Here is a 288,358-nt window from a genome sequence, read left to right as displayed (position 1 = left end):
TTTGGATATATTGAGCATGAGATAGAAGTTTTGAATGGAAAGAGTTGGGCAGGTGATTCTTAGCAAGTGAAATTGCTCATAAACATGCCAGGAACTGGTGGCTGACTAGTGGAGCAGTTATAAGCACTGCTGATTTTCTAGTGTGAGGTTGGTCCCTAGAAACCAACACTTCAATCTCAACCTGAGTCTTCTCTTAATGGCCTCTTTTGGTTTCTCTTTTGCCACATGGTTTTAGATGCAATCCAGGCTCTGCAAGAAAGCCCCATAACAAAGGCTTCTAGACTAGAGGACAAGATAATTTCTGATGGAAGAAGTATGCCTGGCTTGCATGATGCAATGATTTAATTAATGATGTTCAAAGTACTAAACTACCATAAGCCCTAACAGTTACAGGAACTGAGACTCCATGAAGAGAATTGAAGTAATGGAAATCCAATAAAAAAACAAAGTTGGCTTAGATAGGGAGAAAAGGGAGATATCAAAGAGAAGGCTGAGCTTGTCTGTTTAGTTGACCTACCATAAACTTCAAGAAAAATCTGCTGGGCCCCAACACCATCTTTCATCCTGAAGCGAAAATAGGCTGGATGAGGAAGATTATCACTGTGGCTTCTAGAGACCATGATTTGTTTCTGCTGTTACTGAGTTTATAAAAAGAAAGTTGTACGCTCCCAAATGACTCATTTATGGGCTTCCACATTGGGGCTCTTCTCTAAGAGTTTACAGCATGTGAACATAAAATGTCCCATCAGGATGACTGTCACTTTTAGGGCCTGAGTAAAAAGTAATATCAAATGAAGATCATGACCACACTGAAGTTATTTTTGACACCATTTATTCTGTTGGTATATTCAGTGCATTTTTAGGTACAGAAGTTATTGATGTGAAAAATGAGTAACTTTTTCTATAAGTTATTTGGAATTTGGTGTTCACCTTAGCTCTCTTATAGACAAGTGTCATTCCTGAGTGAACATCCTGAGGTTTCTTGCTAACCTGTTAGAAATGATGGTGGGCACTTGGAGACAGTCAAGCACCCATGGATTGAACTGAAAAGTGTCATAGAGCTGAGAGGTCCCTCACTTCCTTCATGGTGCTAGCCTCTCCCAACCCTAGATTTGAGCTAAGTCTCATGTACAGGGTCCACTTTGTCTTATAGTGTAGGAGAAGAGGAAGGAGGAGGGGTGGAAACAGAGTGAAGTCACAGGTCCTGGTTTCTCCCATCCTGGTTGTGATTGGTCGAAGCTACTGTATGAGAGGCATGTGACAGTTAATAGGCAAGTCAGTGAGAGTCTAAAAATGCCTGCCATCCCACATCACCAACCTCTTCTTTTCAGAGTGGTTTCTCCATACCCTCATTTCTGAGGATTAAATCCAGGACCTCAGGATGCTAGGCAAACCCTCTCCCACAAAGCTACATGCTGGCCCTTTCTCTCCCTTTCCTTAATCCACAGGCCCTACAATAGAACCTGCTGTTGGGTGTTCCTTGATGGGTTTTGGAAATATACAAACTTAATATGTGTACAAAAAATGAAAGTGAAGAATAGTTTTAGTCATGAAAATACAACAAAAATTTTGGAGATATAATAGAACCAGGAAATCTGTGAGAGAATTTGACTTAGTGAAGGTAGAGGGAAAAGTCTATGAAATGAAAGAGGAAAATTTGTTTTCAAATTCTGATGATGACTTGGGATGTGAGATAAACACCTTTCATATGAGACACAGGGAGAGTGGCTTTAAAAGAACATAAAGATAAAGCTCTGTGTCAAGTACAACTCTAACGGCATCACATGACAGACCATCCCCCCAACAAGCCTCTAAAATGGATTCTATTGTTTTGGTATTTGTCATATGTTTGCAGGCACTGAGCATCACAGAGAGATTAAGGCGCCTAAAGTTACATAGCCAACAAAGAGCAAAGGCAAGATTTGCACCCATGGGTCTGGCGTCAGAGTCCAAACACCTTGTCATCGCCCTTCTGACCTATGACCTTCACCATGTTATAAGGTTCTGGGGCTCCAGAGCCTGTCAGTAGTCAGTGGGCCTCAATAGTTGGTGGGCTGCAATATCATATCCTTTCTCTGTCCTGGACACTTTCTACTGTGTGTCACATACTGTAGTATCTGTGTTCATTTATGTATTCAATTAAAGAAAACGTTCGGGAGAGGAGACAGGCTGCTTGAGCATTGTGCTGCTAGTAACAGATACTCTTAATTTTCATGTGTGGTATGTAGCATTCTCTCTCTCTCTCCCTCTCTCTCTCAACACACACACAGACACACAGACACACAGACACACAGACACACAGACACACAGACACACAGACACACACACACACACACACACACACACACACACACACTTAGTTTCCAACTTGCATATTACCCCAAATTGATGAGCCTTAAGTTCTTACGGAAATTCCTTCGGAATTTCTTGCTAGGAACTGACATGCGCAGTTTTCACAGCCTTATGCCGACATTCCTTATTTTCTACTCTTTGCAGCAATTGCCTCTTCAGACCTTGGCATGACCCCACAGAGACAGCCCTGTGGATAGAGGAAGACTGTCCGAGAGTGTTCACCCAATTCTGCAGCTGAGCGTGGCCCTCTGCAGTGACTGGGGAGAGAGCATGTGAGCCAAAACACATGCGCTCTTGAGTGCAGCGCGTTTCCCCCCTGCCTCAGCTCTGTGAAATCAAAGTTGGAGGCACCACGGGAGCTCTTTTAAAATGTCCTGGCCAGCTTTGCTGCAGCCCAGATGTTCTAGTCCTCGGCTGCAAGCTCCCATCATCGCATGACCCGACCGTGTGCTTGCAGACTTGCCCCCGCCCCCTCCACTGGCACTGCTCTGTCCATGTTGCAGATGCCACAGCTCATTTCTTTGAAGTCTGTATGTTTTTTTAAAAAACACCCCTTTCGACAGTTTTGGCCCAGCTTCTTATTATATAAGCTGATCTGTTGGAACATCTGTCACTGTGTGGCCTCAGCTCCCATCCTCCACTGAAGTGTAGTAACTTGACGTTAATAAATAATGAGGCAGTGGTGAGTTTAACACATATATTATGAGGCACTGAGGCTACAATGGCAGACTTTCATCTTCCAGGAAAACCAACTTGGATTAAATAAACAAGGGGAATACAGCTAGTGTCCAGATGAACATGTCCAGCCATTGCTCACTTATGAAATTATAATGTAACGTACGTAAATGATGGTCTCTTTGTGCACAGCTTTCCACAGCATCAATGAGAAAGAAAGGCCGAGGCTTCCTGGTTGAAGATATATTAACACAATAATTCCCATTCTGCACCTTCTGGGCTACCAGTTCTTTGAACTCACTCTTCCTTCCAGAGAAAGTATTTTCTTTAGTAGTCTCATGTTGCCTCCTTCATGAAGAATAAAAGCTACCACAATGTTATATGCTTCGGTAACTGGCACCTGAGACTCTCCCTGGCACAGCAACTATGGCATATTATTCCTCTGTAGAGTTGCTGGGAGTATCTGGTAGGTGGATATGCTTGGCAGGATGCTATTGAATGCCCTTTGGGAAAATAGAAAGAGAGGTAGAATCTGGTTATTTCTTGGAATGAAACCCAATATTTTTGAAATTCAAATTTATTTCCACTTATTTGTGTCCAAAGATAATCTAAAATCAAGGCAAACACACCCAGAGAAATGGTAAGTGGAATGTGTTCCTGGCTTTTGTTCTTCAGTCTTCAGATGCAAAGATTGCATACTCTGGCCCTTATTTATGTTCTCGGGACTGCCCATCTTTCATACCATAAATGCTCTCTTAAGTTAGGGACAGCTCTGTCTGGTTTAGCCAGTACAATCCAGCTTTGTGTCATGCATCCCAAAGCTTAATAAATATTTAACGGGAAGAGGAAACAGTGCTGGAAGCCAGGTCGGCTGGTACTGTTTCCCATTCAGAAATGAGGGAGTGTAGGAAGAGAAGAGCTGTCTGAAGTCTGTTGCGGAGGATGGCTGAGTCTCTGGACTGGGCCTGCTTTCTTTGGCTTTAGGGACTAGGACTCAGGCACCAACTTCTGGGAGCCTACATTTTAAGGTGAAGACGGTATGAAAGTCAAAAGTAATAATTAAAAAACTGAGTCAGTAGGTACTCGTGGCAACGTGAAGAGTGGGAGTGGGGACACCTCTTCACAAGAAGTCAAACCCAGAGGCTCCTCGGCTGCTCCCTTTTGGGAGTGTTTTTGGGATGGCTGACTCAGGCTATGGGAAAACTCACCTCAGCCTCTTGACAACAGTTCTACACATTCTGGCAAGTCTTAAATATAACGACTATGATGTATCACAGACTTGATCACAAAAACAACTTCTCCTGCCCACTCTTAACTCTACATTGGACCTGTATGAAGAGAACATATACACATCTGTGTTGGTATGGCCCCCAGTTGAGAGATGGACCCACCCATACATCTCAAAAATATTAACCCAGAATTGTTCCTGTCTAAAGGAAATACATGGACAAAGAGTGGAGCAGAGACTGAAAGAAAGGCCATCCAGAGACTAGGGATCCATTCCATATGCAGCCACTAAACCCAGACACTATTGCTGATGCCAAGAAGTGCTTGTTGACAGGAGCCTGATATAGCTGTCTCCTGAGAGGCTCTGCCAGAGCCTTACCAATACAGATGAGGATGCTTCCACTCAACCATCGAACTGAGCATGGGGACCCAATGGAGGAGTTAGGGAAGGTCTGATGGAGTTGAAGGGGTTTGCAACCCTATAGGAAGAACAACAATATCAACCAATCATCCCCTCAGAGCTCCCAAGGACTAAATCATCAACCAAAGAGCACACATGAAGGGACCCATGGCTCCAGCTGCATATGTAGCAGAGGATGGCCTTATCTGTGGGAGAGGAGGCCCCTGGTCCCATGAAGGCTCGATGACCCAGTATAGGGGAATGCTATGGAGGTGAGGCAGGAGTGGGTGGGGGAGCACCCTCATAGAAGCAGTGGGGAGAGGGATGGGATGGAGGTTTGAGGAGGGGAAACCCGGAAGGGTATTAACATTTGAAATGCAAATAAATAAAATAACCAATAAAAAAGCAATTCCTTAAAGTACTTAGTTTTTTTTTTCCTTATTCCTCAGTTCATCTACTTAAATTACAGATATAATCCTAAAGGTGGAAGAACTACTTTTACAAGCACCCATATTGGGACAAAATAAAGAGAAACATGAGATTGAAGACTTGAGTCAGTTGTTAAGGGCTGTGCATGCCAAACTGTAGATTCTGGGCTTTTCCCAGAGGGCTAAACTAGATCATGGTAGTGTCTACTCTGACTGGAGTGGAGTAGCTGTAGAAAAGGGATAGTCTTTTATCAATCATTTAGTTATGTGTTTATTTTGCTTGTGTGTATGTATGTATGTATGTATGTATGTATGTATGTATGCATGCATTTTTGTGTGTATTAATGGGGGTTCATGCCTTGCTGCATATTTGATAGATATTTGGCCCCTTAGTGGTAAGCATTCAGTTTATTGCTGTCTGCCGGATGGGCTTGGAAAGTGAGGTTGTTGCTGTTGCCATTTCAGTAGACAGTCAGAAACAAACCAAGAGCATCTATAGGCATCTAACAGATGGGTTTTAAAAAGTAGCTCATGTTTTGAGCCCACCAACTTTGTGACATCTCTCAAACAGAAACTAGATTCCTAAGTGTCAGGACAATACAAATGAGGTTCTAAAATGGTTGCTGGATCTGTTACAACTTCTAAGTACAGCTGGGAAAAAAACTTGCAGAGGAAGGTCTCTATGTGTTTGGAAAAGTAAGAACCATGTTGGGAAGCCCTGAATTCATCTGTCTGTCTCTTTTCACTCTGATAGAAGACGCCAGGATTGATTTAGTCCCAAGGGACTTCTGGGTGATGATGGAGGAAAACTCTCTCTCTCTCTCTCTCTCTCTCTCTCTCTCTCTCTCTCTCTCTGTGTGTGTGTGTGTGTGTGTGTGTGTGTGTGTGTTTCTGTCTGTCTGTCTGTCTGTTTTGGTCAAGGGAAGAGCCATATTCTGTGAGAAATCTCTAGTGTATAGAGGTTAACATGTAACCACACCGATTGCCCTTGCTTTGACTTAAAACCATCTGAAAAGCATGGAGAGCAAGGTGTACCATCATGAGGAGGGAAGAAATCTTACCCATCTTCCACCTAGCCTAGGATCGGGGATATTTTTATAACAGAATTATGTACAGATTAATCTAATGAACCTGAAGCTCAGAGGAAGAAGGTTTTAAGGCTGTGAGAACTCACAAGATTAAGATAAAGTGCCACTCCACAGCCCTAGAGAGTGAAATAAATACCTCCTTAGATCCAAGTGTCTGTGGTTTCCCAGGCTTCACGCCTCATTGCTGAATGAGAACAATTGGAAAACAGGATGTACATTTATACATCAACACCATTTTGCCTCCAGTGGAATGAAGGATAGCGCCCCTCCCTAGATCAGCCCTTGTTGATTGCCTGGCTGACCCAAGTAACAATCCATCAGAAGTCTGTTTCCCAAACTCAACTGCTTCCAAATGCTGCAGAGCTAGAAATACTTCTCATCATTTTTTAAAATTGATTTATTTTTGGTCTTGGTTATAGAGGGCTTCTTCTCCCTCTCTCAGGGCCCACCTATACCAGAGGGATAAGCATTGAGATGTTTCATCTTGAATACAACCGTTGCCAATGTGGAAACTTTCTCTACTCCTGTACTCACAAATACCATCTTCACAGGGTTTGAATGATAGATCTATGGTATGTAAATGCACTGCTGTTTTTTCTAGTTACGACATCTTGCCTTTTTCCTCACATAGAGCTTCTGTAGGGCAGAACTTGGGCCACTATGGGATGAGAAAGATAATGTATAATTAAACGATGACTGAGTTCTTCATCTCTGAGATCCACCGGAGTATTCTTGAAATAAAGCTAACTGTTCTTGCCTAGTGGACAGAAAATAATACAGTAACGCTTTAAAGAAATTGAAGGCCTAGTACAGAGACAGCTACGGGGCAGATTCAAGCATTAGCACACACTTGTGACACTTCCTCTTTGTGAGGAGGGTGGACTGGGTTTTGTGGCTTGGATGTTCTCACTTATTAGCCATAGGGGACCACCTAGTACTACTCACCTTAAAATCAAACAGGACGCATTCTGAAATGCCTCTGCAAGGATGTATCTACTAATATACCTAAGAATTATATACTAGATACTTGACTTTGCCCTGGCTTTCAATCAGAGATGTATGCTATTTCTAACTTCATGAGTCTCCTCTGGCTTGGCTTGTCTTACATAGATGATAAAGTCTCTGCAAAAGAAGGAAAATCAAGAAAAGTTCATAGTTCATAGAACTTATATTTCCCTAACTTTCTGCTATGTTCTGAGTTACTAAATTTTGCTTCTGACCTTTTGTAGTAGTTTCTTTTTTTTTTTTTTTTCCATTTTTTATTAGGTATTTAGCTCATTTACATTTCCAATGCTATACCAAAAGTCCCCCTTACCCACCCACCCCCACTCCCCTACCCACCCACTCCCCCCCTTTGGCCCTGGCGTTCCCCTGTACCGGGGCACACAAAGTCTGCGTGTCCAATGGGCCTCTCTTTCCAGTGATGGCCGACTAGGCCATCTTTTGATACATATGCAGCTAGAGTCAAGAGCTCAGGGGTACTGGTTAGTTCATAATGTTGTTCCACCTATAGGGTTGAAGATCCCTTTAGCTCCTTGGGTACTTTCTCTAGCTCCTCCATTGAGAGCCCTGTGATCCATCCATTAGCTGACTGTGAGCATCCACTTCTGTGTTTGCTAGGCCCCGGCATAGTCTCACAAGAGACAGCTACATCTGGGTCCTTTCGATAAAATCTTGCTAGTATATGCAATGGTGTCAGCGTTTGGATGCTGATTATGGGGTGGATCCCTGGATATGGCAGTCTCTACATGGTCCATCCTTTCATCTCAGCTCCAAACTTTGTTTCTGTAACTCCTTCCATGGGTGTTTTGTTCCCACTTCTAAGGAGGGGCATAGTGTCCACACTTCAGTCTTCATTTTTCTTGAGTTTCATGTGTTTAGGAAATTGTATCTTATATCGTGGGTATCCTAGGTTTTGGGCTAGTATCCACTTATCAGTGAGTACATATTGTGTGAGTTCCTTTGTGATTGTGTTACCTCACTCAGGATGATGCTCTCCAGGTCCATCCATTTGGCTAGGAATTTCATAAATTCATTCTTTTTAATAGCTGAGTAGTACTCCATTGTGTAGATGTACCACATTTTCTGTATCCATTCCTCTGTTGAGGGGCATCTGGGTTCTTTCCAGTTTCTGGCTATTATAAATAAGGCTGCTATGAACATAGTGGAGCATGTGTCCTTCTTACCAGTTGGGGCTTCTTCTGGATATATGCCCAGGAGAGGTATTGCTGGATCCTCCGGTAGTACTATGTCCAATTTTCTGAGGAACCGCCAGACTGATTTCCAGAGTGGTTGTACAAGCCTGCAATTCCACCAACAATGGAGGAGTGTTCCTCTTTCTCCACATCCTCGCCAGCATCTGCTGTCACCTGAATTTTTGATCTTAGCCATTCTCACTGGTGTGAGGTGGAATCTCAGGGTTGTTTTGATTTGCATTTCCCTGATGATTAAGGATGTTGAACATTTTTTCAGGTGCTTCTCTGCCATTCGGTATTCCTCAGGTGAGAATTCTTTGTTCAGTTCTGAGCCCCATTTTTTAAGGGGGTTATTTGATTTTCTGAGGTCCACCTTCTTGAGTTCTTTATATATGTTGGATATTAGTCCCCTATCTGATTTAGGATAGGTAAAGATCCTTTCCCAGTCTGTTGGTGGTCTTTTTGTCTTATAGACAGTGTCTTTTGCCTTGCAGAAACTTTGGAGTTTCATTAGGTCCCATTTGTCAATTCTCGATCTTACAGCACAAGCCATTGCTGTTCTGTTCAGGAATTTTTCCCCTGTGCCCATATCTTCAAGGCTTTTCCCCACTTTCTCCTCTATAAGTTTCAGTGTCTCTGGTTTTATGTGAAGTTCCATGATCCACTTAGATTTGACCTTAGTACAAGGAGATAAGTATGGATCGATTCGCATTCTTCTACATGATAACAACCAGTTGTGCCAGCACCAATTGTTGAAAATGCTGTCTTTCTTCCACTGGATGGTTTTGGCTCCCTTGTCGAAGATCAAGTGACCATAGGTGTGTGGGTTCATTTCTGGGTCTTCAATTCTATTCCATTGGTCCACTTGTCTGTCTCTATACCAGTATCATGCAGTTTTTATCACAATTGCTCTGTAGTAAAGCTTTAGGTCAGGCATGGTGATTCCACCAGAGGTTCTTTTATCCTTGAGAAGAGTTTTTGCTATCCTCGGTTTTTTGTTATTCCAGATGAATTTGCAAATTGCTCCTTCTAATTCGTTGGAGAATTGAGTTGGAATTTTAATGGGGATTGCATTGAATCTGTAGATTGCTTTTGGCAAGATAGCCATTTTTACAATGTTGGTCCTGCCAATCCATGAGCATGGGAGATCTTTCCATCTTCTGAGATCTTCTTTAATTTCTTTCTTCAGGGACTTGAAGTTTTTATCATACAGATCTTTCACTTCCTTCGTTAGAGTCACGCCGAGATATTTTATATTATTTGTGGCTATTGAGAAGGGTGTTGTTTCCCTAATTTCTTTCTCAGCCTGTTTATTCTTTGTGTAGAGAAAGGCCATTGACTTGTTTGAGTTAATTTTATATCCAGCTACTTCACCGAAGCTGTTTATCAGGTTTAGGAGTTCTCTGTTGGAATTTTTAGGGTCACTTATATATACTATCATATCATCTGCAAAAAGTGATATTTTGACTTCCTCTTTTCCAATTTGTATCCCCTTGATCTCCTTTTGTTGTCGAATTGCTCTGGCTAATACTTCAAGTACTATGTTGAAAAGGTAGGGAGAAAGTGGGCAGCCTTGTCTAGTCCCTGATTTTAGTGGGATTGCTTCCAGCTTCTCTCCATTTACTTTGATGTTGGCTACTGGTTTGCTGTAGATTGCTTTTATCATGTTTAGGTATTGGCCTTGAATTCCTGATCTTTCCAGAACTTTTATCATGAATGGGTGTTGGATCTTGTCAAATGCTTTTTCTGCATCTAACGAGATGATCATGTGGTTTTTGTCTTTGAGTTTGTTTATATAATGGATTACATTGATGGATTTTCGTATATTAAACCATCCCTGCATCCCTGGAATAAAACCTACTTGGTCAGGATGGATGATTGCTTTAATGTGTTCTTGGATTCGGTTAGCGAGAATTTTATTAAGGATTTTTGCATCGATGTTCATAAGAGAAATTGGTCTGAAGTTCTCTATCTTTGTTGGATCTTTCTGTGGTTTAGGTATCAGAGTAATAGTGGCTTCATAAAATGAGTTGGGTAGAATACCTTCTACTTCTATCTTGTGAAAAAGTTTGTGCAGAACTGGAGTTAGATCTTCTTTGAAGGTCTGATAGAACTCTGCACTAAACCCGTCTGGTCCTGGGCTTTTTTTGGCTGGGAGACTATTAATAACTGCTTCTATTTCTTTAGGGGATATGGGACTGTTTAGAAGGTCAACTTGATCCTGATTCAACTTTGGTACCTGGTATCTGTCCAGAAATTTGTCCATTTCGTCCAGGTTTTCCAGTTTTGTTGAGTATAGCCTTTTGTAGAAGGATCTGATGGTGTTTTGGATTTCTTCAGGATCTGTTGTTATGTCTCCCTTTTCATTTCTGATTTTGTTAATTAGGATTTTGTCCCTGTGCCCTTTAGTGAGTCTAGCTAAGGGTTTATCTATCTTGTTGATTTTCTCAAAGAACCAACTCCTCGTTTGGTTAATTCTTTGAATAGTTCTTCTTGTTTCCACTTGGTTGATTTCACCCCTGAGTTTGATTATTTCCTGCCGTCTACTCCTCTTGGGTGAATTTGCTTCCTTTTTTTCTAGAGCTTTTAGATGTGTTGTCAAGCTGCTAGTATGTGCTCTCTCCCGTTTTTTCTTGAAGGCACTCATAGCTATGAGTTTCCCTCTTAGAAATGCTTTCATTGTGTCCCAAAGGTTTGGGTACGTTGTGGCTTCATTTTCATTAAACTCTAAAAAGTCTTTAATTTCTTTCTTTATTCCTTCCTTGACCAAGGTATCATTGAGAAGAGTGTTGTTCAGTTTCCATGTGAATGTTGGCTTTCTGTTATTTATTTTGTTATTGAAGATCAGCCTTAGTGCATGGTGATCTGATAGGATACATGGGACAATTTCAATATTTTTGAATCTGTTGAGGCCTGATTTGTGACCTATTATGTGGTCAATTTTGGAGAAGGTACCATGAGGTGCTGAGAAGAAGGTATATCCTTTTGTTTTAGGGAAAAATGTTCTGTAGATATCTGTCAGATCCATTTGTTTCATCACTTCTGTTAGTTTCAGTGTGTCCCTGTTTAGTTTCTGTTTCCATGATCTGTCCATTGGTGAAAGTGGTGTGTTGAAGTCTCCCACTATTATTGTGTGAGGCGCAATGTGTGCTTTGAGCTTTACTAAAGTTTCTTTAGTGAATGTGGCTGCTCTTGTATTTGGAGCATAGATATTCAGAATTGAGAGTTCCTCTTGGAGGATTTTACCTTTGATGAGAATGAAGTGTCCCTCCTTGTCTTTTTTGATGACTTTGGGTTGGAAGTCAATCTTATCAGATATTAGGATGGCTACTCCTGCTTGTTTCTTCATATCATTTGCTTGGAAAATTGTTTTCCAGCCTTTCATTCTGAGGTAGTGTCTATCTTTTTCTCTGAGATGAGTTTCCTGTAAGCAGCAAAATGTTGGGTCTTGTTTGTGTAGCCAGTTTGTTAGTCTATGTCTTTTTATTGGCGAGTTGAGACCATTGATGTTAAGAGATATTAAGGAAAAGTAATTGTTGCTTCCTGTTATTTTAGTTGTTAAAGGTGGCATTCTGTTCTTGTGGCTGTCTTCTTTTAGGTTTGTTGAGGGATTACCTTCTTGTTTTTTCTAGGGCGTTGTTCCCGTTCTTGTATTGGTTTTTTTCTGTTATTATCCTTTGAAGGGCTGGATTCGTGGAGAGATAATGCGTGAATTTGGTTTTGTCGTGGAATACTTTGGTTTCTCCCTCTATGATAATTGAGAGTTTGGCTGGGTATAGTAGCCTGGGCTGCAGTTTGTGTTCTCTTAGTGTCTGTATAACATCTGTCCAGGCTCTTCTGGCTTTCATAGTCTCTGGTGAAAAATCTGGTGTAATTCTGATAGGCTTGCCTTTATATGTTACTTGACCTTTTTCCCTTACTGCTTTTAGTATTCTATCTTTATTTAGTGCATTTGATGTTCTGATTATTATGTGTCGGGAGGAATTTCTTTTCTGGTCCAGTCTATTTGGAGTTCTGTAGGCTTCTTGTATGTTCATATGCATCTCATTCTTTAGATTTGGGAAGTTTTCTTCAATAATTTTGTTGAAGATGTTTGCTGGACCTTTGAGTTGAAAATCTTCATTCTCATCCACTCCTATTATCCGTACGTTTGGTCTTCTTATTGTGTCCTGGATTTCCTGGATATTTTGAGTTAGGATCTTTTTGCATTTTCCATTTTCTTTGATTGTTGTGCCGATGTTCTCTATGGAATCTTCTGCACCTGAGATTCTCTCTTCCATCTCTTGTATTCTGTTGCTGATGCTCAAATCTATGGTTCCAGATTTCTTTCCTAGGGTTTCTATCTCTAGAGTTGCCTCGCTTTGAGTTTTCTTTATTGTGTCTACTTCCCTTTTTAGGTCTAGTATGGTTTTGTTCATTTCCATCACCTGTTTGTATGTTTTTTCCTCTTTTTCTGTAAGGACTTCTACCTGTTTGATTGTGTTTTCCTGTTTTTCTTTAAGGACTTGTACCTCTTTAGCAGTGTTCTCCTGTATTTCTTTAAGTGATTTATTAAAGTCCTTCTTGATGTCCTCTACCATCATCATGAGATATGCTTTTAAATCTAGGTCTAGGTTCTCAGGTGTGTTGGGGTTCCCTGGACTGGGCGAAGTGGGTGTGCTGGGTTCTGGTGATGGTGAGTGGTCTTGGTTCCTGTTAGTAAGATTCCTCCGTTTACCTTTCGCCATCTGGTAATCTCTGGAGTTAGTAGTTATAGTTGACTCTGTTTAGAGATTGTTCTTCTGGTGATTCTGTTACCGTCTATCAGCAGACCTGGGAGACAGATTCTCTCCTCTGAGTTTCAGTGCTCAGAGCACTCTCTGCTGGCAAGCTCTCTTACAGGGAAGGTGCGCAGATATCTTGTATTTGGACCTCCTCCTGGCCGAAGAAGAAGGCCCAAAACAGGACCTTTCTCAGACACTGTGTTGCTTTGGCAGTTCCCAGGTGGTACAGACTCTCACCTAAGCAGACTAAATTCCTAAGTTCCTTGGAGTCCCGGGACCAAGATGGCGACCGCTGCTGCTGTGGCTTAGGTCGCCTCCCCAGCCGGGCGGGCACCTGTCCTCCGGTCCGGAAGGTGGCCGGCTGTCCCCGGCCCACACAGGGTGCTGCCTCAGCGCCTCTGTGCTTCTGCCTGTTCCAGAAGCTGTCAGGTTCTCTGGCGCACCCTCTCACCTGTTCAGACTAATTTCCTAAGTTCGGCGGGTCCCGGACCAAGATGGCGACCGCTGCTGCTGTGGCTTAGGCCGCCTCCCCAGCCGGGTGGGCACCTGTCCTCTGGTCCGGAAGGTGGCCGGCTGTCCCCGGCCCACGCAGGGTGCTGCCTCAGCGCCTCTGTGCTTCCGCCTGTTCCAGAAGCTGTCAGGTTCTCTGGCGCACCCTCTCACCTGTTCAGACTAATTTCCTAAGTTCGGCGGGTCCCGGACCAAGATGGCGACCGCTGCTGCTGTGGCTTAGGTCGCCTCCCCAGCCGGGCGGGCACCTGTCCTCCGGTCCGGAAGGTGGCCGGCTGTCCCCGGCCCACACAGGGTGCTGCCTCAGCCCCTCTGTGCTTCTGCCTGTTCCAGAGGCTGTCAGGTTCTCTGGCGCACCCTCTCACCTGTTCAGACTAATTTCCTAAGTTCGGCGGGTCCCGGACCAAGATGGCGACCGCTGCTGCTGTGGCTTAGGCCGCCTCCCCAGCCGGGTGGGCACCTGTCCTCTGGTCCGGAAGGTGGCCGGCTGTCCCCGGCCCACGCAGGGTGCTGCCTCAGCGCCTCTGTGCTTCCGCCTGTTCCAGAAGCTGTCAGGTTCTCTGGCGCACCCTCTCACCTGTTCAGACTAATTTCCTAAGTTCGGCGGGTCCCGGACCAAGATTGTAGTAGTTTCTTTAGTTTCACAATCATAGAAATAAATCAACTGCTTTCTCTACAACATTCATATAAGAACTCTGGGACATTTTATTTATAAGTTCAGGGCCTTACATTTCACAGTATAAACAACCTTGGGGGTGATTCCCTAACACCTCTAACTCTCAGGTTGCTAATCTTTACAAGATGCTGATAATGTCCTATACTTTATAGAGATGCTGCAATGTTAAGTCACCTTGTAAACACAAAGCTCTGTGAAAGTTCCAGGCACAGAACCAGCCCTGTGATTCACAGAATCACTCTAGTAAGTGCAGGAGTCCCTCAAAGATGTTTGATGACATTAGATGTGAGAAAGTGTTGGTGAAGTTACCTGGGCTACTTGATTTAGCCAAAAAAAAAAGGAAAACTACCATTATGTCAGGTATGTAGCAGTGTTAATTACGTCAAGAACCACTGTATTTTCATTCTGAAGGAGTGTTTATTTGTATGTGAACTTTCATTTGAGCCCTTATAATATGACATTTATTTAATATTACCTAGTATATCTGAGATTCTTACACATCGGGAGGGCAGATACACTATTGTCAGCAAGCTTTATTACATGTCATGCAACATTATCAAACTTTCGTTGGTCCACCATCTGTATTAAAAAAATTAAAAAATGTAGCGATAAATCTTAGAGGTTTTATGTTCACCTTCTCCTTACTTTCTTTTATTGTGCCTGTTGAAAATCCCCTAGAAAGGCAATATATCCATTAACCAGACCAGACCTGTCACACATCCTCACTGTTCTCCACTGTACAATATCAAAACAGGAAGCCAGCAACTATGAAATCCAAAGGGATTTATATCTGAATGTTCTGTAGTTTTGCTGATGTTAGTGATACCACCTAAGCTAGATTTCTCCATCTTTTTAAAGGACCACTGGCTTAGTGTTTGATTGCTGTAATCAAACCCCAACATAAGCAGCTTGAAATAAGGGAAAGCTGGTTTTGGCTCACAGTTTCAGAGGCTTCAGTCCTTGCCAGCTAAGTTTGCTGTTTCTGGGCTGTGGTAAGTCAGAACAACATGGCCACGGGTCAGAATAAAGTGAAGTTGCTCATTGTATGACTTCTAGAAGCAAAGAAAAAAGATAGATGCAGCCCTTAACGACATGTCCCCATTGACAGACTTCCTCCAATTTGGCTTCCACATCCAAAAGTTTCTGAAAACTTCCAGTATGCCACTGAAATTATAAAGTCTTTAGTTGATTAATTCACTAATTCATAGGTACAAGGTCAGGCTACTCATGACCTAATTATTCATCAATGAGTGGATCTCTCTGCTGGGGACCAGCCAAGCCTTCAATACATGAGTCATTTTGGGGGAGAGCACTTCATATTCAAGTCATAACAATGAAATTATTTGCTTCTAATATGGGATTGATAATAATGACATTTTTTTCTACTCAATAATCTGTATATTTTAGTTTAGAAGTCATGACAAGTGTTTTAAGGAGACATACCCAAACATGAAATGAAACCTGAATTTCCTTGGCATGAAATTATTGTTAGGAAATTCAGGTCCATCATTTTTGGATATGAGAGATATTTTCAGGGCCTTAATCATAGATTCATCTTTTAAAAGGGTGTATAAATGAACAATGTTTTTAAAATGAATAAATAGGATCAAGATGAGTGGAGACACTCAATCACACATTTGCTGAAGTGCACCATGGAAATGACAGTCTCTTCTCCTCAAAGAAGATGACATTCATGAAAAATGCCCCAGTTACAGCAAATAAGATAAGATTTTTTTCTTTTGCAAAACAAGTTAAATATGATCAAATATGGGTCTGGACATTCATTTTGTCCTCATTTGAGGTCTTTAAAGTCAATCTTAGGAACAACTCACCAAGTTCTAATAGTTGAGGAGGTTTGGGTATTTTTGACATAGGGCATTAGATGGCATAAGTGGATACCTGAAAACACGGGTGGTTATGATAAAAGTGTATGTTAGAGTTGGTTTTGGTGACACACACCTGTATGCTCAGAACTTTAAAGACAGGCAGAAGCTGGCTGATCACAAGTTGAGGGGCAGTACAAGCCACATAACAAGACTATGGGTCAGTAAACAGCAAACAGCCATGTGATGTCCATTGTGGTGACAAAAAAGTTTGGAATAATAGGGTCTGAAACAATTAGGTTAAAAATAAACAGAAGGTGTTAGCCTGCTAGTGCATAGCACTTCACAGTCTATAATAACATGAAAGCATCAACTTTAATATAAAAAATGTTTATTTGTCAGTTAAATGCCAATAAACCTGGGAAGAATCCAATGCCATCTTTAACTTCAAATAAATAAATAAAATGCATATTCAGTGAAATAATGAATTGGTCAAAAATTAATATTCTCAATTATTATTTTAAATATAGGAGCATTTTTGTTTCCTTCTGTCCTTACACTTCCCTGAACTGACTTACTTCCGGGTTATAGATATCCACTGATCATCAGCAGAGGCAGATCAAATTACTCTGTGGAGGACCATTTCCTTAGTTAATGCTGCAGATAGTGGAGAGTAAAGTTAAACTACAAATTGCCATGCAAAGGTACAAACACACCAGAAGTTAAGTGCAGGGAAGGATAAAGACCAGATCCAGACTGCCATGAACAATCTCATTTGAAACATTTAACAAAATGAAGAGTGTAACAACAGAGAGGAGCATGTAACGGTTACAACAAAAAAACTTGAAGCATTTCAGTTTTAGAAGTATGTGTTGTAATTTTATTCCAATGGATGATTAAAAATAACACACCAGACACAAATGAAATAAAGAGTCAGAGCTTAGGAAAATTCTGTGTCGCTCAGAAGACAGCAAGAGCGGCCATGTGAAGCACGATAGGAAGGTTGAGTCGTATGGAAGATAGACGCAGCCTTACACAGATTCATGAAGATTCTGGAAGAGACCAAAGAAGGAAGGGAACTAATGTGTAGCAAAGGAACTGTCACGGATTCCACAAAACTTGTAAGTAGTGTGACTGTACATCTCAGTAAATAAGTAAATAAGGCATAAGTAAATAATAAATAAGTAAATAAGGCATAGCCCAATCAGTATAAAGAAAAAGAAACCCATCACTTTTTAATAAATGCATCAGGGAAAAAATTCAAAACACAAGACAAGAAACAAATGTAGAGGGCAATCGGAAGAAAAGGGGGCAGCCCACTGAGAGTTGCGCAGCGAAAGACAGTGAGCTCCTCGCCAGCAATGGAAGCCTCACAGTCTGGTTGTTGAAAGTGCTGGTAGGAGACAAACACTAATGTCGTCCTCAGCGTCTCCATCTTTCAAGAATGAGAGCACGGAGCCAGGCTTGGTAATGCCTACATTCTAAAGCTGAGACAGGAACATCGTGACTTCTAATCTCTTATTGATAAAAACTAGGATTTGAATGTTCTCAACACAAAAGAAGAATATCTGCTTAAAATGGTGGGTGTGCCAATTTTCCTGATGTAATCATTACACCTTATATACATAACTTGAAATATTATAGAGTAGCACACCACAAGCATCACTTATCAATTAAAATGAGAATATTTTCAAAGTCCCATGAAACAGTATGTGGTACTGTGTGATATTTCTTACCCTGACTCTCCCCATCTTATAAAAAAGTCACTAACTGTAGCCTAGTACATTGATTATATAGTCTAATAGCAACAACCTGCAGTTTGGAAAATATCATTTTAGACCAGAAGCTTAAAGGCACCCGTGATTGGCTGAGGTCGGGTTATAGCTCTTGGTTTAGTTCCTCTCTTAGGGTGAGCTGTATACCTCTGTTTGAATTATCAAAGGATGCGTGTGCCATGCTCATGACTCTGCCTTGTCTGCTTCCTTCTGCCAGACCCTGGCTAAGCTCCCTAGAAAATAGGGCCTAGGGCCGAGGCCCCAGAGCCGGTCTTAGGAGTCCTTATTCAGGAATGTAGAGACTTGAAGACTGACTGCATTTTTTTCCTACTAGGCAATTTGGTCTCGAGGAAACCAAGCCGGTACATAATGTGAGGTGAGTTCGGCCTGGCCCCTTCATTTATCTTCCTTTAATCAAACAGACTAAACGTTTTCATTGGAGAGAGATGGCTGTTATCCTTGGCTTTCTTGTGTCTCTAGAGGTATTTTTCTTAGGAATGTGTTAATAGCTGCAAAAATCTTAACACGTCTTCAAGTGCCTCTCAAGTTAGGAGATTCGTCTCAGTTGTGGGAAAAGTGGCTGTCAGTTAGCCTTGTACTGAAGCAAAATCAAAATGTTTCTGACAGGTCGATTAAGTTCTTCAAATGACCTGTCTTTAAGCAGCGTGCAGCTGGAAGGTTCAGAAGGAGAGACACTTTTCTTGCCAACCCTGATTTCTTCAGACCTCTTTCACTTCCAAGGCAGTTAGGCCCAAAGAATGGCTAACTTCAGACCCAGTGGCAACCAGATTCAGGAGTTTCCAGTTTCATCTTGTGTGCCGAACTCACCAAGTTTCTTCTTTGTTTTGTTTGAAGAGATGGGGACATTTAAATATCAGTTTAAGTAATGAATAGGAAGTATATTGTATAGAAAGCAGAGGAAGGTAGCAGGCCAATGTTCAAAGGAAGGAAGGAAGGGGATTCCTACAAATAAAAATTTGTTTTTGTAACCCCTAGTATGTATATATATGTATATGTGTGTGTGTCTGTGTATGTATGTGTGTGTATATGTGTATATATATGTATATGTGTGTGTGTATGTATATGTGTGTGTATATGTATATGTATATGTATACACACACACACACACATAAATTCAAAAATCCAAATTTCCCCTCCTATATTTTTAATGGAATTAAATGATAGGGCAGTGTATCTCTACAGAGACCTATGAGTGGAACTGGGATAATTACTCTAGGGATTTTTATGATATGATCTGAGCATCTGACTTCTGCTAAGGTTACAAATTGTTGTGTGTTATACTGAGAGAAAGATTTGCTGTTGGAATCAAGAGAGATCTGCTGGCAAACTGCATCCCTGTGCCTAGAGAGAGCAACTTAGCAAAGCCGTTCTTCCCCTGAAGGCTGCTTGAGACTCTGTCTGCTGCTTCCTCTTCAGGTATTAGCATGCTTGCTTCCGAACACATACCCTGTTCCTTTTCTTCCTTTGTTCTTTGAGGGAGAAGGGCAAGAATAGATAGATTGTGGTGAATGTCAGCTTTGTCCAAAGCAAGTCTCTCTTCCATTCTTAAAGGAGATTATTTTTGTGTATCTTTGGAAATGATCACTTAGAAGTATGGAACACAGGGCCCCCAATGGAGGAGCTAGAGAAAGTACCCAAGGAGCTGAAGGGGTCTGCAACCCTATAGGTGGAACAACAATATGAACTAACCAGTACTCCCAGAGCTTGTGTCTCTAGCTGCATATGTAGAAGAAGATGGCCTAGTCGGCCATCATTGGGAAGAAAGGCCACTTGGTCTTGCAAACTTTATATGCCCCAGTACAGGGGAACGCCAGGGCCAAGAAGTGGGAGTGGGTGAGTAGGGGAGCAGGGCAGGTGGGGGAGGGTATAGGAGACTTTGGGGATAGCATTTGAAATGTAAATGAAGAAAAATCTAATTAAAAAAACTGAAAAAAAAGAAGTATGATTCACGAGGCAGTTCTGGAACCACCTGAGGACAAAGTATTTCATCAGCTCAGCAAGAATAGCTTCAGGCTGTGGGCCACTAGACTGCAAGCTCTCAGGATGCAATTTCTATCTTCATTATATCTCAAGAACTGAGCACGGTGTTTCGTGTCTGGTATTATGCTCAGTAAGTACTGCAGCAAAGAATAAAACAGCCATTAATTGACCTAAATCAGATTTATCCCAAGCAGTGTCCTTAATGCATGGAACACTGTTAGACAGTCTGCTCACAGAATGGATTTCAAGTGGACTCTCTTCCTTTCTAATGTCAGGAAATGGGCTATATACAGGGATATACATTGGTGCCCTCTATTTCAAGACCTGAGTTGGGTCCAGAGAAAGGAGGGCATTTCTGAGTGAGGTGGGTGCGTTCTTCATCAGGAGATGAAGTTCTTTGTCTGGTCCCTCAGCTCTTTCAGTATCACGAAATGGCACAGACACAGACAAAAGACATGGTTTTTAAAAATGTTTTCATGCATCCACTAGTTTCCCTGCAACCTGGCCCCACAACCTATTACTGAAACTTCTATGGCCTTGGGCAGGCCAGGAAGTAGTTTTAATTTGCTCAGGCCCTAAATTATAGACTGCATGTGCAATTGTTTGGAACTAGTCAGCAAAGGCAGAGTTTTCAACAGGTTTTAAAGGAGAAACTCTAGTTCCCGGGTTAGAGTGCCTTATACTATTGTACAGAAAAAAATGAAATTTGACATTTTCTTGCCCAGAGGAGTGGTGGAGTTGAGCAGTGTCCAACAAAAGTGGATAGGACTCATCCTGTGCTAAACTGCTCATCAGAACGCATCGCTTCTACTTTACTTTATTATTAGGATTTTTGCTGGGGTAGAGGCACTATTTAGGGAATATGTATCAAACCAGCCCCACAGATTATCCAGGAACTTAACGTATCAAAAGTAGACAGTGGTCTTTGTGGCTATATGTTGGGCTTCTCTCAGGGGTTGTAACATCTTTGTAACACATACGGATTTAATTAAGGTGCTGATAATTATGCACTCAGAGTCGACACCGACTCTACGGAATTTGACGGATGCAGGCTCTGTGCTCTGTGTTTTTCGGTACCACTTGAACCCGTTACCACACCAGCCAGCAACATTTTCTTAATATTTCCAGACTTTTGTTATCACTTAAGTTTACACTTATATTCCGTCAGCTTGTGCTTTTAGATTTTGTTTTTTCTATGTATTTCTTGATTAGCTTGGTGGAGATCTGGGTTTTCAGTTACATGTCAATAGACCAATACTTCTTTAAATGATCTCTGCAATCCCAGGTATATCCTCCACCCTACTTAGACTAACTCCAGGTGAGTGTTTCGAGGCAGATAGTACTCATCAATACACTCCCATAATGCAGATATGTTGATAAGAGATGAAGCAAACACAGATGAAGTCTTTAGCCCTTTTTTAAAGACTGGGCTCCACTCCACAGCCTGGGCACTGTGGTCTTGAACTGAAGCTCTTTCTGCCTCTACTTCCTGAGTATTGGCTTTACAGGCATGCGCCAAGACACACAACTGAGTTTATCCCCCCCTTTTTTAGACAGACTACATTAAGTATTATTAAATTTTCCTTGTGGTTTCCTCCTTTGTGTCTCAAGAGATTTTATGTAAGAAGTGTTGGCTTTAGCTTATCTACAGGTTACTGTTAGGATTCAGCTTCAGAAGGAAAACCCCTTCGTTAGTTTCCCCCAATGTGCTACAAGACCTGTGTCTTGCCTATGTCCTGTGGAAGGACTCTTCACCTGGATGCTACTATCTTCACCTGGCCTTTGCATCCAGACTTTGTCCTTTTGTCTCTGCTTGTTCTCTTCTTAGGAAAGGTGCACAGTTAGTTTTCATGAATACTCCAAGCCTTTGAAGCACAGTTAAAAATGGTAACCCCAGCTTTACAGCTTGGGAGCTGCCACTTCTAAACACATTCTAGAGAGAAAGGTCTCAGAATAAACATTACTTTTTAATGTGTAATGCCCAAAGTGATTTCATGAAGTTATATTAATAGACCCTCAGCATTCTCTGCTTGCTATCAGACTGTACACTATCCAAACCAGTTTTGGACTGAATAAGTAACAATGTTGACTTTAAAGTTATTTATATTCAACATTAGTCATAATATTACCCTGTAATGTACCAACCAAAGGCAATTCTTTCCTCAGCTGTCATTTAGAACAAGTCACAATACTCCTGAGAATGATTTTTTCACTGTAAGTGTCAGAAGCACTGGGGATGGACCGATACCCAAGAAGGCTCACGTAAAAGTTAGACATTAGTAGAAAATAATAAAAGAACTGGGATTGAGCCAGGTGGCATATATCTGTAATCTTAGCTCCTATGAAGACTAAGGGAACAGGATTATAAATTTAAGGCCAGTCTAGGCTACAAAATATAAGTTCCGTAACAGCTTGAGTTCTATAGCAAGGCCCTGTCTCATAAGGAAGGAAAAAACAAAACAAAACAAAACGTGTGTGTGTGTGTGGGGGGTAATGTGACTTAGCTGAACAACAAGTGCTTAACTCGTATGAGGGCCTGAGTTGACTATCCATTACAAAAGGAGTGAAAACATAGCTTTAATAGCGAGAGCAATCTTGAACTAAAGAAGCAATGTCGAATATATCCCTTGAAATTACACCATAGCACCGTAGTTATAAAAGCAGTATTGTACTGGCACAAAGATAGACCCAGAGTCCACTGAAGTACTAGTACCCACAGATAAATCCTAGCCACCAGATTCTTGACAGAGGTGGTGCCCAAAGTATATGTTGGAGAAAAGATATACCCATTATCAAGTGGTGCCTGGAAAACTGGGTGTTCACATGCAGAAGAATGAAAGTCGATTACTCTCATCCCATTAAGGCATTGACTCAAAAAATGGATAAAAGATCTTAATAAAAGAGACAAAGCTTTAAAAATACCAGAGCAAACCATATGGAAGCGTCTCAAGATACAGGCATAGGCAATTTTTTTTGTAAAAAATCCCCTACATAACTCAGGAATGGTAAGAGTTGATCAACGGGATCACATTAAATTAAAAAGATTTGGCACAGCCAAAGAAAACAATCAAGTGTCTTCAGAATGAGAGACAGTGTTTCTCAGGGTTTCTTCTCATAGTGAATTAACATTCAGAATATATAAGGAAGTTAGAAATGTTAAATGCCAAAAAAAAAAATCTGCAAAGAATTCAGTCAATAAATGTGTAAATGAACGGACAGTTCTCAGAAGAAGAAAAAAATGGTCAATAGTTCTATGAAAAAAAAAAAAAAAAGACCAACATCTTAGCCATCAGGGAAATACAAATCAAAACTTTGCTGAGATTCGGGGCCACCCCAGCCAGATTGGTTATCATTAGGAAAACAATAAAATAACCAATATTGGGAAAGATGTGTGGGTGGGGATAAATACCCTGCTTGTGGGAATCCAAGCTGATCCAGACAGTATGGAAATCAGTATGAAAATTATTTCCAAAGCTGATACTATAACCTATGACCCAGCTCCTCCTGGGCATATATCCACAGGAACCAACTTGGCAGAGAGGCGCCCACACAGCCATATTTAATTCAGCACTATTGACAGTGTCTAAGTTACAGAGTTGTGCTAGATGTCCACTTGTCGGCGAATAGATAGGGAGCATATGGTGTACATACACATGAAGTTTTAAAGTTTTTATGTGTTATTCTCTGTGTGCATGATGTGTGCACACATATGCTATCTTTCTATCTATACAAGTCCTGGGAATAAAAAATCAGGTCACTGGGCTAACGTGGCAGTGGTTACTTACTGGGTCACCTCACTGTCCCCACCCATGAAGTTTTATTTAGACCAAAAGACCAAAACTGTGCAGTTTTCAGGAGAATAGTAGAAATGGAGATTGTCATGGTAAACAAGATAAGATAGTTTCCTCTCCCAAAAACACTACATGTTTCTTTCATCTTTGGAATTTGAGGCACATTGAGAGTGCGGTTGGGGCAGAGGGTTAAAGTACAGAAGGAACTATTAGGGACATGAAAGAGAAAAGCAGGTCGGGAGCAGAAGAGATCAGAATGGTCAGATATAGATACTACATGATAAAATCCTAAGATAAATACCGTTTCTAAGGCAGGTCTAGAGCAATCCAGGCATTGGCCACCTTGGTAACTGGCCACCTCAGGCACTGGCCACCTCGGGGACTGGCCACCTCAGGCGCTGGTCACCTTCCCTGTCATTACTAAAGGTCAAGTGGATAAATTAGTTTTCCAAGTGAAGTTCTTTGTTGCAAAGGTCTGTTGTTATTTTAGGTTTTTTTTTTTTTTTATAGCATCTTTACTGTGTAGAGTTCTAGTCTGCCAGGTGTGGTGATATGCCTGTAATTCTCTCCCTGGGAAGTCAGAGACCCGAGAATCCCCGCAAAATTAAGTCCAGTTTGGTTTACTTAGTGAATTCCAGGCCATCTTCCAGGCCATTGAGTGCTGCCCAGAATGATCCTGTCTAACAAAACAACAAAACAAAACAAAACAAAACAAAGCTCTGATTTAAGTCCTTTTCAGAAAAATAAAAAAAGAAATTATGTATATTACAGCTTTTAGTTTGATACTTTTATGGGATATATATATATATATATATGTATATATATATATATATGTACATATATATATATACACACACACACACATATTATATGTAGGCATAGATAGGCATAGTATATATTTTCTTATTGAGACTTCTTTAGTGTGGCAGTGTGGGCAGTTGTGGCAGAGGGGTGGCCCTCATAGGCTCATATGTGTGAATACTTTGTCCCCAGCTTATGGAACTACTCGGGAAGCATTAGGTGTGGCCTTGTTGGAGGTGTGTCAGTGGGGGCCTGAGTTTCAAATGGCACAGATTGTTCTCAGTGTACTTGTGAGATCTCAGCTGTGTTTCAGTCGCCTGCTGCTGGGCCTTTGGTTTTGCTCCACAGTCATGAACCACAGCCCTCTGAAATTGTAAACTTAAACACTTGCATTTCTGAGTGGCCTTGGTCAATAGTGGCTTATCACAACAGTAGGAAAAAAACTAAAGAATTTTATATCCATTTTACAGGGAGACACACTAATCCTTGTCCTTGACCCTGATAACATTATTTATCCCACCACTAAGGCTGTTGTTCTGCTTGTTTTCCGACAGTTTCTTGCTGACTTGGAACTTGCTACATAGTACAAGTTGGCTCTGAACTCTAAGTCCTCCTGCCTCAACCTTGACCCCCACCCCCTGAATGCTCGCATGGGTAGGTATGCACCACCACATCCCATCTGTACCATGTTGTTTGATGTGGGGCCTTGGGTAGATTGCCTTTGCTGTGTCAAGAACATTCTTGACTCTCCTAACTTTTAAAAGTATTCTTTTTCCTAAATTACAATATATTGTCTTAGGATTTCTATGACTATGAAGCGACACTATGACCACAGCAACTTTTAGGAAAAAAAAATGGTTGGGGCTGACTTACAGGTTCAGAGATTCAGTCTATTGTTGTCACAGTGGGAAAGAAGTGTGGAGGCAAGCAGGCAGGCAGACATGGTGATGGCAGGTAACCGGCAAAGAAAGTGACGCTGGGCCTAGCTTGAGCTTCTGAAACCATAAAGCCCAACCCCAGTGACACACTTCCTCCAACAAAGTCACATCTCCTAATAATACTACTGCCTATGGACCTATGGAAGCTATTTTCATTCAAACCACCACATATACACTGAAGTTTATTGCAACTTTCTATATCTGTTGAAGTTGGTATGATATCCTCTGGATAGTTTTTCCTATTGCTAAACCTTGAATTATTTAACTTCTTTTTAAAAATTACTTACTTAATTAATTAATTTTATTTATTTACATTTCAAATGTTGTCCTGGTTTCCCCTCTACAACCCCTCCCATCCAATCCCCCTGCCATTGACCTCTATGAGAGTGCTTCCCCACCTGCTCACCCATTCCTGCCTAACTGCTCTAGCATCCCCTCACACTGGGGCATTGAGCCTCCACAGGACCAAGAGCCTCCTCTCCCATTGATGCCTGACAAGGCCATCCTCTGCTACATATGTAGCTGGAGCCATGGATCTCTCCATGTGTACTCATTGGTTAGTGGTTTAGTCCCTGGGAGCTCTGGGGAGTCTGGTTAGTTGATATTTTTGTTCTTGCTTTGGGGTTGTAATTCCCTTCAGTTCCTTCAGTCCTCCCCTTAATTTCCTAACACTTTATTTGTAATTCTTATATTTGAATTCACAAATTAAATGTGCCTTTATGTTATCTCCTTTATTTGCCCTTATTTTTGGAATATAAATCTTGAGGAATATATTTCTTCTTATACATCAGATTTTCTTCTTTGTCATATTTTCACACTAGTTTGTATAAAATAATTTTTTTCTGTTACAAATCAGCAAAAAAATTAATTTTGTATATTGATTATACATGATGCCATGTTACATAAGAGCACTTTTAATGTAGGTACATAATGAACTTTGGGAAAATTTCTCATTATACCCTTTATCATCCTACATTTTGTTTTGTGACCCACTGAGTGCTCTGTGTGACCATGGGCTTGGAACTATCTATTGGAACATGGTTGAGTTATTTTATTTATTTACCATGGTACAACTGAAGGTAATGAGTCCCCCCTCTCTAAGAATCTATCAATAGCTAGTAGTTGGGTCCAATGAGCCCTTCCCGCATACTTGGCTCATTGTTGATGAGGACTAGTTTTGTTCAAGTCAGATGCAGGTAACTTCAGCTGTTGTGAGTTCAGGGTTTTGATGATTTGTAGCAAGCCCAGAAATGCCCATGGCATTTTAGAGCCCTTCTCCCTATCTTCTGGCCCTTGCATTTGTTTTGATTCCTCTTCAGTGTTTTCTGAGTCCTAGAGATGGATGTACAAATGTCTTTGTCACAGCTGAACACTCCACCATCATTTATTCTCAGTACTCTGGGCAGCTGGGAGTTTCTGCATTCATCACTGCTCATTGAAAGAGACTTCTGCAATTAAGGATAAGAATAGCAGTCCTTGTGTATAAGTATAAGTATGTATTTATAAGATGGTTTGATGTCATATCAATTTAACTGAACAACAGTAGTAAGCTCCCCTGTAGGGCCTGTGACTGGCTTCACAATACCAGATATGGGTCACGCCAATGGAGCAGACCTCAAATTCAATCAGAGAGATGGCGTCACTGTCTTACTTTTCTATTGCTGTGTTAGGATACCACTTCTAAGGCAACCTATAGAAAAAAGGAGTTAATTTTGGTCTTACAAGTTTAGAGAGTTAGAATCCAAGATCTCTTGATGGGATAATGACAGCAGGCAGACATGTAAAGATCTGGAATGTTAGCTGGGAGCTCACATCTTGATCCACGAGCATAAGGTAGAGAGAGCTAACTGGGAAGGGCATGGCTTTTGAAACTTCAAATCTTGCCCCTAGTGACACAGCTACACTGAGGCCACACCTCTCAATCCTTCCTAAACAGTTTTTCCAACTGGGGACAATAAAATATATGAGTATATGGGGAGCATTTTAATTCAAATCACCACAGTTATCCTCTATAGCATTGATGTCACTGTTACACAAATGAGTATGTCTCACCTGTCAGGCTGGTACTGAAGTTTGTATGGTTCATAGGTAGATAAGATGTCGGATGCTAATCTAGCTCTTAGCTGCCTGTGTAGCAGCTTCTAGCATTATAAAATCTAGCCAGGAATCAGGAGGAAGCTTCCAGCACAGTTCTAGCTCAGCTTGTCTGTAATTAGGGGATAAATGAAGCCACTTGAGGGAGGGATCAGTGTTGGACTTTTATCTGGACACACTAAAGAAAAAAAATTGAAACAAGGAGGAGTGTGTGCATTGTGTCATTCTGTGATGTCACCTTTGAAACCGGTATGGCTAGACTGGACCAGAAGTCACTGAGGAAAGGGGAGGAGAGAAGACAATCTCAGTAGGGAAATGGCCTCTTAACATCTTAGTAAGACTAAGTCTGTGTAGATTCTTTTTTCCCTTCAATTCCTCATTCCAACGGAAGAAAAAATATTTCATGCCCTCTGACATTAACTAGAAAGCTAATTTCCTATGTGTTTAATCTTGGCAATTCTTTCCTTTACATAATAGTGGGAAGAATAGAAATTCTTTGTGACACCTCTAATGTAAATTTGGTAAGAATGACATCTCTGTGTGAAAATTTCTATGTTTGGGATCAAAGTTGTTTTTTTTTTTTTTTGGCAGAATGAGAGAGAATTAGCAGGTTAATTTTAGGGGAGAGTCTGTCTGCTTTTAACAGCTTGTAAGAGAAGATGTGTCTTCTTTTAATAACACCTCCAGATAGTTGAACTTAATAGTACACTGACTCAGCGTGTTCATAACAGGAACCAATGATCTTACTCCCAAAACCTGTTCTTTCTCCTATCCTCCCTGACTCAGGAGTGGCATCTGTAATTGTCACCTCTTGAAAGTGACATCCCTCTCCATTTCTCTCCTCATTCCCTTCAAAGCCTGGGGCTGAACCCTCCTCTCCTTCCCCACTCCCTTGTAACCACCCATCCCCAGGAATGAGTCTCTGCGCCTTCCTCAGTTCTTAACCACTGAGAGTAAATATTATCTCTCTTGCCCTCACTCTTTTACACCTAACAACATCTGGGCCTGAAACTTCTTCCTCTTATTCCCCCATTCAGTAATTACTGAGACTTGATTTTATACACCTATCTTAGAGCTACGTGTCAGATATCTAGGGATCTTGTAGGTCAAGTAAAACTGTGAGCGAGCAGTATGTATTTTGCAGAGAGAATGTGTCATCTTCCTGTCAGGCAAAATGTTGCCATAAAACCCATGATTTGGTGCTGGAGATATTTATGTTTATAAGAAGTTGGAAGCTTAGATTTTATATAAAATGCTTGGATTTATAATGTCAACACATTCAGGCAGATATGGAAGGCCGGTGGTATTAGCTCATTTAACACTCTTAGTAGCCCTGTGAGGATTGTGGTGGGTCAGACCTGTAAGAAGAGCATCCTAAGCAGAGGAATAAGAAACTCAAACTTGCTTGACAGAACAAGTCTTCTGTGCTTGCTACACAGATGGGAGACCTCCTGCTGCCATGAATGAAAGAAGCTGAAGTTGGAGAAGTGGGCAGAGTTAAGCCATAAACCCTTGCAAGGATTTCAAATATCATTCTAATTGTCAACTGAAAACCTTGGAATCATTCAGGTGAGTAAATATAAAGGGCTGGCTCTTGCTCCAAGAGTTCTCTCAGCTTCTTGTGTGAAGGACTGAGAGTCAGCACTAAGGATGGAGATGGCAAGCCTGGGTACCATGATGAAGCAGGAGATGAAGATAGAATAGACAGAAGTGGGAGCAGTGATGAGAATAAGAAATGGTCAGAATCTGGCTGCATGTTAGTTGCAAGTATAGCTGGGGGAGGGATGTTGCTTGATTGATGGAAGAAGGGATGAAAGAGGAAATAGACTTGAAAATTGTCCTTGGATGTCTGAGCAACTAGATGGTAATGGTGCTACCATCATGATGGAGAAGTTCAGCTCAGGGACGGGGACCACACTAGATGGTAGTGGGGTCACCATCACAGTGGAGAAGATCAGGGACAGGGTAATAGGAGAAGAATTAGATGGATAGTTATATTTAGCTCATGTTAAAAGCAGCGAAAATCTGGCAGCTGGGATTGTTAAGTAGCTGTGGATTTATGCATCTTGGACGTCAAAGATTGGTTATCCTAAACTCGGGATTTTGAGAGTAAAAGCTAGCAAAACAAACAAACAAAAACAAAAAACAAAACTGAAAAGGGGTAGGGGAGGAGGAGAAGGGAAAAAAAATCCCATAATTGCCAAAGTGCAGAAGGTTCCCATTGAAAACGTTTCCTGTGGGATGCAGCTCTCTGGCAGTGGGTAGTGACTAAGGAAAGAAGAACTGATGTCTGGTTTGCCGAGCTGTAGTTCACTTATGACCTTGATAAGAACCATTTGAGTGATAAGGCAGGAGTAAAGAAAGGCCCAGTGTAACTAATGAGTTAAAGGAACAGATGCAGCGAGGCCAGGCTCCGTGAGAAAAATGAAAAGCGCTGATACTTTAAAATACATTCTTTGGCTAACCCAATGCTCAAACACCAGTTAACATAAATCTGCTTCAAGAGCTTGCAATTATTTATTCAAAACATTACTTACTGAGGAATTTACTTCTTATATAAAACTCAGCTCTCGGTCTTATAACTTATTTACAGAAGAATGTATAGCAAGAGTTTAAGGGGGAAAAAAACCTCAATTTTGATGCATTTAAAATCATTAGCATGCAAATTTTAGAAAAACTACTTTATTAAATATTTTACTTTAATTTCAGGAATGGACCTTGGTGGTTGTGATACATTTTTCCAGTTTATTTTTATTCTGGTTCCTCAGCCTTTTCCTTTGCAGGATTGTTTATAGCGTAGGATACAGAAAGAGTGCGCCCTCTGCCCTTCTAACCAGATAGTTGTCATTTTGATCTGTCAGTCAAACTCCAGTGTCTGCCCTGAATATGGAGACAATCGATCATAGTTTGGACATTTGGCCTGTTTTTTGCTGATTTTAGTCACCAATGTTGGGCTAGTGTCGGGGCGTGATTGGCAAGGCGCTTGTCCATGTCTCAGCAAGGTTACCAACCGTCCTTATGGCTAACAACTGCACAAATAGAAACAGGCTGTGTTTGTGAACATAGTTTCGACAAATTATTTGAAGTACGAGTCTACCTCCTATCTGTATTTATTATTCCAGCTCTTGGCATAACAAGAGTGAAAACCTCTGCTTTTGCAAAGTTTTTCCCAGTAAAGATCTGTGATGGCTTCACTTTCCCACACATGTGATTGTTAAGTGACCACAAACCTAGCCTACAGAAGAGCCCCAACACCCCACCCAGCACGAGGTGTCTGTGAAGGGCCAATGTCCTTGGTCATCTTCTCTCTTTCCTTATTTTTTTTAATATGGCAAGAATGAATGAAACTCTGTTTCTGTTTTTATCCAAATGCATTTAATAAATATATGAATTGAGAGGTTTAGAGCCTTGGTCAGTCTTTCACCTATGGATTGAATGCTCTGTGTGTGTGTGTGTGTGTGTGTGTGTGTGTGTGTGTGTGTGTGTGTGTGTGTGTGTGAGAGAGAGAGAGAGAGAGAGAGAGAGAGAGAGAGAGAGAGAGAGAGGGAGAGAGAGAGAGAGAGAGAGAGAGCACCCACCCAGGACTTTATATAATAGAGCAGACATGTGTGTGTGCCTAGAGCTCTACCAGCTGCTCTGCATTGGAAAAGGAGTCTATGCCTGATACACTGCAGAGAGATACACATAGAACATGTATATGTACCAGGGACCTTCTTGCTTGGCTGCCTCCTGACTACTGTTGGCTTGGAAGCTGAGAAAATGTGTCCACACCAAGGTTTTATTGGGTTGGTGGCTGCCAGCTAGGTAGTTTTCTACTTTGCTAGTTTCCATGTCCAGTACGTCAGCGGCTTAGCTTGAGTTCACAGTCTTCAGGGTCACTAAATGAGCTTTTGGTTTCTTTCCTAGCAATAGGGTAGACTTTGCTCTATATATTCTTAGCAAAGATTGACAGTCATTTATAATTGGTGGAAACAATACTAAAAATACACCTAAGGTTTTAAAAACACCAAACACTGGTGTTTCTATTCTTTAAAATGTCAAAATATGGTTGGTTTAAGAAATCCCAAGTATCTAGATAAATATTTTTTGAAAATTTTGTGCATTGAATCTAGGTTTTAAATAAATACTTTAATTAAATAATCACTGTCAAACTTTAGCGAACACAGCAGTATATTAAATAAGACATTCTGGCTTCCCAGTCTCCTCCTTCCCTGGTTCCACCTTTCGGTCCACCCTTGCAGGCATCCCGAGTCACTGACATAAATGGAACTTTTGTGAGCATTTTCACATCCTATCCTCTCAACCCTGCCCTTCTGTAAATTTGCTTGGTAAAAAGCTAAATTTGTCACAAAATCATCCCATGGCACACATAGAACATCAGAGATTGATAAGGTCACTGTTTAAAAATGTATCCCTTACCACAGAAATTTACAAATGAAAGTCCTGCTGGGGACAGACTGGAAATATTCATTTATGCATTCCCTTCTATGTGGTAAACAAAGGTGAACGGACTTTACCTTCCAATTCTAGACACTAGCTAGCCATGTGTTCCCAGTTCTCTCAACCTCCTTTGTGGTCTCAGACAGACAGACAGACAGACAGACAGACAGACAGACACACACACACACACACACACTTTCCCACTTATGTTTCTCTCTCCCTCTCTCTCACACACACACACACACACACACAAAGATACACACATACACACAAAGTGCACACACACAAAGACACACACACACAAACATACACACTTTCCCACATGTCTCAAAATAATCATAGAATTTTTCTTGGACCACTTTTCCATTATTATGGCCACTAAGCTTTTGAGGGATGCCCAGTCAGAAAGTGAGGTGTTGTTTCTGGACAGACTGCTAGAGCTCAGAGCTCATCTTTCCCATTCACTAACCAACATACAAACTCCCTGCTTCAATTTGGTCATAGTTGTGTTTTCTTCACAGGAATTCTGGAAGGACCAAGGTGAGGATGTTGTTCTGAGATGGAGTACTTCTCCACAGGCACAAACACAAAAATTGCTTAGAAATAAATTCTAGCCATTAGTCTTCTTATAGGCGCTCAAGCCAGGGGTTGAGGTAGATTATTAACAGAATCATGCGTGTTATTTATTTGCTTTATTGTTAGGCCACTTATCGAAAATCCATGTTGAAATTTATGTTTTTATCTTCAAACTTGAAAGCATTTCTGTCTTATCTTCTGATTAGTGTAGAAACGTTTAAGGAAGTCTTGACTAGAGGCACACCTCTTTAAACTCAGCACTTTCAAGGCAGAGATAGGTGGATCTCTGGGAATTCAAGGCCAGCCTGGTCTACATAGTAAGTTCGAGGACAGTCAGGGTACATAATGAGTCCCTGTTCCAAAAAACAAACAAACAAACAAACAAATAAATTTTAAAGAAATTGAATACTGGTTCAAGTCATCTCTTCATGCAGCCTACTTTATTTCAGGTTATTTTACTTCATTTTACTTTAGTTTTGTTTTCTCTCCCTACAATTTAGGATCTTCTCCCAATATCCAGCCATTACAGCATTTTATGAAGCTACATCTGCATGGAGATCTTTTAGATCTGAAGATTATATCACTCAGGCTGGAAAAGTTGCCCTATCTTATTATTTTTGGCTGTTTATTTGCCTGTAGTTTTTACTTGTGTTTGCTTTGCAATTCTTATTAGCTATGCATTTGCTTTCTTGTGATGAGCCTCTGACTTTCTCCTTCTTTCGTTCTTCCTGGTTCCTTTCTTATTGGCTTCTTGGATTTGTTTTAATCTTGGAGTATTTCCTTAACTTTATTTGGCAGCTCTGCTATTTAAGCCTTTTTTTAATTTTTTAATTATATTATTTCATATGTATAGGCATGTATGCCCATGCACACATGAGTACAGTGCCCACAGAGGCCAGAATAAAGTGTTAAGTTTCCTGGTACTGGAATTACAGGCAGTTGTGAGATGCCATGTTGCTGAGAATCAAGCTGCAGTCTCCTGGGAGAGCAACCAGGGTTGAGCCATCTCTCGAACCCTGAAACCTTAATTTTAACATCTTGTAAGTGGATATATTTATTAATCTGTGAATGGTCCTTGTTTTCCTCTAATAAGATTGTATGTTTTGTGGCATCTGCACATTACCTGCACATGTTATTGTTTGACCGTCATCTCTGCTCCTGCTCTTGAAGCTTCCTTCACTTCCTGCTGACTTCTGCTCTTCAGATGCCCACGCACATGGAGAAGGCATCTCCAGAGAGTGAGCTCCATGTCTTGGATGAGAGTGTGCACACGTCTTTCACATGCCTTCTTTTTCCTGTGAAGTCATTAAAAATATATCCAAAGTTTATTATTCAGTTCAGTCTAGTATAGTAACTCAACAAACAAACAAACAAACAAACAAACAAACATATAAATGAGTGTAGAACTGATTTTCAGGTCAGTAAAGAAGACCACAAACATTAAAAATTATGCCCTAAGGTTTTTGGTTTTTTTTTCTAGCAATTGTGAAAACTACGAAAAAAAAAAGCAACAACAACATGGGCATATTAATATACTTATTCATCTTTTAGACCTTTTAAACCAGCATACAGAGCACTGGGTTTCGATGAGTTACACTTTGGCCTCTCACACAGTGTTCTTCTATCCTCTTTGCCTTTTCTGCTTGATCTGCTCTTGTGAACTCCCTGCTCCTCCCAGCCTGGCCCGAGCTCACTCAGAGCTCTTGTCTAGACCTTTGTGGCATCTCCTCCTCCAGGCACTTGGGTGTTTCTGTTCTCCACTCCTTAAATCAGTTTTTTTTTTCACTTCTGATTTTTCTCTCCTGCTTCTGTTCCTGCCCCTGTTTTCATTGTCTGTTTGAGTGGCACTGCTTGATCATTTGTGCTTTGGCTTTCTTTAATCTCAGTACTGGAGGGAATAAAGATATTAAACATAGGGATTCAGAAAGGTGTGATGAACCTGGAGTTGATATTTTCGTTTTTATCATATATATATATCCCTCCAAACATTCTCCCTCTCCCTCTCCCTCTCCCTCTCCCTCTCCCTCTTCTCCCTCCCCCCTCTGTTTGTTAACCCACAGATTCCAGTTACTTTCCAAGTCATATTTTCAGAAGCAAGATTGCTATGGCTGTTATTATTGTCATTGCTATCTCTGAACTAGGGACCTACTGCTTGAATTCCTTGTGTTCACAAGGTCTATTACAAATGACTTTTGGCCTCATTGAAAACAACAACAACAACACCCTCCCAAGTATTTCTGCCAAGCAATAAATGCACCAAATGGTCTTTTATCCTGTCATATTATAGAATATGCCTAACGTGAAAACTTTAAGTAGCATTCCATTATAAGGTTCATAGGTCAGATTATTTTCCTTCTAGCTGATGAAATGCAGAGAATCATTTCTCTTGGGTCATCATGCATGTCTTTGTGACTGTATGTGTGAGCATGCATGTATGTATGTGCTCGAGAGCGTTTTATGTATATGTGTGTGTGCATTTGTGTTTGTGTGTGTGTGTTTATGGCACAGGGAGAGAACCCTCCTGGTGGCTAACACCCACAGAGATCCTTATGATCCTCCCTGCTTCCACATCTTCACTTAAAGAGTGGGGGCGGCCATTCCTGTGGATATGAAAGTGCATCCTTTTGTATAACACACGTAAATAACCCTATTAGACATAAAAGTAACCGGTGCCTATCAGACTCGGATTAGGGAAATGTTAGAAGCAAAGGTGTTTTCACTCTTGAGGTTTCGGATCCACTCAGGCAGGATAGTTGGGTCTGGATTTGCTCTTGCTTCCTGGCATAACTCTGCTTTCCCATCTGAGAAACCTCTCTCCAGTTAGAGAACTCTTGATTAGCTAGCTACCAAGTAGCTGCCTTTGTTCTTTGCCTGGAGGGCTGGAGGCAAAAAGCAAAAAGGAAACTGGAAAGAGGCTCTTCTTTGGACTAGCAGCCCTCTAGGGAGAGAAGTATAAAATTTAAATGAGGGTGAATAAATTAAACTTTCCTTACAACCTTACTATGCAGCACCAGGAATGCTTGCCTAACTATCCAGTTTATCTACCCCACATTCAATGATATTTGTGAAAGACTTCTTTGGACCTGATATCACAAGTTTTAGATAACAAATATGCCATCCTTCAGTCTGAAGTAAAGAAACACTTACTTCATTCAACAGTTAAGTGAGCTGCTATCTGGCCCTCATTATATCTGTGATTTACAAGGTCTCTGCTGGCCTGCATGGCTCACGTCAGAGACCACCAATATAAAATGCAGCAAATGGGATTTTTATCTTTCAGCACGGCTCTGAATTGTTGCACAAGATCTGCTTCTCAGTCTGCATATAATGAATCTAATGTAAACCATTATCTCTGCGCGGGAGAGTAAACCAAGAGCTTTCACGCTCAGGATCATACTTAAACAAGCCTGACACTCATGGCTCCCAGCACTCCTTGAAATATCTGTGCCATGCAAGATGTTCCATGTGGAGACAAGGCAGGGCTGTGAGTGAGAGAGGAGAGGTGCTATCAGGCAGGAGTTTGTTGACAGGCTGGGGAGTGAACATTTCACCAGAAATCAAAGGCTAATTTGGCCCTGGGCTTCCAAAGGATCTGGTAAAAACTGATTCTATGGGGAAAGAGAGTCAGTTTCCAAAAAGGTCCTCACCAAGGGCATGGCCTCTTGTTTCTTGCAATTAAAATAAATATACGTGTAGGGCTTATCTTGTACTCTTTACTGGGAATTCTCTTATTAGAATAATGGGAAAGGTTTTATTTGGGGGAAAAAAAACCCAGAATAGTGGGTAACTTGAATCAGGATTTCAGCTTTTTCTGTTTTGGGTTATCTTTCTTTTTTACAAAGGACCTTCATAGGTGCACCCTCATAGAGGCAAAGGGGCTGGGGGATGGGATGGGGAGTTCGTGGAGGGGAAAGCTGGAAGGGAGACAACATTTGAAATGTAAATAAATAAAATAACCAATTTTTTTCTAAAAAGGGAAAAATCATTTTCAAGATAAATGTTTAATGAATTCGTCACCTTTCATCCTTGGTGATCTTGGGCCTGTGAATCACTGAACTCATTTTGTTTTCCCCAAGGGAAGGAACTTTGGTAACCACATCAACAGTGGTAATGAGACCCAAGACGTCTCCCCTCCGCCAGCACTCAGCGTATAACAAAGGGGTGAATGAACATCTTGATCTGAGCAGTAGCCTGCAAGAGTCCTGCAGTTCCAGGGAGGTGTCCGAGAAGTCAGTCACAGATTAGCTGTCCCCACAGGCAGCAAGCTGCTACTTAATGGGGAGGATAGGTCTCACAAATGCACTTTTGTAGACAAAACAAAACAAAACAAAAAATAAATAAATAAACAAAAAACCAAACCCCCATGAGGATGAAAATTTACGAATTAAATGACCAGAATGTTTGTGCTACTTAGTATGGGCTGCGCTTTAAAATAAGTTGACAATGATTTGGTTTTTTAAATCTATAATCCAATTTAAGATTGAAATATGAAGCGATGGATTACTTTCACAGATTCTCTGATTTCGTAGATAGCATCTGGGCTCATGTTTACAATTTAAACATTGTGATGTGTATGTGTATGTGTGTTCCCATATCCACCCTGTGTGTAGACGGAGATTGTTGTCAGATATCGCATGCTAGATGTGTTATGTCTCATTTAATTGTCTTTTGCTTTTTTGTTTTGTTTTGTTTTGTTTTGTTTTGTTTTTGTTTTTTACAGAATCTCACCAAGAGGCGATGGCTCATGCTTTTAATCCCAGCATTCAGGAGGCAGAGACAGGTGGATCTCTGAGAACAAGACTAACCTTCTCTACAGAGTAAGTTCCAGGACACAGAGAATCTCTCTCTCTCTCTCTCTCTCTCTCTCTCACACACACACACACACACACACACACACACATACACACACACACACACACACACACACAAAGGTGCATGCCTCTGGCAGGTTTTCCATGTCTATGTGGGTGCTAGGAGACCAATTCTAGGTCCTCATGTTTGCACATCAGGTGCTTTACTGATAGGGCCATTTCCATAGACCCAGAAAATGACTGATATTAAGAAAGAGATACAATGGATCAGGTTATAATAAACATCTGGAGTTTTATATAAAATACTTTATCTAAACTTAGATTATCAAAGTATCTCAGTCAAACCCAACACTTGTAGAGATGTATTTCTAATTATTTCCAGTAATCTGAACAAGACAGTTCTTCAAGCACCAGTTTGTTTGTAGTTCTGTAACAACCTATTGTCTTAAAAGTGTAGCACACAGAATCCCCTGCATAGCCTTGGCCAGAATCTCTTGGGCATTTATTTTCCGCTATGCTGGAAAGTCCTTACAGGACTCATATTTATTCCCACATAGTTAATCTGACTCTGGCCAGCCTTGATTTTGGGAAATTGCTATGCTGCCAACATAACGACTCCCCACGTCATTTGTTAAAAAGCCACTGCTCATTCCCATGCTGTACAGAGAAGAAACTGCATCTCGCCACTGCTGTCGCATAAGACTTGTCATCCTGTCACAAGGAATGTGCCTGTTTTCCTTCTTTTGATGCTCTTTTTCAGACAATTGGCTGGATAGAAAACCAAACTCAGACATTTTCTGAGAGCCAGCATTCTAGCAATTCACCATCAAATCAGCCATCAGGGTGATATCCTAGAAACCTGATTTACTGGGAACAATAAACTCATGGATTCATCATACTTTTCTTTCTATAAACATAAAGGTATGTGGCAAGTCAAAACATACTGGGAACAGAAAACATGTTTAACAGGAACATCTTCCTGTTTCAGCCTGTGCAAGCACCACCAGTGCAAACAGCTACTAGAAAGCCATTCTGGCTTTGATGCTTAGTGGGACCACAGCTTGACTGTGATGATTTCAACTAAGTTTGGGGTTAGTGAGTTCCTATTGTACTGCTAAGCTTAGAATGGACATTAATTTCTGCTTTGACACACTGTGAATCTATGGCCCCAACTCCTACCTTCAGTTGCTGAGACACAATGGCTAGTTTGGTGGGAACCAAGAAGCAAGCATAAAGCTTGGGCAAAGGGCGGGAGTCTTTCATATAGGATCAGTGCTTGAAAACCTTTCTGTAGTTGAAAGCATTTTCCTCACACTTTTGGAGTCCTGTCAAGATAAAAAAATGGAAGCTTGTATAGCATGCACCTAATATTAAAAAGGTGCATATAAAGTTATAAGACAACAGCGCACAGGCTCTAATCTTCTAGTGTGACAAGTGTGTCTTCATGATGTTGCAGTAAGCCAGGCACCATTTGGAATATTTGGACTTTGTAGGATGAGAAGATCGCTACAGGTTATCTAGAAGTCTCCTTTAGGCTGTGGCTTAAATTACTCTCACAGGTATGATTTGCTTGTGGCCAGCTCAAATTCTAAATTTCATTCTTTTCCATTTTTTTTCTCCCACTTCCATGTGGGTACCTGACTCCAGACTAATTGAACAGCTTTCTCGGCTCTAAATGTACACAAAGCTTTCCTCCAGTTTGCTTCTGTTAGAGTATGAATGTGAAACGCCCCTAGCAGGCTCATGTAGGACATGGTGAGTCTCCAGCAAGTGCCATTATTTGGGGGAGTTTCTGAAAGCTTTAGGAAATAGAGCCCAACAAGAGGAAGTAGGTGATGAGGGCATGACTTTGCAGGTCATGCCTGGTCCTTCTTGCTTCTGCTTCCCATCTACAATGAAGTAAAACAACCCTCTCTTCTACATACTCCCACTACCATGGGGACTCTGCCTGATTACCTGGAGTCATTGGTATAAAATTATGTCTTGAAAACATAATTGTTACCAAAATCCACCAAACAATATTACAAATAAGCAAATGCTACTTTTTTTTTTTTACCATGGTAAATAGCATGCATTCTTTCAAATATAATTTTGGATTATCCCAACCTTTCTTTTTTTCCAATTTTTTTATTGGGTATTTTCTTCATTTACATTTCAAATGCTATCCCAAAAGTCCCCCATACCCTCCCCCCTTCACACCCACTCCCACTTCTTGGCCCTGGTGTTCCCCTGTAGTGGGGCATATAAAGTTTGCAAGACCAAGGGGCCTCTCTTCCCAATGATGGCCAACTAGGCCATCTTCTGCTACATATGCAGCTAGAGACACGAGCTCTGGGGCTACAAGTTAGTTCATATTCCAACCTTTCTTTTAAAAATCCTCTAAAAATATGAAAGTGCTAAGGTCTTTCATGAACATTGGGTATGTTCCGCAATTTTCCCCTAAGGATATTAAAGTATTTTGGTTAGGTAATACACTTCATATAAATGGAAGCAGAACTTGGGGTCACTAGTCCCATCTTATCCCACAAGGACTGTAGCATGTACCTGTTTCATTCTCCAAGTCTGCCCTGTGGCATCGTGTTCCAGGACATCTGGTTATTTCTGGTACTGCATTCCACATTTCTGAGAGATGACTAAGCGCATGCTTAGTCTGAATAGCTCTAATTTGAAGAAGTGAACTCCCCTGTGAGTTAGCGGTCGCCTTACCCATCCATCATGGGGAGAGGTATCTGTGCCTCACAGTATCATCCTCAGATACTGTCCAACAGGAGAATATGATTCAGTATTTGGAAAGAGGCACCTATCAAAGGTTTCAAATAAAGTGCCCGTTGATATGTTAAAAGAATTGACATTTAGAGGAGAAATAATGTGATTCAATTGTCTTTTTAATGAACAAAAGAAATACTGACTCTGAGTTGTTTTTCTTTTTTTTTTTTTAAAGATTTATTTACTTTTATTATATGTAAGTACACTGTAACTGTCTTCAGACACTCCAGAAGAGGGAGTCAGATCTCATTATGGATGGTTGTGAGCCACCATGTGGTTGCTGGAATTTGAACTTCGGACCTTCGGAAGAGCAGTCGGGTGCTCTTACCCACTGAGCCATCTCACCAGCCTGAGTTGTTTTTCAAAAAGACTAATACTTCACAACATGAATTTTGGTGTGAATTAACATGTGCTCTTAATTTGAGACCAATACTAAATAAGGAGCAGCAGTCAAGTATCTCTCTCTAGGATGTGATGGCAATGGGGATTTGAGAGTAATGATGAAAGAGTTGAGATAAAAGCTTTGGTGGAAAATTTTGGAAAGGAAAATTGTATGTCTTTAACTACCACTATTATTAATAAGCAGTATTTACTGTGGCAAGATACTGATTACATGCCTTGTGGATAATACCTTATTTATTTTCACAATCTTTCTATAATCACCGTCTACCTTTTATATTTTAGTAGGAAGACCCAACACCTTATTCCTCCTCCTATAGTTAGCAAACAATAGAAACAGGGCTAAACTGAAATGTTTGGATTGAGTGCTGGTGTTCATCTAGTGTGGTGGCTTAAATGAGAATGACCTCCGTAGACTAACACATTTGAGTTCTTGGTTCTCACTTGGTGAAACTGTTGGGGGCTTATGAGGTGCAGCCTTGTTGAAAGAGGTGTCACTGGGGTAGAGGAGGGTGGTCTTTGAGGTTTCAAAGAGTCTATGGTGTGATTCCCAGTATGTGGTGTATCCTGCTTGTGGTTGATGATGTGAGCTCTCAGTTGTTCCTGCCACCATGCCTTCTCTCTGCCATCATGGACTCTAACGGAATGAAACCATAAGCCCAATTAAATGCCTTCTTTATAAATTTCTTTGGTCATGGTGTCCTATCAGTAGCAGGGAAAATAAGTAATATATCCAGTTTCCTTAGAAGAAACTCCACTGCTGCCCAACGCTGCTTGAGTAGGTTCATTTATCCCATACAGGACTGTCAGTTTGAACCCAAGTATGGCTACTGTAGGCTGAACTGGTGATGATTCATATCAAGATAGACACAGGATGGTTCTGAAGAGTCAGCCAATCTTGTCCCTTAAGAAGGCACTCAAATTTGTGATTTTCAATCCCTGGGATTCTCAAAGGTAGCACATATACCACTCTAAAAGTCAGGTACCACTTAACACCCGAAGACATGAGATTGGATCTCAAATGGTGCATATCCCCCTTTATAAAAAATAATTCAGGACATTTATAGACACCCACAGGCAAACATTGGATGGAGCTTGGGGACTGTTATGGAAAAATAGGAGGAAAGATTGTGGTCCCTGAAGGCTTCATGGGAAGACCAACAGAATCAACTAACTTGAACCTTAGGGTTCTCAGAGTCTGAACCACCAACCAAAGAACATTTACGGGATAGACTTAGGCCTTCCGGCACTTATGTAGCAGATACACAGCTTGGTCTTCATGTAGGACCCAAATAACTGGAGCAGGCTATTCCAAAAGATGTTACCAGTAAGTGGGATATGTTCTACTAGCTGGGCTGCCTTATCTGGCCTCAGTGAGAGAGGAAGTGCCTAGCCTCACAGAGACTTGAAGTGCCAGCATTGGGAGAATATCCAGGGGGACCCCACCTACTCAGAGAAGGAGAGAGGATGGGGGAAGGATTGTAGGAAGGGGTGACTGGGAGGGGACAGTGAGTAGATGTAAAGTGAATAAGTATGACAATAAAATTAAACTTAAAGTAAATTAAACTAAAAAAATGGCTGTCATGAAACTTTCTCACAGTGAGAAAAGAAGCAAATGCAGTTCCTGTCTCCTTGGGAACAGCTCATCTGCTCCCATTTAGGTCTCAGCCTCTGTGTGTCCTGGAGAGCAGGGCAGAAGTATTGTGATGATTTTCTCTGGATTTCTTTTTCTCTCACCATTAGAAATGTTTGATATTTGTATACATGGGGAATATCTACCTGGTCTCACATCCTACATTGCCTCCTCCCGTTTTTTTGGACATTCTCATTCAGAGACTCATGTCAAAAAATGTTAACATACCAAACCCCGATTTCATCTTCTTCCTCTGCATGCTGTTTTAAAGGTGAGGTAAATAAACTTTTGGAAATCCACATCCATTGTGCTCCCCACATTGTCCCTGTCTTCAGATGTGATTGGAACTGAGGTAGCTAAAAAAGTTGCTCTCTTCACTCTGCACTTTAGCTCTGAGATGACAGCAGAGTTTCTGAATAAGTTTGCTTGCCTGTTCAACGAAGCTTCTGGAAGGAACATCTAACAGAATGTGCGGGCAGTCTGAGCATGTATCCTATGTGGTGTCTAGTGAATGATTGCCCACTGTATGAAGAAGTTAAGGATCGGCTTGCATTTAGACCTTAACACCTCCACATACCCTGGCCATGAACCTCATAGGACATGTTTTCCTAAACAAAGCAGTGTCCTGGGGAAAGAGGTTAATGACAGGTCTCCTAACATGCCTCAGTTTTAAAATTCCTTCCTTTTCTCTACATCTTTTTCCATTTTGTTCTCTACAAGGGCCACCTCTCAAGTGATGAGTAAGCGACATATGATCTGTGAAAGACTAGACTCTCCATTTCCCTCACCACTACAGTTCTCTGGAGGAGCAAGGAAAGGCTAGCACTTTCAGGAAGAGTAATTACTATCGAGACACAGCCATTGCGTCAATCATCTGGGTGTCAATCAATCTCTGCAAGGCCAGAGTTCAATTAATTGACGACACCCCGGAGACACCCAAAGCAGTTAACATGACTCTAAACTCAGTCGAAAATACAAGCTGCAAAATCTGATTTCCCATAAATTCCCATTGCGGAGTTCCATCTCTTAATGTATCCCTCCATGCCAAACTGTCATCTGTTGAGAAATGCCAGAAGGAAGCTTAGATGTCAAATCCTGAAAGGTCACAGTGTGTCAGCATGAAGCATTAGGGCATACCACCTTTGGCTATGCCAACAAGAAAATACCATTCTATTATAAGCTCTCATCCATATTCTATTTTCAGAAAGAAGCATATTTTACCTGGAAAGTTTTATAGTATAACACTCGGATACCCAGTATGTATTTCAACATTTCTTTTTTTCCAGAAGAGAAGGAAATCATTGTTCCTGTCTTCAAATGTGATTTGTCAACAGGCTGATGATGAGTGATGTCCTCTCATTTTATAAGAGTGAAGAATCCCAGAGGAGATGTGGGATCACAGAAGTGATGTTGGGATGAGATATTGGTATGAAGAGGAAGGCCAGGTAAATCAGTGCTGCCCTCTGGCCTTTGTTTCAGAAGCTTAATTAAAAGATTCTTTGGCTGGGACTTATCTTGACAATCTATCTGGAAACCTCCAGAAGTCCTGAAGGTCAGACTATAATAACAAGATTCCATAGATGGGGTGTGAAAACCAAATACTTATTTCTAATGGTTTTGGACACCTAATAGTCTAAGATCAGGGTGCCAATCAACTTTATCCTATGATGAATGTCCTCTTTATAGCTCAAAAATAGATACCTTATATGTATGTAGTTATACAGATAAGAGGGAGGGAAGAGAAAGAGAAGAGATGAGATGAGATGAGATGAGATGAGATGAGATGAGAGAGCTACAATCACTCTTCTTTTTCCTCTAAGGATATAAATGCATGACTTCACTTAAACTTTGTTGTCTCCCAGAGACCTTGACTCCAAATATCATATATTGAGGGTTCGATTTTTAACACTGAAACCCTGAGGTGAACACAAACATCTAGTCCATATCTTGACACATTATTCCTTACAGGGAAGAAGAACAAAAGATTATAGCCATACCTGTCTATGAGAGAAGCAGTAAAGAAGAGAAAGGTCAACTCAATGCTTAAGGTCGGAGACAAATTCATTTTCTCTTTTTTCCACTGAAGTAACAGCATCAACAGCCTTCATAAGATCCACCTCAAAAACGACACACTTAATGCAATCAATCATTAATGTTTCTGTTCCCTTGGGGATTTGGAGAGCTTTTCATTTCCCTTCAAACCTCCCAACCAAGAGTATAGCCCTCAACCTGCTGCTTTTTCTAAATATTGTAAACATTTTGGTCATTGCCTCATGAGATGTATGCCTGTGTGACCTCACTTATGATATAAATCTTTTGAGACTAAGGGTAATAATATCTCTATTCTGGAGCTAACCAAATGCTCAGAACTATTAAAACTGGCTTAACAGTTCATGTTGTTGGTCTCCCTATATGTAAAATATCTCATTTTCAAATTTGAACTAATGATTATATTTACTTTAGGAGAGACACATTTTGTAGAATTTTTTTTCTGTCAGCAGTTTTGGATCCACCTCATCATGTAAACAAAACCAAATTTTCTAATCCCCCCAAAGTCAACTCAAGTGCAACTCAACTCTGTGTGCTTCAGCTCACACCAAAATGTGTAAATATTTCTATGATTCACAAAGCACAGTGCTAGCTAGGCAGAGTGTAAGCCATTTGGCTTTGGAATCATTGTTTTAGCTTTAGTTTCTCATTGAAAGACAGATTTCTAAAACATACAACACCTTCTAGAAATCAAAGTTATGATGTCACAAACCTGTGAAGTTGTGAAATGTTGTAAGAAGTCAACTGGGAGGGACAAGCCAGATGTGTCCCAGATATGCACCAAGTGTCTATGAAAGCCAGACTAGGACACCCAATCTCCTGGAATTGGAGTTACAGGCATTTGTAAGCTTCTATAGTGGTGCTCACCAGTTAAGAGCACTTGCTACTTCTACAAAGGTCCTAGATTCAGTTGTCAGCACCAGCTCTGAATGCTAAACTTCTACAGTACAATGAAAATTTCCCTTAGGGTTCCACTCCATGCTCTTTATCTGATCCCCATTTGGACAAAGTCTTTCAGAACAATGAATTTCACTTGCTATACTTACAACACTCATTTTGTAAGTTTAACCAAAATGAGATGATTTGGTCAGTAGTCTCTATTAGAAAGGACAAAACTAACACATGCGTATTTATCTTCAGGGATTGCTGGCTGAAACAACTTTAGAGGACCTTATTGCTTTTCTGTTTTTCAGTCATATTTTTCAATATTCCAGCTTAAAACCCACTTAACATGACTGGGTGTCATTTTAAGAAAATACCTGTTCCCAACTTTACTTGTCTGCAGCAGTTTCTGATCATGGAATACGTCTTAATCCTTTGCCTTGCAGAAATGCACCCAATGTGTTTTACTTTATAAGCATACACAAAATCGGGCAGAAAATAGTGCCTTCTATGATTGCCCTGCCCATTGTGTTTAAAAGTTACTCTCATATGTTTCAAAGTTCTCATGTGATCAGAGTTTATCTTGTTCTAAATTTGTGTTTGCATCAGAAGATGGTTTGGGGTTGTTTGGTAGCTTATTGCAGCAATGGTGTCCAATCTGCTCACATCACACCTTTTATCCACGCCTTTGAGTAGTCTCTTTCTGCACTGATAGAGTGTGGCTATGTGACTTGCTTGCTAATTGGAGAATAGCAGGTATGGTTAGCCAAGGCTTGAAGAATACTTGAACTTTAGAGCTTGATCTTTCCTTCTAATCTTTGGAAACTTGACAGCATCTATTTGGGGCCAGAGAGCCAGGGGATCAGGAGAAGCAGACCTGGAGCAAGAGTTGGGTTGAGGCATGTCCAAACCCCAGAAATCTAATCCTGAGATTGGCAGGTGTAGGATCACTCCCCTCCTGTCCTAGCCCTGAATGTTCCAGTCTCATAACCCTGGGTGCTCCACCTTTGCCTCACAGAGGAGGCCATGGAGCTAGTAGCCGGGTTAAATGTCCTATCCCCTTATAAGGTCATGTCCAGCAGTACCTGGTATCCCTCCTTATGCTCATGAAGTATCTTCCAACACCTAACCCTGGCCAATGCTACACATCCACACAAACCTGGCTCCCAGAGACCCTGGCCACCTCTCCAGAGTACCCCCTCCCCCCCAATAAACAAACCCGTTCTCTGAAGCTGTTACTGGGTGTGTTCATTGCCCAGATACTCATTACCAACCACGATACTGCAATTGCACCCATCCACACCCTGATAAGCTTCCTTTCCTCCAGTCCAGTCAAGTCCAGTTCAGTCCAGTCCAGTCCAGCCAGTATGTATGAAACAGGCCTGATACTCTTAAGGGAGAAGCAGACATGAAGTGTTTACACCTAGCCCAGTGTCCTGGAAAATCAACACCTGTTAATCAGAAACAAGTCATCTTAGCTGAGATGCTCAACCCATGGTACTCTCAATACTTGGTCAGCAGCTACATTAGGAGCTCCTTACAAATACACAGATTCCCTTTCCTCTTCACAGTCCTATTGAGGTGGGGATTTTAGTTATTAAGCCCAGCAGTCTATGGTTTAGGCTGTCTCTGGTCAATCCTAATACACAAGCAAGTACCTGACTGAGGTCACCCTAAACCTGAGATGGCCAAGGAACACAGCTAACCTATTTGATGAGAAATTGTGCAAATTTTCTTTCATGCTACCATGGCAGATTTAAGTAGTTCCAACAGTGATGCCATTATTTACACGCCTCAAGCCATTTGCTCTCTGGAAAACATTTCTCACTACTGACCTGCATCAAATGTTTGTAGCTCAGTGACTAGCTAGCAACAGAAATTAGCCACACCGACCTACAATTTATAGACCAAGTCCTGGGCTGGTATAGCTCAGTGACAAAAGAAAAATTTTAAGCATTTGGGAGGCCTTGGGTTTGATTCCCACACATAAAGAAATTTGTTTAATGATCATATAGAATCATGAGAAATAATAAATCTTCTTTTAAACCATTAAAATTTAAAGAATTTCTATTTACAGTAAAATGACTCATTGTTCTTTTATCTTTTTTCTCCTTCCTGTCTCTGTCTCTCTGTCTCTGTCTCTTTCTGTGTGTGTGTATATTTTGTTTTTTGAGCCAAGACTTCCATACTGCAACCCAAGGTGGCCTGGAGTTCACTCTGTAGCTCATGCTGGCCTGGAACTCATAGAAATTCTTTTGCTTCGGCCTCCTAAGTACTGAGATTACAGTTGTGAGCTCCCGTGCCCAGCAGAATATTCAATCTGAATGCAGAACAGTCATGAGCTCCCCTCTCCAAAGCCTATCTGCTTAACCTGCTTGTTGATTGATCTCAGCATTATTGAGAATGGCTTACCTGTTTTTACCCTTCAGGCATCCCACCCACAGCAACACTCCTCTCTTTTTTTTTTTTTAAATGAGTACAACCAACTCCTATGACACTGCATTTGGTGTTCAAACTGCATTTATTTGCTTTAAGAGTATTGGTTTTCTTCCTAGAAACATTTAATAGCTTGATATGCTTTGCTCTTTTCAAAACTTCCCCAGCATCTTGGACTGGTGTTGCAAAACCAAGTTTCTGTATTAAAATTAATGGTAACCCAGTTGTAATCTTGTGACTTTTCACAGCAGTAGGATTCGTGTTGTCTCTTAGGCTGACCTATGCAGATCTTGTTGGCTGGACCTTGGATTTGAAAACCTGAAATAATTAGGCGGTCTAATGCTGTAGACACTCTTACTTTAGCTCCAGTGTATTTTTATACACAAATGTAACAAAGAAAGTAATGATCCAACGCCAGGGCCAAAAAAAAAAAATGGGAATGGGTGGGTAGAGAAGTGGGGGAGAGAGTATGAGGGACTTTTGGGATAGCATTGGAAATGTAATTGAGGAAAATATGTAATAAAAATATTAAAAAAAGAAAGTAATGATCCAAGGAAGATAGTTTAAGCTAAAAAACTAGGAAAATATGTAATAAAAGTCAGTAAATACATACAAAGTATTAACAGAGCATCCTTTTCCCAGAACTTTCTCAGGACAAACCAATTGAAATACAATTGCCTGACACATACTTTAATAGCTAATATCTGGAAAAGCAGGAAAGCAAGGCAAAAGGTCATGTCCAGGATCAGGGTACACTGACCAGATTGGGTTCTATAGCTCATATAGATCATAACCTGACACCCAACAAGAATAAACATCTTATCTTAATTTATAAATAAATATCTTATAAATTGAATGTAAATGTTTAACACAGGATTCACAAAATCACATCCAAGAAATATAAATGTAAATGTTGATTTTATTTCCTCAGATGAAGGGTGAGATGAGAAAAATACACAAGCTGTGCAAATGCATGCTTTGGATGAACCCAGAGCACATATTTCTCTGTACTAGCTATCCCTAGACCTAGACCTCGAAGCTTCTAGTCTCTGTACAATCTAATCTTCCAACCTGACTGATGCAATCTGGCTTCTCTCAGCTTCTGGCTGAATTGTTCTGCTTGGCCCCATACTATCTTTGGCAGAATGCTCTAATCTTCTGGCTCATTCTCATTCTCTGACTTGTTTTGTCCTTACCTACATCTAGCTTTTTCTTTATGTCATCTGTCTCTGTAAAGCTATTTTGACCTCTCTCTCCCCTGCCCTCTCTCTCTCTCTCTCTCTCTCTCTCTCTCTCTGCTCTTAAGTAGCCTCTTTTTTCATGTGCTGTTTGCATGTGAGTTAGGTGCCTCCTATCTTTGTCAGATCTTTCCCTGATTGATCACTTTGCCATTCAACTAGACATCACTTTCAAACATGGCTAGTTCCTTCTACAAACTAACCTTCCTTTCATTGTTAGGGATTAATGGTATGTACTAAGGGCATGTCTGTATGCCATAATTATACTGTAATCCAGGGTGTGTCTGCATTCTGGCTGTATCATATGAACTTAAAAGGGCTTTGGATGTGAGCAGCCATGTTGCTGGATTAAAACTCCTCTATAAAGAATAACCCAGAGAACACCTCTCTCATAGTTCCACAAGGCTTTGTTCACCACGTGTCATTCTTTTGACTATGTTCCAACAGTTTGTAGAAATGAATAAAATTGTTAAATTCTGAAAGAAATACCTTAATGTACTAACTGCATTCATAGTGAGATTAGGGGTACTTTTTATTTTCTTCGTGTTTATATACTCTTATTTATTTTTCCATTAACAATAGTGTCCAGAATATGTTCAACATACACTATATACCTGTAATTTTTTAATATTTAAATGAACAACAAATAAATTTTAAAATCAAAATCTTTGTCTCCCAGTAGTTACCGTTTATTTTCACAATTTTAAGTTATTGTAGCTTTGTCTTTGCTAATTTATTATTTCTTGAGCTTGGAGTGTGTGTGGTAAGTAGTGGTAGACCTAATTTAAAGTAGAAAGATTCAATTTCCAGTTGAGTTTAGTCACAGAACAGGCACCAGGGAGGGGCTCCCTTTCTTATGTGAACCATGATATAGTCTGAAAATGTCCTCTCCAAATTTGTATGTTGAAATAAACCTTCAAGGTAATGACATTGAGAGGCCTCTGTGAAGGGATTAGGTCATGAGGGTCTTTTCTCAAGAATATGGTGATTTTCATGAAGGAATGGAGAGACTCTTTGCACCTCACATCATTTGTGGATACATAAAAGGTACTACAATAAGAAATAGGATCTCACTGAACATCCAAAGCATCCACTGGTGCCTTGCTCCTGGATTTATCAGGCTTAAGAACCATCAGACATAGATTTCTTTTGTGTTTAAGAATCAATCTAAGCACCTTGAACAGACTAACACAGGACATTGGCAGTGATGGAGACGGCCTTGTAGAGAGAAAGTGAAAATAAAATATATTCCTTTGTTGTAGAGCTCTCTGATCCCATGGCATGGAAGAAGAGGAAATCAGCTTTAATTTAATTCAGGTAATAAAGATTGCCCTTTGGTTGCACAGAAAGTGGGAATTCAAGGACGTTGCCAAAGTAGAGCGTAAATTTTTATTTTTCTGCATTTTTAAAATGAGTACAAGCCTATCATCCATCTATTATAGTTTGACTGAAGAAATTAAATTAAATTAAATTAAATTAAAGATGGAAGGACACAAAAACTTGTTGAACTTACCAGTCTTGGAATGAGGTAGGTGGTTTAATGACTACAGCCTCATTTGGTTTCATTTTCACATTGTGACTCTTGCTTATTCAAAGACATATGTAAGCATTGGGATTTGGTAAGGACTCTCTCTCTCCTGGATAGAACCTTTCAGAGTAACTGCGAACATTCTTACCCAAGTGTTAATGGATAGACAGATCATGGGCTGCTCCAGCAAGGATGGCTCAAAGGAGCTAGATGGCACCAGCCTACTTTAGGGAGGACAGCTAGATTTGTAAATTCTGGCTGTGGCAGATGAGATTTGGTGCTAGAGATGATATCAAAACACACTCTTATCACTTATTAAATGTACCGAAGTGAAAAAGAAAATGTAATTTTCCATTGAGTTAAGGGAACATGGAAGGCATTTGTTGAGAGACCTCTTCGATAAGCCTGTCTACTTGTGCCTGGGGGAGGAGATAGGCTTTTTATGAACTAGAAGATCTCATCAATTTGCTAGTACTCCAGATGGGGATGCTTGGGCCTGATTCAGAGAGAAATGTCTGGAATGGATCCAAATTCCAAGCTGGGGAAATAGCAGGAATTGCTTTCTCGTGACCGCGTTCAGTTTTTTTTTAGTATAAATCTGTTATCAGCTAGATGTCCTTGTAACTTTTGTTCTAAGGTACTTTCTTTTTGTGTGAAAAAGAGTAACAAGGGAAAAGTGAGTTAATCTTTTGCATAAAGCTTGTGGACACAATTGCCAATGTTTTTGCCACCCAAGATGCAAACTAGCATGCTGTAATGGTCTTAATATCTTAGATGACAGCTGTCACTTATAAAATCTCATCTCATCATAACACCCCCTGTGTTAACCCTGTGTATAAAAATAACCAAGCTGAAAGGGTTTGGCTTGATTAATGATAATATTTCACAGCTTCATAGTAGTGTGAAATTACCTGGGACTATTCCAAAAACATTCTGAACACTTTCCTCTTTTTTTTTTTTTCTTCTGGCACTGATTTTTCTCAGGGATTTTCTTTTGGAGCCACTTAGGCTAAGATTACTCTAGGGCTTTTAGCTAGCAGACAGCTACCTTTTGGTTGTTCTGATTTTTTTTTAAAGCCTCTTCTCTGAAAGTGTTTCAACTCATCCTGAGACTTTAGGTCTTTTGGTAGAGTATGTTGAGAAGAACTTTAAAAAATCCCAGTAGACACGCTGGAGGACTGAATAAGTCAATGCTTGATGATATCAAGGAGACCCAGCTAGACATTTGGGGAAGTCAATATCTACAGGTTCTTGAGTTTAACTGAGAACAGAATAAACTTTGCTGATTGGCTAGGAAAGAAGACAAGAAGTAGGTGGGCAACTGACCTCAGCCTTGGTGTCCAAAGAGGCAACATGCTCCTCTGAATAACTCAGCCAATAATGAGCTTTCAAGTCTGGTGGGCATTAGTCCACCCAAGATAAGAAACCCAGTGCCTGTACTTCTTTATATTGCATTGAAAAGTCTATTTTGGTAGAACTCAAGGAAGTATTCTTGCTCCCTGACCTGTAAAGACTACCTGAAATTATCTGAAGAAGCAAACAATAACAATAACAGCAACCAGCACCCCTAGAGGGCCTGAAAAAGTGGGATTTCATGCAATTATATGCTGTCTACATTTTATTTTTCCTTTGTCATTGGCAAAGAGTAGAATTATGGTCTGAGTAGACACAGGATTCTTATAGAAGTTGTGCTTTATGCACCTACTATGTACATGATGCATGATTAACAGCAAGCTATGGTAACCAGTCTCAGTGTTCAAGGAAATGGATTGGAGAATAATAGCTAATAACATTAGAAGGAGAAAAAAAATGAAACTAGACAAGGCAGGAATCAGAGATTTTGAATGTGTGAGGACATGTTTTTCTCAAGTAGGGAGAAAATATTTTGAGCGTGAGTTTCAAAGGTGCCCTCAAAGCTTATGATTTGCTCTTTGTTTTATCCTGCCTTTAATTTTAAGGAAGAAAGTCCTTCTATAGATTATGGTGGCAAGTCAGGGTAATTACTCTTTCATTACAGATCTGCCAATTCATATTTAAGCAGCCTTAGAAAAAGGAAATAACACAATGTTTAAATGACCTGTTAATTTGTAGGAAGTCTGTTATTAGGCTATTCAACTTTATTAGCTTACAGAATTTTCTCTACTTTTAGTGACTTGAGTAATTCTTCAGCTGCTTCTTTTTTTTAATCTTATTAAAAGCATATATGATAGATACCACACAACACTATACCATACTACAGGACACCACACTATACCACACTATACTACACCATATCACACCAGAAGACACCCCACCTTACTATGCTATACTACACTATACTATACTACACTATACAACACTACACTATGCTACACCACTCCCCACTACATTACACTATGCTAATCAACACCACAGTACACCTCAATACACAATACGACACTACATGACACCACGCCATACCACACCACATCATACCACCCACTATACCATACTACATGCACGCAACTACTAAATCCCATATGATCTGAGTCAAGAATAGTTCCATCTGGATAGAAATAAAGAAGTAATAATGTGGTTTCTTTATAGGCACTATCATCCATAATTAGCAAGGAAGTTGACATTTCACTCTTTAGAAAGTCAGATGTCAGAATTCAGACCAGACCTTAAAGCAATTACTAGAAAAAAATTCTTAATAGCTAGAGTGAAAACAGGTAAGAGCAATTGAATGGGTAAGGCCTCATAGGTAGGATGTCACATACATCAGAAGACAACTTGGATCTGTAATCTGGTTCCAAATTTGCAATTTGAATATATTGGATTATTATTATCATCATCATCAACAACAACTCTACAGTAGGATCAGAATACCTGGTGATTGATTCCCATCCAAACTAGTGCTTTCTAACTTAGTTGGTATTTGTAGACAAACTTAGTGCTCCTAATTTGACTTCTTCATAAAGGCTGATAAGTCTCAAGGTGTATATTTTTCTTGCAAAGATGTTTGTACAAGCCTTTGATGTCTAGTCACCGAACAACATATTATGCCATTTTATTTTCTATTGAAACTTTTCATTTTTTTCCATTTTATTAGGTATTTAGCTCATTTACATTTCCAATGCTATACCAAAAGTCCCCCATACCCACCCACCCCCACTCCCCTACCCACCCATTCTCCCTTTTTGGCCCTAGCGTTCCCCTGTACTGGGGCATATAAAGTTTGCAAGTCCAATGGGCCTCTCTTTCCAGTGATGGCCGACTAGGCCATCTTTTGATACATGTGCAGCTAGAGTCAAGAGCTCCAGGGTACTGGTTAGTTCATAATGTTGTTCCACCTATAGGGTTGCAGATCCCTTTAGCTCCTTGGCTACTTTCTCTCGCTCCTCCATTGGGAGCCCTGTGATCCATCCATTAGCTGACTGTGAGCATCCACTTCTGTGTTTGCTAGGCCCCGGCATAGTCTCACAAGAGACAGCTACATCTGGGTCCTTTCAATAAAATCTTGCTAGTGTATGCAATGGTGTCAGCGTTTGGATGCTGATTATGGGGTGGATCCCTGGATATGGCAGTCTCTACATGGTCCATCCTTTCATCTCAGCTCCAAACTTTGTCTCTGTAACTCCTTCCATGGGTGTTTTGTTTCCAATTCTAAGGAGGGGCATAGTGTCCACACTTCAGTCTTCATTCTTCTTGGGTTTCATGTGTTTAGCAAATTGTATCTTATATCTTGGGTATCCTAGGTTTGGGGCTAATATCCACTTATCAGTGAGTACATATTGTGTGAGTTCCTTTGTGAATGTGTTACCTCACTCAGGATGATGCCCTCCAAGTCCACTTGCCAAAGATTAATAGCAGGTAATCGTTGATTCCCTTTTCAGTCAAATCATTTTAGATAGTATTCAAGGTAACAGACTCACCAGCTTTAAGTCTAATGATACACAAGGGATTGGCAAGATGCAGGACAAACACTGTGGATCTTCACAGGGAGGCCACTCTTTTTTTTTTTAATTAGGCATTTTCTTCATTTACATTTCCAATGCTATCCCAAAAGTCCCCCATGCCCTCCCCCCCTCCCCTACCCACCCACTCCCACTTCTTGGCCCTGGCATACCCCTGTAGTGAGGCATATAAAGTTTGCAAGACCAATAGGCCTATCTTTCCACTGATGGACGACTAGGCCATATTCTGATACATATGCAGCTAGTTGCCATCCAAAGTCCCAGGATTCACAGATTCCAAGGGGCACAAGAAGACTGAAGTGAGACATGACTGTTTGAGTCATGAGCAATGTGCCTTAGTTAGAATGACAGTGCAATATCCTAAGCCCACTCATAATTATAAAATATGATCAAATTCATTCAATCTGTGCTGCCTTGTCAGACAAAGCCCATGTAGGCTAGACTCCAAGTTAGCCTATGTTAAAAATGGACTGTCCTTTCATATTTCTCAGACTGAAGAACAGAGATTAGCCATTTCTATTCTAGGTTCCTTTAGAATAAATGTGGTTCTGACCCTGCTACTTTAGCATTGGTGAAGAGCAAGTGGGTTTTTGATCTTTTAACTTTCTCAAATGATTCAGATGAATATATTCAGTTGAAATGTTCAGTCATTCTGTTCTGCTTTTAGTTAGCACTTGGGACATAAACAATAAATCCAATTTAAAAAATGATTTTCATAGGTGTTTTGTTCCCTATTCTAAGGAGGAATGAAGTATCCACACTTTGGTCTTCATTCTTTTTGATTTTCTTGTGTTTTGCAAATTGTATCTTGGGTATTCCAAGTTTCTTGGCTAATATCCACTTATCAGTGAGTGCATATCAAGTGACTTGTGATTGGGTTACATCACTAAGAATAATATCCTCCAGATACATCCATTTGCCCAAGAATCTCATAAATTCATTGTTTTTAAAAGCTGAGTAGTACTCCATTGTGAAAATGTACCACATTTTCTGTATCCATTCCTCTGTTGAAGGACATCTGGGTTCTTTCCACCTTCTGGCTATTATAAATAAGGCTGCTATGAACATAGTGGAGCATGTGTCCTTATTACCAGTTGGAACATCTTCTGAATATATGCCTAAGAGAGGTATTGCTGGATCTTCCAGTAGTGCTATGCCCAATTTTCTGAGGAACCACCAGACTGATTTCCAGAGTGGTTTTGCAAGTTTGCAATACCACCAGCAATGAGGAGTGTTCCTCTTTCTCCACATTCTCACCAGCATCTGCTGTCACCTGAATTTTTGATCTTAGCCATTCTGACTGGAGGGAGGTAGAATCTCAAGTGTGGAGCTAAGATGAAAGGATGGATCATCCAGAGACTACCCCACCCAGGGATCCATCCCATAATCAGCCACCAAACCCAGACACTATTGCATATGCCAGCAAGATTTTGCTAAAAGGGCCCTGATAATAGCTGTCTCGAGTGAGGCTATGCCAGTGCCTGGCAAATACAGAAGTGGATGCTCACAGACATCTATAGGATGGAAAACAGGGCCCCCAATGGAGGAGCTAGAGAAAGTACCCAAGGAGCTGAAGGGGTCTGCAACTCTATAGGTGGAACAACAATATGAACTAACCATCACCCCCAGAGCTCGTGTCTCTAGCTTCATATGTAGCAGAAGATGGCCTAATTGGCCATCATTGGGAAGAGAGACCCCTTGGTCTTGCAAACTTTATATGCCCCAGTACAGGGGAATGCCAAGGCCAAGAAGTGGGACTGAGTAGGTAGGGAAGCAGGGTATGGGGGGGGGTATAGGGAACTTTCGGGATAGCATTTAAAATATAAATAAAGAAAATATCTAATAAAAATTGATTTTCAGTTAAAATTATCTTACATTTGCATTTCCTCTTACAATGTTTAAGTCTACATGTGACATTTTGGGAAACCACCTTCTATGTTCTTTCCCAAGAACAGAAGAAGGATAACCAAAATCTCACTAAGAAGCTGACTCAATCTCACTGTAATACAGGGGCCACCTGGTAGATACAGGGAAGGTTACAGTCCTTCATATCTCGAAACTGGCATCTTATGATTTTGGCTGATAGTTTTATTGAGGATGATGGTGAAGATATAGTTCATTTAAAACTACCCATTGTGTAATCATTAAGGTAGAGAACGAAGACTGTTCAACGAAACATGAGTCTGAAACACTCCTACTTGCCCTCCTTTGATAAATAACTACTGACTACTTACCCTGTACTCTTCCAATGAGGAAGCCAATGCTTATAAAATAAAATGATAATTACATCTGTGGATTGTGCTAGGGGAGGATGGGTGGCAATGGGAAGCCACAGGAATGCCTGGACTCAGCTCAGAAATGAAAACCCTTATGGTAAAGATAGAAATAATTCAGTTAAGTGTCAGCCTGTGAGTATAACTGCTGGAAAAATAAGCATAGTAGTCACTAATGAGCTATGGAGACTGGAGCTCAGAGGCTCATCATGAGCTATGGAGACAGGGACCTATGGGGAGACAGAGAGTGACCTGTGATGAGCAGCAAAGGCGCAGGTTAGGGAAAGGAGAACAAATGGCTGTTCTCCATCTTTACTGTGCAGCAGGCAAGGGAAGGCTGGCCTGAAGTGGAGATTCCTGCCAATGCCTAGAGACTGTGAAGCAATGGGTCTATGATACTGTGACTGAACTAATAATATTTTATCGCTATGTGTGTGGGTGCTGGCCCGTGAGTGCATGTGTAGAGATCAGAGGTCCAGAGTGATGTCAACCTCTATCACTCTCCAAATATTTTAAATGATTTTTTAAAAAAAGTATGCATTATGTATATGTGAGTTTGTATGTGGGGTTTATAGAATATGGACCAAAGAAAGTCATGCTGTGGACCACTGGCTTCACAAAGCAAGGGTAAGCCCGGAAGTATAATTTACAAGAATGTCACTCCATTCTGTAATTTATAGACGTCTTGCCCAAAGCAGTGAGTAAAGCAGGCTTATTAACATTGGTGATTTTAGCACTTCCTTCCTTGGGCTGTGACACAAACTTATGTAATGTTTCTTGCTCAGAATTAAGTAGCCAGTGCTGACAGACTGCAGAATACTGTTGCAGGCTTTCCTAGAGCTCTCTGCTAATTACTGAGTGAACTTAGCAAAGCCCAAGATTCAAACACATCTTTTAAAACATGCCTTTCTTTGAATGTGTTTTGGACAGAATCAGTCCCATTATTTTAAGACACATTATTTTTTAAATTGTGGGATTTTACAAACACACGTAGTGTATACTCAAACATTCAGCCAGAATTATGCCATAAGTTCTAGACATATCACCCTGTTTCATACATCATTAAGACCTTCTCATTTTATTTCTTCTGTTCCTTTTAATGGGTGTTTGCTATGTAATTTTGTACCAAACTATAAAGGCAAATCCGTGCATACATTCAACACATCTGTCATAAAGCGACCTTTTTAACCTATTGCAGTGCCTTTATCACCCTTACCAACAACAAAATGGAGATAGCATCTCACATTAAACTTCAGGAACTATCTCAGAATTGGTTTAAATCAACATCACCCATTAACAGCTTCATTCAGAGGATGATGCTGGAGTTCTAGAAGTAACCCAGCCCATTGAAGAGTACTTTTTTCCCCCCAAAACAATGCACAATACACCACAACTTCATTCTCCCACACGCTTCAGGAACAAGAAAGACACACCTTTTGCTCACACCAAATATAATATGTTTGAAGCTGAGCTTAAAAACCAACAGAATAAACTGTCCCCACAGGATGCTCTGACTCACTCACACAGTCTCAATGATAAAGGAGGGAATGAGTTGTAGTGTAAGCTGTTGGCTCTGAATCCTATGAAGGGTCTTGGCAGTGACTTCCTCTGTGTTGCATTTCTACAACATACAATAATGGAATGCTAGGCAATTGGGTTCCTTTTATCCTTTATTAGGCCCCGTGTTTCAAATTCCCATTCAGACTTTATTCTCACAGGCCAGCATTCCAGTAGGAAGATTTTAGAGTCCATGTCCAGGTCTATGAAATTGATCACATCTTGTCTATATTAGAGGTTAATTTGTGAGGCAGGCTAAAATGGAATTGCATCTATGGCCTACTGTGATACTTTATTCTGCCTCTTCTTGAACTAAAGCAAAAGGAAGCCTTTGACAGCTTTTTTGGATGTGTCTTGTAGTCCTTACCCTACTGTGAGAGCTTTCTTCTTCACTGTTTCTTTTTGCTGGAATTCCCCTAACTGGCTAACACTGACACGTAAAAGGGAATGGCTGGTTCTGGTTTGAAGAGATAATAAATGCAGGCGTGTGCATGGTTTAGACACAATTTACATGCTGGTCTAGCAGGCAGGCCTCCCGAGGCCTCTTCATATCCACACTGGCCAACTGCAGCTTAATCTGACAAGGATAATGTGCAGAATGTAAATATTACCATTTGTTTCATGTCATCTCAGATCAGACACTAATTTGCAAATGTAATTTATCATGTCTAAAGAAAACCAAAATGACAGCTCTTACCAGTATTTGCTATTTTTTGTGTTAACAATAGTTCATTTATGATTGTTATTGTTTCGGGCAGAAAATATGTCTCAATGTGTTCCGCTGGCAGTGTGGGGCTTTACATCTTTACAGGTTTCATCTGGGCCTTTTCTGTCTCCCTTCGAAGCTTGTGGTTACCTAAGCTGCTCTTTGGATGGTTGGCTGAAGGAAATGTTCTGACGATGATTCAAGCCCTGGGATGTGTTTTGGAAGTGGTCTAAGGGGTCTGTATGAAGGCTGAAGACACCATTTGATATCAAGGTTTTGCATTTTCAATAGGAAATATGTAATGTGGCAAAGTTATATCAAAGGTGGTTAAAGCCATAATGTAGAAGGGTTTGTGTCTAAGCAGCTTGTGAAGCTCAGCTTCAAGGACTCTCCAGTTAGTAGATTGAACAAAGAGGTTGAAGGGCTTCCATTTGTGTACTCCTAGTGGATCACAGAACAGTAACAATGCTCCCCCAAACAAAAATGATCTATCTATGCAAAAGAAGCGTATCCATTAGGTTTAAAGTTAAGTGGGTTCCTAGCCACAAACCACTAGCCTTCCCCTTCCCCTTGGTGACTCTTCTGAGGTTAACAACGACTCTATTTTGGCAAGTTTACCAGGTCTTTCATCTTTGTAAGATCACTGCAGTCTGTTGCCCAGCCAGCTATAGAAAGATGACTAGATGCTTGCGTGACTGCTGGTGAGGTAGATGAGTGCCAGGAAGGAGGGAAAGCAGTGAATCTCCAGTCCTGGAGGTCCTCATTTTGGAGCATAGAGGAGACTTGCCAACCCCAGTAAAACATTCCTGACACTTCAGAAGAGCTGAAGGAGCTTTCTGCCTCATTTCTCTCATGGAAAAAGAGGGAGAGTCAAGTATCTGCAGCTGGAAGGAATAGGTTTTTGTTTATCTTTAATTGAAAGCAATGCTCCACCACTGCACTTACAGCAGGTTTTGTGCATCTCCCCCTGGTGAATGGGGCAGGAGATAAGAATAGACAGTTTCTGGGAGGGGCTCTGGCCTGCAGATACCACTTATGTCATCTTGATTGTAAAAGCTTGTACAGCTGCTTTGATTCAGCAAAGCCAAGCTTCTAAGACTTCCTTGACCTTCGTGTAAACTGTTTGAGAGATGGACTGTGTTTTTGTTATTGCCCCATGAGCTAGAAAAAACTATCAAGTTAGTCATAGTGTGAATAAATCATTAACAAGCCCCCCAAATAACTGATGAAGCGTTTGCAACTGAGAATTAGCACCTGCTTGGTGGCCTCAATCTAAACATTGTTCGGGGTGCCACTAGTTGAGTCTTGTAGATCAGAGCTTTTGTCTGTGGACTGTAGCTATCCAACAGTCAAGATGTATATGTGAAATAGTCACTGATACTAAGGCAACTGTGTGAGGGTCTTTTGAAGTATTGAATGGAAAAGCTTGGTTCCGTTAGGCAGAGCTTGGGGATCCTAGAAAAGGAGGAGGAAGGATTGTAAGAACCAGAAGGATCAAGAACACCATAAGAACACAGCCTATAGAATCAACTAACCGAGGTTTATACTGGCTCACAGAGACTGGAGCAGCAATCATATAGAGCCTATATGTGTCTGACTTAGGACTTCTGAGTATATGTTGTAGTGTTCTAGCTCGCTGTTCTTGTGGGACTCCTAATAGTGGCAGCAGGACTCTGTCTCTGACTCTTTTCCCGCTTTTGGGTTGCCTTGTCTAGCCTTGATATGAGGGGATGTGCCTAGTCTTGTAACTTGTTATGTTGTGTAGGATTGATATCCCTGGAAGGCTTGCCCTTTTCTGAAGGGAAATGGAGATGGATGTAGGGGGCTTGGGAGTTGTTGAGGGACTGGGAGGAGAGAGGGGAAAGTCATTGGGATGTAATATATGAGAGAAGATATTAATTAATTAATTAATTAATTAATTAAAAAAGACTTGGTTTTAGAGTGGAGTGAATTTTATACCCAAACATCCATGTCTGTATAGTCATTCCTCCTAGCTTTGGGATGATTTTTGATGTGAAAAATACCTTCCTCCCCAAGCATAGACAAATAACAACAACAAAAAGTATCTATAGCTATCTAAGTTGAGCAAGCAGGATCTGTGGTGAAATGGACATTATGGTAAACTGTACAGAAATTCCATTGTTCAGTTTCTGCCAGATGCAAACTTATAGGGCTTGGGAGATAGATTGTTGGAATATAGATCGTCCCAAACCTACTCAAGAGAGTTCTTTTTGATTTGTGCCATTGATTATGCTTTCAGCCTCAACTGATTAAAAGGCGAACGTCAGTCTTTCTGGTTTTCTCTTTTTCGTTAGCTATGCATTGCTCTCCATCATGCCAAAGACTGCCTGTGTGATACTCCAATCATCTGAGAGATGTAGAATTCCTATAGTTTCTTAATTTCCATAACAAATAAAATGAGTATTTCTTCATTTTCCTCATTTGTAAAATGGAGAATTGAAGAAGAAATAATATGTAATTACAGGATTGCTTCAAATTGGTAGATCATATAGTCTAGAACCCATGAAGTACTATACATACTAGAAATTTCTCTCATCCCTATTATCAGGATGGGCATACAATGAGGGTATCAAGAATCATGAATTGTTTTGTTTTCTTTTTCTTTTTTTATTAGATATTTTCTTTATTTACATTTCAAATGCTATCCTAAAAGTTCCCTAAACTCTCCCCCCAACCCTGCTCCCCTACCCACCCACTCCCACTTCTTGGCCCTGGCATTCCTCTGTACTGGGGCATATAAAGTGTGCAAGACCAAGGGGTCTCTCTTCCCAATAATGGTCAACTAGGCCATCTTCTGATACATATGCAGCTAGAGACATGAGCTCCAGGGTACTGGTTAGTTCATATTGTTGTTCCACCTATAGGGTTGCAGACCCCTTCAGTTCCTTGGGTACTTTCTCTAGCTCCTCCATTGGGGGCCCTGTGTTCCATCCTATAGATGTCTGTGAGCATCCACTTCTGTATTTGCCAGGCACTGGCATAGCCTCACTCGAGACAGCTATATCAGGGCCCTTTCAGCAAAATCTTGCTGGCATATGCAATAGTGTCTGGGTTTGGTGGCTGATTATGAGATGGATCCCTGGGTGGGGTAGTTGTTAATACTTTTCTCTGCTATAAACCAGAGAAGATCTCAACAAATCTAAAATAAATAAAGATTAGGACCCGGAACCAAGTGATTATTATAATAGGAAGCAGGAAAACACCTAAGAATGTGGACATTTCTATGAGTTGCTACATACAGAGAAAGATTCATGAGAATTGAGAGGATAGCTCAGAGGATAAAGTAACAGCTGTGAACACCCAAGGACATGAGTTCCATCAAAGCTGAGAACAAGATTGGTGGTAAGCATGTGTATGTAACCCAGTGCTGGGGATGTGGTGATCTTGTAGCTGGCCAGCCAGCTTAACCAATCAGTGAACTTCAGGTTCAGTGACAGACACAGTCCACAAACCAAGCCTCCTTTGTCTTCTCTAGCTTTTCTTAGTACAAGGTAAGCTGCCAAGGTAGGGAAGCCATCAGTAGTCCTGCCCAACTGTAATGCCTATGAAACACAGCAAGGTCCAGCATAGTGAGATATCCCTAAAGCTGCAATTATGGTGCTCATCTCTGGTGGGTGTCTAACTGGACTTAAAGCCCAATCAATGGGAGGGATATGGTACCTTGGCTAGTCAGGCTGTGGCTCTTAGAAGAAAACTTATTATCTCCACTGTATTTGCCCAACACAATACCTAACTGTATTTAAAAAGTACCCTTATACTTACAGATAGCTATAGCTCACACCCTCTGTCATAATATCCTGTCTTTACGACAGATGGAGACCACTTTAAAAAGTCATAGTTGGTCATAATGCAGGGATAAGATCATGGGAAACCCAACCCCAACAGATACGCTTACAAGAAAAGGTCCATAAGGCTTAGGGATCATCATGTATTTCAGTGTGTGCACAGACAGTGGGCACTTGAGAGTGTTTGTAGAAAGAGTGATTGACTCTAAGAATAAATCACAGCATAGTGCTTTAGAATAATTCCTCATGGGGAAAAAAAGTGCCTTTAGACTTTCAACAAAGAAATGCATTCTAGTCTTAGTTCTAACTAGTTTAACCCACCACTTGTCAAAGGCATCTGAATGCCACTTGTAGGGTATATCACTTTTCTATTGTCATTGAAACAAACTACTACAAATTTCGTGAATTAAAGTAGCATACACATACTATCTCAGAGTTTTGTATGTCAGAAGCCCTGTGCAAATCTCATAGGACCGGCAGGCAACTGGGTGTGATCAGAACTGTGTTTCTTTGTGACTCTTCAGTGGAAAGCTTGTTCACTTGCTCGTCCAGTGGTTGTCTGAATTCAGTTCATTATGATTGAACGACTGAGATTTTACAATCTAGATGCTATTTCAGGGCTTGAAGCTGGCACAGTCCCCAGCTTATGTCCAGGGATGTTCCCTATCTTTTTCACTCCTTACGTCTTTCTTGCCTCTTCTTATACCACAATCCTCTGACCATATGGTTTTTCCACATTTTTTTTTCTCTTTTCCATTTTTTATTAGGTATTTAGCTCATTTACATTTCCAATGCTATACCAAAAGTCCCCCATACCCACCCACCCCCACTCCCCTACCCACCCACTCCCCCTTTTTGGCCCTGGCGTTCCCCTGTACTGGGGCATATAAAGTTTGCGTGTCCAATGGGCCTCTCTTTCCAGTGATGGCCGACTAGGCCATCTTTTGATACATATGCAGCTAGAGTCAAGAGCTCCGGGGTACTGGTTAGTTCATAATGTTGTTATGCATCATGCAATTATGTTGGACAATCCAGGGCAATCTCTCTGTTTTAAGGTCCTATGATGAATGAGGTTAATCACATCTGTCGGTGATCTTTTGACTTGTAACCTAATATACTCTCAGGTTCTGAGGATTACGTGGGGTCTTCTTGGAGAGAGTTATTCTGTATTCCACAGAGAAAAATACAGCATGTATTAACATGCTCTAGATGTTTGAGAGATCTTGGGGGTCCAGGTTAATTGAGACTGCTGGTCCTCCTACAGGGTCGTCCTCCTCCTCAGCCTTTCCCCAAATTCAACCACAGAGGTCAGCAGCTTCTGTCCATTGGTTGGGTGCAAATATCTGCATCTGACTCTTTCAGCTGCTTGTGTCTTTCAGAGGGCAGTCATGATAGGCCCCTTATTGTGAGTGCTCCATAGTCTCAGTAATAGTGTCAGGCCTTGGGACCTCCCCTTGAGCTGGATCCCACTTTGGGCCTGCCACTGGACCTTCTTTCCCTCAGGGTCCTCTCCATTTCCATCCCTGCAGTTCTTTCAGACAGAAACAATTATGGGTCAGAGTTTTGACTGTGGTTTGGCAACCCTCTCCCTCACTCGACTCTCTGTCTTTCTGCTGGAGGTGGACTCTGTATGTTCCCCCTCCCCACTGTAGGGCAATTTATCCAAGGTCCCTCCCTTTAAGTCCTGAGAGTCTCTCAACTCCTAGGTCTCTAGTGCATTCCGGAGGGTCCCACCACCCCACCTCCTGAGGTTGCCTGTTTCCATCTTTCTGCTGGCCCTCTGGGCTTCAGTCTTTTTCCCTTACTCAACACCATAGCAAGTTCCCCTCTTACCCCCACCCCCAATCCCTTCCACTTTCCCTCCCAGGCCCCTCTTTCCTTCTTCCCTTGTGTTTGCTTTCTTCTCCCTCCCAAGTGGGACTGGGGTGTCCTCACTTGGGCCCTTCAGCTTGTTGACCTTTTTGAGTTCTGTGGATGGACTACCAACTGGACAGCATACACCAGCTAAGCCTCCCCCCGCCCCCAACAACACATATATAGCAAAAGACTTCTGGGTCTGGGTTCAGTCAGAGAAGATACACCTAACTCTCAAGAGACTGGAGGCCTCAGGGAGTTTAGAGGTCTGGTGGGGTGGGAGGTTGGGGGTTGAGGAACATCCTCATGGAGACATGGGGTGGGGAGGAGATATGAAATGTAGAACAGTTGGGGGGTAGACAGGGAGGGGAATGAGGTTTGGAGTATAAAAAAATTAAATAAATAAATAGATAAATAAATAAATAAAAGATTAAATAAAAAAATTTGCTCTGGATGACATATTTTTCTTTAGGATTGATAAGCCTATGTTTTCCAATTTCATCTTAACAATGAGTAACATTTAAGGGAAAATACCCTAGAAGCATATTCTGCAAGAAATTATACCATATTCATAAATCCATAAGCACAGAGGCAAAAGGACCAGGCCAAATGTCTTTGTATATTAAAATAAAACACTTTTCGTGTTTCAGTTACATGCTTATTCATTGCAAATGATAGATTTGCACTGGCCACTGTAAAAGCTCTTATAACGAGAGCCTTGTACTGAAGCAAAACACACTGAATATAATGGATTGGAAATAAATTATTATAGCAAAAGAAAGCCCTTCTTACTATGTATTGTCATAACGGAAATAAAAGGTGCTATGAAAAATAGAGGATATAGACTTTTTTCCTCCAAATATTAGGATAACTTCACAGCTTTAAGTTATTGATAAGCTAAGTAGACCTGGTATAAAACTGCCTTCTAAATTTTCATGTTTCTGCTCAATGTACTAGCTACTTCACTGTTGCTTTGATAAAACACTATAACTAAACACAACTTAAAGAAAATCGAGTTAATTTCCAGAGGGAGAGTCCTTAATGGTGGGAGAGACATGGAAGCAGGCATGCTGAGAGGTCGCATCTTCAGTCACAACCATTCAGTAGAGGATGTGAAGGGATGTGCTTCCTCCGGAAAGGCTGTACCACCACCTTCCCAACTGGGAACCGATGTTCAGATACCCAAGCAGATGGGGAACATCTCTCATTCAAACCACTACAGGGAGATTTGTTGGACATCAGTGGGAGGAGAGGCCCTTGGGCCTGAGGGTGTTTGATGCCCCAGTGTAGAGGAATGCCAGGGCAGGAGGATGGGAGTGGGTGGGTGGGAGAGCACCCTCATAGAGGCAGAGGGAAGGGAGATGGGATGGGAGTTTTCAAAGGGGAGACCTGGAAAGGGGAAAACATTTGAAATGTAAATAAAGAAAATACCCAAGGGGGGGGTGGAAATTGTATCAATATGCCATATATAAAGGTTCAAGGAGAATATTAAACAATACATAGTTATTTTTAAAAAAGGAAGAAAAAAGAAAAGAACATTGACTGAGAAGACTCTGAAGAGAAGTAGACTTGGAGGGCAAACCACTCTCTCTTTGTTGTGTTTGGTACTGCCTATGTCCTTGGCGGGAGTGTTTGGGATGGGAGAGGTATATGATCGATTTGAAGAATGGCTTTTCACCATTGAGAAGGCATTTTACAAGTATAACTTAATTTGATGAAGAGAGGAAAGATTACGGCACATTAAAAGTCCCCAGACGAGTTGTCAACTGGGTGAGGCGGGAAGTTTTAATTCTTTAAGATTATTTACCTTTTAAAATTCTCTTTTAAAAGTAGGTACGCATTCTAGCAATGGGAATCATTATCAGTGCAAATGGCCAAGATCGTATTATTACATTTATACACATACCATCTGAAAATACCAGCCAGCATTAATATGTGAGATGCCAGCTGACTGCAAGCTGAAAAGCCGTAGCTTTTACCTACAGCGTCACAGCCAAGGCATGAACGTTGTTCCTATGATCGCGGGAGGTCAGAGGCATCAAGGCTGAGAAGCTTGGGGGGGGGGGGGGGGATTCACTGGCGTTCTGCTGCCAAGCACTCTTCTGGAATCAGTGGGTCGGAAGGAATGCACTGAAAATCCTCCTCTGCCTTTTATCTGGGAGCCTGACAGGGAGACTCTAGCCTGAAAACAGATGAGATAGAAGGCACTGCTCTCTTGCCTCGCTGGGACTGCCTGGGTGTCTCCTCTTACTCCAGTCGGGAGTGACTGGTATTTAAGTGCAGATAACTGTAATCTTGGTGGTGAGGCTGAGTCAGAGAGGGCATTCCAGAAGTGGGTCTGCCTGCACACGGGGACAGAGGCCCCTGACCAATCCCAGTTGCCTTTGTACTGACAGTTGAACAGGAGCCTCAGGAGCACGGTGTGAGAAAGACTGAGTCCTAGGCTCACAGCTTAAATGGAATGCAGAGAGGAGGAGCTGTGTTTGGTCTCTAGCTTCACATTGCGTCATGTTTGCTGGGATATTTTCACGCTTGAAACAGACAGCTGGAGCAAAGGGGCATGAGTTAGGGAAATCGCACATGAAAAGAGATACTCTTCAAAATTGGACCTCTCTATACTCAATAACCCAAATAAGACAACGAAAGGGCACAATAGCTTATCGCGGTAAGATGTTAGAGTGCATTTGCATGTTATGCCGACTTTTCCAGTGAAAATGTTTCTGCCTTTAGTAATAAAAAAAAATAGAATTATTCAGTCACCAGTCCGTACTTACACTAAACAAACAAGAGCCTAAAATGTCTTATTTACCCCCACCCCCACCCCCAGGGGAAGGTTTTACTGCCAGCTCTCTGTGAAAGAAGCCAAGACAGAAGACAGTGTAGGATAGAATGGAGAGTGTAGACTGTCACACTAGCAGAACAGTAAGTACTCGACCAAGTAAACGGCCTTGCAAACGGTGGCTTTCTTACAAGACTTTTACAGGAAACTAAACTGTAATCCTGCTAGGTCAGTGGCCAGGGGAATCATGGCCTTCTATCTGAGCAGGGCATAGTATGGAACTAAACTGACTCAGTGGGAACATAGAACAGACCCTGTAAAAATCATCTAGAGGCAGAGAAAACCCTAATGCTGTGCCGCCATACCAGCTTCACGACAAAAGCCATCTTTGTACGTTATAGCCTCTGTGATGGCTGATATTCATTGTCACTAGGCCATGGAAACATCTCTCTGTGTGATTATGCTGGTGTTTAGAGAATGCCAAACATAAGTGGCACCCTCCCACGCCATTGGATCCAGGACTGGATAACAAGGAGAAAGCAAAGTGAGCAGGAACATTCATCTCTCTCTGCTTCCTGCATCGTGCCCTGCTGCCTTCTGCAACTCCTTTGCCACAGGGACTGTATTCCCTTGAGCAAACAAATCTTCCTCGGTCACAGCAATGAGTAATTAGCCCCATACCTCGTAGTTGCATTTTACCTTTTTGGGTAAAGTCATATTCTCTGATGAGTCCACAATGTTCTTAGAGAAAGCACATTTCTGTGGATTCACGAAAGGCTGTATAAGCCATCTGCCGCCTCCCCAAATATCCTGCGGGGGACTATAATGGTCTCTAGAACTTGGGCACATCCTCATATTCTCCCTCTAAAAATAATCTTCAGGAATTCCCCATCTTTTGCTATTAACTAATTGGTCAAAGGCATCCGAGTTTCACAGAGAGGTGAGTTTGTGTATGGGAAAAAGCAGATAACCATTTCAAAGTTCATGTGCTCCTGCCTCATAACCACTTCAGAGACATTCACATTTCCTATGTTACCTTGTGGTATTCCCTGGTTTACTGAGGTTAGAGGCAACACTGTTCACCTTAAAGATTTATAAGAATAACAAGAGAATGGCTCAGTGCTCATTTATGCAGAGCAATCACATTTTTATTATTCTATTACTTTTATTATGTTGAATACTTGAGGCCCACAATTTGTGCTGGGTTGTCTATAATTTGTATCCATTTCTCAGAGACTTGGTAAGTACTCCCTTTTTGATTATGTATTCCTAATATTTGTTTGTGAATATGCCAAGCTGAAAAGCTGCCAGTGCTATCAAGGAAAATAAGAATTATATTTAAAGAGGAATGGAAATTGAGAGATTTTAAGTTACTATTATTATTATGTTTTAGAGGTTTCTATTAGAGTATATTTATTATTACACATATACACATATACACACATATACACATATACACACATATACACACATACACATATACACACATATACACATATACACATATACACACATATACACATATACACATATACACACATATACACATATACACATATACACATATACATATATATTATATTTGACCCAGGTTCCATATGTTTATAAGACTAGTTTACAACAGCAGTGTATAAAGCCCTACCTCCATCCTTCCCAGAAATTGTTAGTATTTTTATTGATAGCTATTCTGACCAGTATGAGATGTGTACTTCCTTGAGAGCTAAGGATGTTGACCATTTTAAAAACATCTGTTGGCGATTTGTACTTTGGCTTTGGCAAACTGTTTGTTGAATTTTTTTGTTCATTTATTGATAGCATTGTTTGCTTTCTTGGTGCTTAATATTTTGAGCTATTTATATAGTCAAGATATTAATCTCTTCTTCTTCTTCTTCTTCTTCTTCTTCTTCTTCTTCTTCTTCTTCTTCTCCTCCTCCTCCTCTTCTTCCTCCTCCTCCTCCTCCTCCTCCTCCTCCTCCTTCTTGTGTGTGTATGTGTGTGTGTAGCTGTCAAAGATTTCCTTTTATTCTCTAGGTGATCTCTTCCCTCTGTTACCCTGCTTCCTTTGCATCAGAGAGGCTTCTCTATTGCAAACAATCTCATCTGTCAATTCTTCACTGTATTTCCAGTGGCACTGGAGTCCTTGCTTATGCCTGCATCTTGAAGTTTTTCTTATCCTGCTGAGTTTTCTCCAGATAGAATCTTACTGTGTAATCTCAAAATTGTAGTCCTCTTGACTCAGCCTCCTTAGTACCAGTTTATCAAGTTTACAGTTTTTTAAAATCTTACTATATAAAAAGGCAAGGAAAACAGCAGGCATAATCTATCACCATGCTCTATTTCAGATTCCAAGCAGTACCAGGGTTATAGCATGTGCTGATTATTCTTAATGATTTGTGGATTGGTGTGATTAAACCAACAGTAATATTAATAATCATTATAATAATAATTTTGGTGTATGTTAAACATTTCCTTCTTAACAAGCATGCTTGAGGTCTCTGAACATTAACTAATGATTTTTATAAGTCATCTCAGTTAATTATCATAATGAGCATTAATATTTGCATTGTATTCCAGAGGACATTGGGCTTGAGAAAAGACCTCTCTGAGGAAATGGCAGATGTGGCTTTGATCCAGCCTCCATTCATCTCTAGAGTGTGCCCTCTTTCTTACTCCTGAGATTGGACATTTCAGCACAAATTACTTAGGCAATGTGAAGACACATGTATGAATAATTGAATGTTTGCATGTGTTGGTCAAATGAGTTTGGAAACTTGTTAATGGGTAGAGATTCTTATTATTAAAGAACTTGTAAGGACTTTCCTTCTCTTTGCAACTAGAAATGTGGGGCAGGACATATTTCTTTTTCATTGCACACTTACTTGTATGTTTTATTTATCATTCTAAGGAATGTGATTTCACGCTTCTCTGAACTGGGGAAGGGAATGCTGGTTGGTAGACTGACCGGTAGGTGGCCAATGGAATAATCAACAGGGTGCAGTAGCTGCAAGGTGACCTCTATATCAGTGTGACAGTAGCAGAGAATCCCATAGCGAACTTTCTATAACATGGCGGGTAGCAGTACTGTTTTTCCTTCTTTATAGAGAAGAGGCAGCACCCTCCTTGGACAGTTCTGGGCCAGAACGTCACACTCTTCTGACTCTAGTTTTCCCCGGAAGGTGTTAGTTGGTGTTTCTAAAAAAGTCAAGGGTGGTCATGTTTATACTTAGTGCTTGGAATCTGAAACAGAGCAGGGTAATAGATTATGCCTGCTGTTTTCCTTGCATTTTTATATAGTAAGATTTTTTTAAAAACTGTAAACTTGAACGTGTATTTATTTTCCTTCTCTGTTTCTTCATGGGTGAAAAAGCAAGATAGCTATGCCACAAAACGGATAGTATTCATAAAGCTCTGAATGACAGTGCAGAGCTTTGAGGTCTTTCTCTCAGTTCCAGCATCTTCTATTTTTGTTGACACCACAACTTTATTTCTACAGTGGAAGCTGCAGTTTACTTAGCTAAAACCCAAAGGACTGGGCCAAAATAGCTTTAGAGGCTTGCATTTGGTCTGAAATTAAATCTGTGCCTTCCCAAAGAGAAAATTAATCTAGAAATTGATAGAAACCTGAGGATACGGGTTTCTCTGTTGGTGCGTATCATCTTCTAGTCCTTGTTGCTAGCGGGAAGGAGATGGATGGGATTAGTGTCTACTCATCTACAGGGAAAACTCTTTTTCTCTCTCTTGTCAGTAGTGGTTTTCCTAAGCCTTTCAGTTCTTGCAAATTCATTTTCCTATCTTCCCTCTTTTTTTCTTCCTCTCTCTCTTTTGTTTTTAGATTTATTTCCTAGGAAGCCTGACTTAAAGGAAGGAGTTTTTCACATAATAAATTTGGAGTTTTTACTTGTATGCCCCTCCTTTGTTAGAAACTCCGATTTCCTTCTCATCATCCCTTCCCGTCCTGATAGATTTGCCCTCCTAATACTCTTTAACCCCGTGGGCTTTACTTTATCTCCTTGGCTCTTTTGCTTCTCTTATCTCTATCCTGTTAGCCTTAACTGATGTAATTTGTTTTCCTTAAGTTTCCTCCTCCTCTGTCAAGACATGAACACTCACCCTGAATATTTCTCACCTCTTCATTAGTCTCTGTCAGCTGAATTCCAATCTGACACACTCTCCAGGAAAGTTCATAGCCAAGTCCAGGCTTTCTCATACTTCTGGGCCTTCATTCCTCTTCACAGTGTCATACGAGACTTGTTAAATCTAACTCTTTAACTCCTGAACATTTGTTAAATATGCCTGCTCTCACTCTCTGGTATAGAATTGGTCCTGTTATCAAGACTTGAGTGAATAATTGATCTCAACTTTGAGCAAATATTCTCTTACTGAGTTTTCTTGAATTGGAGTTACACAGACTTATGAAACAATATTGAGGTTCTAAAAGCAATTCCAAAACTTTTTAAAATAAGATTATAATGAATAATTCCAAATTTTCTAGCTTAGAATTGAAAATTATTTTCAAGTCCATGTGGGATAAGGATCATGCTTAGACTACATGCATATATTTGTTGTTGATGAAAAACACTAGCAAGTATAGTTCATTATATTTAACACATTCAATTCAGTTGAAAAAAAATCCCAATTCATGGCTTATGGATGAGATACAAAGGAGGTGTTAAAGGAATCTTGGCTGATGGACCGTGTGGGAACCACTGGACAAGGCAGTCTCAGAGCCCTCTGCTAGTTCTCTGGTTTCATGAATGCTGAATCTGTTTGGAGCAGGCTGGAATGTATCTATAGAGGAAGCTGTCAGCTCTTAGGACTCTGACTCCACTTGTCTATTGAGATAGATAGAATGCAGAAGAATTCTCTCCAGAAAGGTCAGTTATCATCCCTTCCTTTCACACGAGGCTTGACCTCATGTGGGCTAGCACAAACCATGGGGAGTCAGTACTCTGGAGTTAAATATGAAGAAAATGTTGCCTCAAGTATGTTTTGAACTTTTGTTCCCTTTCAGGTTTAAAGCTACTATAAAACGAGGGGAAAGGTTTCTATCTGTAGGTTGTGCAGATTAGGGTGATAAGTAATGAGTGTCAGGGTCACTAGGGACTCTGACATGAACTACAAGCCTGAAATTTACTGTCATGTAGTTTCTGAGGATGTATCATGAAGAAAAAGACCATTGGTTCATCTGCAGAAGAAGGTATCAAGACTTCAGTGTGGCCCTCTGGAGTCTTCTAGCCTTGGAGCCAAAAAGGAAGGTAGAATGAAGATGTTCAGAGATTTCATTTTGTAATTGCTAAAGAACTAGAAGATGTGACCAGATAATAATGAGTTAGTGACCCATTAAAACATGTATCTGCACTATAAAGTCAAGATGGTAAAGAAAAAGCATATAATATACAATAACAGCTTATTAAAAATATATTCCTGAAAAATTGAAGGGAAAAAGGTAGTAAAGCCACAGGGAAGAAAAAAGACAAGGGAGTTATTCACATAAATGCTTATTGTTGTAGTTCATAGGTTGAGTAAGGAAGGCACTTTGGGTAGATTTCATATTTCATGATTTCCTAAATGTATGATTTGACCAAAATGCCTATTGTCCTGTACCTTACTTTCCTTATATGGTGGAGATATCACCATTAGTCTTACATGTTTAGAATTGCTAGGTTATGTATATGAAGTACAGAACTCTATCTAGCCCATTCAACCAATGTGGCTATGACCAAAGCTTAGTACACCGTTGTACAATCAGATAAACTACTAGGTAAAGAAACTGACCTGTGTTTCTTTGGGCAGCTTTAGCATCCCAAAAGGCAGTCATACATCAATTAAAAACAATGAAAGCTAATATTTTGTTAGTCAGACCCATATGCTTCCCTTGATATATAAATAATTTGTAACACTGAACAAAATTTATTAGAATTAGTTCTTTTCTGAAGCAACGAACACATGCTAGACACATATGAAATGTCAATAATCAGAGTAAAACTGAAACCTGATGTTTCTGAGCCCCAAAGAAACAGGATTAAAAGATATAAACACCAAATGTTTTATAAACAGGACTGGAGACAGAGGTCTACTGAGTGTTTGCCTGCATATCAATCTCAGCCCTGTGTAAACTAGGAATGGGGACCCAGTCTTGCACCCCTGGCACTCAGGAGACAGACACTGGAGGATCAGAAGTTGAAGGTCACACTTAGCTACACAATTTGGTCAGAGTGGACCACATGAGACATTGTCTCAATTTTTTTTTAAAGCAGAGCTGGGGAGGCAGGACTACAACTAGGTGTTAGGGCCTAGCAGTCATAAATCTCTAGGTTTAAACCAAACAACAACAACACAGAAATTAAGAACAAATATAACTGATACACAATGATTTTATAAGGTATAAACATGCCTGTTTTAATAACAAGGAGCTCTTATATGGATATAACCATCTTATTAATTAATCATACCAATGGAATTTCAAGTCACTAAGGTTTAATGTGTAGAATTACAATCCACCTCAAATGTTTCTATAATTTGTCAAAAAAAAAACCCAGCCTGCTTTGACTCTTCGCTACTTGAGATTTAGATGGAACAGACATCAATGTTCGTTAATCCATCCATCCATCCACCCATCCATCCATCCATCCATCCATCATCAATCCATTCATCTGCCCATGCATGCATGCATGCCTGCACCTATCCTTCCATGCATGCATACATGCATGCATTCATCCATCCATTTAATATTTGAGTACCAATCAATTTTCAGGCAAATGGAAAATTGATTAGAACAAGTGCTCCCTGGTCTTTGGGGTCCTACACTTAAGGGGAAGACAGACTTCTCATTAGTGGATGATTATGCTCTGTGAAAATTTGAGGTGTTATGAAGTTTATGAGGTTCAGAAAGCTTCACTAAAGTAGTGACATTCAGATAAACCCTCATGGGGAGTGAGTGATAGTGTGAGTACAAAGTAGGGAAGAAGAGGAATGGAAAACCTACCCCAGGTACGGAAAGAAGAAGCTAGTGCAGTGAGAAAGAGCAAGGCCGCTCTGGCTAGCACATGGTGACATATGGCAATAATGGCTGGAGCTGAGTCCTTGCAGGCTATATTTTGGATGCATCAGAAGCACTGGTAGCTTCATGTGTTTAGCAAATTGTATCTTATATCTTGGGTATCCTAAGTTTTGGGCTAATATCCACTTATCAGTGAGTACATATTGTCTCCTTAGAATTGGGAACAAAACACCCATGGAAGGAGTTACAGAGACAAAGTTTGGAGCTGAGATGAAAGGATGGACCATCTAGAGACTGCCATATCCAGGGATCCACCCCATAATCAGCTTCCAAATGATGACACCATTGCATACACTAGCAAGAATTTGCTGAAAGGACCCAGATATAGCTCTCTCTTGTGAGACTATGCCGGGGCCTAGCAAACACAGAAGTGGATGCTCACAGTCAGCTAGTGGATGGGTCACACGGCCCCCAATGGAGGAGCTAGAGAAAGTACCCAAGGAGCTAAAGGGATCTGCAACCCTATAGGTGGAACAACAATATGAACTAAGCAGTACCCCGGAGCTCTTGTCTCTAGCTGCATATGTATCAAAAGATGGTCTAGTCAGCCATCACTGCAAAGAGAGGTCCATTGGACTTGCAAACTTCATATGCCCCAGTACAGGGGAACGCCAGGGCCAAAAAGGGGGAGTGGGTGGGTAGGGGAGTGGGGGGGGAGGGTATGGGGGACTTTTGGGATAGCATTGGAAACGTAATTGAGGAAAATATGTAATAAAAATATATAAAAAAAACTAAAAATAATTTTAAAAATAGTTGATAAAATTCAGAAGAAGAAGAAGAAGAAGAAGAAGAAGAAGAAGAAGAAGAAGAAGAAGAAGAAGAAGAAGAAGAAGAAGAAGAAGCACTGTTAGCTATGACATGCTCGACGTCGAGCTGGCCAGATAGTTTACAGACATCACATTGCCTACCTAATACAGACTGCAGGACATGGAAGGTGAGGGAGGGAGAGAAGCGAAGAGGATGTTTCTTCAGACTGAGAACAGAGGGGAATCAAATGGATGTGATGGAGAGGATTCTCCCTGTGGACTTAGCATTCTTCGTCATTTGTTGAGATGGGGAAAGCTGGTATAAACTCTATGGAAGGAGGAATTATCTAGGATTCCATGTAGCATGCTGGGGAGACACCCACATGGGGCTCTTTCATGTTCAGCTGAACAGGGGTTTAGAGCTCAGCTCCACAGAGCCACACTGAGCACACTGAGGTGTGAACCACCTACTGGAATTGGCTGCCTAGGAGGTACTAAAGACCCGGCCTGAAGTCTTATTGGAAGGATCATTTAACAGGGTTTGACAATTGGAACTAGTTATAACTTAATTATTCATAAAAAATATACAGCGTGGCGTGCGCGCGCGCGCACACACACACACACACACACGTGGGATTTAAGTTCTTTCTATAGCTTTCCATTTTCAAACTCTGAGACAAGGGCTCATATTTCTTATTTCTTTTTTTTTTAACATATTGTTATTCCAAACAAATTATTTCTCCAGTTGTAAGGGGGCAAGGCTGGAATAATTGTGGTATGGTGAACTTGTTGATTAGCATCATTTATTCATCCATGATGGGAACATGTGTCAAGCCATTCCAAGGCATCCCATATGTATGTGACTCATACAGTCATTATTTGTCAATAAAAATAATATAAATGGTTCTGGGGGTGTGGGTAAAACACTTGCTGGGCAGGAATGAGCTGGCAGTGAATCCTCTGAACACATGCAAAACTCGGTGCCTTTAATCCCAGCATGCCTATGGTGAGATGGGAGACAGAGGCAAGAAGAGAATCTCCCAAAGCTGACTTGGTCAGCTAGCCTGGACTATGCAGCAGTAAGTAATAAAGAGACCCTATCCAAACAAGGAGAAGAGAAGAGGACACCAGGGTTGTTCTCTGACTTACACACACACACTTTGGGATATATATACCTACATTCCCATGAATGTATGGGAAATATGTGTGTGTGTATTATACAATAAAATAATTTTTAAAAATTAAAAAGAAGCATCAATTATTTCTGATATACTGAAATGTGCTCTCTGCCTTGCCCGGTGCCAATCTGTCAAGATTTGAAAAGTAGCTACATATCTGAACCTGCCATGTGACTTAATCTGGTTAAAACAGACAAACAAAACGAAAAACTCATCAAATAAACATGGTGTAAACCCTCGCAGCCAAAAGAGTAGAAAAAAACCACTTGGAATGGATTTGGGTGTGGCTGTCTGCCTGCTTACTCCTATTTTAGCATCTTCTTACAGCATCTCATTTTTTTTTCCTCCCTAAGCAGCGGGTTATTCAATCGCTCTTGCTAATTCTTGGTCTGTAGATCACCCGGCACTCTTCCTGTGTGTAGCATGCCCAGTGTTCCATCTCTTCAAATATGCAGAGATTTCGATAACCATGTAAAACAAACCTTGTCACATTCCTGTGTAATCAGGAATTCTCCTCTGTTGAAAATGCCTTGGTGATGCTGAAGTCTGCGTGCCCCAAGTCCATCCCTCCAGCAGCTATCAGAATGAGCACAGCTCCAACTGCTCCTGCTCAGCCGCACTCAGCGGCAATCTCTCAAGCAATGCCCTTTGGTGTTGGAAGTCACAGACACCCTGGGATCTTTTTGTGCAGCTCCCGGGGAGCAAAGCTTTGGGGGCAGCTTCTTTCCAAAGCTCATAAAAGAAATGGAGCCTTGTCTTCACTCACCTTTTCCCTCACGGTATTTTTAGATTGAAGAAGAAATTGCCTGGATTATTTGGAGACACTTTCCCTGCTTCTGCCCCTCCCCCCAGCTCCCTGGTTCTGGTTCTCCTCACCTTCAGAAAAGTGGTGATAAAACTGTGTATCTTACAAGCCACCAGCACTTGACTGGTACTCCAAGGAGGTCACAGAGTAAATAGGTGTTTGATTAAATGCCTGTCTGGAAAGGCTAGGAGCCTCTGAAGGACTTTCAGGAGCTGGACCGGGTGGAGTAGTTGGTAGGGGCGGGGGAGAAGGGATGAACACGGGTTTGCTTCCAGGGGTGCTGGCTGTAATTGGGGGTACACTTTTTCCTTTCATCAGCTCATGGTAACAGACACACAGCATTTCCAGGACTTCATCCAAGGAATGATAGGAGTGACGTTTTAAACGAAATCAAGGCCACTTCCCCTCCCCTTACGAAGGTGATGTCTTTAGACTCTAATTAGAGACTTGAGCAACAAAGAGATGTTTGAGTCACCGGCTCCAAAGCTTGTAAAACAAAATTCTGAAGAAAGATAGTTTTTTGGAAGTGCCCATAACGCAGCCATCCTGCTCAGGCACTGCCAACATAGCCTCTTTCTTTCAGGCCCCAAAGGAAGCAGCAGTTAATAGCCGAGTCAGGCAGAGGAGTCATTTTTTTGGGCATAATGGATGGAGTAAATGTTCAGACTATTATTAAAGCATTTCCATCTGGTGATCGGTTCTGAAGATCTCAAGGTAGATTTGGAGCTTCCTTGGTCAAGCTTTAGGATCAGTTGTTCACACAAAGCACTTGTTTTTTTTCTTTCTTCTGACACTGATGGTTTCTTTTAGAGAAGAGCAGAGCTGATTTTTTTTTTCTAATGGGACGATATACGCACGCAGCTTGGAACTAAAAACTTCAGATTGGAAAGCTGGCTCTATCCCTTACTAGCTGCGTGTCCGTGACTCCTCGTCTTCTTCTTAAAGAATTATTTACTTATTTTATGCATATCTATATACTGTAGCTGTCTTCTGACTCACCAGAAGAGGGCATTGGATCTCGCTATAGATGATTGCGAGACACCATGTGGTTACTGGGAATTGAACTCAGAACCTCTGGAGGAGTAGTCAGTGCTCTTAACCACTGAGCTATCTCTTCAGTCCCTTCCTTACTCTTCTAATTAGGGTAATCACTCCCAACTGACAGGAGTGTTGTGAGGGATAAATGAGGTAATGATTGAGAAAATGCCTAGTATGGGGATTGGAAAACTGGGATGTACAGTAAATGTATATCCTGTTATTCACTTGACTGCCAAACAAATACTTTTTCTCAGTGTAACGCAGTATTATTTGATTATAGTGAATAGCATAAGTTACAAAAGAACCAAGCTGACTATTCACAGCACTTCTAATCTTTTGCGTTTGAATAGATTTTCCATTAGTATTGGGTGAGTGTGATTTCTTTGAACTTCTTAAGTGTCCCTCCTCTCTTGATGCTCCATGTTATGCCTTCCAGTTATTCTTTTGTTCTGTTTATTTTGCTCTTAATACTAAAACTACTGATCAATATCAGTTTCTTTTTAAATGCTCATTGGAGATCTGCTCTCTTTAAAGTTACTTTTATTTGCAGGGAAGTCATTGAGTCTGTTTGGATTTTGGAGGGTCTTCTACTCCCCAGTCTTCTCTAAAGCGATGTGCCAACAATCACTGCCCTTGGGAGCATGATTAGAAACCCAGGTCTTACTCATGGAGAACTATGAATTGAAAGGTTTCTAGGGGGTGTTGGTATGACATTCTTCTTCAGAGGGGCGCATCCCAACATTTAATTTTCTGATGGGCAAAGTAATTTCCTTTGTATTTTGTATGGTTGCTCTAAGCTAGCTGAGCTGAGGAGAGTTCAGTCTAACCGATTGCTGTTTCATTCACACAGAATTCTTGGGCTTACTTTCTACCAGGGTTTTCTGTCTCAGTCCAATTCATATTTTTCATTTTGTGTTTCATGCTCTGATGTATTAAAAGTCATCCATTCAAGCCCCTCCCTGCTTTCTCCCATAATCCCAAGTTCCCAACTAGGAGGAGACAGAAAATGGTACATACAATTACCCATATAAAGTGTTGACAGTTCAGGGTACACATGACTGCTGCTTGTCACCACTCCTCAGAAGCCATTTTGCTGAGTTTAGAGAGCAGTCCTCAAGGTGACAGTAGTGTGTCACAGCTTTCCAGTCATTTTTTGAGTGTGAGTTTCTTGTTTTACCGTCTTTTCTCTGTGTGATGCAAAGTATTCATCTGGGCTAGAGCTGTAGAGGATTCTGCCCTGCATCATTTGCTTTAGAATAGCAGAAGCAAGAATGGTTTTGTTTGTTTCAACTTCCCCATAAGAAACTGTTTAGCCTTTGGATAACCACAGAAGCACATGAACTATTGTGGAAAAGCACTGTAAGACATTGCACTATGGAAAAGAAAACAGAATTGGAAACTCTCTTCGAATGATCTGTGAGATTTTAGATAACTGGAAAGTGTGCACTGGGTATAACCATCCATAGCAGTAGAGAATATGCATAACCCAGACTGTATGAAGTTTGGTATAGGAGAGAATAAAATTGTCCCTAGCTGGAGAGGTAATCATGAACTTCTAGGAATCAGATATGAGGATGGGCAAGAGCTAAGTATGCAGAGATAATTAAATATCCCAGATCAATCAATAAATATACCGTGCGCGCACGTGCGCGCACACGTGCACATACACACACACACAGTGTGGGGACAAGGAGAAGGGGAATAACTAATTTTAAAAATGCAATAATCAAGTATCATACATTGTATCTCCAGGCATACATAGTGTGCAGCAGGCTATGATGCATGAACTGAACGTGATAATGCCATATAAATAATATGGCAGGATGGGAGAGGGCTTTATCTGCAAGTGGTGGGTATGGAGATGTATCCTTTGCTAAGGGTGGAGAAACTACCTCCTCATGTGATTAAAAATGCCCTTTAGAATCTGAGGATTCAAAGTCCTTAGCCTCATTAGGGTTCTCCCACAGATATCTACCCTAAGCACAGGATCCTACCCTTTACTAAGCAGTACACTTACTTTGACTGCTGACACACTCTGAGTCTGGGATATGAATTTTCATAGTAATTCTGCCACAATGGCTTGGGTTTGATGTTCCATAAATTGAGCTCTAAGGAGTCTAGAGAGAAGATTCTCTTCTTGGGCACAATTGTAAATCTTTAAATTGCTTATGTGCATCTGGAGCACATAAGCTCTCTATTTATTGCTCTCTCTGCTACCGGGAGAGGTTTCAGTAACTGTAGGTCTTGGCAAATTGGAAAGCCTTTTCCAGATTAACAAAAAAATCCTTAAAATTCTGTTTCTCTATAACTCTACTTTTGGATCCACAACCTACATTAGTCATGGTTCTCTAGAGAAACAAAACCTTATATGTATAAAGGGAATTTATTGGACTGACTTACATAAGGCTGTCATGTAGGTAGTCAAATACTGGCTGCCTTCAGATGAAAAGGCCAAAAGTTCTTTGATCCCCAAAGATAGATGTTCCAGTAATCCAAATCTGGTGTTAAAATCCTAAAGGATCCACCATAGCTGCTTGTCTTTAGTGTACAATGGAATTATGAAGAAGTTGGATTTAATATTGACTGTAGCAATAGATAGACGAACTTGCCAGCAAAAGGGAAGAGAAGTGGACAAAAAATGTTTTCTTCTTCCATATTACACCAGAACATACAATCCAGAATTAGGGTCAGTATCAATTCTTCAAACAGTCTTGTAAAGAAACGTTTTCAGAGGCATGCTCAGAAGCTTGGGTTCCAGCCAATTCCAGTGTAGTCAAGACAGCAATCAAAATTAACCATCACACTCACGCACACACTAAAATAAACCAGTGAGTAAATATGCATTGAATGTAAATTAAGTGATAATTTGGTTTTGCTATTATTTTAAATTGTAAAACTTTAGTGAAATTCATAGTTAAACATAATGAAAAAAGGTGTATACTACAGAACACACATACAAGTAAATATACCTCATCATGAAATCCAGATGACCAAGTCTGGCCTCTTCTGCCATGTTATTAACCAAATGTAAACTTGAAATTCAACACACACACACACACACACACACACACACACACAGAGAGAGAGAGAGAGAGAGAGAGAGAGAGAGAGAGAGAGAGAGAGACTTTTTTAATTTAGTCACTCCCCTCCCCACAAAATAATTGCTATCTCTAAAGTGTTGTGTTGAAGGGATATTTTGATTTGAATATTTCATCACAAAATGATTTAGCTCATGTCTGTGACCAATAGTGGCCAAAAGGTTACAAAATACTACAGAGATAAATCTGGTTAGAGGTCATTATGTCATCTCTGATGATTATTTTGTCAATGTTCCTAAGCACCAATATGATAGTGTGACACTGAGTCATGTACCTGGGAACTAATGCTACAAAGGTCAGATTCTACCAAAACCATCACCACCAGTCATTGAAGGCAACCTCTGTACCAGACACTATACATTGCAAAGGTCATCCTTCTAACAGGATCTTCACTATCATTCACTGAAGGCTGCCTTGGGCCAGTGTCAAGAACTTTATACATCCATTAGTAACTGTATATAGTGATGCTATGAACTTACCTCCATTCAAGTTTTGTACAAAAACAAAACAAACAACAACAAACAAACAAACAAACAAAAAACAAGAATGGCTAGGAAATCTGGCCAGGATCTTGACAAATTCAAACTCAGTTTCAAACCCACAAAAATCTGTGAATTTTCTGTGAAAGAATTCAACAGTGAATTATATATGAGTAAGCAGATTATTCACACTTGCTCACAAGAGCAATGAACTGTTTAGCCAACCAACGGAAAACAGAAATTTCATTTTCTTTTTTTTTCCCTATGGTGTTTTCTGAAATTTTCTCATCAAGAAATCTCCCTTCTTGAATAAGATACTAGAATTGTCTAGTAACAAAAAGATGCTTGTGCAACACTGTCAGAATGTAAATTGTGGAGTCACTGATCAAGGGGCTAGTGCACAGTCTCTGCTGGTATTTGCAGTAGCAACAGCAGAAAACTGCAAGACCTTTCCAGGGCTTCGCCAGTTCCTCAGGACATTTGGAAGATGCATGCTTTGGTGCAAACATTTTAAACATCCATTTTCTAATCTCCTTTTCTTAACTGCCCAAGGAATCTGAAGAAGAAGGAATTGGAGGGAAAAAAATAAGAAGGGAAAGAGTGGGTGGAAGAAAGCAAAATCTCCTTGCTTAGTGTTGTGTGAGGTTTTGAGAAATTCCTTGGTTTTGTCAATGAATATTTCTCATTCAGCTCTTTTGTCTTTATAATGCCTCATTTGTTAGTAAGAAAATTTGCAGTAAAATGTTGATTTCCCGTGATACTTTTCTACAGAATCCCTGTCCAGAGAAGTAAAACATGTTCTCTTCTTTCAGCATCCATTCTTATGTGTACTCTTCATTAAATTACATTGAGTAATTTATTGCTACGAAATGCAATTCATCGAACTGATGAATTTTAGTTCTTGGCTCAAACACTGAACATAATGTATGGTAAATAATAAGTTCTTTGGCTCCTACATGATCTCAAACTTGTCTGTTATTAACTTTTCTCTTCAGAATACGCATAGCCATCTATAGCAAACATTACATTTCTTTCCATTTTAAATATAAAAAGTATTTGTGTTTGAACAGATGAAAATACCCTCTCTCAAGTCATGCCCAGGATGTGGAAATGAGCATTCTGTGACATTCTCCACTTGTCATGAACTTGGACTTAAGAGCTGAAGCCCATCAAGTGCCCTGGGTTTGGTTGAACACTGACCTTATCATGATGGACAACACATTGTCACATGAAGCCATTGATAAGACAGTGCCCACATCTCAATTCAACAAAAGAAACGGCTCTTCTATGAAACATGCTAATGTAGCTCTTGGATTACTAAAGGCAGAATTGAAAGGATTCTACATGAAATATAAATCAGCTTCCAAACTCTGACACCATTGCATACACTAGCAAGATTTTGCTGAAAGGATAGAGCTGTCTCTTGTGAGACTATGCCAGGGCCTAGCAAACACAGAAGTGGATGCTCACAGTCAGCTATTGGATGGATCACAGGGCCCCCGATGGAGGAGCTAGAGAAAGTAACCAAGGAGCTAAAGGGAACTGCAACCCTATAGGTGGAACAACAATATGAACTACCCAGTACCCCCCGGAGCTCATGTCTCTAGCTGCATATGTATCAGAAGATGGTCTAGTCGGCCATCAGTGAAAAGAGAGGCCCATTGGTCGTGCAAACTTTATCTGCCTCAGTACAGGGGAACGCCAGGGCCAAGAAGTGGGAGTGGGTGGGGGAGCGTGTGGGGGACTTTTGGGATAGCATTGGAAATGTAAATGAAATAAATACCTAATTTAAAAAAAAAGAAAAAAAAAAGAAAATAATAAGGTGTACCTTTTGCCAGTAACAGATTGTTCCATATATTATACATATCAGGGACCTTCCTTTTTGTTGTTGTTGTTCAATCTCATGGAGCCATGGATCATGAGCAAAAATCTGTACATTCAAAACAAACAAAAGCCCCCCCCCCAGCCCCATATATTTGAACGCAGTTGTTCTAGAGGCATATTCAGAAGTAGAATTCACTTGGACCAGATCCTTCTGATTTTCAGTTTCCTTTTCTGAGTCATGGAATAGATTTTTTGAATGAACATAGAAGGCTTGCACAGACTCACGAAAAAGCTGCATACAGTCCTTACAGTGTTTTAGGGGACAAGGTTCTGGTTATGGCACGAGGGGAGGACTAGAACCTTGCAATTAGCTTTGTTGGTGTGGGTTTGTGTCTGGTTTCCTGTACTCCATGGCTTTAGAGGAAGATCAGTCTCCAACCCTGCCTAGTGAAAATATCAGTGTGCGATGGAAACATAACCCTTTGATGTATTTTTGTAAGTTTTTTCTCTCTCAGAAACTTCTGAGGCTTTGGTCTACGTCCTTCTTTGGGGGACTTTTATCTGTCCCACAAAGTCACCCACCAAAGCAGACGCTTCTGAAGTCCCACTGGGCTCGCATCAGTCCAGTAGAGATGGCTGACATGACATATTAGTCTTAAATCTAAAACATATGTTTGGAAAATGCCCTGTTTCCTGGTAATAATTAAGAATGCGACTTGGCAGGTTGGCAGCCACATAAAACAATCGTTAGTAACCCCTACATTTATTATGTCCCCATTTTATGGAAATAAAACACACATTATAAATATGTGTAGGCAAATGGACCCAAAATGATACGCAGGTAGAATCATTTATAATGAAGATGAAAAGAACAGTCATTGATAGCTTTTTTTTTCTAATTCATTGTTCTTATAGCATAAGACATCACCCAACACACACACACAAACCAAAGAGCCACATCAAAAACGTTTCTGAGTTTCCTTCTATTTTTTAAAACAATCTAAGATAAATTCACATAAATCCTCACTTGTCACTGAAGAGTTCTGCTGTACAACTAATTAAGATAAGGTCCTCTAGTGAGGAAGCTTTTTCTTGATAAGTGTTGTATTGTAAAAACAAACCAAAAAAATCCAGATATTTAACCTGCTACTTCATTTTTTTAACACACACACACACACTCCATATATTAAGGAATGATGTGCATAACACTATATCTAAAATTCTTATTAAAAACTTAAATGGTTCTGGACCAAATGGAAAATACACAGCACATTGAGTTTCCCCAGGGCAACTATCTCATCCTTTAAGACTCCAAGAACATCCCTACACAGCTAGGAAAGGTCTTTTGACTTGGGACTCTGCCTCCTGCAGTGTGTGTGGGCAGAGCAGGGGGCTGTGTTAGATACTAGTTAAAGTTATTTTGAAAATCACAACTGTACACAAGTATTAGCTCCCTGACAGATTGACCCAACCAGCAACCTCTACCATGCAAGGAGCATACACTTCATGTCCTGGAGACACAGGGTCAAGGCACTTAGAAAAGCAGAAAGGCAGCACAAATCAGTAAGTACAAGCGGGACAATCTTACTGATGAACTGTGTGCTACAAAACACCTGGACACTTCCTTCTAATGTAAAGAGAAGCAGGAGAAGAGGTAGGTGCTGTAAACCCAGCACTTAGAAGGTTGAGGCAAAGAGCTCAGGTAGGAGCTTGGGAAGAGCTAGAGCCTGGAATGTGTAAAGATCTTAAGCCTAGCCTGGGCTACATAGAGACGCCATCCACAAGGGAATAGGTCAATCAAACACACATTATATAAAAATTATTTTTATGGTGTTCACAAGAGACAGGTAGAGTCCATTTCAGAAAGTCTGTATGAAGAGGTTGGGTAACCAAAATACAGCTGTAGTAAACAGACTTTTACAGTGTACTCTCCCCCCTCCCTGCCCCTTGCAGGAAAGTGAAGAAACAGGGATTCAGTCTACATTTACCCAATTTCATGTGAAATAAACCAGACCAGTCAAGAAATAACATTTACTTTGTTTTCTAGATTGCTGACTCTATGAAAAAAAATTCTTTGTTGCAAAGTTCAAATTCCAAATAAAGCCAGGGATGGGAATTCAAAAAGCCCCTAGAGGAGAGGTTTTTAAATTGAAATCGTGTTGAAAATATGATGTTAGAGAATAAGTATGACATTAATTGTTTTTATCTTCAGCATTTTGTATCCTTATCTTCTCATCAGTCAGTATTTTGAATGCAAATTTTAGAGCATTTTTTCCCTTATAAGTAACAGGTTTGAACATCACTCAACAAAAAATTTACATAAATTCACTCACTTTTCTACACATGCTTATTAATTCAGCTTGGGAGATTTATTTGATCTGTGCCGATTATCTTCCAAATTTAGACAAGAACACACCGAATAAGATATCAGTATTCAATTTTAGTAACTATATATTTTGACAATGATTTTATTATATATTAAGTATTCGTTAGTTCAGTTACAATAACAAGGAATTGGGGGGGAAGTGGGGAAGAAGGGAAGGGAAGTGGGAGGAAGAAGAGGGAAATGGGGGGAAGGAGCAGGAAGTGGGGGGGGAAGGGGCAAGAAGTGAAGAGGAAGGGGGAGACAAAATAAGGGAAGAGGAGAGAAGGTAAGGGGAGTGGAGCTAAGGTAGGATTATATGAGAGGAGGAGGAGGAGAAGGAAGATTAGAAGAAGGAGAAGAGGAGAAGGAAGAAGAAGAGGGAGGGAGGAAGGAAGGAAACCTTAGTGAGTAGTAATCATGACATGAAGACTAGAGAAAAAGACACCAATATTACAAAGATGAGGACAAATGAGGTAAAAATAGTATGTAGTGCTCCTGTGGTTAAGTACAAAAGCATTAAAAGGGGTGGGACCAACAAAAAGATGCCTTAGACTTCATTATGGTTATGTCATTTACTAACTCTACATCTCTTTGCAAATTACTTTAATATTCCCCATGTCTCCATTTCATTAGCTATAAAATAAGGCAACATCTAATACAATGATTTGTATGTTCAACATATAAATAAATGGTAGCTAAGAAGATTTTACCCACGGTCATACCAGCATCATTTCAAGTGAAATGGGGACCTGACCACTGTCCAGATGCATCGGGTCAGGGTAAGTTAGGTGGCCCAAGGAATCCAGGTCCATAGATAAGCAAATTCTCTGGCATGGTTCCCATTAATTCAGAGTGTATATCTTAGGACACTTGTGTAATGACATCACCAGCATTTGCATCATTTGTGGTTTGAGACCAGATCTGTTTCATGTGTCTGCTCAAGTAGCTATTCCTGTGTATCTGGAGAGCAACAAGTTAATTGCTCTCTCCATCTCGGTATCCCACCGCTTTACAATGTACTTTCCCAGAGAGGCCTCACTCTGCTTCAGTGAGTCAAAGGTTAGGCACCATCATTATGTTATTATCAGAGAGACATCCAAGTGCAACCAGACTTATTGTGTGATGAGCACATCACAGTTGCTTCCTTTATCAAATATTACCATTTTGAACTGCAAAGATGGCATTGAGTATCCATTATTCTCCTGACAGTATTTTTTTTCCTTATGGGTGTGTAACTTTAGGGATTTCTTTTTTTTTTTTTTTTCATTTTTTTATTAGGTATTAGGGATTTCTTCTTGGTCTTAGAATTATTGAAAATACAACGTTTAAAATTTCAGAAGAGAAACATTAAATTCTCCAGCTCTCACGACTGACCTTGAAACGTCTGTCAGTGGATGGATCCACAGCACTGTGGTGGGTCTGAACATACGGCAGATCAGCAGCTTATGATTCAAAATTCTGGGAGCAATTTCTCTCCTCACCTCTCATTCTCCTGCAGGCCTCGCTTTGGGAAAGAGAAAGTTTGTAACCATTAATTTCACTATTGTGCAACTAGTACAAATAAAGAAAACTTTGCATAAGTAATAAAATTGGGGTGGCTCAGAGGTTAAGAATACTCATTGCTCTCATAGAGGACCTGAGTCCTACTCCTAGCACAAGTATGGCAGTAATGTAACTCCAGACTTAGGGGTTCCAACACCCTTTTCTGGCCTCTGTGGACACCAACCAGGCACACATGGGGTGCACATACATCCATGCAGACACAATACCAATACAGATAAAATAATAAAAGAATAAATCTTTAAAAAGTGAATAAAATTGGATCCAGGTATGGTGGTACATGCCTGTTAAATCTGCTCTTGGGAAGAAAGCTGAGCCAAAGGATCATGAATTCAAAGCCACTGTGGACCTTACATTGTAAGGCTCCTCTCTCTTCTCTTTCTCTCTCTCTCTCTCTCTCTCTCTCTCTCTCTCTCTCTCTCTCTCTCTCTCTCTCTCACACACACACACACACACACACACAAAGAATCAGATATTGGATTGATTATTATGGAACTTGGATATATGGCTGCATGAAATGATGTCTTTTATCAAATGATGTCTGACATATAGAAAGGTAGGAATGAATGTGAACAGAAATTTAGTCTTTATATTGACTTAAGTCAATTGGTACTAAAAAGAATCCATAAACAGTATCAAGTACATGCTACACACACAGGATGGTGGCTGTGCCTGTAGTTAAACATACAATATTGTATTTAGTCTCAATATTTGCTATCTAATATTGTATATCTAAATATTTGCTATTTAAATATTTCATTTAGATAATTTCTAATTTCTCTAATTCTTAATTACAATATAAATAAAAGACCACAGTGATTTTTTTCTGTGCTTTCTCTCTCATCTCTCATCTCTCATCTCTCTTCTCTTTTCTCTCATCTCTCTTCCCTCTCTTCTGAGACAGTCTCACTATATAGCCCAGGCTACCCTCACACTTGCATTCTTCCTGTCTCAGCTTCTGCCATGCTGATATAACTACAGATATATTAGCATTTTCACCTGGTTTAATGGGATGTTTTTAAAATATAAACTATTAAGAAATAAACTAAGGGAAAAAAGAGAGAAAGTAAGCTAAAATTGTTTTGCACCTTATAAATATACTATTATATATTTTCTGGGTATGTATATGTTCATGTATGTGAATACCTGATCTTTGTAAAAATCACAGTGTATCCAGGAAATGAATGTTGAAGAGAGGGTCCCAAAGCTAGGATAAATTATGTGGTGATAGCAAACTCAGTAATTTAAATGGGCAGTAACAAGATAACTAGGTTGAGCAGAGGCTGAGTTTTAGCCATTGTGGGATCCACACCAAAAGAGAATTGCCACAGGTTTTCCTTCTTCTGCTTTATAGTCTCTGATGGTTTCCCATTAGCCAAACTCCTTTATTAACCTGTTTATATGGAGGCTAAGAACATGGTCTACAAGGACCAGTACTCTCCCTCCTCCTCCTCCTCCTCCTCCTCCTCCTCCTCCTCCTCCTCCTCCTCCTCCTCCTCCTCCTTCTCTTCCTCCTCCTCCTCCGCCTCCTCTTCCTCCTCCACTTTCCCTTCCCTTCCTGAAGGCAATGCAGAGCTGAATCACAACATATCCAACAGCATAGCCTAGAACTTGGATTCTTATCTTTCTAATTTTCATCAACTCATAGTACTTCCCTCAGCACATAAAACATATCTAGTTATGAACTTCTTGTCATGAAAATTGTGTGGGAATACAAATGTAAAATCTAAGAATAGCTGGAAAATATTTTGCAAGCTACATTGTGTTGAAGGAAATATTATGACAGAGTTCTTCCATATGCCTTAAGCAGGGCTAGACATAGCAGAAATGTGGCATCTTGCTAATGGTTTTGAAAGAGTGAATAATGCATGTGCTATAAAGCCCCCCTATAATGTGCTATAATGGCACACCAGGTAATTAGAATACTATTGTGAATATGTTACAACAGGCTAAAAAAAAAGAGGTCATGCAAAATCAGCACTCTTCTCTAAGGACTGTGGAAACACCAATCATAAAGCATTTGTGTTTTTTAACTGTTCCTTGATGTGTGTGTGTGTGTGTGTGTGTGTGTGTGTGTGTGTGTGTGATTGCATTCGCATAGAACATGTACAGCTACTGATTCAGAAAGCTGGCTGTCATCTCAGATATCACTTTCCTTCATTTAAACATTCAACCAATTACTTCAAATTAAATATCATTTATGCATATTGTATTTGTGTTGTGATGTTTGTGCATGCAAGCATACATGTGTGCATGTGTGTGTGTGTGTGAACAAGAATCTGTGCATGCCACAGACATGTGTATAGGACAGAGGACAACCTTGGGTTGATCCAGATTTTTCATCTCTGAGAACTGCAACAAACTTCTTTCTCCTGGGCTGGTTCCACTCCCTGTTAGCAGCTTTCCTCAGCAGATAAACTAAGGCTCTAGCATCCTGAACATCTTGGGATCCCCAAGGCAACTTCAAAGTTATAGCTTCTTGTTTCAAATGTCTGGGCTCCACACATGATCTCTGGGCTCCTCCTAAGGGCTGGTGTCATTTCTTCAGCTCTGCCCTCTGTAGCACTCTAACCTCAGGTTGATCCACTCCACTACCATTGCTATTCTTGGTGATCATTCCATGGAACTGGTATCTCCAATACACTGGGGTCTTCTGCTGTAACTAGACTTCATAGGCTCTCTTCATGGTGCCAAGCCCAACTCCTTTGCATGACCCCTTCATGTTTTCAAAACCAGTACCACCTGGGTGACTCTTACACATTACCAAGTACAGCTGCAGCATGAGGTACAACCTGGGCCATCTCTGTAACACAGCTTCTTTGTACTCTCAGAAAACACTTCCCAAAAGATTTCACCTCAGTGATGCTGGTCTCTTCTTAATCACCACTAATTTTTTAGTTCCAGCTAACCAGAGTTAATCGTCCCAGTAGTCCCTTCTATTCTTGACTCTAAAGCCAGAGCCACATGACCAAAGCTGCTGTGTTCTGCTGCTTGCTGGGGCTAAAATATGCCCCCCCCCTTATTCTACTACCAGCTTTCTATTTTCCAACTCCATCACTGCCAAAGCTTGGCTGTCCCGGAACTTGCTCTGTAGACTGACCTTGAACTTAGAAATCTGCCTGGCTCTGTCTCCTGGGATTAAAACTGTGTACCACCAAGCCTGGATTTAAGCTTTTCTTCACCTAGAACTTGCTCTGACACAGGCCGGCATCACAAACCATCACAGCCCCACAGACTCATGTGTTTTAACAAGCCTATGGGGGCCAGGGAGTGGAACGCTATGGTTTGTATATGCTCAGCCCATGGAGTGGCACTATTAGAAGGTGTGTTCCTATTAGGTATGGCCTTGTTGGAGTAGGTGTGTCACTGTGGGTGTAGGCTTAAGACCCTAACCCTAGCTTCTTGGTCAGTCTTCCACTAGAAGCCTTCAAATGAAGATGTAGAACTCTCAGTTCTGCCTGCACTATGCCTTCCTAGATGCTGCCATGCTCCCACCTTGATGATAATGGACTAAACCTCTGAACCTGTAAACCAGCCCCAATTACATGTCTTGGCAAGAGTTGCCTTGGTCATGGTGTCTGTTCATATCAGTAAAACCCTAAATGAAACAGTGACCTAAGCCAGACTCAGAATGACAATCAAGAATTCTGTACTTTCTTTCACATGTGGGAGATAGGGTCAGAGACATGACATTAGAGGGTACTAGTGATAAAGGAGGGAAATGATAAAAGGGAGGGAGACAGAGAATAAGAGGGTAATTAGGAATAGATAGTATCAAAGAATATTAAGTGGCCACATTGACATGTCATAAAAAATTTTCTGACAAGGCACAGTTATTGGATAGTTCATAGCAGCCTTATTTATAATAGCCAGAAGCTGGAAAGAACCCAGATGCCCCTCAACAGAGGAATGGATACAGAAAATGTGGTACATTTACACAATGGAGTACTACTCAGCTATTAAAAAGAATGAATTTATGAAATTCCTAGGCAAATGGATGGACCTGGAGGGCATCATCCTGAGTCAGGTAACCCAATCACAAAAGAACTCACACAATATGTACTCACTGATAAGTAGATATTAGCCCAGAAACTTAGAATACCCAAGATATAAGATACAATTTGCTAAACACATGAAACTCAAGAAGAACGAAGACCAAAGTGTGGATACTTTGCCCCTTCTTAGAATTGGGAACAAAACACCCATGGAAGGAGTTACAGAGACACAGTTTGGAGATGAGACGAAAGGATGGACCATCTAGAGACTGCCATATCCGGGGATCCATCCCATAATCAGCCTCCAGACGCTGACACCATTGCATACACTAGCAAGATTTTGCTGAAAGGACCCAGATATAGCTGTCTTTTGTGAGACTATGCTAGGGCCTAGCAAACACAGAAGTGGATGCTCACAGTCAGCTATTGGATGGATCACAGGGCCCCCAATGGAGGAGCTAGAGAAAGTAACCAAAGAGCTAAAGGGATCTGCAATCCTATAGGTGGAACAACATTATGAACTAACTAGTACTCCCCAGAGCTCGTGTCTCTAGCTGCATATGTATCAGAAGATGGCTTAGTCAGCCATCACTGGAAAGAGAGGCCCATTGGTCATGCAAACTTTATCTGCCTCAGTACAGGGGAACACCAGGGCCAAGAAGTGGGAGTGGGTGGGTGGGGGAGTAGGTGGGGGAGTCTTACACGCGTTCTCACGCCCGGCCAGGAAGAACACAACAGACCAGAATCTTCTGCGGCAAAACTTTATTGCTTACATCTTCAGGAGCTAGAGTGTAAGAAGCAAGAGAGCGAGAAAACGAAACCCCGTCCCTATTAAGGAGAATTATCCTTCGCCTAGGACGTGTCACTCCCTGATTGGCTGCAGCCCATCGGCCGAGTTGACGTCACAGGGAAGGCAGAGCACATGGAGTGGAGAACCACCCTCGGCACATGCGCAGATTATTTGTTTACCACTTAGAACACAGCTGTCAGCGCCATCTTGTAACGGCGAATGTGGGCGCGGCTCCCAACATCTCCCCCTTTCCTTTTAATAAGAGCAAATAGGCCACCCATATTAATGAGAGTGGAGATAGAGGTCAAATCCCCAGTGTGTAGGTAAAGGAGCCATGTACAGGATTAGCTCTTAGGCTCACAGGCTTTTACCCAGAGCAACCCTGACCTGCTCCCGTGTCGTTTTGCCTGGAGAGAAGGACACTTGGACACTCAACCTTCTTGAAAGATGACATGTCTCCCTAGAATAGGCTCATATATGCCGCAGAGCCTTTCTACTGCAGTGCTTAGCCGTGCAACTCTCTCGGGCTGCTGAAGCACACTCACTCTATCCCGTGCAATGAGACTAGCCTCATGGGATATAAGAGCTGAGTGGCCAGCGACCTATTGCCTAAGCATAGATATATCAGGGGAAGCTCCATGTTCTAGTCCTGCAAGCGCCTGGGCAATAACCACCTTGTCTCTCCTAGTTTGGGCCTTAAGCTTACAGACCAATCAAAGAAGCAACACTAATCCACAGCAAAGTGTATCTCCAAATAATATCAATCCCACCCATTCTTTAAAGAAGGAAAATGCTGAGGAGATCCAATTGGGTAATCCTTTGGTCAGCGACAGGTCCAAGCGCGTGGAGTTGACCTGAAGTCTCAATTCCCGAAGGGATCTGTTCAAATTCAGCCGTCCAATTCTGTAACATATACTGAAAAAGACTTTTTGACAAATTAGCTGTCCTAGTAAATTTAACATACTGAATGGAAGTAACACACAATCCCGGAAACTTTTGTTCACATCCCTGCTGAGTTATTTGTCATAATACATCTAGTTGTATCTGGACAAGATCTATGAGTTGATTAACCAGCATGAGACCTCTCTGTATCTTGACATTAGCTGAGGCCTGTTCATCTATGACTGTAGTCACTGAGGCTGACAAAGTGTTAATGGTGTCAGTCATCTGGACCTGTCCAGACAGAGCCAAGGCTGTCTGAATCAAGGCTAAACCCAGTTCCCAGTTAGTGGTAAAAAAGCAGGAGAATACTTGAGCATTATACATCACCGTCATTGGGAGTGGAAATGTCGACATTATCCCCCAACGCTGCTCTCTTTTTATTATTGACGCCCTGGACATCACCAAGACGAGGGACATCAGTATTCCCTTGGTCAGTCTGGATTTTTCGGGTGAGTCTTTCTGGTATCCAAAATGGGTTGTCTTCATTCTGTGGGAAAACACAGACCGCTCCCCTGGATCTTATCAAAATAGGATCCGGGCCATACCATTTATTATCAAGGACATTTTTCCATTTAACCATCTCATTGGGCCTATTTGGCTCTGAACAATGACGTTCAGCCGCAGTATGGCCATGAGCATCAATATTTAAAAAATTGAGTGTAAAGAGTGCCATAGACACAGACACTCTTGGTGCTCGGGGTAAAATCTCTTCAAAAGTTCCCCTCTTCTGTTTTATAAGATAGGCTTTGAGGGTGCGATGCGCACGCTCAACAATACCCTGTCCTTGAGGGTTGTATGGAAGTCCAGTCAGGTGGGTTACGTCCATCTGACGGCAGAACTGCTGAAATTTTTGAGACGTATAAGCTGGTCCATTATCAGTCTTAAGGAGTTTGGGTTTCCCCCAAGCACTCCATGCCTCAAGGCAATGTTGAATCACATGTGAGGCTTTTTCCACGTTTTGTAAGGCCTGGTTAGCAGCTAGAGTAAGAGTTCTAGGGGAGGAGATATGAGGATCTCCTTCTAAAATACCAAACAAAGGCCTTAACTCAGCGGAAGGAATCTTTAAAAAAGGTCTGAGCCAATTAATATCTCCCAACAGCTTTTGAAAATCATTTAAGGTATGGAGGTGATCTCTTCTTATCTCTACCTTTTGGGGCACAATCTTATCTGGGGACACCACAGAGCCCAAGAATTGTCCTGTATCAGAAATTTGGACCTTTTCTGTGGCTATCTGTAAACCCCACTGACTTAAAATTTTAAGTAGAAAAGGATATGCCTTTTGTAGCATGGTAAGGTCTTTATGGCACAGGAGGATGTCATCCATGTAAAGGAGCAAAATTAAAGAGGGGAATTGTTCCCTCACTGGCAAAAGAGCTTCTTGTACATAAAGTTGACACATAGTAGGACTATTGGACATTCCCTGTTCTTGATGTCCTAACCCTTTTCCTTCTTTATAACCCATCTTTGCCATGATATTTTTTGCTTTAGCTGAATACCCTCCCGATGGGGCATTTTCATTGGACAAAATAAGGCCCAAATGCTGCATAATATCCCTTCCCCAGAGGTTAACCGGGAGTGGGAGCACATAAGGTATGAATTTCCCTTGCTGCCCTTCAGAGGATTCCCACGTCAAGGCAATGGAGCTTATAGTGGGACATGATTGATAACCTAGGCCCTGTAATGAATGAGATGACTCTGTGGTGGGCCATGCTTTGGGCCACCAATGTGTAGAAATTATACTTTTATCTGCTCCGGTATCAAGGATGCCTTCAAACTCTTTTCCGTTGATCTTAAGGCGGAGCTTAGGTCTATCATTCAAAGATACAATCAAATAGGCAGAATCATTTCCTGAGGAGCCCATTTTCTTTATCTCAGGTCCTGCAAATTTCTCCCTGGTATTATCAGGGAGGAGCAGCAGCTGAGCTATCCTATCTCCTTTACTAATAGAAAAAACGCCTTTAGGGCTTGAGCACAGGACCTGTATTTCAGGGGAATGTTGACAATCCATAACTCCAGGGTGGACTACTAAGCCCTGTAAGGTGAGTGAACCCCGGCCGAGAATAAGGCCCATGGTTCCCGGGGGCAAGGATGGTATAGGCTCCACTGGCACCGGCTGAATACTCATTTGAGGCATTAATAGGAAGTCGGAGGCGGCACGCAGGTCCACCCTTGTGGGTCTTCCTGGGTCGCCTCTCTGACTGCTTCCTGGGTCCTGACAAACCGGTTCCCATATCTTTGAGGGCCCTGGGACCGAGGGCCCGATGACCCGTTTTTTGGCACATAAGCTGATTGACTATCAGGTGGGGGAAGAATTCTGCCCTTTATATCCCTCACAGAGCGACACTGGTCGGCTCTATGATAACCCTTGCCACACTTAGAGCAAAGAGTGAGAGTCCCTCCCTGTTTATCTGGAGCTCTGCAATCTTTCTTAAAATGCCCAGGCTTTCTGCAGTTAAAACATGTCCTCTGATTATTTTTGCTCATGGAGCGGTTTTGGGATTGGAGGATGGCGGCCGCTAAGCCTGCATTGGTGAGAGGTCCCCCAAGCTCTCGACAGACCCTGAGCCAGTCTTGTAAGCCTTTGTTCTTTCTTGGGGCTATGGCCGCTCGGCACTCCTTTGTGGCTTGCTCATAGATTAGCTGTTCTACCAGAGGCGCGGCTTGCTCTGAATCTCCAAAAATACGCTCTGCTGCCTCTGTCATTCTGGCCACAAAATCTGAGAAGGACTCCTGAGGTCCCTGGACAACTTTTGTTAATTGACCAGTGGTTTCACCTGCTCGGGAGAGCGCCTTCCAGGCCCTAATAGCCGTGGAGGAAACTTGGGCATAAGCTCCCCAATGGTAGTTTGTTTGATCAGCAGAATAAGCTCCCTGACCCGTTAACAAGTCAAAAGTCCAATCTCTCTGCTCTGGAGTCAAAGCAGCTGCGTTTGCTCGGGCCTGCGCTTGTGCAGTTTCATGCCAAAGAGCTCTCCATTCCATATATTTGCCCATACTAGGGAGAGCGGCTTTTACAACCGTTTGCCAGTCGGCAGGAGTTAGTGCCATGCCGGCAAGCCTGTCTAACTGCACCAAGGTAAAATTAGCATTGGTTCCGTATTTACGGACCGACTCGGCGAGTTCTTTAATTTGTAAGTATTCTACCGGAGCGTGGACACGCCCACCCTCGGCTCCTTCAAAGACTGGAAATGCCTGTTGTATTTTCCTTTGTTCCTCTCTGGGAATGAATGAGTCTGCGCACTGCCTCTCTGCGCACTGCCTCTCTGCGCACTGCCTCTCTGCGCATCTCTCTGCGCACTGCCTCTCTGCGCATCTCTCTGCGCATTGCCTCTCTGCGCATTGCTGACGCACTACGCAGGGCGGGGACTCCGCATAGGGCGGACCTTGAAGCCGACTGCCCTGAGGCCAATCAGCAAACTGGCCTTCGCCAGCCGCTTTTGGCTTCCTTAACTGATTAGCTAGCACTTTACCTGGCTGGTACCCTTTTTTCTCATAATGAGCTGCTTCTTCCTCCCAGTCTGTTTCCTCAGAGGAGAATTCATCATCTGCTTCAGAGCTACTAAGAGCTGGCTTCCTGAGCTCATCTAGTGACGAGTATCTCCTAGAGACCTCCGCTAATCGATCTTTTTTCTTTTCTTTTTTCTTTTCCTTCCTTCTAATCTCTCCCCAGGTATTCTTACCTGACCTAAACTTTTCCTCGGGTTCAAGACCCTTGGAAAGGCCTGTATACTTATTTTGTGTACCATATTTTCTCTTTGCTCCTACTCTCTCTCCCCGCTTTACTTCTGATAGATTGCCCTGAATTTCATCCAGAATCCGCCCTGCCTTAACCACTTGATAACATGTGAAAAGGAACAAAAGGGCTTCTAACATTAGAAAAAATTCAAGGCCAAACATTTTCCACTTTACTTCTGATAGACTGTCTTGAATTTCCTTAGAAAGTTCAAGACCAGACTTACCTCGTAAAGCTGTACTCACTGGTACTCTCGTTCCCCAGCTGAAAAGTTCTGAATTCATACAGTTGAATCCTTCTTAACAGTCTGCTTTACGGGAACCTTTATTACCGCGACCCGCAGTTCTGGTTCTGGAATGAGGGATCTTCCTTGCGCCAGTCCCGAGTTTTTTCTCGTCCCGGAATTCGGCACCAATTGTTATTAGACGCGTTCTCACGCCCGGCCAGGAAGAACACAACAGACCAGAATCTTCTGCGGCAAAACTTTATTGCTTACATCTTCAGGAGCTAGAGTGTAAGAAGCAAGAGAGCGAGAAAACGAAACCCCGTCCCTATTAAGGAGAATTATCCTTCGCCTAGGACGTGTCACTCCCTGATTGGCTGCAGCCCATCGGCCGAGTTGACGTCACGGGGAAGGCAGAGCACATGGAGTGGAGAACCACCCTCGGCACATGCGCAGATTATTTGTTTACCACTTAGAACACAGCTGTCAGCGCCATCTTGTAACAGCGAATGTGGGCGCGGCTCCCAACAGGGGAGCGTGTGGAGGACTTTTGGGATAGCATTGGAAATGTAAATGAAATAAATACCTAATTTAAAAAAATTTTAATAAAGAAATGAGACATATATTTTCCCTTATATATGCAATCAAAAGATAAAGAATAGCATGAAAGTTGAAAGATATTAGTAGATAAGAAGAAAGTAATCAAGGGGTGGAGGAAGGATAGAATAATGGAAGTAGAAATAATTAAAGTTTGTTATATATATGTATGGAAATATCACAATGAAAGTACTTGCTCTGTATAATTAACATGTGCTATCTTATTTTAAGAAATAAAACAGTGGCACCCATGTAGGGTTGGAAATTCATACAACTCCTGTGAGATCAAGAACCCAAGCCTAGACTTTAAATGAAAACCTCCCCCTTTTTAAAAATAGCTGCTGACATATGCAGAATCTCGGCCATCAAATATGCTACTTACAACTTTATTTCCATCACCTCAAGAACAGAGAGCTAAAACAATGACAAAAGAACACACTCAAGCAACTGCTGTCCAGTGGTAGCAGTGGCCTGTGCTACAAAGGGAAGAATTAAAACAGGTAGAGAGTATCACAAGGCAACATGAGGGAAGATAAACTCTCAACCTGAAAAGCAGTAAGTGTGCTTTGTTCCGCCCCTTTCCTTACACTCTCTCAACAGTGTTGACATAAACTGCCAGACTGGGAGCCCCCATGACAAATCCAAGCTAAAGCTGTCCACATTCAAGGTGTGTATGCAAAGGCCAAACAAAAGTAGAGGGAAGATTATTAACAAATAAACTCACTTTAGGGGCTCTTTATTAATTTAAAAATCACATACTTAGAAGTTCACAAAATTGAGGACTTTTGTGAAATAGTGAGTGTGTTAATTACTTTGACCATTATTTGTGTGTGTGTGTATATATATATATATATATATATATATATATATATAATTTTATTTCAAATTAGAAATTTTTACAGTTGTTTATTCTCTAAAAGCTATTTAAATCTTTTACAGGTTGGCTAGAAGACAATTTTAAAATACAATCTTGTTGAATTATATGCATGACAAATAACTTCTAAAATCATAGAAAATTACAAATCCAGAATGGGTCTCACTTTGGATGCTTTGTGACAATCTTTAATCTTCATTCTTTTCTAAACTTCCACCACGAAGTTTATAGCATTTCAGTGCCAAATTTCGATTTATAGTTGATACTATGCCAACTTTTGCAAATCTAAGATCAACTCCAAGAAATAAACTTGTGAGGTAGAGAATATGAGCAGCTTTATAAGTTCCTGTGAAATTATCTTATGAAAATTTATTTTTAAAAATCCACACAGGAAATTACCTGTAAGAACTATCACCATTTAAATAATGTTCATTAAGCATAATAATCACTGTTTTTCCAAATAACTGTTATTGTTATCAGTTATATGTGAGGACAAGGAGTTAAGATGTCATGCATCAATCAATAATTTTGTAATCAAAAAATATTTATCTTCCCTATAGCATTTTCTCTCCTCTCCCTCTCTCCCTCCCCCTGCCCTTCTCTCTCCTCCTCCCCGTCCCCTTCCCTACCCCATACCTATTTTAGCCCCCCCCCTTGTGTATGTGTGTATAGTCATTTCCTCTTGTCTCTTCCCATCTCCCATTCCTTTCCTGTCCTGTCCTGTAGACTAGAGGAACTTTTCTCTTTCTTACTAAGGTTAGTGAAGTGCTATCAATGTATTAAAGAATTATCTTGCTACAAACTTAGTAAGTCACCATTTCCTTCCTATACTTTTGAAAATCTATTTGTTTCCTTTTCATTACTATTAATGCATTTTGGAGTATAGCATCATTTAAAAAATCTAATTATTTCAAAGCATATCAACTGGACTGTTGCTCCTGTCAGCTTGTGGTCTATCTATCTATCTATCTATCTATCTATCTATCTATCTATCTAACATAACTCTACCTATGCCTCAGTTTGAGGTTGAAGCTAGTTTCTCAGTAACTATGTGAGAGGATGGTAGCACGTTGTCTTCTCAGAACACCCACTACATGGTGCTGGACAATTTTCCACAATCTTTGTTTCAACCTTCTTTTTCCTCCTTTTCCTCCAATATAATATTTTTACTGATTATTTGAGAATTTCATCTGACACACCCCAGTCACATTTGCTCCTCATTCTTCCCAGGTCTAACCTCTCACTCTGTGGGTCCCTCCTGCCAAAAACAACAAAAAAAAAAAAAACAAAAAAAAGGAGAAAATAAAATACAACAAGTACAACTTGTGTTGCCCGTATACTCATTGGAACATAGTCAAAGGAACAATGGCCTGTCCCTTAAAGATAACTGCACCCTTTCTCACTCCCACCTCACCCCAATATCCCCACTCCAGAAACCATAACTTGTGAAGAGCTACACTGCTACACTTTAGCATCGTTATCACAATTTTCACAGAATCTTCCTTCCTTCCTTCCTCCCTCCCTCCTTCCTTCCTTCCTTCTTTCTTTCATTTTTTTCTTTCTTTCTTTCTTTCTACTTGAGGGGCAGTAAAAGTCACAGAAGCCTTCAATGTCTCTCATTCTCAATTGAGTCTGGAGTCATCAAAACCATGGCAACAGAAGTTTCCTTGCCCTTAACACTCAGCATCAACACAGAACATAGACTTCCACATGGTCTCCAGTGGCAGCATGGATGACAAACCTCATCATGGCCTCCAGCAGCATGGACCATGCACATAAACATGGTCTCCAGTGGCAACATGGACCACAGACATCGACTTGACCTCAACCTTCCTTTATGACAATGAACTCTTTAATTTCTATTACACAATTTTCTTTTTAAAACGTTTGCCTTTTCTTCTTTACTTTCCCTCTTTTTAAAAAGAAGCCCCTTATTTCTAACATTTGCATGGATGAATGCAATGGACTTTATCCATTTTTATCACTATCACTCTCTCTTTCTCATTCCTCCGAAATACTTCTCATTCTCAGCAAGTCCCCCTTCTACTTTCAAGTACTTATTGTAGATGACCTAATAAATTTAACAGTGGCTATTGAATGAGGATGGGTGAAAAGATGGTCACTGGAACAGGGCAACTTATCAGTAGCTACACCTTTGAAGAAAGTTATGCTTCTTCCCCAGACACCGTTAACTGTCAATAGTCCCTCTGGGGGATGTAGGGCCTTACGAGCCCTTCACTATTCCATAGTGAAATGCTAATGGGGATCACTTTTATGCACATCCTGTGTAAGTGACCATAGCTAAGTTGATTTCATGCGTGAAATATCCATGCTGTGTCCAGAAGATGTCTTTCAGGAACACACCTCCCTATCTCCTTTCTGTACCATTTTTCTGTCCCCTTTTCTATGTTTGTCCCTGAACTTTTGGACATGAGATAAATAACCAATTCTTCTCAGCACTTCAGCCAGTTATTAATCTCTGAATTAACTGCTGTCCACTATAATAAGAAACCTCCCTGACATAGGTTGAGGGAACCACCAATCTATGAATATAAACATGAGTATTTAGAAGGCAGCTTGACTACTTGTTCATTTAGCAAAATAACATTTCCCTTTGTGGCCTATGATCACCCAGCTCTTGTCTAAGTTTATAATACCAAACATGAGATACTTCTTATAGAGTAGGCCTGAAATCCAGTGAGAAAGCCATTGGTCATCCCTGTTATATTCAAGCCACTCTTGCACTAATATCATTATTACTATTTTATAAGTTTATTTAAAAATAAAATAAAATATTTGCCTGGGTACGATGGTGCACAACTTTGCTCACAATCCCCAGAAGGCAGGAGCGCATCTCTATGAGTTGGAGGTCACCACACTCTACATAGCAAGTTCTGGGACAACCATGGTTATGTAGTGAGAACTTGTACCCATAGCAGAAGTACCCTACAAGGATGGCTAATGCTTTCCCCAGATGTCATAGATTATCAAACAAGAATCCTAGTGTCAGGTGTGGGATACCTCCCTCTGAGTTGTTGGACAGGAAAGTCTCCAAAGTTCCCCAAACAGCACAAGCTATTGCCATTGCTCTTAGTTGTCTAAAGACAGTCACCAAAACTGCGTAGTAAGACCATATTGCTGGTGGTACCAACCATGTACTTTGATCACAGGACATAGAAATAACAACAGGACCTGAGCTAGAAGCCTCCTTCCTGCTGGCTACCTTTAATGGTTCCAGAGGGTCCTTTGCAGGTGCTGGGGGAGAAAAAACATGAGCAATCTTACCCAGCCTGGAACTCCAAAGTCCACACTAATGATCAGAGCCGTGAGATGTGCTCCCTTGTCTCTTGCAATCATCACACTGCCGGCTTCAGATACTCTTCCCCTAAACTGAAATGTAAGATCACCACTTACACAAACTACTTGACTTCCCACTCAGGTTTCCAAACTCTCAAATAGGCATAATGTTACAATGATTGTCTATTGAGCCAAAGCTTGAGTCTACTTCTCTAAATTCACATATACCAGAAATATAACTTCATTTCTAGAAAAAAAAGAGCCCCCAAGCCTCACAGTCTAGGTTTCTATGAGTTGAAATAATAACTCCGGGACTCAGCAGAACTTAGGAAATTAGTCTGAACAGGTTAGAGGGTGCGCCAGAGAACCGGACAGCTTCTGGGACGGGCAGAAGCACAGAGCCGCTGAGGCAGCAGCCTGGGCGGGCCGCAGACAACCGGCCACCATCCGGACCAGAGGACAGGTGTCCGCCTGGCTTGGGAGGCGGCCTCAGCCTCAGCAGCAGCGGTCGCCATCTTGGTTCCGGGACTCAGCAGAACTTAGGAAATTAGTCTGAACAGGTTAGAGGGTGCGCCAGAGAACCGGACAGCTTCTGGGACGGGCAGAAGCACAGAGCCGCGGAGGCAGCACTCTTGGCGGGCCGCAGACAGCCGGCCACCGTCCGGACCAGAGGACAGGTGTCCGCCTGGCTCGGGAGACGGCCTCAGCCTCAGGAGCAGCGGTCACCATCTTGGTTCCAGGACTCCCTGGAACTTAGGATTTTAGTCTGCACAGGTGAGAGTCTGCACCACAGAAGCTGACAGCTTCTGGGAACTGCCAAAGCAACACAGCTTCTGAGAGAGGCCCTGTTTTGGGCCTTCTTCTTCGACCAGGAGGAGGTCCAAAAACAAGATATCTGCGCACCTTCCCTGTAAGAGAGCTTGCCAGCAGAGAGTGCTCTGAGCACTGAAACTCAGAGGAGAGAATCTGTCTCCCAGGTCTGCTGAGAGACGGTAACAGAATCACCAGAAGAACAATCTCTAAACAGAGTCAACTATAACTACTAACTCCAGAGATTACCAGATGGCGAAAGGTAAACGTAGGAATCCTACTAACAGGAACCAAGACCACTCACCATCATCAGAACCCAGCACTCCCACTTCGCCCAGTCCAGGGCACCCCAACACACCCGAAAACCTAGACCTAGATTTAAAAGCATATCTCATGATGATGGTAGAGGACATCAAGAAGGACTTTAATAAACCACTTAAAGAAATACAGGAGAACACTGCTAAAGAGTTACAAGTCCTTAAAGAAAAACAGGAAAACACAATCAAACAGGTAGAAGTCCTTACAGAAAAAGAGGAAAAAACATACAAACAGGTGATGGAAATGAACAAAACCATACTAGACCTAAAAAGGGAAGTAGAAACAATAAAGAAAACTCAAAGCGAGGCAACACTGGAGATAGAAACCCTAGGAAAGAAATCTGGAACCATAGATTTGAGCATCAGCAACAGAATACAAGAGATGGAAGAGAGAATCTCAGGTGCAGAAGATTCCATAGAGAACATCGGCACAACAATCAAAGAAAATGGAAAATGCAAAAAGATCCTAACTCAAAATATCCAGGAAATCCAGGACACAATGAGAAGACCAAACCTACGGATAATAGGAGTGGATGAGAATGAAGATTTTCAACTCAAAGGACCAGCAAACATCTTCAACAAAATTATTGAAGAAAACTTCCCAAATATAAAGAAAGAGATACCTATGAACATACAAGAAGCCTACAGAACTCCAAATAGACTGGACCAGAAAAGAAATTCCTCCCGACACATAATAATCAGAACAACAAATGCACTAAATAAAGATAGAATACTAAAAGCGGTAAGGGAAAAAGGTCAAGTAACATACAAATGCAAGCCTATCAGAATTACACCAGTTTTTTCACCAGAGACTATGAAAGCCAGAAGAGCCTGGACAGATGTTATACAGACACTAAGAGAACACAAATTCCAGCCCAGGCTACTATACCCAGCCAAACTCTCAATTACCATAGATGGAGAAACCAAAGTATTCCACGACAAAACCAAATTCACACATTATCTCTCCACGAATCCAGCCCTTCAAAGGTTAATAACAGAAAAAAACCAATACAAGAACGGGAACAATGCCCTAGAAAAAACAAGAAGGTAATCCCTCAACAAACCTAAAAGAAGACAGCCACAAGAACAGAATGCCAACTTTAACAACAAAAATAACAGGAAGCAACAATTACTTTTCCTTAATATCTCTTAACATCAATGGTCTCAACTCCCCAATAAAAAGACATAGACTAACAAACTGGCTACACAAACAAGACCCAACATTTTGCTGTTTACAGGAGACACATCTCAGAGAAAAAGATAGACACTACCTCAGAATAAAAGGCTGGAAAACACTTTTCCAAGCAAATGGTATGAAGAAACAAGCTGGAGTAGCCATCCTAATATCTGATAAGATTGACTTCCAACCCAAAGTCATCAAAAAAGACAAGGAGGGGCACTTTGTTCTCATCAAAGGTAAAATCCTCCAAGAGGAACTCTCAATTCTGAATATCTATGCGCCAAATACAAGGGCAGCCACATTCATTAAAGAAACTTTAGTAAAGCTCAAAGCACACATTGCACCTCACACAATAATAGTGAGAGACTTCAACACACCACTTTCACCAATGGACAGATCATGGAAACAGAAACTAAACAGGGACACACTGAAACTAACAGAAGTGATGAAACAAATGGATCTGACAGATATCTACAGAACATTTTATCCTAAAACAAAAGGATATACATTCTTCTCAGCACCTCATGGTACCTTCTCCAAAATTGACCACATAATAGGTCACAAAACAGGTCACTCAACAGATTCAAAAATATTGAAATTGTCCCATGTATCCTATCAGATCACCATGCACTAAGGCTGATCTTCAATAACAAAAAAAAAATAACAGAAAGCCAACACTCACGTGGAAACTGAACAACACTCTTCTCAATGATACCTTGGTCAAGGAAGGAATAAAGAAAGAAATTAAAGACTTTTTAGAGTTTAATGAAAATGAAGCCACAACGTACCCAAACCTTTGGGACACAATGAAAGCATTTCTAAGAGGGAAACTCATAGCTCTGAGTGCCTCCATGAAGAAACGGGAGAGAGCAAATACTAGCAGCTTGACAACACATCTAAAAGCTCTAGAAAAAAAGGAAGCAAATTCACCCAAGAGGAGTAGACGGCAGGAAATAATCAAACTCAGGAGTGAAATCAACCAAGTGGAAACAAGAAGAACTATTCAAAGAATTAACCAAACGAGGAGTTGCTTCTTTGAGAAAATCAACAAGATAGATAAACCCTTAGCTAGACTCACTAGAGGGCACAGAGACAAAATCCTAATTAACAAAATCAGAACTGAAAAGGGAGACATAACAACAGATCCTGAAGAAATCCAAAACACCATCAGATCCTTCTACAAAAGGCTATACTCAACAAAACTGGAAAACCTGGAAGAAATGGACAAATTTCTGGACAGATACCAGGTACCAAAGTTGAATCAGGATCAAGTTGACCTTCTAAACAGTCCCATATCCCCTAAAGAAATAGAAGCAGTTATAAATAGTCTCCCAACCAAAAAAAGCCCAGGACCAGACGGGTTTAGTGCAGAGTTCTATCAGACCTTCAAAGAAGATCTAATTCCAGTTCTGCACAAACTTTTTCACAAGATAGAAGTAGAAAGTACTCTACCCAACTCATTTTATGAAGCCACTATTACTCTGATACCTAAACCACAGAAAGATCCAACAAAGATAGAGAACTTCAGACCAATTTCTCTTATGAATATCGATGCAAAAATCCTCAATAAAATTCTCGCTAACCGAATCCAAGAACACATTAAAGCAATCATCCATCCTGACCAAGTAGGTTTTATTCCAGGAATGCAGGGATGGTTTAATATACGAAAATCCATCAATGTAATCCACTATATAAACAAACTCAAAGACAAAAACCACATGATCATCTCATTGGATGCAGAAAAAGCATTTGACAAGATCCAACACCCATTCATGATAAAAGTTCTGGAAAGATCAGGAATTCAAGGCCCATACCTAAACATGATAAAAGCAATCTACAGCAAACCAGTAGCCAACATCAAAGTAAATGGAGAGAAGCTGGAAGCAATCCCACTAAAATCAGGGACTAGACAAGGCTGCCCACTTTCTCCCTACCTTTTCAACATAGTACTTGAAGTATTAGCCAGAGCAATTCGACAACAAAAGGAGATCAAGGGTATACAAATTGGAAAGGAGGAAGTCAAAATATCACTTTTTGCAGATGATATGATAGTATATATAAGTGACCCTAAAAATTCCACCAGAGAACTCCTAAACCTGATAAACAGCTTCGGTGAAGTAGCTGGATATAAAATTGACTCAAACAAGTCAATGGCCTTTCTCTACACAAAGAATAAACAGGCTGAGAAAGAAATTAGGGAAACAACACCCTTCTCAATAGTCACAAATAATATAAAATATCTCGGCGTGACTCTAACTAAGGAAGTGAAAGATCTGTATGATAAAAATTTCAAGTCTCTGAAGAAAGAAATTAAAGAAGATCTCAGAAGATGGAAAGATCTCCCATGCTCATGGATTGGCAGGATCAATATTGTAAAAATGGCTATCTTGCCAAAAGCAATCTACAGATTCAATGCAATCCCCATCAAAATTCCAACTCAATTCTTCAACGAATTAGAAGGAGCAATTTGCAAATTCATCTGGAATAACAAAAAACCTAGGATAGCAAAAACTCTTCTCAAGGATAAAAGAACCTCTGGTGGAATCACCATGCCTGACCTAAAGCTTTACTACAGAGCAATTGTGGTAAAAACTGCATGGTACTGATATAGAGACAGACAAGTAGACCAATGGAATAGAATTGAAGACCCAGAAATGAACCCACACACCTATGGTCACTTGATCTTCGACAAGGGAGCTAAAACCATCCAGTGGAAGAAAGACAGCATTTTCAACAAATGGTGCTGGCACAACTGGTTGTTATCATGTAGAAGAATGCGAATCGATCCAAACTTATCTCCTTGTACTAAGGTCAAATCTAAATGGATCAAAGAACTTCACATAAAACCAGAGACACTGAAACTTATAGAGGAGAAAGTGGGGGAAAGCCTTGAAGATATGGGCACAGAGGAAAAATTCCTGAACAGAACAGCAATGGCTTGTGCTGTAAGATCGAGAATTGACAAATGGGACCTAATGAAACTCCAAAGTTTCTGCAAGGCAAAAGACACTGTCAATAAGACAAAGAGACCACCAACAGATTGGGAAAGGATCTTTACCTATCCTAAATCAGATAGGGGACTAATATCCAACATATATAAAGAACTCAAGAAGGTGGACTTCAGAAAATCAAACAACCCCATTAAAAAATGGGGCTCAGAACTGAACAAAGAATTCTCACCTGAGGAATACCGAATGGCAGAGAAGAAAAAATGTTCAACATCCTTAATCATCAGGGAAATGCAAATCAAAACAACCCTGAGATTCCACCTCACACCAGTCAGAATGTCTAAGATCAAAAATTCAGGTGACAGCAGATGCTGGCGAGGATGTGGAGAAAGAGGAACACTCCTCCATTGTTGGTGGGATTGCAGGCTTGTACAACCACTCTGGAAATCCGTCTGGCGGTTCCTCAGAAAATTGGACATAGTACTACCGGAGGATCCAGCAATACCTCTCCTGGGCATATATCCAGAAGATGCCCCAACTGGTAAGAAGGACACATGCTCCACTATGTTCATAGCAGCCTTATTTATAATAGCCAGAAACTGGAAAGAACCCAGATGCCCCTCAACAGAGGAATGGATACAGAAAATGTGGTACATCTACACAATGGAGTACTACTCAGCTATTAAAAAGAATGAATTTATGAAATTCCTAGCCAAATGGATGGACCTGGAGGGCATCATCCTGAGTGAGGTAACACATTCACAAAGGAACTCACACAATATGTACTCACTGATAAGTGGATATTAGCCCAAAACCTAGGATACCCAAGATATAAGATACAATTTCCTAAACACATGAAACTCAAGAAAAATGAAGACTGAAGTGTGGACACTATGCCCCTCCTTAGAAGTGGGAACAAAACACCCTTGGAAGGAGTTACAGAGACAAAGTTTGGAGCTGAGATGAAAGGATGGACCATGTAGAGACTGCCTTATCCAGGGATCCACCCCATAATCAGCATCCAAACGCTGACACCATTGCATACACTAGCAAGATTTTATCGAAAGGACCCAGATGAAGCTGTCTCTTGTGAGACTATGCCAGGGCCTAGCAAACACAGAAGTGGATGCCCACAGTCAGCTAATGGATGGATCACAGGGCTCCCAATGGAGGAGCTAGAGAAAGTACCCAAGGAGCTAAAGGGATCTGCAACCCTATAGGTGGATCAACATTATGAACTAACCAGTACCCCGGAGCTCTTGACTCTAGCTGCATATGTATCAAAAGATGGCCTAGTCGGCCATCACTGGAAAGAGAGGCCCATTGGACACACAAACTTTATATGCCCCAGAACAGGGGAACGCCAGGGCCAAAAAGGGGGAGTGGGCGGGTAGGGGAGTGGGGGTGGGTGGGTATGGGGGACTTTTGGTATAGCATTGGAAATGTAAATGAGCTAAATACCTAATAAAAAATGGAAAGGAAAAAAAAAAAGAAATAATAACTCATTTATGCCAGAACCTCAAAACCTTTTAGTTTTCTTGGAAAATGGCGAGGACAATATGGACCATGGTTCTTTATGGTCTTGTGGGCATCTCTGGCATCCTATATTCCTCAAATGCAAGCAAACACTGACACCTGCAGCACAGCAGCCCCGTGTCTGTGCTAAATGCGGATGCAGTCATCTTTGGCATGATAATGAGTGCTGCAGCAATATGTGACACCCAGGATGGTCTCAAACTATTCCTTCTCTTGTGACTACTACCTCACAAGAAAGCCAAGGTCTCCCCTTGCTAGAGAGCTACAGAGCAACTCTCTTTGCTCAATCTAAGGACTCCATGTGAGTTGGGGATGTTTTGTTGTTGTTTAGTATGGAGGAAGAATTTTTCATCCTCTCATTTTTTTGAGAGCACAATTAGAAGGATATTATCTAAAATGAGTTGAGCTTTAAGAAGTAAATCTAGAGCATTCCTGGCTTCTTCTGTCTTCAGTAATTCTCTGAAGAAGTGACACATGGAGTTAGTTATTTTATGAATATAAGGAAAGAGGAACAAATGAGAGGAGGAAACATATCTAATTACTAATCTCAAAATGTTTACTAGCCAAATGAGGATTTAATGACGCTCTGCCGTCCTTTTCTTTCTCTCTCTTTGTATTTTACAATCTTTTCATTTGTTTGTTTCCTCTTTCTAGCAGCAAACGCTGGGGATGGGAGATACAGAGTGGGTCATCATCCCCCATCTACATCTTTCTTTATGAACATGAGCTGACTTATCCAAGTCCATCTGGACATGAGATTTGCTAGTCATCTAACTAATCATCTAACAGGACTGGATGGAAATGATGACAAGTTGATGATTCACTTTCTTGGCTATACTTTAACTTGGAACTGCAGAATCATTCACTTTTAGAGTCTGGAAAGTTCTAGCAATGTGGGCCCTGGGATCCTGGATTTTTTGGGCAAGGATAGGGAGATGTAAACCTCTACTTGTATCCTCGGGGTGAGTTAACAATAGTCTCAACCCAGTATGCACTTCCACTGTTTAATCTTTTAGTAAACACTTGCTAATTGACAACAATCCATGCTCTACTTGTGGGAAAATGCTGAGGTAAAATAAACTAGCCTTGTCACCTTGCTTCCTCGGTCACCCCAGAGAAGAGTCACTAGTGTCTCCACACAGTGACTCAAAATAGATGTCCAGTTCAAGAAAACCTGAAGAGGGACAGACTACAGACTGCTTTCTGTAAGCACTTACACAGGTATTTTAGTAAGACTTGAAGACACAGGTATTTTAGTAAGACATGAAGGGAGTGTTTGAGTTACCCATCAGAGAAAGCCCTTGCTACTGGCAGAGAAGTCGTTGCACTATGAATCATTCATTTAACACGTGGTTACAGAGAACTTTCTCTTTCTGAAGATTCTTCCTACCTTAACAAATAGAAAGCTCTACCAGAAGTAGCCAGTTTTGCTTTAAAACACCCCAGAGCCATATATGGAAAGATCAATAGCCAATCATTATTTGTCAGTTTGGTTTTATAATGCAATGCAGTCATCTCTATGAAAACTGTATGTATAGCTAGCTGAATATAAGTTTTGATTTCTCAGTGTAGAAGATCCATCATTTTGGAAGGATCTAGACTGTGCCCCAATATGTACATGCAAAGTACATACATGGCTCTGGATAGAAAGGTAACGTCTTTCACTGAAAAACATCTTAAGTCAAAAGGGGAGGATACAAACCCCCACATAGGGAAGTAAGAAATCTGACCTCTGAGTGATCTGTAAGTACAGGGCTTCTGAGGTCCAGGTCCATGTGCAGCTGTGAATCACAGACCCTTTATTTCAGCTCACTGTGGCTTTTACTGCAAGCTGAAGAGCTGTTCCAGAGCTGCTAGCTGCCTTCTCTGAACTCCAGCTAATCAACATTACTAAATAAACGAGAGGGTACAGGGAGAATGGAGAGACATCAGCTGGAGGAGGGGAGAGTAGGGCAACTGAAATCTCCATGCTTGTACACTTGGAGGAAATGCTTTATGCCAAAGCATGGTTTATGTCAATCAAGCATATAAAAGTTACTGTGGCTGCAAAAGGCCATAAAGATGCACTTTTAAACTCTTAAAAAGTAAGGCACTATAATTACAGCTTATAGAACTGTGTGTCCCATGAGTCTCTTTGCTGTTTTTAAGATACCCAAGGTGAATGAGGTAAAGAGAGGAGGAGGAGTGGGAAGAGAAGCCCTTGGAGTTTGTGGGGAAAACTGCAAAGGCTGTTCAAATTCACACAGCATCTTTCCCCATCCCCTCCCCCACTCTCTCCCTCCATCTTTTGCACACGTACTTGCTCATACTCTCTCCCTTTCTGATTTATTCACTTTAATAACTCTCTCTCTCTCTCAACTTTGGGGTTGAGATCTGGAGCCACTACAGTGGATGGATACCTTATCTCCGCATCCCCGCCCCGTGGAACCGCTAGTGAGGTCAGACACCTGAGAAAGTGAAGCAGCATTATGTCTCTTTCCCTCTCTTTTAACCCTTACCTAACGTACTAGAAATCTCTTCCTGGAGTTCAACAGCTATGTATTTACCCGAGGTAGAGTCTAAGGCGCAGCTCAGTGGTAGTGCTGAGAAGGTGGAGAGGGAGGGGGCGCATCTTCAGCCTCTGTGGTTGGAGCCTCTTGACCTGGTGAGGGGAGGACTCCCGGAGCCTTTGTTCCTCTCTATAGGCTGAGATCCCTGAAATCCTTCACTTCTTAGGTTTTTCTAAAGTGCTGCTAAGCAAGAACAATGATTTGGCCTTAGAATCTTGTGGGGAAAGTACTGACTTTGCCAACAGCTTGAAAAGAGAGTAGAAGATGTCTAGGCAAGTACTCTGCTACCTTCCCCTCCCCCCCCTCCCCTACGGCACATTAAACACTGCATGATGTCCACTCAGGAAAATAAAATACGTGGAGTAGCCCAATGGTATGGATCCTGCTAATTCCAGTTTCTGTCCCGCAGGAAACTAGGCATTTATGTGTATATACAGGATGATTGAATATAAGGAATGGGTTTAATCAGCCTATAAATGAAACCACTGAAGCTGCGGCCGTGATCCCAAAGCCACGAGAGAAATTCACAATTCATTTCCACTTACACAGTCTTATAGGAAGTAAAAGTTAAAAAATACATTTAAATTAAAAAAAAAACTGAACAAGCTTTTCTGTGTTCTCTAGAGATAAAGAGTAACTGGAAGGTTACAAGATAATTGTGAAAGTTATGAAGTAGCTTTAACTATAAATTCATCAGTAGCCCCACAAAGAGCCAAGTAACAGTTTCTGGGTGTCATATGTATAAAATGTGATTGTTTCTTACCAAATTGGACTTTTAATCCTGGTATAGTTTATAATTAAGTTATAAAACGTTTTATCAAAGACTGATTTACTTTTATTTTATATGCATTGTTGTTTTGGCTGCATGTATGCCCGTGAAGGTGCCAGATTCTCTGAAATTGGAGCTATAAACAGTTGTGAGCTGCCATGTGGGTACTAGGAATTGAACTTTGGTCCTCTGGAAGATCAGTCAGTGCTCTTAACCAGTGAGCCATTCTCCCAGCCCACATTATAAGAATTCTTAAAGCAACCAAATCTATATTCATGATCTTCCATTAAAGAGTATGTACAGATTGCATAATTATATGTAAGATAATTTAAATATGAAGCAGTCAGTTTTTAATTTAGTTTGAATATTTGATTAATTGCTATAAATTTGTGAATTTAGGCTGAAATCTTACTAGAGTTACATATGGTGGGAATAATGGGAGAAATTGTCTTCACATTTATAGGTTCAAATTATAATACATGTAAAAATACCCATGTGTAGGAAAGTTTTATTTGTAAAGTCAATTTATTAAGCACTCTGTATTAAAAAAAAGAGTAAGTCTATATACACTATTTAATATGTTAAATAATTTGCTTAACCAAATTTTTACTGGTAATTAGACAGTTAAAGTCTCTTAAGAATGACTGATGAACATTTTTATAAATAATATAAGATTTCAAAATAAATGTACAAATCTCAAGAAAAAGTTATAGATTTCAAGTTAATGACTCAGATGGTAATATTAAAGCTTAAGAAAGCTTCACAAAGATGTTTTGAGTTTATACTTTATCCAGAGCAAAAACTAATCCTTAAGAAAACGATTAAAAACACTTGCTGATTAATAAGTAACATTAGTTGTCTTAAAATCAAAGGTGGAATGTTTTCATGAATATTGGGGCTGGAGAGATAGGTCAGCAGTTAGGAGCATACACTGTCCTTCCAGAGGACCCAAGTTCAATTCCTAGCCCACAATCACCCATAACTCTAGTTCTACATGATCTAACACTTTGGCCTCTCTGTGCACCTGAATTCACACACTCACACACACACACACACACACACACACACACACACACACACACACACACACACACGAAACGCACAGAGAAAGAGAGACAGACAGACAGACAGAGACAGAGACACAGAGACACAGAGACAGAAACAGAGAGACACACACAGAGAGGGGTAGGGGGTACACATATAAGCATGATTTTAGAGAGATTATTTTAAAAGCATTCTGCGAATCTCTGACATGTAACTTTCTATCCCATTTTAAAGCACACAATCTTCATCTTTAGCAGTGGAGGACAGGCAGTGACAACACTGTGACCCATGAGGAAGAAAATGCTGTTGATACCCAGTCTCCATCCACATTTCTGTTGTTGAAACAAATTTCCTGTCTCATTGACATAGTGAGGCATTCTCTGGGGCTGGAGAGAAGAGTAAAGGTAGGTTTTAAGTACAGGAGAAACAAGCAGAACTCACCTTCTGGCTAAGCCTCAGTCATACAAACCCAAGAAGATGGTGGGAAAAGATCACCTTCTAGCAGGACAGTCACCCCTCCCCCCCTATTCCACTGGCCCAGGGATGTGATTAGAAAGTGAGCCACCCTGCATGCTCAAGAGGGGAAAACGGTTTGGTGTGACTGTCTTGCCATCTCTACCACACTTCATAATTAATTTGCTGTCTCAAAGTTGATCCATGACACAGATAGGTCATTTTTCTAGAAAAGCTGATAGAGCTTAATTGGATGGAAGGAACAAGCTGCTGGGAAAAAAAAAAAACCAAAAGTGCACAAGACAACAAGGTGACTTTCACCCTTCTACCCAAAGTTTGTAAAGTTTCTGAAATTTTTTTTTCCTGTTAACAAAACAAAACATGAACAGGGACAGTATGGGGAGGTGTGTGTCCACGTGTGTCCAGGAGCCTGGCCTCGATGTGGTTAATGCACATGGGCTTAAAGAATGCCTGACTAAACTGGATATTTGGGTTTTGACTTCCTACAAGGTCCTCTTCAGTTTTCTGTATGGCTTAAACTGGTAATTATTACATTGTCCCTGCTCCATTAATCCAATGAAATTAGACTTAATCACAAGCTAGAGAAAGTAAAGAATTTCCCTACATGCTCATATATGTTTGGAAGTATTTTTCTGGTAAATCCTTTGGGATTGGCTCAAGCATTTCACTCCAGAAGAAACTACTCCTTAGGAGATGGAAGCTGAAAAACAGAAAAACCAAAGGAAAACATTTAGTAGCATGTACAGAATTACTCAAGGAGTCATTGTTATACAGTTGTTCCTAAGAATAACGTGAGGGTCGAAGAAATGGCTCAGTGGTTATGAGTACCTAGTGCTCTCAAAGCAGATTCAAGTGTGGCTCCCAGCTCCCACCATAATTGGCTCGGGCACCTGCAGGTCCAGCTCTCGTGGAATCTGATCAGTCTGTCCTCTAGGAGCCTGGCATTCACCTTCTGTGGTGGACTGAGTGAGAACGGCTCTCACTGGCTCATATATTTGGATACTTGGCCTACAGTTGAAGGAACTGTTTTGGAAGGATTAGGAGGTATGCCTGAAGGAGGAGGGATCACTGGGATCAGACTTTGAGGTTTCAAAAGCCCATGCCATTCTCCTATTCGTGTGTGTGTGTGTGTGTGTGTGTGTGTGTGTGTGTGTGTGTGTGTGTGTAACTATTTCCTGTGCAAAGATATGAGTGCTCAGCTACTGCTCCAGCACCTTGTCTGCCTGACAACTGCTATGCTCTAAGCCATGATGGTCATGAACTCATCTTCTAAAACTGCCAACCCACAATAAGCCCTTACTTTTGGGCATTGTGTCATATCATAGCAATAGAAAAGAAACTAAGACATGTGCACACACACAGAGAGACACACATAATTAAAAATAAAATAAAGAATACAAATGTTTCCTTGTATCTGTGTCATAAGTACATATTATTAGAAGTTTTTTTGTTTTTGTTTTTGTTTTTTGTTTGTTTTTGGTTTTTTTGAGACAGGGTTTCTCTGTATAGCTCTGGCTGTCCTGGAACTCACTCTGTAGACCAGGCTGCCCTCGAACTCAGAGATCTGCCTGCCTAGAAGTTTTAAGCCAAATAAAAATTCCTGTGTCCTGTCAATTTTTTTAATAACAATCATGCACTAAACACCTCTCTGGCCATTATAGATAATGCATTATTTGCAAAATATTTCAGCACTGGATGGATGATCCAGAAGCACCAATCCCAAGTGCCTTTGATTGGCATTAATCTGGTTTATATACAACCATTTTTATTACTGATAGAGGTATCTACTTTTTTGTTTCAATGTCCAAAGGAAGTTTCTTCTGGAGTAAAACAGACTTGATTAAAATGATTTACCAGAATAATACTTCCAATACACATATTACATGTAGAAAAATTCTTTACTTTCCCTAACCTGTGACTAAATCTGGACTACTTAGATTAATATGAGTATTTATCAAATCCAGAGAAAGACATTATTAGAAAATAAGGAAACTAGTCCCTGTGCACAAGAGGCTTGGTTTCAGAAAACCTAGGAATGAACTTCTTAGAACCAGCAAGGTTCATTCCAGCCCCAAATGGGCCATCCACTCTAATAGTAGCACGTTTACTAGAGTAAAATACTTGGCTTCTAGTCCAGCTTGGAGTTCATCTAGGAACACGAATGCTGGGACAGAGGCTTAAACATTTTATTTTCCTAAATCATGTAAAAGAATATTCAAAATGAGCAGCAGGAAAAAAGGTTAAGAATCCCCACTTTTGAAAACACTTCTTGTGTTTTCATAAGAATTTGCACACTGCCAAAATCCACTTGAGTAAATGGCTCCTGTGACTACCAGAATCCATTTGTTTGGGCTGTTTCACTCATGTAAAACCCATTAATCGTTTAAGTGTCACAGAGTGTCCTTTCTAGTCTACGTTTAAAAAAAGAAGAAAATTATTTATCATTTAGGACTACATAATGGTAACATGATGATATTGTGGAGAAAGACATGAATGTTAATTTAAAGAACTCAAAAATGACACAGTGGCTATTATTAATCATATTTTCTAATTAGTAGATGCTATACAAACTAACTAGTTTTATTATAAACATAATGGTTGATAATGCCAGGTTAGTGTAGCAGGGTAATTTTACCAGGCTATCTCCTTGTGTTCTAAACACATGATAATGATTTACAACACTTTAAAAACAAAACTTAAAAAAAAAATCAATGTAGGTCTATTATGACTGTGAACCAGACTGGCAACCATGTGCAAACCAGATAAGAAACATTTCTGCTAGGCTTTGAAGCCAGGAAAAAAAAAATAATGACCAGGAGTTTAACTGGTTTTAACTAACAGTGATCAAAACTCCTTGAAATAAGGGTAGGTCTGAGCCAAGGCTGAAGGGTAATGAGTAGAAGACATGGTTCATTACCAGCAATACTCTGCAGTAGGAAACAAAGAAGCTGCCAGTCTGGGGCAGTTTGGGGCACTGGCTTATTAGAATATCTCAGAGTGGTGAAAAATCAAAACATTAGACACCATACCACAAACATACATCTACACTGTCTGATAGCTCTGTGACCCAGTCTACCCTATCCCACTATCACTGTCAGCCAAATGTCTGGAGTGGCTATAAGGTATAATTCTGAACATGACACTGGAGAGCCAGATGTAGGGGGGAAATATTAGGAAGAAAACAAAAGGGGGCATGGGGATTGCTATCCAATAATAGCAAGGAATGCATTTCCAGGAATATGTAACTAAACTCTATAATTAAATTATGTATAGACACTGGTAAGTTCATAGGTATGGGAATCTTATTATTTATCACCTTTTGAAGTATATGTTTTCCTAGTTTATTCAGAATATTTGCCAATTCTCAATCACTGGGTTCAATCAGCATAATGCCAACTGTGTAAGGGACCAGCACAAAGCATGCTTACACCATGGAGATGAAAGGATTATGATAGAGCTCAAGGAGCTGACCTTGCTGTTACATAAAACCATAGAGAGTGCCGCTATGCCTACTAGTTGGAAGCAATGGGTCTGATAGGGTTAACAATCAAGTAAAAAGATTTTCTCTCTAAATCATGTTATAAACCAAGCATGGGGACACATGTTGCTCAAACTCATTAGAGATTAGGACAAGACTTGTAATTGGAATGATATCTTTCAAAGATTTTGATAGCCCACTGTCATGCTCCAAGATTTCCCTGTGTTCTACATGGACCAAATGGGATAGCCTATTGATAGCAAAGTAGGAGTTACCAACTCTGGATCTCTGAAATCATCAATGGTTCACTGATTTTTTTTTAAAAGGTCCTTTGAGTTTATAATTTTCTATCATTTTGAGTTGGGGAAGCAGTTATAGAGGTTTCTATTAGAATATCCTACTAGAATATTCATTTCTTTTCTAGGACTTTATATGCATATGCTACAGGGAATTAGATATGCTTTTTGGCAATGAGGAAACACTCTTGGGGAACCAGAACTCTCTGGACAGACTCAGGCTCAAATCCATTTGTGATCTAGAGCCCTTGAGAATCAGGCATAGTACACTTGTAAATTTATTCAGAGTTGCAATTTGGTCACTTCTGGTATAAGATTTTAGTTAGAAGTCTTATTTGTGTGTCTAAAGGAATAAAGATTACATTAAATGGCTTCTAAAACCTTGAAACAAAGTATATAGATTACAAATGACCAGTATGGTGAGTTTTCACAAAATAAGCACACTTTCCTTATGAACAACCCAAGTCAAGAAACAACACACTTGTGGTGGTTTGAATAGGGATGACCCCTATTCATGTCTTTGAATGCTTGGCCATAGGGAGTAGCACTACTTTCGGAGGTGTGGCCTTGTTGGAACAGATGTGGCCTTCTTGGAAGAAGTATGTCACTGTGGAGACAGGCTTTGAGGTCTTCTACGCTCAAGCTAATCCCAGTGTGGAACATAGTCTCCTTCTGATGTTTATGGATCAAGATGTAGAACTCTTAGCTCCTTCTCCATCATCATTGCCGCCTACATGCTGCCATGTTTCCCACCACGACAAATGGATGAAACTGTAAACCAGTCTCAATTAAATGTTTTCATTATAAGAGTTGCCATGGTCACAGTGTCTCTTTACAGCACTAAAATCCAAACCAAGGCACATTTTCTCACTAGGAGTCATTCATTCCCTGTTTTAGTCAATAAAACCCTCAAGGATGAAAACTACCCCGATTTTCAATTCTAAAACTTAAATCTGCTTATTGTGGTTATGTATAAATTATGTGAATTCTAAAATGACATTTATATTTCTAGAGCAAGGTCTACTTTGAACCATTAGTTTTTATTGAATGTTCTTGCATGTATATGCATGAGAAAGATTGGTTCCTATTTTGTCATATTTTATTAAGCCTTCTACTATGGTTTAACCAAGTTTATACTGGACCTATACAGTGGGTTGGGAGCTGGAGAAATGGTACAGTGGGTAAGGGCATTGTCTTTTGGGTACTGAGCCAGTGGACTCAGGGCTGCTATGGTTAACTGTACAAGACCTGCACAAGGCTAGGCCTATCAATGTTCCATCACCAATGGCGTGAGCAGCCAAAGGCAGTTAATGGTTGCTGGAGAATGGAAGCAGATTCCTGGTGGTATAGCCACTGGTAATTTGCCCTTCTGATAATATTTTTATTAGCAGATCTGATGTAAAAATAACAAGTGTAATAAATTCTCATGGGTACCATTACAAACCACCAAAAAGTTGTTGACTTTAAGCAACAGAAATTTATTCTCTTATGGTTCTGGAGACTAAAAAGTCCAAAGTCATGTTGACTGTGGTTGTTCTGTCTGTGATCTCAAGGGCAACCTTCTTTCCTTGTCACTGGGTTTAGCATTCATTGAAATCACGTGCTGTGCCATCTCAAAATCCTCAGTTTTACTGTTAATCTAGAAATAATTTTCCTGATGAGATCACTGTCACAGGTCATGCCAGACTGGTGTATCTTCTTAAAAAGGGCAGCAATTAAATCTATCACATAAGACTCATCGAATTTTAAATTTATTCTTTAAAGTGTACAGGCTGGCCTTCTTATTCTCTGCATTGTATAAAAGAAAGTTATGTTTCTTTACATGTGTGCGTATGCTTGTGTGTGCATGCTCATGTGTGTTTGTGTGTGTGTAAAACATAGGCCAATTTTTGTTATTGTGCATGTATGTGTGTATGCTTGGTTGTGTGCATTCTTATGTGTGCTTGTATGTGTGAAGCCATAGGTTAATCTTTGGTATCATCCACAGGAATGCCACCTGTGTTTTTTGAGATGGGTTCTCCTACTAGCCTTAAACCCACCTATTAAGCTAAATTGGCAGGTCCAGTAAGATCTTCTGGTTTCTCTGTTCAAAAGACACATGCCAAGTTGACATTGCTCCTTCTTCTTCCTTCTTCCTTCTTTCTTCTTCTTCTTCTTCTTCTTCTTCTTCTTCTTCTTCTTCTTCTTCTTCTTCTTCTTCTTCTTCTTCTTCTTCTTCTTCTTCTCCTCCTCCTCCTCTTCCTCTTCCTCTTCCTCTTCCTCTTCCTCTTCCTCTTCCTCTTCCTCTTCCTCTTCCTCTTCCTCTTCCTCTTCCTCTTCTTCTTTTGGACAGGGTTTTTCTGTGTAACCCTGTATGTCCTGGAACTCACTCTATAGACCAGGCTGGCCTCGAATTCTGAAATTCACCTGCCTCTGCCTCCCGAGTGCTGGGATTAAAGGCATGAGCCGCCACGCCCGGCTGACATTGCTTCTTAATAAGTATGTCATCCAAGTGTGCTCTACTTCTAGTGCTGAGGTATGTCCACAATTGCCCTTTTGACAATTGTCAACCTGTTAAATGCTTCTATTGGTGCCAACAGAGGGTGCTATAAATCAAGAGAAGTGAATGGTGCCTGTCTAGGGTGGGTAAAGATAATGGACATGTCCATTCTTTTTGTTTTACAGCAGCTTACGACTGTTTCTTCTTTCTGCCAATGGCAGTCCAGACTCATGTCATGACAATAACCATGACAGTGCATTCAGTCATAGTAGTTAAATATAGTTTGTAATTTTCCCAACCATTGAGAGAGCTGAACCTCGTTGTATCCTGTCAGAGACTCCAGGATACATCCCTTTCTCAAAAGCCAGAATTACAGTTCCAAGAAAATTGTCTTTGAACTCATGCATGTTAGCATTGGCAGGCGTTTCAGGATTTCAGTGCTCTAGACACTTCTAAGGTTTTGTTGTTTACTAAATGTGTGTTTATTCCTCCGGTGTTGGCCAGGAGGTTGATTGTTCCCCCTTCTACTATATATTCCTGTGCAGCTTTTGCCTTTCCAGGTTTTTAATGTTCTCACTCTCATTCATTCTCTCTCTCTCTCTCTCTCTCTCTCTCTCTCTCTCTCTCTCTCTCTCTCTCTCTCTCTCTCTCTCTCCCTCCCTTTTCCAATCCTCTATTTTTAGCCTTAAACTCACCTTTAAGCTAGATTGGGAACTTAGCATGGCCATAGGATACCAGATCAAAATGCAAAAACCATTTCCAGCTTGGATTCTAGAACCATGACTAGGGGTGATGTGGGAATGAAGAAATGGCAGACATAGAAAAACTGGGGTTGGTTTGTGTGGTCTCTCTGATGAAGAAGCCACAGCACCAAAGAAGTTCAGGTTGCTTACTACATGCAATTGAACAGGGAGGTAAGATTGCTGCAAAAAGCTGAGCAAGGAAGTGGGGTTACTACATACAGAAACAAACGGAGTCAGGGTTATTACGTACAGCTGTGCAAGGAAGCAGGTTTATCTAATATCTGTAGGAGTAGTCCCTGTTGAAGATATTCATACTGCAAAAATATGGTTCTGGGAAGAAAAAGCTATGGTAGATATTTTCTGCACACATTATCAATACCCCACATAGACCCAAAGAAGGCTTGCATCCTTCTGAGCTTCACCTGGGTAAGACTTAGCAACGAGGTGCTTAATATCCCCATGCCCATGTCAAACAATACACTTTCACTCAGGATTTTACTCAAGGAACATGGTATAAGAGTGAGAATGAAGCAGTTGGAAGATGAGGGGTGCTGTCAAGTGCTATCCTCTGGACACAAGAACTCACAGCAGATATGTGACCTGCACTAGCCATATACAATATCCAAGCCTGTTAAATATTCTAGCATAGATGGGGAGGGACTTCTGAGACCATCCCAAAACTGAGGAGCTATGAGAAGCTGGTATTAGGGAGGATCACTTTTCTTTGTGAGGTGACAACTGATAGGCTACCCATATCCCAGTGGTTGACTCCATATCCACATACACGTAGGCAGAATTAACTGGACTCTGCCAGTAATGAGTTTTTACTTGTTTGTTTGTTTTAGCATGTGAAAAAATCAACAAAAATGATCAAGATATATTGTCTGAAATTTTTAGGTTAAAAAATTTAAAATGCAAAAAAGACAATTTTAATAAAGAGGATAAGAAGTTGATAGGAAAATGTGTTGGAGCAGAGACCAGAGAGAGGCTAAAGTGAAGGGGTGGTGATAGATATGGTGTAGATACATTGCATACATGTAAAATTATTCTTAACTAGAAATGAGCCTTAGCATAGATTTCACACCAAATCGAAATGACTCACATATAAATGCGACTTTATCTTATGTAAAACTCTAGCAAGTATATGGTGCTTTGAAAATGACTAGTAAATTAAATTGGCTGATAAATCCCATAAAAGCCAACTACTGGCTTCTCAGCAAAGCAAATGGAGGTTCCATCCTTGCCCTCCAGTACCCAGGATCTGCCAGGGTCCTTGGCACCTTCCTGACAGTGGCTTCTCTGCTCTCCAGGCTGCTCTGCCTTCTCTTCTCCCTGTTCCTTCTGGTTTGTTTGAATTTTGTGCTAATCTAAATTCCTCACGAACACCTTCCATCACCTGCTCGATGATCCATGACCTGTTCTTTTGACTGAATTGCATTTTAAAGGTCCTAGGCTTGACTTCAGTGGTCCTCATGCTGACTGCCGCAAAATGACCTCTGTCCCATGTGACTATCTTTCATGTTTTCCCTCAAAAATACAATGTACCTACAGTGTTAACACAAATAAGCCCCATGTCATGTTATCAAATATGGTAAATTCAAGCTCAGTAGACCAGAAATGTCCTGTGTCTTGTTATCTTATGCGGTCATGTGCACCACAGAGGAATATTTCTTTCCTCAAAGGTGGGAACTGAGTCAGAGGCCATCTGTGTGGCCCTTGCTCACCAGTCCTGAGCGGCCAATAATTAATTTAGGCTGAATGTAATTACTCCCTTGTTAACAGTGGTTTTTCTGCACTCTCCTCAGCTGGCTCTGGAGACACACCGTTGAGTGTGATGTATGACTTCTTGCCCGGAATGAAACCTGAGCCAGGGAAAGACAGGGTGAAGCCGCCCAAGAGCCTCCTAATGAATTTAAGGGCTCAGTCTGCTGCTTATTGAAGTAACACTGTGAGATGTTCTTAGAGCTGCACCTCGCCTTTTGGGGAGACCTCCAGTGGAGGTTTGACTTTGAACCCTATCATCTTGGTTCACATTCACATTACCTTCACAATTCACATTGTATTCGCCCTACGTTTACAATTCACACTGTTTTCACAGTGCATGCACAATTTACAATGATAGAGCTAAGAAAAGGGGATCAGTGATAACCAAAGAAATGGAAAAACTAAGGGAGGGAGGGTAGTTGATCATGTTCTTGTCTTTATCAGAAATTATAAGACCAAGTCAATTGAAAATATTCTAACATAAAATTTTCCTTTAAAGTAAAAACTTCCATGGTCAGAGAAGTAATACATTTTCTCCTAAAGAAAGGTGGAAGTAGACTGCGTGGACTGTCTTACTCCTGTAGTAGTCACTATGTATCCAGAAATCTCTACAAGAGTTAAAGTGACTGAGCACTGTTAATACCCAATGTCCCCTTATAAAGAGCTTTAAGAAACAAAAATTTTTATTATGTGTCTTGAACTTATTGGAACATCCCATCCTAACATGAGAGCTAGAATTTCTCTTCACAACTACACAACTTACAACTGTAGAACTATCACGAAAAAAGTTATTTTCTATCTATGGTGAAGCTGTTTTAAATGCATTTTGAAGCTCAGGACTTTTAGTGTCAACACTCTCAGGTCAAGACCTCAGATGCCCCAGCAATGGGATATAATGAGTTTATTGACTCACTGAAGTAAGGAAGACCACCCTGGTATAGTGGACACCTCAGCAGAGATGCAGGAAATCACCAGGACTTACATTTGTGTTAGGCTAGGTGGTCTGGGAGAGAAGTTGTAAGAGAGCAGCTGCTCTCAATTGGCTACATTCTGCCAGGCACTTGGAGCAATTTTAGAATTGACTAGCTTAAGAAGTCATATGCAATACGTGGGAAGCATAGTAAAGACGAGGCATAGGAAGTCCCAGTCGGCACAGCTGGAAAGGAGATCATTTCTATGATTTAGAAAGTCCATATCAAGGTGGAACTTATCTGTTAAGGTCCAATTCAGACACACAGTGCCTTGCATGACGCTGGTGTTGCTATAGGCATTTGTGTTTAGCAGAAGTAAGTTCAGATGTAGACAATGTGAGGTCAATCCAGAACTCAGAATCTCCCTCTACTTCCTCATTTGGAAGCCAGAAATGACTGACATAAAATGGAAGGATAGAATTTTGGTTGATTGTGTAGAATTTCAAATTGGCATTTGTATTTTACAAAGGAAAATAAGTAAAAGGTAATTTAAAATATCCATTTTGTCAGGAAGCTTGATGAAAAAGTTTCTAATAAGCTGAGTATTTAGACCAAGTGCCTCAGTGTGGCTTACAAAGTTTTGTAGGTGCAGCTCCTCCATACCTCTCACATATCATCATACTTAGCTTTCTGCTTTTGGGGTACTTAGCATACTTTAATTAAGTTGAATAAAATGCCACTTTGTAAAGTTAAACCCAGTAAATTATCAGCAGGTTCTTATGTCATTCAACTTAGGAATAATGGAATGAGCCAAGGCATCCTTCCTCAGACATCCCACCCCCAGGAATATATACCCTCTGTTTCTTCTCTCTGTCTTATCATCTGCCCCTCATCTTTAAGATCATAGCCAAATGTACTTTTCTCAGGGAAACATTTGAGTTCTACTCACCAAGAACAAACCCTTCTGGTGGTGTGCATTGCACCAGACTCTGTCATTTGCATTGACTATGTGTGCATGTCTGTGTGTATGTCTGTATGTATATCTATATGTCTGTATTATATGTTCACTTGTTTCTCTCAAGAAAGCAAGTTCTGCCTTATATATTGCTACAACTCCAGAATTCAATTCAGTTGTCAGACATAGAACAGGGTCTTAAGTGAATGCTTAGTCAATTCACTCATACCTGATACAAAAGTAATATGAAGAGAGCTTACAGATCTCCAACATATTCTATATGAGTTCAAGGGATTCAAGGACTTGCTTCTATAGCTATGAAGCTGACCATGGATGGGTCTCTAATTCATGGGATCTGGCTTAAGAAGAAAGCCACTCAGAAGGAGAAATTAGTTGCCCAGTGAAGCATGAAAACACTGGAGGGAAAGCACAGGAAGTTCCTTCAGTCTACCTACCTGTCTACCCTTTTAACCACAAGATCTATGATCTTGACAGTCAAGAACAGCCTTTCTTCAGGCAAGTCTCATCACTGGCAAGCCATTCCACTCTTCTCTTGAAATTCATTTTTTTTTAAATTCTAGATTTTTTTGTATGCTCTACCTGGAAGAAATAAGAAGTACCAATGGGCCTGAAGTAATTGCTCAGGAAGAAAATTCAAATTAGTCTCTCGTGTTTTTAGAATGGTACATGGATTAAATACTGGGCAGTTCATTGTTTCTGGAGAGTTAAATGAGACTTGATATCCCACTGTAAAAATTTGTGCTCGCATGGATGTTGTCTAAACCCACAGCTTGATTGTGGCCTTCACTTGACTCTAACTGCTTGGACTTTCATCTGCTGTATGCATGCAACTTGTTAAAGTAACTATATCTCAGCACACAATTTAGTTTCATAAAGGGGCCTGTGCAGACAGCTGGAAGTCTAAATTACTGAAAAAGCCTCCCATCAATTTCATAATCATCTCCATTTAGTATCATGATTATTCATCGTCACATTTCTTATTCATCATGTAGAGAGTAAACTCCTATTCAACATTTTTAGCAATTTAAATAACTAACATACAACCTGTCCTCCCAGTGTTATGGTCCAACATTTTCCACTGTAGATTCTGTTCTCTACCTACAACCATCTATTCATTATCTTGATTAATTTGTTCAATATAATATAACTAGGCACTTTTGATGGTTCAAGCACTTTAGGCATTGAGAATTATAGCTCTGAACAACATTGATGATATTCATAATCATAAAGAGTTTGTATCCTAAAGGGAAAAAACATAGTAAACAAGAAAAATATTTTTGTAAATTTATATTTATTATAAAGAATAAGGAGTTAAACTGCATAAAATGGTTATGAACCCATTCCATTGAGCAGAGAATTATACTTCATAACTCATGCAAAAGGCAATGTAGCAATTACATACTCATTTCTAACTCCATAAATATATATGCACACATGTTTACACACACATAAAAAATAAATATTTAAGAGATAGGTGATGATGGAGTTAAATATTACCTTCAGGTAGTAAACACCAGGGAGTTTTTTTTTTTTTATACAGGAGAGTCAGAAAAATCCCTCTGGAAGTGACCTTGAGAAACAACCAAATTTAAGTGAGATTTCCAGGCATGAGTTGACAAGAGAGAAAATGTCCAGGCTCATGGAATGCAGCAAGCCAGGGTCTTGCCTCCAAACATGCTTACTATAGTCAAGGAGAACAAGGAAGACAGTGTGTAAATGGTAGGAGAGAATACACAAGAAGGAAGGAAGGGGTGGGTAAGCAGAGGTGTCATGGGTGAAGGACTTGGACTGTTGAGGTCCTGGTCGGTGTCTAAGCTTTTCTGATGCTGAGTGAGGAATGAGAAGATTTGGTGAAGTGCTTGGGTTTTGTTTGTTTGTTTGTTTGTTTGGGCTAGTCAGTGCTGGCCTTGGTATTGTCCGTATGATGCAGGGGGATATGAGATAGTTTCATTCTGACTAGCCAAGCAGATCCACCCTCAGGTCTCCTGTTTAAGTTCTATAAGAACAACAGGAACTGATCTCTTTTGAGTGGGCTGATTGAGTCTTTAAGCAGCAGTACACAGAGCTTGTTTGTTTGGTTAAGGACAGTGACTTCAAAAACTCCTTAAAAACATCAACATTCAGCTTAAAGCTATCTAGGCTTTTACATTTTTTTTCAATAGTCTTTTATTTTTTAATCTACTGTTGTTGCAGTGTGGAATTCAGTCTCACAAGTGTGTCACTTCCCTAAGTTGCAAATGAAGCAAACAGAAATGCTGAGAAATAGAAAACAAAGTTTTCCTTTCAGGTGCTCTCATGTCATGCAAAAAAATAAAAATCGTATAATTCCTTACAAATGGATCTGCCAAATTAGAGGTTACACAATATTTTCAAAATCCTAAGGCTCCTTCTAAAGTTCAAGGGGAATAATTTATTCAATTGTGTGTGTGGCTTTCACCTCTAGCCAGAATTACAAACTGATTCCAAAGACCACAAAAACAAATGCATTCTATTTAAATTCATTAACTTGTTTATGGTTTGTTTTTTAAATTTGTTTATCTGATTCTATTAGTATCTGCTGTTTATCTTCAGAGAATCAGATTCCCTTTAAGGAATGAAAGATTAAATAAAATAGTCAAATTCACAGGGCTCTTTAATTGGCGAAGAGTACAAACTCAGTTATCATTTTAATTCCCTAGCCTTCCTTAACTCTTGTCCATGAAAGCCGCAGACCCCGACTAAATGACATTGCTTGTGGATAATGTTTTATTTGGGTTTCTTCATTTTTTTTTTAATTTAAATAACTCTTTGTTTTAAAAGAACATGTCATCAGTCAAAATAATGCTATCACTTCTGAAAATATTTTCCCTTTCTGACACGCACCGAGGTGCCATAAAGCAGTGTTGACAACTCCATCTTTAGCATTCCACAAATCTTATGGAGATATATCATCAGAAAACCACACGGTCTATATCCGGGCTCTGACAAAACTGAAACATGGCCTGCCAGCCACAGATAAGGCTTTGAAATGTTAGTCATTGAAAAGGCGATAACAGAAACAAGGGCCAAATCGTGTACACCTTCACCTCTGGACGCCTGCGGTTTTGAGCCAAGTCACTTTGGTAAAAAAGATATTGCCGTATGGCTCCTTGGCCAAGTCAGTGGATATACAGTGTAATCCAACATGAAAACACGTGACCAACATGCTTCCAAACGTGCTGCTTGGGCAGCAGGGGGAAGGGCTGGAGCTGTGCCGCAGAGACGCAGGAATCGGGCATCTCTTGCACATCAGAGCTGCCTGACACATCCTCCAAGAATCAAAGCCTCGTGCCATGGTGTGGCTGCCATCAGGGGCACAAATGGAAACTGTGAAGCAAGCTGGGACAAGTGGAAACAGCTTTGACATCTTCATCCCGTCATTGTTAATTCCTAAGTGTTTTGGAATTTCAGGCTGTTCTCAATTTTATATGGAAAAAAAATGTCAAGATAGGAGAGGATAAAATCCTATTATGTCTGGACCTAGATGCGAGATATTAAACCAAAACCAAAGCAGTTGTTTTTCTTAAGGATTCTGTTAAAAAAAAATAACCAGAGTGACCACAAATACCACCTTTAAGTAGAATTTATAATCATTTACCTCTTAATGGTTCCTCCCTCAGTCATCCATTTTTAAACAGAGTGGGGTTTATGGTCATCATCTGTGATTACATTCTCATGTATTTGCAGTATTTCTACTATAATGATTTATTTAAAAGGGCTTCGCCATGATAGCTCTCCAACTTTGTTCCTTCCTGTATATCACTGTTCAGGGTCAAAAGCTGGGGAAAGGGCTGGTCCCTAAGGCCTAACATATTTCACCAGTGGAGACTCTGGCTTTTCACTTCTCTTTCTCTCCTCATCACTTTATGCTTAAAGAAGAACAGATGTGGAAACGTTTAGAAAAAAAAAAAAAGACTAATTGAATTTCACATAACACAATTTAGCATTGTTTGAGGAAGTACCTAAATCAACAGCACGTTTTCCAGAGTCCCAGCCTCGCCTAATTAGAACACCAAACGTGTGACTAATTGGCCACACTTCCACCAAAGGCTCCGAGGCACATGATGTGCCCCTGTCCCTCTGCCCCAGCTGAGGCCAGCAGTTTGGCTGTGAGGTAAGGTGGTTGTTCTGAAAGAGTAGGGTGAGCGCAGCGACAGGGAGAAAAACTCCTCTGAGATAGCCAAAAGAGCAAACACAGGGGCGGGGGGTGGGGGGAGCTGGGGAGGGGGCGGAGAAGGTCTGGAATGTCTGTGCTGTGGCTACACCCAGAGAATTAACAAGGGATTATCAGAACATAAGTTAGGCGATACATGGTGAAGTCTCCACTAGACCTGACCTTTAGCACACTGGGAGATTAGCTTTGAGAAATGCAACAGGAGGCTGTCTTGGTCCGTGTGTTTTCCCTAATGGTAAGGAGGAGACTATGTGAAAACGAACCGGCCTAATGAGATTAAAGGTCAAGGATGGGGCAAGACTGGCTTCTCTCACAACCGCCTGGGCATTTTGTTTGAGGCATTTGTCATTCCTACCTCTTCCTCCTCAGGTCTAACAACTGTGGAGCTAGAGATGACTTAAAGAAGTCTCACCTTATATAGATGAGGGTCTTAGTGCCAAAAGAACTCCATTAATTTGCATAAGGCTCACATCTCTTTGGTCACTGATTTGGGACTAGAAATATCATCCTTGACACCCCACCTCTGATACCATTTATACATTTTCTGCCATACTCGAGCTGATGTTAAAGCAATAATAATATGTGTAAGGGACCCCAATTCCCCAAAGATTGGACTCTGGTCAATAGCAGTTCCTTAAACAGAAAAAGAACCTTCTAGAATAAATTTTCTAGCAACTTTTATACAATATCTTCATTTACTGGTGTGGATTCTGGCTTCTGGTCTGTATTAACTAAAGAACTCCACTTATCAAGACAAAGAGAAACTAAAAATTTTGACTTGTTTAAATTATTTATTGTCATGTTTTCCCCTTTTTATTTCTTCTTTTGGAGAGGGTTATGATAAGAAATGGTTGTGAATTACAAAAGGATGGTCCATCTAGAGACTGCCATATCCAGGGATCCACCCCATAATTAGCCTCCAAGCGATGACACCATTGCATACACTAGCAAGCCTTTGTTGCAAGGACGGTGATATAGATGTCCCTTGTGAGACTAGGCCGGGGCCTAGCAAACACAGAAGTGGATGCTCACAGTCAACTATTGGATGGATCACAGGGCCCCCAATGGAGGAGCTAGAGAAACTACCCAAGGAGCTAAAGGGATCTGCAATCCTATAGGTGGAACAACATTATGAACTAACTAGTACTCCCCAGAGCTCGTGTCTCTAGCTGCATATGTATCAAAAGATGACCTAGTTGGCCATCACTGGAAAGAGAGGCCCATTGGTCAGGCAAACGTTATATGCCCCAGTACAGGGGAATGCCAGGGCCAAAAAATGGGAATGGGTGGGTAGGGGAGTGGGGGGGGGCTTTTAGGATAGCATTGGAAATGTAATTGAAGAAAATACGTAATAAAAAAAATATTCAAGCCAAATATAAAGAGTATTCAGTAGGAATATTAATGAGCATAGATGTCAAATGGTTTGTTCATTTAAAAGGGAAAAATCTGGCTTTAAAGCATAAAACATATTTTGAAGAATAAATGTTTCATGGAAATTCAGTGAGAATTCCCTTGGGAGAACTTTCAAATTTTTACCACCAACAGTGGGATTTTCATGTCTTTCTTCAACATTGGTTAATAAGGTTCAAGAGATATCATTGATATGACACCTTCACTAGAGAATATGATTATTCAAGAAAAGTAGGTTTTGATACTTAATATTAAGATGATCGTTGCTCATGTGTTTATTCATGAAGATATGTATATGGAAGAAGAAAGCAATTATTTTTGCTTTCCTCATTTTCTCCCACGTCCAAATGCCAATAAAAACTAAATGATAGAAATCCTGTTTTATGTTTCAATCAAAATTCTTAGAAAAATTGTAAATGAAGTTAATTTTAAACATGAAGATCGAGGATTGAAGCTTATCATACATTAACAGTCTTTAGCAGTAATTATAATTCCTATTACTGTTAGTTTAGATTGGACAGAAATGCACTGTTCTAGGAACTCTGGTTTTTTTTCTTAATGAGAATTAGTATAGGGAGGTGATCATGACTCCCACAGTTGCTGTGAGCCGATCGGATACACACAGAGATAAACACACACACACACACACACACACACACACACACACATGCACGTACGCACATGAGAAAGCTATTAGAGGGTTGTGAGTGGAACAGTTCAGTGTGGAACATGGATAGCCAGACAATGTAGGGAATGCCCTGGGCATGAAGATTCAGCCTTGGGAAAGCCCCTTCACCTCCGTTTGCTTGGACTTACTAGCACAGAGGAACAAATGGGCTGTGGCATGACTGTATGTCAGCACAGTGGGTCCTAGCCATTTCTCTTCTCTGTGTTCACCACAGCCAAATGGGATGACGGGTGGTCGGATCTGTCAGAAAGATAGATAGCCACTGGGAAAGGGGGCTGCCTGTCTTCCAGGCTACAGTGAAACGCCTGGCTTAGTGTATGGAGGCTTGTTCAGGGGTACCTTAATGTTAGATGGGGACAGTACTCAATTTGGAAAATTATCTCATGAGGATAGATTTATAACACCTAAAACTTAGGGTGGTATTTGAGAGTCTAGAATAGAGGAACATGTAACAGCAGGCATTTCCCAGACGGATTCCACCTCCATGCATTGGGAGTTTCCTTCGACTCCAGTGAAGTAGTTTGTAGGCAATAACGAGGTAAATGCCCTCACTAGTATCGTTTTTAATTTAGAGAGAAAAAAAGAGTTCAAATGTGAATGATTTTAAGTAAAATGAATCAAACACAGTTTTGTGTTCAGATTGCATCAAGATATCTACTTTCTAAGTAGATGGCTTTATTTTTTTTCTCTTCCTTTTTGGACTATCATGGGTGTTTCCACTCTTATCCCTGATTTTCTTAAGGGGTTGGAAGCATATCTAAAGAGCTTCACTGAGTAGAAATAAAGGTTTCTAAAGTTCAGATTTGGCATGTCTTCTTTTGAAAAGCCAGACTCTCTTAAAAAGAATTTCTTCCAAATTTATTCAGGGGAAACTAGATGGTGGGTCCTTTGAACCACAACTTTTCTATCATAAATTATCTTGCATGATGATCCCATTACATGATTTTTTTGAACAGATCGCATAATGAAATAAACAAACAGCATGGACAATTGATAAAATTCTGGACATGGAAGTAGTGAACTATAGCAACTATTTTGTCCTCTTGACACAAATATTTTAAAAGAAGGCTGGTTCTAATTCTGGGTCTCCAGTAACCCTTACCCAGCGCTGAGTAAATCTTTAGTTCGACCTCTCTGCATCTTGCTGCTGTGTCCGTAAAATGGGAGCACTAGAGTAGATAGTGATGGTTCTTAAATTGTGTTAAGATTGGGTAGAAAGATTGAAAGCACGGATGCTCAGATCCAGATTCAAATTAATCAGAACAAAACACCCAGGTAAAGATTCCACCATTCTGGCAGACTATCCCCTCCAGTCTGTCTTACACACACACACACACACACACACACACACACACACACACACACGCCACAGTTCTACTGCTTTTGCAGGAATATCAAGGAGCAGATAAATGCTCTATAATGGCCCTTAACATGCTAATCTTACATAAAACCATTTATGGAAAATTTAATGTTTTTATTGATAAAACAATGTTTGACATGGTTTTTATCCTTTGTATTGGGCAAATAATCCAAAGTTATAAACAACAACAACAAAAAGACATCCTCTGGCAAGCCACCTCAAAAAAATCTACTCTGAAGTATCTTCTACTCAAATACCATGCTACGATCTTACACACTTTGAATGACTTGACTGATTTATACAATAAGTTCAAATGCTAGTAATGGCCAAAACATACAGGTACTATGAAACACTTTTTACTAAAGTATATACTCACAAGGCACCAAATGGAAATGATAAAATTGCCAAGATGTTCCTTCCTGCTAAGTGTGCAACACCTGGCTGCTTCTTTTATTTTCCATTTCCTGCCACTGTCTCCTCACCTTCACCAATTCAGTTTTGAGACATTTCCTGTCACTCTTAAAAGTGTCCTGTTTGCTTCCTAAGGGGAAGACAACTCTTAGAGCCACAGTAGTAGAAATACATGTCTCCCTTGTCTCTCCTCGTCACAAAGTGTGCACACACACACAACAATACATTCCTGAAGTTTTATATCAAAGTGAATTATTTTTAATTAAAGCTTGGTTTCTTCTGAACTACAGTGAATGGACCAGACCAAGTACTGCCACATCATTTTTCTCCTCATTATCACCTCGTTAAGATCCCAGAACATGCCTCAGAGGCAGGGGGCTGAGACATGCAGCTTAACAAGGTGATAATGGGGAGAAAATGTCTCCAGCCTATTTGGGGCATAGCCCATGCCAGGTAGGATGCTGGCAGATCAGTTTGTGCTGAAGCAGAATTTACTTGAGTTACCAAAATAGTATTCTTACCACGGATTAAACTATTTCAAAGTATTTTATGTTTCCATTGCAATGATGAGCCTAGACCTTTTTAAAAGATGAGTCTCAAAGTTTGAACTCAGACTGTAAATGACTTTCTCATATTAATTCATATGTTTATCCTTAGTTATGTGAACCTTGATACACAGCCAGGGATTGGTAATCTGGCTAACAAACCATGTCCCATCTTCCACAAATCTATAAGAACGGTGTGACTGTGGTTGGTGCAGTATTTAACTGGTCGATTTTGCTACTTCCCTGAAGTGTTTGAGACCATGTTAACTAGTTTTTCATCATGTAGTTTCTCCTTTATGATTTGTGGAATGTATGTATGATTCCTGGAGCTCACATAGCCACCTTATGCTATGAAATTATAAGATGGAGCTGAAAGGAATCTGGGCTTTTGTTCCCCTGTAGGTATCACAGCTGTGAGGGCTGCCTACTTGGCATTCTTAGACATCAGATGTTAGATACATGCATTGTTAGTGCCAATAGTCTACATTGGTAGTAATGTTGAATATGAGCTAAATGCAACAGTACTACAGGTGTTAAAAAGGATTAACTATGTTTTCTCTAATGCATTTAATCCAAATTGCACTTCTTTTCATACTCAGTTCTCAGCCATCACCCAGGCTAGAACACTTGGGAGCATTTGTGTGCTCAAAGCCTCTCACCTTGTATGAATTTCTTATCTACATAGCCATTATTAGAAATTGAACTCTTAAATGATAACTTGATAAAGTAATGCTAAAATTAGAATATGGTAACTACTTAAAACTACGATTTCCAAATAACTTTACTCTTCACCTGCTGCTAAGCTTCTGTTGTACAAAAAACAAGTATTGATACCAATTTCGATTTTCTCTCCTAGCATAGTATTATCCTGCCCTTTCATGTGACCCATCTCCCCCAATTGCCCCTTCCATTATCCATCTATTCATCAAAACACTTTCCTATTATGCATGTATGTATATAGGTAGATATGTATGTATGTCTACACACATCTATTCATTTGACCACCTACCTTTTATAGCTATCTATCTCTATCTCTCCCTGTCTCTGTCTGTCTGTCTGTCTGTCTGTCTATCTGTCTGTCTATCTATCTATCTATCTGTCTGTCTACTTACCTACCTATTTATCTATCAGCTACCTACCTACCCCTCATCTGTCTACCTACCTATCTTACGACTTGTGACTCTGGAGAATACTTGCTATTCTATTACTTTATTTTAATAAAGAGAGGAAAATTCTTCAAAATTGCCAATCAGTGAGCAGAATGGGAGGATCTCCACTGTATATCATCTAGGCCAGCAGCATGCTCAGCAGAAGCTGATAATAGCAGAAAAGATAACAACTGCTTCTGGTCCTTCCTTGTGTTCCAGGGGTATCAACCAGTTGATGAATTCATGGCATGCACACAGACCACACACCCAGGAGGTCTGTTAAGTGAGTATTTTCACTCAAGGGCAATAGGATACTTTAAAATCAGCTGATCTTAGATGGGGTTTATTTTGAACTTGTAACATTAAAGCGGTGATAGAAGTTACAATATGGGGGATGGATACATGAATGAGTATGTTAATCCATGCTGCTGCCAATCTGTTGTTGCTGCCATTTTAAACTACACTTTCCCTGTTGAGACAGAGCCCCAAAGCTTAGGCCAGCTCCATGTCTTCAGCTCTGTCCTGCCACCTTTGTCCACACATCCCATTCCTACCTAGATGCTGACACTACATGTTTGGAACAAGCCCAAGAGCAAGCTTGCTCAGTTTGGGAGTGGATCTAACTGGGAAAACAGCTGCCAGCTATTTCAAATTGGAAATCTCTGAACTCTGAGTTCAAACTTTATTGGGAAAATTTTTAGCAGTGCAATGGTGTTCTTTTTCATAGGGTCGACAAGTCTTACACCAAAAGGGTTTGGCACAACAGTTTTAGGAGATGTTTAGAAACCAGGTCCAGGAAAGTAAGTGGCCTCTCTGGAAAGCCTTTCTTCCCTGTCTAATCTCTTGTCACAGCTCATTAGTTCTTTGAGAATTAGAGAAAGGCGTTTCTCAATCATCCCACCACAGTAGGATAAAAATGTTGCTGGTGGTGCATGGAAGCAGGGCCTCTATAGCACAGTAGTGCAGGAATCACCAGGCACCATCCTAAAGGTGAGGCTCAGTGAGCAAAGCATTGTGGGTATTTGTTGAAGATTGTGGCTCCACTATATTTGCTTGGGAGCGGCCTTACCTGTTATCTATGGCCTCAAGCAACCCCAAGATTCACCTGATCCTGTTATGGTCCCTTTGGTCTCAGAAACTTTCACTGAAGCGTTTTCATTAACATTGTGTGTGTGTGTGTGTGTGTGTGTGTGTGTGTGTGTGTGTGTGTGTGTGTTGGGGGAGAGCAGAAGTTGCCATAGCAGGAGTCACAGACTGTTATGCACTGCCAAATGGGTGCTGGGAATCAAACCATGGTCCTCTGGAAGAACAATCAGTTCTTTTGAACTCAACCATATCTTCATAACCTGTCTGAAGTGTTTTGAGAATTGAGTACAAGTATACATGACAGGTATCTGATTCATTCACTGTCTGGAGCCATGGGAGCACAGCTAATGGAAAACCCACAGGGATGTTTCCAAGGCATTTCATTTGATGACAAGGGGCAGCCTTCAATTTCAACTACTTTGTTATAAGTAGTTTCAGCTTCTGTGGATCTGACCTCTCACAGTGCACACAGTTGATCTTTTGGTAAGGCACACCATGGGATAAGGAGTACAAACGAAGGTTCCAGTTGATACAGATGACAGTCATGGAAATTATTCCTTAGACTGACAGAAACTATACTCTTACACTAGATCTGATTACTTCATATAAGATCTCAAAGCAGCAGAGGGAAATAGCCGGAGCATGGTACATGATTTCTCATGTGGCCAGCAGAGCAGCATCCCAAGGGTCCAAGTGGTATGGCCATCGCCCTTCTGCCTTGTCCTGGAATAGGATCCTGTGAAGATGCTGATAAGGCATAGAAGGTGCTGGATTAGTGGAGAGATTCACTTTCTTGAGTTTATGAGAACTTCTTCAGTGCTTAGAAAGGAATTTTCAGAGAAGAAGGACATGGTAGTTGAGGCAGGCAGTCAGCTCTCCAAACTCTTGGATATCATGATGGGCTGTTACTTTGAGATTCTGGGGAAATCAAGATCTCTGGGAATTACTGTTAACCTCATCTTAAATCTTGGTTTGGATCTTTGTGGCCTATCAGTGGTGACATGATCTCAGAGTAACACAGTGATCACATTGACTGTCCTAGTTAAAGTTTCTATTGCTATGATGAAACACCATGACCAAAAGCAAGTTAGTGAGAAAACTGTTTATTTGGCATAAACTTTCACATTGTAGTTCATCACTGAAGGAAGTCAGGACAGAAAATCAAAAGGGCAGGGACCTGAAGGCAGGAGCTGATGCAGAGGCCATAAAGGGGTGCTAGTTCAGCTTGTTCCTCATGACTTGTTCAGCCTGCCTTCTTACAGAATCCAGAACCACCAGAATCCACGTGGCATGGCACCACCAACAGTGGGTTGGAATCACCCCCATCAATCACTAGTTAGGAAAATTCCTACAGGCTTGCCTACAGCCGGGTCTTATAGAAGCATTTACTTAATCGAGGTTTCCTCCACCCAAACGACTTTAGTTCGAGTCATCTTGTGTTGACACAACACTATCCAGCACAATGGCCTACAAGTGATTTTTATGCTGAAACAGTGATTCAGAAGAAACCCCTTGGGTTACTAGCCAGCATCAGAATTAGCATTAAATAGCCCCATGTTTATTCAAGAATGTCTAGAAAATGGATAACTTTACAAATCTTAGCCAAATTAAATAAAATAGAGGTATCTCTGGGATGGGGAAGGCAGTTGTGCTGGCTAATTTTTACATCAACTTGATACAACCTAGACTGGTTTGGGAAGAGGAAACCTCATTTGTGAAAATGCCCCCATCAGATTAGCCTCTGAGCAAACCTGTGTGGCATATTCTTGGTGAATGACTGATGGGGGTGGGGAGAGGCTCACTGTGATTGGTGCCACCCCTGGGCTTGTGGTCCTGGATGCTATAAGAAATCAGGCTGAGCAAGCCGTGAGAAGAAAGCTAGTGAGCAACACTCTTCCATAGCCTCTGCCTCAGTTCCTGCATCCAGGTTTTACAGTGTCCAAGTGTAAGAAGAAATAAACCCTTTCTTCTCTTGCTTCAGTCATGGCATATGTCCCAACAAGAGAAACCCTAACTAACACAGACATCTTCTTTCATTTAGATTTCCGTAATGGAAACCAGACTGGACATATCGGAGTATTGTACTGATCCCTGTGCATATATCAGATCTGGCCTGTGGAGATCTTTAGAATAGGAGTAAGATACTCCTTCCCTCTTTGACAATGTCTACAACTTCCAGTTGGCAGAGTGATGGTCTTAGTTCAGAAAGGCTACTGGTACTTAGAGAACAAAAAAGGCCAGTTAGAGAATGTTTGAGAAACATAAATGAGGCCAGGGTGACAACAGACAGCCACTGTATAGTGCTAAGACAGTGCCCCCCACCCCCGTGCTTCTAATCCTCACCTAGCATTCTCACTGTGTTCTACTTTGAAGGCACTAGTTGATTCTGCCTAAGATAAATAAATCAGTCCTGCTGTGTAAGATGGAGATGAGGATTAGTGTCACCTGAAAGTTGCTACATCTCCTCATAGCCTCAAAATTCAGTCTCAGTGGTGGGCTCTGCACTTTAGACCCCTAATTATAATTTACCTGTGGGTGCAGTGGACTGTACTTTCCCTTTCCCAAGGAACAAGGAAGAATCATGGCTCATTTCCCATTTCCCGCAATACTTGCTTTATCACAAGTGTTGGGCTTACACACACACACACACTCCACACATGCCTCCAGATGCTTGTCTTAATTTTTCAATTGTTTACCTTCTTCTATATACCTTGTTTTAGTACCAATAGTTCATATGACTCTCTGAATCAGATTTTTTCCCCCAAACCATATTTATCACAAGCTCATTGAGGTTCTTGGGCTAAAACGTTCTATGAAACAAAACCCATTTAACGAAGTTCTCTATTGAATTGGAAGTACAGAGCCTCTCTCTCTCTCTCTCTCTCTCTCTCTCTCTCTCTGTGTGTGTGTGTGTGTGTGTGTGTGTGTGTGTGTGTGTGTGTGTGTGTGTTAGACAGTTGGGAGGACTACTGTGCATGTGCTTAGAGATGCTCTGCTGTCAGGAGTCACTGCGTCATTCTCTGAAAAATGCATATTCAGACACTCTGTCTACTTCTGTATGGATTGTCTTTTGTTGAATTGTGAAAATTCTTTACATATCCTAGATATTCACACCTAAAAATACATGAAAATGTTTTCTTCTACTAAAACGTATTGCTTTCTCTACAATATTAAAAGTTCAAACTTTTAATTTTAATTACCTACAGCATATAATATTTTGTTCTTTGTTGCTTCTTCATGTGATACCATATTTAAACACAATACCATCCCAAACCTGATTATTTCCTTCTATGTCAACCTCTAAGACTAGTACTTTTAGCTGTTACATCCATCATTCATTTTGTTTTAATTTTTAATTGTGTTTAGTATGTGAAAGAAGCCCAATTTTCTTCTTTAAAGATATGACATTTTTTTATAATTACTTGAGAATTTCACATGTGCACACAATTTATTTTGATCATATTCATTTACCACATCTGCCAGATATAGTGCATACTATCAGGTCCTTCCAAACTTCATGTTCTCTCCCATCCTCCCCTGATGGAATTTATTCTGCTGATATACTCACAACTGTAGGGCTACCCATGAGACCATAGGAGATCTACTAAGGGTCACACCATTAAAGAAAAGTGTCTCTTTCTGCACCAAAAGTTATCAACTAGCTGTACCTGCTTAGCTGGGTTTGGGGACTCTTGAGTCCTTCCCTCTCCCATGCTAGAATGTTGACTGGCTTTGTCTTGTACAGGTCACCTGCAGGCAACCATACCTGGTTTTTACATGTAGATATCCCATTGTTTTAACATTGATAATATTCTCTGCTAAATGGTTTTGAAACTTTCATAGAAAAATAAACTGACTATAAATGTAACATTTGTTTTTTAATCCACATTATCTTCCATTATTCTGTCTACTCTGTTTTCACCCTCTTTTGATTGCTAGAGCATTGCAATATCTTTAGAAATTCAGAACTCCAATTTGATGTTTCTCAAGATCTTCTTGATTATTCTAAGCCTCTTGCATTTCTCTGGGACTTTTAAAATCAGCTCATCAATTGATATAAAAATCCACACAAGACTGTGATACTAGTAATTGGAATCTATAAATAAATTTGGAGAATTCTACCATCTTGAAATAGTAAATCTTCTGTCTGTGATCTTGGGATGTCTTATCTACTTACTTAGGCCGTGAGTTTTCTTCAACATTAAAAAAAATATATTTTCACTGTATGCCTGACATTTTTGTTGACTATTGATTTTTATACGAGAGTAACTTGAATTATTTTCTAAAGTTGATTTTTGTATTGTTCACTGGAGTATGTAGAAGTCAACAATTGTTTTATTGACATTGCATCTAAAGAAGTCCTAAACCAATATCAGATTTTTTAGTGGGAACTTTAAGATAATATTCTGTATAAAATATATACTTACGTCTTTTCCAACCTAAGAGGGTTTTAATTCTTGTTCAGAACTACCTTTTTTGGCTAGGACCTCTGATATAAAGATGAATTGAAGCAGTGAAAATAGATATTTCTGCCTTGTGATTTAATGTGAGATAAGTAGTTAGTCTTCTACCTCTAACTCTGATGTAAGTGGTATTCTATTATTTTATTTTTATATCAATAATTCTAATATTTTATTATATAACTGCTATCAATTTGATTGATTTTCTTCTTCATTGAATAGTGTTATTTTTATGACAAAAGTGTTGGATTTTGTCAGATGCTTTTTCTTATCTATCAAGATAATTTAGGTCTTGATATATTTTCTGCCTTCCTAGCGACATTCTGTCTAGTTGTTCTAGCTGTTGTTAAGAATAGGTGTTACTATGCTCATAGCAACCTTATTTATAATAGCCAGAAGCTGGAAAGAACCCAGATGTCCCTCAACAGAGGAATGGATACAGAAAATGTGGTACATTTACACAATGGAGTACTACTCAGCTATTAAAAACAATGAATTTATGAAATTCTTGGGCAAATGGGTGTATCTGGAGGATATCATCCTGAGTGAGGTAACCCAATCACAAAAGAAGTCACTTGATATGCACTCACTGATAAGTGGATACTAGCCCAGAAACTTAGAATACCCAAGATACAATTTTCAAAACACAAGAAAATCAAGAAGAAGGAAGACCAATGTGTGGATACTTCATTCCTCCTTAGAATAGGGAACAAACTACCCATGGAAGGAGTTACAGACACAAAGTTTGGAGCTAAGATGAAAGGATGGACTATCCAGAGACTACCCCACCAGGGGATCCGTCCCATAATCAGCCACCAAACACAGACACTATTGCATATGCCAGCAAGATTTTGCTGAAAGGACCCTGATATAGCTGTCTCTGGTGAGGCTATGCCAGTGCCTGACAAATACAGAAGTGGATGCTCACAGTCATCTATTGGATGGAACACAGGGCCCTTAATTGAGGAGCTAGAGAAAGTATCCAAGGAGCTGAAGAGGTCTGAAACCCTATAGGTGGAACAACAATATGAACTAACCAGTACCCCCAGAGCTCCTGTCTCTAGCTGCATATGTAGCAGAAGATGGCTTACTCGTCCATCATTGGGAAGAGAGGCCCCTTGGTCTTGCAAACTTTATATGCCTCAGTACAGGGGAACACCAGGGCCAAGAAGTGGGAGTGGGTGGGTAGGGGAGCAGGGCGGGGGAGGGGGAGGGTATAGGGGACTTTCGGGATAGCATTTGAAATGTAAATGAAGAAAATATCTAATAAATTTTTTTTGAAAAAAAGAATAGGTGTTAGAAACTATTTCTCCCTTCACCAGTTTTAGTTGTTTCTCATGTGTTTCTGGGCCTTGTGTTATCAACACATATATGCATACATATGTGTAATGTTATATCTTCCCAAGGAGTTGACTGTTTATAATTGTAAAATATTCCTATTATAAAACATGAATTTTGATTTACAGACTATTCTCATATTACCATAGCCACTCCAACTCCCTTGCATTTCTAATTGCATGTTTTCTTACACTTTTGCAATTAACTTGTTTCTATCTTCGAATCTGAAGTATATTTGAACACATACTTGAATACCTCAATCTTTTACTTTAGTTCAATCTGTTCATCTTTTTACTAATTATGTAGTCTATTGCTGCTTACATAGGACTGGATTAAAATTTTCTGTATGAATCATTTTTTAAATTTCTGTTCTCATTTATTGCTTTCATTCATGTTAGCATATGTTTTCTAGTCTAATATTTTAATTATTTTTAAATTGCTTCTTAAATCTCTTTTAGATTTATATTACCTTAATTTCAGAAATACACAAACTTTTCTCCCACTACTATACCTAGTATTTCTTGTGTGTTAAATACTCAACAGAATTCGGATGTAATTCTTACTTTATATATTATTCCATTCTCTTCAAAAGCCAAGAGAACAAAACAAACAAAAGTTTTTGTCTTCAAAGTTACTCTATTTGCTAACGTATTTGCCTTTCTTACTCTTATTTCTTTCTGGGAATCTGAGTTACCAGCTGATACCATCCACTTTCTCCCAATGTGGCCTTGTTCTTACCTGTGTCCTTTGTCAAATCTGTATATTGTCAAACATATTATATCTTTTTAGGCTATTGGTTCAGTAATATTATTTTGTACTCAAAATTCACATTGTTTGATGCAAGTTATATTGAAGGATAGTCAAAAGGAGAGTGTGTATGTTATTGTTCTGGATTTCACATCTGTATACATAGTTATTTTTACTGCACACTGATTTCTCATCTGAATGTGAAGTATTGTCTGGTATCCCTGGGTTGCAATCTGGAGATCTTGGTTAGACACGTTTTGCCCAAAAAGTTCTATTAACAATGAATTCTTTGAAGCTTTTAAAGGAAATCTTGAAATATTTTTACATCACATTCTTCTTGTAAAGTTAATATGTGTGGTGCAAGATTCTTATGATATTGCTTATCTTTTGGTATACAGATGACATCATTCCATTCCTTTCTGGCTGCAGTTTTTTTGTCAAGAAGTCAGATGTTGGGCTGGAGAGATGGCTCAGTGGTTAAGAGCATTGACTGCTCCTCCAGAGGTCCTGAGTTCAATTCCCAGCAACCACATGGTGGCTCACAACCATCTGTAATGTGGTCTGATGCCCTCTTCTGGTGTGTCAACACACTGATGTGCACAACTACAGTGTACTCATTTAAGTAAAGTAAAGTAAAGTAAATAAATCTTTAAAGGAAAACAAGTCAGATGCACAGTGGGTCTCCTTAAGCTACTCTTTGGTTATTCAATTCTATCGCATAAAATGTATATGCAATGTTGTGTAATCATTTCTGGAATTTTTCAGTATTCTGTACAAATTTCTGTCCCCATTAAATAACCCTATATTTACTTTTACAAGCCCCTGATAACCACCCTTCTACTTTGTTCTCTATGAAATTGCCTATTTTAGGTTCAGTTTAATAAACAAAAATATGTATTTTAGTTTTAATTATATGTCTGTCTCCCTCTCCCTTTCCCTCCCTCCCTCCCCCCTCTGTGTATGTGTGTGTGTGTGTGTGTGTGTGTGTGTGTGTGTGTGTGTGTGTATAAAGGTGAGTACAGGTGCTCTCAGAGGCCAGAAAACAGCACCAGATTCCCTAGAGCTGAAGTTACAGGCAGTTGTGAGACACTCAATGTGGATGTTATTATCTGACCCACAGCAAGAGCAATACAGGCTTTGACAAACTGAGACTTCCCTCTCTTCAGCCCTGTTCCGGGTCCTGTAATTTGCTGTTGCTTTCAACCTGCATATTTGTATGAATAGGTTTTTTTTTTTTGTATCACATCAGAGTTTTAATATTGCTATAATTTTTATATTGCTAATATATAACCATATAGAGTTAAGAAAATGCACTTTGTAAGTTGTACTTGGTAATTTCCCATCCTTTTCTGGTTTTTGAAACAATACATATTGTGCTAAGGTTGGGGTTCAGATCAGCTATTCTTTTATGTTCTCTAAATACAGACTATGTTGCTTTACTTCAGATATTTTCAAGTGTCCTTTTTCCTCTGTTCCAAGCATTTTTGTTATGGGTTTCTCTTCCTCTTCTTCTTCCTCCTCCTCCCCCTCCTCCTCCTGGATGTGTACTTTTTTCTTTTATATTATTTGTAAATCAGTTTCTTCCCTGCAGGCACTACATTCTTGACATTCAAATTCAGGAAGTCTTAAGCCATTATTTCTCTAAATATCTCTCCTGTATCTTTTTCTCTACTCTCTTTACGATTCTCCCAGCACTTTGACTTGTCTCATGTCTTAGACATTTTTCCTGAGGTTCTGTTCATTTCTCTTCATTCCTTTGCCTCTTGGTTCAGCTCATCTCAGCTCTAGCAGCCTATCTTCAATTTTGGTAACTCTTCTGCCAGCTCAAGTCCACTGCATTTTTGCTTTGTGACTATAACATTGCTACATTCTTCCTTTGTAAGTTCTGCATTTTTCTTTCTACATTATAAAATATCCTCAGACCTTGAAATTACAGATTGTGAAATTTTGACTTTCAAAATTTTCTAAACATATAAACTGTATGTTTCTTTCTAAACAAAGAAACTACAGTTTCTTTGAAGTTTTTGTCTTCTACACTCACTACATAAGAACTTTGAAAATAGTTTCTCTTGCCTGTTCTTTACTGTTCTGAGTGTGTTCATTCTTTCTTAGTTATTCACTTTTGTCATATTTTTGTTGTCAGTGTTAGAGACAGGATGTTTAGATATTCTTTTATGTTAAACCTGAATGTTAGATCTTTGTATAAGTCACAGTTTTCTAGAGTAATAGATTTTACAGAATGAATCTTTCTCTCCAAATACATGGACTAATTATATTTTTTTTACCCTTGACTAATTGTATTTTTTTACTCTTTACTACTATGTACATGTATGGTTTTGAAAATGTTTTTAATGGTTTACAGAGTTTTTACATGTTTATTTCCTTATTTCATATATTCATATATATCTATATATGAAATAAGGAATATATATATATATATATATATATATATATATATATATATATATATGTATATAATTTATTGGAATGACTCACAGGCTAGGGCCTACTTAACCCAACAATGGCAGCTATGAATGAAAAGTCAAAGAATCAAGTAGTTGCTTAGTCCACAAGGCTGGATGTCTCATCTAGTCTTTACTAAATCCTGAAGAACTAGGGTCTAATGCCAGTAAAGGAATGGGCTTGTTAGCAAGGTGAGAGCAAGTAGGTAAAGAGCAAAAGCTTCATTCTTCCATGTACTTATATAGGCTTCCAGCAGAAGGTTTGGTCCAGGTTAAAAGTGTGTCTTTCCATGGCATGATCTGGGTTAAAGGTATGTCTTTTTTCAGCTCCAAAGTTCTAGATAAAGATGTGTGCCTTCTTAACTCAAAGATCCAGATTAGAAGTGTATTTCTACTTCAAATTAAGCAAAAGCAAAACAAAATAAAATCCTTCACAGCTGTGACCAGCTTTGAGTTTTAGATCCAGATGTTGCCAAGTTGATAACCAAAAATAGCATCACCATCCCCTCTCCTCTTAGAGCAGTTGCTTCCTTGATTGCTTTAACTACCCATTTAGTAATTTAGCAAAACCATTTCTGTGTAGACTTTTTCTTTCTATCCACAATGCTATTCCTTTGTTTTTATTTCTTATCTTGGCTATTTAGAGGCTACTCCACATTGGCAGCCATTTTCTGATAAAAAGATTAAGCTTAGACCCCTTGACTAATTGTATTTTAAAAATCTTTATGACTGTAACCATATGTATGCTTTGGAGGCTGTTCTTATGGCTCATGGGATTTTTACATGTTTCCTAGTTAGCCTTATAACCCATGAGAGTGTAGAACTGTGGGTCTTCCCTTCCTTGTGGGGCATCAGTCATGGGCCCTCAGGGACTAAGGGAGCAGAAGCATTGAGCAGGATTCAGATGGCTGTGAGTATGATAGAAAGCACTTCCAGAAGTCAGCTTCAGAGAGACAGCTCATTTTACTGTTCCAGGGGTAAGGTATATAAGGGCTCTAGTTCCTGTAGGTGGGAAAGGCTGATTGGTCATAACACAGCACATGATATGGGAGGGAGGAAAGAAGAATGCTTGTAAAAAGATTTGGAATACGCTTGGCCCATGAGAGGTGGCACTATTAGGAGGTGTGGCCTTGTTGGAGTAGGTATGGCCTTGTTGGAGGAAATTGGTCACTGTGGGGGTGGGCTTTGAGGTCCTATGCTTAAGTTGCACCCAGGGTGGTAGAGAGTCTTCTTCTGCCTGCCTTTAGATCAAGATGTAGAGTTCTCAGCTCCTTCTCTAGTACCATATCTGCTTGGATTCTGCCATGCTTCCCACCATGATGACAATGGACTGAACCTCTGAAACTGTAAGCCAGACCCTGTTAAATGTTTGCCTTTATGACCACCTTCTTCATGATGTCTCTTCACGGCAATAAACCCCAAACTAAGACAGAAGTTGGCACCAGGAATGAGATATTACTGTGATAGTTCTGACCATGCGTTTTTATTTGGAAAAATGTGGATTTGGGACTTTGAAAAGCAGTGGAATGCTTTAAGTGAGGATTAATGGGCCATCCTAGAATGAATGTGGAAGACATCAATAATGATATTGATTTGAATTCTGGAGGCCCAGCTTAAGAGTTTCAGAGAAGACAAATTTTAGCATGTTGCCTAGAGATCATTCTTACCATATTTTGGTAAAGAATATGGCTGCTTTTTGTCCTTGTCTGAAGAGTCTGCCTTGGCCTAAGATGAAGAGATTCAGATTAATTGCACTGACAATCAAAGTCTCAAATCAACCAAGGTTAGACTCTGGTTTGTGGTTCATTCTTACAAAGAGTGTTTTGATCAACCACAGAAAGCTTAGAAAGGAAAAATATAAAATCTATGCTTCAATTATTAAAGGGGCACCAGGAAGTGGAATGGAGTAATTTTCTTTGACCAAGGATATTAAATGGAATTAAGGAAGTGGTGACCTAGGGACAAGATTCCACCCAGCTAAGCTTATTGTTTGTATGTTTGCCATTGAACAAGGAATAGTTATATGATGTTAGGTGTTATAATTACCTGGTTATTGTTTCCATTTGGACTTTAATCTAAAATGAACTATAATCCAGAAACAGAGGACACACCTCTGATCTAGATCCTGAGGCTGAAGACACATGCTTTTGATCCAAATCTTGAGGTATACTGGCCATGAAAAGCTTAGGTCCCAGCATGGTCAAATTAGGTCCAAATAAGGTAAGACATCTGTGTTTAGAGACACTCTCCAATTGAGGCTTAGTGAGAAAGAGAAAGTACTGCTGAGAATCAGAGTCTTCTATTTTATACCAAACTCAGAGAATTTTTTGAACATGTTGGACCTTAACCACAGAGCCCTCCAACATCAACCGTGGGAATGAATATCCACCTTCTGAATTCCCTAGAATGACTATCATATTTTGAATCTTGGCTTCCTAGTAGTTCTCTGTGTCACAGTAAACATCATTTGGCCAGTATGTTTTGTTTTTTTTTTCTACTTTCAAAAACTCTCAGACTTCCCCTGTTATGGAGATGAGTTTGTGTGAAGCTTGGGGAACGTTTTCAAATGTATGCAAAACCTTGTTCCAATTAGCACTTTCTGAATGCCATCTAACACATGCACCAGCCTTCTAAAGCTTCATAGTGTCTTTATGGTGACTTTCTCTGGTCCGTTCTATTAAAATTCCAGCTGTTCTGTCGTTTGGTTTTTATTATAGAATTACTATTCTCCTCTTAACTGCTTGGCACCAAATCTCTATTGTTTTTGATAGTGGCCTAAAATATGAATCTTCCCATGCTGTTTCAACTAGGCTCTATCCCTTTGGACAGAAAGAGAAGGTATTTGCCATTTTGCCTTTGTTTCTCTTCTGCAAACTTCTGTGTCACTGCATTGGAACAAGGTTCTGAATGGGATCAGCATTTCTCAACATAATGGCCTCATTGTACACAGGGACACTGGGTAAGTGGGTAGCCCTTTGCTTGTCTTCCCTTTGCAAAGTGCTTCTCACCTATTTCTAGCAGAGCCTGGAGTAACTCATGCCCCAGTACTTTGAGCTCAGTGTGTATTGTGTTCTGCTATGTAAGGGTGTACTGGATAGGAGAAAGGAAACGTCATATTCCTAGGCATAGCTACAATGGAAATTTTAGAACACACTCATGAGAAACATAAGTAGGGTCCTCTTCTCAGATTGAAAGCCAGCTGCAGCCATAATATGAGGTTAAGGAGGGAAACCTTATAGTTTGTGAAACATCTGTCTAGAGTATTTGGGAATGGAGTTTTAGTAACAAAGATCTATGTAGGAGCCCAGGGCAGATGCTTGCAATGGAAGAGTCAGCAGCCTAGAAAGCCAGTCTAGCTCATGACCACCTGCCCCCTGAGTGCCTGGGGATGCACTGGGGATGGGGATAATGTCTTTGGCATGAGTTACCACTGAAAGCCATACACCTTTTTGTGGTCTGTGCTGCAGCCTGATGCCATGAAGATGTCTGGGTCCTTGTTGCCTCTTAGAGCCATGCCTGGGTCTGTGGTCCTACTGAAGTCAGGATCTGTGTTGATGTCCATGATGCATACTACCACCAAAGGCCATACTGGGGCCTGGGATGATGTCTCTATGGCACACATTTTCACTGAAGGCCACTCAGGTCTTCCCAATCTGAGCTGCAGTCTAGAACCATTTGATGTCTTTGGGCTGTCCTGCCACTGAAAGCCATGTCGATATGGGTGGCCTCCGTTACCACCAGGTCTGTGACTGTGGTCAGTGGTGTTGTCAGAAACCATGTGGAGGCTAATGATCCATGCTCCTGCCGACTGTGAAGAGCACAGAGGCTACTTTTGCAGTGATAACAATGACTACAGACACAACTAAGAGAGAGACATGGAAGGCTTCTGTGACAACCCCTAAACCCTAGGCCCCACGCCTAGAAAGGAAACCATGGTTGAGAATTCTTTAAAAGTGTGGTGGAGATGCTGGCATGTCGCTCTCCACAACTGATAGCTTGTGGCAGGGTTGGGGAGGGGTGCAGAAAAAGAAGGGCTCAGTTCTAGTTAAAGGGTAGGCCACTCACCATGCTCCAGTGAGTACACAGAGAACACGAAGTGGACTTGGGTTCTTTCTTTCTTTCTTTCTTTCTTTCTTTTTTTCTTTTTTTACATCTTTTTGGGGGAGGTGAGGATCACAGAGGTGGCAGACATGAAAGGATCAAGAAGGGATGTGAAATTCCCAGAGAACCAGTAAAAGGGCTATGTGGAAAAATAAAAACATTCATTAGAAATTATTCTTTTTCCCTATTGATAATAAAATCAAATTTAATGCAAAAAATAAATCTGTGTAGGAGAAAAATAAACATGACTCAAATGCCACATACCTTCTTCTTACCGAGAGCTAATAGGTTTTCTTGAATGACAGTTTCCCACTTGCTATATGCCCATGAGAAAATTTTCAGTCTTCAAAAATACTTACAATAAATATATTTATGAGTTCAGTTATTTTGCTGGAAAGAAGATCCCCTGAGCTCTTTGTTAAACCATTCCTGAAGTCATGTCCTGATCAAGATTTTAAACCATTAAATTCGGAGGTAGAAAAATTTACCACACTCTGTGCTAGACAAAGTTAAGTAGACTCCAGCTCCCCTACTCATTGAGGGATTTGGGGCAAGTTTTGTAAAGTAACCAAACTTCTGTCTCTCTGTTCGCAGAATAACATAATTCCTACTGTCCATACTGTGGGGAACAACTGATGTGATATTTTTAAGGCACTCATTCAAAACTCCAACTTTTGATTGACACCAGTAAGTAGTATGAGACTGAGCAAAACCTAAGCTCACATGGCCAATGGTAAGTTATATAGAGTGTGCATGTGCAGTTTTACATACAGGTTAATGTTAAGTTGAGGGTACTATTGTAAATATGTTCAAGTATCCACATTATCTTCATTCATTTGTAGTAATGCAGTACTTGATATTTAAGGAGGAAATCAAGCACATCTGTCTTCAGGCAGAATAACCTTAAGCAGAAGTAACTTAAGAGCTAAAGGTAGGTCAAATGCTTTAAAGGGAAAGTCAAACAGGCTGGATTAACACACATCTGTGAACAGAATTCTCTTAAGGGCTTTCAAAAGGTGTGGCTGATTGAAGATTGATTGCTGCCTGTTTCTCCAACTCTTGTTACCCAAGCTCTCAGGCCCCCACACCCCAGGTTTACTCTCCATAGTTTGAACTAAAGAGCATATCAAATGTTCTATACATGATTTGATTGTTTGATGTGTTATGGTGTGCCAAGGTGTCCAATACTGATAAAATGTGTAGGTAGTCTAGAGGACATTTACCTTGGTGTAGTGGTTTGAATAAGAGCGGCCTTGGCTGGCTCTTTTATTTGAATGCTTGGGAAGGAGTCAGAGGTGTAGCCTTGTTTGGGGAGGTGTGCCACTGGAGGTGGGCTTTGGGGTGCCAGGCCCAGTCTCTCTCTCTCTCTCTCTCTCTCTCTCTCTCTCTCTCTCTCTCTCTCTCTCTCTCTCTCTTCCATGTATTTGTCACCACAATATTTAGGTTCTCAGCTGCTGCTCCATGTCTGCTGCCAGGCTTCCCACCATCACGGTCATAGACTCACCCTTGAGAACAGTAAATAAGCCCCCAATTAAATGCTTTCTTTTATAAGTTGCCTTGGTCATGGTGACTCTTAAAAGCAATATAACAGTAAATAAGACACCTGGATTGGTGGGTATTTCTTGAATGAATAAATCCATAGTTGAGTACCAAATTGCCTGTGCAGTTTGAATAAGTCATCATTAATCACAAATGAGAAGAAATGTCAAAAAATGGGGGAAGGGTGGAATCATTTTTAAAAAGGAGCTACAGATGGGAAGGACATGGGACACAGCAAAGATGAGCAATGATCCAGTTAAGGTTTGGACAAACACAACCACACTGCTTTTAATGCAAAGTTATTTCATGCCAAAATGAGGATATATGACCTTGGGAATTACTAACAGCAGGAATTATTCCCTTTCTCATTTATCTACATATTATAGAAGATATTGATTTAGCAGTGTACCAGGCCAGAGTACAGTCTAATTCAAGAGTAGTTTTACAATAATTTCATTGGCACATTAATTGTGCAAAGGGAGTTAGTTATTACGTTTCTGCACAATCATATAATGTCCATTGTTCGTGTTCACCCCCTCTATTGCTTTCTTATTCTCCTCCCCTACTTCCCTTCTCCATCCAGATTACAAATAATTCTTCTTTTAATTTCATGTATTTTTCTCTCCAAAATTTTACAAATGAGACAAAACCTGTGCTATTTGTCTCTGTGGGGCTTTCTAGGAAAAAAATGCTAAAATTAAAAGAAAGAAAATTGAAAATCTGTACAATTTTGCTTAAATTGACTTAAAAATTTCTGAAAGGAGTTATGGTAAGATGAGCTTTTGTGGACTGAAGTTTTGGCCCAATGGCTGTATCTGCATCCCATGAATGAATTAAGAAAATTCATCTGGACATAAGAGTAAACATCAAAGGGACGATTTATGTAAAGAAAGATTGGGTCAAAGGGGACTCTTAAAGGGTGAAGTTGCTTATGTAGGATGAGCTCAGCCATCAGTGGAGTTCTCAGAAAGTATGTAATTAAAATAAATATCAGACCCAACTTCTCAATGGACTCCATTATTGTTCATAATGGCCACAGCCTAGGAAATAGATGAAAAGGTATTAACTTCTCTATATTTGACAAGAAGACAGAGGAAGAGAGAGTTAAGGGAAAGGAGGAGATGGAGGGGGAAGGGAAAGGAGAAAGAAGAATGAGAAGGAGGGGGAGTAGGAGGCAGTGATAGCTAACGAGGCCAAATTTGGTATGTGTTGAAGCTAATACAAAGATTTTTCCAAATCTAAATTCCTGCCTTATAATAAAGATATTCCTGTTCCAGGATTTTCACATAATACTTCAGGTTGGTGAGTACATTCCTTTAGTCTGTTATTCATTGCTAATTTAATTCAAATGTGGTCACTGGGCAGATATTCTATAATATCTACTGTATAAATCTGTCAAGGTGAATTTCACAGGCCAGAATAAAGTCTTCCTTGATAAGTGCCCCAAGTGAGTCTGTGAGGCTGGATACGCAGCCTGTGGGTGTCAGTTACATCCAGTTGATTGATAGTGCTATGGAGTTCAATGGACTTAATTGATCTTTCTTCCTGTTGGATCAGTCTATCTCTGATATCCATTTCTATCTCTAATAGTGAGTTGGTCTGTTTCTGCTTCTGGTTCTATCAGTATTTGTCTCATGGATTTTTGATGCTCATTGAACTTGTATGAGCTAACATTGATAAACAATAGTGTGCAGGGTAAGAGAAAATAGAATGGGGTATTTCTGCCCTCCATCTTACTGATGCAGCAGAAGATTGAGTATTAAAATGATGGCACAGAGATTCCTATGATGATATTGAATCTTCCCAAAATGCTTTCTCAAAGCAAGCTATTACACAGTTTTCCTGGAGAAAAGATTATGTGTGTGTGTGTGTGTGTATATATATATATATATATATATATATATATATATATATATATATACCTATATATATATGTATGTGTGTGTGTATGTATATATATAAATATATCATATATACATATACATTGTGTGTGTGTGTGTGTGTGTGTGTGTGTGTGTGTATGATTTTCCTAGAAAGCCCACAAAAGTTGAGCTGCTTTATTAGGGAAAGTCTAACTTGGTAGATAATGCAAATGATTAAAATTTGATCAAGAGACAAACTATTTTCTTTCCAGTCTCTCAAAAGTCATTACAAATGTTTGTGTGTAAAGAATCAGATCCAATAAGACTCTTCATAGTTCTGTCCCTGCCTAGCTCGCTAGCTCATTCCACATTGCTGATCGTGTGTTTTCGTCTCCACGGCGACAAGTTCCAGGGTGATGAGTACTTGTCCTTTCTGCCTGGAACATAATCGTGACCCTGCTTTCATAAATGAGTGTTCTTCTTTATTGTGACCTCCTGTAGCAGTTTATCTACCGCCTATGTATATAAATAAGAGTTGGCTCTTTTATGCTGTGGTAGTCATCGTTATAATACTATAATTATATGTGTCAATTACTCATCTCTCCCAGAAAGATTGGGACCTCTTGAATGTCCTACCTACTTTATATTTCTCCATAATGATAAATAGGCATTTATTTATTTGATGTAGAAAGGGATGGATGGATGAATGGATGGATGGATGGATGCCTGAATAGCATTTTAAATGAAATGAAAAGAATTGGTGAATAATACTATAAGAATCAGTCAGTGAATTAATCTCCTGTTGTAAAATTAATACAATATATATTGTACTAAACGTCAAGGAAAGGTTTTTTTTTTTTTAAGCAGAAAAGAAATGGCCATCTTCTTCACAAAATGTCCACTCTAAGTTGTTTAATGAGACAAAACTAATTAAAATGGTAAATGACACAAATAAATAGGATAAAGATGTGCAGTCCAACTCAGGCAGATAGATTTGCAGGCTAGATGGATTTTGAAAATGGACAGCTCTTTCCACAAAGCAACTGAACGTTAGGAAGGTTGTTTTGTCTTTTGTTTTCCCTTTAAACTGTTCCAGTTGAAACAAGATAGAAAGACTGTATTAAATATAAACTAAATGGTCGAAGTATGGGTTCAGGTAAGGAAGTAGCTCTCTGCAGGAACTGGACTGATGTCCCACTGCCCCTTCTGGAACACTGACTGACTCTGATCTCTTGCTGGAAAGACTGATTTCAGAGGTGACTACAGGGACCTCAGTGGTTTTCTGGGTCACTTGGCATGCTGCTTAGTTTTTTGTCAACTTGAATCAGATTAGAGTCATTTGGGAAGAGAAAACCTCAACTGAGGAAAAAAATGTCTTCATCAAATTGGACTGTAAGAAAGTCTTGGAGCACTTACTTGATTCATGATGGGTGTGGGGGAGTCCAGTCCATTGTGGGCTGTGCAATCCTAAGCAGGTGGTCCTAGGCTGTATAAGAAAACAGGATGAGCAAGCCAAGGACAGCAAGCCAGTTAACAGTACTCTTCCATGGTCTCTGCTTCAGTTTCTGCTTCCAGGTTTACACCTTGCTTGAGTTCCTGCCCTGGCTTCTCTTGATGGACTGATATCAATATTTATAAGCCAAATAAACCCTCTCTCCCCAGGATCCTTTTGGTCATGATCTTAATCATGCAATAGAAGCCCAACCAAGATACATGGTTTACTCCTGGACTGAATTTTACTGCAAATTTTCTGATAGGTTAGGATGGAAAGAAATTGACAGGTCTCTGGAAGACACCTAATTCCAAATTCAACCACCCTAGAGCATCAAAACAGTAGAACTGTGGTAGAAAGTGCATAGTGGTGACATTAGCCATTTGTGTATTTATGCACAAAGTGTTCAACCATACCAATTTGAAATGGCTTTTGATGAAAAACATTTTTTCAGACCTACTAATTTCTGGCAAATATTCATTTATTATCCCGGGATGGGCTAATGGATTAGATAATGAGGATTCATGGTAAAAGGAAGTAGTGATTTTTTTAATGAAAAAAAAATCCACAATTTTTATGGAATGGAGAGAGAAAATATTGACTGAGTAGTCTCCGAGAACCAGGAATATTTGGATTCAAAAGGCACACTGGATGTGCTATTATTCCCTTTTCCAGATTTAAAAAAACAAAACCAAAACCAAAAACCTAAGACTTCATGAACGAAGTGGCATTGTGACATTATGTTGGAATTTTTACCTTGGACCACCAGTCTGTACACTTCAGCCTCTTTCCACTAAACCTTCCCCACACCGATGCTTACAGCAAACACACACCTTGCTTTAAAATGTAGCAATTGTGTACTTCTCAAGAGGAAAAAATAATTGTGCCATTCATAACTACTAGAATGAAAAATGTGTAAAAGCTATGTCTATAGAATCTAAAATACACGCCAGAAATGCCACAGCCAAACAAGGGAGTAAAATGCTCTGTTCTTCCACCCAGTGGAAGGACAGCACAAAGCACTATGGGAACCACTGCTCCAGATGTTCATACAGCTGCTGCAGTAAGACTCACAGCCAAGGAGGTCCTAGCTACCCTTTAAATCTCCTCTTCCCCCTCCTCCCTTACCTGTTGTCATACTTTGGTTTATAGCAAGCTCTTGCTCCATACAATGTTCCTAAGAGAATCTGTGTTAAAGTATACAGATCATTAGGTTTGCCACACTGATTCTGGAGTGGTTCATATGAAGACCAATTATTGGAAATCTAGGTAAAACTTGTGTGTACTTCTGAATGTGTGGCCACAGTGTAGGATCAAAGATATTAGCTTTTAAATTCATACAACACAAACGATTTTTGAAAGAAAAAAGTATATAAACTCAATGGCTGACAAAGTTATGAACAACCTAGACTGTTCTCTTGTGTAATAAAGTTTGGGACAACTCCATGATTGGACCTAGAAGTTTTCTATAATATGGACAAAGAAGCATATGCCCTGCCAATCATGTGAATATTTCTGTGTAAACGAAACTCTGTAAGTCCAGATATACAGAAGCCATAAGACACCAGTTTAGTGACATGTCAATTAGAACAGTATGAATTGGCATAGTACAGCCGTAACAAACCCATCATGAAACCTTAGCGACAACGTAAACAATGGCTGTTGGAGTTCTTCCTCTCGTGCTCCATGTTCAGCTACACTCTGTTGTGGGAGCTCTGCTCTCTGTAGGCTCTCAGAGGTGAACATGATCATGGGCAGCTTGGAAAGATTACTCAAGATAAAGTAATTTCATCTTGTACAATTGATCCCTCTAGCAGGAGCAGAAAAAGCAGGGGTCCTGACCTTTGATTTTTGGCCCAAATCTTCATTCTTATTTCTCCCTTTTGCCTGTCTCTGGAGCTGTGTCTTCTCTGGCACCATCTGTGTGACTAAATGGGGTCTCCTATGAGGTCCACCCTGGGCTGCAACAAGGACACACATGTTCTTTCTCCACCAACCTGAGATTATGCTATAACAATCATTCTTACTGATGCTAACATCCCTTTTGTTTTCTTTAAGTGCATTTCTAAGTGAAAATTAGTCGACCCCACTGGTTGCTGAGTTTTATGACTCCACGCATAGGGGTTTTGCAAGAGCATAGTGGTATTTAGTCATTGGTAATACATCTTGACATTTCAACAGGCTGCAGTGGGTTATCCTCTGTTCTCTCTCCTCCCCCAGCCAACTCACTCTGGAATTGATTTATAAGGCTAGCTTGCTTTTTACTTCTTTTATTCCTCATTATTCATATTTAATGTTACCCACACTTGACCCCATGACTCTAATTCCTTAAACTGAATAATGTACACACATTGACTTTGTTCTTCCTGACATGTCTTATCACATTTTATCTTTGCCATCCTTCTTCCAACCTTTTAAAGGCCCAGGGCTCCCCGAGTCCCTTATCTATTTACATTCTTCTTCATTATTTAGTATTAATGCTCTTCTTTCAGCCGTTATTCTACAGCTTGTTATTTTTCCCAGTTTCCTGATTTCAGTCTTTTTGTCACCGGGCCAGATCTCTCACTCCCACATTTTAAAGGTCAACTATAGTTTCACACAAGAAACTAATTCAGATATTATAAAGCATAACACTGTAACAAGAAAGTGAGCCATGATGTCATTGGTTCTTGCTAGACCCAATGCCATTCCAGAACATCTTCTGTGAGTCGTTGCTGAGTATATAGAGTTAGCCAAAGCTAACTTGGAAGCTGACTTGGAAGGTAAAACTAAGACATAGATTTTGCTCTTTGGTAATTTTTAGGACAGAGATAAAGCACAGAATGAGTTAAATCGCTGGGATTTGTTCAGGGATTCTCCATGGAAAGTGTGAGTTGTTCATTGGGAATATTTTCACAAAATCATAAATTGTATCTACTGATGCCCATCCAATGAGTCAGGTTCAGATGATAATCCTGTGAAATGTCACAGGTTTAGTGTATAGAGAGATAAAAAGCACAACATAGGAAATGCTGTTTATGCCTACTTCGTTGTCTTTCTTCTGGAGGCAGGGAGGGCCAGTTAGTTTCATGTGATTCCGCTGACTGGAGGAGGAAAGATGAGTGTCTCCCAACTGCACAGCATAGAGGGAATTGAATTAAAAAAATTATTGTGCTAGTGCTAGATTCTAAATTGTAATATGACTTTTAAAAAATAGTCTTAAACTTTTATATTATATTAGAAGATCAGATAGTAAGTTGGGTCCATGCTCTTGTGAAATAATTCATTATTATTCTCATATACCATTGTTGTATTTTCTATTACCTTTATTATTATCATGACAGGTTTAGTATGAACATCTTAGAGATATTTGTCTCTCTTCCTAGCTTACAATTATTTACAAATTACACTTTGTGGACTACCTTTGCAGTGTTCCTACAGGCTAAGAAATACCCCCCCCCCTCTCTCTCTCTCTCTGTGTGTGTGTGTGTGTGTGTGTGTGTAATTGGTTTTATATTGGTTTTATTCAACCATAAGGAAGAATGGCATTGTGTTATTTTCTAGCAAATGGATGCAACTAGAGATTATCATATTAAGTAAAATAAGTCAGACACAGAAAGACAAATATTTCATTTTCTATCATTTGTGGGACCTAGAATTCTCTATAGATATAGTATATACATATACATGTATATACACACACATGTGCATATTATTTCCTTTTCTATCTATCTGTGAACCAACACTTAGAAGGATTTGTATGCCATGGATATCATGAATAGTACTTTAATAAACATGGAACAGAAGGTATCATCATGCTGTGTTCCTATAGAGTTCTCTGGTTATATATGCAGAAGGGATGTATTTGGGGCAGATATTAGTTTTATTTTTAGTTCTTTTGGAGAAACTTTCATACTGACTTCCAAAATGGCTAGTCCAATTTACATTTCTACCAACAGTATCCCTTTGCTCTACACCCAAATCAGCAATTGTTTGTTTTCTTAATGATAGCTGTCTGATTAGAGTGAGATGATATTTTAATGTAGTTTATTTCCATAATGACAAAGAATGTTGAACATTTTTCTATGTTCATTTCAATTATTTCATTTATTGATTGGGTTGTTTGATTTCTTGTCATTTCTTGTGTATTGAGTTCATATAGATGTGTGTGTAAATATATAAATATAAAGTTTCTGTGTATAAGTTTTAATTTTATATAGTTCCATTTGGCAATTCTCAAAAATATCAAGTCTTATTTCTAAAGTTTTCAAAAAGTTTTTCTTTTGAAAAAAATCCTTTTTATTGAAAATACATTCTTCTCTCATATCATACATCCTGACCACAGTTTCCTCTCCCTCTATCCCTTCTAGCTCCCCCCAACACCTACACTCTTCCCCAGATCCAATCCTCCTCCCTTTAGAAAAGAGCAGGCTTCAAAGAGACAATAACCAAACACATTCAGTCAGTCCCTGTGAGCCCATATGTAGCCTGCTTAGCTGATTCAGCCAGCTGTGTTCTGATGTCCTTCATCCCCTGTGACTCCTACAATCTTTCCTCTGCTTCTTTCACAGGATTCTCTGAGCTCCAAGAAGAGAAACTCTGTGGGAACCAACAATTGAGACTGTCTCCCCACAGTGTCTGGTTGTGGATCTCTGCATCCTCTCCCATCTACTGCCAGAGGAAGTCTTCTCATGATGACTTAATAAGGTATTCTATGAGTATAACATAATATCATTCCAAGAATCTTTCATTGATTTTTTTTTTGCCATTCATGTTTAATGTTATATGCTGGATAGTGTTTGTTCATGACACAAACTAGAATCTTCTGGGAAATGAAAAACTCAAGTGAGAAAATGTCTCCATTAAAATTGTCCATGGACATGTCTGTGGGGGTTTTTCTTCATTAATGAATCACATGGGAGGTACAGCTCACTATGGGTGATGCTACCCTTGGATAGGCAGTCCTGAGCTTTTTTTTTTTTAAACTAAAGCTGAGCAAGCCATGGATAGTGATCTAGTCAGAGGTATTCTTCATGGTCTTTCCTTCATTTCCTGCCTCCAGGTTTCTACCTTGAGCTCCTGCCATGGTTTCTCTTAATCATGGGCTCTAAGTTGTAATATGAAATAAACCCTTTCCTCTCCAAGTTCCTTTTGGTTGTGGTCTTGATTGCAGCAATGGATAGCAAAACAGGATACTTCATTTGTGCTCTTTTACTGCCATGTGATCAGAACTGGCCGGAGCAAGCCAAGACTTTGAATCTGAATTATTCATAGTTGGAGCTTTTCCTATGAAAGCAATGAGTGAAGAATAAGGTAGGTTGCCGTGAGAAATAGACTTTAGCTTGAATGCCTGAAATACTATAGGAGTTCCTGTCTTTTCTTTGGTGCCTTCCACAAAGCACATAATTAGGTGCACATTTTCTTCAAGATGCTTCAGGAACCCAGGCATTTCTATGTTTTTATATTGAAAAGTCTCATCAATTTACTCTTCTCTACAAGATTTTTTTTAATGTACTTGTGTGGGGTGCTTGAAACAGAGTCTCATTAGGTAGTCTTGGCTGGTCTACAACTTAACCTCATAGCCCTTAAACTAATACATATCCCCCTGTCCCTATTTCTGGAAATAAAGGCTAGAGAGAATGGATACCTGGACAATGGTAATTCTGTCACTGACTGTACCTGTGATGGTATAATTATTACTGATGGGAACACTCACAGAAGTACATGTGTGTATGGGCATTCTCATGTGCTCTGAGATTATTTTCACATTCTTTAATAGCAATCAATGGAAGGAGTTAATACGCAGCCGTCTTTCCTCCAAAGGACAAACGAAGCATGAGATAAACCTTGAAATAGTCTGTTTAAAGTAATCAAGGAATCACAAGAAAGTTTCTTGGTATTTTGAATCTTATTAATAATAAGTCAGATGTTTAAAAATATTCTAATACATAGAAATTCTGTTTTGAGAACTCAACATATATTTTCCTTTCCATCCTCCACTGGCTCCCAGCTTGTTAAATTTGAGCTGGTGAAATACCCTTTCAACCTTCTCTTATGGAAGTTTTATTTCTTGTTGAAATTAAGGTTACACATTTTACTGATTTTAATAAACAAAACAAACAAAGCCATCCAAATGTCAAGACTCATTGTTTTTGATTAGATCCTGCTGTAAAATCTGTGTCACAGCCTGGGACATCTGCTTTCTCAGGCACACTAGAGATGAGGGGACCCAGTAAGTCCATGCTATAAGGTTGTTTGCCTAGTGTGTTTTCTACTGACAGCTCCAAGTCATAGCACTGTCCCACTGTGAGAAGATTCAGCCACCTCTTCAGTCATTTGAGACATACAATTATAATGGGGTCACAGCAGTATCAATGTGATCTGTGCCACACATGGTCTTCAGGGTCTCCAGTACTCATAATGGTTCACCTTCAATGTCTTAGAGAGCATGGACTTTTACAAAGATGTCAAAAAGAGGCATGGGCTTTTCTCTGCATTTGTTTCTTCTCCGAACTCACACTACCCCTCTGTGAGATGCTAAAATCTGGGAGATGGCACTTTCTTTTTGAGCACTTGAGTGAGGCAGACATTTTTTTCTATGCTTTCTTTATGCCCAAGGCAGAGGCATTATGCAGTCTGTTTTCTTACTAGAAAATGACTATAAAAATACAGCCCCCCATCCCTCCACAGTGACAGATAAGAAGTCCTGAGACACCATTAATAATTAATGGGCAGACAAGATGAAACTCCAGTTGCTCAGACTGCTGTCTCCACATAATCTGTATTTTATACAAAAACAGAAAGAACTCAATGGAATTTTAACTGTGACCGGATAAAAACTGCCAACAAAGTGTGATAAGGAGAGTCTAATGTGCATATTAATCATGTTTATAGCTCCTCATTTGTTGATATATTAGCCTAAACTCCCCTTAAAAATATATTTTTGATCACCAGTAGACTCATTTAATGCAACCAAACCCCAAATAGGGGCCAATTAAGGTTCCTAATTTTCATTAATCAAAAATAATTAATCTGTTTCATTATTCAAGGAACAAATGGGTTGAGGATTTTAGCACAAGGCAAGAAACGTCACCAAAAGAAATCTAGAAAAGTTTGATGTCTGATGGAAACACGCCATTGTGCATTTATAGCTTGGGCTAGCACTTGGCACTTTTATTATCTAGATTGTTTTTCTAGATGTAATGAACATATAATATGACTCAGAGCGAGACACAATTTACTCTTGAGCAGTGTAGACTTCAAACGTGATGCATTTTTATTTTCTCTGGATCAGTTAGAACAAAAATGATTACAAAACTGGGGTGGGGAATGGAGTGTTTCTAGAGATATCTGTATTTTTATGATGCAAAGCCTAAGAAAATAAGATTCAGTTTATTCTAGAAGCAAAAGAGTTATTAAATGCCAAAATCAGGGCTGTTGAACAAAGCCAAAATAGAGAATCTAAAACTTAAAAGTATTTTGGTTGTACATGTTCAATGATCCTTGTAAGTTATACCTGTTTATAAGCTAAATTTTTCACAAAAATCAAAATCAACTGAGATGTCACAGGTGAGAATGTTGAAAAAATAATGAAACAGTACATATAAATCTAATTAAATGTTCACTGCTTGAAATAGTTTGTTACAGGTTCACATAAATGTAGATCCTTAAAGCCTTTATTAAATCTCCTTTTTGTAGCTTTATACCAAAAATAAATTAGAGTAAGCCTCAAGAAGACAAGGCATAAAGAAGTCTAGAGAAAAGAACACAAAAATGTTAAAAATGGAAGGTCAAAGTTACAAGAATGGCAAGCAGAGGAAACATAAGTTCCATTTGTTAGTAGATATATAACTTTTGAGTTAGTAGATTATGACTGTACTAACTAAAAGAATCACAGTACGCTGTAGGCTGCAGGAAAGATGACCTGCCTGAGTTTAGGTCGTTCCATCACCATTATTGTGAAGGAAAGTCACAATTATTCTTACCTAGCAGCTAATTCCTATTACCTTGAGACTCATTTGTTTTAAAAAGATAACTCATTTACTAGTAAATATAGCAAAGTGGTATAAAGCCAATACATTGTTGGGACCTTAGCTGCCAGCTCCTCTAAAGCATGCATGTGTTATGTCATTAATAAGACCCAGAGACACATGACCTAGGTAGGCAAACTCTTCACCTTCCATGAGTTTGTTTATTTACTTGCAGTGTGGGGATTATAATGCCTGGCCTGCTGGCACACAAGAATCTAGTGGAGTTTTATTTTTAATGAGAAAAGGTGTGAAAGGGGGTCTGTGGAACTATAAAATGCACACAGATGTGAGGTGTAATTATTAAGCTGTAGGGTTTCTCACCTTTCTATAAGGATTCCTAACGACCCAGGATTAAAGCTGGAACTGTGGTCTCCAACCTCACATTCATCTCCTCAAGAAATCCTACATTAACCTATGGCCAACATTTCCTAATACACGATACAAAGACGACTTGCTTGATGGAAAATTAGTGAGGGTTATTACAATGATGACTTCTGTTAGGAGAACTGTTTGGGAAATAGATTTCTCTCTCCTATGGGACTTTCCAATAAGTGAGTCTTTAAGAACCTTTGAAGTGTAAAGTAAGGACTTCAAAAAAAAAAAAAAAAGGGCAAATGATGGAGTTTCCCCAAACTCCCTTGATGCTGGCAACTAAAGATACCTATGTGGAGGAGCTGGGAGCTAGGAGATGGCTCCATCAGTAAGGTATTTGTGATCTAAGCATTAGGCCCTGAATTTGGATCCTTGACACCCACATAAAGGCAAAAGCTGGTGAGCTTTGGATTCAGTGAGAAACATTGGCTCAAAAAACAAAGTGAAAGAGAATGGGCAAGATGCCCAATGCTTCTGCAAGAATGTGTATCCCCACATGAACATGTTTACACATATAGTGTGCATGTGGAAAAGGAGGAAGGCAGGGAGATAAGAGGGAGGGAGAGAGAGGAGAAGGGAGGAGAGAGAGGGAGGGAAAGAGAGAGGGAAGGAGGGAGAGAGAAAAGGAGAAGGGGGACAGAGGGAGGGAAAGAGGGAGGGAGAAGCAGAAAGGGACAAAAGACAGGGAGACAGACAGACACTTGGGAAACAAACAACAGTGTACTTTTTGAACAACATACATTGAACAAACACGGCTCACTAGTTTCTGTTTCTCTAGGGCTCACACTTTTGAGACCAGTGGTCCTCAGAAATGTGGACCTTGAGATTCTATTTCAAGTAGCAATTCCAGAGCTTGCTTTGTATCTGAAGCAGTCACAGGCATATGACTTAAATAGGCTGCCTAAAGATTGGAATCTCATGATCTCAGACCATGGTTAAAAAAAAATGTTTCTACTAAAGAAGAGAACGGTGGTGGTCCTATGCCTTTAATGGCTCATTACTGCATAAGATATGGTTCATAAATGACAGCTCTGTGCTCTTAGACTTGGAAAGGGCAAACTCATTTTTGCAAAGCTCTGGGGAGATCAGCTCCTTCAAGCACAGGCTCGATCCACTTCAGCTAATGTCCACTTCACTTTAGCTATGTGTAAAGACTCTTGTGCCCTGGATCCACTGGTCTTCCAGGGTAACGCTCAGCTTTTCTTAGAAAAAAATAAATAAAAGCAAAAAGACCACAGAGGCATCCTCCAATGAGTCAAAGCACAAACACGACGTCTCTAGATGAGTTCTTTCAAAATCAGAATTGATATGCCCCAAAAGGAGAAATTTAGCATCCACCTTGCTAGTTATAAAAGGAATTGGGAGAAAATAAACACCTATGCTGGACTCTAAGTATATTAGAGTACAGTAATACTGTCTAAAACTAGCTAATGTGCCTACATGGCATTGCTGAACAGAACAAGCTGTGAATATGAACGATTTGATGTAATGTGGAGAGTGTGTCTTAGGCTATGTCCTTTGTCACACCCACTGATACTGTCACTTATGTGTGAATGAGCAGAAATGCCGGGAAGAGGTTGCTTTGATAAACTCCCCAGAGAGAAGCAACCAAAGAGAGAAAGGGTTTCTTTTAGTTCACCGTTCAAACTGCAGTCCACCATGGAGGGGCAGGGAGTGCAACAGGAGTCTCCAGAAACTAGTCTATTACATTGTCAGGAAAAGAGAACAAGAAAATCTCCTTCTCTCCCTTTACACAGGTTAGGAGCCCAGTAACTAAATGGGCAGATTTTCCCATCACAACTAGCATGATCAAGAGATTCTCTCATAGGTCCACAGGCAAGGCCAGAGGCCTGTCTCCAACTGATTCTGATTCTATCAATTTGGCATTGAACACTAACCACCCCAAAGCATATTTATCACACTCTGTGGCACAAAAGTTCTCCTCCACTTTAAGTAGCACACACACACACACACACACACACACACACACACACACACATTAAGGACCACTGTGTATCTATAAGATTCAAATGAGGAAAAAATGTCTTTAATTCAGCTGACTCTAATTCAGCAGATTCAGTTTGATACCAGCTATTCGTTCCAGGAACATCAATCTGATAGGTGAGTGTCTCGTAGTGTTTGTGTACCAGAGAGGAGAGCCTGGACTCTGGTATCAGTTGGATTGTTGTCTGAATCTTATGTCTCCCTCATACTTGACAACTCTCAGAACTTCAGGAATTTTTTCCCAGTTAAATGAAATAGTAAAGACCCATACTCTGCATGAATCAGATGAGGAACGGCCAGTTTCTGCCCAGGCTAAGACTGTACAGTACTAGCTGCTCCCTTCTTAGCCTTTAGCCTTGAGCCCTGCCTTATAGCTCTTTTCATTCAATGCCTAGGCTAGAAAAGAGCTGCTCATGAAGAAAGAGACATGATTTGGGGAAGCCAAAAGAACAGGTATGTTAAATAGATCGGAAGACTTTACCGTTCTGTGTTTAAGATAATTCTGAGCAGAATGAATTCTATGTGACACAGTTTTCCCTCATAGTTCAGAGCCTCTAAGAGTCACAGTGAGCTTCTTAGTCCTATGGATTATGCCCCTCCCTCCACACCAGGTTTTCTGTGTATTCTTTAAGCACCCATTTCAAATGTTCTTTTGAAAAGGATATAGCTGATCTTCATCAAGAACTTGCGTGCATACCACAAAACAACAGCAATAATATGTATGTATGTGCAGAATTGCTATACTATTGCCTGACTTTATGAACCACATCTTTGGCCCTACCCAAACAGAGAGATGCTGATGTATGTACTTGACCAGCAGAAAGTCAAGTTGCAACTATGAAAAATGTGGTGTGTGCTGACGAATATGACTTAGGTGCCAGTGTGTGGTGCAGATGTTGCTGGACAGTGTGCCAGGAGGAGCTGTACTCAATAGCTGCACTTTTAACCCAACGATAAGTGAGAAGTTGAAAACTCAGAGACTACAAATATTTTGCCTGTCATGTCTCCCCTACTGATGACAGAAGGGTTTATCTTGAAGTCTCTGTGAAAGTAAGGTGCGTTGCCAGGGTCTACACATTAGGAATTGCAAAAGCATAATTTGTACCTTCTGCTTAATTGATGTGCTTGTGATGGGGCTAGAGATTGGGGCAGGAGGATGAGAGATGGAGGGCCTGAAACTGTCTGCTTCAGAATCAAGTGTAGAAGTGGTCTCCTGGAGCTGCCCATTCTCTTACGAACCTGATCTTCAGGACCAGAATACGTTTTTGTTCCTTTATGTCCAAAACTAAATACAGCCTGGTTTTGTGAATTTCTAAATATGGCTGACAGAGATTCATGGGTCATAAAAAATCAATGTACTGTCTAGGAATCAGATAAAAACAAAACAGAATATGGTAAGGTGCAAAGCATATGATGGAGGTTGGGTTGGGGGGGTATTTTCAATTACATCTGTGTTTCTGACTTTGTGTTTCAGATTTTAGAAAATTTGAAAGCTACTGGCTAATTATCAGCATGCTTGTGTCCCTTTGCAGCTCAGGCTGCCAAACAGCAAGGAGACACATGGTTTCTGCATCCCCAGGTTGCTGGTCTTTCCTACGTCCTTTCCACACACTTTATGGAGCTGCCCATCCAGTCGCTAATGCAGATGAGAGCTAACGTTTACTGAGTTCTTATCTGTTGTTCCGTGTTGGCGGCTGAGGATTTTTTATATGTATTTGAATCCTTCCAGCAGCAGGTGAATTAGACACTCTTACACCCTTGTCTGGGGTCTCACTTTCTGGATGGTTACCCATGGTCAACTACAGTCTGAAAGTGTTAACTGGAAACAATTCACAAGTGAACACTGTATGAGGTTTAAATTACATACCATGCTGAGTGTGTTTGAGTCACTCATACAAAGTAGCCTAATACTATACTGCAATGCTTAGCCTCTTTTGTCCTTTTCATCTCCGCTCACCGTAGAGCCCATTGGATACCATTTAAAAAGGATGTGTACTGTAAGTTTGCATAACTTTTATCACAGAATGCTGTGATAATCATTCTATTTTATCATTTTTGTTGTTGGTTTGTTAATCTCACGCTACACCAAATTTATAAATTAAATGTTTCAATATATCTACAAGTAAAGTATTATATTCTGTTTTAGTAATGGCTTCAAGCATCCAATAGGTGATCTTGAAGCTCATGCCCAGCAGATAAGGGAACACGTGTATATAATTATTTTACTTTTAAGGACATGGAAGCTAAGACCAGGAAAGTTAAAGTAAAACTAACTGTTCAGTGTCACTCAGCTAGAGAAAGGAAGAAGCAGAATGTGAAACTGGTTAACTTAGTTCGGGCGTCCTCATCTGACAATTATTAATTCTGTATGTTAAGGTTGCTTTAAGAAAAATGCCACAAACCAGGTGACTGATAAACACAAGAAATTTATCTCTATGGTTCTAAAGGGTAGGAAGTGTACAATCAGAGAGGCCATGGGTTTGGTGTCTGGCAAAGACACTTCTTCATGCATAGAATGAGTTCTCTGTGCACTCTTGAGGCAGAAAGAGCAACTGTGCCCCAACCTGTAGGAATAAACAGCGGGGACCCAGGGCAAGGGAGTAAGAGAGTAGGAGAGAAAAGAGACTTGAACAATAAAAGCAAGTTAACTTCCTGATCAAGCTCTGAAAAACTTTATCCAGAGGTGGCAATATAAGCATAAGCAAGATGAGGCTCCAAGGGAGTGGGAAGAGTCTGGGGGCTCTCTGAAGGTCAGGTGGCAATCTTCAGCTCCTGGAACCAACGGTCACAGTGTTCTCTTTACCCACAAACATTCTTACCATTATGACCATGAATGTTCTCTCAGGATTGTTTATGTAAGCTAGAAAATTTCCACAAGGCCATGGCTGAGGCCATGGCTCCCAGCACAACTGAGCTTCCCTGGGCCCCTTGTATGAGAACACCAATCCCAACGTTTTAATGACCTAATGCCTCCAGGACATTCTCCCTCTTATAAATTTGGTAATGCAAACAATGACTATACCAGAGTCTAAAGCCCAAAGGATTAACTCATGACTCTTTATTTCCAAAATCATTTCTTCTCTGCTGCCAGTCAAGGGATGTCAAAAGACCTTCTTGCTTCAACACCCTTAAGGATCTCAGTATGACACACTTAACCAGATTGAGCCATCTGGAACTGCTGATATTTGCTAATGTTTGAACTATATTGCTAGGATTTCCTCAGCCTCGCAGACCTTTTCTCTGTTGCAGGTGTGTAGCGAAGGATGAATAAGGTATTTTCCCCAAGCTTAACAAATTTATAATCCAAGAACCAGGGGAGATGTGTCTTTAGAATGCCTTTCATGTCTCAGTTCTGCCTGATTAGATTCTTACAGGGTCAGGTTTGCCAGAAACTTGAAAGATAGGATGACAGAGTATTAGAACTGGCAAGGCTTCTTATCAGCTATTTAATTCAGCTTAGAGTTCATACTAGAAAAATGAGCCCTCCTGCAATGAAGTAATTCACATCAAGAATAAATTACTTATAGATCTGAGACTAGAATTAAATTCATGTTTTTGTTTTTGTTTTGTTTTGTTTTGTTTTGTTTTGTTTCCAGTATTAAGGAGGTTTTATTTCATCAGAGTAACTGCCTGGAGAAAGATTTAAAAGTCTAGAGTGTGTGACTCTTTTAAACTCTGCACCCATTGACTGCTAAAGAGTTCAGAACCAAACTTAAATTCCAGTATCAGTGGTTACAAGCCATCCTTATAAACTGCATGTTCTCTCTCGTATGTGGAACCTAGCCACCGATGTGTGTGTACATATAAACAAACATTTTGGTTCAGTAGAGCCTATAGAAAGGAGAACAAAAACAACTAATCATAAGGAGATAAGAAAGGAGAAAATGCAGGTAATGGACTTGAGTTATGAATGAGGATATAAAGCTAATTGTTTTTTAGTACTATTTCGATCATGATTTTTTTTGTGGTGGTGGATAAAATGATTCTGTCATGGATTTTTGGGGGAGCTAGATAAAATATACTTTCAGTACCAAAAGTATAACATAGAATGTGAAACTCAAAAGCTTCCATCTCAAATGCTAAGTGCATATAAGTCATAAGCATTTCAAGTGATTGGAATGTTTTTGTTCCTTCATAGTCTCTCTAGTCTCTTACTAAAATGGAAAAAGCAGTGATATTTCATGGAGCATGCTACCAATCTTACTGCCTAGTCTGTCATCAGGAGATTGTAGAATGAAGGCAAGATGGATCCTGGACATTTTCTTGGACAGCTGTTTCTCCGAGACCCAGAGCTATGTAGCTTTTGGAGTGATAACTCCCTAATTAGTCGGAGATGTGGTATTCTCTCCCCACATGTTGTTCTCAGCTCACCCTTATCTGAACAAACCTGCTGCATGACATCTCTTGCCTTAAGAAAACACAGTAACCATCCCCAAGCTACCCCATACTATCTCAGATAAGTGTTGAAGGACACAACTTCAAATTCACAAAAGGTATAGAAGAAATATCTTGCTATTTTGAATATGGTTGCTAGCAATTTATAGGATCTTAAAATGGTTTTTCATCTTATATTCCTTTGGGTTCAGGGTCTTTGCCCCTGTCTTCCTGGTTTTGAACCTAACCTTTAATGGTTGATCCATCTCCCAGTCCCATTTTTCCCCAAACATGGAACTGTTGTGTACAAACAGTACAGTTAGAAATGAAAGGATGTTAAAGGGCCTTTCAACTACAATGGTAGGAAAGAAAACATAAGTATTTTGTTTCTTATCTTAGATTTATGACAGAGGTATAAACTCAACATTTTAGAGAGGGAAATGAGAAATATACAGAAAGAAGCCTGTAAAAAGGTGCAATACTGCTTTTTGATAAAAAATATTGACAATAATAACAACAACAAATTACCCCAGAAAAAAGGAAGGAACATAAGGTAATCCTAAAGCCAAAAATTAATAAAGGGAGACACTGTTGGAAGTATTAAACATGGGCTAGGATGGTCAGTCTGGTTGCACAGGACATTGAGATTGAGAAACAAAGCCAAAAAGAAGTGACCAATAATATTAACATAATCATTTACAAATTAACATTCAAAAGTTTGGTAAGACCAAGGGGCCTGATTGATTTTGTTGTCCTGAATATTAAGGAGAAGTTGGAAAACAAGTGAGAGTGGAAACAGAGAGGGTATTATATATTTTCATAACCTGGTTTTAAACTGGCACAAGGGAATGACATTTAACACATGTCAAATAAGATACATATTATCTGCCTTCTCAGAGAACTCATAGAGAGCTGGGGGAGGGGATCTGAAAATAGGAACTAAGGATGTTAAGACGGTGGATTTACTAGACAAACATTTTGTCAGCTAATCTAAATACATTATAAGGAACCACTTCCAAAGTATAAAACACAGTATCATTGAAAACAATATAACAGCATATGGATAATATAAGTAGATACAAGCTATGAAATACACTCACACAGACATTATAGATCTGACAAGTACAACAATCCAAATGAAAGAATTTGGCAGAGAAACTCAAGTCCCATTTGAATAGAAAATCAGAGGACAGTACTCTCTATGTAAAGTTTCACTTTCTATGACCTATAAAACCAATCACCTTGTAGTAGTCACTTAATAGTGCATTCATTTACTGGATCGATTATATCAGTAACATAATTATATCCAAGTAGCTCTTTTTGACTTAATAATGGCTCTAATGTACAAGAGTAGCAAGGTTGGTAATTTTTCTACAATATGGTTCTATAATGATTTGTTTTTACTATTAGCCAATGATTAGTTTTTTAGTTAATTAGTTTTTTCCTATGTGCAGTTTATAAACTAGACCCCAACATAGGCCTGTATGTAAAGGAAAAACACTGGTGTATACAGAGGGTTTGGTGACATTTCTATCTGGGGGAATCTATTGTGGTCTTGGCATGTGTAAGAAAGACTATCATTGCTCAACTTGACATTGCAAAGTCTGAGAAACAGAATTAAAAAAAAAACTGAATGAACAAAAAAGGGTGGTGCCTTGGAGACATGTCAAACATCAGCAGGAACATGATGGGAATCACTGGAGGAGAAACGGGAAAGTAGAAGGAATACTTAGAGAAACAGTGTCCAGACCAGCCCTGAATGAGATGATTTCGCATTCTCTAGAAGCCCAGCCGGTTCCAGATAGAATAATCTCAAAGAAACCCAAACGTATACACATCATTATTGATGTTTTCTTATAATGAAAGAAAGCTGACTAATACATGTATAGATGTGTAGGGCAGGAATGGAGCCCATAGAACAATTCAACAAGAGGAAATGACCCTCGGTAATATGAGTAGTCGGGAGCACCATGAGATAGGAGATACTTCAGATGCCTCATAGCACAAGATAATTGTGGTTGATGATGATTGAGTTAATGTTTCAAGCTAATTACTAAAGAGGATTTTAAATGTTTCCAGTACAAAAACATGACCAATGTCTAAAGTGTTGGAGATTCCAAGTAACCAATGAGTGTTGATCTTCACAAGAATCTTGCCTGGATTTAGAATCGCCATGGAAGCAAGCATACCTCTGAGCTTGTCATTGAGGGTATCTTCAGAGAAGTTGAACTGAGGAGGAAAGAGCCACCCTGATTGAGTACATCACCATCCCAGGGGCTGGAATCCCAGAAGACAAAAAGAGAAAGTGGGCTGAGAACTAGGCTCATCCCTCTCTGCTTCCTGATGGTGGGTGCTATGTGACAAAGCACCCAATGTGTGTTCCTGTCACCATGCTCCACCACATGCCACTACACTACTACATGCCAGCCATCACATGTCACTACATGGTCTTTCTCTGCCATCGTGGGAAGGGTGCCAAGGTTTGATCCTCTCAAAGCTTGAGTCAAAATAAAGCCTCTGTCTATAAGTTGTGCTGCGAGTGGAAGAGGATGTGCCTAGTCCTGCAGGGACTTGATGTTGAGGGGCAGTGGTGTTGACACCCAGAGGGATGCTTCCCCTCTCAAACAAAAAAGTTAAGAAGGAATGATGGGAGGACTTATGTGAGGGGGTATTGTGAGAAAGGAAGGGCTGATACTGGGTTGTAAAGGGAATAAATAAATTTAGTAAGTTTTTTAAATTTAGTTTTTTTATTTGTTCTTTAATCTTTTTTTTACAGTCCAGTCTTTACTGCTTTTGCAATTCTACTCCAGTAGATCCTGTGCCCTCTTTTGGCCTTTATGGGTATCTGTACTCCCATGCAAATAGACTCACATTCATACACATTAATTAAAAATAAATCTCACCAAAAAAAGTTGGGGAGTCGATTTTGCCCTAAATATACATGAAAGATATTATCTCTATATCTCTACAGTGGTATTACCAGGAAATGCTGTAAGTATTTAGTGGATGGGGGCTTATAATGGACTCCTGGGTTGTTGCAGGTGTGACCTTAAATAGGACTATAAGACCACACCCTTTCCCTTTCTTCTTGGCTCCCTGGCTTGTGATGTAAGCAGTTACATTATTTGCTACATGATCCTGCCACAACTCACCAAAGATCCAAAGTATCAGTGTCAGCTGAGAACTTCCTAAAACTAAAACTAAAACCACAAACCAGACCAAAACTTTATCATAAATTATTTATCACAAGTGTTACAATAACAGAAAGCTGACTAATCCAAGTACAAATGAGTATGGCAGGAATGGAGCCCATAGAAGTGAATGAAGCTCATAGATATTGTCAGTGTTAAGATGATCCAGAGTATTTAAACTTAGACATTAACAACCCACCCACTGCCAGTTCCCCGTCCTATCAACAGGAAAGTATAGGAGCAAACTGGTCAATATTCATTCAGTACTAAAAACAGTGAAAGTAGTGGACAGCGGGGTCTTATTAAAAGCATGGCTAAGTTCACACCAAGTTTGCTTAATTAAAACAATTGACAAAACTTTCATTCTATCTTCCAATTTCTATGAAATTTAAAAACAGATAAAAATGACTAAAACTGAGCAAACTCAGAACAATGGTTACCTTTGGAGGAGGAAGTCAAAGGACAGAGGATGTCAGGGAAGAAGCAGAGGAAATCTTCCAGGGTGACAGACAGCCTGTACCTTCACCTAGCTGTGAGCAGGTACCAGAGGGCATCAAGCGACATAAATAGGTGTTTATTTGTATTCAAGGTATCATAGAAAAAGAGCCTATAAACTTTGATTTTTTTTAATACTATATTTAGGGACAGCTACAGTGTTAGCTTCCAACTGCAGCTCACTTTTAAATGCTTCCTAGTGTATGTACAATGGCTTGATGGTTAGTTATGCAATAAAGCAAAAACACCCACTGTAGAGACTAGGCCATGAGACAGGGCTGCTTCTTTCGAAACTCTTTCAAACTTATATGCATTTGAAAAGTCAGCTATTAGATGGATCACAGGGCCCCCATTGGAGGAGCTAGAGAAAGTACCCAAGGAGCTAAAGGGATCTGCAACCCTATAGGTGGAACAACAATATGAACTACCCAGTAGCCCCCGGAGCTTGTGTCTCTAGCTACATATGTATAAGAAGATGGCCTAGTCAGCCATCATTGGAAAGAGAGGCCCATTGGTCTTACAAACTTTATAAGCCTCAGTACAGGGGAACGCCAGGGCCAAGAAGTGGGAGTGGGTGGGGAGGGGAGTAGGTGGGGAGGGTATGGGGGACTTTTGGGATAGCATTGGAAATGTAAATGAAGAAAATACCTAATTAAAAAAAAGAAAATACAAAAAAAAAAAAGAAAGAAATGTTTCCTAATAAAATGTTGCAAATTTGTTTGGGTACAGTTTTCTGTACTTAAATGGACGAAGTTCAAGCTCACACTCAAAGCCAAGGCACACTTAGAAAATGAGCCTGGTGAAGAGAAGTGTACAAGAAGGGGAAGCGTCTAAGGAGAACACACTGCACAAGCTCACTGCACCTCGATTTGCTACTCTACAAGACGAGAACAATTAATCCTTATCTTGAAAGTTTGTGATAAGGATTGGAGACACTTGGTCTTCACTGGGTTATGAAAATACAGCATCTAATTTACTGTTACTTGCCGTAAGTCATAGTTAAATTAACCTCTTAGCCTCTTCACCCTTACCAGAGGGTAGCAACATTTGACCCCCAACAATTGTTCTTTGTTTTGCTTTTTGGTGTTTTGTTTTGTTTTTTCTTTTATTGTCAAAACAGTTGGACATTGGCAGTGTCATTGGGTTTAATAGCAGTGGGTTGATGAAGATTAAAAAGTATGTGAAAATGTTACATAGACATAAATATACCTAAGAGGATCCATATGGAGCTGGCACGGCATCCCACCAAAAACTATGGCATCATTTTGATGCCTGAACATTAGCTTCAGTGTCAAGTTTCCAGCTGCCATTAGAGTGACTAACTCCTCCTGGTGTGGACTATCCTACAAGCAGTGATTAGTCTGCCTTCCAGAAAACTTCAGCCCCAGGAAAACCAAGTTGACTAGTCCCTTTACATTCAAACTTATAAAGATATGGCAGACAATTAGAAAGTTCCTTTCCAGATGAACAGCTTTTCCACCCCTAGCCTGGTTAAATTCCCAAGATGAGCTGCTAAAGTTTAGTATCTGGCAGACACTAGTAAGCCTTCAGTCAATCTTCAGTCACTGCCCTGAGCTGTAAGCTGGTCAGCTCTTCCAACTTTGAGAATCCACAACATGGATGTACAGGCTGCAGAACCTGGCACCTGGGGAGAGCTGTCCCTGCTTGCCCAGGGCTAAGGCAATGAAAGACTCTACAGTCCATGCTTACAGTGCTGCTTGAGAGTTTATGAAGTGATCCTTACTAAGAGGCCAGCTATGAAATGAGGCATGCATGGATCCTGGATCATTTCTATAACCTGATCTAGAGGTGCAGCAAGCATTAAGACAGCAAGGCTTCCTCTGCGGGGAGAGGGGGGAGGGGTACATCTCCCCAACATGCTGAATGCTAAACCCTGGAGGGATGCCTTATAAGCTACAGCTGGAAAACACATATGGGCAGTGAGCAGGTTTATCTTTGCAAACTGTATTTACAAACAAGGTGCATTTGTTCTACACACAGTTTGTCTTTGCCACTGGCACTTGAGGCATCCGATTACAACTTCAGAACTGCAACTTGGAGTCATTCTCAGATGTTCTGTGTCCATGCACAGCCTTCGGGAATGGACCTGACTGGTGGAAAGACAGACGCATGCACACAGCACTCTGGAAGGACAGTGTGTCTGTTACATGGAGTTGAACAGAGAGGCAGGGATATGAACAAGGGACCAGGTAGAGCTAAACTCTATAAGGGAGAACTAGTCAGGCCTTAAATATGGAGTAGGGGATAGAAAGCCATGGTGGATTCTTTTCTTTAGCACACTATTAATACCTACATATGGACCAGAGAAAGGTTGCTACTTATGTGAGCCTTGCTCTGGGGAAAAAGTTTTTTTTTTTTTCTGCCTAGGTCTGAGGCTCTGGAGTCTGTGACATGACCATTGTCAACCACACACATTCACATATTCAGAAGACTGCCTCTGCTCCTGACCATAATGCATATTCATTTCTCTCTGGCACGGTGTTGAGAAACCAGGTGTCCCTACACACTCAGAAAAGTATTTCGACATTTACTAGACAAGCTTGATAGCCCAGGACACCTATCAATAACATGCAAAATTTAAATAGTCTTGCTGTTCCCAAACATATAATAACACATAGGGGGGAAAGTAGATGTTTCCATAAGATATATCATATCATGAAAAGTGGATTATTAGCAACAAAATAAGAAAAAAAACCCTAACTTCTGCTCTAAAAAGAAAGAACATGACCTCACAGGATTCAGAGCTAAGCAACATGATCTCATCTGAGTGGACAGGCTGGAGTTATGCGTGCTTTCTAGAAAAGCTTTGTGGAAAACCTGCCTCAAACAAGGAAAGAGAAGAGCCATGCAGACAGAAAAACCCAGAGACAAGGTGTTTTCTGGGTGCCCATTGTTAGGCAAGGATCTCGGTCGTTTCCTGTGCACAACGTTGTCTTACTGCATGCCTTTACCAATTTCCTCCCCTTATTATGCAAAGCAAAAGTTGTTCTGCTCTCTCAGCCTCATACTCCTCCCCACACCTGTCTGTCATCTGCTGGAGAACAGAATGAACTAGCTTCTGCCCCAGATACCTGGGTACTCCATAACAATGGATAAGTAGAAGGCAAAATTTAATGGTTTAAAATAACAAGGGTCATTTTTGGGTGTTTGCTTGTTTTTTGTTTTTTGTTTTTTCTCACAGTCCTAGGGGCTCAGTGGGCTCAGCAAGGCAGCCTGGCCTAGAGCCTCACTTGTGATATAGACCAAACAAGTTACTCCAAGTGAGGACTCAGAAAAGCATCTAGCCCTTTGTATACAACACACGGTGGTTACCTGTGATTGTTACCCATTGATTGTCAGGAGCCAGTCTCTTTGCCAAGTGGAATTCTCCCTTTCATGGTTAGTGCATTACTCTACTGCACCCTCCATTCTGGAGTTCCAGGCACCTGGTCCCTTGGTTTTTTCCTCTCACCTTTAATGCTGATGCCAGAAGACCAGACTAGTTGCCTTGTGTTGCCATGACAGCTTCTTCTTTGGAACCCATGTGGCTCCTGAGGAAGGTGACATGTTTTGTTTACTCTGTTTGACATGCAGCATTACAAGTAAACTGTGTAAAAAAGTTTTCCTTTTTCCTAGCCCACCGCAGCTTCCAAAGCCTTTTATCCAGGCAAGCAGAGGGTGGAGTCCAAACAGGGCTCTCACCCACCCTCTCCAGGTTGGGCTCTTTCTCCTGCTGCCCCTGCCTTCTAGTACACAGTAGATTATTCTTCAAGGTCAAGTTCATACAGAACATCTTCCTCTAGCCTCATCCACCTCTACAGTACATGACTTAGAGTTGTGCCAGAGCTATGGATTACTACACCATTTGGGAAAGAGGAGATGGTGGGTTGTATGTTCAAAATGTTAAAGGATTTCAAAACATCACTAACAAAATATTAAGCCAAACGTGGGCTCTTTCCAAGGGCCTGACCCAGCTTGGGTGTGGGTTGCTGGATCAAGCATTTACTGTGCTATACTCACTTCTACCACATAATACAAAGCCACTGAGAAGCAAGGCAGCAGCTTTGCCTCATGGATGCTAAGCACAATGAACACTGAAGAAAAATAAATGAACAATTGATGAGATGCAAGAGGGACAACTTCAATCTCCCATAAGCCCTGAAAGCACGGGGATAAAGGCCAGGATTTAGAAATCAGAAGTCACAGTATTGACCACCTAAACCACTTGAGACTTTGGACAAGTCCCTGCACTTGGCATCCCTCAGTTACCACATCCATTAAGTGGACAATAAGCAGAGTGTGTGTAGAACTTCTAACATAATAAAGGGAGAACGATGTGGTTTCAAGTAGGACACACAACCAACTCTGCAGTAACAATTAGAGTTAATGAAGAGTCAAATTGAAAATGGTGCAGGGCTCTGTTCAAAGTATTTTCCTGGTCACAGCCTTATTTGATTTAAACCAGGCTACTGTTATTACAAAGACGGAAAAATGGAGATGGAATTTCCACTCTCTGTCCAGAAAGTAGAATTAAGCCATGCTTGGGTCTCTTTATCTTAACCCAGTATGATGGTATTCTCAAAGAGATCAATCCATGAAAATGGTTGGGAGTGAGAGCCCTTTTAATTAGATAGCTAAAATTCCATTCTCTCTGACCATGCCAAATGGGCTCATATACTCAGAACTGAAGAATTAACAGAACAACTCCTTTCTTATTTAATTTTTTAAAACTTACTCAGTTTACATCCTGCTCACTGCTCCCCTCCAGTTCACCCTCTCCTACAATCCTTCCCCCACACCCCTCTTCCCTTCTCCTCTGAGTGGGTGGGAGTCCCCCTTTGGGTCCCCCAATTCTGGCACTTCAATTCTCTGAGGCTAGGCCTTCCATTCCCACTGAGGCAAGACAAGAAGTCCAGCTAGAAGAACATATTCCACTTATAGGCAACAACTTTTGAGGTAGCCCTCACTCCATATGTTTGGGACCCACATGAAGACCAATCTGTACACTTGCTATTTGTGTACGGGAGGACCTAGGTCAAGCCTGTGCATGTTCTTTGGTTAGTGGTTCAGTCTCTGAAAACCCCAAGGTTCCAGGTTAGTTGAGTATGGTGGTTTTTCTGTGGAGAGCCTATCCACTTCAGGTCCCACAATCTTTCCTCTTATTCTTCCATAAATCCTCAAGCTCCATCCACTGTTTGGCTATGGGTGTCTGTATCTGAGTCATCTGCTGGGTGTCCTCTCAGAGGACAGTTCTGCTAGGCTTCTTTCTGCAATCATAACAGTACCATTAAAAGTGTTAGAGATTGGTTCTTGCCTGTGGGATGGGTCTCAGGTTGAGTCAGTTATTGGTTGGCCATTCTCTCAGTCTCTGCTCCACCCCCTATGCCTGTATTTCTTGTAGGCAGAATAACTTTTGGGTTGAAAGTTTTGTGGATGGGTTGGTGTCTCTGTCATTCCATTGGAGATCATGCCTGGCTACAAGAGGTGGCCTCTCCAGGTTCCATATCCTGTAAGTCAGGTTCTAAGATCAATAGTGAATGGAACAATTTTGACTTTGCCAATTGCCATGAGCTCTTTAAGTGACGAAAGAAGATATTTGTTCTTAATATGATAACTTTTAAAGGCCCCTCCCTTCTGCCAAGGATAGGAATAAATGACTGGCCAGAAGTGTCACAGAAACTAGTAACTTCAGCTTAAAGACAACAGCTTCACTGGGTCTTTCTCCCCAGGTCTGTACAACGGTTTCTAAATCTTATTGTCATCTTGCTGGCTGATAGTTTTCCCAATTTTCTAGAGATGATAAAACACAATAGTAGTATAAAAATTATTCAGGTCTGAATGACAATATATTGAAGGAAAAACTGAAAAAGATAGGTGCTATATAAAAATTAGAGTTTTTAGTGTAATGCAAGGGTTGGGTGAGTTGAGAGCCATGTGGCAGGATGGAGAATCTATAGCTAGACAAGGCCAGCTAGGAGTCTGGCACAATATCTTGATTTTCTGTGGACATAGAACAATAAAAACAGAATCATAAGACAGCAACAAGCCAGGCAGGTATAGAGGCAGCACTGAGAAATCTGCTCAGGGTCACTTTCCTGACTAGGTAGGCATTTGTAGACAGGTGGAGAGAAATTTAGACATTTTTTAGTCCTTGAAAGAGTGAAGTTCTTGAACAAAGAGATAAAGAAAATGGTGTCAGACATTATCACTCCTCCATTATGTTATCTCAATACTGAAAATCCCATTTGAATTCTGGGCCTCCTAATTCATTCCTCTGCATCTGTACTTTCTCTCATTTTTCACTTGATTCAAGTGAGGTCTTCTCAGACTACCCAACAATTCTACAGTCTTAGAATGAATCCTCCTACCTATTTACCTGTTTCTAAGATGCCTGATCAGCAAATTATCTACCTGTGTATATACCTGATGTATACATAAAGTATTATATTTATATGTCTCTTTCTATGATCTTTATATTACATATCCATCTTATCCCTCCCCAGAGTATACTGTCAAGTCCTCTCTATTATATTCTTGTTTGATCCCTTGTGAACCACAAACATGGTGTCTCCCACACATGCCCATCTAATAATAGTTTAGCTTAAGTCAAAGGCAGTCGAATTGCAGTAAAACCACCAGTTTGCCAAAAAGGGGATGTGCAATATCTGTATGCACCAGTCACTAGCACACAGCTATGATAAATTCTCTGGTAAAAGCTGATGGAGGGCTTATGTGATGAAATCAGTAATGACCCAGAAAGTAAATCATCACAGAAATAAGATATCTATGCAAGAACAGCTTAAGGGACTAAGAGTATCTACTGCTAGAGGGCTCAACCACTATTGTGATGCTATAACCAACACCAGACAGAAAATAAACAGAAAACCTTTTTATTACCTCATAAGCATTTAGAGGGGATAAGCTCCAAACTGATTTTAAAAAAAAAAGTTCTTCCTTGATGACAGGATGCATTCTATCTTTGCTTCTGTTGTATATATATATATATATAATTGTCTAGTCACAGGCACTTTTATATCCCCAGGCCTAATGCAGTGTATACATTGGGAACTGACATGAAAACTCATGTGAAGAGATTTTGTCACCAACCTTCAAAAAAACCAAAGTGAGCAGATATGAGATCTTGAAAGAAAGAACCATGGTCTAACCCTCTAGTACTGAGTGAACTGTGGGATGAAGAACACCACTCATTTACATCTGCCTACTTTGAACAGACTCTCATTGCATTTAGACCATGTCTGAGCCTTTTAATTGTATGAACCAGGCTGTCAAAGAAGCCAGTGAGCATATTTTAAAATACCATGTGATTCCAACAGGTCACATTCTTGCTTCAAAATAAGAGATGTTTGATGCTTTGTTGCCAAATGGGTCAAGTTTTGATGTCTACATTTCAATCTCTCTTAGGTACATACTCTGTGGTATCAGAATTTTCATAATATAAGTAATCTGACTTCATCCAACATGAATGCTATAGAAGACAGGCACATCCTAGTATGTGTATATTAGAACTGGAGCCATCGTACACAGGGTTTTTGCTCTTTCTTTTCTTGCTCTGCCCTCTCATAGGCTTCTCGTCTTTACTGACTTGTCTCTGTCACATTTATTTCATGATAGGTTGACTTCTCTTAACAGGCTCTCTGAGGCAGAAGAGAATCCATGATGATAATGAATTGAAACATCACGCCAGATAATGTAGATTGGCTGTTCTTTGAGAAATCTGAAGAAAGCAACCTTCCATTGATCCTTCCTAATCTGTTGTCAGGAGGGGCCTGTTGTGGAGGCTTAACGTAGGAAGCATTGTGCTCAGCCTGTTGAAGTGTTTTCAACCTGCCTCCATTTAGCTGATGAGGAATCCAGGCTCAAGACCGTGCCCCAGCATTCAGTTGCTTACCGTTCAGAGCTTTGACGACAACATTGGTAGGCTACGTTTTAAGCAAATGCAAAACATCTTTGTTCCAACTCTACAGTGGGCCCCCATGAAACCATTCCTGTTTAAAGCACTGCACTATGCTTCCTCCCAAGCAACCAACTAGAGCCCTGGTCCTAAAACTTATCTTACAGCAATCTAACCTGCAGCCTGTTTTCCAGGCCCTTCTCTGAGAGCTTCAGGGAGAGCCGGGAGGGCACTGCACAAATAAACACAACAACGTGGTCAGCCTTGAGAGCTCGGCCTCTAGCTGCACACTGCCAGGAGTGAAAGTCATTAAAGACCCTTTGCAAAGGTTGTTAAGACATGTGTAAACAGCCGTATAAACAACAGCAGGTCAGGTCATGGAAGGAGACTGGCAACTGGGAAGGCCGGGCGCTGCCTGCCAAAGTGTGAAATTCCCAGCAGGGAGAAGACATTTGGAAAAACAACTCCATCAAGTTTTATCAACACAAATCATTTCCTAAGTGGCATATTTTATTTAGACTATGTGTGGCCCAAACTTAACAAGGGAAGCTTTTATCAATTGCTAGTTTTGTTTTGCTTTGTTTTGTTTTTATCACTTCCAGATATCTCTGTTTCTGAATTGCTGGCAGAGCTGAGGGTTCGCTCATTTTTCTGGGCTCTCCTGTCTAAACACACCAGGGTGATGATCCACCAGGAGAAGGAGGGAGGCGATGGCCTACACACACTTCCTGTTGGGCGTGCTGGGTGGTGCAGACCCTACACATGTAGAACTGTAAACAAACTTGGGCCTGCTGTTCTAATTTTAAGCCTCAGAGGAGGCCGGCATACGGATGGATGCTCGGAGGGTAGAGAAGCCCTCACAAAAAGGCTAAGCCGTGAAATGCTACTTTCTTGGTCACAGCAAAGGCTTTGGCACATCCTTCTGGGGCCACTGAAGCAAGGAAAAAACAAAACAAAACAAAACAGTTTCTCCCATAACTTCCCTAAAAGTTGACTAAGTTGACTTCTGCATGGCTGTGACTTGGCCCCCAAGTGGAGAGCAATGAATTACTTGACCATGAAAAAAAAGTCTTCGGAGGTAGCTGCCAAGAACCTAATCCTTCTGCCAACCTACCGTCTCTGCTCCCCAGCCTTCTCTCTGGCCTAGCTTCTATTCGGCCACTGCTTTTCTTTGTCAGCTTCTTTTCCATCCCTAGCTATTCTCTGCATTGTTGTTCAGGTTCTGCTGAGAAAGACAGACCCCTGGTACCCACCCAGAGTCAGAGCTGCAGGCATGCAATGGGATTTACTCCCCTTGCAGTCTTCCCTGCTAACTATCACACTGAATAAACAAAAGGGGATGTCTTTAATAATGTAAATAAGAGTAAACACCTAGGACTCCTGAAAATAATTAGAGAAATGTGCACTCCATTTTTTTTAAGATGGTCTGTTTGAGCTGTGTGATTTAAGACATAGAATGTGCACCCCATGAGGAATTGCCCTGGACTATATACCTCAGGGACACATGCCGTCACCCACCAGGACAGCCAACAAGCAGAGTTCACTGAAGGGCCAGGCTGCTGTAGATGTCTCCAAATGAATAAATCAGTGGTCTTCACCACAGGTCTCTGACTGAAAGTTACAATAGCAGACTTCCAGGGAAGAGGGCGATACTTTGTGACTAAGCTGTGGTTCACAGGCAGCTCTGTGTGACAGCACCAAGAGAGTGGCATAAGGATCCTTTGTTTCGCACAGCTTTATCATATCTAGAGCAATGAACCAACAAAGCACCCTAAGGTCACATCCTTCCCATTCTTCATGACAGGGACAGCTCACCCTTCCAGACACCCATGTACAGTGACACTCTTCAGTATTTCCTCCTAAGAGGACTTAGTGATTGCTTCCTCTCTGTTTCCATAAACATTTGTCTACAAATTTGTGTGTGGACAAATAGTTTCTTTTTTCTTAGCCACATATCTAGGAATGGAACATACTTGTTGGGGGAAAAAACAGCTTAACTGTTTAAATGGGTTGTATTTTCTAGAGTAGTTCACAGCAACCTTGAGCTATCAGTGGAGTCCTACCATGTATTCCTCATGCATACACATGCATACACATTCCTTATCAAAATCCCCCATCAGAGTGACACTTTGGTTATAACTGGTGAATCTGTATTGATACAGATTAATATCACCGACATTATATCATTTGTTTTTTTCCCCCAAGACAGGGTCTCATCATTTAACTCTCACTGGCTTGGAACTTGTGATGTTGATGAGGCTGCTGTTAGGATTTAAGATGCAAACTGCTATGCCTGGGTTTAGACTCCATAGTTTACATCAGGGTTCATCTAGTATTGTATATTCTACAGATATGACTAGATGCTACCCTATATTCACTACTACATATGTGTTGTACTGTCTGTCATACAGACTATTCCCCATCCTCAGCACAAGGAGATGCTCTACTGTGTATTTAATCCCCTGGTTAACAACAATGTTCTTTTGCTTGGCTCTGTTTTTTTCTTTTTTTTTCTTTTTTTTTCTATTATTGGGTATTTATTTCATTTATTTTTCCAATGCTATCCCAAAATTACACCACCCTCCCCCACCCACTCCCCCACAAACCCACTCCCCCACCGACCCACTCCCACTTCTTGGCCCTGGCTTTCCCCTGTACTGAGGCAGATAAAGTTTGCACGATGAATGGGCCTCTCTTTCCACTGATGGCCAACTAGGCAATCTTCAGATTCATATGCAACCAGAGACACGAGCTCTGGGGGGTACTGGTTAGTCCATATTGTTCCACCTACAGGATTGCAGATCCCTTTAGCTCCTTGGGTACTTTCTCTAGCTACTCCATTGGGGGCCCTGTGATCCATCCAATAGCTGACTGTGAGCATCCATATCTGTGTTTGCTAGGCCCCAGCATAGTCTCACAAGAGAGAGCTCTATCTGGGTCCTTTCAGCAAAATCTTGCTAGTGTATGCAATGGTGTCAGCGTCTGGAGGCTGATTGTGGGATAGATCCCTGGGTATGGCAGTCTCTAGATGGTCCATCCTTTCATCTCATCTAAAAACTGTGTCTCTGTAACTCCTTCCATGGGTGTTTTGTTCCCAAATCTAAGAAGGGGCAAAGTGTTCACATTTTGGTCTTCGTTCTTCTTGAGTTTCATGCGTTTAGCAAATTGTATCTTATATCTTGGGTAGTCTAAGTATCTTGCCTAATATCACTTATCAGTGAGTACAAAATGTGTGAGTTCTTTTGTGATTGGGTTACCTCATTCCAGATAATGCCCTCCAGGTCCATCCATTTGGCTAGGAATTTCATAAATTCATTCTTTTTAATAGCTGAGTAGTACTCCATTGTGTAAATGTACCACATTTTTTGTATCCATTCCTCTGTTGAGGGGCATCTGGGTTCTTTCCAGCTTCTGGCTATTATAAATAAGGCTGTTATGAAAATAGTGGAGCATGTGTCCTTCTTACCAGTTGGAACATCTTCTGGATATATCCCCAGGAAAGGTATTGCGGGATCCTCCAGTAGTACTATGTCCAATTTTCTGAGGAACCGCCAAACTGATTTACAGAGTGGTTTTACAAGCTTGCAATCTCACCAGCAATGGAGGAGTGTTCCTCTTTCTCCACATCCTCGCCAACATCTGCTGTCACCTGAGTTTTTAATCTTAGCTATTTCTGGCTGGTCTCAGGTGGAATCTCAGGGTTGTTTTGATTTGCATTTCCCTGATGATAAAGGATGTTGAACATTTTTTCAGGTGCTTCTCAGCCATTCGGTATTCCTCAGGTAAGAATTCTTTGTTTAGCTCTGAGCTCCATTTTTTAATGGGGTTATTTGAATTTCTGGAGTCCACCTTCATGAGTTCTTTTTATATATTGGATATTAGTCCCCTATATGATTTAGGATAGGTAAAAATCCTTTTCCAATCTGTTGGCGGCCTTTTTGTCTTATTGACAGTGTCTTTTGCCTTACAGAAGCTTTGCAATTTTATGAGGTCCCATTTGTCTATTCTCTATCTTACAGCACAAGCCATTGCTGTTCTATTCAGGAATTTCCCCCCCTGTGCCCATATCTTCGAGGCTTTCCCCACTTTCTCCTCTATAATTTTCACTGTCTCTGACTTTATGTGGAGTTCCTTGATCCACTTAGATTTAGGAGATAGGAATGGATCAATTCTCATTCTTCTACATGATAACCGCCAATTGTGCCAGCACCATTTGTTGAAAATGCTGTCTTTTTTCAACTGGATGGTTTTAGCTCCCTTGTCAAAGATCAAGTGACCATAGGTGTGTGGGTTCATTTCTGGGTCTTCAATTCTAGTCCATTGGTCTACTTGTCTGTTGCTATACCAGTACCATGCAGTTTTTATCACAATTGCTCTGTAGTAAAGCTTTAGGTCAGGTATAGTGATCCCACCAGAGGTTCTTTTATCCTTGAGAAGAGTTCTTGCTATCCTAGGGTTTTTGTTATTCCAGATGAATTTGAACATTGCCCTTTCTAATTCGTTGAAGAATTGAGTTGGAATTTTGATGGGGATTGCATTGAATCTGTAGATTGCTTTTGGCAAGCTAGCCATTTATACTATATTGATCCTGCCAATCCATGAGCTTGGGAGATCTTTCCATCTTCTGAGATCTTCTTTAATTTCTTTCTTCAGAGACTGAAAGTTCTTATCATACAGATCTTTCACTTCCTTAGTTAGAGTCATGCCAAGGTATTTTATATTATTTGTGACTATTGAGAAGGGTGTTGTTTCCCTAATTTCTTTCTCAGCCTGTTTATCCTTTGTGTAGAGAAAGGCCATTCACTTGTTTGAGTTAATATTATATCCAGCTACTTCATTGAAGCTGTTTAACAGGCTTAGGAGTTCTCTGGTGGAATTTTTAGGGTCACTTATATATACTATCATATAATCTGCAAAAAAGTGATATTTTGACTTCTTCCTTTCCAGTTTGTATGCCCTTGATCTCCTTTTGTTGTCAAATTGCTCTGGATAGGATTTCTTTTTTTTTTTCCATTTTTTATTAGGTATTTAGCTCATTTCCAATGCTATACCAAAAGTCCCCCATATCCACCCACCCCCACTCCCCTGCCCACCCACTCCCCCTTTTTGGCCCTGGTGTTCCCCTGTACTGGGGCATATAAAGTTTGCAAGTCCAATGGGCCTCTCTTTCCAGTGATGGCCGACTAGGCCATCTTTTGATATATATGCAGCTAGAGTCAAGAGCTCCGGGGTACTGGTTAGTTCATAATGTTGTTCCACCTATAGGGTTGCAGATCCCTTTAGCTCCTTGGCTACTTTCTCTAGCTCCTCCATTGGGAGCCCTATGATCCATCCATTAACTGACTGTGAGCATCCACTTCTGTGTTTGCTAGGCCCCGGCATAGTCTCACAAGAGACAGCTACATCTGGGTCCTTTCAATAAAATCTTGCTAGTGTATGCAATGGTGTCAGCGTTTGGATGCTGATTATGGGGTGGATCCCTGGATATGGCAGTCTCTACATGGTCCATCCTTTCATCTCAGCTCCAAACTTTGTCTCTGTAACTCCTTCCATGGGTGTTTTGTTCCCAAATCTAAGGAGGGGCATAGTGTCCACACTTCAGTCTTCATTCTTCTTGAGTTTCATGTGTTTAGCAAATTATATCTTATATCTTGGGTATCCTAGGTTTGGGGCTAATATCCACTTATCAGTGAGTACATATTGTGTGAGTTTCTTTGTGAATGTGTTACCTCACTCAGGATGATGCCCTCCAGGTCCATCCATTTGCCTAGGAATTTCATAAATTCATTCTTTTTAATAGCTGAGTAGTACTCCATTGTGTAGATGTACCACATTTTCTGTATCCATTCCTCTGTTGAGGGGCATCTAGGTTCTTTCCAGCTTCTGGCTATTATAAATAAGGCTGCTATGAACATAGTGGAGCATGTGTCCTTCTTACCAGTTGGAGCATCTTCTGGATATATGCCCAGGAGAGGTATTGCTGTATCCTCCGGTAGTACTATGTCCAATTTTCTGAGGAACCGCCAGACTGATTTCCAGAGTGGTTGTACAAGCCTGCACTCCCACCAACAATGGAGGAGTGTTCCTCTTTCTCCACATCCACGCCAGCATCTGCTGTCACCTGAATTTTTGATCTTAGCCATTCTGACTGGTGTGAGGTGGAATCTCAGGTTTGTTTTGATTTGCATTTCCCTGATGATTAAGGATGTTGAACATTTTTTCAGGTGTTTCTCTGCCATTTGGTATTCCTCAGGTGAGAATTCTTTGTTCAGTTCTGAGCCCCATTTTTTAATGGGGTTATTTGATTTTCTGAAGTCCACCTTCTTGAGTTCTTTATATATGTTGGATATTAGTCCCCTATCTGATTTAGGATAGGTAAAGATCCTTTCCCAATCTGTTGGTGGTCTTTTTGTCTTATTGACGGTGTCTTTTGCCTTGCAGAAACTTTGGAGTTTCATTAGGTCCCATTTGTCAATTCTCGATCTTACAGCACAAGCCATTGCTGTTCTGTTCAGGAATTTTTCCACTGTGCCCATATCTTCAAGGCTTTTCCCCACTTTCTCCTCTATAAGTTTCAGTGTCTCTGGTTTTATGTGAAGTTCCTTGATCCACTTAGATTTGACCTTAGTACAAGGAGATAAGTATGGATCGATTCGCATTCTTCTACACGATAACAACCACTTGTGCCAGCACCAATTGTTGAAAATGCTGTCTTTCTTCCACTGGATGGTTTTAGCTCCCTTGTCGAAGATCAAGTGACCATAGGTGTGTGGGTTCATTTCTGGGTCTTCAATTCTATTCCATTGGTCTACTTGTCTGTCTCTATACCAGTACCATGCAGTTTTTATCACAATTGCTCTGTTGTAAAGCTTTAGGTCTGGCATGGTGATTCCACCAGAAGTTCTTTTATCCTTGAGAAGACTTTTTGCTATCCTAGGTTTTTTGTTATTCCAGACAAATTTGCAAATTGCTCCTTCCAATTCGTTGAAGAATTGAGTTGGAATTTTGATGGGGATTGCATTGAATCTGTAGATTGCTTTTGGCAAGATAGCCATTTTTACAATGTTGATCCTGCCAATCCATGAGCATGGGAGATCTTTCCATCTTCTGAGATCTTCTTTAATTTCTTTCTTCAGAGATTTGAAGTTTTTATCATACAGATCTTTCACTTCCTTAGTTAGAGTCACGCCAAGATATTTTATATTATTTGTGACTATTGAGAAGGGTGTTTGTTATTAGACGCGTTCTCACGCCCGGCCAGGAAGAACACCACAGACCAGAATCTTCTGCGGCAAAGCTTTATTCTTACATCTTCAGGAGCAAGAGTGTAAGAAGCCAGAGAGCAAGAAGCAAGAGAGAGAGAAAACGAAACCCCGTCCCTCTTAAGGAGCATTCTCCTTCGCCTCGGACGTGTCACTCCCTGATTGGCTGCAGCCCATCGGCCGAGTTGACGTCACGGGGAAGGCAGAGCACAAGTAGTCATAAGATACCCTTGGCACATGCGCAGATTATTTGTTTACCACTTAGAACACAGCTGTCAGCGCCATCTTGTAACGGCGAATGTGGGCGCGGCTCCCAACATCTCCCCCTATCCTTTTAATAAGAGCAAATAGGCCACCCATATTAATGAGAGTGGAGATAGAGGTCAAATCCCCAGTGTGTAGGTAAAGGAGCCATGTACAGGATTAGCTCTTAGGCTCACAGGCTTTTACCCAGAGCAACCCTGACCTGCTCCCGTGTCGTTTTGCCTGGGGGAAGGGAACTAGGACACTGAACCTTCATGAAAGATGACATGTCTCCCTAGAATAGGCTCATATATGCCGCAGAGCCTTTCCATTGCAGTGCTTAGCCGTGCAACTCTCTCGGGCTGCTGAAGCACACTCACTCTATCCCGTGCAATGAGACTAGCCTCATGGGATATAAGAGCTGAGTGGCCAGCGACCTATTGCCTAAGCATAGATATATCATATATCAGGGGGAGCTCCATGTTCTAGTCCTGCAAGCGCCTGGGCAATAACCACCTTGTCTCTCCTAGTTTAGGCCTTAAGCTTACAGACCAATCAAAGAAGCAACACTAATCCACAGCAAAGTGTATCTCCAAATAATATTAATCCCACCCATTTTTTAAAGAAAGAAAATGCTGAGGAGATCCAATTGGGTAATCCTTTGGTCAGCGACAGGTCCAAGCGCGTGGAGTTGACCTGAAGTCTCAATTCCCGAAGGATCTGTTCAAATTCAGCCATCCAATTCTGTAACATATACTGAAAAAGACTTTTTGACAAATTAGCTGCCCTAGTAAATTTAACATACTGAATGGAAATAACACACAATCCCGGAAACTTTTGTTCACAACCCTGCTGAGTTATTTGTCATAATACATCTAGTTGTATCTGGACAAGATCTATGAGTTGATTAACCAGCATGAGACCTCTCTGTATCTAGACATTAGTTGAGGCCTGTTTATCTATGACTGTAGTCACTGAGGCTGACAAAGTGTTAATGGTGTCAGTCATCTGGACCTGTCCAGACAGAGCCAAGGCTGTCTGAATTAAGGCCAAACCCAGTTCCCAGTTAGTGGTAAAAAAGCAAGAGAATACTTGAGCATTATACATCACCGTCATTGGGAGTGGAAATGTCGACATTATCCCCCAACGCTGCTCTCTCTTTATTATTGACGCCCTGGACATCACCAAGACGAGGGACATTAGTATTCCCTTGGTCAGTCTGGATTTTTCGGGTGAGTCTTTCTGGTACCCAAAATGGGTTGTCTTCATTCTGTGGGAAAACACAGATAGCTCCCCTGGATCTTATCAAAATAGGATCCGGGCCATACCATTTATTATCAAGGACATTTTTCCATTTAACCATCTCATTGGGCCTATCTGGCTCTGAACAATGACGTTCAGCCGCAGTATGGCCATGAACATCAATATTTAAAAAATTGAGTGTAAAGAGTGCCAAAGACACCGACACTCTTGGTGCTCGGGGTACAGTCTCCTCAAAAGTTCCCCTCTTCTGTTTTATAAGATAGGCTTTGAGGGTGCGATGCGCACGCTCAACAATACCCTGTCCTTGAGGGTTGTATGGAAGTCCAGTCAGGTGGGTCACGTCCATCTGACGGCAGAACTGTTGGAATTTTTGAGACGTATAAGCTGGTCCATTATCAGTCTTAAGGAGTCTGGGTTTCCCCCAAGCACTCCATGCCTCAAGGCAATGTTGAATCACATGTGAGGCTTTTTCTCCGGTTAACGGAGAAGCAAACATGATGCCAGAACATGTGTCAATGGACACATGGAGATATTGAAGTTTTCCAAAGGAAGAAACATGTGTAACATCCATTTGCCAGACCTGTAGAGGTCGAATACCGCGTGGGTTAATTCCCACATGAGGAACTGGCAAGAACTCACAGCAGCTTTGACATTGAGTAACAATGTCACGGGCTTCTTTTCTTGTCAAGGAGAAACGACTGCGTAATGTTTCAGCCGTCACATGAAAATTGTTATGAAAATTTCTTGCAGCCTCTACCGGGGATGATAGGGCAGCAGCCACCACTTTAGTGGCCTTATCTGCCAAATCATTTCCCAGAGCCATGGGGCCAGGTAGGCCTGAATGGGCTCTAACATGAGTAATATAAACAGGAGATCTTCTAGATAACAAAACTAATTGTATCTGCTGAAAAATATTGGCAACTCTACTGGAAGGCTTAATCACTCCAGCCACTTCTAAAAGATTTACTGCATTAACCACATAACAGGAATCTGACAGAATATTAAGGGGTTCTAAAAAGGTTTTTAAAACTTCTAAGACCACTAAACATTCTACCACTTGAGGTGAATTTTCATTATACTGTTTGGATACCACTTTACCATTAGCCACATAGGCACCTATGCCAGTTTTTGATCCATCAGTATATACCACAATCCCCTTTTTAAGTGGGTTTCTTACTGTTATTTGTGGAAACACAACAGATTGATTTTGGGCAAACTGTAAGATTGGATGTTTTGGATAATGGTTATCTATTTTTCCTGAAAAGGAGGTAACTAAAACTGCCCAATCATTAGATGTGGCTGCCAAGGTTTGAACCTGTGCAGCGGTATAAGGTACAATTAAAAGATATGGACTTTGCCCAAAGTGGGTGATTGCTGCTTTTAGGCCTTTAAGGGCAAGCTGTGCAATTGCATCAGGATACCAATCTATTATTTTAGCTGGGGATACGTTTGGATGGATCCACAACAATGGCCCATTCTGCCACAAAACTGCAGTTGGCAATTGTGCTGTCTTAAAGACACACAAACTGAAAGGTTGCGAATCCTCAATACGTTGTAATTGTGCATTCTGTAAGGCCTTTTCCACTTTTTGTAAGGCCTGGTTAGCAGCTAGAGTAAGAGTCCTAGGGGAGGAGATATGAGGATCTCCTTCTAAAATACTAAACAAAGGCCTTAACTCAGCGGAAGGAATCTTTAAAAAAGGTCTAAGCCAATTAATATCTCCCAACAGCTTTTGAAAATCATTTAAGGTATGGAGGTGATCTCTTCTTATCTCTACCTTTTGGGGCACAATCTTATCTGGGGACACCACAGAGCCCAAGAATTGTCCTGTATCAGAAATTTGGACCTTTTCTGTGGCTATCTGTAAACCCCACTGACTTAAAGTTTTAAGTAGAAAAGGATATGCCTTTTGTAGCATGGTAAGGTCTTTATGGCACAGGAGGATGTCATCCATGTAAAGGAGCAAAATTAAAGAGGGGAATTGTTCCCTCACTGGCAAAAGAGCTTCTTGTACATAAAGTTGACACATAGTAGGACTATTGGACATTCCCTGTGGTAAGACCTTCCATTGATACCTCTTATCAGGTTCCATGTGATTAATAGAGGGGATGGTAAAGGCAAATCTGGGCCTATCTCTTGGACACAAAGGTATAGAAAAGAAACAATCTTTAATATCTATAATAATTAAATTCCAGCCACGTGGTAAGGCGGAAAGTACAGGGAGACCCCTCTGTACTGGGCCAAATAAGTTCATTTGCTCATTAATGGCTCTGAGGTCATGGAGCAGTCTCCACTTTCCTGACTTTTTCTTAATTACAAAAATTGGAGTATTCCAAGGTGAGGTAGAGGGTTCAATATGGCCTAGTTTTAATTGTTCCTCTACCAGTTGAATCACAGCTTCTAGTTTTTCAGAGGATAGGTGCCATTGAGGAACCCACACTGGGTCCCCTGTTTTCCATGGTATGGGTCGTGCTGCCCCAATGGCCGCTAAGGAAAACCCAGACCCTGTCTGTCTTGGTTTCCATTAGGTGAAATGGGCTCTATCCTTCCCTGTTCTTGATGTCCTAACCCTTTTCCTTCTTTATAACCCATCTTTGCCATGATATTTTTTGCTTTAGTTGAATACCCTCCCGATGGGGCGTTTTCATTGGACAAAATAAGGCCCAAATGCTGCATAATATCCCTTCCCCAGAGGTTAACCGGGAGTGGGAGCACATAAGGTATGAATTTCCCTTGCTGCCCTTCAGAGGATTCCCACGTCAAGGCAATGGAGCTTATAGTGGGACATGATTGATATCCTAGGCCCTGTAATGAATGAGATGACTCTGTGGTGGGCCATGCTTTGGGCCACCAATGTGTAGAGATTATACTTTTATCTGCTCCGGTATCAAGGATGCCTTCAAACTCTTTTCCGTTGATCTTAAGGCGGAGCTTAGGTCTATCATTTAAAGATACAACCAAATAGGCAGAATCATTTCCTGAGGAGCCCATTTTCTTTATCTCAGGTCCTGCAGATTTCTCCCTGGTATTATCAGGGAGGAGCAGCAGCTGAGCTATCCTATCTCCTTTACTAATAGAAAAAACGCCTTTAGGGCTTGAGCACAGGACCTGTATTTCAGGGGAATGTTGACAATCCATAACTCCAGGGTGGACTACTAAGCCCTGCAAGGTGAGTGAACCCCGGCCGAGAATAAGGCCCATGGTTCCCGGGGGCAAGGATGGTATAGGCTCCACTGGCACCGGCTGAATACTCATTTGAGGCATTAATAGGAAGTCGGAGGCGGCACGCAGGTCCACCCTTGTGGGTCTTCCTGGGTCGCCTCTCTGACTGCTTCCTGGGTCCTGACAAACCGGTTCCCATATCTTTGAGGGCCCTGGGACCGAGGGCCCGATGACCCGTTTTTTGGCACATCAGTTGATTGACTATCAGGTGGGGGAAGAATTCTGCCCTTTATATCCCTCACAGAGCGACACTGGTCAGCTCTATGATAACCCTTGCCACACTTAGAGCAAAGAGTGAGAGTCCCTCCCTGTTTATCTGGAGCTCTGCAATCTTTCTTAAAATGCCCAGGCTTTCCGCAATTAAAACATGTCCTCTGATCATTTCTGCTCATGGAGCGGTTCTGAGATTGGAGGGTGGCGGCCGCTAAGCCTGCATTGGTGAGAGGTCCCCCAAGCTCTCGACAGACCCTGAGCCAGTCTTGTAAGCCTTTGTTCTTTCTTGGGGCTATGGCCGCTCGGCACTCCTTTGTGGCTTGCTCATAGATTAGCTGTTCTATCAGAGGCGCAGCTTGCTCTGACTCTCCAAAAATACGCTCTGCTGCCTCTGTCATTCTGGCCACAAAATCTGAGAAGGATTCCTGAGGTCCCTGGATTATCTTTGTTAACTGACCAGTGGTTTCACCTGCTCGAGAGAGCGCCTTCCAGGCCCTAATAGCCGTGGAAGAAATCTGGGCATAAGCTCCCCAATGGTAGTTTGTCTGATCAGCAGAATAAGCTCCCTGACCCGTTAACAAGTCAAAAGTCCAATCTCTCTGCTCTGGAGTCAAAGCAGCTGCGTTTGCTCGGGCCTGCGCTTGTGCAGCTTCGTGCCAAAGCGCTCTCCATTCCATATATTTGCCCATACTAGGGAGAGCGGCTTTTACAACCGTTTGCCAGTCGGCAGGAGTTAGTGCCATGCCAGCGAGCCTGTCTAACTGCACCAAGGTAAAATTAGCATTGGTTCCGTATTTACGAACCGACTCGGCAATTTCTTTAATTTGTAAGTATTCTACCGGAGCGTGGACACGCCCACCCTCGGCTCCTTCAAAGACCGGAAATGCCTGTTGTATTTTCCTTTGTTCCTCTCTGGGAATGAATGAGTCTGCGCACTGCCTCTCTGCGTACTGCCTCTCTGCGCACTGCTGACGCACTACGCAGGGCGGGGACTCCGCATAGGGCGGACCTTGAAGCCGACTGCCCTGAGGCCAATCAGCAAACTGGCCTTCGCCAGCCGCTTTTGGCTTTTTTCTTGACCAATTAGCTGGCTGGTAATGGGCTGCTTCTTCCTCCCAGTCTGTTTCCTCAGAGGAGGATTCTTCACCTGCTTCAGAGCTACTAAGAGCTGGCTTCCTGAGCTCATCTAGTGACGAGTATCTCCTAGAGACCTCCGCTAATTGATCTTTCTTCTTTTCCCTTTTTCCTCTTTTTCTTCTAATCTCTCTCCAGGTATTCCTACCTAACCTTAACTTTTCCTCGGGTTCAAGACCCTTGGAAAGGCCTGTATACTTATTTTGTGTACCATATTTCCTCTTTGCTCCTACTCTCTCTCCCCGCTTTACTTCTGATAGCTTGTCCTGAATTTCCTCTAGAATTTTCAGCCCTATCTTAATCACTTGATAACATGTGAAAAGGAACAAAAGGGCTCCTAACACCAGAAAAAATTCAAGGCCAAACATATTCCACTTTACTTCTGATAGACTGTCTTGAATTTCGTTAGAAAGTTCAAGATCAGACTTACCTCGTAAAGCTGTACTCACTGGTACTCTCGTTCCCCAGCTGAAAAGTTCTGAATTCATACAGTTGAATCCTTCTTAACAGTCTGCTTTACGGGAACCTTTATTACCGCGACCCGCAGTTCTGGTTCTGGAATGAGGGATCTTCCTTGCGCCAGTCCCGAGTTTTTTTTTCGTCCCGGAATTCGGCACCAATTGTTATTAGACGCGTTCTCACGCCCGGCCAGGAAGAACACCACAGACCAGAATCTTCTGCGGCAAAGCTTTATTCTTACATCTTCAGGAGCAAGAGTGTAAGAAGCCAGAGAGCAAGAAGCAAGAGAGAGAGAAAACGAAACCCCGTCCCTCTTAAGGAGCATTCTCCTTCGCCTCGGACGTGTCACTCCCTGATTGGCTGCAGCCCATCGGCCGAGTTGACGTCACGGGGAAGGCAGAGCACAAGTAGTCATAAGATACCCTTGGCACATGCGCAGATTATTTGTTTACCACTTAGAACACAGCTGTCAGCGCCATCTTGTAACGGCGAATGTGGGCGCGGCTCCCAACAGGTGTTGTTTCCCTAATTTCTTTCTCAGCCTGTTTATTCTTTGTATAGAGAAAGGCCATTGACTTGTTTGAGTTTATTTTATATCCAGCTACTTCACCGAAGCTGTTTATCAGGTTTAGGAGTTCTCTGGTAGAATTTTTAGGGTCACTTATATATACTATCATATCATCTGCAAAAAGTGATATTTTGACTTCCTCTTTTCCAATTTGTATCCCCTTGATCTCCTTTTGTTGTCTAATTGCTCTGGCTAATACTTCAAGTACTATGTTGAAAAGGTAGGGAGAAAGTGGGCAGCCTTGTCTAGTCCCTGATTTTAGTGGGATTGCTTCCAGCTTCTCACCATTTACTTTGATGTTGGCTACTGGTTTGCTGTAGATTGCTTTTATCATGTTTAGGTATGGGCCTTGAATTCCTGATCTTTCCAAAACTTTTATCATGAATGGGTGTTGGATCTTGTCAAATGCTTTTTCTGCATCTAACGAGATGATCATGTGGTTTTTGTCTTTGAGTTTGTTTATATAATGGATTACATTGATGGATTTTCGTATATTAAACCATCCCTGCATCCCTGGAATAAAGCCTACTTGGTCAGGATGGATGATTGCTTTAATGTGTTCTTGGATTCGGTTAGTGAGAATTTTATTGAGGATTTTTGCATCGATATTCATAAGAGAAATTGGTCTGAAGTTCTCTATCTTTGTTGGGTCTTTCTGTGGTTTAGGTATCAGAGTAATAGTGGCTTCATAAAATGAGTTGGGTAGAGTACCTTCTACTTCTATTTTGTGAAATAGTTTGTGCAGAACTGGGATTAGATCTTCTTTGAAGGTCTGATAGAACTCTGCACTAAACCCATCTGGTCCTGGGCTTTTTTTGGTTGGGAGACTATTAATAACTGCTTCTATTTCTTTAGGTGATATGGGACTGTTTAGAACGTCAACTTGATCCTGATTCAACTTTGGTACCTGGTATCTGTCCAGAAATTTGTTCATTTCGTCCAGGTTTTCCAGTTTTGTTGAGTATAGCCTTTTGTAGAAGGATCTGATGGTGTTTGGGATTTCTTCAGGATCTGTTGTTATGTCTCCTTTTTCAGTTCTGATTTTGTTAATTAGGATTTTGTCCCTGTGCCCTTTAGTGAGTCTAGCTAAGGGTTTATCTATCTTGTTGATTTTCTCAAAGAACCAACTCCTCGTTTGGTTAATTCTTTGAATAGTTCTTCTTGTTTCCACTTGGTTGATTTCACCCCTGAGTTTGATTATTTCCTGCTGTCTACTCCTCTTGGGTGAATTTGCTTCCTTTTTTTCTAGGGCTTTTAGATGTGTTGTCAAGCTGCTAGTATGTGCTGTCTCCCCTTTCTTCTTGGAGGCACTCAGAGCTATGAGTTTCCCTCTTAGAAATGCTTTCATTGTGTCCCATAGGTTTGGGTACGTTGTGGCTTCATTTTCATTAAACTCTAAAAAGTCTTTAATTTCTTTCTTTATTCCTTCCTTGACCAAGGTATCATTGAGAAGAGTGTTATTCAGTTTCCACGTGAATGTTGGCTTTCCATTATTTATGTTGTTATTGAAGATCAGTCTTAGGCCATGGTGGTCTGATAGGATACATGGGACAATTTTAATATTTTTGTATCTATTGAGGCCTGTTTTGTGACCAATTATATGGTCAATTTTGGAGAAGGTCCCGTGAGGTGCTGAGAAGAAGGTATATCCTTTTGTTTTAGGATAAAATGTTCTGTAGATATCTGTCAGGTCCATTTGTTTCATAACTTCTGTTAGTTTCACTGTGTCCCTGTTTAGTTTCTGTTTCCACGATCTGTCCTTTGAAGAAAGTGGTGTGTTGAAGTCTCCCACTATTATTGTGTGAGGTGCAATGTATGCTTTGAGCTTTACTAAAGTGTCTCTAATGAATGTGGCTGCCCTTGCATTTGGTGCATAGATATTCAGAATTGAGAGTTCCTCTTGGAGGATTTTACCTTTGATGAGTATGAAGTGTCCCTCCTTGTCTTTTTTGATAACTTTGGGTTGGAAGTCAATTTTATCCGATATTAAAATGGTTACTCCAGCTTGTTTCTTCAGTCCATTTGCTTGGAAAATTGTTTTCCAGCCTTTCACTCTGAGGTAGTGTCTGTCTTTTTCCCTGAGATGGGTTTCCTGTAAGCAGCAGAATGTTGGGTCCTGTTTGTGTAGCCAGTCTGTTAGTCTATGTCTTTTTATTGGGGAATTGAGTCCATTGATATTAAGAGATATTAAGGAAAAGTAATTGTTGCTTCCTTTTATTTTTGTTGTTAGAGTTGGCATTCTGTTCTTGTGGCTGTCTTCTTTTTGGTTTGTTGAATGATTACTTTCTTGGTTGTTCTAGGGCGTGATTTCCGTCCTTGTATTGCTTCTTTTCTGTTATTATCCTTTGAAGGGCTGGATTCGTGGAAAGATATTGTGTGAATTTGTTTTTGTCATGGAATACTTTGGTTTCTCCATCTATGGTAATTGAGAGTTTGGCCGGGTATAGTAGCCTGGGCTGGCATTTGTGTTCTCTTAGTGTCTGTATAACATCTGTCCAGGCTCTTCTGGCTTTCATAGTCTCTGGTGAAAAGTCTGGTGTAATTCTGATAGGGCTTCCTTTATATGTTACTTGACATTTCTCCCTTACTGCTTTTAATATTCTATCTTTATTTAGTGCATTTGTTGTTCTGATTATTATGTGTCGGGAGGAATTTCTTTTCTGGTCCAGTCTATTTGGAGTTCTGTAGGCTTCTTGTATGATCATGGGCATCTCTTTTTTTATGTTTGGGAAGTTTTCTTCTATTATTTTGTTGAAGATATTAGCTGGCCCTTTAAGTTGAAAATCTTCATTCTCATCAATTCCTATTATCCGTCTTCTCATTGTGTCCTGGATTACCTGGATGTTTTGAGTTAGGATCCTTTTGCATTTTGTATTTTCTTTGACTGTTGTGTCGATGTGCTCTATGGAATCTTCTGCACCTGAGATTCTCTCTTCCATTTCTTGTATTCTGTTGCTGATGCTCGCATCTATGGTTCCAGCTCTCTTTCCTAGGGTTTCTATCTCCAGCGTTGCCTCACTTTGGGTTTTCTTTATTGTGTCTACTTCCCTTTTTAGGTCTAGTATGGTTTTGTTTATTTCCATCACCTGTTTGGATGTGTTTTCCTGTTTTTCTTTAATGATTTCTACCTGTTTGGCTGTGTTTTCCTGCTTTTCTTTAAGGGCCTGTAACTCTTTAGCAGTGCTCTCCTGTAATTCTTTAAGTGACTTATGAAAGTCCTTCTTGATGTCCTCTATCATCATCATGAGAAATGTTTTAAAATCTGGGTCTAGATTTTCGGTTGTGTTGGGGTGCCCAGGACTAGGTGGGGTGGGAGTGCTGCGTTCTGATGATGGTGAGTGGTCTTGATTTTTGTTAGTAGGATTCTTACGTTTGCCTTTCGCCATCTGGTAATCTCTGAGGCTAGCTGTTTTAGTTGTCACTGTTAAGAGCTTGTTCTTCAGGTGACTCTGTTAGCCTCTATAAGCAGACCTGGAGGGTAGCACTCTTCTTAGTTTCAGTGGGCAGAGTATTCTCTGCAGGCAAGCTCTCTTCTTGCAGGGCAGGTGCCCAGATATCTGGTGTTCGAACCAGACTCCTGGCAGAAGTTGTGTTCCACTCACTAGAGGTCTTAGGATCTCCTGTGGAATCCTGTGTGGGCCCTTGCGGGTGTCAGGCGACTCCGCTGGCAAGGTAGCCCGGGGCTCGAGTGGAGCGGAAGGGGTTTGTGCCCCAGATCAAGCCCGGGTAGCCTGCTTCCCTATGTACAGCAGTCTCAGGTTCTGCGCGATTGGATTGGGGCAGGCGCTGTGTTCCACTCGCCAGAGGTCTTAGGATCCCGTGGGGAGTCCCGTGTGGGCCCTTGAGGGTGTTGGGCAAGACTCTGCTGGCAAGGTAGCCCGGGGCTCGAGTCGAGCGGAAGGGACTTGTGCCCCAGGTCAGGCCCGGGTAGCCTGCTTCCCTATGTACCGCAGTCTCAGTTTCCTGGATAGGATTTCAAGTACAATGTTGAATAGGTAGGGAGAAAGTGGGCAGCTTTGTCTAGTCACTGATTTTAGTGGGATTGCTTCCAGCTTCTCACCATTTACTTTGATGTTGGCTACTGGTTTGCTGTAGATTGCTTTTATCATGTTTAGGTATGGTCCTTGAATTCCTGATCTTTCCAAGACTTTTATCATGAATGGGTGTTATTTTGTCAAATGCTTTCTTCACATCTAACGAGATGATCATGTGGTTTTGTCTTTGAGTTTGTTTATATACTGGATTACGTTGATGGATTTCCATATATTGAATCATCCCTGCATCCCTGGGATGAAACCTACTTGGTCAGGATGGATGATTGTTTTGATGTGTTCTTGGATTTGGTTAGCGAGAACTTTATTGAGAATTTTTGCATTGATATTCATTAGGGAAATTGGTCTGAAGTTCTCTATCTGTGTTGGGTCTTTTTGTGGTTTAGGTATCAGAGTAATTGTGGCTTCATAGAATGAGTTGGGTAGAGTACCTTCTGCTTCTATTTTGTGGAATAGTTTGTGAAAACTGGGATTAGATCTTTGAAGTTTTGATAGAACTCTGCACTAAACCCATCTGGTCCTGAGCTTTTTTTGGTTGGGAGACTATTATGGACTGCTTCTATTTCTTTAGGAGATATAGGACTGTTTAGATCATTAACCTGATCTTGATTTAACTTTGGTACCTGGCATCTGCCTAGAAACTTGTCCATTTCATCCAGGTTCTCCAGTTTTGTTGAGTATAGCTTTTTGTAGAAGGATCAGATGGTGTTTTGGATTTCTTCAGGATCTGTTGTTATGTCTCCCACTGGGGCACCCTGGGCGCTGAGGCTGCGGACACCCCCAAGGTCCCTGCAGGACTCTCCATGGGATCTTAAGACTTTTGGTGAGTGGAACACAACTTCTGCTCCAATCCAATTGCACGGGACCTGAGACTGCATTAAGTAGGGAAGCAGAAAACCCGGCCTGACCAGGGTCACAAGTCACTTCAGGTCAGTCCGTGCCAGCACCAGGGCACCTTGGGCTCAGAGTCTGTTGACACCCCCAAGGTCCCCACAGGACTCTCCACAGGATCTTAGGTTCTCTGGTGAGTGGATCACAACTTCTGTCAGGAGACAGGTTCAAACATCAGATATCTGGGCACCTTCCCTGCAAGAGGAGAGCTCATCTGCAGAGAGTACTCTGATCACTGAAACTCGGGAGAGATAGTCTCCCAGGTCTGCTGATAGAGACTAACATAATCACCTGAGGAAGAAGCTCTAACCAGAGACAACTATAACAACTATCTCCAGAGATTACCAGATGGCAAAATGCAGACTTAAGAATCTTACTAACAGAAACCAAGACCACTCACCATCATCAGAATGCAGCACTCCCACCCCATCCAGTCCTGGGCACCCCAACACACCGGGAAAGATAGACCCGGATTTAAAAGCATATTTCATGATGATGGTAGAGGACATCAAGAAGGACTTTAATAACTCACTTAAAGAAATACAGGAGAACACTGCTAAACAGGTAGAAGACCTTAAAGAGGAAGCACAAAAATCCCTTAAAGAATTGCAGGAAAACACAACCAAACAGGTGATGGAATTGAATAAAACCATCCAAGACCTAAAAAAAGTAGACACAATAAAGAAAACCCAAAGTGAGGCAACACTGGAAATAGAAACCCTAGGAAAGAAATCTGGAACCATAAATGTGAGCATCAGCAACAGAATACAAGAGATGGAAGAGAGAATCTCAGATGCAGAAGATTCCATAGAGAACATCGGCACAACTATCAAAGAAAATGGAAAATGCAAAAAGATCCTAACTCAAAACATCCAAGAAATACAGGACACAATGAGAAGACCAAACCTACGGATAATAGGAGTAGATGAGAATGAAGATTTTCAACTTAAAGGGCCAACAAATATCTTCAAAAAAATGATAGAAGAAAACTTCCCAAACCTAAAGAAGGAGATGCCCATGAACATACAAGAAGCCTACAGAACTCCAAATAGACTGGACCAGAAAAGAAATTCCTCCTGACACATAATAATCAGAACAACAAATGCAATAAATAAAGAGAGAATATTAAAAGCAGTAAGAGAAAATGGTCAAGTAACATATAAAGGCAGGCCTATCAGAATTACACCAGACTTTTCACCAGAGACTATGAAAGCCAGAAGAGCCTGGACAGATGTTATACAGACACTAAGAGAACACAAATGCCAGCCCAGGCTACTATACCCAGCCAAACTTTCAATTACCATAGATGGAGAAACCAAAGTATTCCACAACAAAACCAAATTCACACATTATCTTTCTAAGAATCCAGCCCTTCAAAGGATAATAACAGAAAAACAAAAAACAAAAACAATACAAAGATGGAAACCATGCCCTAGAAAAAGCAAGAAAGTGATCCTTCAACAAACCTAAAAGAAGACAGCTACAAGAACAGAATGCCAACTCTAAAAACAAAAATAATAGGGAGCAAGAAGTAATTTTCCTTAATTTCTCTTAATATAAATGGACTCAATTCCCCAATAAAAAGACATAGACTAACAGACTGGCTATACAAACAGGACCCAACATTTTGCTGCTTGCAGGAAACCCATCACAGGGAAAAAGGCAGACACTACTTCAGAGTGAAAGGCTGGAAAACAATTTTCCAAGCAAATGGTCTGAAGAAACAAGCTGGAGTAGCCATTCTAATATCTAATAAAATCGACTTCCAACCCAAATTTATCTCAAAAGACCAGGAGGGACACTTCATGCTCATCAAAGATAAAATCTTCCAAGAGGAACTCTCAATTCTGAATATCTATGCTCCAAATGCAAGGGCAGCCAGTTATTAAAGACACTTTAGTAAAGCTCAAAGCACACATTGCACCTCACACAATAATAGTGGGAGACTTCAACACACCACTTTCATCAATGGACAGAGAGTGGAAACAGACACTAAACAGGGACAGAGTGAAACTAACAGAAGTTATGAAACAAATGGACCTGACAGATATCTACAGAACATTTTATCCTAAAACAAAAGGATATACCTTCTTCTCAGCACCTCATGGTACCTTCTCCAAAATTGGCCATATAATTGATCACAAAACAGGCCTCAACAGATACAAAAATATTGAAATTGTCCCATGGATCCTATCAGATCACAATGGACTAAGTCTGATCTTCAATAACAACATAAATGTTAGAAAGCCAACATTCATGTAGAAACTGAACAACACTCTTCTCAATGATACCTTGGTCAAGGAAGGAATAAAGAAATAAATTAAGGACTTTTTAGAGTTTAATGAAAATAAAGCCACAACATACCCAAACGTAGAGGACACAATGAAAGCATTTCTAAGATGAAAACTCATAGCTCTGAGTGCCTCCAAAAAGAAACTAGAGAGAGCACACACTAGCAGCTTGACAACACACCTAAAAGCTCTAGAAAAAAGGAAGCAAATTCACCCAAGAGGAGTAGAGGGCAGGAAATAATCAAACTCAGGGGCTAAATCAACCAAGTGGAACCAAGAAGAACTATTCAAAGAAACAACCAAACGAGGAGCTGGTTCTTTGAAAAAGTCAACAAGATAGATAAACCCTTAACCAGACTCACTAGAGGGCACAGGGACAGCATCCTAATTAACAAAATCAGAAATGAAAAGGGAGGCATAACAACAGATCCTGAAGAAATCCCAAACACCATCAGGTCCTTCTACCAAAGGCTATACTCAACAAAACTGGAAAACCTGGATGAAATGGACAAGTTTCTAGACAGATACCAGGTACCAAAGTTAAATCAAGATCAGGTTAATGATCTAAACAGTCCTATACCCCTAAAGAAATAGAAGCAGTCATTAATAGTTTCCCAACCAAAATAAGCCCAGGACTAGATGGGTTTAGTGCAGAGTACTATCAAAACTTCAAAGAAGATCTAATCCAAGTTCTTCACAAAATAGAAGCAGAAGGTACTCTACCCAATTCATTCTATGAAGCCACAATTACTCTGATATGTAAACCACAGAAAGACCCAACAAAGATAGAGAACTACAGACCAATTTCCTTTATAAATATCTATGAAAAAATAGTCAATAAAATTCTCGCTAACCGAATCCAAGAACACATTAAAACAATCATCCATCCTGACCAAGTAGATTTCATTCCAGGGATCCAGTATATAAACAACTCAAAGGCAAAAACCATGTGTAATCATCTCATTAAATGTGGAGAAAGCATTTGAGAAAATCCAACACCAATTCATGATAAAAGTCTTGGAAAGATCAGGAATTCAAGGCCCATACCTAAACACGATAAAAGCAATCTACAGCAAACCAGTAGCCAACATTAAAGTAAATGGTGAGAAGCTGGAAGCAATCCCACTAAAATCAGTGACTACACAAGGCAACCTAGTTTATCCATACCTATTCAACATAGTATTTGAAGTCCTAGCCAGAGCAATTTGACAACAAAAGGAGATCAAGGGGATACAAATTGGAAAGGAAGAAGTCCAAATATCACTTTTTGCAGATGATATGATAGTATATATAAGTGACCCTAAATTTTCCACCAGAGAACTCCTAAACGTGATAAACAGCTTCAGTGAAGTCGCTGGATATAAAATTAACTCAAACAAGTCAATGGCCTTTCTCTACACAAAGAATAAACAGGCTGAGAAAGAAATTAGGGAAACTTCTGGCTATTATAAATAAGGCTGCTATGAACATAGTGGAGCATGTGTCCTTCTTACCGGTTGGGACATCTTCTGGATATATGCCTAGGAGAGGTATTGCGGGATCCTCAGGTAGTACTATGTCCAATTTTCTGAGGAACCGCCAAACTGATTTCCAGAGTGGTTGTGCAAGCTTGCAATCCCACCAACAACGGAGGAGTGCTCCTCTTTCTCCACATCCTCGTCAGCATCTGCTGTCACCTGAATTTTTGATCTTAGCCATTCTGACTGGTGTGAGGTGGAATCTCAGGGTTGTTTTGATTTGCATTTCCCTGATGATTAAGGATGTTGAACATTTTTTCAGGTGCTTCTCTGCCATTTGGTATTCCTCAAGTGAGAATTCTTTGTTCAGTTCTGAGCCCCATTTTTAATGGGGTTATTTGATTTTCTGGAGTCCACCTTCTTGAGTTCTTTATATATATTGGATATTAGTCCCCTATATGATTTAGGATAGGTAAAAATCCTTTCCCAATCTGTTGGTGGTCTTTTTGTCTTATTGACGGTGTCTTTTGCCTTACAGAAGCTTTGCAGTTTCATGAGGTCCCATTTGTCAATCCTCGATCTTACAGCACAAGCCATTGCTGTTCTATTCAGGAATTTTTCCCCTGTGCCCATATCTTCAAGGCTTTTTCCCACTTTCTCCTCTATAAGTTTCAGTGTCTCTGAACCCAGATGCCCCTCAACAGAGGAATGGATACAAAAAATGTGGTACATCTACACAATGGAGTACTACTCAGCTATTAAAAAGAATGAATTTATGAAATTCCTAGGCAAATGGTTGGACCTGGAGGGCATCATCCTGAGTGAGGTAACACAATCACAAAAGAACTCAAATAATATGTACTCACTGATAAGTGGATATTAGCCCAGAAACTTAATATATTGAGATATAAGGTACAATTTGCAAAACACATGAAACTGAAGAAGAACGAAGACTAAAGTGTGGACACTTTGCCCCTTCTTAGAATTGGAAACAATCACCCATGGAAGGAGTTACAGAGACAAAGTTTGGAGCTGAGACAAAAGGATGGACCATCAAGAGACTGCCATATCCAGGGATCCATCCCATAATTAGCCTCCAAATCATGACACCATTGCATACACTAGCAAGCATTTGGTGCAAGGACCGTGATATAGCCGTCTCTTGTGAGACTATGCCTGGGCCTAGCAAACACAGAAGTGGATGCTCACAGTCAACTATTGGATGGATCACAGGGCCCCCAATGGAGGAGCTAGAGAAAGTACCCAAGGAGCTAAAGAGATCTGCAACCCTGTAGGTGCAACATTATGAACTAACCAGTACCCCGGAGCTCTTGACTCTAGCTGCTTATGTATCAAAAGATGGCCTAGTCGGCCATCACTGGAAAGAGAGGCCCACTGGACAGGCAAACTTTATATGCCCCAGAACAGGGGAACACCAGGGCCAAAAAAATGGGAATGGGTGGGTAGGGGAGGGGGGGTGTGGGAGGCTTTTGGGATAGCATTGGAAATGTAATTGAGGAAAATATGTAATAAAAAAAATTTAAAAAAAGAAATTAGGGAAACAATACCATTCACAATAGTCACAAATAATATAAAATACTTTGGCGTGACTCTAAGGAAGTGAAAGATCTGTATGATAAGAACTTCAGGTCTCTGAAGAAAGAAATTAAAGAAGATCTCAGAAGATGGAATGATCTCCCAAGCTCACGGATTGGCAGGATCAATATAGTATAAATGGCTAGCTTGCCAAAAGCAATCTACAGATTCAATGCAATCCCCATAAAAATTCCAACTCAATTCTTCAATGAATTAGAAAGGGCAATTTTCAAATTCATCTGGAATAACAAAAAACCTAGGATAGCAAAAATCTGCTCAAGGATAAAAGAACCTCCGTTGGAGTCACCATGCCTGACCTAAAGGTGTACTACAGAGCAATTGTGATAAAAACTGCATGGTACTGGTACAGAGACAGGCAGGAAGATCACTGGAATAGAATTGAAGACCCAGAAATGAACCCACACACCTATGATCACTTGATCTTTGACAAGGGAGCTAAAACCATCCAGTTGAAAAAAGACAGCATTTTCAACAAATGGTGCTGGCACAATTGGCGGTTATCATGTAGAAGAATGAGAATTGATCCATTCCTATCTCCTAAATCTAAGTGGATCAAGGAACTCCACATAAAGTCAGAGACAGTGAAAATTATAGAGGAGAAAGTGGGGAAAGCCTCGAAGATATGGGCACAGGGGGGAAATTCCTGAATAGAACAGCAATGGCTTGTGCTGTAAGATAGAGAATAGACAAATGGGACCTCATAAAATTGCAAAGCTTCTGTAAGGCAAAAGACACTGTCAATAAGACAAAAAGGCCACCAACAGATTGTAAAAGGATCTTTACCTATCATAAATCATATAGGGGACTAATATCCAATATATATAAAGAACTCAAGAAGGTGGACTCCAGAAAATCAAATAACCCCATTAAAAATGGGGCTCAGAACTAAACAAAGAATTCTTACCTGAGGAATACCAAATGGCTGAGAAGCACCTGAAAAAATGTTCAACATCCTTAATCATCAGGGAAATGCAAATCAAAACAACCCTGAATTCCACCTCAGACCAGCCAGAATGGCTAAGATCAAAAACTCTGGTGACAGCAGATGCTGGTGAGGATGTGGAGAAAGAGGAACACTCCTCCATTGTTGGTGAGATTGCAAGCTTGTACAACCACTCTGTAAATCAGTCTGGCGGTTCCTCAGAAAATTGAACATAGTACTACCGGAGGATCCCGCAATACCTCTCCTGGGGATATATCCAGAAGATGTTCCAACTGGTAAGAAGGACACATGCTCTACTATGTTCATAGTAGCCTTATTTATAATAGCCAGAAGCTGGAAAGTACCCAGATGCCCCTCAACAGAGGAATGGATACAGAAAATGTGGTACATTTACACAATGGAGTACTACTCAGCTATTAAAAAGAATGAATTTTTGAAATTCCTAGGCAAATGGATGGACCTGGAGGGCATCATCCTGAGTGAGGTAACCCATTCACAAAAGAACTCACATGCTATGTACTCACTGATAAGTGGATATTAGCCAAGATACTTAGAATACCCAAGATACAAGATACAATCTGCAAAACACATGAAACTCAAGAACAAGGAAGACCAAAGTGTGGACACTTTGCCCCTTCTTAGAATTGGGAGCAAATCAACCATTGAAGGAGTTACAAAGTTTGGAGCTGAGACGAAAGGATGGAACATCTAGAGACTGCCATACCCAGGGATCCATCCCATAATCAGCCTCCAAACACTGACACCATTGCATACACTAGCAAGATTTTCCTGAAAGGACCCAGATAGAGCTGTCTCTTGTGAGGCTATGCAGGGGCCTAGCAAACACGGAAGTGGATGCTCACAGTCAGCTATTGGATGGATCACAGGGCCCCTAATGGAGCTAGAGAAAATACCCAAGGAGCTAAAGGGGTCTGCAACCCTGTAGATGGAACAACAATATGAGCTAACCAGTAACCCCCCCCACCCCCTCAGATCTCATGTTTCTAACTGCATATGTATTCAGAAGATGGCCTAGTCTGCCATCATTGGAAAGAAAGGTCCATTGGTCTTGCAAACTTTATATGCCTCAGTACAGGGGAACGCCAGGTCCAAGAAGTGGGAGTGAGGAGGGAGGGGAGTGGGGGTAGAGGGTATGGGGGGACTTTTGGGATAGCATTGGAAATGTAAATGAAGAAAATACCTAATTAAAAAATAGAATTTCATATGCAAAAAAATGATTAAAAAAAGACATATGAGTGTGTGTGTGTGTGTGTGTGTGTGTGTGTGTGTGTGTGTGTGTGCTATAGGCCTGTTTCTTACCTGTATTCCTTCTCCACAAAGGTGTCCATAAGGTTTTTGCCTTATTTAATGAGTATATGTGTATGCTCAGGTACAGGTGAGTACACTATGTGTAGCTATGTGTGTGTAGATGTGCACAGAGGTAAGAAATCACCCTAGCTGCGTTGCTCTGGAGCAATCCTTTCTTTTCACATGGGTTCTGGGATTCGAACTTGCCTCTTCTTGTTTGCACAGCAAGATATACTCACTGGGCCTTCTCCCTCCTTGCCCCAGGCCATGTTTAGCCTCTAATCATGTTCTTTGTTTTCTCACTGTGGCATATGAGAAATTCTCTATATATTCTGGAGCCTTTGGCTGATACATATTGTAACTATTCTCTTAGTCTGTGGCTCACTTTTTCTGATTTTTTTTTAAATTTTACTCTCTTTAATGTTTTACTCACAGAGGGATCTCTTTTTCTAACTTTAATGATTTTGATGGTACTGGTGTTTCTTCCACAGATCGTTGTGGCTGGAAAGCCCTGGTCAAATCCAGGATCCTGTGGATTTTTGTGATTTTAATTTTGAGTTTGATGTTAAGGTCTGTGGCCCATCGTGAGACAGCTCCTGGAGAGGTCACAAGACTGTGCCTGCATCCCTTCTTCTGACTGGGGATGAGCAGCTGTCTCAGCACCAACAGCATCCCAGCCACTGTCAATAGTCTGGTGCTTTTATTTATCTAGGGCTATCTCCGTGCCGCCATTTACCTTTTTAAGAGACTGTCAACCTCTTTTTCCAAAGATGGTGTGGCATGTTAGAATCCATCAGGAGCATGTGAAGGTTCCAATGTTTCTATGCCTTTTACAACGCACTGTTTATTCATCATGTGAGGCGACACCATGTTGTGATTTCCATATGTAGCTGTGTGGTGGAGGACAGAGAAAATTCTTGGGCATTTTCCTCTATTGCTCTCCACCTTAGTTTTTGAAAGAGTCTCTCGCTAATCCTGGAGCTCACTCTCCCAGTTTCAGCGTGAATGAGTGGGTGGCCGGCAAGCACCAGGGCGACACATCTCTCTGATCATTCCCCAACACTGAGATCACAGATGCACAGCAATGCACTTACCTTTTACATGGGTGCTAGGAATCTGAACTCAGGTTCTCATGCTTGCTTGCATGGTGTGCACTTTACCCACTGTGAAGGCTCTTCAGCTCCACTATGGTTCATCTTTTCCTGGGTCAGCTATCCTCACGTAGATTTCTGGGAAAATGCCTATTCAAGACTTTTACCATATTTTCACTGAGTAATGTTTACTTTTGAGGGTTTATTTTTGAATGGTTCCTTTATTTATCATATAAATTATTTCTCAGAAATACAACTTGAAATATTTTCTTTGAGACAATAGATAATTCTATTTTTTATTGTCCTGGTGTCATATGTACAGCATAAAACCTTTTTGTTCTAATAAATTATAGTTTGTTTTTCTTATGTGCTTTTTGGTATCATGTTTAATATCAGATATTATTCATATCTTGCCTTTGGAGAGTTTTATGGTGTAGAATTTATTGTTATAATTGGGTAGAACTTGTTGCTCACCTATTGTAAATTAAAACAGGGAATGTTAGATTAAGTATGCTATGAAAAAGCAGGTGGAAAATTTTCCTTTGCTTATGTTTATATAGTTGTTTCTGTAAGATTTGTTGAAAATAGCATTCCTTGAGTAGAAGAATCTGGGAGAATTTTCTCATTGCTCTTATTTATAGTTATTTAACTGCCAATGTATTTATTTCTGAACTCTAAATTCTGATTCCAGTATTTATGTTCATTCTCTTTCCAATACTATGAAGTTTTTTGTTTATTTGTTTTTAATCTCTAGAAATCTATTTCTTCCAGCTTGGACATTGTTTTCAAAACAACTCTGGATCCCTTCCTTTTCATATAAAACTTAGGATTATCATGTTAGGTTCTACGGAGTCCATATCTCAACCTAGTCAGGATTAGCATGTTAACAACATCAAGCCTTTAATTCATGAACACGTATGTTTTCCATTTATTTAGGCCACTTTTAATTAATCTGAATAATGGCTTATAATTTGTAGTACAAAAACTTGTACTCACTTCATTAAATTTATTCCCAAGTATTTGATTCTGTTTGAGGCTATGATAAAGATTATTATTTTCTTAATTTCATTTCAAATTGCTGGCTGGTAATTCATGGAAATATAAATGTATTTGGAACTTGTCTCAGACAAATTGAGTGACCCCATTTATTTAGTTATGTTGGTGAATTACTTATGCTTTTCTATAGGTAAGATTATGCCATCTCTGAATATAAGATCGTTTTGTTTGTTCATCCCCAATATTGGCCCTTTTTATTTACTCTTTCTGCATAATTGTTTTGTATCAAAAATTTAGTAAATATTGAATGGAGAAGGCAAAAGTTGACATCTTTGTTTTATCTTAGAAAAAAGACTTGTGTGATGTGGTGCCCCTTCACTACGTACGGTAACACAATTGTTTCAACCCAGTCCCTTAGGAGACTATTCACAGGAGAATATTTTGTTTATAAGGTTTTATCTTCAAGTGGAGGTAAAATTTTTCTTTTTATTAATTTAATTTTATTTTTAATTTATTTTTTACACTCCATATTCCATAACCTGCCCCCCCCCCCCCACATCCCACACCTCCTCTCCACCCAATTCAACATGGATGAACCCACCCCCCCCACCACCACACCTGACCTTTAAACTCCCTGGGGCCTCCAGTCTCTTGAGGGTTAGGTGTATCATCTCTGAATGAACACAGACCCACAAGTCCTCTACTTATGTGTGTTGGGGGCCTCATATCAGCTGGTGTATGCTGCCTGTTTGGTGGTCCAGTGTTGGAGAGATCTTTGGGGTCCAGATTAAATGAGACTGTTGGTCCTCCTACAGAATTGCCCTTCTCCTCAGCTTCTTTCAGCCTTCCCTAATTCAACAACTGGGGTCAGCTGCTTCTGTCTATTGGTTGGGTGCAAATATCTGCATCTGACTCTTTCAGACCTAATTGCTTGTTGGGTCTTCTGGAGTGCAGTTATGCTAGGTCCCTTTTTGTGAGCGCTCCATAGCCTCAGTAATAGTGTCAAGCCTTGGGACCTCCATTGAGCTGGATCCCACTTTGGGCCTGTCAATGGACCTTCTTTTCCTCAGGCTTCTTTCCATTTCCATCCCTGTAATTCTTTCAGACAGGAACAATTAAGATGTGACTGTGGAATGGCAACCCCACCCCTCCCTTGATGTCCTGTTTTCCTGCTGGAGGTGGACTCTATAAGTTCCCTCTCCCTACTGGCGACTCATTTAATGTCCCTCCCTTTGAGTCTTGGGAGTCTCTCACATCCCAGGTCTCTGGTGCATTCTGGGAGGTCCCCCCAACCTCCTACCTCCTGAGGTTGCCTGTTTCCATTCTTTCTGCTGGCCCTCAGGGCTTCAGTCCTTTTTCCTCACCCAATACCAGATCAGTTTTCCTTCCCTCCCCACCCCAGACCCTCTGTCCTATAAATCATTTTCTGCAGCTACTGAGATGATGTTTTACTTCATTTTTTATTGGTGTAGCACAGGGGGGTTGATTTCTAAAATTAATTAAATCTTACATTTTTTAAGCTCAATCCCACCTAGCGAATGATTGTATAACCCTGTTTATATATTGTTGGATGGAGTTAGTATTATTGGTAGATTGTTTAAAATATTAACTTATTTTTATTTTATATTTGTGAGTTATTTTTCTATTTCTTAGGTACGTGTGCCACATGTACACAGTACCCATAGAGGGCGTACTTGAAACTGTAGTTACAGACAGCTGTAAGCTGTCATGTAGGTACTGGGAACTGAACCTGGGTCCTCTACTAGAGCAGCCATGCTTTTATCTCAATGTCTCAGAAGTCCCTTACATAGAAAAAATTGTGTCTTGTATGCATAAGGGTTATTTAAAGATAACATTAACTTCAACATACTGGGTAGTATTTCCTTCTTTTGTTTCTGTTTTGTCTTTTAAAAAGCTTATGAAAGGTTCCTATTAGTTGTTTCTTAATTGTTTGATAGAAGTTACCAATGAAACTTTAACCTAGTAATTCAGTGTTCAGTGTTTTAATTTGTAATGTCTCCATATTTTGTGTTTCTTCTTTAAGAAAGTCGTGTGTGTGTGTGTGTGTGTGTGTGTGTGTGTGTGTGGTGTCTGTGCATTCATATGTGAGTGCCCATATAGAGGTCAGAGGGCAATGTTGGGTATTGATTGGCTTTCCACCTTGCATTGAGAGACAAATATCCGCATATACCAGGGAAGCTGACCCATAAGCTTCTGGAGTTTCTCCTGCCTTGGCCTGCCTCTGCCTCTGCCGCTCTGCCTCTGCCTCTGCCTCTGCCTCTGCCTCTGCCTCTGCCTCTGCCTCTGCCTCTGCCTCTGCCTCTGCCTCTGCCTCTGCCTCTGCCTCTGCCTCTGCCTCTGCCTCTGCCTCTGCCTCTGCCTCTGCCTCTGCCTCTGCCTCTGCCTCTGCCTCTGCCTCTGCCTCTGCCTCTGCCTCTGCCTCTGCCTCTGCCTCTGCCTCTGCCTCTGCCTCATTGTAGGAGCACTGGGATTGTAACTGCTTACACCAAGCATCAGGGCTTTACATGCACCTCAGGTGGGTCTTACTGTTTGCTTGGCAAGCACTTGTACCTACTAAGCCATCTCTCCAGGCCATAGTTGTTCTTGAATTGGTTTTAACAGATGACATGTATCAGAAATCTATTTCCTCTGAGCTTTTCTCCAGCCATCTGCTTGCTCAAAGCACTCCCTCATACTTCTTTAAATTTTGGTTGTATTATTCATTGTTTCAGAAACTGGCATTCCCCTTTTCTCTGTTCATTTTAACTAAAGCACAGTCAATTTTGTTGAGTTTTGGGTTTTTTGTTTTGTTTTGTTTTTCAGGAGGTACCTTAAGGTTTCATCATTAGTTTTATCCTGGCAATCAATTCTGTTTTATTTATTTCTGAAAATTCATCATTTCTTCTGGCTACTTGATTTACATTTATTTTGTTACTCATTTTTTACTTTCTTAATGTGAACCTTTATATGAACTGAAATTCCTGTCTTTTTTTTTTAACTAGGTACTTTCCTCATTTACGTTTCCAATGCTATCCCAAAAGTCCCCCATACCCTCCCCCCCACTCCCCTTCCCACCCACTCCCACTTTTTGGCCCTGGCATTCCCCTGTACTGCGGCATATAAAGTTTGCAAGTCCAATGGGCCTCTCTTTCCACTGATGGCCAACTAGGCCATCTTTTGATACATATGCAGCTAGAGTCAAGAGCTCCGGGGTACTGGTTAGTTCATAATGTTGTTCCACCTATAGGGTTGCAGATCCCTTTAGCTCCTTGGGTACTTTCTCTAGCTCCTCCATTGGGGGCCGTGTAATCCATCCAATAGCTGACTGTGAGCATCCACTTCTGTGTTTGCTGGGCCCGGCTTAGTCTCACAAGAGACAGCTATATCAGGGTCCTTTCAGCAAAATCTTGCTAGTGTATGCAATGGTGTCAGTGTTTGGAGGCTGATTATGGGATGGATCCCTAGATATGGCAGTCTCTAGATGGTCCATCCTTTTGTCTCAGCTTCAAACTTTGTCTCTGTAACTCCTTCCATGGGTGTTTTGTTCCCAATTCTAAGAAGGGGAATCCCTGTCTTTTTTTAACATAGGCACTTAGATATGCACTTTTTGTCATAGAATATAGTAAATAGGTCCCACAGATTTTGATAGGTTGTGTTTTCATTGTACTTAGTGCCAGGTAGATTCTAAATTCCTATAGGATTTCTTTTTTGACTCATTGGTTATTTGATATTATTGATTCCTATATTTTTAAATTGAAGTTATTGGCTTTTAAGTTTGTCCCATGGAGTATGAGAACATCCTGTTATAATTTCAATCCTTTTAGACTAAATAAAACATTCACAGGGTGGTCCATCCTTAAGTATGCTACATGCACACAGGGAAAAACTGTAATCTGTTCCTTTTGGAAAAAGTATTTTTAGATGTCGGGTACATCTAATTTATATATAATATCGTTGAAGTCTTTCAGATTTTTTTGTTAAAATTTTTTATTGGATATTTTCTTAATTTGCATATCAAATATTATCCCTTTTCCTGGTCAAATATTATCCTTTTCCCCCGACCAGAGACCCCCTATACCATCTCCCTTCCCCTGCTTCTATGAGGGTGTTCCCACCACCCATCCATCCACCCACCCATCCACTCACTCCCATCTTGCTGCCTTCACATTCCCCTACACTGCGGCATCCAGCCTTCACAGGACCATGGGCCTCTTCTCCCATTGATGTCCAACAAGGCCATCCTCTGCTACATAAGCGGCTGGAGCTATGGGTCCCTCCATGTGTACCCTTTGGTTGGTGATTTCGTCCTTGGGAGCTCCGGGGGATCTAGATGGTTGATATTTTTGTTCTTCCTATGTGTTTGCAAACCCCTTCAGCTCCTTCAGTCCTTTCTCTAATTCCTCCATTGGGGACCCCATGCTCAGTTCAATGGCTGGCTGCAAGTATTCGCCTCTGTATTTGTCAGGCTCTGGCAGAGCCTCTCAGGGGACAGCTATATCAGGCTCCATTCAGCAATCACTTCTTAGCATCCACAATAGTGTCTGTTTCTTTCTCAGACTGTTTATCCTTTGAGTAGAGGAAGGCTACTGATTTGGTTGAGTTAATTTTATATCTAGCCACTTTGCTGAAGTTGTTTATCAGCCATAGGAGTTTTCTGGTGGAATATTTGGGGGTCACTTAAGTATAATCATATCATCTACAAATAGTAATATTTTGACTTCTTCCTTTTCAATTTGTGCCCCTTTGACCTCCTTTTGTTGTATAATTGCTCTGGCTAGACCTTCAAGTACTATGTTGAATGGTAGGGAGTTTTGCTAAAATTTTGCCAAATTTATTTATTGAAAGTGGACCACTAAACCTCCACCTGTTACTGTGTATTTCCTAACTCTCCATTAAAGTCTTGCCAATTTTGCTTTAAAAATTGGGGGAACTCTTCTGTTAGGTTCCTTTCTACTTCTAATGGAAATTTTGCCTCAGTGTATTTTGTCTCAATGACTCTAGACATAACTGCCTTCTCATTCGTTGCTGTCATGCTCTATGTCGTTCCTATGCTTCTGTTTCCAACCTGTTTTTGTCTTTTAACTGGAAGCATATCTCTTGCAGGCAGCATAGAGTTCCATTGTATGTTTTAGAATTCTGGAAGTACTAACAGTAGTCACCCTTTCTTTAGGCATTAATTTCCATTCAATGTAATTATCAAGACAAATCCCTGGGGTCAGAATTCACAGGGATGGCTAACAACAGGTCAGAGAGTGGCAGACAGCAGTGATAACTCTGGGAGATATTTTATGTGCTCTCCCTGTATCCTCCTCCTCCTCCTTTTCTTCCTTCTCCTCACTCTCCTCCTTCTCCTCCTCTTTTCTCTGTCCTCACTCCTCCTCTTCTTTCCTAACTCTCACTCCCTTCCCCTCTTCCTTTCTGTCTTCCAGGTAGTCAGTTGCTGTTTCCCAGAGTGGATATGGTGGTGAGCCTGCTGGTTTCAATGGCATGACAAAGACAGAGAGAGTGGTAGGAATATAGCAAGTTCAGATATCACAAACTCTGGTGGGGTTTTATTGTTCGTTTGTTTTGTTTTTGTTTTTGTTTTGTTGTTGTTGTTGTTTTAAACAAGGCTGCATTGTACCTTGCTATTTTATTTTATTTTTAATATTTTATTAGATATTTTCTTCATTTACATTTCAAACTCTTTCCTACTTTGCTCTCTGAAAATCTTCTACCCCCTCCCCCCTCCCCATGCTCCCCAACCTACCCACTCCCGCTTCCTGGCCCTGGCATTTCCCTATACTGGGGCATAGAATCTTCACAAGACCAATGGCCTCTCCTCCCATTGATGGCTGACTAGGCCCTCCTCTGTTACATATGCAGCTAGAGACAAGAGTCCCACCATGTGTTTTCTTTGACTGGTGTTTCAGTCCCAGGGAGCTCTGGGGGACCATCCAGAGACTGCCCCACCAGGGGATCCATACCATAAACAACCACCAAACCCAGACACACTTATTGCAGATGCCAACAAGATATTGCTGACAGGACCCTGATATAGCTGTCTCAAGTGAGACTATGCCAATGCCTGGCAAATACAGAAGTGGATGCTCACAGTCATCTATTGAATGGAACTATTTTACTTTTATTCACTTTACATCCTGATAGCTGCAACCCCCTCCTGGTTCCCCCCTCACAGATCCTCCTTCAACCTCCCATCCTCTTCTCTGAGAGATTAGATGCTGCTCTGGGTATCCCCCAAACCCTAGCACATCAAGTCTCTGCAGGGCTAGGCACACCCTCTCCCCCTGAAGCCAGACTTGCAGCTCAGTTAGGGGAACAAGATCCACAGGCAGGTAAAGAGTCAAGGACAGCCCTACTCCATTTGTTGGGAGACCAGCATGAAGACCAAGCTGCACATCTGCTATGTAGTATGAGGGGCTAGGGTCAGCCCATGCATGTTCCTTGGTTGGCAGTTCAGGCTCTGAAAGCCCCCACTGGTCAAGGTTAGTTGACTCAGTTGGTTTTCCTGTACCCTTCAGGCCTCTAAATCCTTCCTCTGACTCTTCAGTAAGAGTCCCTGAGCTCCATTCAATATTTGGCTGGGGGTTTCTGCATCTGTTTCAGTCAGCTGCTGGGTGGAGCCTCTCAGAGGCCAGTTATACTAGGTTCCTATCTGCAAGTGTAACAAAGTATCATTGATAGTGTCCATGGGATATGTCTTAAGTTGGACCAGTTATTGGTTGGGCATTCCCTCAGTCTCTGCTTCATCTTTGTCCCTGCATTTCTTGAAGACAAGATAAATTTTGGGTGAAAAGTTTTGTGTGTTGGGGGGTCCTTATTCCTCCACTGGGGCTCCAGCCTGGCTACAAGAGGTGGCCTCTTAAGGTTCCATATCCCCACTGTTATGAGTGTCAGCTAAGGACACCCATTGACTCCTGGAAGTCCCCCCTCAACCCAGGTCTCTGGCATATCCTCAAGATGCACCACAACCCCAAAACACCACCACTCACAGATTTCCACTCATTTCTCCTGGCCTTCTGGACCTCTCGCCTCACACCTGATCCTAAAGGACCTCCATTTCCCTCTCTCACCAAGTTCCCTCCCTCCATCTGCCTCCTATCACTATTTTATTCCCCCTTCTAAGTGAGATTCAAGCATCCTCATTTCAGCCTTCCTTTTTGTTTAGCTTCTTTGGATCTGTGGAGTGCAGCATGAGTATATCCACTTAAAAGTGAGTACATTCCATGCATGTCATTTTGGGTTTGGGTTACTTTACTCAGGATGTTATTCATTAGTTCTATTCATTTGCCTGCAAAATTAAAATTCATGATGTGTATTTATACCACATTTTTTAATCCATTCTTCAGTTGATCAAGATCTAGGGTGTTTCTGGATATCATAAATATATAAAGCTGCTATGAACATAGTTAAACAAGTATCTCTGTGGTATAGTGGGTAATCTTTTGAGTATATGCCTAGGAGTGGTATAGCTGAATCTTGAAATAGAACTATTCCCAGTTTTCTGAGAAACCACCAAATTGATTTCTGAGTGGTTATAAAAGTTTGCGCTCCCACCAGTATAGGGGGAGTATTCCTCTTGCTCCACATCTTTGCCAGCATGTGCTATCACTTGAGTTTTTGATCTTAGCCATCCTGACCTTTGTAAGACAGGTTGTTTCATATGCATTTCCCTGATAACTAAGGACTTTGCACATTTCTTTAAGTGCTTCTCAGCCATTCAAGATTTATCTTTTGAGAATATGCTGTTGAGCTCTGTGCCCCATATTTAATTGGGTTGTTTGGATTGTTAGTGTCCAATTTCTTGAGTCCTTTATAAATTTTGGATATTAACCCTCTGTCCGATGTAGGGTTTGTGAAGATCCTTTCCCAATCTGTAGGCTGATGTTTTGTCTTATTGACAGTGTCCTTTGCCTTAAAAAGCTTTTTCATTTCATGAGGTGCTTTCTTTATTGCATTGTATGGTTTTGCATTTTTGTCAAAAATCAAATGTCTGTAGGAATGGGTTTATTTCAGGGTCTTCAATTTGTTTCCTTTGGGCAACCTGCCTGTTCCTATTCTGACACCATGCAGTTTTTATTGCTATTGCTCTGTACTACAGATTGAAGACAGGGATGGTGATACCTCTGGAAGTTTTTTTATTATTTAGGATTGTTTTAGCTACCCTGGCTTTTTTTGCTATTCCATATGAAGTCAAGAATTGTTCTTTCAAAGTCAGTAAAGAATTGTGGTAGAATGTTAAGGAGAATTGTATTGAATCTGTGGATTGCCTTTGGTAAGATGGCCATTTTCATCATGTTAGTCCTACTGATCCATCAGAATGGGAGATCACGAAATGAAAATAGAGATATCAAGACAGACAATGAGGAAATTCAAAGAATCATTAGATCTTCCATAAAAAGTCTGTACTCTACAAAATTGGAAAATCTTAACAAGATGGATGGTTTTCTAGACAGATACCACTTACTAAAAGTTAACTCAAGATCATGAAAACTATTTAAACATCCCTACAATCCCTAAGGAAATAGAAGCAGTCACTAAATGTCTTCCAAAAAAAAAAAAGCCTAGGGCCAGATAGTTTTAATGCAGAATCTTACCAGACCTTCAAAGAAGAGCTAATACCAATATCCCTCAAACTATTAAAAAAACAGAAACAGAAGGAACACTGTCAAACTCATTCTATAAGGCCACAGTCACCCTGATACCTAAACCACACAAAGACTCAACAAAGAAAGAGAATTCCAGACCAATTTTTCTTATGAACATTGATGCAAAAATACTCAATAAAATATTCATAAAGCAAGACCAGAAACACATAAAAAACATCATCCACTATGATCAAATAGGCTTCATCCAAGGGATGCAGAGGTGGTTTAATTTATGAAAATCCATCAACAAAATCCATCATATAAACAAATAGAAAGAAAAAACTCACATCATTGACTCATAAGAACCTGTGGTGTAAGTATTTTTATCATTAGTGTTGCAAACATGAAAAAAAAAGAACTATCTGGACATGAGAAGGCTAACTAAAATGCCCAAAGTCACACTGCTTGTAATGGACAGAGTTGGGGCTTGAACTCAGGCCACCTCACCTCTTCACCAGAACATTATGCCCAGAACAAAATAAGCAGCCTAGGGACTACTGCTGAATCCTGTTTAATAGCATGCTATTAGCTTTGCAAATTGTCAGGGATACTACAACTTTTCCAAAATAAAAATGAAAAATATACCCACTTGCTGCCTTCCACAACACAAACTTATAAAAATGTCCACAATTCAAAATGTCATGAAGAAGGAATACTAATATATATATATATATATATATATATATATATATATATGGACACATCGATCACTATATGTTGCATACATTAGGAAAAAAAACAGTAAGAATTCAAATGTGTAGATAAAAACCTTGGCATGTGGGTCCTGAATTGATCCCAGCTCTTTTCACTTTATAAAGATGTATAATGCCAGACCTATTCTGAAGCTGTGTGTAAAATTCTATGTGCTGCAGTGAGATTAATATTTTTAAAAGAGTGATTTTATAGAAAGTTGGCACCAGAAAATAGAGTTCAGTTTCATTATTTTGACATATAAAAATTTATTGAGGCCGCAGTGTATTCTTTTTTGGAAAAAAATCATTAGCACATGGTGAAATACACAATTTATTGGCAAAGTCACAATAGCACCTTTTCTGTGTAAATTTCTCCCAGTCCATCCAAAATGTATTTGTGCCGACTTCTAAATGCAGCTAACCAATGAATAGATTAACATGAATAAAGTTTCTCATGCCAGTTTCTAACTTTCTAGTTCTTAAATAACATCACTCACCATTTAGCCACAGAGGGCCTGTTCTCTTTTTTTAATTCCTCTACACATGCTTTGCAGTCAACACTTCTCTTTCAAAGACCTTGCTCTACATCCTTTATTAAGACAACCTCTGTGTAGCAGCTCACTGGGCACTTCCTACCTTCCAAGGCCAGGCCCTCTAGAAGAGGCTCCACTGTACTTTCCCCCTGTCAATACTAACAGCATCATAGAGGTGTTGATGGTTTTCAAACACTAAATTTGTACAAGTCTTGAAATAACTGACCTGCAGTTGGTTTGGGCCGAGTAAGTCATTTACAGCTTACCTCTCTCGTCTGGTGTTAACTCGCTGTAAACCTCAAGGATCTTCTGAGCCCAGAGGCTCATGGGGAAAGATTTTCACCTCCAGGTCAAATCACAATATACTCTAAGGATGTCTCCCTTTAAGGAAGCATAGGAGTTTCAACATACATTTTATTTACACATCCAAAATCTAGTAAATTATGCCTTCTATCCATGGCCTTCTTCAGAGTCTAACTCAGTGAAATCTTTCTTCCTCTTTCCTCCACATATACTCTCAGAACACAGCAGATCCAGTCACAATACCGTATCCAGTGCCCTGTCTTAGTATGGCCACCCTGCCTACACTTGCAGCCAGCCTCTAGACTTCCATCAGAACCTACCCTGACCGCTCACCCACAAGCTCCTCCCTCAACACATCCATTCTTTCCATACAGCCAGATCTAAGGCCACACACACTCCAGGCTTGGACCAGGGTGTGTAGTCTGTTCACCAGCTCAGTCTAACTGACTTCATCCCATAATTTCCAACCACTTGACCCAACTATGACCTGTCCATGGATGAGGGTGAGCAGGGATGGAAGAGCAAGATGATGTAGGCCTACTGCCTCTTTCACAAGTTCTCTCCTATAATCACAGACACTACCATTCCCTTCCCTTTGTGGTATCCTGCGTATAGATAAAAAAAAAAATCTTAGGACTCCTTTATCCTAATAGATGTAAAACAATATGAAGATTGAGGGAAAGTGTACTCTAGATTTCCATCATAAGAAACTGTACACAGTAGCAATCTAAGTAGTACATTTAAGCATCCACCTGAACCCTGGGAAGTTCCTCCTCCCTCCATCAGTTAACTAAAATGCCCCATTGAGTGCATTTGTACCAAACATGTCAGGCATCATGATGCAGGTAAATATTTCTCATCTTACCCCAAAGTTACAGAAAAGTAAAGAAATTCCTAAAGAATTAACATCTCTTACTTGAATTTTTGAAAAAATCTTAAAATATTTTATATTTTTTAAAGCTTTGCTTATTTATTTTATGCATGAGTATACTGTAACTGTCTTCAGACACACCAGAAGAGGGCATAGAATCCCATTACAGATAGTTGTGAGCTACCCTGTGGTTGCTGGGAATTGAACTCAGGACCTCTGGAAGAACAGTCAGTGCTCTTTTTTATTTTATTTTATTTTTTAAATTAAAAGCCAATTGATTTTTATTGGATATTTTATTTATTTACATTTCAAATGTTATTCTCTTTACCAATTTCACCTCTGGACATCTCCTACCCCTTCCCCTCTCCCCCACCCCCGCTTCTATGAGGGTATTCCTCAACCCACCCACCCACTACCACCTTCCCATCCTAGAATTTCCCTACTCTGGGGCATTGTCCCCTCACAGGATCAAGGGCTTCTCTTCCCACTGATGCCTGACAAGACCATCCTCTGCTACATATGAGGCTGGAGCCATGGGTCCCTCCATGTGTACTCTTTGGTTGGTGGTTTAGCCCCTGGGAGCTCTGGGGAGGGGGGTCTGGTTGGTTGATATTTTTGTTCTTCCTATGGGGTTGCAAATCCCTTCAGCTCCTTCAGTCCTTTCTCTAATTCTTCCATCTGGGACCTCATGCTCAGTCCAATGGTTGGCTGCCAGCATCCACCTCTGTATTTGTCAGGCTCTGGCAGAGACTCTCAAGAGACAGCTATATCAGGTTCCTTTCAGCAAGCACTTCTTAGCATCCACAATAGTGACTGGAATTGGTGACTGTATATGGGGTAGATCCTCAGATGGGGCAGTCTCTGGATGGCCTTTCCTTCAGTCTCTGAACTTCTGGGGGAATCACCATCCCTGACCTCAAGCTGTATTACAGAGCAATAGTGATAAAAACTGCATGGTACTGGTACAGAGACAGGCAGGAAGATCACTGGAATAGAATTGAAGACCCAGAAATGAACTCACATACCAATGGTCACTTGATATTTGACAAAGGAGCTAAAACCATCCAGTGGTAAAAAAGACAGCAGTTAGTGCTCTTAACCACTGAGCCATGTCTCCAGCCCAAAACATTTTATGGTGAAATTGGTAAGGTGTTGAGATTTTCTATGGATATTTGTCTTTACTTTTAGTTTCATAGAACAGCAGAAAAAAAAAAAGGAAGGAGTTATTCCATCTTAAAATCATTCTGGACTCAAATATCCAGTTTGCCATTAGTCGCTAAGACTAGTTATTATCCTTAGTACACTCTGGCCTCATTCTGACCAGGAGCTGCCAGGTCAGCAGGCCTGGGATCAGGGAGGCAGATCCTCAGAGCTCTCAGGGTACTGTGGTGTGTGTAAAGAGCAGGGTTAGCCTGGCTCAGCCTGACCATGTGGTCACAGGCATGTGGTCACGGGCATGTTGGGAAATGGCACCCTGCAATCCCTGTTGGCTATTGTGTGCACACTGAGCTGGATGAAGGATCACAACTGATGACTAAATTCTGCAGGACTGGGTGTAACTAGACAGCCACACCCATGCAGACAGTGACCAGGATAAACACCATAGCCAGCATCACAGGCATGAATGTCCCTCTTTGCCAAATCATTCTTTGCTTCTGTCGGAAAATGAGCCAGACAGGGCGTGGCCCACACTCTGAATCACAGAGGCCTTGTTCTAGATGGTTTTATGAGGATGTGGTCATGGCACAGCAACTTTTCAAAGCTCTGTGACCTTAACAGGAGATACTAGCCCGTGTGTTATTGCTTTTAATCCTGTAAAAAAGGCATCTTACTATTTTTTGTTGTTTTATGTATTTTCATTAACAGTTTTATTGAGCTATAGTTCATAGGTCATCCAGCTCACCCTTTAACACATTGAATTTAATGATGTCAGAGGGTTTTCTGGATCCTTCCAATGTGAGTGATTCCTTTCATCTTTCTACATTCCAGTGGTGAACCAAGCCAAAGGACCAAAACACTGTGGAAAAACTGATGACTTTCACCGAACTGTGATAGTTCTAATTGTCAACTTGACACAACCTGAAATTACCTACAAAGAGAGTCTCAAAGAGGCATGGCCTAGACCAGATTGGTCTGGTGGTATTTCTGTAGATGATTGTAATGATTGCCTTAAAGGATGTGGAAAGACCTAGGCTGAATGTGGGCAGCACAGTTCCTGGCTTGTGGCCCTAAGCTGTGTGACAAAGAAAACCAGCTGAACACTAACGATGTATTCATTCTCTTTATGCTCCTGACTGCAGGTATGATGGGACTAATGCTTCACCTCCAAGACATCAGAGGCTGCCTTGACTTCCATAAAATAATCAACTGTAGGCTGGAATAGTCAAATAAAATAAACCCATCTCCCCTAAGCTTTTTTCTGAGCGTTAAAAACAAAATAAGACGAAACAAAACAAAACACAGCTACACAAATGAAAGTATGACACGAACATTATTTAACTCATAATAGCAAAAGCAAAACAAAAACAAAACAAACAAACAAAAAAAAAAACAGTGATCATACAAATAGGTCCTACCATAAAATGAATTCCAGTGTAAAAATATGTAAACAAATTTAAGTTCCATGAATTTTAGCTACTTTTAATCTAGGATCTCATTTGGTCAGTTGCTTCATGCTTACTCTAATTCCTTAAATGTTTCCCATACATAACAGCTTAATAGCCAAGAAAAATACAAACATTTACCATTTTCCAGATGCTAGGAAAATACTTTCAGAGCTAGCTGTGGAAGAAAGAGTGGCCCTGTATCAGCAAACACCAGCTGAATACTTGGATGTGTAAAGATCCCTCTTGCTTCCTGAGAAGTGGAGGCATGAAATGGCTGGTTCCCTGGCACAATGCAGCTACTTGCTGGTGGTAAAAATGAGCCAAGTAAATCAGGCTAATTTAAATCCCAGATAGGATAATTTTAATACTGTGCTACTGTGTGTAGGAAATTTTGCTGAACTGAAAGATCAAACAGCTCTAACTTCAACCCCATGAACCTCCCACAACATTAGAAAATACTAACAGTTAGGGAGAGGGAACTTATAGAGCCCTCCTCCAGCAGGAAGACAGGACATCAAATGAGGGAGAGGGGGGGCCATCTCACAGTTACAACTTTAACCCATAATTGTTCCTGTCTGAAAGAATTACAGGGATGGAAATTGAAAGGAGACTGAGAAAAAGAAGGTCCAGCAATAGGCCCAAAGTGGGATCCAGCTTAAGGGAAGGTCCCAAGGCCTGACACTATTACTGAAGCTATGGAGCACTCACCAAAAGGGACCTAGCATGACCACACTCCAGAAGACCCAACAAGCAACTGAAATAAAGACCTTCCAAAAAGCCCAACCTTCCAAAGATTCCTCCAATTCCCAGCAGCACCAAACTAGCGACCAGACATTCAGCATATGGATCTTTAGGAAGCACTACCTTCTATGGCTTAGTGCTCTACCTGGATAGTGCTCCATGGAGCATAGTCATAACTCAAATGAATGGCACATAAAAACGAGGAGAGAGGAACAGAGCTTGTAAAAAAAAAAAAGCACATAGTAAGAAAAAAAAGTTCTAGAATAGACTTGAAAGCTCTTCAACATTTTCAGTTTGAGTATAGAACAAGGTTCTCAAAACGAGCCAGAGCAGGTGGCACCAGAAGTGCAGGAAAGCATGCTGGATCAAGCTCAGGATGCACAGAGTAACAGATTGGGTGGCTTAAATGATAGATATATTTTCCTTGTGATGATGAAGACTGAGACAACTAAAACCAATGTCCTAGTAAGAGAGGTTTCATTGTGAGACTTCTCTTGGGATGTAAGCAGACACATATTGATTTACGTTACAGTGACCTCTGCTTTGGTTGTAAAAGACAAAGAGTAAACTCTGTAGTGTCTTGTCTTCAAAGACATTGATCCTACCTGAGACCCCACAATCTCATGACCCCATCTTACCCTAATTACCTGTCAAGTACCCAAACTTCCTTGTCACATTAGAGGTTAGGAATTAACATAGGATCTTGAAAGGGGATAGTACTATGGTCCATAATATTAGGCGAAGAAAAAATTTCTTTAACAAAAAGACCAAGGATGCTGTAGGCAGAGTCCTAACAGGGAACATGCTAGGAAACAAATGTGTCAGAAGTTTGGCAGAGAAAGAGAGGTACCTGGAATGGCTGTGAGTCCAGTAAAGAATTTCCATCTTCTTATTTTATTCTTACTTATTCTTCTCTCATACAATACATCCCAATCACAGCTTCCCCTATCTCCACTCCATTTCATTTTCAAAATATGATATAAGACATTTAAGTGACCCAGTGGTGAGTAGGAGATAGGAAATAATGGATTTACCCTATGACAATGCATAAAATCTGCAAAGATGTTTATATTCTCTGAGCCAAGCAGAATGTCTTACCATAGACAAAGCCCAAGAATGAGAAAAAAAATCTTCAAAGATGGAGCAGTGAGTCAGGAGTTAATAGCACTTATTGATTTTACTGAGGACCCTTGAGTTTGGTTCCCAGCACCCAGGAACATTGCCCACAGTCACCTCTGACACCAGCTCTAAGGGGTTCAATGCCCTCTTCTGGCCTCTTCATGTATCTACACTCACCTGCACACAAGGAGAAATAAACACATACACATAAATAGAAATAATATTTTGAAAGAAAAAAGAGAGAAAGAGGGACTGAAGATACAGGTCAGTGGGAAAGAGTGCTTACTGCTCGTTAGAGGACTCTGGTGCTTGGATCCTAGTCCTACATGATGGTTCACAACCATCTACAGCTCCAGCTCCAGAAGATCTGATGCCCATGTGCTAAGCATGCACACTTGCATACACACAAAATAAGAGAAAATATATATTTTAAAAGACAAATCTTAAGCATTTTACATGGATGGAATCTCAAAATATTCAAAGGAAACATTTTAGTTGTAGCTGAAAATTTTTGAAAAGTTACTGCTAAGGATCAAAAGATACAGATCAGGGTAAGCTAAGAAAAGATACATAACAGGGTAAGCTAAGCTATATTCTTGATCTCTGTCAAGCTGTGATGTGATGTGATGTGATGTGATGTGATGTGATGTGATGTGATGTGATGTGATGTGATGTGATGTGATGTGTGTGCATGTGTGTGCATGTGTGTATGTATGTATGTGTGTGTTTTGTATTTCATAAGAGTAATTTACAATAAAAGACTGTATCTTTTCTCATCCAGATTGCCTACTGTGTCCAGAAGACCAAGCAAAGAACTTGAAGATACAGTCTCCCCAAGAGAGCTAATGACTGACAGACCTAAGTGTTCTGTGTTAGAGCTTGACTTGGGTTGACTATTCATATCCAGTCAGTACTCTCAGCTGGAATTTTTAGCCACAAGAAAATTGGTATAGCAAAACATAGAGATGTGACCAGATCTTCAAGTCTCGTTGATAAGAAAGCTATCACAACTCAATAAAAATAATTCTTCCTGTGGAAAATAAGCCTGGATTATCGATAGTTGCTATTAATGGAACCATCACACTAGAGAATGCAACTCACAAAAACTCAGTTTCCAGAGAATATCCTGCATGGGACCTGACAGTAAGGGTTATATTCATTGCTTATTTGATATACAGCAGATCACAGGAGAATTTGTGCTTAAAACAGAAGAGAACAGAACAAAAGTTTTCCTTTCTGTGAGTGACTGAGTAGAGCTAGCAAATCCCATGCAGCTGACTAAGGTCATCTATGCAGGTGGGCATTTGGAACTCACGTGAGCTACAAGGCAGAATACCTCGCTCAAATGTCTGGGTCCTTAAAACTGGTTAGCAGTCACGTTTCTGTCTTTCTTTTCTTCTGGATATCTCTTGATTCCTTTATTCATGAGGCACCCAAAATTCCTAGAAGGAGGCAAGCATCCAAGAAGGAAAAAGTCAAAGTTACCAAGCCACATAGAGTATAGGTCAGGTAATAGGATAGTCACTTCTGTTGCATGATGTTAATGGAAGCCAATGCAGATGCAAAGGAAGTATCCTCACCTCTCAAAGAGTGGGATGGCACATATGGGCAGAGGTAGAGGAAACTTCATCTTCATAGGGTGTCCAACACACCTACTGCTAGGTTCTTAAGCCTATGAAGTCCTAGTTAATTTCTCTTATACTAGACATGACTATTTTAATTGCTTAATAAACAAAGAGTGTAAGGTGAAATTTAAGTTGAAAATCGATTGTCTATTTTCACCCAATGATAAGAACTTGATGGTTTTTTACTTGACAAGAGACACTCTGTTATTTCAAAATTTCCACTGAAGTTCTTTCAATACTTAATCATAAGTGAAGACATGAGACTCCCTTTTGCTATGATGGACCATAAACAAACAATTGTCTTATAAACATTCTTAATTAAGTGGGTTCTTTACAGTTAGTTATAGCAGAAATAAATAAATGTTCTTTTATCTTTAGGAGCCGTCAAGTGGAAATTTTTATGAATCTGTTACTTGAAAACATCATGCACAGATATGTACTCAGGCTTGCTTTTCAAATTCAAGCTCAGATGTCTTAGATAAAATTCTGTCTACTTCCAGTTTTACTTCAAATAATTGGAAATTTGTTAAAGACAAAAATTAGAGTTATTTCACCAAGATGGACTTTATATCAATATTTTTCTTAATGGTAAAAGACAGATTAGATAACTTTATCTGTCATTTTCTTATGATTGGAACAACAACCTTCCCATTTTCCCTTTCCTTTTTCTTTGTCTTTATTCCACTTTTCTTTCCTTTTGTTATTTTAAATGGTTGTCATAAGACTTAGCCAAGTCTTTACTAAACATGAAAATGTTTGGCTTAAGAGCCTCTGATAGTTGTGGGATTCTGAAACTATCTCAAAGTTCTTGGGCTGGGTTCAGAAAAATTTGAAACAATAAATGTTTTGATGATTAAAGAGAACTATGTGACTGGAAGAAAGAGTTCAGTGTGGGGAGGAGAAGCTAGTGTAGCTGCTGGGGAAGGGCAGCTTTTATTGACCATAGAAGAAGCATGCATTCTGCTTGGAAGTAACAGTGTTTACAAATTATTAAGACTCTATTCCCAACCATTTATCCTACTAAAATACACTAATTACTCTATTTACTATTTAATCAGTGGGACAGTCCTCCACTTTACAGAATAAATAAATACTCTGAGACATTAATTGTTCTGTTCAAAAACCACTTGGAAATAATCAAATCTTGGGTTTGTTTAGAGATACTTTGTGGGTACTGCTCTCCAAACCTTAACTGAATTATATGTAAAGGTTTTCCCTAAGTATCTCTGATTCCCTTCCTTGTTCCTTACTCTTTTAGATCCTCTCTGTTCAAATTCTTACTCAAGTCTCCTTTTGTCATTCTGTCTCCTTACACGAGAGATCTCTCCCCATCTGTGATACTCTCAGAACAAATGGAGAAAACTCTAAGAAGCACAGAGAAATAAAACTAGTTTTTTTTTAAGTTTCCACTTTCTATGGTGGATCTCTTGAATCCTCCTCAAAACTCTTGCCTTTACTATGCAAGCATCTGAATAGTAAGAGAGCCTATTATTACAATATCCTATGTGCTACCAACAGTCTTAATTCATTAAGAACTCACAATGACTGAAGGAAAGTCCTAAGCATCCAGCGTTGAAGGTTTGGCACTGTGAATCTTGAACAAGTGATTGAGAAATTCTTGTTGAATTTTTTCATAGAGTAGGTTGAGCAATCACTGTGTCAAGAGGCTTCTATTCCTTGAAGATATTGTGTGAGCGTGAAATCTTCGTAGGAAGCAGACTGAAGGCATTTCGTTGGTCACTAGAGGGTTTCCTTATTTTTACATTTTGCTTAAATTCTTCTCATACAATATATTTGATCATATCCTTCCTCTACTTCAACTCCTCCCTAACCCTCTTTCCACCTTCTTTCTTACTCATTTTTATGTTCTTTCCTTCATCCTCTCTCTCTCTCTCTCTCTCTCTCTCTCTCTCTCAAAACCAAAATAATAAAAGCAAAATGAAGCATAATAATGAAAAGTACCAAAGCAAAACAAGAAACACACACACGAGTCTGAATTGTGTTGGCCTACTGTTCCTGAGCATGGGGCAGTCCCTAAAGTGTAGTTGATATACCCAGTGACATTGGAGAAAACTGATTTTCCTTTTCTCAACAGATGTCAGTTGTTAATAGCTTCTTGAGTAGGAATGGAGTTTTGAATTCCCCCTCCCCTTCTTTCTTTCCCCCTTCCAAGTGCTAGGATTTTGCAAGATATACTGGAGCAATAGTGGTATTAACATTAAGAGAGTCACCAATTGCCATTAGAAATTATATTGAAGGCTCACTCCATGAGATGAAACTCATATTTGACACTGATAAAGTAGCCAAGAATCTGAGACTAGATAAGGGATGAGCCCTAGGGAAAAAAATAATACTATTATTCTGCTAAAGGAATGCAACAATAAAATGACTGTAATGACATATTGCTGTATCCATAGATCAGACATATTGCTGTAACCCACATCAGAGGCTTCTTCTTGTAGTAGATAATATTAACACAGGGACTCATAACTAGACAATGTGCTGAGACTGAGATACTTTGGAGCATTCTTCCCTAGATGAGATGCCTTTATCAAACACTTCCTCTCAAGGCTCAGAAATCTGTGTGGAAGGAGAAGAGGAAAGATTGGAAGAGTCAGGGGTAGTAGGAGACTCCATTTGAAATAGCATTGTTCAAACACAAGAGAACGAATATTCATATGAACTCACAGAGATTGATAGCACATTCAAGACCTCCACATGCTTACCCTCTTGTGACAACACAATGCAAACAGACTATAGATTTGGCTTTGCTATGATCTGGCCTATCCAGTATTCTCAAGAATTTCTCAATTTTCCTCTCCCGCTATCTGCCAAATGAGTTTTTAACAGTTGTATATTTCAATTGTTCAGAGAGTCACAAAGTAAAATGGAAAAGCCTCTAATATTGCTGCCATGGTTGAGCCTTAGTAAATGATCTTCTACCTCTGAGGGTAATCTCTGAAAACCATTCTGGGAATGATGCCTACCAAATCATCATGGTTGTGTAATGCTAGACTCGCATGCACAGGACTTCCTAAGGCTAAGACTGAGACACCAGCTGAGTGGCACTGGGTTGGATCAATCCCAGGTTCCCATCTATTAGAAGGGGGAAGGATAAAACGTAACCATGGATTCTTGGATAAACTGCGGTGTGAAAGGGGATGTCATTTAGCATCACGGGGCAGGGAATGTTGGAGATACAGGGGAAGTATGAGTTTTGCTCACAAAATCATAATATCCTCCCCATGTCATTCCCCATTCCCATATCAGAAGAGTTATGGTGAGAGATGTGGGGAAGAATGGACATGAAAAAACAAAATACTGAACACTGTGATCCCTTCAAGTATAGAGATTATTACAAAAAGAAGAAAGCCATGTTTGGAATGATATAGAACAGTTGAAGGAAGTGAAGGTTCCCTTCCAGACATGCCATTTGCAATCACAAGTGGTTTCTATTTCAATCTTAACTTGTATTCTATGTAACTTAGGATTGGCTCCATCTCATGATTCAATATGTGTTAGCTCATGGATATGTACTAAGTTTCTTTTTAACTTCCTACCAGGAAACCAGCTGACTACTGTAAGTCAAAAAGATCTTCCCAATCAAACATTTACAGGAAATTAGGAACAGTATGGTTTTTTTGCCTTTCAGATGCAACACATTGGGATTGTGTCTTCAGTGCCAACTGAAGGGCAATGGCTACAAATCAAAGATGTGTGTGTGTGTGTGTGTGTGTGTGTGTGTGTGTGTGTGTGTGTGTGTTTGAGAGAGAGAGAAAGAGAGAGAGAGAGAGAGAGAGAGAGAGAGAGAGACATTCTTATATCCAGTCATATGTGCTGTTTATAGTTTGATCTTACCAGGGAGCTACCAGGGAGCAACTTTTCCTATGATTGTTACCGCCCTGCCCAGACAACATTTCTTCCCCACTGTCCCCATTTTCTGCTAATTTCCTGATAATTACCTCCAGTAACCTTGGCCCTAATGGTCCAGGTGTGTTCTAGCATCAGTATATCCAATAGACAGTAGTACCTGACTGGAGAAGCCAGGATCTTTATTGAACACTCCAGAAAAAAAAAAGTAACCCAATCACAAAGGAACTCGCACAATATGTACTCACTGATAAGTGGATATTAGCCCAGAAACTTAGGATACCCAAGATATAAGATATAACTTGCCAAATGCATGAAATTCAAGAAAAACGAAGACCAAAGTGTGGACACTTTACCCTTTCTTAGAAATGGGAACAAAACACCCATAGAAGGAGTTACAGAGACAAAATTTGGAGCTGTGACAAAAGGATGGACCATCTAGTGATTGCCATATGCAGGGATCCATTCCATAATCAGCTTCCAAATGCTGACACCATTGCATACACTAGCAAGATTTTGCTGAAAGGACCCAGATATAGCTCTCTCTTGTGAGACTATGCCGGGGCCTAGCAAACACAGAAGTGGATGATCACAGTCAGTTATTGGATGGGTCACACGGCCCCCAATGGAGGAGCTAGAGAAATTACCCAAGGAGCTAAAGGGAACTGCAACCCTATAGGTGGAACAACATTATGAACTAACCAGTACCCCGGAGCTCTTGTCTTTAGCTGCATATGTATCAAAAGATGGCCTAGTCGGCCATCACTGGAAAGAGAGGCCCATTGGACTTGCAAACTTTATATGCCCCAGTACAGGGGAACGCCAGGGCCAAAAAGGGGGAGTGGGTGGGTAGGGGATTGGGGGGGTGGGTATGGGGGACCTTTGGGATAGCATTGAAAATGTAAACGAGGAAAATACCTAATAAAAAAAAAGAAATTAATTTCCTCCATGGCTTCACACGGCACAAGCATGTCTCTCTAATAATTGTGTCACTTATTTTTATGCTATAGATTTTAGTTTTCATTCTATCTTTTTTTGGCTTTAATTTTTCTGGATGCCATATTCTTATTACCCAGATGGGAAGATAAAAACTCAGTGTAAATTTGCAAAACACAAGAAAATCAAGAAAAGAGAAGACCAAAGTGTGGATACTTCATTCCTCCTTAGAATAGGGGACAAAACACCTATGGAAGGAGTTACAGAGACAAAGGTTGGAGCTAAGACAAAAAGATGGACCATCCAGAGACTACCCCACCTGGGGATCCATCCCATAATCAGCCACCAAACGCAGACACTATTGCATATGCCAGCAATATTTTGCTGAAAAGACCCGGATATATCTGTCTCTGGTGAGGCTATGCCAGTGCCTGGCAAATACAGAAGTGGATGCTCACAGTCATCTATTGGATGGAACACAGGGCCCCTAATGGAGGAGCTAGAAAAAGTACCCAAGGAGCTGAAGGGGTCTGCAACCCTATAGGTGGAACAAGAATATGAACTAACCATTACCCCCAGAGCTCATATCTCTAGCTGCATATGTAGCAGAAGATGGCCTAATCGGCCATCATTAGGAAGAGAGGCCCCTTGGTCTTGCAAACTTTATATGCCCCAGTATAGGGGAATGCCAGGGCCAAGAAGCAGGAGTGGGTGGGTAGGGGAGCAGGGCAGGGGAGGGGTATAGGGGACTTTCAGGGTAGCATTTGAAATGTAAATGAAGAAAATATCTAATAAAATTTTGAAAGAAAAAAAAAACCTCAGTGTAAGGAGCATGCCCAAAATCATACATCCTGTTAAGTGTCAGAACTCAGGTAATTGACAGTAACTCATGCTACCCACCACCCCCCCACAAAAGCAGTGCAATACTGGGCTCTTTTGTTGTTGCTGTTCTTGTGAATAGAATAAGATAGCAATTAAGGAATTCTCACCAAAGACCAATTCACTAACATCTGTGTGCAGTAGTTGAGCACTGACTAGGAACTTCCTGTAATGGTCTTCCTAATTATTTTAACTGACAATAGAAATATATCTATGAACAAGCATCACAGATACCAATTTCCATATTGGCTCATAAACTGAGGCACTCACTCATGCTATGGTTTAGTTGGTGTTTTAAGCAAATCCTGTCAAATATCCATGATTCTTAAAACTTTCTGAGCTCTTATATAAGTGCCTTGGCTCTGTATTCTTATAATATATCAAGGTTGGTCACCAAATGCATAAATACTGAGCACAGCTGTAGAATTTAATAAAACCAAAAGTTTGAGCTAGCAAATGAAAAATTATATATTATTGGAAACTTGTGCTCAAAGTTGAGACCTGAAGGAAATATTTTAGCACGATCACAATATTGCATTGCAATCATTATTTAATTTATCTTCTCTGAAATGACTTCAGGGAAGTGCTTGCAAAGCCCTATTTACCTCAGCCAGGAAGTCAGGCAGTGGTCAGTGAGTGAATGAAGTCATGGAGAGCTGACAATGCCATCATTGTGAGACTAACTTGGAGTATTGTCTTAAGGTGACCAAGTAAGAAGGAAGTGTTGGAAACCTTTCATTTCATCTGAACAAACATATAGGGCCACAAGAATAATATAAAACTAACTTCTCTTGAATGTCGGTTTTTTTCCCTCTTAATTGAAAAACATCAACATAAATGTAATGTATGTGAAAGAAAGAAATGTCTTTCAGTTATTTCCAAGATTTGAGGCAATGGTTTTACATTTGAAAAATATATATTAAGTAAAGATCATAGTTTTCCTCCTATCTCTAAGTAGATATTACATAATATTTTATATGTATGTGCATAATTTATAGATTGATCATCCACTCCTTTTGGAGGAGAAACTTCAAGAACCCCAAAGCAACCTGTGCCTTTCAATTGTCACTTTGAACTTTGGAACAAAGGAGAGACTGTAAAACCAGTTTATAAAAAGTATTATGAGATACCACAACTGGCATTTTTATGACCTTATTAAACTACATTCAAGTGGCATAAATTATATATAATGAAAGTGGAAAGGATCTCTGACCCGATTTTAATATTGAGTGCATGCTTATTAGTTTGAGGTTGTTTTTTTTTCCCCCCGAACAGAAACCTTTTTTCAAACTTTAGCAGTTGATATTATGTGGAAGTCATAAATGTCAGGTTACATTAACTATTTTGGTTCATAGAATAGCAGGGCCATTAAGTTAGCAGAGAGTAATGAGGAGGTCTTCTCACAGAGTAAAGCCAAAGGTGTTAATTTAGGTTTGAAACATTCCACCTCATTATAAAAGCCAAATTAATTTGCCATGTGTAGCTGCAGCACAAAAACAATATTTGAAATGTGAAAGACCTCCTTTTTGTAGAAGAGAGGTAGAAAGGGGTTTGTGAAGGTTTTATTCCTAAAAAGCAAGAGCACTGGTCCCTGTGAGGTTAATTATTACTCTGTCTTATGGAGTCTCTTGTTGGGAATTTCTATTCAGAAAATTTAACTGATAGAATTATTTGAGCGTCAAGGATGAGAAGAATTTTGAGCCCCAGGTTTGAAAAGAAATAGATGTAAAACTGATTTTTTCCTTTAATTTTATAACTTGTTATAAAGAATGAATTTGCATAGAATTGTGGTGATTTTGTTTCAGCATCATTCATAAATCCTGAAAACTGACTAATTTGGAGGGCTGTGGAACGAAACATAGAATATCCTAAATTTCACGTGTTCATTTATTAAAAGTCAGGACAAACAAAAACTATCCGAAAACATAACGACATGAAGACATTACACCAGAATATCTAAAATAGTGACTTTTCAAACCCATAAAACATATTGAACAGCACAAAGCAAGTATGAGAGAAATAAATAATGTTGAATTAGCCAAAATCCAAAAGCCAATTAAGGAACAAAAACTAGCTCCAGTTTACCTATCTTCACCTAGTGAGAAAGGTAGTGCTGAGCACAAGAGCAAGCATGCAGGAAAGTCAAATGAGGGACCATTAAATGAAGTGGTTCTGTACAAATACCACACCGCTAAGTCATTAATCATTAATACAATGATTGCAATTAATGCAATGATTCCTACAATGGCTCTTGGAATGTCCTGCATTCTCTCACCAGAAAGGTTTAGCTATGCAGATACTAATATGATATCCAGAATTAGTTATAACCATAATCAATACTTCTGCCTTACTTCATTGTTTAAAAACTGTTTCAGCACATACTAGCCAATTTATAATATATGGCTGTGATTTCTACTTTTAAATCACAACAACTTTGCAAAAATATACAAGCCTCATGGAACTGAAAAGCTTCTGTACAGCAAATGAGACAACCAGCTGAGGGACGAGGAAGCCCACAGAACAGGAGAGAATCTTTTCCAGCTACACATTCATCAGAGTATTAATATCCAGAATATGAAAAAATTCAAAACAGTCATAAAAACAAACAACCCATTAAAAATAGAGATGGGATCTGGTAAGAATTATATCAAGAAATGATCAGTATTCCCTAGCAATTAGGGAAATACAAATCTGAACAACTTTAAGATTTAATCTTACATCAGACAGAATGGCAAAGATCAATAACACAACAGACAACCCGTGCTATAGAGGATGTGGAAAAAAGGGAGCCCTCTTCTATTGTTGGTGGAATTGCAAACTGGAAATAAATCTGCCATGCAACTTAGCCATACCAGTAATATCCTAAAGGATTTGACTTCCAACTCCAACTATATGCATTGCTGCTCTGTTACAATAGCTAGGAACTGAGAGCGACCTATGTGACCTTCCACAAACACATGTACACAATGAAGATGTACGACAAATACGAAACAGACACTGATCTGCTGGAGAGAGAAACACACAGAGACAGACAGAGACAGAGAGGTAGAGAAACAAAGAGGCAGAGAGACAGAGAGACAGAGAGAAGAGTGCATGTGATCTGGGGGGGGACATGGGAAAATGTGGGAGAGGCTTTAACTTGGGATGGACAAGGGAAGATGAACACAGAAGTAGGAAGGATGGTAAAATAATGGCAAAGTTGTTTTAAAACACAAAATATTCATATGATCTATTGTTTAAAGTTATAATATATCTAAGTCTCTGTATACATATTCTTGTTACTGGAAAGCTAGCCAACTACCCATGGCTAGTGCAGTCATGATTTAAGATCATCTTGAATCACATTCTAAATATTTATTCTTAGACCCACAGATGAGTATAGGTCTTATCCCTCATCAAGGAAACATCCCCTTGGAACAGATGGTGACCATACAGAAAAACAAATGTTAGAGAACAAGTGACCATGACCCAGACCCAGCTGATAAATACACAACAAAATTATTTTACCAAAGACTCATGGATCATAGAGGAAGATGGTCGGGTAAAAAGTATAAAAGCTAGAGGAAGAAGTTATCTATGAGACTGATGCTCTTAGAAATGTCAGAGAAACTTAACTCATGGAGTCTTAGCAATACATCAATTAAAGCAGATGGAAACAAGGATGGCACTAATAGATGTGATAACATGGGAGGAGGCAATCTCCTCAACAAAGCACTGCAGATAACTAAGTAATGTTGAAAACAGAAATAGTCTTTTACAGTGGGGAAGCCCCAAGTTGGTTATCCAATACCAAGTGGCCATCCCTGAAATCATACACGTTTAAATAACATTCTACGGACGCAGGTCTATTAATATATTTAAGAAAATATGTGTGCAAAACAATTAAAGAAATGGAGGACGTTCTAATTATACATAGATTTTTGAGTCCACTACTGATGTTTTAATACATGAAGATTTTCAGGTAGTTGTTTTTGTAATTTATTATCATCATCTCTGATTAAAGGAGAACAGTGAATTTAATTTTTTCTTATCCTAAAGAGAAAAAAAATTGAAAGTCAAAAACCCAGGGATACCACAATTTGATTCAACAGATTTCTTTTTATGAGTAGCAATGGTGCAATATTAGATACAGAAGGGCCAGGTAACCAATGTGGAAGCTTTCAGTGAGGTCTCCAGTATTCCATTGGAAGTATTATGAGCACATTAAGTCAGAAACAGATGAAAACATTTGTGTCTTTTCACAGTGTCAGAATGTATCGAGTAACAGTAAATTCACAGGGTTTCAGTGATCGGTATTTGCTAGACAACCACTATATCTTTCATAACCCTGACCAAGACAAAGTCTGGTTCTTCTATTCTAAACTTAATCATTGATAGTAATTCTCACATAATACCCCACATCGCACAGTAAATCTATCTATCTATCTATCTATCTATCTATCTATCTATCTATCTATCTATCTATCTATCTACCTGTCTATTCATCTCTATCTATTACATATCTACCTATTATCTATATAATCATCTATCATCTGTCGATCTATCTCATACAGAATGTCTGGAAAGCTTTAGGAGGAAATAAGTATCAAAGGAGGCTAGGAAACTGAGAGAAGTGAAAAGGAGTCTGAGGGGTGAACCACCTGACCAGCTGGAGGCCCCTGTGGAGCTGTTGCTCATGGATCTGCTGCTACTGCTGTTGCTACTTTACTGACTGGCCGGTGACAGTTGCTCCTTCACGAACTATACAATTTCGTCCAGCTGCAGAGGTAAAAGGGTAGGCCCAGAGCTATTTGAACAATCAGACAGAAGGATGAACAGTGGGTACAGATGAGGGAAAAAAAAGAGAGACCAATAGGTAACAATCAAGTAAGTCATGAAAACAATGGAGATCAAGCCATGAGTTTTCTGCCTGTCTGACCCTTTACACATACACACACTGAGTACTGAAGGCAAGGAAAGGATTCTTACACCCTTGCCTTGGCCTGACATGTCTGATAAGATATTGGGCTTGGTTTCTTTTATATGACCTTATTATCTCCAAGTGCTCCTAGAGTCCCACCAAGTTCATTGGAATAAATCTATAAGGTTTACTATAATCTATAAGGTTCTACTCCCAGGAAGAAGTCACTTATCAGTCCATGTCACATTAGCAGTGTTAGACAGACTGTACCATTCATATGCCCAATAGTGTACAGAGTCATCCTCCAAACGAAAAATGGAGTCCAAGGCTGCTACTAAAATGGAGTCGTTCAGGGTAAAGTATATTTCAGGGGTAGGGATGGGGTGACCATTTTAAATGATGTGGGATAATTTAGGTCAGGGCCCAGCCTGATTTCAACACAAAGCCATTGTATACTCAGTCACTGGGCATAGAAAATGAACTGGGGGAAGTGTAGCAAACAAGCATATGGAAGCAATGTAGTGGTTCCATTAAGAAGTGACAGATAAAGGCCAGGGGCATTGCAAACCCATCACTGAGTTTCAGTGACATATAAAGAGCAGAGATCCTATGATATTCCCCACCTTGTCTAAATCCCCTAAAGAGCTAGCTGTATGTTATCAATGGAGACTGAATGTGTGATCTCAGAAAAATTCAGAGAGCTTAAAGAAAGAAGGCTATTGGCACTCCAGACTCTAATTGAGAAAAGTGGAGTTGCTGAATAGTTGGAAAGTTTCTGGACAGATCTTGTCAGGGGCTGGCTATAAAGTAAGGAGCCATGGGAGAGAGACTAGGCAACACGTGAAGGTTGAGTCTGGCTGGACTTACCTTGTCAATGAAAACAGGAATGAACTCAGCAGATATAGATGTGTATATCTCCTAGGGTGTAGGTGTTGGTGGGAGAAAAAGCTAGTAGTTATACAGAAGTGCAAGTAGTCATGGTCTAATGGGAGAGATGACTTTTATTGGCCTCTGTACTTCCTCACTACTGAGCTGGCTAAACTCAAGCTTGACCTGAACTTCCCTGGAAAGGTGGCATTGCAATAAAATGCTAAGCACTCAAGCTTGGAGTCATGGTGGCATGTGGCCCAGACATCAAAGTGGTCACTTATTTCCTTTTTTGATTTTTATTTCAAATTGGTGTTACACAACTGAATTTCTAGGGGAAAAAAAAACAATGTTATAAATCAGGAAGAACTTACAAGCAGCAACATGTTGTTTGTTTTGTTTTAAAATGTGACCTGTGGCACATGTGTATTCTGTACATATACAAAAAAGAACGTATAAAAATCCTCCTTATCTCCAAATTAAAGCCTACCAGATCTTACAATCTTCCTGTAACTTGTTCACCAAGAGCCTAAGAGTATTATGCAAATCCAAAGGATGCTTCAAGATCAGTCGAAGAAAAAGCTTTTTCTACCAAAAGGAAAAAACAGTCACAAATCTGACTCCTTTCCAGAAATGTGTTCACTCTGTTTTTGTGCACACTAAACTCAGCGAAGATATATAATATACTTCTTGTAAATATATGGAAATATGTTGTATCTGTTTAATAATTCATGCTAAAGTGCCCCCTATTCAAGTATGGCTCAGACACAAGACGAACAGCCTCAGTATGCATGGTCTTTGTCACAGCAGAGACACATGTTGAACATGTATTTAATTGCCCTGAATGTTTGCAAAATGAAGAGAGAAAGAAATCTGTGAAGTAAAGGAACTCACACAATATGTACTCACTGATAAGTGGATATTAGCCCCAAACCTAGGATTCCCAAGATATAAGATACAATTTGCTAAACACATGAAACTCAAGAAGAATGAAGACTGAAGTGTGGACACTATGCCCCTCCTTAGAATTGGAAACAAAACACCCATGGAAGGAGTTACAGAGACAAAGTTTGGAGCTGAGACGAAAGGATCGACCATGTAGAGACTGCCATATCCAGGGATCCACCCCATAATCAGCATCCAAACGCTGACACCATTGCATACACTAGCAAGATTTTATCGAAAGGACCCAGATGTAGCTGTCTCTTGTGAGACTATGCCGGGGCCTAGCAAACACAGAAGTGGATGTTCACAGTCAGCTAATGGATGGATCACAGGGCTCCCAATGGAGGAGCTAGAGAAAGAACCCAAGGAGCTAAAGGGATCTGCAACCCTATAGGTGGAACAACATTATGAACTAACCAGTACCCCGGAGCTCTTGACGCTAGCTGCATATGTATCAAAAGATGGCCTAGTCGACCATCACTGGAAAGAGAGGCCCATTGGACACGCAAACTTTATATGCCCCAGTACAGGGGAACGCCAGGGCCAAAAAGGGGGAGTAGGTGGGTAGGGGAGTGGGGGTGGGTGGGTATGGGGGACTATTGGTATAGCATTGGAAATGTAAATGAGCTAAATACCTAATAAAAAATGGAAAAAAAAAGAAATCTGTGAAGTACAAACTAAGTTAGTGATTGGTTCGAAGTAGAGTAAATAAATCAACCACATAGATTTGTGTCCATTGTCTATTTCTATCTATTTCTTAATTTATCTCTCAGTAGAGTTCTATTCTATTTCTATTTTCTATTATAATGCCTCCTGACGTTGTTACTCAGTTACTCACAGTAATATTAACTTGTCTTCTTAGAATGCTCTGCATCTCTAGCCTGTAAAAGACTTGTTTTCACTCACTCATTCATCACTCCATTATAAACAGTGAGCTTCTCTCACCTTTTGAGGTGTGTGTGTGTGTGTGTGTGTGTGTGTGTGTGTGTGTGTGTGTGCGTGTGTTTTACAGTAAACAAAAACTGAGGCCTGGAACATAATCTTCGAGAACCGCTTCAGCCATACAATCTTTGAGCATGTATTCTCCTAGGGCCCCTTAGACATCACCATAGCTGAGATCAGAAAACAAGCAAAGCAAAGATCTCTGCAATCCCAAAGCCACTTCTCTTTGGAGGAGAATAAACAATGGCTAGATAATCAATATGTACATCGAACAGGCTGCCTGACTATAAGAAGTGCTAAAAAGAAGATAAAGTTGGTCATGCAAGAGGAAGTTACCTGGAAGAATTAGGACCAGGTGAGGGTGTTGGTATTTGTGCTTTCAGGTCAGGATGCTCAGGAAGACTTCACTGCAAAGGCAGGTGACACTTGGAAAAGCAGGGTGTTTGTGTTGGAACTGTCTAAAGAATGAGCATTCCAGACACAGAGAGGACAGAGACAGAGGCACAAAGGAAGAGCGTGCCTGTTGTATCACTGGAAAAGTGGATTCTAGATTACCACCTTAGAATGAAAGATGTATGTGTCAGGGTTCTCTAGAGGAACTGAGCTGCAGAATTAATCTTCATCCATATAGAATCTCCATCTATAGACCACAAGCTGTGGTCTAGCTAGTTCAACAATAGCTGTCTAGCAATGGAAGATCCAAGAATCCAGTACTTATTCAATCCATGAAGCTGGATATCTCAGCTGATCTTCATTATCCACCAGAATTTCCAAGAAGTCTCTAATGATAATAAAGGAATAGACCTGTCTGTGAGGCAAGACAGAGAACAAGCTTCCTCCTTCCATGTCCATTATATATGCTGCCTGCAGAAGGCATGCCCCACATTTAAAATGGATCTGCCCAACCAAAAGATCCAGATTAAAAGTGAACCTTCCTACTTCGAATAAATTAATAAGAAAAAAAAATCTTCCTCACAGGTGTATCCAGCCTCCTGAGTTTCAGCTAATTCTACATGTGGTCAAGTCGCCAACCAAGAACAGCCATCACAAGACCCTTGTGGATTGAACATTCTTCTTTCAATTCAAATAATTTCAATTATTTCAGATATGCCTGGAATTCATTTATCTTCAAAGAAACTTCTCATTAAAATTATGCTACAAAAATCTACAACCTTTCTCCTAGACTCTTTTTGTACATGGGTTTAAATTTTTATTAGATGACAAAACCAGTATAACTAGAAATGGGATATGCTAAAGGTTCTGTGGTTCCCTTCAGTAACTTACTGGCCATCTGCATAAATAGCTGAGTTCTTTCTTCATATCCCATGTTCAAGGCTTTTGGATTTTGCTTTCAAAGCAACTTACAACCCTCATGTTAACGGAAGCAGGAATTATCATTCAAACAGAGAAAACCCAGTGAGGTTTTGTTAAATTGACACAAGTGACTCTGGGCAGGCATTTTGTGACCCTCCAGATGATAAGTCTTTGATATGCACAGTGATTTAACACAAGTTGGCCAGTGTTAGAACACAGTTCCTTCCACTTTCAGACCCATGCAGTTTGAGTGGGATTGTCTGGTGGATTAAAAAAAATTTCAAAAAAAAGAATGACTCAAGGTATTCATAATTTTTACTGGACACCTTTCACCGATTATAAATGCTGAGTGTTGATGCTAAAACATTTTCAAGCATCTTATGTATTTTTGTGGAGATTTTGTGTATGCATGTACAGCAGAACACAACTTTCAGGAGTCCATTTTGTCACCATGTAAGTCCCAAGATCAAACTCCAGTTATCCAGCTTGTCTGAAAGTGAGTACCCCACCAGTCCCCAAAACACATTTAATCCTTAAGACTATGGCAAAGCCAAAGAACTATCAAAAAAATATTAAGACCTGGTTAATTTCAGTAAAATGTCTCCGCTTTTAACATCCAGAAAACCTAGATGTTGGAATGAAGAAACTCCACAAGCCCACGATTTGAAGTAACTGCAAGATTCAAGGACAACAAGAGAAATCTACTGAAATTCTTCCTGAATTAAAGTCTGGGGAAACTTTGACCTTTTGGTTGATATCACGGGTGGACAGATGTCTAAATCTTTTGGAAAAAATGAACTCCAGCATCTGCCAGCCAGTTCTTTTGTTTGGTTGGTTGGTTGGTTGGTTTTATGTTGTTTTGTTTGTACTGTTGGCTAGAAGGTAGAAAAGTGAGGTTTGAAATGAGAGTTGATGGCTTTCTTTGCACACCTGTATGGAAGGCAGCCCTGTACGCTGGTGGCACACTCCCGACATCTGCTCCTTTCATTGGACTGAGCTGTAAATTGAAATTCCATTGCAATGTTTTGAGAACCAGTTGAAGTCAGGAGACCGTCAGAAACCCTCTTTAAACTCACCCTTATCCAAACAGGAAACTGACCCTTGGCCCCTGGACGTAACAGTACACCAGTGGAAATTTCATTATCCCCGTTTCAGCTGAGCTAAGTGAAAATTAATTGTGTAATTATCTGGATGAGCGCATGTGTAAAATTTTACAATGTGCCGGTTAGATTAAGTAACGTGTTAGTGGCGTGGTTTAGTGCAGAGTCAAAGCTGTCCTGTAAAAGATGGAATAAAAGAAATCCAAGAAAGTTGGCAAGGGGAAAACATATGTCAAAGAACATGCCTAACATGAGAAACTAATGTTAAGCATCACTCCATAACCTGATAAAAATCTTATCCTCCCTGACCATAGGTGGATCTGACAAGGGTTGGGGAGAGGGGATCTGCACATCTGTGTGTGTATGTATATGTGTGTGGTATGGTACGCATGTGTATGAACACATGGGGACCCTTGTGTAAATGCCCTCCATTTATTGCAATTAAATAATGAAGTTGCTACTGAAATATTTGGTTTGCCCACATTGATGAATCTGAGTTAATAACTCTGTTAACAAGTCTAAATAGTAGACATACAGACTAGAGGCTGCTCAGTAGCTGGCTCTCAGAGTTCTTCTAGAGCCTTCTTCACACAAGGTATGAGAAGAGATTTAACAGTGACCCATCAGAGTCTTCAACATGAAAACTTGCTTTCTTTTAGAGAGATTTTAAAGAACTTTCATCCAGAGATTTCCCCTTACCCCCACCCACCTTTCATACAGACAGAGATACAGACAGACAGACAGAGACAGACAGAGACATAGACACACAGAGAGATGTTTTATGGAAGCAATTTTCATTTCAAAGTCTCTGGAAAGCTTACCTAACAGTTTCTGAAAGAAAAGTAGTGGATGCTTTTAGAAAGTGACTATAGTTTTTAAACAGCAGCTGAGCAGTGTGCCAACCTTTCTCAGTTCCTAATGTGGGTTTTCATGATGTGGGACCTTGGCAGATCCAGCAACTCATTCGTGATTCTTGCCAATAAAGCAGGTCTCCTGCTTTCTCCTTCTTTGTACTGCTTAGTCTCCTGAAGGCTGTGTTTATAGTAGCGAGCCGGCTGAGAGGCATTAGTTGTTGTTGTTGTTGTTGTTGTTACTTTGTTTTGTTTTGTTTTGTTTTTTAACCACAAACTTCAGAAATGAAGCTTCCACAAGAAAAGAATATTAACAACCCCTCCCCCGCAAACACACAAATATACACACTGTGTTTACCCTTTTCTTAAAAATTGATTTAATGACTTTCTAGCACTATAAGCCATCATAAAGACTTTACTATAGTACTCTCAGGAGTAGTACACACTTCCTGAGAAGAGTGTACAGTGTGGAAACCTGACTGAAAGCAAGCATGCTTCGGGCCTCAGACTTCAGTAAGAGCATTCAAAGGGTGAAGGGGAACCTTAGGTCAGGGAACTTCAGCTTCCTCAGGAAAATGGGACTGTTGGCAAACTTATATTTTACCAGAGTGTTTGGGAACTTTTTCTGTAAGATATATGCTTTGTAAAAACTAATAGCTTTCCTCAGAGGTATTCACACACACACACACACACACTGATCTCTCCTCATTATTGCCCCTTCAGCATGTCCCTTGGTATTCACACACACACACACACACAAACACACACACACAGAGCCTTCTCACTACTGCCCCTTCAACATGCCCTTTGGTACTCACACACACACATACACACACACACACACACACCCACACACACACCCACCCACACACACACACACACACACAGACACAGACACACACACACAGACACACAGACACACAGACACACAGACACAGACACACAGACACACAGACACACACACACACACACACACACACTGCCCTCTCCTCACTACTGCTCCACTGCCCCTTCAACATGCCCTTTGGTATTCACACACACACACACACACACACACACACACACACACACACACACACACACACACTGCCCTCTCCTCACTACTGCTCCACTGCCCCTTCAGCATGCCCCTTGGTTCCTCTTCTTTCAAACAGTCCTCCCTCCATGTCTACCTCGTAGCTCTGGATTTAGACTTTGCGTGTGAGAGAATATGTGCACTATTTGCTTTTCAGAAGATATGGTGGTCTCTGGCCCCATTCCACCTACCCCCATCCCCACACAAATGGCAAGCCTCTATTTTCTGTGAGCGACTACTACTCCACTGTTTCTAGATGCTGCATTGCCCGTGTCAGTGCCTCAGCTTGGTGGATGAATGTGCTGGGGCAGTTACAGTGCACAAGTGTCTCTGTGTTATGCTTAGATCGCTTGGGCGTTACCAAGGGTGGTTTGGCTGCAACATACAGTAGATCTGTTTTCAGATTTTGAGGAATTTCCATACCAATTTACACAGAGGCTGAACTACCTCTTATTCCCAGCAAAAGTGATGAGCGGTTTTTCTTGCTCCACATCCTTACCAGAATTTGTTGTTTCCTTTTTTTTTCAAAACTGACATTCTTTTTTTTTTAATTTAATTAATTGTTACTTCACATGCTCTGGTGTTTTGCCTGCGTGTATGTCTGTGTAAGGATGTCAGATCACCTGGAGCTGGAGATAGAGACAGTTGTGAGCTTCCATGTGTGTCTGGGAACGAACTCTTGTAGAGAGGCCAGTACTCTTTACTGCTGAACCATCATCTCCCCACCCTCTTTGTTTTCTTGAAGACAGCATTCTGACTGAGGTAAGCAGAATCCCGATGTAGTTTTGATTTTCAGTTCCCTGATGAGTAAGAATGTTGTAAATAAGACTGCAATGTCTCCCTTCGATCAAACAAAATCTGTACTGGGAGGTGACACTGGATACTCTGCCTGAGACAGCTGCTGTCACCTGCGGCTACTCATGGCTACCATAGCTTGTCACTCCTCCATAGATAATCACAGGCCTGCAGCCCTTTCTATGGCCAGGCCTCCTGACTGTGCCTTCCAAGAACCAGAAGACAGCCCAGGATGGCAATGAACATCTACCTACATGTGTGTTTAAACTGATTATTTCTTTTTGTCTTGTGTGTATAGGCATGCTGAGTGCATATGTACACATAGGCCTGTTTGTATGTGTGAGTGCAGGCACACACATTCCATGTTGGGTACAGGCCATGCTGCACCTATGGAGGTCAGAAAACAAACTCTGGGTGTCTTTGCCTTCCACCTTATCTGAGACAGGTCTCTTGCTTGCTCTTCCCTATGCCAGGTTAGCCTATGAGCATTCACAGAGTCTCCTGCCTCCACCTTTCGCCTCCCTGTGGGTGTTCTGAGATCACAGATGTGCACCCAGCATTACATGGGTTCTGGACACTCGAATTCACGTCTTTATACTTTCATGACAAGATCTTTAGCTGTTGAGTCATTCCCCCAACCTTTTAAAGGCATTTAAAGTTTTTTAAAGGCATTCATGGTTGTAATTGTCCTGACTTTATTCATTGAAAAAATTTAAACTTGGCACCGAATTAAGTTGACTGTTGTTTTTTATGTGAATATGTTGAAAACATATTACTTTTACATATTCTTTTTCAGTCATATTAACATTTAGACTATAGGTAGCTATTAGTATCAAATTACCTATACTTCTAAACTATATTTTTACTGATTGTAACAAAGACCTTTTTATTGTAGAAGAGTGGGGTTGAGATAGACCTTAAAGCCACTCTACTTTGTCTACTCTTCACATTAGAAAATGAAGTCTTCCAGACAATTCTCCCTTTTCTAGCTGTGTGCAATTTGAATTAAGCTAAGGATTCTTGTACCCTTAGTGGTAAAGAAACAATTATGTAGGTGTGTTTGTTTGTTTGTTTGTTTGGAAGTCACATAATAATTGTACCAATAAGTAAGAGGCACAGGACTTTAAGTCATGCTCTGGTTGTGAATCTGAGTCTGTGTCTGCTCTCTGCATCACCTCAAGTACATAATTTTTAAGCTCTCTGAATCTCCAAGTCTTTTGTTTGATTCGTAGTATCTGTCGTCAACCTAACAAGGAAAGAACATTAGGTTGGATAACACACGGGGGTGGTGAACAGCAGAGAACCAATACATTTCAAATACAAATCAATACAATCCATGTTCAGAGAGCAAATTTCCAAATTTAAGAAAGCAACTGGTCAAACTGAGAGTCGAAAGCACATGAGCAAAAGCTTTGAGAGGAAGGAAGGAAGGAAGGAAGGAAATCTACTAAGATTTGCTGAACCCACCCGTCGTACACTTGAGATGAGTGAGGTAGGACTTGTCCCTCCAGTCCGCACCCCAGCAAGGTGTAGGCTGCTCAAGAAGTACCTTCTTCCTTGCCTTTTGCCTGTGAAAGTAGGAAATACTTGGGCCCATTATTTCTTCAAACAGGAGGACTATGCGTTCAGCCTGCGATACTACCTGAATTTTAGACTAAAGTTGATCTCATGTAAAGATCTCAAACAGGAAGCAGCAGAGGTAAAAGATTCCTTTGGAAAAAAAATGAGGACTGGGGGAGGAAAAATAATACAGCCACCAAAGCTAAAAATAAACGGTTGAGTATCTGATCTTAGGAAACGTAACATGTTTTCCTAGAGAACAGAAACCTAAGACAGCAAAGGGAATTCTTCTCCTCTCCATCCCACTTTCATCCCACAGATCTGAGGGGACCAAAGGAAAGTGTCCAGGCACCCTGGGGCAGTAAAATAACCTTGGTCTTCTCATGAAACACATTAGTGTGGAGAGGGAACAGAGGCCCTTTGAGCAGCCCTAAGGGCTGCATAAGCTGCATTTCCCCGGGAACCCAAAGCTTTGTTTATTTGCAAAGAGTTGTGCTACTAAGATGTGGGGGCTCGGTGGCCCAGCTGACATACTTCAATCTGGGCACTTAACACTTCAGAGGCTCTCAACTCCATGTTTGTTCAAGAACCCAGGAACCACTGCTTACTAGTGGTTTCTTCAGGCATGTTGGGGCTATGGGGGTGTGTTGGGGGGAAGTGGGGGTATGTTGAGGGGAAACAGGAGTGTGCTTGGAGAAATGGGGGGTGTGCTGAGGATATGGGGGTGTGCTAGGTAATATGGGGGTATGCTGGGGATATGATTGTGTGCTGGGGGAGTGGGGGTGTGCTGGGGATATGGGGTATGTTGGGAGATACGGGGGTGTTCTGGGGAAATGAGGTTGTGCTGGAGGATATGGGGTATATTGGGGGATATGGAGGTGTGTTTGGAAATATGGCTGAGTGCTAAGGGAAATGAAGGTGTGTTGGGGGTATGGAGTGTGTTGGGGGATAGGGGTATGTGCTGGGGGAAATGAAATGGGGGTGCTGAAGGATATGAGGGTGTATTGGGAGAATATGGTTGTGTGCTGAGGTAAAATGGAGGTGTTCTGAGGGGATATGTGGGTATGTTGGGGATATGGGGGTGTGTTGGGGATATGGGAGTATGTTGGGGATATAGGGGTGTGCTGAGGGGTATGGAGGTGTGCTGGGGGAAATGAGGGTTGTTGGTTCTTCTTTAGGGGAAGATAGACTCAAGACAAAATGTCTTCAGCACCACACTATGTCACAGAGTCTTGAGTTGTCTGCACCAGCCCCCCACTTCATCTCCCCTCAGATTGAAGCAGTATAAGAGCAGAATACTTGAAAACAAATTGAGGGCCGTGTTTATATAGCCCAAAAGACTCAGGTTAACTCCTTTTCTCCAGTGAGAGGTCTGTGTGGGTGCAGGTATGTGGGGGAGGGACATTACATATGCACTTTTTGATGTGCGCATGTGCAATGTCAGGTGCTTTTCCCTGATCACACGCCACCTTTACTTTTTGAGACAGGGTCTCTCACTGAACTGATCCAGCCAAAGAGCTTCAGGGATCCTCTTGGCTCTGCTACCCTTCCACCAGCACCAGGTTACAGGCATGCTCTACTGAGCCCTGATCTTCCCATGTGTTCTATTGAAAGCACTTTACTGACTGAGTCATATCTCTGCCATAACTTTAATTTTGAAGGAATAACAATTGTGTGAGGGGGAGGAGAAGACCTACACATGGAGGCTCTTCAGCCCTTAAAAAACACAGAAGGAGGAAGGATCTATATGTATACATGGGGCATGGTCACCCCACATGGCTACTGCTCTCAAGCTAAATATTACTTTGAGCTTTTCAGATATGTAGTGTATGGACTACTTACCTCCAGAATAAATTTAAATGCATTTAAAATCATTAGTGATATTTCACTTACACTCTGACCTCTTGTTTGAGGATTGTGCTATATCACCTTGTTTTGTCATTGATGGTGTCCAAATGGAAGATTTCACACATGTTTTGCTAATGAAGTTGTGCTTGTCAAGGAGGCTGAACTGAAAGATCACAGAGCAAGCTTCCTACATTCCCTCCTCACTCATTCAGGAAGATGCCAGGCTGACAGGTTGTTCCAGGAGGTCACAGGAGGTGGGGTCGTGAGGACTGGTGATCCAATGAAGTTGCTTGTTTATTGTCAAATCCAACTTAAGTGCTACCTCTGCCTATTGCTATAGTCCAGTCACCCTACCGATGACATGCCAATGGCAGCCCCAACCCTAACACACAGCAGCTTCTCTTTTATGCTAAGTTCCATGTTTTAAGACGGGCCATGGGAGTTCCTGCCATTTAACGTGCATTTTCTGCCACTCTCGTGATTTTATACATTTCACCCTGCATCCGACTCACAGAACAGCCTTAATTTTGAAAACCCATTTACCTTTACCTTGCCTGTGTTGCTGTTGCTGACCTCAGTTTCCCTTCATATTCTTCTCCCTCCCTGACTTCTGATCACCTGCAGAGCCTAAACATACTTTCCAGCAGCACTAACCATCACTCTGTCCTTCCTGGGTCTAGAATCTCCATTGTCCAGACCTGGCTTTATTTCTTAGCAGACATTTTGGGTGAACTCCCCCAAGCTCCATCTATACCACATATTTGCATTTTTCATTTTTTATAGTGGGAGACTTCAACACACCACTTTCACCAATGGACAGATCATGGAAACAGAAACTAAACAGGGACACAGTGAAACTAACAGAAGTCATGAAACAAATGGACTTAACAGATATCTACAGAACATTTTATCCTAAAACAAAAGGATATACCTTCTTCTCAGCACCTCATGGTACCTTCTCTAAAATTGACCACATAATTGATCAGAAAACAAACCTCAACATATACAAAAATATTGAAATTGTCCCATGCATCCTATCAGACCACCATGGTCTAAGGCTGATCTTCAATAACAAAATAAATAATAGAAAGCCAACATTCAAGTGGAAACTGAACAACACTCTTCTCAATGATACCTTGGTCAAGGAAGGAATAAAGAAAGAAATTAAAGACTTTTTGGAGTTTAATGAAAATGAAGCCACAACATACCCAAACTTATGGGACACAATGAAAGCATTCCTAAGAGGGAAACTCATAGCTCTGAGTGCCTCCAAAAAGAAACTAGAGAGAGCACACATTAGCAGCTTGACAACACACCTAAAATGTCTAGAAGAAAAGGAAGCAAATTCACCTAAGAGGAGTAGAAGGCAGGAAATAATCAAACTCAGGGGTGAAATCAACCAAGTGGAAACAAGAAGAACTGTTCAAAGAATCAACCAATCAAGGAGCTGGTTATTTGAGAAAATCAACAAGATAGATAAACCCTTAGCCAGACTCACTAGAGGGCACAGGGAAAGCATCCTAATTAACAAAATCAGAGATGAAAAGGGAGGCATAACAATAGATCCTGAGGAAATCCAAAACACCATCAGATCCTTCTACAAAAGGCTGTACTCAACAAAACTGGAAAACCTGGACGAAATGGACAAATTTCTGGACAGATACCAGGTACCAAAGTTGAATCAGGATCAAGTTGACCATCTAAACAGTCCCATATCCCCTAAGGAAATAGAAGCGGTTATTAATAGTCTCCCAGCCAAAAAAAAGCCCAGGACCAGACGGGTTTAGTGCAGAGTTCTATCAGACCTTCAAAGAAGATCTAATTCCAGTTCTTCACAAACTATTCCACAAGATAGAAGTAGAAGGTACTCTACCCAACTCATTTTATAAAGCCACTATTACTCTGATACCTAAACCACAAAAAGACCCAACAAAGATAGAGAACTTCAGACCAATTTCCCTTATGAATATCGATGCAAAAATCCTCAATAAAGTTCTTGCTAACCGAATCCAAGAACACATCAAAACAATCATCCATCCTGACCAAGTAGGTTTCATCCCAGGGATGCAGGGATGGTTCAATATACGGAAATCCATCAATGTAATCCAGTATATAAACAAACTCATAGATGCTAACTTCTAAACAGAATCCTTTCAAATATCAAGGCTTTGACTGAGAAACAGTCTTCCATGAGATTTCCCCAAGACCCTCAGGAAGAAAGGTCATTTCAAAGAAAAGCCAGCATGTTAGTTTCTATGGTGATTCTACCTCTAGGTCAGCAATCCCCTTGGGAAGTAGTGTGGTTTCTGTAGAACCTCTAAAGTCATAGGAAAGGAGGGTTTCTGGGATCTCATCTTCCACTGGAAGTGGCTAGGTGATCAGATATCTGACTGCCCACATACTTCTGGGAAGTTTCTTCCAGGCAGGGATGTACTGGATGTAACTGTCCACAAGCTTCAGCTTGGATTCAAGTGTAGCTTTAGGGACACAAATAAGCAAAGCTAGTCCCGTGGCTTTTTCACCAGGCCAATGGAGTATCCTAGACTCCAGCCAGTGGCTCAGTTCACCAGGGTGCTGTTCTGCCCTTGCTGGGGTCATTTATATATCATTGTTAAGTGACCATTTGAACATTGATTGAAAATCTGCCCATGCCAGGCATTACACCACATTCTGAAAAATAAGAGGCAGACCACAGGGAACAGGGCTAAGAGCAAAGGAAATAGAGAAGGAACTTAAAAACATACAGGAGGGGAAGTAGGGAGAAGTACATTTCTTCTAATAAAACACAACAAGGCTGACTAGACCGAGGACTGGTAATTCATCTTCCTATTAGCATTGCTAAGCCCCTGGGCCAGCCTCTGTGTGACTACCTTGTGAGCAATGAGGCATGAATGCAGGGTATGCACTGTTGGGTGGGTCTCTATCACACTTTCATTTGGGAAGCAGCAATCTCAGTCTGGACAAAGCACACTTGCTCCAAGGTAAATGGGTTTCCTTATCCAAAAGTGAGGAGAGGGCCATGCTGGGAACTGTAAATTTAGGACATGATACCCAAATAAGTGAGGATAGAGGCCTGCTTTGGAACTAATTTACTCTCTGGTTCTCAAGTACTAGAGACTGAGGGAACCAAGAAAATGGCAACTGAACCTCAAGCAATGGCAAAATTGATAAAGCAGATGTTCAAAAGATATTAGTGTGTGGCAGAAGACCATAGCAGCTATCCCATTGGAATCCCATAGGAAACTAGTTTAGCAAGTTGACCCTCTCAGATTCTTGGTCCAACATCCCTACTTTGCTATAGCCCTGAACTTCTGCTATGGTCCTTATCCAATCCTAACTTCCACCTCCCACACTAGAAGTCTTATCTTAATTATGACTTCAAAATGTCTACGAAGTGCCTACTGTTGGCCTGGGGAGATGCTGGAGAAAGTGAGGATGCTACTCTGACATGGTAAACAAGGAACTGACTTCTCTGTTCACTGAGTGCCAGTCTAGCCATCTGGGAAGCCCTTCCTCAACAGTTCTTTAGATGAGAAATGGGCAGGAGATAACTGGACTGCGTCTTCTTGGCTAGGGGATGAGCGTTCATGTGACGGCATCAGCTTTCTCCAGACACATTTTTAAGAACAGAATGCTGGAGATTTGAGTTCTGAGTAGGGATATCCAACCCTCTGAGATTATGGTACAACACAATCATCTATAAATGAGTCAGGAAGAACTTATATCCTTCCTGGGACAGATGTGGCCCATAAGCCATAGGCTGAGCATACCTAGTAGAAGTTCCTAAATAAGTATATATACTCTACATATGAGAAAAATGAGGTTGAGCAATATAGAAGGTATATTACAAATGAACAGATAGAAGGGTAGAGCCTACTATGCTTCTACTATTGGAATTTGTGGAACTGTGGGCCCTGCCTCTCCCCTAGGTATGAACCCCTCCTCTGCAGGGAATGCTAAAGCAGAGAAAGTCCTTTACCCACTCGTGTGATGCTTAGGGCTGTGTCAGAGATCCTTCTAAACCTAAACCAGAGAAGCCTATTCAAGCAAGAGTCCATCGGTAGCTGAGCACCACTGTCCTTCCCTTCTTCCTCCTTCCTTTCTGCCCATCCTCCTTCTCTTCCTCCTGTCTTCCTCTTCTACATTTGTCTATTGTTTTCTCTCTCACACTTTGCTTTCACTCATTGCAGTCCAGTTGGAGGCTGATCTTGCACCCATCATTACACCAGCATCTTTGTGGCAGCATCTTTGTTTGATTTTGATTCCTGAGAATAACTTAATTCATTTTTTATTTTCATCTTTTCTATTTTCCTTCCATCTTGCTTTGCTTCTACCCTCCCTTTCCTGCCCCTTTCCCTTCCTCTTCTCTTTTCTGCCTTCTTTCTTCCTCTCTTCTTTTTCATCTCCTCCCTCCCTTCCCTGTCTCCCTATTTCTCCTCCCCCTCCCTCCGGACATTTTTGTTCAATCACCAAGACTACATTTTCCTCTTGGTCTATTTCTTGGTTTTCTCACTTCCTGGTTATTTTCCTGGAAGCCTATGAGCTCGGTTTCTCTCTGTGTCTCTCTGCCTCACAGGACTGAACACACAGCTGGTGTTCAACAAATGCTCCCTGAATCAGATCAGGACATGTGGACTTGTGCTTGTCTGGGTCAACACATGTGCCCACTGCCCATTGACCCATGTGGCCCTCTGACCCACATAGACAGATACTGTAACAATAGCTAATAGCTAATGAAAATTAAGGTACTGGATATGGTCCTAAGAGCCAAGCCTGAGGTTGGAATGACCTCATTCCAAAAAACAAATCTATATAGTTTTATATAATAGGTGCTATTATCAGTCACATTTTCAGGAAAAGTAAACAAGCCCAAAAAGGTAAAATATTTTATCCAAAAATCAACTGACTAAGAGGTAGTGCAGTGTGAGGACTGAATCTAGGACACTTGTCATCAGTCTCAACCCCTGCACTACACTAAAAATTACTGTAATTGTATGCAATTTATACAAGTAAAAAAATCACACAAAATGCATGATTAGATTAAGAGCTTTTAAATTCTGTAATAGAAGTAGTCACACAATTCTTTGCAAATAACTGAGTGTTTTCTATACAACCCACCACCACCAGCAGCACCAGGGGGACTTAGTCTTTTTTTTTTTCCAGCTTCTTTTGTAACAAAGAATGCACCACATCTAACCAACATTTTTCAAAAAAAAAAAAAAACCGATTCTGAAAAACTATAAATTAACAAATAGTTTAAATGTCTCTGAAATATTTATGCAAGCCTCTTGGCTGCAAAGATGAATTTAAACATTTTTCTTCACCTACAATCAAAGTTGACTTTGGGGGTAGTATACAAAGAGAGAATTTGATTTATTCTTCTACTTGGGCAACTTTAAAACAAAAAAAGAATTGGAAATATTATCAATAGTGGCAGAAACTACTATAGAGTTTTGATGTCTGCATCCATCCAAAGCATTCAATCCAGAGTACGCTGGGCTCCTTTATTCCTCAGTACGAAGGATATTCCTCGACCCCGCTCTCCCTCCACCTGGGAAGGCAAAGAAATCTTGGCAAGTGACTGCAAAATCCCATTTTATTCTTCTTGGAGTCAGATGTGTCCTCTTTGTTCTAGAAGGCTCTGCTCCGTGCTTGCAATTCTTAACAACCCTTCCTTCCAGGATGCTTAGTGGCACAAAAAGCGTCTGCCAAGAATTCAAAACCATCGGCAGGACATAATGGATGAGAGCTGAGTGAGAAGCTGCTAAAACTGCACCAAACCGCCCAATTTCACATAGTTGAAATGGGAACAAGGGAATGGAGGTGAAATGTAAGCTTTGAAAGGAATGTTAACTGCTATCATCAAGGGAAGACACAAAAAGAAAAAAAAGAAAAGAATCTACTGTCAGTAAAAATATGGATATGTTCACTAGGATACAGGGTAAAAAGCCAGATGGAGAAACAGTGGGACAGAAAACAAAAGGGCAGACAACCTGACGTCTCTGTTTAATAAACACAGCTGGGATGCAGCTGATATTGAGGAGCTGGGAAGGCTACCTTTTCAAACTCGGAAGAAAATCTGCTAACGGTAAATGTGAAACTGAATATTCAGTGAATGAACGTTCTCAAGCCAAGAAGTAGGCATGGCTATTTATTCCCAGCAGCTTGCAGGATTTAGCATTCAGGAGAAATTGAGAAAGTCGACAGCTGCCTGGGGAAGAGATGCCCTGACATTCTCAGGAGCCCACGGGAGAGGGAAAGTAAAAAGGTACAAACTGCAGCCAGAGCAGCCTTGAAGGGACAGTCATCCGAAATGTTGGTGTCTGTAGCCTTCTCATGAACAAATGATGTTCTTTACAATGGAAGCCCTGTGGTTCTATTTCAATGGCAGTATATCTTTTACTTATTCTTTTATGTCTAGGTGCATTTGTGAGACAAGTCAACCAGCCAAAGCCATTCTTTGCTGAAATGTAGCTACTATACTACTATATTATCTCAGAGTTAGAAAGACAGCAGTGTGAGTAGGTTTTCAGGTCTTTATGTGGACCAGTTTAGCTATTAGAATGTTAAGTGAAATATAAGGACTTACTCTAGGGACTGGAGAATTAGTTCAGCTAATAGAGTGATTGTCTTGCAAGCATGAGGACCTGCGTTCAGTCTCTAGAACCCATCAAACAGAAGCCAAGTGTGGTGAACACTCAGAACCCCAGAGCCCAGGAAGCAGAGACAGCTGAATATCTAGTGTCCCCAAATGAGCCCACTTAGATCACATGATCTAAGGAGATCACATTACAAGCTAAGGAGAGACCCTGTCTCAAAATTTAAAAGGTGGATGGATGTCCCCTGAGTAACAGCACCCAAGGTTGTCTTCTTACCTCTACATGAGCACCAGGCTTCAAACCTTCAAAATGTACTTTCCCTGACGTGTTCTGTCATAGTGACCACCACTGGGTTTTTCACTAGACTCAATGCTGGAGGCTTAACTAAAGAGGTCAGGTTATCTAAAAGTGCCTATAGTCTTTATAAAACAATCTCACATTCAACTCCATGCAGTAACTTTACACAATAACTTTATGAACTCAGCAACTCTTTCCTTACAAACCAAGATCAAGAAACGGCAGAATTATGAGTCCCTTCTTAGGTGGCAACCCCCTTTATTTTACATAGCAAACATTTATGGAGCATCCTCCATCTACCAAATCCTACTATAAGCCCCAGAATGGGATTTAGAGAGGAACGAAACACGGTCCTCCTCACAGATTGAGAACTAGCAAGAATTCAAACACTCAGGGTTTGAACATGTCTGCGTAAGGAAGGTGAGGAAGTGTCTGTCTGGGGCTAGAAGAGCTCATTTAATCAGTGTCACTTTGCTGAGTTTAAATGGTCTAAGATGTTCTGCATGCCCCATGCTGTGCTGCTAGAATCTCCTGAAACTGTGAATGCCACCTAGCTGGCAGAAATGCCTTCTCTGAAATGTTAAGCTGGGAGCTGGACCCAGCAATGTGACCCAAAAGCTCATGGCCTTAACCACTAAGCAACACAGCCTCCATCAGGATGAAGAAGAAATGATTCAAATAGAAATGCTGACTATGCTAAAGGCACTGACAGTGTTCAGACTTTACAGAACATTTCAGCTCATGCTTCTCTGGGTTCAGTAGCAATGAAACCCATCCCTTTCATAATCATTTCTTCCAAATACTAATAGTTTTATGAAGTTGGCTCTCCCCAGTCTCAGAAATGCCTGCAGAAATCTCCCTTATAATAAAAGCACTGTAAGTCTCAATTGAATGACACCAGATCCACAATGCAGGGATAGCATGTCCTGGATGGGATGACATAATGAAGACCCCTGCTCTTCGAATGGTGAAAGGATGCTGCCCCAATGGTTACTAACTTCATTGTAAATGCACTAGTGTTTTAGCGTGCCCCTTTGTTCTTTGATGTGACATACTCAGTATGTAAAGTCATAGCTACTTGCTTTTAGTTTTAATAGTCTCAAAGTTCATGGAGAATTTAGAAAAAAACAATCACCATTCGCCAAACTACCTACCTGCCAATCACTCAAAAACAAGCAAAGTTACATTTAGTGTATGCTAGGCCTGTTGTGAGTTGTGGAAGGAGACAAGACTAAGAAATGTCTTGGTCCTCAAGAAGCTATGATGAAGGGTTGATCTCAGAGACAAAATAAAAAGACATTTAACACTGGGTCAGATCCCAAATAAAAGAATCCCAGTGAGCCCATTGACTTGACACGAACAGTGGCCTCTGATTTGGGTCTAAAAGGGTTTGTGCCATCTAAGTCACATGAGCCAGTCTTTGAGGGGGAAAGCACTTTCCTCACTGAACTTTGGCTAAAGCAAGATGGCCACATCTACGACTCCTAAAAGATGAAACCCAGCCACATGTAGTGCACTACACCTGTAATGCAAGCACTGCAGGGCCGATATGGGAAACTCTCTGTGAGTTCAAAGCCAGCTTGGGATGAAAGAAAGAAGGGGAGAGGTTGGCATTGGTAGAACACCAACTCCTCTTGACCAAGGCCTAGAGCCTCAGAGAAAGAGTTGGGAAAGGCAAAGTCCACTTATTTTCTAAGAAGTTAAATGAATAGCTTGGTTTCTAATTAGTTAATAGCACTTTTAGATGAGTTGGGGAGACTGTGTCGCTCAGAGAGCTCGAAGACAGAGTAAACAGCCCAGCATCATGAGACCCCACTAAAAACCCAGTTTTCACTAGTATGTAATATGATTGCAGGTGATACAGAGAAAAGAAAACTTTAAAAAGTGCTACTTCGGGAGCTAGGCAACCATGAGGACCCAAGATTAGATCCCTGGAATCCTCACAAAAAAGCTTGGAAGAGAGCACTTCTAATCCTAGCTCTCAGGGAAGCTAAACCAGAAGCCAGCATGGATGGACTAGATGAGTCAATGAGCTTTAAGATCAAAATCTAAAAAAAAAAAAAAAAAAAAAAAAAAAAAAAGTAGAGAATGATGAAGGAAAGACAGGCAATGTTGAACTTGGCTTCTATATATCCTCCACATGCGCAGGAATGCTGTGCACACATCCACACTAACAAATACATAACACACACACCACCTCTCTCTCTCTCTCTCTCTCTCTCTCTCTCTCTCTCTCTCTCTCACACACACACACACACACACACACACACACACACACACACATCACACACAAAGAAGAGGAGAGGAGGAGGGTCGGAGAAAAAGGAGAAAGAAGAAAGCAAAGGGAAAATGTGATGTTTGAATTGGAGACCTAGACTCTACTCAAAATGGACCTTACTTTTAAATGGAAGGAGGGAAGAAAGAAAGGAAGGGTGGAGGGAGGGAGGAAAAGAGGGCGAATGGTGGCATTTGTTTGTATGTGTTTTGTCTCCAAATGACTCAGTGGTGAAGATCCTGTGTTATTCTTGTAGAAAATATATATTCAGTTCCTAGCACCCACATGGCAACTCCAGTTCCATGGGATCTGATGCCCTCTTCTGGCCTCCATGGGCACCAAGCACACATGTAGTACATAAAGATGCATTCAGGCAAAACACTGATAGGACAAAACAGCAGCCTATGGATTGCTAAAAGATCTTATCAAACCCTACATCAGACAGAGGACTAATATCCAAAATCTATGAAGAACTCAAGATGTTAGACACTGACAAACCAAATAATCTAATTTTAAAATGGTGTACAGAGCTAAACAGAGAATTCTCAACAGAGAAATCTCTGATGGCAGAGAAACACTAAGTGGTCAATGTCCCTAGTCATTATGGAAATGCAAATCAAAACAACTCTGAGATTCTACATGGCACCCATCAGAATGGCTGAGATCAAAATCTCAAGTGACAGCACATGCTGACAAGGATGTGTAGCAAGGGGAACACTCCTCTATTGCTGGTGGGAGTGCAAACTTATACAGTCACTGTGGAAATCAATGTGGTGGTTGTCTCAGAAAATTGGGCATAGTTCTGCCTCAAGACCCAGCTATACCACTTCCGGGCATATATCCAAAAGATGCTCCACAATACCTATAAACTAACCCATAAATCTTGTTTTAAAAATCAATTCCAATAAAATATTTTAAGAGTAGAATCTAGAATCAAAGCATCGTTGAGATGGAGAAGCACATGAGATGCTGAGGTACTCTAAACAGGGAAGAAGGAAAAGGAATAAGGCATGAGCTACTTAGCACAGGGATATGCTCCAGGCCAAAACTGGTAGTCCTCATCATTACAGATGAATGATCCGTAGCCTAAGACTCCCTGAATAAACGTGAGCCTAGCAGAGACTAGAAGAACCCACCTGGATCCACCACCGGGGCCCCAGGCAGGAGTGAGCCCAAGAACAGATGATCCCCACATGGGACCATGAGGGTGGGCCTGGGAAAGGAGTGAGCCTGACCATGAGCCAGATACCATGGGAACTATGGGAACTATACTATGGGAAGCTAGCCTGAGATGACCCCCTGCCTGGTGCCATAATGCACAAGTGGGACATAGCACTCCAGGGACCACTCCTGAGATGACGTCAGATACTCAGAGGACCTGGGCACCACTACCAGGAGCAAGTAAGTGGTAGAGAAATAGAACAAAAGGATGTAAGCACAATGAAGAGAGGCAGAACTGGAGACTCAGGGGTAATAAGGAACAGCCTGATGTGAGTAGTTGGTGATACCACCTTGGACCATGGTGGGGTCCTGGCCTATGTTGACATGAGGGGCGTATATCTGGGCTGTGGCCCTGCATCAGCAGGGGTCTCTTACAACCAAAGGCCAGGTGGACATCCCTGGTCTTGGCTGCTACGCAGGGATATGTTGATGTCTACGGACTGAGCAGAACTGGCCTTACTCCTCACCTGTGCATAGGGGAGATCTGGCCTTGGGGGGTGTGACAGAGCACGTGAGCTGACCCTGCCCCTCCCCAGCTGCAGCTCACATCACCCAGGAAGCACAGTAGAGCTGGCCCTAATTGAGAGAGTTGTGGCTGGACCAGCTGAAGGGTATGAGAGTGGGAGAGTGGGCTCTACCACTTGTCTCCCATGCAGTTGCAGATATCCTCCTCCCCGCTTGTCCCTTGCCACATGAAGTAGGTGGGAGACCTGGCCCTGGAGTCATGAGAGCAGGAGAGTGGGCTCTTGCCTGGGCAACTGACCCTGGGGGTTGTGGGGGGCATGGGTGAGCTGGCCCAGAGGACATGAGCATGGGAAGAGATCTGGCCCTGCTTCTTGTCTGCTGTGCGGTGGCACAGAGAAGGGAGAGATGCCCTCCCCTTCCTGATGCCCTCACCACCTGCGGCTGCTGGCCCAACCAGGACATGAGAACAGGAGGTCTGTCCCTGCCCCTCACCTGCTGTAGCACGTGGGAGGGGCAGCACAGTAAAGCTAGCCCTGGACTTGGGGATTTCGAGTGAGCCGGCCCTAAGGGTGTGAGCATGAGGGAGCTGACTCTTGTCTGCTATGGGGTGGGACAGAGGAGGGAGAGATGCCCTCCTCCTTTCCCTAGGCCCTCGCCACCTATGGCAGGCAGCAGGCAGGAAAACTGGACCTGGGATCATAAACGTGGAAGAGATGGCCATGTCCCTCACCAGTTGCAACACTCAGGAGAGTGACCTTGCCCCGTGCCTAGGCAGCAGGGTCCTGCTAGTTCTGGTTGTAAGCGTTGCAGGTGAGCTAGCCCTGAGGGCCTGGGGTCCAAGAGCTGCTCTGCCCCTTACTGGCAATATCATTGGATGGGCCAGCCAGGACAGGAAAGGAGAGCTGGCCCTGGTGGTGTGGGTGTGGGAGAGCTGGCAGACTGAGCAGCTCAGATACCTCTCAAGGTCAGACCCAGGGCTTTGAGTTGGCCCACCCCAACATCTACCCCGTTGATGAACCACAGGAGTATGTAAAGGGACCGGTCCTGCATGTCCAAAGCTGCAGGATCTCCATAACACAGGGCAACAACAGGATCTCCAAGAGATCTCCTTTTGAGGTTCCAGTTTTGACGGTGTAGCAGAAACCAGAGTCCTCGTCCCAGACCAATGACGCATTGCAATAAACATCTGCAAGCAAGAGTGTGGACCAAAGGATATACTGTGGGGCACACTGAAACTCTGCAGCTTCTACAGCAAGACTTTTTTTCCCTTTGTTGACAAGGCCAGGGGGGGTGGTTATAAGGGTTGGGGGTGATGAGGGGAGGGGAAAATGAATGGGATAAGATATGAAATTCACAAAGAACCAATAAAAAAGATTTCTAGAAAGATATAATTGGAGCAATGGAAAAGATTGATACTTTTTTTTTTTTAATTTGAGAAACGCAAAGCAAAGGACATAATTTTCAAAAGCACCCAAAGGAACATATAAAGAACTTCAAGTTTTTCTTAGAGACCAAATATATATATAAGTTAGAATGATTTATATCTTTCTGCTTATCAAAGATCTCATGGATTTTAAAGGTTATGTTCTCAAATCTGCTCTAATTCTTCTGAAGGGTAACTGGCAGCCATCGCCACCTGTTGGTGGTGAATGGGAGTGACCTCTTGTTCTAAACCTTGCTTTGTGGCTTCTCCCTGAGACCTGATAAATCAAGTTTGGAAATACAACAGCTGTGTGTGTGTGTGTGTGTGTGTGTGTGTGTGTATTCGGGTGCACGCATGTCTGTGTCTCTCTGCACATGTGTACAAGTGTGTGTGCCTGCCTATTTGTCCGTATCTGTGTATATCTGTGTCTCTGTGTGCACACATTCACACTTACTTTGATTGAATATATTTGTTGCAAGAAATTGTAATAAAGAAATGCCATCAAATGAGGAGAATATTTGTCTGCTATCAATAGAAAACTCTGTTCAGTACACAAATTCCATGATTCTGTTAATTTAGTGATGGATAAAATATTAAGGAAAAAAAGTCCTCATTGATGATCTAAAAAGTGATCAAGTGTTGTGTCCGGCCAGCAGATCACAGCCTGGGTTCTAGCCTGGAAAGGCATTTTGGAAACCTGGAAGAGAAGAGGGGCTAGGCGGCGAGAGAAAGAAATGCAGCTAAGACAGTCATTCTGATCAAAGCTCAATTTTACTGTTCTGCACGCAGTTATAAAGCAGGGGAAGGGGACCCGATTCCCGCCAATTAATCTCGGGGTCCAGTAGCAGGGTGACCACGTGCACGGCTCCGAACAGCAAAGCGGCAGGTTCCAGCAGTGGGCATGGCAGAATGATTGAGCAGGAAGCTCCACCCCTGAGCAAGCAGGTTTCAGGCTGGGGGAGGGGAGAGTACAATCAAGGAGTGACTAAGACCTGTCTGCATCATAAGTCCTTTTCTTGTTTTTTTTTTTTGTTTTTTTTTTTTGTTTTTTTTTTTTTGTTTTTTTGGAAAATTTATTTTCTTTATTGATCACTTTATTTATTTACATCTCAAATGTGGTCTTTCCTGATCTCCCCTCTGCAGCTCCTTTTCTTGTTTTTAAAGTCTGGGATTATAGATGTCAAAGGCAAATGAAAATACAATTAGACGTCTTTGCATTTTTCTTTTCCTTTGTGCATGTGCATACTTTGTCTTTCATATTTTCCTGCAATAAATACATACTGAGCCGGGCAGTGGTGGCACTCATCTTTAATCCCAGCACTTGGAAGGCAGAGGCAGGCAGATTTCTGAGCTCAAGGCCAGCCTGGTCTATAGAGTGATTTCCAGGAAACCCTGTCTATAAATAAATAAATAAATAAATAAATAAATAAATAAATGTTAAATACATACTGCTTTCCTCATTAGAAAAGAAGATGCTTTTAAATATGACAGCAATTCAGCAATTACAGAGGGGAAGAAGAAGAAATCTGAAAAATTAATGTGTTCTTTTGATTGTGTCAGAGGGATAAAATCAAGTCTCACAGTGCTGGCAGGTGTGCAGGGAGCACCCACACACAGGAGCTGTGCAGGGAGCACCATCACACTGGAGCTGTGCAGGGAGCACCCGCACACAGGAGCTGTACAGGGAGTACCATCACACTGGAGCTGTGCAGGGAGCACCCACACACAGGAGCTGTGCAGAGAGCACCATCACACTGGAGCTGTGCAGGGAGTACCATCACACTGGAGCTGTGCAGGGAGCACCCACACATAGGAGCTGTGCAGAGAGCACCATCACACAGGAGCTGTACAGGGAGCACCATCACACTGGAGCTGTGCAGGGAGCACCATCACACTGGAGCTGTGCAGGGAGCACCATCACACTGGAGCTGTGCAGGGAGCACCATCACACTAGAACCCCAACAGCTTCCCGTTGTTAGCTTGTTTGTTTTCACTTCTGAAGCCTCTAGAATCATATGCCTGTGTTCCTTGTATATCTACCTGCCTCTGCGGAACTAATCCTCCCAACTCCTGCTTGCCTTTAATCCCCATTTCAAAACCCATTTCCTCTTAAAAAAAAAAATGTCTTCCCCAAACTTCTCTAATACTCGGCACTTTTCCACTAGCAAAATCTGTGATCTGTGAAAATCAATTCACCTCCCTGGGAGCCTGTTTTCCTGGCAACTGGGAGTGGCGAGTCTATATGCCTCCACAGGGTTGTGATGCAAACATAATGCTGGTAGCCGGGTAAGGCACGGTAAGTAAGCAGTGGCTTTTTCTTTGAGTCTGTCCCATAACACCCTGGCTCCAGGAGATATTCATAGTTATATACTTTTAAATTTTTTTCTAGGTGAGAGAAGGAGCATTTTAAACAAAATAGACTTTTAATGAAAAAATATGAAGCTACTTTTTCTAAATCTGAGTGAAGGAGGGTGTGGTCCCTCTTCCACGTTCCCTGTTTAAAAAGATTCTGGCCCTCTGTTTGCAAAGTCTCTTCAGAGCCTGCACATTTTCGATTTTGCTCCAGAGAGGGCTGCCTTTGATTGCTTGCTTAGTTTATCATAGTTTGGTGAGGGAACTTCTCAGAAGATCTCTTGCTTTGATTTCCTGTTAAAATTTTACATCAATTCATTAGCTTGTTTGAAAGATCTTTGAAATAGAAACTGTGGGGTTATGAGGGTTAACTCCTAAACCTATTGTTTCTGGGGTCTAAGAACCTTGTCTGGATCAATTTTAAGGGAACGGCAAAACCTGCAGGTGAGTACAAGAGAAAGGAGTCCAGCGGGCTGTTTTTAAATAATGAATTAACCACTTGTTCTGGGAAGCTGAGAAAAAGCCCAGGTTCTGAACAGAACGGCCATCCATGCTAATATGCATGTGTGAATTATTACTTACAGGGAAGAACCCTCTGCCACTAGTATTGAAATATTTAGAAGTTTCACTGAAGAAATGCCCTGGAAAATACGCAGCATATCGTCCTTGTGAGCACTCTGGATTGTCAGTTGTTTAGCTGAGACACAGGCTGGCGGTTCCCTCCAATTCTCAGTCTAGAAACCACGTTTGAGTTGGATCTGAAGGTCTTGGTTCTCTGACCCTTGGTGACCCAAACAACTGTGCTTAGAGGCAAGCAAGGTGGGAGTTTAGTCTAAAATACAGGATGCCCCCAGCTGCCTACGCCTAGACACAGATTAGTTGTTCTAAACAATTAGCTAGGGAGCAATCCAATCCCTGGTGACAATTAGGATGGTTGAGACATCCTGCTGACAGCTGTGGTGACAGCGAAGAGTAAAACTACCCCAGACTGAATCAAGAAACTTGGTCCTTCTGATTTACAGGCAGGCCCTCCTGCCACCACATATGGATTTTGAAAGGACTGAAAAATGACCCAGAAGAGCCCCTGCTGCAGAACGGGACACGAAGACATGATTCCCTGTAATCCGAGCAGAGTCTCTGGTGCTTCTGAGGCTCACACTAGCAAGGCAAACTGGCAATGCTCTTCCCCTACAATAAAGTAAAAAAATTTTTTTAATTTTAAAAGAACATCGAGGTGATTTCAGAGAGCGCACACCACAGAGCTGAACACACCAACCCTTTGTGTCTTAGAAGAACCACTTTTGAGAAAATACTACATTTAGGGAATCCAGATGCCAACAAGTCACCTACTGTCTTGCTACCTCTCTGAGACAGCAAACATTTCCATGACAAATGTAGTGAAGAAAGAGTTGTCTGACTTGAAAGTTTTTGTATATTTACATAGGGTTATTTTCCAATTCCTCTATCAAGTCAAGAAGCCTGTGAATGTGCTCTTAGGCAGCTCCTTCCTGAACATACAGGGGAAAAAAAGCACACATTTCTTCAAACAGTGTTCTGAGGAATGTGCCCACACCTCGCATCCCCTCTTCCCTGTGAGAAAAAGAAAACTGGGACTTAGGAGGTAGATTTCTGTTTCTGCTCTTCTTTTTGATCTTCGGGTTACTGGATCTTAAAAATAAACCTAGAAGATAATGCAGCAAGTTTTTGGAGAAGCTGAAAAAGACATCATAAAACAAGGGATTGCAATCAGCAAAGGGCGGTGGCAGCTGAACTCATTAACAAAGCCAGTCCTGTCCCGCCCCTCTCGGGACTGTTAGATAGAAGGGATGTCACACAATCCAATCCAAACACGTTCTCTGTCCATATTGGGTTAAGAAAATACGGTGCCTGTCATTGTCTCCAAATGACAGACACCCACAGATGGAAGGTGGGGGAATCTGACTTCTGTTCAGTTCACCACCCCAGTTCAGCGCATAAAGCCTTCCAAGCCACCATGCCAACCCTGGCCTGGGCACGGAATAAAACTACTGCTCCCTTGCGTGCCTCTGCTGTTAGGGAAAGGAAAGCCCTGGGAACACACATCTCTTCTTGCCTTTGTTGTTCAAGGACAGAGATTTGCCCCTTAAGTGGGTATTGTTCTCTTTAATGTGGAGTACCTTAAAATGGCTTTACTGAATCAATATGTTTTTTGAAGTGTAAACCTTCTATTCTGGCTTTCCAAATCATTTTCTCGATGCCTTAGAAGTTATTGAAGCAGCATGAAATTTGGCTCAGTGAAAATAGCCGTCAACATCTGTGATACATGCTTTATGTTGTACTTTTTAGTTTCCGCAGCCTACCCATGAAAATTCAACTTTGCGCTGTGAAAGTTAACTTTGACTTCCTCACTGACTGTATATATGGAAAAGTTTTTTTGTTCACATAACCATGGTGTGGAAACAGAAAATCAAAGGGGGACCAAGTTTGATTTTCTAGGAAAAAGTCCATACACACTTATAAAAAGAGAATTTGAAAGTAGACACCCTTGCTTAATTCTATGTTCAAATGAAACCCATCAGACCCTCTGGCTTTCATTCATTATTTTGAAATTATAGACAAATACTTTCTGTACTTAGCAGATGTTGCATCAGGAACTCATTTCCAATATATGATATTAAATGTATGTAGTCATCTCAACAACAAGGGCCCTTTCTCAGAATCAGGCATGTAAGAGGTTTTTTCCTATAAGAGTACTTGATTTTCTTTTAGCATGTATATACTTCTGTAGAAAATAACATTTTTCAATATTTAAACATTAGATTTAGCATCTTATATCTGCTGATATTAAAGTATTATTAAAGAGTCCTAGAATTACATCATATATTTTTAGAAATACAAAATTAATTCAAGTAGAGCTGATATATTTATACTTTCTAGTGAGTTTAAAATCTGAACATGAAAAAATGATGATTGTGTCCAATTAGTTTTATATCATATCTGATATTTATCTATTTATACATAGGGAATATTTTTAAAACATTTTATAGTTAGGGTTAAAATATTTTTATATCTTTAGAAGTTTAGTTGGTTAACAAAACTACCGTGGGTAGCTAGCTCATCATGACATTTTACTTCTAACAGGCTCTTAGAGTCATAGAGAATAGCATGCACAGTAATTAATGAGCAGATTATTAAAGAACTTATGACCAGAGCAATCAACACTCGGGCTTTCTCCGCGTATTCAATGATTGGGGCCAGCATCCCGATCTGTGTGATATGTAAGTCAAGAGAAAAGATGAGTAACGTCAGGCAGAGAAAGTGCGATCCTACTTGTGTGCATGAGGTTTTATATCTTTTAAAAGTATAGAGATGAAACGGACTCCTTGAAAGTTCAAATTTGTACAGATTTTTTTAATTTACTACAAAAAAATTTCAGGAAAAAAAATTAATTCTAACTGAAATTGCGACAGCCTTACCACTCCTTTAGTCCTAAACCTTTATTTCTGTCACCTGTATAAACATACTTGAGATAGCTAAGAATACAAGTACCCAACCGACTTTTAATTACTTCGTTATTTTCATCAGTGCTGTCGGCCGGACGTTTTTTAATGTAAATATTTTACATGTACAGTGAGAAAGAGCCTGAGAATAAGATTCTTGTAGCTGGAGCTGTTGAATCCGGGCCTCGCAGCGCCACCCTATGGCAGACCTAGTGAAGCACACCATGGTTTCCTGGTCCCTGCGGACTAGCTTTATTCTCTGGGCCCATTTAAAACATCAATTCTCAACAACTTCATTTTCTGCGTGAGCGGCTGAGTGGTTGCTGACTTTAGAAATCCGTTTGAATCATTCCTACTATGACATAAAGAACTGCCCCCTCCACAACCCAACCCCAGAAAGAGCAAAAGATGTGAGGAGATTTGAGTAAATGAATCCTGCCACAACAAAGAACGCCTTGTGAGCTGAGCCAGGACTCCAAACTACCAGCGAAATTATCAGCTACAGTAACTAACCACCAAGACTATTCATAATGTTTTCTATATCGTTACTTTGCAAGGAATCATAAGTTTGAACAACTGCCAAGAGGAATAAACAAAAATAAATACAATTAACGTCTCTTAGATGTCAAATCAGAATTTGCATGTGTGGGCTATTACATCTAGCAAAAAGGAGAAACACCAGAGGATGGGATGGAAATTGGAACCAATGCAAATAAAATGCACTTCGAAATGGAAATTAAAATCCTTTATGGATTAAAGACAGATTTTTATTTGTTGGGGTTTGGGGTTTGTTGTTTTTGTTTTTACAGCAGCACATGTCTCCCTTCCCAACAGATCCCAATTATATAGAGCAAAAATGTCATTATTACCTTTCCAGTGGTCCTTCTAAAGCTATTTTTAGGTTACATGAAATGATGTCACTGAAATTGTACCTGTCACTTCCGTATCCACCACTTCAGAGCAGACATGTTTTCATAACACTAACTCCACGGCTGCTTGCATAACAAAAAGAGTAATGTTCCAATTTCAATATTAGTGAATTCTAAACACACACACACACACTCGCTCCACAAGGGAAAATGTAGGCAAATGTCACCAGCCCAAGACTGAGCTCTCCACAAAAGGAAACTCTGGAACAAGAGAATTTAGAGTCTCGGCCAACGTTTCTGAACCCTCACGACCCCTCCCTTGCTGGCAAAAAAAAAAAAAAAAAAAAAATCTTCCAACTTAACAAACAACTTTTGGAGGTATAATGGGGGTGAAAGCAGCATCGATTGGAGGATGAGACACAGTTCTGTGAAAAAAGTTCAAATAGTGCAAAATTCTCCAGGGAAAACATTGGAAATGTGCACAGAGCAACCATTAAATGGCTCTCCTCCTCCCAGCCAGTCCTCCTCCAGGGACCACGGTCTGCAGGACCGCCACTGTCCTCTCGGTCGGGGCTTCTTAATTTCAGGATAGCAATGATAGCTAATCAGGTCAGTGAGCCGAGCTGCCGATGCTCTCTCCAGGCTGTGAAGGAATTGTCTGCAAGTTTTAAAGATGGCTCACGAAAATGTTTCATGTAGCTACATTTTTGTGTGAAGGCTCAGCAATGGACACACACACACACAGGGACACACAAACACATGCAGGGATACACAAACACATGCAAATGAACATCCTGTCAAAGGAAAAGACAGTATGAAACAAATGGACATCTTAAGACTTCACATTTCATCTTTAACATTACATTTTCACAAATTATACACTATAACAAATAGAATATACATCATGAAACAAAAACATCTTTTCAATACTTCACACTCCAGCTTAACACTGCTATATTTTTCACAAAGTACAGAATGTAGAAAATATGAAGGTTTTTATAAAACATTTATTGTATAAAGAATAATAAATAACACTGAGTAAGAATTGCAATGCAGTTATACTTCAGAAGCCCCCACCACCACCATCCCTCAGTATTTTATCTCCATTCCCACCTTGCCCTCTGTGATATTCATTTCCCTTTTAAAACAACAATTCCACCATCTATGTGACGATTAACGGAATGATTTCACATGATTTTATCTGCTGCCCTTTAGAAGAAGCCCATTTTCTCAAGGGTGGGACTTTCAGAGAGGCCGTGAGCAGCCTCTTCTCTCTCCTAGCCGAGATTCATGTTTCCCAGGGTACACAGCCCCTCCACAAGTAAGTGTCTAAGTGGTCCTGATTCCAGCTTGTTAAACTGTGGAGGGCTGTGTGTGTGTGTGTGTGTGTGTGTGTGTGTGTGTGTGTGTGTGTGTGTTAACCACCAGGGTCTTCTGTGGATCTAGGATCAGTCCTGAGTGTAGGCTGCCATAAGGTGGCTGGGCAGCTCTAATGAGTGACTTCAAGACATGAGACCCATCATCCTGTTACCTTGATTCCTAAAGCTAGAATCATCCCTTTGATCTAAGGCTGTGTTTGAGAGCAAGTAACCGTGGGACAGGCATCCTGTTCTGCTGTACCAACTCTGTACTCATGACGATAATAAAGCTATAGCTTGGTTTCTAGGATCTTGATCTACAGGAGAAAGTGAAGCTATGGCAACAGAGGGATCTCTTCACAGGAACTCTTGAAGACCTGCAATTGACAACTGTTAACAGCCACACTGGCTAAAAGTAGAAAGTGCTTTGAATTTCAGCCAGCCTGCCCGCAAGGACCAGTGTTTCCATACTGGATGGTGGGGACAGAGGCTGGCTTCCCAACACAGGTGGCACGACACCAAGTTTCCTCCCCAGATTTCTTTCTGGGGTTTCATTGTTAAAGAAATGCCAATAACTTATGAAGAAGGTAGGCGTGGAAACCAGTGTGAGGGGAAGATCACTGAAAGAAGCAGCTGCCAGTGCTTTGACAGGTCAGCCCAGAAAACATGGATTCTTCTAGGTAGTAATGCGGAGCCTTCTTGCAAAAGATAGTATTGTGACTCAATTACTAAATAGGAATGAATGGTGATTTAAACGAGAAATATCCCCCACAGACTTGTGTACTTGAGTTTTTGGACCCCAATTGGTGGTGCTGTTTGGGGGGGGGAGGGTTATAGAACATTTAGGAATAGCCTTGCTGGAGGAAATGCATCCCTGAAGGGAGGGCTTTGGTCCCTGGGACCCATGCAGAAAGGTTAGTGGAGCCACAGAAATCACTGGCCAGAAAATCTAGGCAGTCAGTGAGCTCAGAGATCAGAGAGAGAGCCTGCCTCAAAATAAAATAAAATAAAATAAGGTGGAAAGCAACAGTGGGAGACATTCAACCTCTGAAACCCCCCACATGCATGCACACCCACACACACATACACACACAGATCATATACTATACACATATATTCACATATATACATACACACAATAACTAAATAAAGGAAAACCTATGGTTCAATGGAGAAATCTAGTGTTTTCTTGCTAGTTTTTAGTGCATTTGAGTGTTGCCTGTGTGTGTGTGTGTGTGTGTGTGTGTGTGTGTGTGTGTGTGTTCTTGTGTGGGGTGCACATGTATAGGTATATGTGCATATGTGTGCCTGTGTGTGTAGATGCAGGTGATAAACCCTGAATGTTTTTCCTCAGGCACCGCCCACCTTGTTTTGTATTTGTTTTTAGACAGATCTGATATTTAAGCCTCAACTCGATGAGTAGATGGGCTGGCTGCTGGGCAAGCTCCAGAGATCTGCTGTCTCAACCTCCCCAGCCTTGGCTTGATCAGGACATGCCACCATGCCCAGACTTTCGACTTGGGCTCTGGGGATAGAGTTCTGGGCCTGATGCTTACCCAGAAAGCACTTTACCAACGGAACCATCTCCCCAGCCCTCCAATGTATTTTCTAAATTGAGAACCGGCTGTTGAAACAACAAAGCACACCCTTTGATCCACAGTCCCTGGTCTTTATAAGGCTCTGCCTCTAGAGAGATTTTTGCAACTGCCTTACAAATCTAACAGTGCAAATAAACTTGTTTTTAAAGAAACTGTCAAGATTCTGATGGCTAGTAAGAAATTTGTTATGAGTTATTCTAATACTCTTAGTCACTTCTCCTCTGCGGTGAACTAAAAGCCAACAGATTGGTAGAATTTTCAAACAAATATAACAAATGTTTCCACTATATAGAGTGAACAACAAGGTTTTACGGTGATAGACACACAAATGAGTTTTAAGATGATATGTAAATTATAGGATAATTAAAGAATAATTTATATGCAACTAAAGTGTTGATCATAAATGCAAAAAGCAACACAAACAGATAACGTGATTTTATAGAGAACTGAGTATTTTCTCTCTATAGATTTTTATATAATAAGGAAGTTTTCCAGATTCTCATAGACTTTTTTTGACAATGATAATACTTAGTGCTATTAGTAAAGTTATCCTCTAAAATGGGATTGTTTTAATACACTGTTGCCTTATATTGTAACCTTAAATCACATGTGTAGTATCTGAATAACGGGGAGTCAGTGTCCCACTAAAATGACAGGAAATGATACCAAATTGTATGAGCAAAAGGGGAGAAAGGAATTCTACAGAAATATAGTACTATACATTTCTTTATAAGATTTCATATGCTTCTATACAGACCACAAAAGAGGAACAAACTATTGTATTTTGGTCATTTAAAGTCTAAAACAAAAAATCATCACCAAACATTTTTATTTGTTTCTTTGTGTTTTTAAATGTTTCTGTAGCATAGAGTAATTCATAATAGGTTTCATTATGACATTATCATGTTATATATGATAATGTCATAATGAATACACACAGACATATTCCCACACTCCTCCCCACTCTCTATTAGCCCTGGTTCTACTTTCACATCTTCTTTTATATAATGAATGTTTCTGTTTGAATACAATTCATTTATTTTTCAACTTCAGCCTTTATTATGCAATTCTACTAAATTTTGCCATAATACAAAAAAAAAAAAAAAAAAAAGTCTTGCCCTGTGGAAACAAACGTCTCCACCATTTTTTCTTCGGACTAATTTGATACAGCCATACAGACACTTTGAGCTTTTTCTAGGACTGTATTTTTTTTTCTGACCAATCATTTTAACTTTTGAAACATCAAACCTCAATTCCCCTTTCTCAAAAAACCATGCTTTGAGAAATGCCCAAGTATTTTGTATTTTCAAATCCTTGAACAGAAATATTTTTAAGTCCTCATTACTTATAGAACTTTTCCAGAAAGCAACATGACAAGAAAAAAAGAAGAATGCATTTTGAAATAAGCACCGCTTATTTACAATAGTGAACTGAACTTTTTAAAATCTAATTTTAGCTAGTAAAAACACAGTAGAACAGGATGACGTCCATGGAGCAGAACCATGCTGTTCTGAGATAACATGATCATTGCTAAGCAGAAATCTGTCAAGTCCAAGAAACGATGTAAGTTTCACAATTCCTTTATTCCCATCCAGGGAGTTGCAAATCTACTTCCTGTTGTTTTTATAAAATACACTATTTGGAAGCCTGAAAAAGGTGACGTTATTGAAAATCAGTGCTTAAGTTAGCTGTGAAATTGCCTGTTGGCATTCGGGGTCTGACTCTGTGGTGGATGAAATGTGAGTTGCGAACTTCGGTGCTAAATAATTCCATTGCACAGGCACTAATTTACAGAGCCACGTTTTACTTAAAGTCGGAAAGCAAGTCTAACTAATAAAGTAGATTCGCCCACGGATAACACTTTCCTTCCCACGATCTGTGATCGGTTTGCTCTGCAGATCCTCTCATTTGGGCTGGTTGAATGTCAAAGTCGGCCAGCTCTCCCAGGACCCACAGGTTCTTAGGGAGGTTCTGCACATCTCCTCCTGAGGAGCGCTTGAGCCCGTGCCCCAGGGCATCTTTCAACAAAAGTATCAGATTTGCCTGTAATTCTGAAGTAAATGTTTTCTTGGTCTGTCACCTTGATTTTATTAAAGGTACAGGGTACAAAACATTAACAAAAGTTGAAAAATTCTCATAGAGGTTTTAAAATGTTGCAAATTTCTAACCACCAATCATTTTTAGCATTTGTCAATTGTTTGCACATGGCACGGATCTCATATTAATCAGTTAAATGGGATACCACAGATGTGTTCAAATACTTAGCTTCTTTTTTAAACTGTAACACTTTGATGCTTAGATTGTAGGCAATCCAGCTAGATTCAGGACTCTATTTTACATTTACTTTGCCTTGCTTGCTCTGGTTCGTATCAAGACTTTTCAAATAATATAATTTGAATATTTAAGAAAAAAATTCAGTTGATGTCAGCCTCAGTGGTTTAACAATCTCTTCTTAAAGATTCTATTTCCAGAAACCAGCAGGCTAGAGACTAATTTTATTAAATCTGTATTGACTTTCCAGGCTTCTGCAATAGAGAGGCTATCCGAGACTTGCTTCACAGTTTTGTTATCTTAAATAATATTTGCACAATTTAGAAAAAAAACTGGTCTAAAATTAAAAATTAAAACAAGTTGAGGGCCACATGTGCAATGTATGCACAAATGATATATACACACCAGTGCGTGATTTCAAAACTTAGGCACACAGAACTACTGCCACTGACACCCCCAAGTTTTTCTTAAAGGAAATGTTCCTTGGAGACAGAATTACTTGGCAGAGACCTATTTCTTAGCTGCATAGTCTGAGTTGCTGAGCTAAGTGCAAATTTTAATTAAGTGTCAGGAGCGGTCCAGTCCCCGTGTGAAGCACTCCTGGCCTGCTGATAGGCGGAGGAAGCAAAACAACTGTCTTTCGAGGGGGCTGCCGTGCAGAGGGGCTGAGTTGTGTGTGGTCCCTTCCACGTTTTCTGTCATCCCATTTGGGAACCGGCTCAGGATCTGTTTCTGTTGGCACTTTCCTCCTGTTGTGAATGTAGTCGTACATTTCTCAAATGCTCTGCTGGTCTGAAACACTGGTCATTTGAGCCTGAGGCTATGATGGACAGTTCCTACCATCAGCTTCAGCATGGGTGATAAGATTTCTCAAAAAAAGGAAGAGAGAGATATGTTCTCCAAAGCAGAAGAAATAGTACCAGCCCAGGGCTAGTCATACTGTGCCATCTGCCATCTGCCCTCTCCTCTCCTCTCCTCTCCTCTCCTCTCCTCTCCTCTCCTCTCCTCTCCTCTCCTCTCCTCTCCTCTCCTCTCCTCTCCTCTCCTCTCCTCTCCTCTCCTCTCCTCTCTTCTGCTCTCCTCTCCTCTCCTCTCTTCTCCTCTCTTCTCCTCTCTTCTCCTCTCCTCTCTTCTCCTCTCTTCTCCTCTCTTCTCCTCTCCTCTCCTCTGCTCTCCTCTCCTCTCCTCTCCTCTCCTCTCCTCTCCTCTCCTCTCCTCTCCTCTCCTCTCTTTTCCTCTCCTCTCCTCTCCTCTCCTCTCCTCTCCTCTCCTCTCCTCTCCTCTCCTCTCCTCTCTTTTCCTCTCCTCTCCTCTCCTCTCCTCTCCTCTCTTCTCCTCTGCTCTCCTCTCCTCTCTTTTCCTCTCCTCTCCTCTCCTCTCCTCTCCTCTCCTCTCCTCTCCTTCTTTTCCTTTTCTTTTTCACTTCTTTTCTTTTTTCTACAAATGTCCAAGAGTGCTTTATCTCTAGTTGGGGACAGTAATGAGGAAGCCACGCCCTGCTGGGTCCACAACTTGAAAACTGAGATGAAACACACAATTTTCCAGGGTTCCTTCGATTCACTGAAAGCCAGATAGCAGTTGTAAATGCTCTACAGATGGCTTGCCTTGGAAGCTGCTTCTCGTTGTCCGCCCTGGGTAGGGACATTACAGGGTTTCATTTCCTCCCTCCTCACACTGCCTCTACAAACATGCAGTAATGTGGACAGAGTCCCTCCTATTTCGTATGTAAGTGCTTCTTCAGCCATCAAGGGAAAAAGTGAAACTGTGTATGACCTCTGTGCATTTACATATTTCTAATGCATTTAACATATATCTTACTTCAGGTAACTTCTACTATATTCTGTAGTTCATTGCATGATCAATCAGTCTCTCAGGACCGGGTCAATCTCACCTACTGTGGTCCCCGTGATTTTGTGAGGACATTTGCTCATGGACTTGTTTTGTGCACAGTAATCTGAGCTCAGCAGTGGCACTGTTCCTCATGTTTTCAGGAACTAACAGCGGCGACAAGATAGACAAAAATCTTCGGTGACAGAACACTACATTCAGAAGTTGGAGCTGGTGCCTGTATATTCATGTGTATAAAATGTTGCGCTTGTTGAAATTAACCATTCAACCTAGAGCACCCTATAGCTGCACAGCCATGGCCTAAACCATTCACACTGGCCACAGCCACAAGTATTTTTCTCCCAAATTTCGGCCCCATTAATGAAGACAGGACTGTTATCCTGTAACCCTTCAGATCACCTCAAATCTGCTGCTTCTCTTCCCTAACCCTCCATACTGCACCCCGTATGGTCCCACCAATGCTCAGCATCTCTTATCTTAGTTCTCACTATTTCAAGGAAGCCTGCCCCCTCCTTCAGATTCAGGACTGAAAATGAAGCGTAAATCTTACGGGCTAATAAGCACGGCAGTTACTTCAATAAAATGTTACTTAAAAGTCAATAGACTGCACATGTTAAAGACATTAGAGCTGTTAACAGGCCGTTGTAAAGTGAGCAGAATCTTTAATAACCTGTGTGCGATACTGAACTGGACCATTCCAGTCTTAGCTCCGGGAAGGGTTAGCAGTAAGGCTCTGGGCACAGGGCATCAACCACTCCTGCTGTCTCAGCATCAATAGTAAGCCTGGATCCAGGGCTTGTTTTTCCCTCATAGCTTCAGCCACAGAGCTACAAAGGGATGCTCCAAAGTTCTGCATTAGACTATCTCTAAAACCTGAGTCCTTGCCTCTCTCCTGAACAGAAGGAGACATGGCGCTGGAAGAAGCCAATACAAACGGTACAAAATAGCCTGCTGAGATCTTCTGGAGACTCTGAGCCAAACCCCAGGCTTGTCAGCAAGGCATGCTTCTAGAGACCAAACTGGAGGCTCAGGGGGAAAACAGCTGACAAGGGGGAAACATAATACAACAGGAAAAAAACAGCTGGGTGAATCTGTGATGTAGCTAGCATCTTGTTCTGCTTTCCCCTGAAGCAAAGTAGGGCATCAGTTCTAAGGAAGTTTTCTCTAAACTACACGGAAGTGGCATATTTGTTTTAAACTGTTTCTTGCAAAGATGTCTGCTGTAACAGAGACCAAGAAGATAATGCATCAGGCTTCTTAGAGAGTGGCCTGGCCTGCTTTCCTGCTTTCAGGCTTTTTCACTCAACAGAGAGGGTAGTCTCCTAGCTGGCGTCAGAAAAATGGCACGAGACACACATTTTCTTTGTAGTTTAAGCCGCTCTTAAATTTAGCAACTATATTAAAGACTTTTTTAAAAGCCTGTATTACTAAACTAATGAAAACTGCTTAGAAATACTATCATAGCATTAAATAAACTTTCCCTAAGAGCAATTAATTTTATATCTTGATCATTATTTTTGCTCCGAGATAGAATCTACAGGTATCAGCCTCGTTGACTGCATGACTTTTTCATGCAGTTACAGACACTAATACCTCAGGAAGGGGAAACAATTTGGAGGCTGGGTCAAAGTTGAAAATTATTATAAAATGGTGTGATAACTTTACAGAAGTGTTTTCAATTCGAAATTCCAGTGGCTTCACTGTGGCCCTGTCTATATTTTCATTTCATATACTCCATGTCTTCCTAGGCACGTGAGCAGTTTGCATTTCTGTCTGTCCACTTTAGAGTTTAATAACACCACTTCTCACATTTTTCTTTGCTCTTTAAAGACCTGATTTTGTTTTATGGGTAGAAGTGTTGACTAGCATGTATGCGTGTTGCACCACTGCTTGCGGTATCTAAAGAGACCAGAAGGGGGCATCAGATTTCCTAGAAATGGAGTCAAAGGACTGTCATGTGGATGCTGGGAACTGAACCCAAATCTTCTGCAAGAGCAGCCAGTGCTCTTCTTACCTGCTGAGCCATTTCTCCAGACCCAACTTTTCCATGTTCCTCTATCTTCATTACAGTAATTTAAACTAGTCCACCACATGATCATACAAAACACAAGCATTGCTTCAGCATACACTTAGCTGATCCCTTTTTTTGGTGGTGCTTTATTTGAAGTACCCATGCTGTTTCTAAGACGTTAGTGACAACCAGGCGAGAGAAACTGATCTAAAACAAGGCATCTGCACAAGACAGCTGCAGCTGTGCAAGTTGTCCTCTTAACCCACACAAGTTCTTAGACATGGAGGAAGCAGATTTGGGATTGCAATAATTCAGAAGAAGGGTAGTTACAGATGATAACACAAGAGACAGAGAGAGAGAGAGAGACAGAGACAGAGACAGAGAGAGAGAGACAGAGAGAGACAGAGAGACAGAGAGAGAGAATAAAGGATAGAACAGGAAGAGAACCCCAAAGCCCCCCCAGCAATAAATAAGTTTAACAAAACAGCAAAACTAAAATGAGTGGAAGAGCCTTGGCATCCAAAGTGGGGAACAAGGCCAGCTTTAGCTGAAGGAGAGGAGGGTTACCCTGGAAATGCAGCAGGTAGACCCACTCTCTTCGATGACTGAGTGAGACTGAGACACCCCTAGTGCTTTCGAGAAGAGCGAGCTACAGTGTCGGTTCCATGTGAGCATTTAACTAGTTACTTCATTGTTTTAGAATGTTCTCCCTGAGTCTGCTTCTATCTGCTGCACAGAGTGTAGCCAAGGGCAACATTTTTCATACTTTTAGCTCCCCTCAACTATCACACAAGGGTAAGCGCTTGGAGCCGTCCCCTGGCTCATTGTGTGGGCTAATGAGGGGTTGTAAAGCATGATATATGTATAATGTGTGGTGTGAAATATTTAACACCTCTCTTGAGAAAGAAAATCCTAATTGTCCACCTGGAACGGTCTCCCTCGCCAATTAATTCCAGTTTGGGAGATTGACATAGAGGGTCCTACCTAATCTAACACACGCCTACAAAGGGCTTAGACAGGTGAGGAAGTAAAACCCCCTGCCTTAAAAAAAAAAAAATCACAAGGCCCTTTGGAGGAATTACTGCCAGCAATAGACCAGCTAACCTGCCCCTGTGCGTTACAAGTAATATTTTCATTAAAAAAAAAAAAAAGTTTCCTTCTGCTCAGGTTGCCTGGCAAGAACATTTAGAAAGTAACGAGTAGCTACTGAAGCTAGCCAGGGACGTTTTTTTTCTACCTAGGGAATTTTCATTATGTTCAACATTTGGAAATTTCAACTAAAGATAATTGCAGGTAAGCGTCCACCCACAGATGTATTCGTTTCCCATCCCATTGTCTTAAATGGGCACTTGTACACAAAAGACCTCCTTGCCGAACATTTCAGTCCTCGGGGAGCAGTTACACAGAATTATTCAGCAGCTAAGTTTGCCTTGTATCACTCGACTGGGTAGGGACAGCGAGAAAGCCGCTCCCTGTGGCACAGAACGTAACAGATCATTTTTTTACCTGAATGTTTAATAGCTACATCCATCACGCTCCAATAACAAGGCTGCCCACACACAACACAGCTCATTTGTTTTCACCCCACTCTTAAAAGTTTACCAAAGAGAACAACTCTGGCCTCAGCATCAATTTCATATTCGAGTTGACAATACACAGGGGCTCTGGTGGTCCTGATGTCCAGCAATAGAGTGATCTAATGCAGACTGACTTCTCTTACCATTGACAGACTCCACGTAAAAGCCGCTATTTTAATATGTTACAGGATGTAGGCTCTTCCATAGAAAAGCCTTAAATGAGCTGTAGCAATTTAATAACCATAATGACAATCTTTAAAAGGCACATTTAAAAATTAGAAATCACTTCTAATATGTTTTGCATTTGTTCCTTGGAATAATTCATTAGGTAGGTTTAATGATGAAATAACTGATTTACTTTTCAGGAAATGCCCTATTGATTTCAGAGTTTTGATATATATATATATATATATATATATATATATATATATATATATATATATATTTGTTCAACATGGCTCGACCAAAAAGGTGTGCATTTAAACGTTAGCTCCCTGCTGGTAGGTCTCATTTATCTATTGCAGTTTGGTTTTCCATTTTTGAGTTTGGCATTTATTAAATATGATGTGGCATGCTTGAAGCAAAGCCCTTTTACAAGCATCATCAGCTCTAAGCACAGGTGAAAACCTGTGAGTCTGAGAGGTCTTGTACCCACTTCCTTCTCAACAGAGCAAGTGTGTTTATGATTAAGAAAGAGTGACTCTCTTCTAGACCACAGGCAATGAGACTGAGACTTCATTACAGGGATCTATATGCAAAAGTATGGCAACTGGGGATCAGCAGAGACTGATCACGTTAGAGACTGTAGATGGGGAGGATCTGTGGAATATATTCAGGGAAGACAGTAAAGGGGCCACTGCTACTTCCAGGGTGTGTCCCGACCTCAAGACCAAAATAGCCATTGTAAACCATGGAGGACCCTAGCATCCGAACAGTTCAGCTAAAGCAAATGCCATGCATACTCTCTGATTTCTTAAAGCTACTTGCTTTAAACATTTGAGGGTACAGGTGGATGGCCTTGAAGGTGGCATTTTCCTTGCAAGTTCCTGGCATCTCAAACATTCGATGCCTCCGCTGCTTTTCCTGAAATCCCAACTTCCAGTGAAACACATTGCACAAATAGAAGTATACACTGTAGAAATACAGCATTTAACGTGATAAAGGGTTTGGGGATCTCTAAGAAAGAAACAGGATTCATAACCCTCAGGATCACTTGACATCTTTGCACCGAGTATATCATTGGACCAATGGCAGTTCAGAAATGCTGTGTGTGCAGTGTGACATTGCCTGTGTTGTCGTCCCCCACCACCACCTTTTTTTTTTTTCCTTCTGACACTGAGTGCCCTCAGCATTAGGAAGCACACCACGGAGAGAGTTGAAAGATGACAGGACAAGGGTGGTGAGTGGAGAAAGTTAGCAGCCATTTAAGCCGCCTGCCTGTAAAACCGACCAACTGAAGTGCTCCGGCGTTTCTTCACACTGGTCCAAAGAGAATTCATCAATTAGTGCTTGAAAACAGATCTTTGGTGACAGTACCTTGCAAACGCAGTAATCATCAACTCACAACCACGTCCGTAGCATGTGGTGACGGCATGTTGACTCTGATGGTGAACAGTTGTTGCTGTTGATAAGGCTGCGAGCTTTAAATCATTAAATGTGCTTTGCTTTGTGGTTTTGAAACCCCGCCTTCCCCACCCCCAGCCCCCGCCGTGGCAGATGTCATAGAGTAAAGTTAAATCTTGAATAGGCTCCTGAAACCCAAAGCTAAAAGGAAAAACCATCAAAGGGCACAGAGCTCACATAGAACAGGGTCTGACAAAGTCCCTCCCGCGAGAGGCGCCTTTGAGAAGTGACGGGATAGGTTAAGTCTACTGTCCCATCTCTTTCCGGTTAAAGGAAGAAAAAAAAAAAATCTCGCCAGCTCACTTTGCAGTACACTGAAGTCCACAGCAAACTGTCAGCCTTAATCAATTTCCCATCCACTTTTATTCATTCTAAACACAAAGCATCACGGAAAAACTATTTGGATGATCAAATATACTCTCAGGAGAGTCTTTACTCTTTAAAATGGTGAGAGCAATTTGAGAATAATTTATAAAAATGGATAATCTTCTGAAAAGTCCACATGTGATGTTGTCTGCCCATTTCCACTTGCCAACACTGTCTCACAGAAAAAGAAAGGAAAAAAAAAAAGTCTTCCCTCCCCCCCCCGCCCCCCTCCCGCAAGAGAAGAAGCAGAGGGAATAAAACCAAAACCCAGAAATATATCTGCCAGTCAGGGAAATGAGCAATGTAGCCGCTCAGAAGACCAATACCAACCCAATCGCTTTAACCTGTAACTTCTGCTTGGCCTGAGCTCTTACCAAATTCTGATCTATTCACTGATTTCTACAGTTAGTACCTGAATTGCTCCTACACTGGGTTCCTCATGTCTCCAGAACCCAAGCCACGCAGGTTCAGTTTGTGGACCACTCAGATGTCTTCCGATCTGGCCTGCTGCTCAGTGCTCAGTAGAATGGACACATTCTAGCAGCGCATGCCCCAATAGACTAACTAGCTACACTGTGGCCTCATTACTTTGTCTGCTCATTCTGTCTTAGTGGCTGAAGTTTAGATTTAACAAAATCAGCTTTCTACTTTTGGCCACATTCCTGAGAATGTGACTGACCAGACATGAGGATGATCATGTAGGAAAGAATGTTCTTATATATTTGCGGGAGAGGGAAAGATTGCTATAACGCTATGTCAAAAGAAAAGTCCATCGAAACGGTTATGTTGAAAGTTTCTATGAATCATCCAATTACTTGGACTCTTACAGGATCATTTATTTTATTATTAGGCATAGTATTTCACATATGTCACAATGTTTGCAACGATGTCCACTAAATCATAGGCATTTGCAATGGTTCTTTAGCCCTTTAACCCCCAAAGCATTGCATGTTTGAAATTGACGGTGCCTGTTTTAAGCCTTGATAGAGCATTTACTCTCTTGTTGCTCAATACAGTGACCCACTGAAACAAAGAATCTGACTACATCTAACATTATAGACTGAGTCATCTGATTATAATTTGATGTGCCTTTTGACACTCTTCTATAGCTCTGCTTCGTGAGGTCCCATTTCTGCTTTCTGTTATTTTTGTTTGTTTGTTTGTTTGGTTGGTTGGTTGGTTGGTTGGTTTTCATTTGTTTTTTTCATTTTTGTTTTTTGTTGTTTGGTTTTTAATGCTATGAGGTTAGATTACAATCCTTAGTTGCTAGTTGCTGTCCCTAGTACATTGATAACCAGGTAAAGCCAAAAGACTCCTTCATCACAAACTCTATTAGGTGGAACTGGGTTCTCTTAACGCTGCCTGTCAGCAGCAATTTAGAGGGAACTGAAGTTTCTACTTCTCAAATGAATTTTGAAAAGTAAGCTAATCACCCAGTCAAATTCCAAATAGCCAGTTGGTGAGCCAGCTAAATTCTGAATAGCTGTGTTCATCGACTACACTTCCAAACTGGTCCATAGAATTTTGTGTTGCACTTTCTCCATTCTCCAACTCTAGTACAGAAAATACTCAGCAGAGAGGGGTGGTGAGGAGAAAGAGAGAGAGACAGAGAGAGACAGAGAGAGACAGAGACAGAGACAGAGACAGAGAACCTTGTGTGTGTGTGTGCCCATTGATCTAGACTTCCGATATTTTCTTTCCTGTTTTTCTGTGCCATTTCCCCCATGTTGTTATTTTGTTGTTGTAATCCTGAAGCCTTGACAGGGGAGTGTATACCAAATGCAGAAGCCTGTCTATTTTTAATAGCAATTCTGTTCCTGTAAGTTTTCTCCTTACTTAAATTAACATATCTACTCTATCATTATTCATTCCTTAATCTGCTTAATAATTCTTTTCTTTAAATTAGGTATTTTCCTTGTTTACATTTCCAATGCTATCCCAAAAGTCCTCCATACCCACCCCCCACTCCCCTACCCACCCACTCCGCCTTTTTGGCCCTGGCATTCCCCTGTACTGGGGCATATAAAGTTTGCAAGTCCAATGGGCCTCTCTTTCCACTGATGGCCGACTAGGCCATCTTTTGATACATATGCAGCTAGAGACAAGAGCTCCGGGGTACTGGTTAGTTCATATTGTTGTTCAACCTATAGGATTGCAGTTCCCTTTAGCTCCTTGGGTACTTTCTCTAGCTCCTCCATTGGGGGCCCTGTGATCCATCCAATAGCTGACTGTGAGCATCCACTTCTGTGTTTGCTAGGCCTCAGCATAGTCTCTCAAGAGACAGCTCTATCTGGGTCCTTTCAGCAAAATCTTGCTAGTGTATGCAATGGTGTCAGCGTTTGGAAGCTGATTATGGGATGGATCCCTGGATATGGCAATCACTAGATGGTCCATCCTTTCGTCACAGATCCAAATTTTGTCTCTGTAACTCCTTCCATGGGTGTTTTGTTCCCATTTCTAAGAAGGGGCAAAGTGTCCACACTATGGTCTTCGTTCTTCTTGAGTTTCATGCGTTTAGCAAATTGTATCTTATATCTTGGGTATCCTAAGTTTCTGGGCTAATATCCACTTATTCAGGTGACAGCAGATGCTGGCGAGGATGTGGAGGAAGAGGAACACTCCTCCATTGCTGGTGGGATTGCAAGCTTGTACAACCACTCTGGAAATCAGTCTGGCGGTTCCTCAGAAAATTGGACATAGTACTACCGGAGGATCCCGCAATACCTCTCCTGGGCATATATCCAGAAGTTGTCCCAACCGGTAAGAAGGACACATGCTCCACTATGTTCATAGCAGCCTTATTTAAAATAGCCAGAAGCTGGAAAGAACCCAGATGCCCCTCAACAGAGGAATGGATACAGAAAATGTGGTACATTTACACAATGGAGTACTACTCAGCTATTAAAAAGAATGAATTTATGAAATTCCTAGGCAAATGGATGGACCTGGAGGGCATCATCCTGAGTGAGGTAACCCAATCACAAAGGAACTCACACAATATGTACTCACTGCTTAATAATTCTTACGTAGAACTTACTACCCAATATGTTGAACGTATATTCGCCTGTCTGGCTTACTAATGTAGACCTCACTCCTAGAAGGAAACCCAGTGCATATTCTTCATGTACTGATCCTGAGTCTATGTATTCTTGAGACCTCTTCTACCACTAATTGTCTTTACCTCCTTAAAAGAACTTCAGAGCCAGGTAGTGGTGGCACAGGCCTTTAATTCCAGTACTTGGGAAGCAGGGGCAGGCAGACCTGGTCTACAGAGTGAGTTCCAGGACAGCCAGGGCTACATAGAGAAACCCAACAAACTTGCCACTCTTTTTTTTTTTTTTTTTTTTTTTTTTTGGTTTTCAGAATCACTAAAAGGTTTCTACATACATAAAATGGCATTAGATTGTTTCACTATCTATCTCTGTTACTCCCCGCCCTGCCCCTAAAATTGATCTTCACAACGGCTTCCTTATTTGGATCTTTTCTTATCTCCAATTGAAAGCAAAGAAAATAATCAATAAGTAACTCAAAGAAGCTGGTCATCTAGCCCATGACCACACCACTCTGATATGACAGAGGCAGGGATTGAACCTGCAGAGCCTGTCTTTAGCATCTGTGTATTTAATTCGAAGTACCACTAACAAAAGTTTCATGCTGGACTGTGCAATAACGTATTACCAGTGTCTTCCATGGAGTATTTATTACGTTGCTGCTGATCTCTCTTGTTTTGGTGGGAGTATTAGCATCATCAGTATCCAGTGTGAACATGCAAGCCTAGACAAATGCTTTGCCAAAGTGTCCCAGATCCCTAAGTTACTAAGCAGTGTAAGCAAATGACTTCCTAGTTGAGTTTCCTGATTAAAGTTATGAAGCCAAAGGGAAACTATGACTTTACAATGTTAGACACATTTTCATCCATGAAGTAAGAACACATCATGGTTTTATATGCTTAGATACTCTATTAATAGAACTTCCCCACTAACCTTGGAACTAATACCAAACAAAATTCCACCACATTTGTGAGCAAGTCCTACAAAGGGCCCAGCAGACGTGTTATGCACAGCCACATAACATCTGTAGGTAGAAATTTACAAGCTACGATACCCAGACATCATGAGGCCCGGCTCATAATTTTCTCAACCTTGCCAGACTGTAGTAACATTTATGATCTGGAGATTTATTGATTTTAGTTTTTATCCCTCTTATAATATGAAACTACCCTTTAGACCATTGACCTCTTCTTGTTATAATGAGAGTGGGATAAAGAAACATATTTATAATGCCACTCTTGGAAACAGGCAGGCTTTTTTAAGGTGTTATAAAGACGTGCTGGTGATATAATGGCAGGGATTGTAACGAAGGTCACATAGCAAGCCATTTGACACTTGGAAATAGACCACATATGCTGATTAGATTTTTCCCTGTCTTATTATTTAGGTAACTTGATCATGTCCCATATTTGTAATTAAGCATTTAAATACTTAACCGAGTACATTTCTGAACATTGTAGCAAAGAAACTCAATGCTCCCCAAACAAAACAGGATGTCACCGCTGCAGCTCAGGATTATTCAAGAGTATTATTCTGCCTTCAGATGAGGATTTAGCAAAAATGCACTTTCATAATGACCTTGAAAGACTGGTGACAGAAATAAATACACAGTGTTTGAATTATCCTGAATTCTACCTCGGGAAATAGGTGTGTATACATCCCTGGATCTCTCTTCACTAAATTCTTCATCTAGAAACAAGTTAATCGCCGGGCGGTGGTGGCGCACGCCTTTAATCCCAGCACGTGGGAGGCAGAGGCAGGCGGATTTCTGAGTTCGAGGCCAGCCTGGTCTACAAAGTGAGTTTCAGGACAGCCAGGGCTATACAGAGAAACCCTGTCTCGAAAAAACCAAACCAAAAAAAAAAAAAAAAAAAAAAAGAAACAAGTTAATCACATCTATCCGTATTTCACAGGAATATTATGATAAAAGAGTAAACATCCTGGAAGTGCACTGTTACCATTGTTTTGAACATTCAACACTAACAGTATTAAATCACATCTGTTGCTAATATGTGACCGAAAATTTAAGAAATTTTGCTTCTGCCTTCTGACCCCCAAACTAATTCAAGTAAAATTTACTTTAACCAAACCAATATGTGTAAATTGAAGGGTATACATGAATGGTTTTGGGTTTTTTTTTGGGGGGGGGGAGTTTGGGTTTTTTTGTTTTGTTTTGATTTTTATTTCTTTTTTATTTATGTATATCTTACCAACGCAACAGGAAAATGGTGGGTCTGACATATGTTAGCAACCAGTAATGTTGCTGAGCCTTTGAGTTCCCCTAGCCAATCCTCCTGACACATAAACCTGTCTTAGGCCAGAGTGGGGATCTTTCCTCACCTTGAGAGACCAGCTCCAGACTGTGCCCTGAGTCAACTCACATGGCTTCTGCACAGGACTCACGGCAGCCTGCAGCACTGGAGTCAGCCAGAAGCAGCACTGGCTGTGAATAATCACCAGGATATGTTCACATTAGGGAGCCTCCTATGTGATGCTGACATAATGAAAGCGCATCCTTGTGGTCCATTGTGAATATCAAGTAGGATCATTCATGCAAAGCACCCTGCAGAGTCCTGGGGTGTGCATGGCACACATTAGTTATTAAGTTCTTGGCAGACCTAACTCTATTCTTAATTTTCATTTTGTTAGCTTCTCTAGGATCAGAATTTCATCTCATCTCCTAGATTTACAGTTAAAGAGTTTCATGGACTAGTTCATATTTTTCAGTAGCTAAATATCCACTTTACATGCCGGTATTTATCAGTAATTACAGCCAAGGGGGTCTCTCATTCTCCCTGACTGGCTGTCCATTCTTAAGCCTCATGCCTGGGTCCAAAGTCTCTCTAGGCCTCCAGCTTACTAAATCTCAATGGATGAGACACACACACTCATTATCCCTATCTCCTATCCAGACTTGGAAGACAGGTCAGATTGGTTTGTTTTGTTGGTGGTGGTGGTGGTGGTGGATTGCTTTTAATTAATTACACTGCTATACAATCAGTTTTTAACAAGTATAGCTTCTCTCATGATTTGATTTATGAATATTGGGGGTAGGGTACATATGCAGATTAAATTTTTCCCTGCCTCATTACTTAGTGTCCAATGCTAACATTCACAAAAGGAACTGTTTAAATCACATTTCCCAGTGTCCTTCCCACAGTAACTGTCTCATGTGGACTTTCCTACTGACCACTGGTATGTAGACTTGGTCATTCTTAATTTAGTTCATTTTGTTGCTCCCAGGTCTTGTAAATATCATAACACAACTGCTCTGCCGCTTTATGAATTCCACAACAGCAGAGGTTTGTTGGTTTTTTTTTTCCTGGACTTGCAAATTGAAACTTTAATGGCAAGCTTTTCCTGTTCCTGCCTAGCAAATGTGTTTTTTGAAAAGGCCCAGGGATTTTTCTTTTTTTCTCAAATCCTCTCTGTAAGACCACTGCCAATAATTAGGTCATGCTAGCATTTCCAGGATCCAGTCAGTCACAATGGCTCTCAAAACTTGCTTATATTTGTATAATATGTAGTATACATTTGATTGTGTATATAATTGCTTCTCAAAAAGGAAGGGCTAACCTAAAATGAGTTGAGCACTATAGTTTACCGGAGAAATGTGTCTAGAATCCATATATACACAGAATGCATAACAAGCCAAGAATGTGGTGCTTAGAAAAGATGGCCTGGGGTCATCCCTGCAAGGGCTGCTGTCCTAATTCTGCTCATTCTGTTACATGAACTTGGACAGGGTACTTAATCTCTCCAGGACACAAGTTCCCTCCTGTGTGAAATGGGCATAGATGCATATTACTAAAACATAGAAGTAGCAATGCTCTCAATTTGCTAATTCTGAAATACATCCATTGGTTCAGGTGTGGACACCTGCTCAGAAACTGGAGACTAGACTTGGAGGCATTGCTGGAGTTACCTAAGTTCTTTATTAACTAATTAGCTAAGTTCTTTGCATGTTCTGAAGTGTGGGGGATATTTTTTACTGTGAAATACAAACAGCCTTTTAAGGTTCCGCTAACAGAAACAGAAAAAGGGTGTGGGTCTCTAGAAGACAACATTACATCTCAGGGGTGCCCTGACTTTTCTATGAACTCACCATCATTGCCTGGACAGAGAAGGATTTTCTCTAGATCAATGAAGTTCAGACTCAAGGGCCGAGGGGGGGAAAAAACTTGCAGATAAGCACGAGTCCTGAAACTGGTGAGTTGTTATTTTAGGCTTACAAGAATAAATCACTAAGCCAACCAACCAACCAAACAACCAACCACACATACACAGACAGATACCAGTAGGTCTTCTAGAACATTGTACCCATGTCACCAAAATTTTTACCAAATAATTGGACCAGGTATCCAAAGCCTTCAGGATGTTAATGACAGTCCCGTCCCTTAATAAAGAACAGAAGCCATGTAGAACATGCATTCAAGCATTCTATTTTCTGAGACCGCTTCCCAGCATCCTCTCAGGTCAGTGGTTCCTACACAAAATTGATTCCAATAAACTCAAAACAATCAAGCAGTATTGAATGAAAGCTCTGAGAACCCCAGAAAAAAATTCTGAGGTCTCTACCAGGTTTCCTCTAATCAAAAACTCAACAGAGCCACATAAAAAAAGCACCCTGATTATTCATTTTGACAAACCCAAGTGATTTGCCAGGATTACATCATGATAGCTCAGTTCATGGTACTAATCTGCAAGCATGGTGAAGGCTCCTGTTTTATATCATTCATACATTAAACACAAAGGAAACATTTGGATTGCTATATACTCTCAGAGGTGTAAACTTTCAGCTACTACGAAGCCTAAAATATTTCTGTGCTCACTAGAGCAGGTCTCATCTGCTGAAGGTTTGCTTTGATCCAAGGTCATATCAGATGTTGTGTATGTATCTCTTTATTTGCCCCCCTCAAACACTCTAATGAATCAAGTAGTAGTTTTATCTCCAATTACAAAATGGTGAACACCATGGTGCCAACGTAGTAAGCAATGGAATAGTAATTAAAAGGCAGTTAACTTCAGAGCTTGTCCAACAGTGTCCCTCCTGTAAGGAGTATATGTAGACCAGGGGTTGTACTAAGAGCTAATGATGAGCATATGTAAAGAGCTTTGGTGACTAGCACTTAGAGTATTACATCTAGGTTTTCCATGTTTAGAAGCTGTAAAAAGACACATTTAAAATGGGGGAAAGTAGCAATCAAGTACAATGTGGAAAGTGAATTTTAACAACATGACTATCCCTAGAGAGATAGGGTGACTTATATCCATTATCCTGGAAATTGGGATTCTGAGGCAGGAGGAGTGCACTTAGTTCAAGACCAGCCTGGGCCACACAGTGAGTTGTAAGTCAAGCTGAGCTAGAATAAGACACTGTTTCAAAAATAAGAACAAGCAAACAAACAAAGTGGAGCCTGGAGAAATAGCTCAGTGTGTGCTGTGTTCTGAATGTGAAGTGTCTCTCTTATATTAAGACTCGTAGTTTTGAACACCTGGTCCCCAGCTGGGAGTACTCTTTGGGAAGGTTGTAGAACATTTAGAAGTCAAAGAGTTACCGGAAGAAGTAGATCACAGGTAGCAGCCATAGGTCAGGCCGTATCTACTTTCTGCTCACTCTGCATCCTGAGCATGGAGGCAGTGTGACTGGCCAGCCTTCAGCTCCTGCCACCATGTCTTCCTTGCCTGCTGCTTTGTTTTCTCTGCCATGATGGACTGTGTCACCCTGCAACTGTAAGCCAAAAACAAAAATTCTAAGACAGACAGACAGACAGACAGAAATTGATTGATTGGTTGATAAAGGAAAGGTGAAAAGACGAGATCACGGAAGAAGGAAAGGATAACATTCTAGGAAAGGCATGTGATTAAAATCCAAAATACTGATATGGATTGTTTAAGGATGTATACAACACTGCATGGCTGGCCTGATTTCCCCAGTGCTTTGTTGCAGAGACTTTGCCTTGCCCATTATTATACAGTATGTCTTCTCGGTCTTGTTCATTGCTTTAAAAGTCACATTTATTTTTTATCAATGTCTTTAGTAATACTTTTCCACTTTTTATTTTAACATAATTTTCAAAAATTATTCCCTGAATTTTTTTGTGTATACCTGTGTGGTGTATGTGTACATTTGCGTGTTTGCATGTGTGTAGAGGTCCAAGGTTAATGTCAGGAGTCTTCTTCAATTGCTTCTCCCTTGAACCCAGAACTAGACAGCCAGCTTGTTCTGCTTTCTTAGGGCTGGGATCACTAGTGGGTCCCCATGCCTACTTGGCATTTATGTAGGTTCTGGGAATCTAAACTCCATTCTTTCATGCCCCTAAAAGTGTTGCAGGCATGACTCTTGTCACACGTGCATAAGTAGG

The 288,358-nt window shown here is 40.7% G+C and overlaps 2 pseudogenes; one reads left to right on the top strand and one right to left on the bottom strand.

Moving 5' to 3' along the window:
• Positions 1-278,378: 278,378 nt before the first annotated feature.
• Gm9540 overlaps positions 278,379-288,358 on the bottom strand; it is a 13,463-nt pseudogene continuing 3,483 nt past the window's right edge.
• Positions 288,306-288,358, top strand: part of Gm51416 — a 79-nt pseudogene continuing 26 nt past the window's right edge.

The sequence above is a fragment of the Mus musculus genome, chromosome 9, assembly GCF_000001635.26.
Source record: "Mus musculus strain C57BL/6J chromosome 9, GRCm38.p6 C57BL/6J".
Lineage (NCBI taxonomy): Eukaryota > Metazoa > Chordata > Mammalia > Rodentia > Muridae > Mus > Mus musculus.
Note: the sequence above shows the minus strand (reverse complement) of the source record. Positions and strands in the feature narration are given on the sequence as shown.